This window comes from Sebastes umbrosus, chromosome 18 (genome assembly GCF_015220745.1).
Source record: "Sebastes umbrosus isolate fSebUmb1 chromosome 18, fSebUmb1.pri, whole genome shotgun sequence".
NCBI classification, from domain to species: domain Eukaryota; kingdom Metazoa; phylum Chordata; class Actinopteri; order Perciformes; family Sebastidae; genus Sebastes; species Sebastes umbrosus.
In genome coordinates, this window is record NC_051286.1 from 6,933,032 (window position 1) to 7,221,389 (window position 288,358).

Consider the following 288,358-nt stretch of genomic DNA (forward strand, 5'->3'; position numbering starts at 1 on the left):
AAAAATGGTTGTTAATTATCTGTGTTTCGTCACTACGAGTGACACCTTTTACATTACAAAGAGTCATTTGATCCATTGTTAATATAAAAACATTGTGTAGTGCAGCTTTAAGTATTGTATTGTCATTTTAGTTGTGAAACACTGGATGACATATTGGACTTACAGGCCATTTTTTAACCACCAATGAAGCTTCCTAGCCATCTGCCACCTATGAGGATCTTGTAATTTTTCAGCAATTTTCCAATTGTGGCTCAATTGTCAGCTTTTAAGTGAGTTAAACATCCAAATTTGTGTGCCTTCTCCTAAACGAAGCCCCTATAAACTGCCTCACGAATGTGCTCTGCTTTCACGTGTCACCTTTGGCCCTGCATGTGAGATAGAAATTAGAGAAAGTCTGTTGTTGGACTCATCTCCCATCAACAAAATCCCTCCAGGACGGGCAGAGAGATCTTCTCCAAAAAAAGAAAAAACCCTTCAGGACAACCGAAGTGTCCTCACATAGAAACACTTGTGAGTGTGAGAGAGAAAACAACTGGTGAGCGAAGGCTCAGCTTTGTCTGCATGTGATAGAGGTTATCCACCGTCCCTCCCACAGCAATAATTACCATCAATAAGAAACTGATGAATAGACTCCAGATGTTGGATTAAACATTCCCAGCCTTCCCTTTGTGTTGGACTCACATGCAGGATTTGCCGTTTTGCAACCTCTCGTTGTCATCCCCGTTCACCGTCTCCTCTCCGCAGGGACCCTGCTGCTGCTGCTTAGTCATAACAGCAGATCAGATGATGCTGCATGAGTTGGACCGATAACACATAGATACTGGAATTCACTGAAATGATCTGCCATGATGAAGTCAACACTATTCTCTCAGCTGCAGAAGACGAGGGTAGAAAATGTCGCACACACTGGTTAGCGCCTTTCTACTCGTCATGGTGTCATTGTCTGTGACAGTTGAGTCCGCTGAACAACAGGACGACCATGTTAAACAGCACCATGCTGTCAGCTGCAATGTCTGAAGCTGTCATGAGAACAAAGACACTGAGTTTGTGGACCGTCTCACAGTGACTGAATTAATAGTAGCTCAACTCTGAAACAGTCGCAGTGTTGTGATTAACAGCTGGATCTCATGAAGTTCAAATTAGTTAAATCAGTGGTTCCCAACCTGGGGGTCGGACTCTCTATCGGCTCCATGACTCTTCTATGATCCTTGTGTTTTTATTGTGAAATACAGAATCATTTTACTACTTCAGGCCTTCAAAAACCATTCAAATGAAACGATCTAAGAAGGAAACAACATTTTTTTTTGGTTGGTTTTGGTTGTGTTAATGCCTTTGCGCCTGGTGGTATGGTTGTCCATCCATCTCAGGAACGCATGAAGGGGATTTCTTAAAGTTTGGCACAAACGTCCACTTGGACTCAAGGATGAAGTGATTCGATTTTGGTGGTCAAAAGTTCAATGTCACTGTGACCCTGTGTTTGGCTATAACTCCAGAGTTCAAATGCTAATTATGACAATTTCACACACACGTCTAATAGGATAAAATGATGAAGTGATGACATTTTGGACAGACATGGATGTAAACTGCAACTCAACTGGTTGGCGGAGGCACACAACTACAAGGCGGTAATTTTATTTTTTTTAAAGCATGATCGCAATAGTTCAGAGCGATAGGCCTTTGGAAAAAATGGGCATTTGTTTTTGGGATAACGGGCTGTCAGACAACTGGGCTTTTGGTCGTATGGGACATTTTTCAGACTATTGGACTAATCGGACAATTAACTTTCATGAACTGAAAACACACTGTGGAAGGGATAAAGTTGCAAGACGAAAACACGGACAACTCCCAGACCGGACAACGACGTGGTAGCGACCTGTCAATCACAAGGTAGCCACGCCCTAAAGCATCTCCTGCTTTATGGTCTATTTGACTCTAAATGGGACCATAATTTGCTAAATGAACATCATGCTGTATTGAAGAAGACTTGAAACTAGCGATTGAGACCATAAACTCATGTTTCCAATGTTTACTGAGGAAATAAATCAAGTGAGATGTAGGCTCATTTTCTCATAGACTTCTATATAATCAGACTTCTTTTTGCAACCAGAGGAGTCGCCCCCTGCTGGCTATTAGAAAGAATGCAAGTTTAAGGCACTTCAGCATTGGCTTCACTTCTCAGACCCGGAGGTTGCCCACTTATCAAAAGCCAAAAGCTTTTCCAAAACCAGGTTGGGAACCACTGATTAAAATCACTGTCCTAAACTTACAGATTTATAGTAGGCCATGAATGAAATGTGGCGTTTTACAGTGAGCATTTGATGCATCTTCTTTGCTTACTCATTCATCTACAGCAGGCTTTACCAATCCAGACAGTATATGTACTTAAATTACTCCAAACCTGAGTGAAATTTCCGAAGTCTGAAATGTGGCTTGTTTGTGTTAAGCATCCTGTCGATAAGGACAGAACGATCGTTGTGAAATGTGAAAACCCGCTTTGCAATCTCGACTGGAAATAGATGTTTACTTAAAACAGTTGCCGAAGGTTAGCTAAATACTTTCCATGAGCTGCAAAGAGAGGCGCCTGTTGCATCTGACCGGGAACCAGACTCGGTCTGTGAGAGAGGATTTACCTGCCCGGCATCGGGCCTGAGGAGGACAGACCTAATAGTGTGTGAATGAGGTTACTGCTGAATAACATCTCACAGACATCTCCCTCTGCTCTTAGATCCCAGTGAATAATGAGGCATTCATAAACATACATTAATTACGGTAACTCCTGGCAATAAGTACAATTTGCTTTTTAATTTCAAATGAATTCAGTGAAATGAAACCCTCTATAAATGTCTAAATCAACCCGTTCACCTGTCCCTGAGGGGATACATTGTCCTGTTGTATATATGGAAGGGATAATCCACAAAGAGCCATGCACATATTGAAAGGTAATGCATGACATGAAGGCCAAGAGCAGGTTATCCTCTAGAGAACATTATTTTATACGACCGCAGAGGTCTGAATGGATTATCCTGAATATGCGAAGGCCACCTGCCAGCAATCAAACACACACAGTACATATTATGTATTTTGGGGCAATACATTCTTAATGCTGTCAACCTTAGAATAAACTTTGCTTTATTACTCAACATCCTTGTAACAGTAGAAATGAGTAGCCCTCCAGCGATGAGTATTAATTTACTTCAGTAATCTGAAAGTAATGAATATCCTCCAGCAAATCAGAATCAAGTACTGAACAAGGTGGGCATGATGGACACCAAAGTGCCCCACGGAAATGAGGACTCCATGCTAACACTGTACAATACAGTACATACATGGCTTTATGTTTTTATTACGTACTGTAAGTGTCAGCCTTTGTTTGGTTGATCATCTGCTAGCATTCAGCATACTGTACTATAAACCAGTATCAGTGAGCTCCCTGTGACACATGAATGATTTCTTTCCATGTCAAGAAGACCTTCCCAATTCCCTCAGGCAAAGTGTCCTCCCAGGGAGTCTGGGGAAAGGTAGAGAGTAGCTCACCACATGTGCAAATTGTGGTTTGTTCTTTCCCTCAATTACAGACCGATGTCACTTTTGGGTAAAGAGCAACAGAGAAACTGAATGAGAGCAGAGTAGAATGATACGGACCAGAAACAAACACAGAGAACAGAGGGAGAGTCAAGCAATCAGTGTATTTTTGATTTAAAGAGGACCTATTATGCTTATTTTCAGGTGCATACTTGTATTTTTGGTTTCTACTAGAACATGTTTACATGCTTTAATGTTCAAAAAATGTTTTACTTTTCTCATACCTGCTGTTCTGCAGCACCTCTTTTCACCCTCTGTCTGTAACGCTCTGTTTGAGCTCCTTTTTTGTTTTTTGCTTTAAGATCTTTGCACACGAAGTCCGTATTTTTCATATGTGTTTTTTTTTTAATCCATCATCTGATAAAAAGAAAAGCGTTACGCACAGAAACCTTACACACTGAGTCCAATGTGTTTTATTATTCTATTCGTTGTAAAAATTTGTAATACAAGACAAAACTGAATTAATGACGTGGGTGCGATGGATAGCGTAGTCCCAAACAGAGCTAATGAATGAGTGACATGATTAGCTATCGTTTAGCTGCGTAGAACACAATCACAAATGTTACTGTCTAATCGTTCAAACATCAGTAAACATAAAAAAAATCCATTCGTTTGTGACCATCCCCGATTACAAGCTGTTCTGCAAATCACCTGTCACAATCTATCTTTAAATTCTGCATCTCTGTATTCTTTTATCTCTTTATCGTAAATCCAGATGCCATTTTGGATGATGACGTTTGCACAGACGGTAGCTCTGAATGGTCAAACAATCCTTTTTTGCTCTTTGACGGATGCGAAAAAACGCAGAAATTCAACCTGTTCCGAAAACTTTAATGAGAGACGAAAGTTTCGGAGTCGGTGTGTAAACGTGATTGACACAACGTGAAGTCATATTGATTTTTAAACGTGCAACATTTTCCGACACGGGCTTGGTGTGCAAAGACCTTTAGTCCGTATCAAACTACAAAATACGTTTTTTTTTCCCCTCGTTCATTCGTTTTACTTTCATTCGCTTGTTTGCACACTCTCAGTGTATCTCGCTCTTGTAAGACTAGTCGTAACTTTGTTTTTAACGTCAGTACTTATCAACAATATCTGTTTCTCATCCATATATTGATGAAAGCAACAACCAATGCGTGCTTACTGTGTGAAGGAAGCTGTGCACAAGTTGTAGCAGCCTGTGAGTTTTGTGTTTGACCGATCGGCTACGTTTAGCACTGCAAACTTTTTCCTGACGGGGCCATCGGAGAGCACTACCCGCCTTTTTTTGCACCAGGAACTAAGGATCTACATTTAGTCCCTGTTTCGTCAGGTCGTAAAAGTTGCAGAGTTCCTGAAATGGTTCCTTGTCCCCTTGAAAAACTCCTGTGTTAAGTGTGTTCAGGGAGCCCAGTTTCATGCTGCTATACTGCCACTCTTTGGTAAGGAGGATAAAAATAAACCGTGAGTGTTAGGGGAGTGCTGGATGTCAGTGTGAGATGAAAATGAAACAGAGGAGCCAAAAAGAAAATGATAAAGACAGAAAAAGGGAAGAAGGAGTCAAGCCACATTATATTTCATGAGAGAGCTGTCAATTGGGCCTTTAGCTGCCTCAGCCAGCAGAGTGTTTGAGTTTACACAAAATGTCTCTCCAGCTGATAAATCCATCACGCTCTTTCACACTCTTGTCATGATCCATCACGGCTCCAGGTACAGTGAGTGTGCAGCTTTTCTGTTAACGCTAACCAAACCAAACACAAGCTCCCTGGTTTCTTTGGCTTCACAGCATCCACTCGGCGCCCACATCCAGCAGCGGTTCCTGTGTACGCTCTGCCAGAGACATGTATTCATACGTACTGTAGGTCCGGACCTCCGGCTCGGGGCCTGAAAACCCCTCTGTGTCACGTCTACCCGCGTCAGGTTTCCAACCTACCCCCCTTAGAACCGGATCAGAACCTCTCTGTGGAGCCCTAAAGGTAGATGGTACCTGTGGGAGGTCTTCCTGGGTGTTGGACCGGTGCTAGGAAAGCAACGGACAAATTGAATTTCCATATGGATATGTGAGGTTTGACTTGCTTCCTGCGAGCGGTCTCACAGAAGTTCTCATTCACCGGTTCTGAGCTCCACATGAGTCTCAAACAGAGACCTGTTACTCCTCCTGTTATCATCCCCTGATACTTAACACAAATTGGCTCACATCATCTGAAAGCTCTCACATTTTTATTGGCTGAGATCTGATTTACTGTCCTTTCTGTCTTCATTTCCTGTCTCCCACTAAGCTCTTCTTTTCATCCAGATCATTTTTTTGGCTACTGTTGTATATTAATGTCTTGCCACTGTGAAGGCAGCAGCCAGCTTCACAGATAAGTGATGTGGTCTGTATTTACAGCCGGGGGCATGCTGAAGCTATTCACTAGTTTTTCCAGTCAGGAAAATCAATAAAAGATGATAATGTTGTGACGCTGAGCGATGCGACCATTTCATCCAAGTCACATGTTGGGACACGTTCAATGTAATGTGTTTTAGTCTTTATGAGCAGTTCATATGCAGAATTAAAACAAAAACAGACCTGTATGAATGCATGTTTCATGCAAAAGCCTTTTCTCATTTACATAAATCATAGGCAACATTTTTGGTCCAAGCATTACTGTATAAGCCGCATCATTAGCACTCCAACCACAGCGGTTATGAATGAGTCATTGAAACATGCTACTATCTAAGGCCTCAGACATTATTGGACTATTTAAACCCCAATGCATCCTGGGGAATCTTGCAGTCTGAAGTGATGAAAAGGTTGAGGACAAAAGTAAAATCTAGTAGGGTCATGCAAACACACATATTGTTCACGATGCATGAGCGAACTAAGTAAGGGTGGGTCTTGCATCACCCTGAAGGGGTTTATTTCACAACAATGACCTGCTAGCTGTACATTATCCCACTAATTACTCAACTACTTACTTAAGAAATCAATATTTGACAGAGAAACGGTCCTCCAGAGTCCAACATCAGACCTGCGCCCATAGCAACGGTGTGTTACACATAGCAACGGTCTGCTATAAAGAAATAACAGATCGTAGAACGCCGTGATTGACCAGAATCGAGTAAAGAAAGCCGTGTAATAATAGTTTTTTACAAATGCTACTCAAACAGTAACAAATAGTACCTTGCACGGTAGCTGAATTCTGAATGCTGCAAGCTACTTTCATTGGAAAAAAGTTGGCAACACTGGGCTGGGTTTTTCAGTTGGATCGTTTTTAAAATCTAGTGTACTCTGGCTACTTTCTCAGTACTACCGCCTACCTTTAAATGTGCAGAGCTCGTTGTCTCCTTACCACAATGTGACTTTAGCGGCAAATTAATTATTTCAGTGTCAGACGACTAAATTGGCAAATGCCGCCTGGAGAAAAGGATGTACTCGACATTTCCTCCACATTTTAGCTGTGAATTTATCATTCTAATTTCTTTCCGGACCATTTAACCTGGAACTTCTCCATCTCTATCTCAATTTCTGAATCCTCTAGATTCAACATGTTAGACAGAACCTTCCCATTAACCTCCAGCGGGGAGGACTTTTTGTTCCAAAACAGAACAAAGTCTGGAAAATCTGTTTTTAAAAGCCATAAATCTCCTGACCTGGTAGAGTACTTGTTGAGTCGCTGATATTGATCAACAACCCCGTTAACCATCCACAGAAATATTACGGTTATTCTGAGTTATGGGACATTTATATTCCCTTCAGATAATCCACAAGTCAAATCTGTCTCATCACGTCTGTCGAAAATGATCTGTTTGCGCTAAATAGTTCTTAAAGGAGCAGTTTTGAGTGATAACATAATCCCTTTAATCTTTATGAAATGAATGTGAGTTTTAGACATTTTATTCTGACTTATTTTCTATTAATCCACAAAGTGAAGAGGATTTACGGCTAAGAGGACTCAGAGACAGTGACTTCATGCGAGTTGGGCTTCGCCAGAGCAAATAAATAATAATCACTTCATACTCGGTATCTGAAGCTGCTCTGATGAGACGTATTGATCTCCAGAGGATGATTCTGGGAGGAGAGGCAGATTAGTCTCCTCCAGTGATAAATGACTTTGACTCCGGCCAGCAGACTGTTATCCCTTTTTAAAAATCATATCACCATGTGCACAAACCCTGAGACACTTCTGCTTATCGGTTGATACAGAAAATAAAAATTTGTCGACAACTCTGAGAGACAAAAAACAAGTAGAGGTCTCTTTATGATAACATCTTGTATTGATGCTTTATAGGCAGAAGTGGTTTAGTTATTGACTGTTTGGTTAAGCCTCTAGTTAGTTACTGTCATGCTTTCTGTTCTCACAATTGTTACGGTGGAAGATTTACCACTTGAAATTTGTAGTGATTTTCAAAACAATGGGTCCTTGATTTCAGACAAAAGTAAACAAAAGCAGACATTTTGCCGGCTAACACGACAACTATTGCTCTCTGGCTGACTTTTTATTGTCAGCAATGCTTGTTTGGAAGTAGCACTACTGCTGTAAGTAGTAAGCTAGTTAGCCTCACATGCTAACCATAGACTGTATATAAGAAGTGGACGTAGTCACCGTGACCTATTGGTTTGTGGACTGCCGTTTTGAAGCCTCGACTACGGCATTTTGGCCTTCGCCATCTTGTTATTTGACATTTTTAGGTGACCAAAAAGTTTATAAATAACTTTCATGAACTGAAAACACACTGTGAAAGGGTTAAAGTTGTAAGACGAAAACATGGACAACTCCCAGACCAGACAACGCCGTGGTAGCGACCTGTCAATCACAAGGTAGCCCCGCCCTAAAGCATCCCCTGCTTTATGGTCTAATTGACTCTAAATGGGACCATAATTTACAAAATGAACATCATGCTGTATTGAAGAAGACTTGAAACTAGCGATTGAGACCATAAACTCATGTTTACATGTTTAGGTAATAAATCAAGTGAGAAGTAGGTTCATTTTCTCATAGACTTCTATACAATCAGACTTCTTTTTGCAACCAGAGGAGTCGCCCCCTGCTGGCTGTTAGAAAGAATGCAGGTTTAAGGCAGTTCTGCATTGGCTTCACTTTTCAGACCCGGAGGATGCCGCCTGATGCTAACATTTGAGGCTTACGTCAAAGCAGACAAAAACACTGTTTGATTTAGTCCTTACACTTTTTCATTTTAGATTTTTGACACCACCCTTTCAAAGTCTTACGATGCCAAGTCTTGATTTTACTACATCCCCATTCACACCACCTCAACATGTGGAGAAATCCAGAGCTCGACAGGCCCGCTGGGCATAAGTTACTGTACGGTGGCTGAGCTGTCGCTGTTCGGCGGAGGGTTTTCGCAGACGGTCACTTCACCTTATAAACTGAGCGAGTGTTGCCCATCACTGAGCAGCACCTGGGCCTGAACGTACAGTAGCCGGCCCTGTGTCCTGCAGCGAGAGGGAATACAGGTCCACTGTGGCGGGATGTTGACCCCAGTCTCCTCCACCTACTTCCCCTGATGGACAGTACGTCTCCACTGCAGGTGTGCATCAGCCTCATAAAGAGATGTCTGTGTGCGTCATGTTTGCCCTCTGCCCGTTTCATCATTAAGGTATCGGAATGAGAAAAAAAAAAAAAGCGCTGTGGGGGTGAAAAGCGACCGGCCTTCTAGGTTTACCAATTTATGAAGCAGCTTTCATGAGTGAGGGGGCCCCCGCTGCAGTTCCTGTCGAACACACGGCTGTCTGTTTGCGAAGGGAGCGCTCGCGGTCTACCCGTGCTGGCTTGTTGCCCTGCGTCCGTGCACTCCCCCCCTCCTCCCTCGCAACCCCCTTATACACACCACTAACTGCACATTCGCTCTTTTTTTGTCTCTCACGCCTCCCCACAGCCCTACAATCCCTTTAATTCTCCCTCGTTCCCAATCTTTCGTCCGCCTTCACCCTCGCCTGGAATGTTTTTACACACAGAGGGAAAATAAACCGCCATATATACCAACGCCCGGCACTCAAATCTCCTCCATTTAGCGTGTGATTCGGGGCATTAGGGATGAAGAGCAAAGGCGAGGAAGAGCGACGTGCAATTGTAAACTTAGCTGCCTTGGAAATGTTTACCTGGACATCCAGTGTCATACTTTCCTTGGGTGTTGCTGTTTCTCTCTCGGCGCCCGCAGAATGGCGCCTTTGTGAGGGAGAGTTCAGCACCTTCCTGGCCCCTCGGCTACTCTTTCGAGCTTCATCATATCCATGCACGAGAGGAGAGGAATGGCTCTTACCTGGGCCCCCAGAAGTCCATGTGACGATCACTACCCCTGTACTTAAACCCTTAGGAAATGTGTTTTTAAATCATGCTAATCTGCCTCTTTCCTGGCTGATTTGTTTTCGTGTGTTAAATTAGGAGGAAGTGCATTTCAGTTGCATTTACCTGCTCAGAGTAGATTTGCTTTGGCACCCACTGAGCCGGGTGTTTCTTTTACTTGTGTTACATAATGCAATGACCGATGAAGGAGTGAAAGCATAGTCAGAAACGGAAAAAGGATTCATCATTGCCAACATAATTTCCACACCATATCCATTGAGTCGAAGTCACAAGCGGTTCCAGAGGGGTTTCAGTATTTTCGTCACAAGCCTTTGGCTGCCCCGCTCTCTGTGGTTCACTTTGGCTCCGTTCTCATCTCTGTTCTGCTTCCAGTTCTTGGACTGGCATGTATAGATGTAAACCGTCAATAAAAATGTAGCCACGTTTTTGCTTTACATAATGTCACCATGTAATCAAAAGAGGAAAACGTGCAGTATTTCTGCTCTGAGTTTCAGAGGTCGGGAAGTAAAGATGTTCTGTTGGGGGTTTACTTTATGTCTGGGATATAGTACTAGTCTGCAAGTTGTAAAGCCATCAAAGGATAGGTCGTTGTTTTTTTTTAACCAAAATAACAACAGTAAGAAAAAGGGGTGTCTCAATTCTCCAAATCCACAATTCGATTTGACTTTCGATTTAAACATCCCATTGTTGGATTATGGAGCGGTGAGCGTGAACCGAAACATTAAAGCCAAAACAAGGAGCTGAAAGATGCTAAAACGCTCCTTATAGCTGAGGGGAACTGCAGAGTTGGTTGATGATCTGTGGGTTCATCACTACGAGAGCCTCCTTCCATATTACACGTAGTCATTTGATCCATTGTTAATATAAAACCACTAACTACAGCAGCTTTAAAGCTATTGAGTGTATTTTTTTTATGTGATTTTAGCATCTTTCATTTTATTCTGATGGTTTCTGAAGTTTTTGTTTGTAGTAAAATGAAACAATCCCGGTCTTTAATCGTCAATGAAAATATGAATTGCAGCTCACATGCAACCATGCAGGATTATGACACCTGTGATAGAAACTTACAGTTACATCACAAGAAGAGCTGACATACAGAAGCCCCAGATGGGATTTCTCTGTGTGAATCGTAAAAGTTGTCGAGACCCCGTGATGGCTATCAAACTCTGACCGGTGCTGGGACCCGGGGCCTCCGGGTCGCTGAGTCTTCAGGGGCCCTCAGGGGCACAAAATGTCCCTCAGGCCGGGGCCAACTGGGGTCAGTTTACCGTGCCCCAGTACTGCAGACCCATCAGCCCATCGGCCCATCAGATAAGATGTCCCAGGACATTCCTGAGTGGCGGCCCCCTCCTCCAGAGCCCGAGCAGAGATTCCTCCGGAGCGCTGGGGAAAACGGCTCCCGCTGGAATCTGCCGGGATTTGATTGATCCATCGGTGGATCAGACTAAACCTACAGAGGCTGATCTGGACTCTGATCCAGCTCGTCCTAGACTCCAGACAACCAGGAGAAACTTAAACTAATATTATGAGAGATTAATTGTTCTGTGTTGTCAGCACTGGAAATTTACCATACATGCTCTGATTCATATAAACTTTGATGATCTTACAACCATATATGAGAGGAAAGGTCTTGAACTGTTGGTCATCCATGGCGGCTATCACTGCTCGGGCTTACAAATCAGTCCTTCTGCTTGTTTCCTGCGTGTTTATTCCAAACAATCCACTGTTGCTGCAGCTGGAAATGTAAAATGCATCACAAGGGCTACTGTGGGACTCATCTTCAGCCCACAAGTGTAAAGCAGCAGCCCAGAGAAGTGTGTGTGTGATGGTAGTGTTTGTTGAATAAATTATACTGGTTGACGTGGTAACAGTAGCAGCATGAAAACATGGATTTACAGCACTTGTAATACCATCATGTGCAGCTCTTTTTTATGCTAAATGCAGTACCTGTGAGTGTTTCTGGACAATATTTGTCATTGTTTTGTGTTGTTAATTGATTTCCAATAATAAATATATTCATACATTTGCATAAAGCAGCATATTTGCCCACTCCCATGTTGATAAGACTATTATATCCTTGACAAGTCTCCTTCTAAGGCACATTTTGAACAGATAACAAATATGTGATTAATTTGCGATTCATCGGGATTAACTATGGACAATCATGCGATTAATCGCTACTAAATATTTTAATTGATTGACAGCTCTACTTATCTCACAATCGAACTTGAACAATTTTTATTTTTATTATGATAACATAATATTTAAACTTTGAAAAGTCAATGCACTGTTGCACAACTCCTACACGCCACAAGTATTGTTTTATTGCTTTGGATATTCTACCAGAAATAAATGAAATACATTGTCAAACTTTTACATTTTGTAACTTTGCAGAAATTATTACAAATATTGCCTCAAAAATTAAGTTGAAATAAAGTCTCTAAGACTTATTTGCTGTTGCAAATTAGTAGTATATAAATGGAAAGCATTGGTGTGCTGCTACCGGTCTGATACAAGACAGAGGGCCAGTGAAAACACTGCCACTGCTTAGTTCGAGCCAACTTAGACAATTTACAAAATTTATAAAATTTATAAGAATAATAAAACCGCTCCATCCTCACATGTTGACTCTGTTCTTTTAAGCAGCCACTGCTTATATGCACATCTCTCCTCTGCCAGAGGATTTAACCACCAGACACTGGAAGTTTAAAAATAACAAATGTAAAATATCTCATGTGCTGGTTATGATTAATGTTACGTAATGAGCAATAAAGAGTCATATTCCTATGAAAACCTCACAGATTATTTCTGTGAACGTTAAGTGTCAGCTGCCACAGACTCCAGTATGTCCGTTTCCCTTCGTTCTTATTTAAAAAGTACATTCGTAGTATTCAGATGCAACACATTTTGTGATGAAAGTACCACTTGAACTTGTTCACTGATGTTTGTACACTCTTGGATGTCTCTCTTTGTGATAGCAGGATGTGTTGAACAGACTGATACTGTGCTGTACGGGAGTTATCTCTACCACCAACTTATATGTCTCTTCCATTTCCTCTCTTCTTTGCTGTTTTTTTTGCTGCAGAGAGAGGACAGAGGGCCTTTAAAGCTCTCTGCAAACATGCCTATCAAACTCACCAACCACAGAATGTGTGTGCTGGTATTTTAGCTCAGCATTGATGTGTGCTTCGACAGTCTAAATCCCAAAGGGAGACCATGGGCACGCAAATTGGTGTTTTTTTTCCATCACATTTACTGGAAAATCTATAATTCCTGCAACAAAGTGGATGAATGTAAATATTAGTGCAACCCAAAGCAGTGACATCCACCTCCGTCCCTCCGCAAAACGGTCCCCTGCATGTCAGCGCACCCACAAACGCCCGGAGGCTCTTTCTCTTTCTTTGTCCAACACATGCCACGGTTAAAACAAAAGGGCACAAACGTCCAAATAAATCTTCGTCATTTACACCATCTTGTGGTTCAACCCCAAGCAACGGCTTTTTGGGGTTCCAGATTTTGAGTCTCTGGTTGTTCATTCATGAACTTCCCTCGTTGCCTGAATGATAGAAACATGAGAGTAATGGGTTATTTTCATTATAGATTAATCGTTAGTGTATAAATAGTAGGGAAAATTGTGGAAAAACACCCATCACAAGTTCAGAGAGTTCAAGGTAACATCAGCAAACTAGGGCTGCACAATCATGGCTAAAATGAGAATCACAATTATTTTGATTAATATTGAGATCACCATTTTTTTATCACAATTATTCAGAATATTTTTATTGCAATTTCACATTTAAATAAACAGAGCGCTGTTTTCACTTCTTTGTGGTACATTCCAACCATCAAATACTCTAAATATTATCCTTGTTATTGTCATCTATAGTGGTTATTTGCATAAAAACACACAATTCAGATGATTAGGAAATAAATGATTGGATTTTTATTTTTTATTTTTATATTTATTAAGTTTCTCATCATAAACTACATTTTACAAGATTACATTTGAACGCATCATGATAGCGTTATATATCCCATCGCCCAATACAAATTTTTAGAGTAGAGTTTGAACGCACCTTAATGTAACTCAGTGGAACCTGCACACGTGTGTGTGTGACAAAAAAACAAAACAAAACAGATAGTATATGAGACTGCTGAAAACCGGCCGGCTTGATCGGCTGCTGATTGACAGTTCATCTCTAGCTGTTAGTTTAGGGAGCGCTTGATTTATGCAGCAGAGTTGTCTATGAGCGGAACACGTATTCTAAACATTAACATCGTATTCGATCATGTAATTGAGGGAAGCCAAAATCGTGATCGCGATTAATATTCAATTAATTGTGCAGCCCTACATCAAACTGCTTGTTCTGTCTGACAAAATCCTCAAAATAGTCAATTTACAATCATTTAAAAGAGAAAATATCAGCAAATTCTTCCGTCTGAGAGGCTTGAACTAGCAAATATTTGGTATTTTTTCTCGATAAATGACTTAAAATTACTCAACGATTACTCGAAAGTAGAATTTTCTGTCGATCGACCAATTGATTCATTGTTTTGGCAGTAATTGTAATAATGGATATTTTCTGGTCAACTGGATGAGATCTGAAGAACAAAACAAAACAAACTAATAAACCAGGAGAGTCATGATTCTTGAAAGCAGTAAAGGTCATGAAGTTCAAGGTTCTTCAGCCCCTCAAAAACAGACGGCTGTCGAGGTTTTTAGAAGGCATATTTTAGGCTCCAGCTGGTAGAAATCCTTTAATACTAGACATAAGACTCGGTGAAAACCTGTCTGAGGTGGTTTGTTTTCTTTGCCCACCAATAAGCCCAAAACGCCTGTAGACATAAAGTCATTCTTTGTGTGTAGAGATTAGCGTACTTGCATAAGACAGCATTTTGTTCAAATGAGGAGGTTATTTTAAGTCAAAGGAAGTGGTATTGTTTCTTTTTTTAAAACCCAGATGCTTGTGATATTTCTAGAAAGCCTCAAACTAGCCTGGAACAGCCCGGTCCTGTTTGGTGAAACTATGTGGTGAGATGTGAAATTCAGATTGGCAGTGTCTCACCACAAATGAACCTTACCTTGGGTTTAATGCCAAGGCTGCAAGCATTATGTCTGTTTGTCTGAATACCCAAATCTACAGTAAAATGTTAACAAATGTTGCTCATTTTAAACAGTCTGGCCTCAAATGGGCAGCAACGTTCGTCTGTTTTACTTTAGGAATAAAGCAGAAAGATATTATGGAATCAAAAGAAACAAACTCAATGTCTCCTTGTTTTTCTTTGGTAGAACTAATGAAGAACTTAAGCCATTGTTGAAGCAACAAGGGTCGCACGATAAGGCGTATGAATGACGTGATAATGTGCAGGGTAAAAGCATGCAATAAGAACGCCGTTCCTGCTTTTGGCGTGTCATTTGTACACCATGTAGTCTGTACTGACTGCAATGTTAATGCATGGAAGTGGACATAGGGCAAGCTTTGGCATGTGTAACTTGACAGGCTGTGCCAAGTTATGGTTGCTAAGCTATGATTGGACAATTGTTGTTTGGGGAAGTTTTCGTTTTCATCGACAACACCTGACCCCGGCAAATCAGTGTTGTAGTTATAGTACCCCCTTACCTGCCTGACTTAGGCAGGCAAGACAACATGCATTTTACATTATAATTTTCATATTCGTTGTACTCTTGTACTATTTGTTCTCCAGTAGTGACACCCCTCCCTCCCTCTCGCTCACAGGGTACCAAATATTTCACCGGCGTTGTGGCTCTTTATGCAACGATCGCGTCATATCTGAATAAAGCCATAAGGAACATTTACATAATGAAGACCGTTAACCTACTTTGACAATATCACATGTTCCATTTCTGAAAAGGGCTTATATAAACGCAGTAGGTTTCCATCAGATACATCTCACTTTCTAAATGACTCTAGTTCCCATGGCTGACAAACCAACCCCCCGATGTTATAGATTGTGTAACATGGCGGCATCGACAGCAGTGTCTCATCGTAAGACATACATTAAATGATCTCTTCATACTTAAAACAAGGCAGAGGACGGAGGGAGCGTGATCTACTGCGTCTCCCAGTTCAGACACAGAGGAAGTGCCAAAAACACTGAAGTTGCCAAAATACTTGCTCCATGTCATCATAATCGCTAATATCCATTCATGTGTTGGATGCTAGAACATTACTTTTAACAGACGCTGATATAATTTAAGAGCAAATCCCTCTACTGTATCCAGCGGGGAAATGGAGAAACTAGTCATGCATTGCTAGCAATTGCTTTGAAGGAAGATTTTCCACATTGATGCAAAAGATACAAAATAGGACTGGATGGTGTAATATGAACACAGAAGACCTCTTTATATAAACCTGCAGGATGTCTCTGTGCATGGCTGCAAAAGGAGAATACATGTATTTTCTCCAGCACCTGGAATCTGTACAGTAAAAATTGAATGTAGAAATCAAACGGCGTCTAAGAGAAGACAGAGCTGTGCATTCTCCTCCGGCCAAACATCCGTCTCTGCCGGTGACGTCTGGCCCTCGTGCATCAACAGCAGCTTTGTGCAGTAAAACTGGCTCCTTTGAATTGGCTTATTTCATGTGCCTGTACTTTAGGTTGCAGGTAGGTGATCCAGAGTCCTCTGGATGTGACGTGCGGTGCTTTTAAGACCGCCTGTGTTGCTCTGTGAAAGGTCAAAGTGCCCGTGAACAAGCTGAGCAAGTGTCAAACAGCAGCAGCTGCTCGCAGCGCGACACGCCAGCATCGGCCGAGGCCAAGTCTCAGAGGGGGTCAGATAACTTAGAGGAGGAGGAGGAAGAGGAGGGTGGAGAGTCTTCTGTTGGATGTGTGTAAAAGCCAAGTGAGCCTTCACTTTATTGGGAAGTTAAGGTTTGACATGTCGCAGGCCACACAGCTGCTACGACCCAAACATTAGCCTTCAGTTCATGATGTTAACCTCTTTTCCGTGTTAAATCATCAGCTAAGTGCCGCCAGACGTTAATGAGTGTTGAATAATGCACGTTATGGCCTCTCTATTCATTATCGATTGATGGTTTAGTGTATAAATAATAGGAGAAATAAGTTCAGAGAGCTCAAGATATCATCATCAAACTGCTTGTTTGGTCCAACCAAGAGTCCAATTCTCCAAAATCAGTCATTTAAAAGAGAGAATATCACGAAATTATTCAATTTTTTCTCGATAAATGATGAACAATTAACCAACGATTTACTCAAACGTTGAATTTTCTGTCTGTTTTACCAGTAATTCTGATACTGGATATTGTCTGGTTAACTGGATGAGACCTGATGGCCTCTCACATGATGTAATCTCACACTATAATTAACAAATTAACACACTGTTGAGTGCACGGTCAGAGTATTTGTCGTTTTACTCTGGGTTAACAGGAACCACAACATTACCTACAATAGCTACATCACATTGAAGGCAGTTACAACATTAACTAACGCGTTTATATATACTCCTGTTTGTGAAAATGTCTCTGACGGTCCAATATAACACTGGGAGTGTTATCATAGCTATGGGTGAAATGCTTCTTATAGAAAGAGTGAGGCACGCAGTCGTGTGCACCGATCGGTCTGCTGGTATGAGGTTTCTCCTTGTGGGCCTCGAGGTGTTTATTGGCTGCTGGTGACCAGTGACGGCTGGTCAACTGTTGACATTTTTATATTTTAACCTGAGTTAACACATAAACGCAGAAGCAGCCGATGTCGAAGAGAGACCTTACTGTATGTATCATATGAGTGACTGTAAATTCTTTACATAACTGTGAATCGACTATTGCTGGTGTGAAATTACATTTCATAAGCCCCTTTCCCGCTGGACAAAAAAAACCACTAACACCCAGTAACATCTGGCTTCTGTCTTTGGTAGGAAAGGTTACAATCAGCGTTTATTCCCAGGGGCTACTGATTCTGATTCACCCCTTTCCAGTGCAATGCTATGTGACGCATGTTTAACTGAATATATAATAAATAAAATCATCAGGGTTTTGGACGATTATTATAATTTATTAACGTAACAAACATACAATTGATCTGCTCTCCTCAAAGCCACCAGACTCCAGTCAGACAACAGTCATTTTACCTCGTTGATCGTCGTAAAAACACACTTCATTTAAACGCGTCAGAAACAAAATAAAACTCATCAAACTGTCTTGGTTAGTTTATTCCACTGTTCCAACAATCAGCAATTCTGGTTTGAGAGTTTGAAAGAGACTGAATAAGTAACAGACGTAACCACCGTAACATTTTCACTGCTTACTAACCCTGTTCCGGTGACGGCGAGCACATCCGTGACGTTGAACGTAACACCAGAAAACAAAGAAACGGAAGGGCCAGAGCAACAGCACAGCATACCCGCAATGTTAAAGGAGTCATTGCCTATTTTTAGCAGGTATCCCGTGTTTAAAAAACCTGCACATATACGCGCTAATTTTGGTGGAAATCGGTATTAGTATAATATAAGCTAATGGTACCAATCTTCCGACCGACCACTTAAAATGAAGCAATGTCTGCTTGCAACCCCTCCTCGCCTGTTACCTGCCAGTTATGTCCAGTTAAACCAATTATTCATCTTTGTTTTAAGTGAATTTTTCCAGTAAAATTATCCAGTAATTTGCATTAAAAAAAAGCAAAGAGGAAAGTTTGTATAGCAGAAGTATTTTTCTTGGAACCAATGATCCAGGCTCCCGATACTAAGGCTGTGTCCAGAGAGACAATAGCAATGCGTGAAAAAACACTGCGCCTCTTTCAATTGAATGGGACCATTTAACATTTAATTAACAGGGTGCAGAAATCCAGCAAAAGCTGTATTTCTACTGTTTACCTGAGGATTGTTGTGACGAAGGATCAAATGATTGTTGCTGTTACTTTCTAGAGTGTTTCATGGTCATACCAACACCAGCATTCCTCCACCTCCATTTTTTTTATTGATTCACAACCACTTTCTGTGTGTGTTCTTCTAATCCTGACATTTATAGATTGTAGTCATCATTAGAAGATGTTACAACATGACAGTGTTTTTTCTAGTTTGGCCTCAGAGTGAAACAGTCTCCAAAATTTAGACCGTTGTTTGAAACTAATACTCTGAAATCAAAATTAGATTATTGAATTATTTTCTTTGGGGTCGCTGGTTTCTTGAGGCGGTCTGATACATTATCCTCACATAATTTTGTTGAACAATCAGATGAATAGAATGTGCAAAAATAGTATAATTTCATTTTACAGAATCTTTTTTATTATTATTCTGTGGTCAAAGAGTAATCTCCATCATCCTCGAGGTGGGCTGGTGGTGGTTGAATGGCCAGAACACACAAAGGCCATTAAAAATCAAAATCAGCTCAGTGTTTATTTTTGTTGTAATTAGTGGAATTCAATCAGTGTTTTACCTCTTCGGCCAAAATGAAGAGACTCATTTCATTTCATTTGAGTCGATCGCATCCTTGTGGTGTGGCGCCGACCCAGTCCTTCACATCCTCTTCCTGCGTTCGGCGTGAGCGGCATCTGAATTAGATTCAGTGCTTGAGAGGCTCTCTGTGTTTGGATCTGGGTCAGCAGTACCGGTACTGTGGCCGTCATATTTACTAACTGGGACTCTGCCAGGGCACATGTACATACAGCCCTTAAACACACTCATAGTCCCCTATGTGAAGTCTGGAAGTCTTGGTGGTACTAACACCACTGGGTCAAAGCTTACACCCAGTGGTATGCGTTATCTGCCAAAAATCAGCTGCAAATATTTGTGCGTCTTATTATCACAGCAGACGAAGAAGCGAGCGGTTGCAGCCTCTCTGCTCCGCACAGACACACTCAGTGAGTCGTTGATTCTCCCGCTCACACCCTGCGACTGTTTGTGCAAACGTCTCTCTGCCCGCTGACAACCACAGGCCTGTCTCACAGATCTCCCCGGCAGCCCTCCTCCTCCTCCTCCCTCCACGTTTGTTGACTTTACCCACTTCGTTTGGGAAGGAGGAAAAGAGAGCAGTGGGCCAGGGGGCCTCCAGAGAGACTGGACCCAGCCAAAGGCCTCAGTGAGGCAGCCTGAAGGCCGGCCTCTGTTCACCCTGAACCCTCGCCCTGACAGGAGACGTACTGACGGACGCTGGATAAAAGAGAAGAGATGGAATTTAATGGAAAAATGTTCATTTAACTTTCCAATAACGGACACAAACACTGTAACAGAGTAGCTTTTTCACCTCGATATGATGGACGTGTTGCAAACGGTTGCATAACTAAAATCTTTGTAGCCGTGTTTGTGTCCAGGTGATGAATTTAAGTCCAGTATTCACTCTCCTTTTAGCTCTGTTTTGGTCTCCACCAGCTGCTGAAGGAAGTATCTGGCTCTTTAGCTGCTCTTCAGCAGCTCCATGTACTTTTTGAGTGACTATTCTCACCTTCTAATTTAAGAAGAGCACTTTAGCCATACTGATTCTGATAACGGATGAAGCAGAGTCTCTTATTGTCTATATCAGAACACATCAGAGTGTATTATCGCTTTTATACCATGGCCATTTTTGTTTTTTGTTAAAGTAGTGTGCTTGCTATGGAAACTACCTTTATTGTTGTCATTTTTATAGTGCCTACATTTCACACTCAGAAATCAAACGCTATAATGGCAGAGGCCAAATAAAGCGCACTAAGTAGCAAATAGGAGGCGATTTTGGATACAGTCATGGTCACCACTCTGAGGAGCATTGCTTGGTCAAGTCACAGTATATGTTTCATTATCTTCCTCTTCAGCTCCTTTACACAAATTGTGATCAACATAAGAAATCTTACTTCTCAGTCACATGAAACCTCTTCTTTGTACTCTTTCTACCGCTGCCCAGTAACTTGTGTTGTGGATATGGCGACCCAGCGAATGTACACTTCAACACAACAGCAGCCTGGTTTCCATTCACATATTTATTTTTATGCACATTTTGAAGTAGGCTATCACGTTAGAAAAACTGTATGGAAATAAGGAAATACAATAAAACTTCCTCAACTGCGGGAAAAAAAAAGTTTTTACGCTCATTTTAAGTGATTTTTGCCTTTGTTGAAAAAGAGTTGATGCACTAAATGTGTTATGGAATCGCCTTTGCCGAATAAATTGACGTAGCAAACATTTAACTGACTGATCCGCTGTATCGTCGGCGTATTCTCGGATATTCCCATAACTTGCAAATGCTTGTCTTTGTCTCCAGACAGCATGAAATATGACCAATATTAGCTGACATAAAAGAAAAATGTTAACTTTCCCAATTAAAACAAACAGATATATATGATATTATCAAAGATGACACTGTGGTAGACAGCAAGGAAGGCAGCTACACACGGATGACTGCACCAATTTTCAACTGTTCGGTTTCTCTTTCTATTAAAGTCAAATGTAACTGCATCAGAGTTGAAAGATGCAATAAGCACATTTAAATTCTACACATTTTTCTTCTTCCCCAGCACTGATCCTTCATTGTATCCAGTCCAGTGTTTGGTCCCGTCACGTTTGTTTTTCTACTCTCTCTCCACGCTGACCACCTCCAAAGTCTGTTTTCAGAGCTGCAGGGGTTGAGTGCACATGTGACATATACACACTAACACACACTGGAGGGGTCTGTTTTCTGGAGGTGTAAATTAGGAGAGTGCAGATGAGTGAAGCGACCGGTCTTTGGTGTGTATGTATGTTGTTAGTCGGCATTATTCAGCAGCTTATTGCACCCTGGTGTAAAGTCGTCTCCTCTGGCTTTTATCATGAACACAAACAGTAAGTGTGCACGTAAAATACACACTTCTTTAACAGAGTTCATACACACATCACAGTGCTGGGCGTGATACTATGTTATCCAAAGCTGTTTACAATAAACCTGCACAGTTGTACGTTACATTTTACATGGTAGTGACGGCTGTGGCGTCTTCACGCAGTGAGGTATGCAGTCGCAGCACTGGAGACGCTGTCTGTCTGGATAATGATTTCTGTAAAGTGAAACAAAACCTCTCTCCTGCTTTGTATCTGAATCCATCTAAAGCAGGAAACACTAAAGAATTTCCACCTGTAGCCAAACATAAAAACATTTTTGTGATTTTTTCTCACATTTTCTTTTCTGGATATCTCATGTGCAAATGTGAAAAACAACTGGATGAAACCTCAGATGCCATCATTATGCTCCCCTCTGATCGTGCTTCATGTAAACACACAAAGCCCTCAAACATTTACAGCCGTGGTCCTTTAATAGCCATGTTATGGTGTCCTTTGACTGTCTCACTGCGTTGGAGCAAGAGGAAGCTCTTCCCCACTGAGTTTGGAAGGCCGTCAGCCACCCCAGGGAGATCTGGACCAGCCAGACTCTCTGTTATCAGTCAGTCTCCGCTCCATAGACGAAACCGTCCTCCACCAAACAGGAAATCTGTCAACACTCAGAGAGGAGGAGAGAGCAAACACAGTAATAAAAACAGTAATAAAACAGAAATAGAAGCAAGGAGGAGAATGCTTCGTCTGCTTTAGCAGCGACCGGGAGCAACAGTTACCAAACCGGGTATAAGTCAGACTTTTACTCTTCACAAACCATATGGATGACATCACGGAGACTACATCCATATTTTTGACAGTCTATGGTGTCGTCTCAGGTCACTAGCTGCTAGCTGTCTGCTCTGCTGCATCACCCGGGCCCGCCTCAGCTCCACCGATGATCCACCTCTTTGACCATTTTTGGATTAGTCTGGAGTTAAGCTGTGTCGTCAATGCCAAGATAGCAACCTCTGGAGTCACACACTGAGCTTCACAACAGCTCTTCAGAAACCTATGAGTGACGTCAGGGAAACTGCGTCCATATTTCATACAGTCTATGGTATTTAGGCGTATATGAAAATAGCGTCCGGTTGCAGTACTATGTGTGTGTGTCTTTGTTTGTTTGTTGTCGCTACAGAGAGTCACAGAGGCAGGTATGACAGGCCAGTTCTCCTCCTCCATCCTCAGCACAGCTCTGCTCTGTCAGGAGGCCAAACTCTAAAACCGCAGCCTCATTAAAACGTTGCATAAGAGCTCAACAGATGCTCAGTGTGACAGTCCTTCTACCCAGCTCTGCTGCTCCTCTAATAGACACTGATGGATTCCCTGGAACGGCCCGATCCCCTCATGATCGAGCACGTGTGGGGAATTCACCTAAAACCTGCTGCGTCAACTACGTCTCCACGTTTTCCACTCAGCTGAATACATGTGAACAAATCTGCACTTTAAGTACCTGGGGATTACAATATCTTTAGTATATGCCCGACATCATTATCAGATGGAGTGCCAGAAGATACCTGATACTGAGCAGCTGAGGTGTGTCCAGCTCTGTCTGCCACATTTAAGCATCGAGCAGCAGCTGGAGATAACATCCCAGTCTGCAGCAAGAGAAGGTGGTACAGGTACAGAGGAATGGTGGGAGCTCACTTGGTTTGCTCACCTGCAGATGGAACCAAATAACTTGGATGTGGCCTACACCTTCATTTAAACCCTGTGTAAATAACGAGCCAAAGTAAAGTTGGAGGTTGTTTGAAGACACCACCCGCATTATTTTGTTAAATGAAGCTCAGAATAGATTTCTTATATCAAAACAGTTTCTACAGCTGTTTTAATAACGTTGCAAACCACCAAAGCTGAGATGTGAAGCTGCTCTTTGTCTAATGGCCACTTGATGCTGGTTCCAAGAAAATCAGACTGTACTGAAGTCAAGAGAAAATGTGCACCTTGGGAAAAATAAGCTCTTTCTGTTAATTTCACTTTAACTAGAAGAGGCGTCGTCACATGAATATAAGATGGTTTTTGGACCATGTGACCGAGGCTGGTGCAGATCCTAGCAGAGCGCTCTGCAGGACGGCGTCTGAGCCTTCCTGGTGACGAGTCTTGGGCCGTCTGGTGGAAGGTAGAGTTGGAGTGGCGGTGGGAAAAAGGGCGAGTTTTTTTCTTCCAAAAAATTTGCACGGAAATTTAGAAAAACTGATGTTGTGGGTTCTTATGAATGCTTGCACACCCCTGCAGAACATTTGTGCGGGGAAAACATTTTTGGACGGACCTCGACTTTTCCGCCTGTGGAATTTTATGTTTGACTGTAATTCTGCATAATAATTAGTCATGTGCTTCTGTTTGTTGCACAGAGAGCGTGTTTTTTTGGAGTAATGGGCCTTGGAACATTGGCGTTTGTTTTGGAGGTAACGGACTGTCGGACAAATGGGCTTTTTTCAGGTCCAATGGGACATTTTTGGACTATTGGTGTTTCAGGATGACAATGGGCCGTCCCCTTCTCAACATAATGTACAACAAACGCTACTACCTCAAACAACCAAATAAAAGACAACATATGGCTTGAGATTGCCCAGCAGCTGGGATACGATGAACATAGTAATGTTGCTGATATGCACTTGCTAACTTTATATAGTGGTTATTGACCGGGGCTAGCCACAACAGTTAATGTTTGTGTTAGCATCACATTTGGGGGTCTGATTAGTTTATGTATTGTGTAGTTAACGTTAGACATTCTCTGTCTGGATTGGTTTTTGTTGTGTGAAGTGGACACGGCACTATTTAGGAGGAAACTCATTGGGCCTCATTGACGAAAATGGAACACGGCAACGTGGATAATTCGCACCGGTGTGCATAGTTCTCATTCGGGAAATTTGCATGTGGATTTTCCACATTCCCTCACCGCATTTTTGCATAACACTGGTGAGAAATGGCTTTAAGTCAAACGAAGCATCTAAAGTCACAAAAACACAACTTACACTGATTGCGTAGGAGGCACTCAAGCCAAATGTGAGAAAATGTATTTGATACGTATCATAAAAACAGCAACGGAAGGCCTCTCCTGTAATCACTCTCCCACTATGCATTGCAGTGTGAATGCCCGTATGACCAGAGCTTGTGACACATGTGTCCAAGTGAGCATCCATGTGCGCTGCATGTGCCTCTCTGCATCGAGCACAGGTGGATAATGTTCTTTCTTGGAAGGATATAGCTGTGATTGCCAGAGCAGGAAAGGTAGATTTGACCACAAGGTCACCAGACAGCCCTTTTCTCTGAGGAGACCAAGTCCAGCTTGAAAAAAAGAAGTATGCGGACCCCCTCCACTCCCCCTGTTCCTGCAGCCCTGGAGCATATCTGGTGGTAAAGGGGGTGGTGACGGGGTATGTGAGGGAGTATCGGACCATAGCTGGCTGAGCGGTTCAGACAGAGAGGGGCATTGTATGAGTGGACTCGCACACACCACCCGACACCCTCCTGCTCCCCCTCGTACTGTACCTCGACGTCTGGCTTCTCTTCATTACACAAGATAACATTAATTCAATATTAAATAAACGTGGAAACGAGGCCTCGTTTGAAGCCGCTTTCCTTCATATTGAACCCCGTCTCTTCAACACACCTCCCTGCATCCTGTCTTTAACTTTACGCTTGTATCCGTCTCACTGTGAGTCCGTCTGTATCGCCTTAACTCACTCTCCTCTTCCTCCGTTTAGATAAACAGCTGCTTCCCCAGACCGCTGACCTGACTGGGGGACACTCTGCTTTAACTGTAACCGATCACTTTAATTGGTTCTGGAAAGATTTCCTTTCCTGTTTTGGAACACCTGAGCGGCGAGAGAGCGAGCCACGGTTCAGACGGACTCCCGAGCACTTTATTTGTTCGTTTCCATCAGGGAGCCATCACCGAATTTTGGACAGTTAAACTCTGATCCTTGTAAATTCAATATTTAGAAGTTACGCAGCCTTTTACAACTCTTGGGATTAGACGCAGAGAGTCTCGCCTGCAGATTTTATATCCAGAAGCTGAGCTGCCAGATGATGCAAGATGGCGACAAACTCGTCTGCCTTGATCCCGACAGGATTACATCACCTTGCCTGGCGAATGTGCGGACCAGCTCGTGATGCTGCTCGGGGAATCAAAAAAGCCGCTTTCTTTAAAAAACGCATTGCAAAGCTCTGAGCCAGGCGTTTGGCTTTCCTGGTAATAGTCATTTTAATTCAACCAATATTGAAATTATCACAGCTTGGGCTGTTTTCCACAACAGCTGTTAGTTGAAAAAGCCACCGTCACTTGCATCTGGAGGTCTGGGTATAAAAACAAAAATTCAATATAAAAAAAAAAAATAGCTTCAACAGAAACCAAACACACGTGTGCAGAGTTGCATGATATTTCTTTCCTTTATGCAAATGACAAATATTTTCCAACCTGTCAAATGTGCTGAGCTTCTGGCAGATATGATTGAAAAACAAGATGTTTATTGTGCAATTGCATAAATAGGTCAAGAACTATGAATGACCTTTATCTTCTAATCAGTTTGCATTCTCTCTCTCTCTCTCTCTCTCTCTCTCTCTCTCTCTCTTTCGCACATCACTCTTATTTTTCTCCGTTTTATTATCTTTTTTTTTTTTGCCAAAAAGAGCTTTTTATTCAAGAAAGAAAACAAAAATGATCAAAACCACATTTGATCTTGGAGACAGAAGAGCTCTCAGTTGGACGTCTGACTTTAGTTTTGTAAGAAAAATAAAAAGTAATTACTGCAGTGAGGTTGCAGAAAGTGAGAAATTCACTCAATAATCCAAGAATAATTTTAGCCCAACATCTTAAATCACTCTGTAGAAAAAGATTTATAGATTTAATAACCAACAAATTACATAAATCTAATAAAGCTTATATAATGACTGTGAATGCACCGACTATACATAGAACTACTGATCTATATTCATCCTTTTTGGGGTGTTTCTGTCAACATTGTGGCCTGACCACCATGACTCAGCCCCGGACAGTCGCTGCTCACATTTCCTGGTGAAAAACGGACTGTGAACATCTTCTGTAAACTCTCTCTGGAGTCGATGGGGTGAAAAGACGTCAGATGTTCCACAATATTCTCTTTCTACGTTTTTTTTTTTTTCTCCAGTGTGCCCTCTCTCCGACTGAAACAAGCTGCAGGATTCAGTGAGGAGGAATGCTGATTCCTTCCCAACAGCCTCTCTGATGCCGCTCCCATTTGCATAAGACAATATTTGAATCACAAATATCAAATGAGGCATATGAATGCTATTTGCTAATTCAGCATAAATCGCCTCCGGTATTAATTTATAACCCAACTTGGCTTTAGGAAGTCGCTTGAATTAATTCAGTTTAGTAGAAGAGTTGTGTGTTATGTGTGGTCAAAAGAGGTGAAAAAAAAACGACTGCAGGTGTGCGGACATTTTTGATTAATATGTGTGAAACAAAATTTTACTGCTATAAAGTAAGTAAAAATATGGATACTGAAGGCTGCTTCTATTCCAAATAGTACAAAAATAACATATTCACCTTAATGGAACAAGTTAAATAACTCTCGAAATAAAGTGTAAATTATATTTTGCACTCACGGTTTACAGCTCTGGATGAATCGCTTCTGAATAGGGTCCTGCAAGCCGAGGCGGATGATACAAAACGCTTTCAAATATTTTTATTAGGAAGCATGTCCTCATCATCCTCATCAGTAACACAGACTTCTGTGACGTTGATATCATGCCTCAGTTCAAATATTTAACAACAAAAGTCAAACTAGCAACACAAAAAAAGAGACAAGGAAACACACAAAAAAATATATGATAAAAATAAAAAAAAAAACTACATACAACGCCCAAAGGCATACAAATAATATTAATAATAATAATAATAATAATAATAATAATAATAATAATAATAATAAATAAATAAATAAATAAATAAATAAATAATAATTAAAAAAATATGTATATATATATATATATATATATATATATCTGTAGCTTTACCTTTGAGTATTGCAAAACTTGTGTAAAATATTAAACTGTAATACTGATAGCATGTTTGTCTCTTTGTTCCTAAACCAGCGTTGTGAACAATGACAAAATAAATTCTGTAGATGCTTTTTCATCTTTATGAATGGCTGCAGTCACTGGAGAGTTGTGTAAACCACTAAACAAGAATGTTTACACAAGAAAAACCCTTAAAAAGCATCATGTCTGTGTGTCATCCAGGAGGTTCAAGTGTCTCTTTGATGAGTCGGTTGTGCAACTTTCGCAGTCGCAGGTTTAATCTCCGATGGAAGGTAAACAGTGAAAGCTGGCAAATAAGGCGAAGCTTTGAGTTGATTGAGGCCCAGACAGAGAAGATTAGACCTGCAGACAGAGAGAGAGACGAGGGGAGATGTCCTCTCTAGAGGCCTCTTCAGTATCACAGGGGCCCCGGGATCCTTCATGTGCTCCATATGAGGATCAGTCAATGTTTGGCTGAGAGGGTAACATGCTACTTTTAAACACAGCCAGCTAAATGAGTTTTAGTATAGAGTGTAATAGTGTACGAAGGGGAAACTCTACTAAAAACAACCTTAGTTAAACAGGATCCTGACCGACTTTACTGTCTTTCAGAGGCTGTAGCGGGCTCAGTGTTAAAGCTGGAGTGAAGGTACCGGTGTCATATGAAACTAGAAAACCTGAGGAATCCATCAGTACCATGTTATGTTAGCTTGTTGGGAAGGAGGCTAAATTTTGGTGAAGGAAAACTGGCATGGGCATTTTCAAAGACCTCTGACCTCAAGATATATGAATGAAAATGGGTTCTATGGGTACCCACGAGTCTCCCCTTTACAGACATGCCCACTTTATGATAATCACATGCAGTTTGGGGCGAACATTATGCAGATTTTTGCATGCGGTATAAATGTGTTATTTTCTAAAATGGTGTATTTGAATATTTCTCCATACTGGAGTCCCTAAACAGTCTTAGAATTACCTAAATTGGGTATCACTGAAACTTACCCTCACTGTATAAAATGACCTGTGGTGACCTCTAGAATAATCACAGCCTCATGAAACTCTACAACCACAAACTAGAGACCTAGAGCATTCAGAGGATGTTTGGCTTTCCTAGCTAGATTGACAATAAGGGGGTTTCTGAGCAGTTTACACAACACAAGTGCTCGCCACCAAACACCAATAAATGCATCTCTTGCAGCATCTCTCTATGGTGTTCCTCAAGGTTCCATCTTGTTGATTTGTGGCAACAACACAAGTGTTTATTTAACGTGTTTCCATGACTTCATCCATCCATCCTTTGTGTAAAAACGAACTATCGTCCACCGTGTCTGTTTACACTAAAGTCATGTTTGATCGCGAGATATTTTGCGACTCTTGTTGTTCATGAATGGAATCTGTTAGTGTGTGGTGTGCTCTTTTGGCCAAATCGTTGCTCTCCACACACTATAAGGAACAAACTCTGTAACATAACACGTCATTACAGGTGGGGTCTCTCGCATTTTCTGTTAAGAATTGAAAAATCTGTTAGTGTGGGCCAGCCTTAAGTCGACTTGCAACAACTCTGAGGTGTGGGCGGTGATGGAGAACCAGTATAGCTCCCAGTTTGTGTTGGGAAACACACTTCACTACGCGCTGCAGACCTTGAGTTCCTCAGCTGCCAGGTGGCTTCACATTTCCAGCATCACATGGCCTCCGTGCCATCCCCGTCGTCAGTTACATCACGTTTAATCATCAAAAAGGTCGACCTTTCATCGGCTCCTGGTCGTGAGTTGATAACATGTACAGTGTATGCCACATTCCTCTGGGCCTTACCTGGGTAATGTGATCCGTGGACTCCAAAGATCTCCATGAATGTCACTGATTAAGTCATGTGTGTTTTCAACCCACGGGGGCGACAGTAACATGAGATCTGCGACTCACTCTCAGCCCGTTCCCCAGTATGTTAGAAGCTTATTATCAGCAGAACGCCGTCGTCTTTATGAGCGGGGAACGTAACTGTTGGGCTGTAGCGCAGATGTTAGTATGCAGTTTGTCTGATTTTAGTACCCATGAGTGACAATTTTGGTCTTGTATGTGCATGTGTTTCTCTTTGCACGTGTGCAAGTCTGTAGCATCTGGTGGAGGCAACAATAAGGAACTGTCAGCGTGCACAATCATACTGTCAGTCAATCTTAGGCCGGTTAATTATAATTACTGTAATTAAGGGATGGACTAAGGGTGGATGATTGCGCACGGAGGAATTTGGAGGCTGTAAACAAGCTGTAAACGTGTTTACTGGTGACTAAATATCACGTTACAGGTGTAACATTGCTGGAACGGATCCATCCAAGTTTAGCATTTAAATAATTAAACTGAAGCTGAGTCGTTGATTGACAGTAAGTAGAATCCCTCTCCGATGAGTCTCTTTTCACGGCACATTTTCACGCTACAAGTTCCAGGAAAACTCTCTCACTGAAACCACAATCAACTAAATATAGATTTCATAGCAAAATTAATTACCAGATTGTTGAAACAAACCACAAAATGTTCCAGCAGGCTGCAAAAAACGTTGTTACTAATCACATTCAGTATTATTTGATGACAGCCTGTAAACCACATCAGAGCAGGAGCTGCAGCCTCTCAACAAGCCCACGGCTGGACGTCCATTCTTCTCATAACTTGGTAATTCACGGCATTAACGTACGGATCCTAACAGGGGGGACGGGGTGGTGGTGTGGGGGTCCAGAGGGCAGGAATTTGCTGGTGTTTAAGTCTCATGACCTGAGATACTCTTGCAATAATAACAGAGCGAACGGCTTAGCGGCTAATCAGAGCCAGCAGGAATGTAGGACAGCTAAAGTGTGGGCAGGCCCGTAATTATATTTTACTTCAAGATGGAGGCAGCGGTGATGTAGACGATGATGGCTCATTTATCTATTCTTCTTCATCATCGAGATCAAAGCTGTGTGTTTAAACAGTGTAATCACTTTCTGTTATTACAACCATATTTTCTACTAGTTAAAGGGACTGTTTTTAACTTCTTACACGTATAAATCAACCGGGTCGGTGTCCCATGCGCGCTCGCATGTGGCTATGCTGTTCAGACAAGACTCACAAACTAAACGGAAGCACCAAAACCGCAAAGTTATATCTAGTGAAGCCCGTCTGTTAAACAGTGTTGGCCGCGGTCGGAGGACGCGGGGGAGACCGTAGCTTTGGTCTCCAGGACCGCAGTCTCTGCTGTACTCTGCTCATCTGCTCCTCTGCCTGCTTGCTTTCACTCAGCTCGCTCCACCTCACGTGCATGCGCGCTCACTCCACACTGCAGAAGAGTTAGTTTAGCTCTGAGAATATCTAGTGAATGTACAGTGGACGTTTGTGCAGAAACAAATGCTGCAGCTCCTCCAGACCAACAGAGGTTTCCCGTGTCTTGTGAAGCGACGGGGCTCCGCAACGAGTCTCCGACCGGATGCCGATGTCTCCCCTGTTCCCTCCGACCGCGGTCAGGAGACTGAAGCAGGAAAATCCAACACTAGGATCAGCATTGATTCATGGAGAGACCTTCGTCTGGTCAGCTAACATTACTGCCAAGCAGCTGAAATATAGAGTGATATTGTGGTTTTAGCTGACGTGTGTCGCCTCACTGTGTTGAGCGATGCTCGTTCATGTCTATTTAGAGCGAGCACAAGCGCGAGCCCGACGCTGAGTTTCGTTGACTTAACGGCCACAGGTGTCGCTGTTAACAAGCATTTCTGATTCTTACAAACAGTCCCTTTAATGATGAATTTTGAGTGATTTTGAAGATGATGAACACATAAAAGAGAAAGCATTAAATCTCTAGATTACAGCACGGTTTCCCTGCAGGCATCTTGCCCATGATTGTTCTTCTTTGTGACAACGTGTGATTTGTTGCATGGAGCGCTACTTTAACAGGGACCTCATACCAGAGGTGTGGACTGGAGTCAGACTGGAGTCACAAATTTGACGACTTTAGACTCAACTTGACAAAATAAAAATAAAAAAAGACTTGCAACTCAACATGGACTTTAACACCAGTGACTTTTGACTTGAAAGTACTTATACCTTTCCCCAAACCCATAGATTACATATACACTAGTCACTAGTCTCGCTCAGCTGGAGCTATCTCCACAGCGCTGTATCCGAAAAGTCTGGCTCCACACATTATCATTCTGGTATAGAGGCTATATCTGGCTTGTTTATATTTCCTTAAACCAATCAGGATGGTGTTGGGTGGTGCTGAGCACAGGATGCAGCGATGGTGCCTTTGCAAAACAGATAGAAGGGGAGGAGAATGCCATGTGATATACGAGGCCAATGACAGACTTATACCCATAGTCTTCATCTGGTGAGTCAGACTTCATATTGACCAACCATTGAGGATGACCCTCTACAACAAACACTCATACTGAGAAACCCACACAGGTGGTTCGTGTCCCTCCTCTGGTTTCTGGTGCAACAGTTCAAAGTGTCACATGTTTGTTATTCTATACTGGTCACCAACAGTGTGAAAACATTTCCCAGTAACTGACACATCTTTTTGTCTTTAGCCATCAGGACTGGAGGTCTTTCCATTGGACAATTAACCTTGGGAAACAATAGAAATCTAGCTTTTTGGGTAAAATTATGTTTAGCTTTCTCAGCACCCACAACCTTAAAATCCAGTAGAAATAGTCCCTGTCAGGTCAAAATGGTGCGTTTATCATGTTGTCTGTATATTTTGCCATTGTGCGTTGATGCTGGAAGCCCACAGAGGCATTTTTTCTCCTTATAAATCCCTGTGCAGTCGTACTATGGTGCCTTCTGTGACATCTGTCTGGCAGGATCACGTGATTGTGTTGTCTGTTTCCTCATCAAGAGGACGATCCAGTAGAAACTGGGCATTCTGCGTATAAAGAATGAGCGTTTAAAGGAGCAGCCAGGTGCTTTCACTACCTCGGCCTGGCTTTCTCTGAGCGACCTTTCCACCCCGTGGGACAGCAGCTCGGCATGCTGCAGAGAACGTGATCGGCGAGTGTGTTTTTTTTCTCCTTCACATGGCCATGTGTTGATGTGCAGAGTGTTATTCCAGCAGCACAGAGAGAGCCACAGGCGGGTTTCTCACATCTGCTCAGCATGTTGTTGTGTGTTGAGTTCAGGCTGTCCTCAGACCAGTAGCTGTTGGTGCACAGGAGCAGACCAGTGTGACCTGGTCAGCTCAGAGAGGACACACATGTCTCGACACACACGTGTTTACATCTTCTATTTTTCATCCGCTCTGGCTCGACACGCAATGATCCGACAGCAGTGAAGCTGCAGTCTGTTCCTGATGTTTCCGTGTGGCTCATCGACAGAGCTGTTTAGTTCTGCATGGGAAGTTGTATTCCCCTCTCCCTTCAGCTGTTTACTCCCTTTATCTCGGCCTTTTGCTTCAAATTGTAGTCAGATATTTTTTGGTTAAGTGGTTCGTGATTCATGCGCTCTCCAGGTTTGTCCAATTACTCCTCATTGAGAATTGAAGGGTGAGTGAGAGAGCAGTGGAAATATTGTTATAGTCCAGCTGTGGTACGGCGGTAAGAGAGCACAGCGGCGAGGAGGAGGAGGAGGAGGAGGAGGAGGAGGAGGAGGAAGCAGGATGCTAGAATGTTTGTGCGTCCTCATCCATCAAACCAATTTGGAGCCTCTAATGACACACAGATCAGATGCAGAAGGTTGAGTTTAGTGCAGTGGATGTTATTGACAGGTGCTCATTTTAATGGGACACATGTTTCTAACCTGGAATGCTTTCTTTTTCTTTTAGGTTGCTTTGGTTAGATCTACGGCCGAAACAATTAATCGATTTTAATCGGTTTAACCAGGAGAAAATAATCAATTAATCATAAGTAGTTTAGCGTGGAGGAAAAATTCTCATGCTTTTTTACTCATTTTAGACTTAGCAATTCATCCATTATCTGTAACCGCTTATCCTATTCAGGTGGGGGGGGGGGGCTGGAGCCGATCCCAGCTCACATTGGGTGAAGGCGTGGTACACCCTGGACAGGTCGCCAGACTATCACAGGGCTGACACACGCTCACTCTCACATCTACGGGCAATTTAGAGTCAACTATTAACCTAACCTGCATGTCTTTGGACTGTGGGAGGAAACCTGAGAACCCGGAGAAAACCCACGCTTACACGGGGAGAACATGCAAACTCCACACAGAAGTGCCCCAAGCTGGATTTGAACCTTCGACCCTCTTGCTGTGAGGCGGCAGTGCTAGACTTAACAATGAATTGATTAATTGCGAAAAATGTGCCTCAAAATTAGCAGTGACAAAAAGGCTGTAAAAATGAAAAAAATATCTATAAAAAATGAGGTATGTGTTGTTATGAGCTCCTTAAAAAGGAGTTAAGGCTAACGTGTTTTACAGTATGTTACCCACTTGCTAGCTTGCTAAATTGCCTCTGTGGCTTCTAGACGCAGACAGTAACATAAATATTGCCGTTGCTTAGCAGCGATGTTCTCACGACTTGACACCACTTGAACGCCAAGCATACTGTGTACACGACTTCCCATGTTGTAAACATGAGCTTGCAAGTTTCATTTGAAGGCACCATTAGAACGTGTTGCTTTTCAGTTTCACTTTCACTTTTACAACGTAGTAGGCTCCTAATGACCCACATCTATGGTGTTTATAGTGACTGGTAACGCCTATTTAATGGTCTGATAACAGTTGAATCGGGTGCTACAGCATCTGACGAGGAGTTCAATTCCCATCTAAACCCATTCTCTCATGACTCTGTGTCAGCTTCCTGTTTTGCGGCCCCATACAGGAGGTTAGTTGTCCCCATTCCCAGCACTCAGAGATGAAGTCAATATTCCACAGCTATAAACAGCTGACTGTATGTACGCATGAATAAACATTACTAGAGTGATCCGCACCGCTGACTACACTAAACAGTCTTTAATTCTCAAATGGCAGCACACAATGTACCCAAATCTGGGTACATGCAGAACACAGTTCAAGGCTTTACATGATGTACAAGAGAGGAAGGTGGAGTATCACGTTCCAGCAGAAAGCCTGTTTTTGAAACCGTTTTGCAGGCAGATTTCAAAACATCCACATTATCCTCTATCAACAGTTCATCCATAGTCTGATCTCAAGATGCCAGGATTGTCTTTTTTTTTCTTTGCAGCTTTACATGTCACTGCTTATTATTCTCACAGGGTGTTATCTAGCTCTGTGCTTCAATATGCAACAACAAAACTATATTAATATAGTGCATTTTTAACTATTTTTAACAGAAAATGATTCAGCAACAATTTCGATGATCTATTAATCATTTAGGTAAAAAAATAAAAAATAAAAAAAGCCTAAAATTCAGCAGTTGCAACTTCTCAAATATGAATATTTCCTGGTTTCTATGTCTTTTTGTGATAATAAATTGAATACATTTGGGTTGTACAGCTGATTGTTTGGTTGGGCAAATCATTTTTGACATTTGAAGAATCTAATCTAATCTTTTATACTATCTTTTAGATTAAATAATGAATCAATTAATCAAGAAATAACAATATTTGTTATTATTTATTTATTTATTTTTGACATTATTTATGTCAATGAAAATAATCGTTGTTGCAGCCCTTAAGGAGACGCAGTTACATCTGCTCAGTCACGACGAACACACACAGAAACGACTCAATTACTTAAATGCAATTGTTATTTTTTAGAAGCAGTGTAAATGCATATAATTTATGCATTTCTATATATGTTTGTAAACTCAACAACATGCTGTATGACTTGAACATGATGTTCATGACAGTCATACACAGCTGGATAATTTGCTGTGAGTGGAGGTATGTAAAAGCAATAAAGAAGATTCATGTTTAGGTTAAGACGTTTTAAGCGGAGCCTGCTACCATCAGGGGTCTCACCTCCATGAAACACTACACCCCTCCCCATGTGAGTGTGTGTTTCCCTCACAAAACATCGCAAGCAAATTGAAAAAAGTTTCCATTTGGCTACTTTAAGGAGACCCCCTCACTGGTGGTACGTGCCGTGCCTGACAGCTCCAGCGGGTCTCTGGAGGGAGCTACCATCTGCACGATCAGGTGCTAATCTCTTTGGCTGCGTTTAGTCTCAAACTGAACGGGTGTTTTAAAACACTGAAGTCCCAAACTAGAGCCAGGGACGGCTGATATACTGCCCCGCAAGTCAGCAACCAGTCAGTCAACTCCTCAACCTGATGGAAAATCACTTCTCAACACAAGAAAAACACACACATGTGTCATATTAGTATCATATTATATCCTAATCACTTTATGTTACTGCTCTGGGGATTATTCCCAAAAATGTTTTATACGTTCAAGATGGGATGTTACATAGTTTTCTTGTGTAACGTCTCTATTTAAGCTGTTTGGAAGCTACATGCATCCAAATATACAAGAAATATCTTCTGTTAACATCATACCGTAGCTTTATTTCTCATTTACCCAAGGCAGAAGAGATGGACAAGTCATACACCTCACTCCTAACACCCGATAGTTTCATATTTACTAGGGTGACCAGATCTCAACAAACCAAATGTGGGACAAAGAGTATGTTTGTGTGGGACAATGTGGGACACGTTACCAAGGCTGAGAGGTATAGTCTACAATTTTGATATAATGTCTAACTTAAAAAATAAACATTTCTATTCTGCCCCTTATCTTGTAACATCTCTATGCTTTGCCCGAATGCATCCATAGATCGGCACGTTTCTTTTTGAGCCAATCATCTCTTGTGAGACTCACATGAACTGTGTCGCTTCGTTTCGTATTCCCCCCGTGTGAAATTGAAAAATAACTGGCAAGTTTCACAAAAAAAACTCTAAGAATCTCGCTCCACTGGTTTCACCCACTTATAAGTAGCCTTTGCTGTAGTCACATCTCTTTTTCTTTGTGGTAGTTTCCATCATATTCCACCTAAATCTGCATAGTTTGTGACTTTACGGTGACTTGCAATTTTCCCCCGTTGGACACAGTGTAGCAAAGACAGTGAAATGTTACCTGCACTTGACCCACGTGTGCCCAGTTTGATTGACAACAAACATTTTGGAAAAAATATGTATGGTAGTCAAGGGCAAGAGACATAGTTTTGTTGGTGACGTATTTTGGGCGAGACGAGAGATGTAGTTCACTGAACGGTTTCACACAAAACTAAATGATACTACGACGAACTGAGACTTTCTTGATTTGTAAAACAACATATTTTGTTATTTAATTTGAAGGACTTAACCAATAGATCGGTTCTATCAGTTATGAAAACATTGTGATCACAAAAGTAGCTGAAAGTTGTGGAAAGCTGATCATTTCTTTCAACAAAGTGCATCTATGTCTTGCTAAAAATACCATAGCCTCTCACCCAGCTCAACCCTCGTATTCAAAACAAGTGTCGAAGCCGGAGGGTCAACCTGCAGTCCAAATAGACCTGCCCTTTCCAGACATTCCCGTCTGAGAGGAACAACATCACATAGATGCATCTATTTCCTGTCAATATCATGCTCTCTGCTACGAACGACCAAAGTACAGAACCTTTCCAAACAGCTCAAGCCAAAAGACACATCCCACAAATTCAATCTATAAATCTCTGGCTGAAAGATGTAAATATCAGGAGAAGCTCAGTGCAGCCACATGTTCCGTACATGCTAAGAAACTTGGTGTGCAGCCTTCACTGCCAGAGCACTTTATCATCATTTGGTCTGTGCACATGCCGTGAAGTTATACAAGTGTGTTTTTACTGGCCGGGCCCGAGTTTCACATCCTGAACTCAAATGGTTGTTGTGACTAATGCAGGCGTTTGATAATGTTCTGCTCCCCAGTAGCTCTCAGGCAAGTGCTCAAAGAGAGATGTGTTATCGTAGAATAATAAGCAGTAGCTCCTAAAAAATATGGAACATGTGAAAGTCAAAGAGGCTTGCACGACAGCTCAAGATCAAAGGTCAAATGTGACGAGGGCAGCTCAGATTCAGGGTTGCTATGTTAGAGTCATGATGGCTTTGATGGTCTGATGGAGGTTAGTCTCTGAGTTATCACAGGTCAGGAGCTGCTCTGATTTTGATAGTTGTGCCGTGGTGTAATTGAATTACTGAACCTTTGCCTGCTTGTAAATGATAATGGAAGACATCCACACCCTAAAGCACATTTTACACACGCCTGATTAATGACTGGAAGTGCAAATATAGCCATCAGTGAAATTACTACTTTTGTTATGCTTGATGCTCTGTGGCTGCGCACAAGTTGTTTTTATAGTTGTTCTGAACGACCATACTCGAAGGCGAGCGAAAACTCGTTTAAATATAACAGTCTCTCCTGCAAGGCTTCCATCATAATGTTGCACTCGGTTGTTCACATGAAAAGTGACAGAAATGGTTGTGTTAAAAATGAAAAAAGAGGGATTGAAAGAGACTCTGGCTCCTTTTTCACTTCTGCACAGCTGGTCAATCACGGCACAAAGTGGGTGTGAATGTTGCATTGTCAGGTTTGGAAATTTGCAGAAAGGTGCGGGAGGTTGCCGAAGCTATTCGACCATCTGACAAGCACTTCTGATGAAGCACATTGGCAGCTTCAGTTAGTTTTGTTGCACCTGTTGAGACCTTTTATATAGCTGTAAAACACTTAATACAAATAGAAAAGGTGCTGTTCTGTCTTTGGTAATACTTGCAATTCGTCAAAAGAATATATTTAAACCTGCATTAGTTGATTTTTTTGATCACATGGGGGCATCAAGCTGTAAACACAACATTAATATATGATCATCTTTTAAGTTGATATGGTGAACAAACAGTTGCCTATTCACACATCCAGCCGTTGCAGCGTAACTTTATCATTCATTTGGAGTCATGTGTCTGGCCACCTGATGAATGTAGGTCCAATATCCCAGGGCGTCAAATACAGACGCTTCGCACAAGGCACCCTTTACCACCTATATGAGACGCACGAGGCTTCCATTAACAACAATGTAAACCCATCCGCGGCAATACTAAACACAGTGTACAAACAAAGTGCTGTGGTGACATAGTTTAAAGAGCGAAAAGAGTGAAGGTGGATGGGTCCGACAACACAACGCTTTCTTCCACGACACTGCTGTTCGCGTCCTGTGCGTTAAGTTTCACTCTCACGTTACAATCAGCTGTTCGTTCGTGTCCCATGTTCACAACATCAAGTCACATTTGCACTGTAAAAACGTAGTAATTTTAAGCCCAACTAGCTAATCTTTAGCTGTTAAATGCTCCCCTACGTTCAACGGCTAGTCTGTCAGTTTGGCAGCAAGAGATGTATAAGCTGCATATGAATTATCAGACATTAGTTACACATGTTTATTACGTCCTTCTGCCTAATTTTCCTGTTCACCTTATTAGAAACGTATCCTCAACAAGAAGAATCACCACAGCTGAAGCCACACTACCCGCTGTTGTTTGAGATTCAGCTTCATACCTGCCACCACATGTGCCACCTGCACTTCTGTTTCCCTGTCTTTATCCTTTCTGATTAGCACACAGTGTTTGGTAGCATCTTTAAATTCCTTTCATAGATCCCCCAGATGTCAACCTGAACCTTGTAAATTAGTCAACTTTACAGTGTACATAGTAATCACACTGTAATGTACAATCGATCGTGTCTGGTGCTAACAGGCAGTCAAATGGAAAGAACATGTTACTGTGTCCATGTTTTTCCCACCTGGGTAGTTAAAAAGTATGATGACATGATACACTTCCCACTTTTGACAATTTCACCATCAAAGAACATAGTACAAGGCATGTCTATTTAACCCATAAAGAATCTTTAAGACCTGTGAGAGAACAAACCACACCATCTTTCCCCTGCCATGTCTTCTCTCACTCTGTGTGATTTTCTTTTGCGTAATCTTTGTGGCTGAGACTTTGGCAGCTCTGCATCTGTGTAAAAACCTTTGTGAGACCATCCGAGGTGGACTGATCTGCTGGATCCTGCAGCTGCTGGCAGCCAACAGTCCTGTCTAGACACCCAGCCAGATGTCCGGCAGCTACAGACACACACTGCCATCTAGTGTTACAATGAGCTCTGAGAGGATGACGGAGTTCAGATCTTCAGCATCTGTTTGCAGTAAAGGGCCACCTACATGGAGATCTGTATGTCCTGACTGCAACAAAAGGGATCTGCCACTCATCCAAACGTGCCTCCCCAGCGGACGAGAGGCTCAAATAAATCAGCACTTCGGCCTGAAATTGCAAACAAACTTGGCAGAAAACGGATCCAGACAGGCTGGATGCTGAGTCACTCATGAAATAAACATACAACCTGTGCTTTGTGGCCTTATTATGGAGGTCTTGAAGCTGCATGTGTCTGGTTTCTCTATGAGTGACTGTGGTCGGTAGAAACCTTCAGTACACTACTGACTGTGGTGGTGAAAAGAACATAATAAATCTCTCAGATAACCAAAGAAATCAGCTTCGAATATGCAGATTAGAGTGTGCCAACTTCTTTTTCTTTCCCAAAACAATATCTCTTCTTTGCTGTGAGGAAACAAAACTGTGCACGGAGAACGGATTAATGTTGACGTTGAGCGCTGCTGCTTGAAATTTGTGAGATAAAATCTGAATCTAAACAACTCCCCGAAGTCCTTGATTATCTGACAAAGTATGGAAACATTCCTACAGTCGGCCATCCAGCTGATGCGTGTTAGACATCATTACTTCGGTGAAATTACATCAGCATGTCTCCTGCTGTGGAAGGCCCTCGTGCTGCCCCGTGAGAGGACGTATAACAAACATTAAAGGATCTTTAGAGGACGACGTAATAATAATAATAATGAATTCAATTTATATAGCACAATTTAAAATACAGCCCTACTATATTTAGTAGGACTGTCAATTGATGATCGTGATTAAATGCACGATTGTCCATGACTAACCGTGATTAATCGCACATTTTTTGTGTTCAAAATGTACATTAATGAGAGATTTGTCAAGTATTTAATACTCTTATCAACATGGGAGTGGGCAAATATGCTGCTTTATGCAAATGTATGTATATATTTATCATTGGAAATCAATTAACAACACAAAACAATGACAAATATTGTCCATAAACCCTCACAGGTACTGCATTTAGCATAAGAAATATGCTTAAATCTTAACATGGCAAACTGCAGCCCAACAGGCAACAACTGCTGTCAGTGTGTCAGTGTGCTGACTTGACTATGACTTGCTCAAAACTGCTTGTGATTATCATAAAGTGGGCATGTCTGTAAAGGGGAGACTCGTGGGTACCCATAGAACCAATTTTCATTCACATATCTTGAGGTCAGAGGTCAAGGGACCCCTTTTAATATGGCCAATTTCTGTTAACGAGTTAACTTTTACAGCCCTAAAATATAGACTTCTATAGAGGCTCAGCTGAGATGCATTTTTTCGGTTTATTGGAGGGTTATTAGACAATTCCCCGGGGAACTTCCCCCCCGGAATTATGAGTCAAAACACACAGAAATCCTGGGCGTCTGTCCCTGGATCATATGACAGGAATGCTCAGATCGCTGCCACCTCTCCCTTCCTGCCATCTCTGCCATCGCTTTGATTTTATTTGCTTTGCGGTCTGTGGACCCCGAATCGCTCGTCGTGGCAGAGAGCCGCTCTGGGAACAGAGATGCTGTGTGTGTGAAGCACCTCTCAAAACAGTCTTACATAATGTCAACACAATTACCCACATTAAGCTCTAGCGGCTACAAGTAAATTCAAGGGCGACAGGCCAGAGCTGTTTCACTCCCTGATCTGAGGGCTTTTATGAAGCGGTAGGGGCATGGGGGACAGGAAGAGACAGATTAGGGAGCAAAGTTGATTGGTCTTCAGTACCGTGTCCTCTCCCTCTCTTGATAAAAAGAAAGTAGCAGATTATTTTTCTTATTTGTTGGCGGCCGCATGGGAAGGAGCTCTGTGCTTCAGCTTGTTAATGACTTCCACACTGTTCCACACTTTGTAAAGCACTTTATGTTGACTTTAGATCACAGATCTGGTCGTATATAGGCAGGACTTTACTCTGCAGGAAACTCAAAGCGGAGAGTTAACAGCCTTAATGACTGATGAGTTATTACTTATCAATAAAGCACACAACAGCATGAATTTGATTAATGAATGTCATTTTGAGAGGTTCCTTGAATAAATGAACAAGACTGAGAGTCTACAGCCATGCTAGCAGCTGACACGTAGCAGGTTTTACTGACCATGTTTATCATCTTGTTTTAATTTGTTAGCATATAAACGTTTGGTAATAAGCACCAAACACAAAGTACAACTGAGGCTGATGGGAATGTCATTTGTTTTGCAGGTATTTGGTCATAAACATTGACCCTATATTAAGATGGACGGCACAACAGCTTCCCAAAAGTGAAGCCAAAACATCTGGATCGCCCCCTGCTGGCTGGTTGCAGTATAGGTCATAAATCCCGCCTCCTCCGTGTTAGTGGATGGGACAAACTAAAAAGTAAGTACACGTCAAATACATTTTCCCAAAGATGGTTTCTGTCACATTGATGTATGTTCAAGTGCTATTTTTTCTGATAGGTTTGGTTTTAATTAGTTATTTGATCATGATTGACAGATGTGATTGACAGATGCTCTGAGTGAAGTAGTCGCAGCCGGTGGCTCGGGAATTGTACGAGAGAGGAGATGTAACTTTAACTCTCCATAACCCTCAGAAGTCTGTGTAATAGAACATGTGTCAATTTGATCATAAATGTAGTTATAGGGATATTATGGTTAGTTGTTGTGTCTTTCTAGCCAAACGTAGCAGCTAAGTGGCTCAAGCTAACAAGCATGCGGCCGTACTCGGCTCATCATTGGCTCGGGTGGGTGTGTGGGCGGGACCTCGATACCGCGGCTCCAGCCCCCCAGATCACTGCTGCGCAGACTCTGGCTCCAAATGACATCAAAATCTCAAGATGGCAGTTCCCGTATCTGGGATATTTTGGCTTCACTTTTGCACAGTGGGAGGAAACGGAGACACGTCTTCCATCTGTATATACAGTCTATGGTCATAATCCAAAGAAATGGAAAGATTAGAAGATGGCGGTGCTAAATGAAAAGAGATCGCCAGAGTTATTACAATGTATCCTGAGGGGGACATGAATGTGTGACCAAATCTAATGACAATCTATTCTATAGCTGCTGAGACATTTTCACAAACGTCAACCTCATGGTGGCACAAGAGGAAACGTCAGAGGATTCATAAAAGTCATGAGGATACATCGTCTGGGAACCATGAACGTCTTTACCAAGTTTTGTACCAATCTAACTCGTAGACATTGAGAGATATTTCACTGGATATGTGAAGACTTTGACCTGCTTGATGCGTTAGGATTCATCCTCTGGGGACCATAGATATCTGCACAGAATTTCATGGCAATTGATCCAATAGTTGTTCAGATCTGGACCAAAGTAGTCGATCAACTGTAAAACAGACCAACATCCCTATCTCTTCCATTTTTCCACTTCACTTGTGATGATTCTATGCGGTTATTAAGCATGTCGAATTCTATAGAGTTAGCAAGAGCTCTTGATATCCGTGCCAGACCCCCTGGAAGTTGGACTGGCTCATAGACTGGATTAGATTTATTTTGTCCATTAGCTTGTAGAAAAAAACTTAACTGGCTGAATAACACAGTTTCTTTCATTCTGCAAATAAAAGCTTTTTTTCTACCATCATAAGTCGTGCTGCTTCTTAGCAATAAACACATCCTGCTTCGAGAGATTTAACCTTCTATGAATATGAAGAGAATTTTTCTTTTTGCCTCAGAGTAATTCCAGCTTAAATTTTTAACACCCACAACAAGCTCTCTGTTTTCATCTGCAGGAAACCTTGTCATATTAATCCTTCCTCGCTAATGTAAATCTCCTAATACTCCTACTGACTTTGTGGGAGGTTGCTTTTGTCTGAGAAAATCTGATTTAGCGATTCGTGTTTATCTCTTAACTCGCTTTTTAGAAAAGAATATGTTTAGAAAAAGGCCCATCTAACACACTGCACGGTGCAAAATATGTATTTAAATGAACAGATTAAGTAGTTATGAGCAAGTTATCTGACTGTACAGAGGGATTCTGGCTGCAGTACATATTTTAGTATTGCATTATTTTTTACAACCTGGACAGAAGCATATAATCCATCTCAAATATACCATAAAGTATGACTAATGTTTTGAATGTGCATATTATAATTGACCTCTAGTTTATGGATTTTAAATCTTTTATTGTCTTGTGCTTGTACATAATATTTTTTCTTTTCTCAAATACAGAAGGCATGCCCTTCTACGCTGCTGAGGGTTAAACTGAAATTGCATTACTGAGTTATACGATAATTAAATCTGCCTCGATTTTAAGCTAAAACATCTGCATGCTAATTTGTTTCACTCTGCAATGACTAACATGTGCTTAGCAGACTGCTATATGTCACAGAACCACCACTGTGAAGTACACAAGGGGGTGGACGCGATATCACGAACACCTGCACATCTAATGTGGGATGATGGGTGGTAGAGATGGGAAAGATTCTCGTGTTTATGACTTGCGAGTGTTTACGTCATCGGAAAATTCAAGAGAGTCGTAGGATTGTAGCGTTGGTGGTCAAAAACTCTGCAATAATTGACAATAAAGCAGCATAAAATGTGGGTTTAGATACCTTGAACGACAGACTTTGTAGGACGTGGGATGTTTACTTTTTCAGGCACTGACGTATTATTAAGCACCAAGTCGGAAATATTTAGTTGTAGTTTCCCAGTGACAAGTTGTATCTAATTTTCAGTGAATTTTAACAGCAAGCCTGTGTTTCAAACTGGAAATATGAAGTTTATGGAGTTTGGGGGTGGCAGTAGCTCCGTCCGTAGGGAGTTGGCTTTGGAACCGGAGGGTTGCAGGTTCCTGAAAGGTTAGGAAAGGTCATCAGGCAGCGAGTCTCCTGAGAGTTTTTTGCAAGTTTTTGCAAGTTTTCGCAATTTGCGGGTTACCTTCTAGACACGTTACCTTGTGTTTATTGCTATTTAGCAAATGTTACCCTGGTACCGTGTTCAACTAAGATGGTAAACATGGTCAGCATTACAGAAGACCTGCTTAGCATCAGCATGTTATTGTCTGACTGTAGCATTTAGCTCAAAGCGTGGTTGTAGACTGAGGCTTGCTGATCTGTATTTGACCATTTACTGCTGCACAGTCATTTATGTGACCACGTCAGATGTTAACATCTCATTCCAGACTGATTTTGATGTCTGGATGTTTTGTAACATGTCTGTAAAGGCTGTGTTGTTTTAAACAGCATTTGATGGTGCCTTAAATGCTAGACTACCACTGCACAGCACAATTTACCAAAGATTTTCCAAGATCTAATTATATTCCCATCAGACGACTGGAACATTTAGTTTGGATGTTGTTCACATACACCAACGGCACAAGGATTTGAATTTCTCTTATTTTGGTTTATTTTCTTTTAAGAATCGGTATGTTTGAGTTGGTAGGTGCAGCTGCTCTCTGATTCTTGGATATGATAAATAAAAACAGCCAGCAGGCATTTTCATTTTTGTGGCTGTCTGAGGAAACAGACATGATTTGGAACAAAGGTAATTGCAGGTAACTGCCAAAATAAAGGAAACACCACCATCAAGTCTTTTAATAACAGGTTGGACCACTCTCAGCTCCTTCTCTGCTCTTTGGCGTAAATTCTACAAGTTTCACAATTGCATTAACACCAATATACTTTCTAGGAAATCCTATTTTTCTGTGTTTTGTTTGTAGTTGTGGAGCATGCTGCTTCCATTTCCGCACCAAGACGCTGCTGAATGGAGTTGAGAAGTGGTGACAGCGCCAGCCGCAGTGAGTGATTCACATTGTTTTCATTTTCATCCTCTCTCTCTCAGTGACCATTCACGGCCTGAAGAGACAATATCATCCTGAGAACATTCCACTTCCATCAGGACAGAAACGCTTCACCATAAGGTATTGATGATGGCAATCACTCAGAATTGCTTTGTGTTTTTTGGCATTTATGTCGCCCGCTGAGTGTTCCAATCTACCGAAAACGTGCCAGGAAATGTTCCTCTTCAGAACAGCCAGAAACCTTACTCAGCCTGGTGAAATCAAAGATATTGTGAAAGAGATCTTCAAACAAAAAGTGCAGGATCATCTGTGGTCATAAATAACATTCACTCCTTAAAGAAGTTGAGATCAGATAAAATAGGTTTTATCTGAAGCAAATGACTGTAGTTGAGCCTCTGTAAAGCTCCGTAAAGGTACAGTGTGTAGGATTTGGGAGCATCTAGTGGTGTGGTTGCAGATTGCAACCAACTGAATAAACCTCCACTCACTCCTTTTCCAAGGTGTTCGCCTCACTCAGAGGCCATCCTTACCATAATAACACTACTTCAGTAGCAACGGAAGTCAGACGGTGGCTGACGTCACCACGGTTTTGCACTCTGCAGCTCACGTTACCGCAGTTTCACCAGCGTGTCGGAGAACTACGGTGGCCTTCAGGTAACCTAAAAAGGTGAAAGTCTCTCTCTAGAGCCGGTGTTTGGTTTGTCCGATCTGGGCTACTGTAGAAACATGGCAGAGCAACATGGCGTACTCTGTGAAGAGGACCCACTCCCTATGTAGATATGAAGGGCTCATTCTAAGCTAACAAAATCATAACGATTCTTAGTTTCAGGTGATTATATACTAATGAAAAGTGTGTGTGCGCGTGCTTTTGCGTACAAATTGTTTGCAGATTTGTAAAAATCTTTCAGTCATCTATATTGAGAGAGAGCAGGTGTGTGTAGTCAGGAGTCAGAAAGCTGCAAATAGACCTGTCGACATATTTCCAAAACAAAACACTGCCTACAGCAGACTGAACGGACTTTTGAGAAATAGTGTTCAGATAAAATTTAAGCTCTAAACTGCCAATATCTGTCCATGATTTAAACTCTGCTCAAGGCCCCGCTGCGAAGAAGAAAACAAGTTTTAAACCAGACCACATCGAAGGTGAGAGGCTGAAAACATCTCTGGATTTCATCTGTTGTTTTGCTTTTTAAGGAATATAGCTTTGGGTGCTGTATCGTGGCCAAAGGATCAGATGATTCAATTGCGAGACTCTACAAATATGAATGATCTGTACGGAAAAACCTTGTCAACAGCAGAAATTCGATTCTTTGTTGTATCACAATAAACAGGCGAATGCAGGTGTTCAACAGGAGGTCACGAATATTGTCTAGACGATACGTGCGGAGGAGTTTTTAAACTGCTCTGCTGTCCTTCAAGGTGCCTGTCAGTTATTCAGGAGTGTAAAATAAACCGCATTTTTTCAGTATTTTAACAGCAGACATCTTTTCTGAAGAATTTTTAAAGGAGAAAAGGAAGAAAAAAGACAAGAAGGTGTCCGGTTATATAATCTTGGTTAAGTCTGGAGCCTTTTGTGCAGCATGTGTGTAACCTGCTCTGCCTTCTGTGACTGCTGCACATGTTCATACTGTATATATCTAGTGTATTCATATCCACCCCTTACTGTATATATATATATAAAAAAGTATTTTTTATGAAACGGTCACTATATCCTGGGAGTAGTGCATGAAACAGGTAATCTGAAAAACTCATGTGCCATCTGTGTCCTCTGGTGTTCTCCTGCACGGTCTGGAAAACAACCAATCAGAGCCGAGCTGAGCAGCTGTCAATCACTCACGAACTCTGATCAAACGGTCAAACTAGGCAGGTCTGATCAAATACGAATCAATATTATGTTACTGTAATGCCTATTTCTCACCTGAAATGTTTTCAGAAACATCTTGTAGTGTAATGTTTAGCTGTAAAATGAGGAAGTTTGTGACCCGGCAGCCATGTTGAGATCAGTTGAGGAAATACCAAGCACCGCCCACCGGCCGAAGCTCAGCCAATAGGAACGCTCTCTCAAAAAAATGACCTGTGATTGGCTAGATTCTTTCTAAAGCCTGAAAAACAGAGCCATGAGGAGGTGCAGAAGTCTAGTTTTACACTTGAATTACAATATGATGAAAGGTTATTATGACATTTTTGCCCGATGATGCCAAAAACATTCTGCCGACTGCAGCTTTAAGTACATTTTGCTGATACATACTTTTAAATAAGTAAGGTTTTGAATGCAGGACTTTCACAGTGTGGTATTACTCCAGTAAAGGATCTGAATACTTGTCTTACTGCAGTTCAGCCTTCATGACCCTGGATGGCGCCACGTGGCTCACCAGGATCTAAACATGTTTCATAACATCCAGCAGTCGTCGCTAAATCTCCATCTCTTCTTCTTCCTCCACAGTCTTCCTCACACACTCTGACACAGAGCTGGTGTGTATCATTTGAATGGTACAAACAGTGAGGCGCTTCAAGCTTCAGCACCTGAAGCAGAGAGAAGAGAAGAGAAGTCGCTTCTGGAGTTTAACCTGGTCTTCACGTCTTGGATTTGACCCCCCGCAGGAGACCTGATGCTTCTTCACAACATGACCCGGTTGGTACTAAACTTTACTGCGTGAATGGTGGAAAGAAACAGCATTTATGAAGCCATATGCTGCCTGAAGGAGGGAAGGCTAACCAGCTAATGTTAGCTCTAGCTAGCGGCCCAGCTAGTTACTACACACATCTCCGTTTACCCTCAATGAGCTGTGAACTAACATCAGATAACTGTACCTGTAGCTAACTAACGAGCTACTAGCATGAGCTAACAGTTAAAGCTAACTGTACCTGTAGCTAACGAGCTACTAGCATGAGCTAACTGTCAAAGCTAACTGTACCTGTAGCTAACTAACTAGCTAGCATGAGCTAACAGTTAAAGCTAACTGTACCTGTAGCTAACTAGCTAATAGCATGAGCTAACTGTAACTGTGGCTAATTAGCTAGTAGCATGAGCTAACAGTTAAAGCTAACTGTACCTGTAGCTAACTAACTAGCTACTAGCATGAGCTAACTGTACCTGTAGCTACTAGCATGAGCTAACAGTTAAAGCTAACTGTACCTGTAGCTAACGAGCTACTAGCATGAGCTAACAGTTAAAGCTAACTGTACCTGTAGCTAACTAACTAGCTACTAGCATGAGCTAACTGTACCTGTAGCTACTAGCATGAGCTAACAGTTAAAGCTAACTGTACCTGTAGCTAACTAGCTAGCTAGTAGCATGAGCTAACTGTACCTGTAGCTAACTAACTAGCTAATAGCATGAGCTAACTGTAGCTAACTAGCTACTAGCATGAGCTAACAGTCAAAGCTAACTGTACCTGTAGCTAACTAGCTAATAGCATGAGCTAACTGTAGCTAACTAGCTAGTAGCATGAGCTAACAGTCAAAGCTAACTGTAGCTAACTAGCTACTAGCATGAGCTAACAGTACCTGTAGCTAACTAGCTAATAGCATGAGCTAACAGTTAAAGCTAACTGTACCTGTAGCTAACTAACTAGCTAGTAGCATGAGCTAACTGTAGCTAACTAGCTACTAGCATGAGCTAACAGTCAAAGCTAACTGTACCTGTAGCTAACTAGCTAGCTAGTAGCATGAGCTAACTGTACCTGTAGCTAACTAGCTAATAGCATGAGCTAACTGTACCTGTAGCTAACTAACTAGCTAATAGCATGAGCTAACTCTTAGCTAAAGGGACATAATGAGCTTCTCTCCTCTAAACGTCTGCAGACATGAAACCTGCTACTTTAACAGTAATGAACATGTCCTGTGTGTTGCAGCTCACCTAGCCAACCTTAACTTGTATCACAAGCAGCCAACGCCTTTGTAACACAACTACAGCGTTTTTGTTTTGTTTCTCATTTAAATGTTTGCTTTTAGTTCTTTTTGAATGAGCTGCATGTTAATCACATGTTGAACAGAGGGAAGACAACCTGGACGTTTTTTTTATATTTATTTAACCTTTATTTAACCAGGTTAGTCCCATTGAGATTAAGAAGCTCTTTGCCAAGACAGTCAGCAGCAAGAACACAAAGCTGCAGACAGACACAAATAGAGATAAAATACAATTCACAAACACTAAAAGCACTAACATTTGCATTGAAAGAGAGCTATCTAAAGACAAATGGGGGGACAAAAAGGAACTTTTCTGGGAGTCAGCTGTACAACAAGGGGGCTAAAAACAGAGAGTCTGCTTCTAAAGCCTTCATTTTAGATTTAACAATATTTAATTGTAAATAACAGAGCACAAAGAGTCCACAATGTTTTTGCGTAATAATGTGACTTTGACTTTAACAAACTCCTGAATTTGTCCTCCTGTTTTTCCCACAATTGTTTGTCCCAACAGTGTCTCTTATTGTGGATAAGCATGTCTGGTAAGGAGAAGTCTTAAAGATCAACCAGAATAAATCCCATATGGCTTTCTGCGATCCTACCAGCATCTTTCTGCTGAAAAGAACATGAAGCAGGTAAGGAGATGTGAAAACAAATACCACGTCTTATTGTGTAAATAATTGTGTTTCTTAAATCCTGGTGACTGTGAAGTACAGTTGAGTTGTAGAAGTAGAGATTGTAGTAGTGGCTTCATCCCCTATCCTTTTGTTTTAGGTGGATATTATAAATAAGGAAGAATTAGATAAAGAAAGGTGAGTCTCTGATCCACATCTGTTTGGGTTCATCTAATTATGATCACTCACTCATTCTGTGTCCCACAGATCTTCCCTCTCAGTCACTGGACCATTAAGGCACCTTTTTCCATTAACCATTATCACCATGTCTGTGGCTTTGAATTTTATGGTTTTTACAAACTATGTGTGACAGCTTTGCATCTGGTTCACTTTCCTCTCAGCAGATTTCAAGTCCATTACGGAGTACCCAGCCCAGGCAAAGCGAAGCGATTGTCATCTTGCAAGAGGAAGGGTTGTCCGTCGGTGGAGGTGGGCTCAAAGCTGCACCGCAGAACATCCGATGTAGGCCGTGTCTGTGAACGCGGCATGGCCAACAAAGAAAATGAGCTGACGTGCTCCGATGATGTGCGGGGCATGCACTACAAAGACAAGTGCGGGCTCCCTGTGAACTCTGCAGAGGCCTCCAAGATGGCAGGGGCCAGCTCCAAGTACAGCGAATTTACAGAGGTGAGAGTCACAACTAGGCCGACAGACGCTCACCGACAGCCCCAAACTGTCCGGACAACTGTCGGCTTGGTGTGTCAAGGCCTTGAGTCTTTCTTGGTGTTGATACATTTGCAACACAGCAGACTGAATTCCCTTTGTGCATTGTCTTTACGTACAGCTATCAAAGGACCATGAAGCTATGACTCACATCCTTTTTGGAAGGAACCTACGACTAAAAGTAGCCCAAACACTAGGGCGAAAAAACGCCAGTGAATTAGTGGCCTACCTAATAAGGTAAAACAGTGACAGCCTTTTGGTAGTTTGCATTCATTCCTCTCAGTCACATAACATGCTTCATCTTTATTTATGTGTTGGTTTTACAGAATTGAAGACACAGGGGTGCTGCTTGACTGCTTACCCGTCTTAACAAACAAGTGAGTCTCAGCTGGGTGTTTTTCATATACTTATTTTTTAATGATTAACCTGTAATGACTGTACTGCACATTACTGGAAACCTGTTTCAAACAAGATCATGTAGCATCATTAGAGCTGCACCTACAGATTTTTAGTATTGATTAATCCACATGTTTTTTTCTCAATGAATCTGAAAGTCTGTAGATTTGCAGAAAGAAGTGAAAAATGTGCAGCATGGTTTGTCATAGCCCAAGGTCGCGTCTCAAATTTCTTGTTTTGGCTGACCAACTGTTGACAACTTAAAGATACTCAAGTTACAAGAATATTAAACAGAAGAAAACAGCTATTCCTTTCCTTTGAGAAACTGGAATCACTGAATATTTGGCATTTTTGCCTGATAATCAAGTAATTGTTTAAGTAAATTATCAAACTTTTCTGTTGACTTATTGTTTTGGCTCTAAGCATTATTATCTAAATTATGATTTGTGGCATTATCTTTATATATAAATATAAATATATATAAATATATATAAATATATATAAATATATATAAATAAATATATATATATATATATATATATATATATATATATATATATATATATATATATATATATATATATATATATATATATATATATATGCATTGATCATATGAAATACACCTGACCAGCACAACGGCACAAATTGAGCATAAAGTTGCAAAACTTGTTAGAGCTGCAATGAGTAATCTATTAGTTGTCAACTATTAAATTAATCGGCAACTATTTATTAATCAGTTTGAGTAATTTGTCAAGAAAAAAAGTCAAAATTCTCTGATTCCAGCTTCTTAAATGTGAATATTTTCTGGTTTCTTTACCCCTCTATGACCGTAAACCGAATATCTTTGAGTTGTTAGTCAAAACAAGACATTTGAGGACGTCATATTGGACTTTGGGAAACACTGATCAACATTTTTCACCATTTTCTGACATTTTATAGACCAAACAACTAATCTAGAAAATAATCAACAGGTTAATTGACAATGAAAATAATTGTTAGTTGCAGCCCTAAAACGTCTAGTTCACAGAGAGGAAAATCCCCAAGTCCTTCTTTCTTCTCTTTTTGTGTCCACTTTGAAGCAATTTGCTGATAGATAATTTGACTGAAGTCAACATTTAAGACAGTTGGAGCTATTTGTTTTTTTTCTGTGCCTGCCCACATTACTGACAATCAGCTCACTTTCTTTCTTTCCTCTTGTGTTTTCTTGTTTCTCATCAGCCTTAAAACCGAAGCACCATGTTTGTCACTTGGCTGCTGCGTTGACCTCATGCCCCTAGTCAAAGTGATTCTTGCCAGTAGATACGAAGAGTAAGTGTCCCTGAGAAAAAAAGCATACATGTTTAATGATCTCGCATTATATCTAGAAGTCCTGGGTTAAAAGCGATTGGATTTACTGTTTTAGTCTTGAAGGCAATTCTAAACTCATTCAAGAAGCTTCATCCGGTTTGATGAATAACTAATAAACTGAGTGTTAATTTATTAATTAAATAAAATGTGTAAGATAAGAGCAGCAAAAACAGTTATTACATTTCTACAAGCCTCTTGGATGAGTAATGAAATGTCTTTAACTCGTATCTTATGACCTGGAGAAACTTCATAAATATCTTTGATAATATTATTTGACAAACTTGTCTGATTTAACTGTCTTTTTTTTTTTCTTTTTTTTTTACAGAAACATAGTGGTTGGTTTACACTGGGTTCAATCCGTCATCAGGAAATGGTGGCCAGAACTTTCTAAGAATGAGAAAAGACTGCGGGACAGTTGTTCAGAAGACAGGTGGGTAGTGCATGCTTAAATACAACCTAATGCTTCCTAATCTTACCTCATTTTCCAAGGTAACCGTACAACCATTGTACAATATTTCACTGGAAATGCTGCTAATCAGCACCGTGGAAACTGAGCAGGAGAAACTTTCTATATAGCGCTCCAGGCTTGGGCTCACCTCCGGCGCTGGGACACATCTCTATCACCAGGACCCATGGTGGAAAATCACATGTTTATCGTGCTTCCTTATCAATGAATAATGTTTACATGCCACTTTATTATATTGTGCAGTGTATTGTTTTATCGTATTCATCGTTAAAGTAGCCTACTGAGCGTATATTTAATACATTGTATCGCATCCATGCTACACGACCTCCAATAACACCAAAGTAAACAATACAATCACTTGTGAAACATGTCATACACGTATCTAACTGCAGTAGCAGAGAGAGAGTGTGTGTGTTGGGTTTACGGCTACTTACTGTTGGGCACTGTGTGCTCTCAGCACATATTAACATGGTAATGTTTGTGTGTTTATTGCAGGAATATTGAAGTCATGAAGCAGCGGCTGAAGGACTTGTGGAAGGAAGGAGCCCGATTATGTATGGTTCCAGGATCCACGGGAGAACTGGCAAAGGTGAGAAGGATGCCAGCATTATTATTATAGTACTTATCAGGGATTATTTTATAAAGCAGTAGCTGTAAAAGATTTGTCAGGACTGGGAAAGAAAACTATTGTCAAATTACATTTAACCGTACTTCAAAATATGGTCTAAATGTTCAGTGTCGAGCTTTGTCTGGGTTACCTGTTTGAAGGTTTCATGAAAATTGCTTTTTCTATTTTATCTTTTAACTAAAACACACCATTATTCTTCCTGTTACGGGCAAAACTAAATGAAAACAAGTGCAACAGAGTTGAATCAAAACCTCCCTGTAAATGTTTTTAGATGAACATTGTGTCATAAAGATACTGTACATACAAGTGCTCCCTCTGTTTTTTCCGCCCTCTGTTGATTTTGGGTGGACACGGCGAACCACTCCCAACCTAAAAAAAACCTTCCAGGTTCACCATGAGCTGACAAGCATGAGCATTTGTATGAGTTGAGTTTGTATTGTGGTTGTGGTTCATTTGTTTCCATCTTCACATCCTGTTTCCTGCTGTCATTTCATGAGATGCTTTAAAAGGAATTACTGATTCTAAGTTTCAAGTATTAGTTGCAGAAAAGCAAATACACACCTTCTTTTTATAGTATTTTTTAAAGTAATCCAGTATATTGTGGTGTTTGTAATGAGAATATCATGAATTGTTAACTATTCATTTGTTGTGTTGATAAAATCTAAAACAAAGATTATATTAATGTGTGAAGACCAGGGCCTCGAAGCTTCAGTGAGAAATATTCGAAGGTATTCAAAGCTTTTTGGCGCCACAGCGCAGCAGGCTGACATGAATAATGTTGTGGGATTATTCCTTATTTCATTGGCCACTTTGGGGTTTATACATTATGATTACATATTTATAAATTAAAAAAACAAAGCATTCAAATACTGATTTGGAGGTTGATTACCATGGCAACAGTTGAAGCTTAAAGTATTCAGGTCAGCCCTAGTGCAGACTATTTCACTGGCTGTGGCGACAACTAATGTGTTATCTCCTCTTCTTGTTGCAGGCCATCGAGTCTTATCTATCACAGCTGCCCTGACGGTTATCAGTGTAGCGCTCTGAGGATGTGACCACTACTGCCGGATCATGGCTCTGTTTTGAACTGATAACGACGCCAGAGAAAAGGACTGGTTCGTTCTGCCACTTAACACTCAAACTGGGACTGAACTTGACAATTCAGACGACTCCTCTCAGTTAGAGCTGGAGACTCTTGAGGAGGGCCGAGAGAACCTTTCTACAAAAAAAACAAACACTGCTTCACATTGAAGTGGACCTTGTGAAGGGGCATATTTAGTGGACCTCCATGAGACTGGGTGTAACGTCGCTCTATGAAGTGCCAAGCTCTTTGTCTCTCGTCACTACACCGCTCTTTGCCATGGAATGCAAATGCACTTGTGGATGTAATGAATGCTCCGCTGTTTTAATGTGTGTTGCGCCCGGGATTCTCCGGAATCAGGAACTTGAATCAGTCTTAAGTTATTAGAGCTCCTCTTGTTTTCATTTTGCCTCTTCATATGACATTTGACTGTATAATGTAAATTGTAAAAACAAGTGATTCTTTTAATCTTCTTTTAAATAAATTTGACAAAAATCAATTGTTTTTGTTGTGTGTGTGTGTGTGTGTGTGTACATATACAGTAAAGTTACAGTGAGAAATACAAATGTGTCAAGCCCTGCAAACCTACATAGTTGCTCTTATTTCCTTTGTGATTTCCTTAATTGTTTCATAAGTCATCCAAAGTGGCCAAACTAGTTTTTCAGTTGTTCCTGTTTGTAGTTGTTGCCAGAGGCACATAAAGAGACACTGATTCCTGGTTGGTGCACTTCTTTTTTTGTTAAAGCTTTATTAATATAAAAAGTTTTCAATTTCTGCTTATCATAACAAAAGAGTGAAACGATATAAACAATAGAAGGCACAATCATTAAAGAAAATAGGACGAGTCGTAAAGGACAAATAAAGGCAGATTAAACGCAACTAATTTCTTTAACGCATTAACATTTTTTAGGTTGTAGGAGGCTAAAAACTTAAGCTACATTTTGGCGAGGAAGAACTGTCATGGACATTTTCAAAGGGGTCCCTTGACCTCTGACCTCAAGATGTGTGAATTAAAATGGGTTCTATGGGTACCCACGAGTCTCCCCTTTACAGACATGCCCACTTTATGATAATCACATGCAGTTTGGGGCAAGTCATAGTCAAGTCAGCACACTGACACTCTGACAGCTGTTGTTGCCTGTTGGGCTGCAGTTTGCCACGTTATGATTTGAGCATATTTTTAATGCTAAATGCAGTACCTGTGAGGGTTTCTGGACAATATTTGTCATTGTTTTGTGTTAATTGATTTCCAATAATAAATATATACATACATTTGCATAAAGCAGCATATTTGTCCACTCCCATGTTGATAAAAGTGTTAAATACTTGACAAATCTCCCTTTAAGGTACACTTTGAACAGATAAAAAATGTGATTAATTGCATTAAAGGGACTGTTTGTAACTTCTTACACATATAAATCACCCGGGTCGGTGTCCCATGTGCGCTCGCGTATGTGAATGTACAGTGGACATTTGTGCAGAAATAACTGCTGCTGCTCCTCCAGACCAACAGAGGTTTCCCGTGTCTTGTGAAGTGACGGGGCTCCACAGCGAGAAACGTTATCATCTCCGACCGGATGCCAGTGTCTCCCCTGTTCCCTCTGACCGCGGTCGGGAGGCTGAGGCAGGAAAAGCCAACACTAGGTTCAGCAGTGATTCATGGAGAGACCTTCGTCTGGTCAGCTAACATTACTGCCAAGCAGGTGAAATATAAAGTGATGTTGTGGTTTTAGCTGACGTGTGTCGCCTCACTGTTTTGAGCGATGCTCGTTCATGTCTATGTAGAGCGAGCACAAGCGCGGGCAACAGGACGCTGACTTTCGTTGACTTAGCGGCCACAGGTGTCGCTGTTAACAAGCATTTCTGATTCTTACAAACAGTCCCTTTAACTATGCAATTAATTTTAATATTTTAATCGATTGACAGCCTAATTGTAATATTTAATTATAAAAATACTATCATATGTAACTTTAAGAGTTAAAATGGGTACTCCTAGAAAAAACTGCTTTGTGAATAAATAAATCCCATTAAAATATTTGCCATAAAATACTTTTGGTAGTCTTTACATTCAAAATATAGGATGACATCTCTAACTGACAGCTTTAATATTATAATATTTGTAATATTCTGACTAAACTTTGACATATACCGGTCTGTGATAATCCATCAACATTATTCCTCCATTTTTGAGTATAGTCCAAATAATTCATAATTTCTGCATTTTTTCCTTAAAAAAAATGAGGTTTAATTTCATATAAATTAGGTTTATTGACCATGAATTCCCAAAAAAAGTGTAAAACTTGTGGTTATGAGTTGGAATGAAGTTGGCCAAAAAGGTGTAATACAGAATTGGGTGATAATTTATAATGTATGCTTTAAAAACAGTCAAACCAGACCGGGTCAATTTTGACAACAAAAGTTGCATGGTCGACGGGAAGACAACAGGAGGGTTAAAGCTGTCAGTTAGAGATGTCATCCTATATTTTGAATGTAAAGACTACCAAAAGTATTTTATGGCAAATATTTTAATGGGATTTATTTATTCACAAAGCAGTTTTTTCTAGGAATACCCATTTTAACTCTTAAAGTTACATATGATAGTATTTTTATAATTAAATATTACAATTAGGCTGTCAATCGATTAAAATATTAAAATGAATCGCATAGTTAAATGTTGATTCCTACAAAACAAGTACTGAACATCAGACATCAACTGAGTGTCATTGTCTGTCGGTTTGTACAATAAAGTTTTATTGAAGTGACGTCATCTTCCGCAGCGACAGACAGCAGCTGATGAGCCTTCTCCTCTTCCGCTTCTCCTCCTCCTCCAAACTGCTCTCTAATAACACATATTAGACAGTTAGCCCTCATTTTAACTCTGATAAAGACAGACGACATGTTGTTCAAGGAGAGAGTACCGTTGTGGGTGTTTGTGCAGGCTGCTGTGGTTACAGTAGCGTTGTGTTTCACCGACATGGAGACTGGGCCTGCTGGTGGAGCAGCAGCAGGTGTAACGTTTCTCTCCACTCAGAACAACAACAACGGGGATCGCTTCAAGATAGAAGGCAGAGCGATAGTCCCCGGGGTGAAAACACAAGACTGGGTGTCTGCAGCCAGGATCCTGGTGGAAGGGGAAGAGTACGTCGGCTTTGTGAGGTAAGAAACAGACTCTGCTAGGCTAGTTAGCAGCTAGGCTAGGTAGCATTAGCATAGCTAGTCTAAATGGTGTCCTGCAGCTGCTGTCACCAGATGGCAGGTTTTAACTGTCATATCTTCATTTACAGCTTAATAAATGTGGATGTAATTTGTCCAACACTGATATTTCATTATTACTTAACTGTCATTGAGCTTTAATGTGATTATGAGCTCAGCCAGGCATCCTAACTAGCTAACTGGGATCATAACAAACATGTTGCCTCAAGGGGTTTGTCTGGGGACTTGCTGAATGTCTACAGTATATAGCACTGATGCAACGTTATTCAGTTCAGTTCAGACAACTTTATTTATCCCCAAGGGGGCAATTCATTTGTGGCTTTCCTAGTCCATTCATTCATACATACAACAGACAACCAATAATTAGTTAAATCATGTTTTTTTCATTATAAAGCAGGCTTAAGTCTTTTATAAATACTGTGAAAGTATCAAAACACTCAATCCACAGGGAAATACAAACAGCCCCTATTCAGAAACTCTGCATTTGAAACAAGCTGTCAGGATTTCTGCCCATTCGTGATGTCACGAATATACAATATTTAGACCCTTTACACAGATTTAAACGTAAGCATTCGAAAAGTGTCCCAGTTTACTCCTGATGCAGTGTTTGTGAATGTCATCAGCTGACAGGAAGTAAACATGGACCCAAGCTCTTGCTTAGCAACGCAATTCTGTTGCAATTCCGTCAAAATGCGCTAAAACGGAGCGTTTCAGACAGACGGTGAATACAGGCATATTCAGGCAGACAGTATGAGGAAAATAAAGTTGTTTTTTTAACATTACAGCATGTAAACATGTTCTAGTAGAAACACAAAATAGAAGTATGAACATGAAAATGAGCATAATATGGGACCTTTAAGTCAAAGGAAATGGGGGCAGTTGGAGGGACAAGTTACAATAAGAACCGTATAAATACATAGGATTATGACAATAAAAGCCCCAAAAATAAGAAACAATATATAAGAACAACATATCTTAAAGTTCCTCTAAATAACAGTCATCTAAAATGGGTATGGTTTGTGTTCAGCAGGATGTGATCTGGTTGGCTGATAATTTGTTTTGCTTTCTCAGCCACCTGTTTCTCCCAAACTGTGCCCATGTCCTTCTGCTGAACTCCACTAATCTTGGAGCACACTTTGACTATACTATTTAGACTGTTCTTGTCCTTCACAGACAGCCCGTTAAACCAGCAGGTAAAAGAAAAGGTTAAAATAAAGCAGCTGCTGTCACCAGATGGCAGGTCTTAACCGTCCTATCTTAATTTACAGCTTAATAAATGTGGATGTAACTTGTGCCACAACACGGATATTTCATTATTACTTAACTGTCATTGAGCTTTAATGTGATTATGAGCTCAGCCAGGCCTCCCTCTGTGTCTCACAGTAACTAGCTAACTGTGATCATAACAAACATGTTGCCTCAAGGGGACCTGTCTGTTGTTGTTGCAGTCTACAAGCACTGTTATAGGTTAGTACTGTAGTGTATTTACTGTGAAATATTTGTGTATATCTGCCATGATGGAGCCCATGTTTTATATTGTAACTTAATAAACAGCAGCAAAGCTGTTGCAAATAAATACCTAAATATAATGGGATAGTCAGAGACTCAAAAGTTAACCTAGATAAACACACTCAGTTGCTAGTTTATTATGTACACCTATCTTAACTTATAATTTATATAAATGGGCTGGACAAAAGTTTCAAAATTTCACAATATAATGCATTTTAACTCCATAAACTTACAGCTTCAAAAATGTCCCTAATCAACTGTATACATTTGTGGTCTTGACAAAATCAAATTCTTGTTACAGAACTGATGGAAGTTTTGCCGTGAATGACGTCCCGTCAGGATCCTACGTTGTGGAAGTAGTCACCCCTACCTTTAGATTTGAACCAGTACGTGTTGATATCACATCCAAGGGCAAAATGAGGTAAGACTATAGTGCGGAAACTAAAAGGCACACGCAAATGTTTCATATTGGTTGAGTCAGTCTTGCATATTATTCAGCGTAAGGTAACCACGTGTCATTTCACAGGGCGCGTCTTGTGAACTTTATCAAGACGTCAGAAGTAATTCGCCAGCCGTATCCTCTTCAAATCAGGGCTAACGGCCCTCACACCTACTTCATGAAGAGAGAAACCTGGGGATGGACAGACTTCCTCATGAACCCAATGGTAAAAAAAAAAGATTATGTTGCACTGAACTGGCTGAATATATACTGTATGATGTATTGTATACCCTCAGGGGGGTAGAGAGATTTCAAACAGGTCAGTTTGTCAACTTGTCATTGTTTACTGTGCTGTGCATATCATTACCTTGTCTTAAAGGGATAGTTCAGGTGTTTTGAAGTGGGGTTGTATGAGGTACTTATTCATAGTCAGTGTATTACTTACAGTAGATGACGGTCGGCACACCCTCAGCTTGGAGAAACAGACAGCAGTACCAACAACATAAAAAATTCATATCAGTTTAAGTGTATGCTATGATTTGAATGTTTTCACCACTTAACCTTGTCGTCAGACAGCCGTTTCTAACGGGGAACTGAAGCCGTTTTATCCATCTATGCTCTCGCCAAAGCCAGCAGACTCCATTGAGAAAACCTCTAATTTCACTTCATGAAATACAGAAGGTTGCTGCTCTACCGCTGCCTCGATCGGTTAGTTTGTTTGTGCTGTTGGGTGAATAACACAAACTAACTGATCGAGGCAGCGGTAGAGCAGCAACCTTCTGTGAGGTAAAATAACTTCCTCTTTTTTCAATGGAGTCTGGTTACTTGGGCTGAGAGCATAGATAACGGCTTCAGTTCCCCATCGGAAGCATAGACTGTATAGCTGTCTCACGGCAAGGTAAACCAGCAAAAATATTATAAATATAACATAAACTTAAACTGATATTGAATTTTAAAGGTGAGCCTTTCTTTTATGTGTCTAAAATATGTTTTGCCCTGTTTACAGCAGTCAATTGCTTTGGTTCTGTGCAGTAATTCCTATCTGCCTCTCCAAACTGGGGGTAGTAGTCAAATGAAACAGTGCCCATCCTGTGCAGTTGCTATTGTCCAGACTTGATTCTCCTTATTAGACATGCTCACCCTTGATTTATTGAATGTAGGTTGCCCGTATAGTACAAGTACCAGTTGTCAGCATACTTTTTGTCAGTTCAGACCATCCCATACTATACATACTGTATGCAAGTTTATTAGATGATTCTGGTGCTTCTGGCTCTCATGTTTAAATATATTGTCTTTGTTGCTCCTGCAGGTTATGATGATGGTTCTGCCCCTGCTGATCATTGTTCTGCTGCCCAAGGTGGTCAACACCAACGACCCAGAGATGAGAAAGGTAAAGAATCCTAGTAAACTTTGCATGTACATTGAGTTCATCATCATGCAGTGTCTCTGAATTTTATTGGATGCATTCTGATCAGTTTAATAAGGATTTATTAATTGGCACTTGAGTTCCCAAAACAATAGCATTTGTAGTTTAAGTAGTCAAAGGAACACGTGTCCTTGTCTAATCTTGAAGTGTGAGCGTATCTTTACAGTGAGAAATGTCAGTGAAATCGTTTTTTTAAATCAGCAAGGAATTCCAGAGTCTGTCCCCAGCCTCCAGCTCTCCCATCTACAGTTGTTTTCATTTCCCTACTGTCTTTACAGGAAATGGAGCAGTCCATGAACATGCTGAACCCCAACCCCGAGCTTCCAGACGTCTCCGAGCTCATGACCAAGCTCTTCTCCGGCTCCAAGGGCTCCAGCAAGGCAAGCAGCAGCAGCAAGGGCACCAGGCCGGCTGTCAAGAGGAGGTAGTAGGACACATCACATCCCCTCAGTCTGCCTAAAAAAGCTCAACTTATGCCATGGAAGCAAGATTTTTAAGTGTCATTTCCCCCCCCCCCCTCTGGGTCTATTGTACAGTTCTCTTTATTATTAGATGTTTTAAGCACATCTTGATTTCTAATATGCTATTGGAAACTGAGAAAAAAATAAGATTTTTTTTTCATACTGCACTGATAGAAATTTCTTAAACCATGCGAAAGCTGTAATCCTTCATTTTGCTGTATACTTCCTACATGTGGCTCTACTACTCATCATCTTTTCTGTGCTAACCCCCTGGTGTGCATTTTTTTCCACTGCTGCTAATTCCACTACCTGAAAGAGATCATATATACAGAGATTTTCTTTTTTGTTTGCGATTTCGGTTATATGACTGTGAATGAAGATTAATTGAATTTTAAGACTGATAAATTCTTATTTAAAAGCCTAGATTAATAAATTTGCAATGGTATATAACAACTGTGTTTTTATTTCAGACCATCTTATTTGTTTGAGAGTGAACACATGGCCTTCTCTTTTATTGAATTATATATTGTGTGGTGTGCTGCCAGGATTCGCATACTGTACATTACGTGTCTAACGTCTATAAATTAAAAAGGGAACGGCTGGCAGTTCAAATGATGAAAGGGCTGTGTGGTTGCTTTCAAGATCTCTAGAGTGTAACTTAACTTTAAATAAAGCGGACATTCATGTCCATATTAAAGTCATAATAAAATGTGTTTGTGATAAATGTCCTCACTTCATTATAAATCACTCTTAGTTGCTGAGATGTGAGCTCAGAAGCCGTTAGGATTATTGCGTGAAAGTTAAGTTTTAACAGAAAATCCTAAAAGTGCTATGGATGAAACTGTTACCGAGCTCACACGTCAGCAGATTAATCTCCATGACAACTGAGCAAACTCCATTTTGCTGATGTAGACCCGGTAATATGGTTGAAATCTCAGGAAAAAGATAGTAAGTGGACGTTATATTAGGATTTTTTTTGTTAAACTACTTATGAATAAGAATGAGCAGTTCCAAACACGAGGGTTGAGACCCCTCATAGGGTCCTTAGGTAAATCAAAAATAGTTTTACAAGATGATTAAAGGGATAAGAAAGACCGAAACTTTCACTTCTTCAGGCCTCTAAAAATCATTTAAAGGGGACATGTCATGTCCATTTTCAGGTTCATACTTGTATTTTGGGTTTCTACTAGAACATGTTTACATGCTTTAATGTTCAAAAACACATTATTTTTCTCATACGGTGTGTCTGAATATTCACCGTCTGTCTGAAACACTCCGTTTTAGCGCCTGCCTCTTTAAGACCCCCCTCCTGAAAAAGCACAGTGAGCTCTGATTGGCTTGTGAGAAAAATATGGTGCACCTTCGCAAAGGTAGTCCTCAGCTCAGTTCTGCACTTAGCATCAGTCATATTTGTACATGTTATCCATGGCACGTTAGTTTTATTACTCAACTGTTGGAGCGGGTAATTATTAGCATCATTTCTCAAAAAAAAAAGAAGTAATTTACAAATACAAACCGAATCACATCAGATTCCACACGTTTGATGTTGAAGACGTTCATGCTGACGAAGCCTTTGAGTTTGTATTTCTCTGTTCATATCAGTACACACAGACTCAACTTCACAAAACTGCACAGACGGACAACAGAGCACAGATTCATTCACAGAGCTCTTTTGCCTCTGAGCAGAACAAAAGGCACAGAGTTCAGGGAGAGAACAGTTGACATTACAGCATTAAAAGACACAGAAGTGCAATAATTTACAACAGCATCACTCATCCATTAGAGAGACGTGGTGGCAGTCAGGCTTCATCATGTTTAAATACCATGTGGGATTTTTTTTTTTCTTCTTTTTTTACAGTAATATGAACATTGACAGGAATAAAAGTGTGATCCATAAACAATCTCATATGTCATGTTACCACTGTGAAACTAATGCAGCTGTAAATGCACAGACAGATTAGCCCTTGAACACAAGATCAAATAGCGATTGCAAGAGCCAAAAAACATTCACTAAACACTGATATACAACTAAGCAATTTACATTTACCATTTGAGAGGTGTAAAATCAGTGAAATATATTCTTTATACTATAAATTACTTTGAAATGTGAAAGCCTACAATATGTCTTTTATTTACAGTGCAAGTGAGCAATAGAATAATGGAGGATTATATGAGGTTTAAAGGACCCAAATGCTCATACAGCATGTACGTTAAAAGTATGTTAATAGTCCCTGTAATCATTCTTCCTTTCCACGTTTGCCCTCAGGCTCACCTCGTGAAGACATTCTTGAAGGATATAATTGATTACCTGTCATCAGTGTTAAATATACAGATTCCCGACTGTCAAACTCGAAAAACAACTTGAGGATGTAAAGCAAAAGCAAACACTGCTGACAATGGACAGTCTGGAAATACAGAAAAGGGACTGTTTTAACAGTATAACTGGCTCAAAGAATACAGTGCTTATAAAAAGTATTCACCGTTCTTGGGATTTTATTTTACATCTGTAATTAATTTCAATAACTTTGTAGAGATCTGGTCTCACTTTGACATTAAAGGGTATAAATTCTACTGATGTTGAGTGTCAAAACACAAAAAACGACTTTGATACAGTGTTGTAAAACAATAAAACAGTGGATGGATACTGTTTAGATAATTAAAACAGATAGTAAAAATAGAAAATATTTATGTTATTCTCTATACAGCTGAAATCATCATATTAGCGTTGGCTGATATGTAAATCAGAATCAAATCAATTATGAAGATCCCTTCATAACCAAAATGGCATTAAATAATGATGTGTTTCTGATATGATTTATCCACAAGAATGTTCAATTACCTGGTTAAAACAAAACACCTTGGAGTCATGTTAGAGTAGAAAGAGATCACTTTACCTCCAGTATGGAGAGGAGGAATGATTACAGCGACAAATAACTCTTTCAGTGTACATATCGGCATGTGAGTGTTGTTTTAAAGGAGCACTCCACCGATTTAGCATCGCACTCCTATTACATTATGATGGACAGTTTCAAAATGGATGCAGCAGAATGAGATATCATTTTTATTTTTATTCCGCTTCTTCTTTGTCAAAACCTGGCGCCTACATTACCCACAATGCAACTCGACTGCGACAGTTTGGTCGGAGATTTGGGTGTGTTATGCAAGTAGTCGCTAATGTAGCTGGCTTAACTGCTATCCTCAAGCAGAGATGAGGAGCTACAGAGGTCTAGTAAGCTCACTTCTTACAGATTTTTTTTCATTTTCAAACGTGTAACAAAGAAGTGAAACTCAATTGATCGTTCCTTTGCAACATCAGCTCCCAGCAGCGAAGCTACTCTTCCACCATTTTGGACTGAAAGCGACTACTGGACGCTAGTAAAACGTCCGCCTACAAAGTGCCGTACAAAAGTAAAACCGAAATGGCCTGTGTTGAACAATAGAAACATTATAAATATAATATGCGTTTTCAGTCCAAAATTGCGTCAGCGGCTGTTGTCAAAAAAACACCGGAGTTTCATCTCTTTGCTTGTAGTCTTCAGTCTCAACTGACAATGCCTCAAGTGACATCACTTGAGGCAATTTATCAGACTGTTCAGCTCCCTCTGGAGCCACAAAAAGCTTGATACAACTTTTTTTACTTGTAGTAGTACTCCCAAACACCTGTAAACAAACGTTGATGTATACAATCGGTGGAGTTCCCCTTTAAGATACACTTCTATAATAATCTGAACCCATTTTTTAACCTTTCTAAGAATGTGTCACCGCCTTCACAAGGTTTCTTTTCTGTAATAATGTGGAGCAACAATTTAAGTGCTGCATCAGGCTCATTTTCCACCAAAAACACAAGAATCACATGCAGCACTTCATGCTGAAGATGACCACTGACTACAGTATATATCAAGAAAATCCACATGTGGGCAAGAAGTCTGCTCTAATATTGCAGTTTTGCCACATCAAGTCATTTTGTTGTTGACGTTTGGGTTTTGTCCACACCAGTACAGCTTGTCCTCGCCTCTCCTCCTCTTCCTCCACTGGCAGAGCAGCAGCATGCGGAAGGTCTTCTGGAAGGTCTTGTTGCAGAGGGCGTAGCACATGGGGTTGATGGTGCTGTTGACGTAGCACAGCCAGTAGCCCAGGTGCCACAGCGACGTGGGGATGCAGTCGGCGCAGAAGGTGGAGATGAGCACCATGATGTTGTACGGCGTCCACGTGAGGATGAAGGCCAGGAGGATGGCACTGAGAGTCTGGGCAGCCTTCTTCTCCTTCACCAGCACCATCCTCTTCCTCTTGGTGATCTGGTTCTTCAGGACGGGGTCGATGGGTTTGGAGGTGGTGGAGGAGGACGGGGAGGCGTTTTTGGTGGGTGGTTCTTCTTTAGGCAGGGGGGGCGTGGCGATTACAGGTTTGCCGTTTTTACCCTTCGAGCTAGAGCCGGGTCTGAATTTATAAGAGAGGCGTTTTTTACTGCTCTTCTTCTGAGGAGTGGAGAAATACAGATCTTCTGTATAATCACCCACCTGTCCGTTCTTATTACTTTGTCCACTACCTTGCTCTTTGAAAGATCCCTGCGGGGTTTCTATTGAAACATGCTGCTCCTCCTCTTCAGATGAAGAGTAGCTGTTAAAGGAGGTGATCTGATCTGCTTTGGCCCACGCGTCGTCTGATCTAGTGGTCATTTTGGTGGCGTTACTTTGGTTAGATGAGGACCAGGAGGCCTGACTCCGGTCCCTCCTCTCTCTGGTGAAATGAAAGCAAGAGCGAATGAGAGTTTTCTGCGGTTTAGTCCCCTCCAGAACACTTTCAGTCTTGAGCCCTTGCAGCTCTGCCAGATCTTTGGTCCGCCTCTGCGTCTCCTTGTAGATCCGACAGTAAAGGATGGTCATAACAGAGACGGGGATGTAGAACGCCGCAATGGCCGTCCCAAATGTGATCACAGGCTCTTGTAAAAACTGGATCTGGCACTGGTCAGGTTGCACGTTTCTCTTTCCTACGAAGTACTGCCAGCACAGAATGGGAGGCGCCCAGAGGACAAAAGACACAAGCCACGCGAGGCCGATCATGATGGCTGCTCTCTTCGGAGTCCTTTTAGCCCTGTAAGTCAGCGGCCTTGTGATGGAGAAGTACCTGTCGAAGCTGATGACGAGCAAGTTCATAACCGAAGCATTGCTGGCTACATAATCCACTGCTAGCCAGAGATCACATGCGAGGTTTCCCAAGGACCAGTAGCCCATCAGGATATATGTGGTGTACAAGTTCATGGACAACACTCCTATGATGAGGTCAGCGAACGCCAGACTCAGTAGGTAGTAGTTGTTTACAGTCTTGAGCTGGCTGTTGACCTTGAAGGACAGCAACACCAGCACGTTACCAACAATAGTTATCAAGCTGACGATGGCCGACACCGTAGCGATGGTTATAACCTCCCAGACGTTGAAGGGAGCCACGCGTGATGTGTTGGTGCTGTTTGGGGAAGGTGCATCCATGTTGTTATCTGTCTGTGTTACTGCTGACAGGTCAGAGAGAGATGACCGTCTGTGGCTCCATTAAGAGTTTCCCTGAAATACAAAGAAAAACATTCATGATTTACAACAATGTATACATGTAATGTTTTCAAGATGTTACAAAACACACATTTATATTAATATTAGTTCTGTAATAGTAGTAGTAGTATTCAGCTTATTAAATATTTTACTCAACTAACTCTCATACAATTTTGTCGACTAAATGATTTAATTGACAGATCAGTAAATCTGAGTTTCTCCACCAAGAATCACACAAAGCACCACTTTAAATCTTGTGTTTATCAGAGATGTGCTCGTAAGTTTCTTAGAAATAAGTCATTCAGCATGAAAAAACATAAAAATTACTAATCAACTAAAATAAAGACCAAAACGACCGATTGGTCTACTAGTAACTAAAATATATATATATATATATACTGTATATTTATATATATATATAAGCTTGTGATGTAGTGTAGTACAGTATGTTACTATAGAAATCTACTGAATTATTGGTGATTGTTAATTTTTTTTTATTTAATAGAACAAACAAAATTCCTTAAAGTTGTATTTAAATTTTATTAATTTTAATAAACCTTGAGATTTAATATAATATAATGCATGATAGCCACTGAAAATAATAACAAAGCTTTTTGAACATTTTGATTTTTGTACATAAACCCAGCAGCTGTTTTTTCACATTTTATTTTAAAATGTATTTATTTATTTTAATTTTATTTATTTGTTTTAATTTTATTTATTTATGTATTTGTATTGCTAATCGAATAGATCCTTGATGTATTGTGTTATACTGTATATGTCCTTATAGTTATATTGTTTGAACTGTTGTTTGCTTTCCAATAAATTATTTTAAAAATGTTGAAATTAAATTCGGACATGTAAAATGTATTAGTCTTTTTTTCCATCCACAGATGATTTTTGTACATAAACCTTGCAGCTGTTTTTTTTACATTTCATTTTAAAATGTATTTATTTTAATTATATTTATTTATTTATTTTAAATTTATTTATGTATTTGTATTCCTGGAATAGACCCTTGATGTTATATTGAAGTTATATTGCTCAAACTGTTGTTTGTTTTCCAGTAAATTATCTTTAAATTGCTGACATTCAATTCTGAAATATAAAATGTTAATTATTGTCTAAACCTTGCAGCTGTTTATTTTTTTTTTTACATTTAATTTTAAAATGTATTTATTTTAATTATATTTATTTATTTTATTTTTTTAAATGCTGACATTCAATTATGAAATGTAAAATGTATTATTGTCTATTCTTCCCTCCACATATTAATTATTTTGATCCAAATGAGACTCGGAACCATCAGACGGACACAATTCAATGTAACACTCGTTCAAAACTTTGAGGGTGTCACATGCAAAACAGTCCGACCACAGCTGACAGCAATCAGGCAATTTTGCAGCAATGGAGGTTCGAGCGAGCAGAGTCAGAGGAGGCAGCTGGAGACGAGGAGGAGGCGGACGAGGTGGAAACGACAGCGACGGTCATGGTGGTGAGCACCGGGGCAGAGGAGCGAGAGGAGGCCAGCACCGCGGCCGGGGGAAGAGAGACCACTACCGGGGCCGAGGACGCGGAGGAGGCGCCCCGTCATCGGAGCTCCATCACCGGGTGAGAGAGAGAGAGCATGGAAGTTTGACCCGCGCTGCCAAACCACGTTGACAAAAACAGTGATTTTGTAATTGCGTCACCAAGAAAACACACATTGTTCTTGAACTATAATGTAAAACTCAATAGGACTTCCTCTTCAATTCGGCATAAAGTGGCATTAATTTCACTATTATCCCTCTCAGTTACACCGAAATACTTATGAAAACTTTTAAACATTGTGATGACGTCCTGCAGGACATAGATAATAATGCACACAGTGCACTTTCACAGACTAAGCTACTGGAGTTACCCTGCACTATATTCACTTTTAACAGTCTCCTCTGCACTATATTCACTTTTTAACAGTCTCTTCTGCACCATATTCACTTTTAACAGTCTTTTCTGCACTATATTCACTTTTAAGTCTTTTCTGCACTATATTCACTTTTTAACAGTCTCTTCTGCACTATATTCACTTTTTAACAGTCTCTTCTGCACTATATTCACTTTTAACAGTCTTTTCTGCACTATATTCACTTTTTAACAGTCTCTTCTGCACTATATTCACTTTTAACAGTCTTTTCTGCACTATATTCACTTTTAACAGTCTCTTCTGCACTATATTCACTTTTTAACAGTCTCTTCTGCACTATATTCACTTTTAACAGTCTTTTCTGCACTATATTCACTTTTAACAGTCTCTTCTGCACTATATTCACTTTTTAACAGTCTCTTCTGCACTATATTCACTTTTTAACAGTCTCTTCTGCACTATATTCACTTTTAAGTCTTTTCTGCACTATATTCACTTTTTAACAGTCTCTTCTGCACTATATTCACTTTTAACAGTCTCTTCTGCACTATATTCACTTTTTAACAGTCTCTTCTGCACTATATTCACTTTTAACAGTCTCTTCTGCACTATATTCACTTTTTAACAGTCTCTTCTGCACTATATTCACTTTTTAACAGTCTCTTCTGCACTATATTCACTTTTTAACAGTCTCTTCTGCACTATATTCACTTTTTAACAGTCTCTTCTGCACTATATTCACTTTTAACAGTCTTTTCTGCACTATATTCACTTTTAACAGTCTTTTCTGCACTATATTCACTTTTTAACAGTCTCTTCTGCACTATATTCACTTTTTAACAGTCTCTTCTGCACTATATTCACTTTTTAACAGTCTTCTGCACTATATTCACTTTTTAACAGTCTCTTCTGCACTATATTCACTTTTTAACAGTCTTCTGCACTATATTCACTTTTTAACAGTCTTCTGCACTATATTCACTTTTAACAGTCTCTTCTGCACTATATTCACTTTTTAACAGTCTTCTGCACTATATTCATTTCTAACAGTCTCTTCTGCACTATATTCACTTTTCAACAGTCTTCTGCACTATATTCACTTTTTTAATAGTCCTGTATCACAGCTGTTACCCTGCACTATATTCACTTTTAACAGTTTTCTTCATCTCCTTGTATTTTTATATCTGTTATATTTTTTTTGTCCTTTGCACTACTAACTTTATTACTGCCTTTTTACTAACATGTTTTGCACTATGGAACTGTGATGCTGTAAACTTGAATCTCCCTCGGGATCAATAAAGTTACTATCTATCTATCTAAATATTGTGAATGCCAAGTTGGACAAAGTGATATGACGTCAGCACGTTTGCCAAAATTTTTTGCATACAATCAAAGCACATCCTTTGTAGCAGCTGTAGAGTTGTGAGTCATACTCAGTCATACTTCATATAAATAGATAGATAGATGGAGATGAAGAAAACTGTTAAAACTGAATATAGTGCAGGGTAACAGCTGTGATACACGACTATTAAAAAAGTGAATATAGTGCAGAAGAGACTGTTAAAAATGAGTACAGTGCAGGGTAACTCCAGTAGCTTAGTCTATGAAAGTGCACTGTGTAGCCACAGTACATATGCACTGGTTAATTGCTGTGCTTTAAAGAGGTAGGTTTGTGTAAGCATGACCACATTCACACCTCTCTACTACACATACATAATGCTCATAATGAGATCCTGTCAGCATGTATAGAGTTAGATTGAGAGACATGTTTTGGTGTATCATCATAGTGACCAAGAAAATGCACACTGTTCTCGGACGATGATGTAAAACTCAATAGGAGCTCCTCTTCAATTCGGCATAAAGTAGCATTAATTTCACTGCTTATTTACACAAAAATATTTGTGAATGCCAAGTTGGACAAAGTGATATGACGTCAGCACTTTTGCAAATATGTGACTTTTTTTTTTCCATACAATCAAAGCACATCCTTTGTAGCAGCTGTAGAGTTGTGAGTCATACTCCATATAAATAGCCACAGTACATATGCACTGGTTAATGACTTGGCATTAATGAAGTAGGTTTGTGTAAGCATGACCACATGCACACCTCTCTACTGCACATACATAATGCACATAATGAGATCCAGCATTCAGCATGTATAGAGTTAGATTGAGAGCCATGTTTTGGTGTATCATCATCATAGTGATCAAGCTCTTTCACTACACTTCAACATTATCATTGAGCCTTTGGATATGACACCAGAGAGAGTTCAGCTTCATTTCCACTGGGATGCTCTCTCCGTTGATGCTCCTGTCATGGTAACTACAGAATTAGGAGGGGAAACAATAGGGGCTCTGTGATTGCAATCATACAAATCTCCTTAGGTACAGGGGCTCCTTGATTGCAATCATGAAACATTTCCTTCGATGGATCCATAGCTACCGTGGTGGTGGGGTCTTTGATGATACTGTTGGGAGAAAATGTTTTTTTGTGTGTTTTGAGTTTTGACATAAAAACTGAACACGCTTTGTCCCTTTGACACATTTCCATGACAACCTCCGTAAAGGTTTGTGCAGCCAAATGACAAAACGGCAAAAAAATCTATGACGCAGACGAATTTAATTGGTTCTGTTTTGTATGTCTATTCTTTGTCATACAGTGGGATTTGTCATTTACCTTGACCCGTTTTGTTAGGCTTAACTACCAATCATGAATAAGAGTTATGCGTTAAGGACCACTTCACTAAACGCTCTTTGATCCGCACTTAATGGAGCACCGTCATTGGAAGCGTTATTTTTTTCATGGAAAAATCTTTAGTCATCTTTAATCTTTAGTCAGTTCGTACATTTTACACTTCTTTGTAAGTTTGTACTCTCATTCATCTCTTGAATGACACATTCCTCACTGTGTTTACCACCATGTTCTTCTTCTTTCAGGATCAAGATGAAGGGGACGGCTTTGAGGAAGAAGGCGACAGGATGGAGGTTTTCTCCAGGAGGAAACTGGAGTCAAACTGGGACCGTTATGAGGCGTCAGAGAGGCCGGAACCTGGTAATGATGACATGCCGACTCAGAGAGGAACAGACTACCACGTCCTGCTGGAGTCAGCAGGTAAGATTTGACGACGAAAAAAACTTTTTGTTTTGCCAACGACACCTGTAGTGCTTAGTCAGCCATTAACAGGAGAGAAAGTCAGACATCTGACTAGAAAGGCACTATATAATGCAAATGCATTTGTATATTCTGATAATGCTTATTTTTTGGGGCCTAGGTTTGTGTACATTGCAACAAAGAAATAAAGCCAATTTGCCCCAAAAGCAAAGACAAATTCTCAGTCCATTCCTCATGTTTGTATTTGTTGCTCCACCATCTTGCTTCAGTTTGCACAAATAAATGTTGGCAAATTTTTTACCAATAATGATCAAACCGTCAGTGGATTAAAGGAGCGGTACAAAGGTAGTATGCTTTACGGGGCATTCACACCAAACGCGAAGCGAACTTTGAGTTGAAATATTTCAAGTCAAGCAAGACATTTGCGTGATGCTGTGTTGCGAAAGCCTCTCAGTGTTGAGATTCTTCTCCTGGCGTCACTGATGTTGTTGAATCGGAAATGGAGGAAAAAAATATTGTAGTCGCCTGTGGGCACCCAGATCTACGATAATACTTCATATTTGTACAGAGACCGGACGAAACTCTAAATGTTTGTGTATAAACGACAACGTTGCTGCCGTATTTATGCCTAGATGGCGTTATGTTGAGTGTCGATGGTACAGCTACGATACCAGCATATCCTGGCATTGATCAATCCAAACTTCATTCAGAAAACAAGCAATTTAAAAGTTGTCTGCGTGTCGTCTTGCGGACAGACCTGACAAATCACGAAAATTCAGACTTTTTACAAATCAGCATCATAATGTAATTATTTTGGCATCCTTTTGATCCGTTTACAACAACGGTGCTGCCGTATTTTATGCCTATATGATGTTATGTTGATGGAGCAGCTTGAATGTTAGCATAGCCTGGCACTGATCCATCCAAACTCCATTCAGAAAACAAGCAATTTAAAAGTTGTTTTCTTGTCGTCTTGTGGACAGACTTGACAAAGCATGAATTCAGACTTTTTAAAAAATCTGCATCATTATGTAGTTTTGTCAGCATCCTTTTGATCCATTTATTGCAATTAAATCAGAGCACAATCTGTGTATTCTGGGATTGGCGAGTAAAGCGAGGCTATGCGTTTGGTGTGAAGGCAGCATAAGTTTTGACTTTTAATTTAGCCTTTCTGGGATAACGACATGTAAAGTTCACCCTGTGTCAAATACTCCACTGAGTCTAATTGCACTTTTCTGAAGTTGTCTCTGTATCCTAATTAGTTAAACGGAAATGTCCGTGTTGGACTCTGCTGTCAGACGGCAACATAGAAAATCCTTGTTTGTCTTTGTTGGCTGATTTCAGCCTCAGTGGTCCGTGTTTCAGCCCCCTGGGCTCTCAGCAGTCTCTCATCTCTGTTTCTGTTGATATTTCTTCCCCCAGAGGAGCACTAGTAGAAAACTCAGTGCCGTCTTATTAGAGCAGAGCTCAAGATTTCTTCATATTAACGACCAATTCTCACATAACAGACTACAATATGTCACATTTAGCAAAATGGATGTTGGCTTTCTGGCATAATACTTCACTTTATTATTAACAGTGGTTTAATAGTCTATATGTTTGGTTTCATATCATCTAGTGCTGCTGGGTGATTTGAATTTCATTAATCAACAGGATGGGATACGGGTATTAAGATGCCATTATTCTAATTAGGGTTACACTGACTCATTGGCCTTGTATTAATTAACAAACATCCACCAGTTTTTTTGTGTTCTACTGAAATAATATGGTTTACTTTTTTACAAAGATGGCATACAAATGAACTTGAAAGTATGTAAATGAGGTTTTACTTTTCCGTTTATGTTTTTGGCCTGTTGTGGGTTTTATAATGGGTTTAAAGCTGCACTAATCAATATGTTAATATGAACAAAAGGTCAAATGACTGTGTATTTTGAAAGTGGTTGCTAATAGTGACAAACACACAGATGATTATCAGCCGACTCTGCCGTTTCCTTCAGATCTATGGAGCATTTTAGTGTTTTTCAGCTCTTTGTTTTGGTTTTATGGCCCACAGTTTCACGGTTTTGATTCAGTTTTACAGCTCTCATCACTGTTATTTTCAGCAGCTGTTTGCAGTGATAAAGCTCCAACAACTCACTGTGTGCTACACCAAACAACCGCCAATGTTAGCGACTATTTGGGGAACACAGTGGAGCCTTTTGCACCTAAAGAGCCAGATACAACCCCAATAATGAATGCAGCTTTAAGTGTAGTTTCAGAGGCTTGGAGTTATGGAAAACTATCAAAATTCTGGGAGGAACAATATAATTATTACAATTTCTGGCATTAAAATGTATACATCTACAAGATATGTCTTAAAATATTGGTTTTATTACCAGCCTTTAATGAAAACTCACATTTGTCAAGCTATTCCTGAAGCATTACTGATGGATGTGAAAAGTTAAATAAGCCATATTTGGGCCAAAACTCTAATTTGATGAATTCAACATGCTCTTAAATACTCCTTGAGTGAGTACTGTACATTATTCAGCATAAAGTCTGATCAGATTTCTTTGATCAGCTAAGATTGATGGTGTTTTAGTTAAACATCCAAGAGCTGACTCTGATAAAATGTGCAGGACTTGCTTGTGTTTTTGCAGGAGGTTATTTTAACTCGGGATGAGTGTTTAAGCAACGAACAGTTTTCATAGGATTGTTGTTTTTTTTTTTTTTCTCACGCCATTAGAGAGTTGCAGAGTGTTGCAGCGCCGTGTCTCTCTCCCTTTCTCTTGTAGCGTAAATGCCAAAGGTGCTCCTGTGAGTTGTTTGACTCGCTATCTCTCGTCTCTGTGTTTTGCCCACATTGTCAGATTAGTCATGCCGTACAGCAAGAGGCTGCCGCTCTCTAGAGGATACTTAATTGTACGTGGGAGGCGATGCTTTCAAGAGTCGTTTTCCTGGCCAATTAAGGTAGCCGTGAAATCAGGAATCTGCCACAGAAACCTCCCTCGTCTGCTTAAGTTATTATAGAATACTTTTTATTGTGGAGCTTATTTCACCATCACTTTTTGTATCCACGGTGTTGGAAGAGTATTCTGGTTGTTGTATTGGCAAGACTGGGCAGGATGTACAGGTCAGAAGTATGTGCAGATTTTATGTATTTTAGGATAGAACTGGCTTACAGCAGTGCTTCTCAACCTTTTGTAATGCATCTCGAAGTTCTTACAAGATCCAGAGTCCCAGAGCTGAGAGGTCGAGAGCAGAGCTTTATCCACAGTGTGCTGGAGGCGTTAGATGTGAGTGAGATTACGGGCTGATTTTACAACGTTTTAATCCAATAGATATGTTTTTCCTGTGCCAAAAAGCAATGTGTCTGCCTAAGAAGACACTTTATCTGATAACGTTGCTGTCCACTGTGAACAAGCTAAAACTGAACTGTATAAATATATATATGCGTGGGTGGGGATTGTTTTATTCTACCTGGCCTTAAAAGGCAGAGAAGTTTTGTCAAACCAGACCATGCAACTTTTGACAGATCTTTGGAGATGAAAAAGTTAGTTGATTAATTGATTGACAGAATATTCAAACCAAAATTACAAAAAAACACTCGTGCCAGGCAGCTTCTCAAATGTATGAATTTGCCACTCTTTTTTGATAGTAAACTGAATATCTCTGGGTTTTCGATTCAGATAAAACCATAGACTGTATATAAGAAGTGGACGTAGTCACCGTGACGTCACCCATTGGTTTGTGGACTGCCGTTTTGAAGCCTCGAGTTCGGCATTTTGGCCGTCACCATCTTGTTTTTTTGCAACCAGAAGTGACACGAGAGGGTGGAGTTCATTACAACCAAATGCTGAATAAGACCTTTTTATTCAAATTAACTTTCATGAACTGAAACACACTGTGAAAGGGTTAAAGTTGTAAAACGTGGACAACTCCCAGACCGGACAACGCCATGGTAGCGACCTGACAATCACAAGGTAGCCACGCCCTAAAGCATCCCCTGCTTTATGATCTATTTGACTCTAAATTTGACTTGAAACTAGTGATTGAGACCATAAACTCATGTTTACCATGTTTACTGAGGTAATAAATCAAGTGAGAAGTAGGCTCATTTTCTCATAGACTTCTATACAACCAGACTTCTTTTTGCAACCGGAAGAGTCGCCCCCTGCTGGCTGTTAGAGAGAATGCAAGTTTAATGCACTTTGGCTTCACTTTTCAGACCTGGACGTTGCCCATTAGATAAAACATGAAGAAGTCTTTAAGGTGCCCAGTTTCATGTTCTGATGAAGATCATGTGATATGATTGAAAGCCCCAGAACAGCGACTTAATGGAAGTTGGAGTGAGATTGTTTTGTCAGCATTTGAAATGGTAATAATCTTAAATTGGGAAATGTAGATCAATGGTTCAAGAGCAGCAGTTCAACAGTTGAACTCTTTTGTTCAACTTCATCCAAAGTGGGTTTTTGGTGTATTTTAGGGCTGCAACTAACAATTATTTTCATTATTGATTAATGTGTTGATTAATTCCTTGATTAATCGATTAGTTGTTTGGTCTATAAAATGTGAGAAAATGGTAAGAAATATAAAGAAAATATTCACATTTAAGAAGATGGAATCAGAGAATTTAGATTGCTCAAATAGATTAATTGATTATCAAAATAGTTGCCGATTAATTTAATAGTTTAACAACTAATTGATTAATTGTTATGGCTCTACTGTATTTTCTTTTCACATGATATATTGTTCCGTTGTATGTTCTGCTGCTGTTGATTAATGATAAATATACAAAATATAATAAACAAATCAATTCAGATAGGTTAAATCAAGAAAAGAGTTAATTGATCCCTGGGGGGAAATTCACAAACTACCCAGCGGTGTATAAAGTAATTAAAATTAGCCCCACGTTTACCAGTTGCAACATTAAAGTGATGAACACATTAATGCATCAATAATCCAATAATATAATGTATATTATGGTGAAACAGGACATCCTGCATGATGAGTACATTTACGTTTGGTACTTTAAGTATATTGTGATGCTGATTCTTTGAATGCATGACCTTTACTTGAGTATTTCTACACTGTACTATTACTAGTTTTATATCAGTAAAAGATCACAGTACTCCATCCATCACTATAATAATGCTGCAGTCCATCCATACATCCCACTCCTTTCATTCTTACCTTCTACCTAAGATGTTCTAGTGCAGAACTGGTGTTTATATAATCTCCATTTATATAACCTCACTTTGCTTATATTTCAATTTCACCTTTTCTTCTGTTCTAAGTATCCAAATGCATTAGCTGCTGCATTGACTCCCACAAAGAGCATCAACGTTTCTTTATCTCATCTATTCACGTATTAATTGATTCGTACAATACAAATTGAATGCACGGATTGGAAAATGTGAGAACAATGTCTATAAAGACTTGTACCTTTTCACTGAATCTTGCATTGACGTTCTATTTAAAATGTATAATAAAGCCATCAGGACGTACAGTGGCTGGCTTTCTGTTTGCAAAGGCTCTATTGAAAGCTCTACTGTACTCCGTGTGATGAGGATAAACGGAGCCTGATGGGGAAATTATGTAAACAGACTGTTTGATTTGAATTGAAGGTCATGTTGATTTCCGTTGTCTTGTGGCCTCGTAGATGGCTATTATGTGGCCCCACTGCTTGTCCAAACACCCCAAGTGCTTTTAGCATTCATGTGTTTTTGATTGAATCTGATTACACCTCCCTATTATCACGTTTGAATGCTGAGATTTCGTCGTGTCAGGAGGCTGTTACATGACGTCCAGACTGAGATTACTTTTTCAAGGATGAAACCTTGGCGCTTTTGATACTTGAAACATTTCAGGACCGGTGCTTTTAGACGCTGCTTTTGTTGCAGAAAGCTTTTCAGCTGGGAATTTCAGTAAAAGGCTGGCGTATTGATTAAATTAAAACACAAGTTGTTATCAAGCCTTAAGGAATGAATCGACTGCTTTGTAACCCCCGAAGGTGATTTTATTTTGTCAGGTCTCGTCTCGGTCTTCGCATTGTTGGGGGTTGATTGTGCTGTTGCTAGGGGTAATGCACACACATGGGGTCGTTGCCTTGTTCTGTCTGTGTGTGTGTGTGTGTGTGTCCATGTGCCTGTATGACTTGGGGGAATTGCAGGGCAGTTATTTACATCCTAACACGGTCATCTATCTGTACACATTAACACAAGAATCAATCCTCCTCCCCCGCAGCCGTAGTTTACCAAGGGCCACTAATGGGCACCTATCAAGGCTCAATCATAATGAGACAAAAGGAAATCGCATTAGAGCCTCAGTGATTCCGCTAACCAGATTGACAAACACAAGGACGTTTTCCTAACCGAGATGAATAGTCCCAATCATGCCATTAATTTATATGTTCCGGTGTCGTTATGGATACTTGATTAGCCATCGAGACTGGAGGAGACTGGCGTCAAAGCGGAGGAATGAGGCTGTTCCGTCTGCTTGGCAAAGAAATAGGAAACAAAGCATCACAGGTGGGTCGTTTCCCTGCGATAGCTGATTATGATGAAGCCAGCGGAGGATGGTGTGAGGTCAAATAAAGCAGCAGCAGGTGGATCATAGACACTTCACTGAGAATGGTCCGCCCACTTTCATCCTTAAATACCTGTTCCACTGTTGGAGTGTCAGTACGTTAACGTATGAGGGTTCATTTCAGGGCTGCAATTATTTTCATTATCCAATAAACTGCAGATTAACTTATTTGTCTAAATTAATGTCAGGAAATAGTAAAAAAACACCCATCACAGTTTCCCAGAGCCGCAGGTCATGTCTTCCGATTGCTTGTTTTGACTGACCAACAATCCAAATTAGGGCTACAACTAACAATTATTTTCATTATAGGATAATCTGTCAATTATTTTCATTATAGGTTAATCTGTTGATTATTTTCTCGATTAATCAATTACTTGTTTGGTCTATAAAATGTAAAAAAATGGTGTATAATGTCGATCAGTGTTTCTCAAAGCCCAAGATGACGTCCTCAAATGTCTCGTTTTGTCCACAACTCAAAAGATATTCAGTTTACTGTCATAGAGGAGTAAAGAAACCAGAAAATATTCACATTTAAGAAACTGGAATCAGAGAATTTTGACTTTTTCTTCTTAAAAAGTACTCAAACCAATTAATCAATTATCAAAATAATTGCCGATTAATTTGATAGTTGACAACTAATCGATGCAGCTCTACCCAAAGTATTCAATTTACAATCATAAAATAGAAAAAAGCAGAAAATTCTCACGTTTGTGAATGAAAAATGACTTTAAACAGTTTGAGAATAAAATTAGTGCTGCAACTATAACTAATTTCCATTATTGATGTTCTGCCTTTTATTTTCTTAATTAAACTTTTTTTGGTTCTGTGTAATTTCAGAAAATGGTCAAAGATTCCTTTCATAGTTTCTCAGAGCTAGAAATTGCTTGATTTGTCCAATTTCCTGCCCAAATCCAATGATATCTAGTTTAATGTAGAACTGCCACAATTATTCATTCAAAAGAAAATGAATCGGCAACTATTTGATAATCAATTAATCATTTTAGTCATTTTTAATGCAAAAATGCCAAACATTTGCTTTGACGGTTCTCGAATGTGAGAATTTGCTGTTTTTCCTGGTCTTACATTTTAGTAAAACATAAAATTTATATCTATATATATTTGTTTTTTTTTGGCAGTTGTCAAACCAGACAAGACATTTTCGGACGTCACCACCATCTAGCATAGTGATGGATATTTTTCACTGTTTATGTTATATTGTTGTATATAGCAATCGGTTAATTGAGAAAATAATCAGCAAATTAATCACCAACTATTTTGATAATCGATTAACCGGTTTGAGTCATTTTTTAAGGAGAAAAAAGTCAAAATTCTTTGATTCCAGCTTCTTAAATGTGAATATTTTCTGGTTTCTTTACTCCTCTCTGACAAAGAACTAATCGAGTAATCAAGACTATAATCAACAGATTAATCGACAATGAAAATAAACATTAGTTGCAGCCCTAAATCTTAATATTTCACAAGCTCAAACAAGGGAATTTTTGTTATTTTTCCTTTAAGAAAAATGACTGAAATAGCCTAATTAACTATTGAAATAGTTGCCTGTACATTTTCTGGCGATCAACTAATCGCTTGTTGTTCCAGTTCAGTTAAAACTTGTTTGGATGAAGCTCACAGTGTTTATACCTCCAAGTATACAGTGGTACAAGTGTTGCCTGTCATGTGACTCGTCATCCCCATGGTTTTTAATGATACCTTAAATCAAATCATCTCACTCCTCGTACCTCCCACTTTTTCCTGAGTAAAAGATAAACACCCCTTCACGCCCAAACTTATTAAAGCACATATAAGATTCAGAATCATATTAATAACCCTTTTGTGGGTGTCAAAAGCAACTGTTTTAAATCCACGTTGTACAAAATGTACTGTAGAGCTCCGAGTGTGAACTATAAAAGCCCTGGTGACAACTGATGAACCCCAGCACTTGTTCCATGATTCATTAATATACTAACTCGGGCTACATTTATTATTCAGTCATAAAAATTTTACAATGTTAGAATTTATAATATGATTTTACTGAACAGTAAGTTGACAGTTGCTCCTGTGCACTGTTTCATTTCCTGCCACATCAAACAGAATATATACTCACCCTGTATGTCTCTGACAAAACACGATCCTCCAGCGTTTAATGGGCGTTTGGCCAGCTCTTTGAACCGCCGTTTTTTTTTTTCTTTTACTCCTTCTTCAGTCTGACAGAGTTGTCTCAGTTTCTTCTCTCTGTGTTCGTCTTCTCTCGCTCTCTGTTTCACAGCGTTGGCTTCACACCTTCCCTCGCTGGCTCGCTCTTCCCCTCCCCTGTTCCCTCTCGCTGACTTTTTTCCCTCTGTGCTCCGCTCTCCAACGAGGTGAAAAACACACTTGTCAAATACAGGTAGGTCATCACACCATCTCTCATCCTCATCAGTTGCTAAGTACGAGGTGCTTTTGATGCAAACAAGTTTCTCAGCATCGTCGTGTAGCTCCTGAACGGTCCGGTTTCTTTTCTGAGACGAGGTGGTGAACGCAACAGCTGTTCAGTGTCAATGTCCATGTGACAGAGCAGCTTAGATGCCTCGTTGGTGTTCAGATGTTTTTCACAGAAGGGTGAATTACTGGAAAACGGCTCCTGGTCCTCAGCAGTGATGATCAAGTCTCATCTTTTTCTTTTTCATCAAAACTCAACATCTCTGAAATCAACGAAAGCAGCAAAAGTCGCACTTTCTCACTCTTGTGCAAATTTTGAGCAACTCCACCGTCAAGGAAAGCAAAGTAAAGCGTCTTGGATCCTCAAGGCTGCACAGATTGAATGACTTTCTCGTCTCCTGCCAGGCTTCTGCTCGCCACGTCTGATAAAGCTGCTCGGATGCACGCTGCACTAACGTCCTCACCCAACACGCGGATTCAACCGTGAGCCACTATTAGGAGAAATTCCCACATGGCCGGAAGCCTCATCCTGTATCCGAGCACTGAGCAACATGTAAGAGGAGGGAGGAAGAGGTGAGGAGGTGGAGGAGTAGGATGAAGCAGAGGAGGGGAGGAGCCGGAGGAGGAGTCGTTGTGGGTGTCAGAAAGGGCCGACTGTTTGTCTTTGCGTCTGCAGCTCTTGCAGCTGTATGTCTTCATCAGAGAGAGAATGCAGTCACACAACTGCTGGCTACGTCACACTTCACGGTGACTTTGTTAATCCCCAAAGTGTGAGTGACTGTGGAAGCAGTCCGTGGTGATTGGCTGAGTTTTTACACAGTTTTCAATTTGCCAGGTAATCTCAACTGCGTCTATTTGCCTCATAGGGAGTGTTTTTCTGTTTCTGTTGGTGTGACCTTCCCTGTTCAGATAAGCTTCTTGCTTTAAATGCAACAATAGAGGGAGCAAACAAAATAATTTTTTTTCTTCATAAGAAGCTGCATTGAAGTGAGAAATATCTACTATTGACAAAAGGCTAGTCGAGGATATTTAGGCCCTTTAACATCCCCAGCTAACGCTCAACATGCTTTGAAGCAATGCTTTGGGCTATTTGTTGTGTTTGGTGATTTCCTTAAGAGCACCTTTTAGCCTGTCATCTGTGTCCTACTTGTTGCTGGATCCATGAGCAGCTGTTCATATCAGTAAGCAGCGTCCACTCCTGTGACTGTTGTTGACGCAATGAGACTAACACGTCGTCACGTGTTGTGGAACATGCCATCAGCACCCAACGTCCCACTGACATGAAGCCTCATACAGGTGAGCAGCAGTGATGAAGATGTTGGTGTTATTCTTAGACTGTCTCTGTATAGAAGAAGTGGACGTAGTCACAGTGACGTCACACATTGGTTTGTGGACTACGGTTTTGAAGCCTTGAGTTCGGCATTTTGTTTTTTGGCCGTCGCTATGTTGTTTTTTTGCTACCAGAAGTGACACGAGGGTGGAGCAACGCTGAATAAGTCATTTTTAGGCGACCAAAAAAGTAATAACTAACTTTCATGAACTGAAAACACTCTGTGAAAGGGTTAAAGTTCGGGCGACCTGTCTGTCACAAGGTAGCCACGCCCCTAAAGCAACCCCTGCTTTACGCTCTATTAGACTTTAAATGGGACCATAATTTACTAAATGAACATCATGCTGTATTGAAGAAGACTTGAAACTAGCGATTGAGACCATAAACTCATATTTACAATGTTTACTGAGGTAGTAAATCAAGTGAGAAGTAGGCTCATTTTCTCATAGACTTCTATACAATCAGACTTCTTTTTGCAACCAGAGGAGTCGCCCCCTGCTGGCTATTAGAGAGAATGCAAGTTTAAGGCACTTCTGAATTGGCTTCACTTTTCAGACCCGGAGGTTGTTGCCTTTTGTTATTGGATGACATTTTTTGCTTTATAAGGTTATTTATGAACCTTACTACAAGTTGTTCTAAGAATATTCAGACCACACCAACATTTTATGGCCCATCTAAGTCCCAAAATTCTCTTCACCCCGGTTGTAAAAACATTGCTACGTTGTCATGTGAATTTGAGTGTGCAATATCTTTGTACACTCATGTCAGCAGCTATATCTGCCAAATCGTAGATATAGAAATTATATCTTTCAAACTTAATTAAACCTTAACCAATAGATTTTATCATGTTGTTGCACTAAACAGTGGCAAGACGTCTGCAGCAAAGATTTGTCTAGAGAGTTGTTGCGAAAACATGCGTGAAAGCCTGCTGTTTGGATTTAAATCAGTACAACAAACAAGTTTATTAAACAAATATTAATATTTTAATCTCCTGGAACATTGCTGTAAAAATAAGAGCTTCCTTTACTCTCTAAATGATATAATTTTGTACCTTGTGAAACGCCATTCATGCATAGAATCAGGTACAAAGGTATTAGCTTTGAAGATTGTTGCTCCATTATGCAATTATTATAATGGAGGGTTTGGTGACCATTGCTCATCATCTTCCCGCCGCATCAGCGCTGCAGGAGGACTCATTGAAGAGCCACCATTTTTCTGGCTCCTTCAGAAAATCACATCTTGCTCGAGCGTCCTGAAAGGACCACAGCTGTTTCATCCTCACTCTGTGTGATTGAACAGGTTGAGTAGACCGGATGCTGTGCATGTCTTTGACACAGTTTTGCTTTCATGTGAATATATCATGCGTGGTTCTGGGGCCGCTAAGCTGCAGGCTTGCTATTGATTATCGGGAGAATGCGATACAAAGGATATGAGGCATGTCTAATGTATTCTGCGGGGAGTTCATAATGAGGCACACAGACATACGGCGATTTGCTCGATTTCTGTAGATTGGGAGACATCACAGGCCTCCACCCACACAGTTCACCCCTGTGACACCAGCACTGTGTCAAGGTGCTGTTAACCACCACTGTTATTGTGAGTGGAGGTTATTGTAGGCTTAACACTTAGCTTGGAGAACAATACAGTAGTCATCAATTATGAGCTCTATTTATTAATCCAAATACTCAAGACTGGGGATTTATTTTGTAATTGAAATGTCATTTGCATTTTATGAATTGTTTTAGTTTAACTCTGTTTTTCAAACAAGAGAAAGAAAGGAAGAAAGAGAAAGAAAGTAGCTTTCATTCTTTTTCCTTGGCCTGTTGTCAGCCTCTATTTCTATTCTTGTGTGGGTCTTTGGGCTCTGGTTCAGGATTTAAGTTCACTTAACATCGCTTGTAGTTTGAGAACCCTTCAGGCTTTCTGTGTTCTCCAGCCGAGTGTCTCTTTGTTGGAGTTTTCCACGAAAAAAATGAGAGGGTTCCTTCTATGACTAGGAGTTGCAGAGAGTATTTGGCCTTCTTGGAGTTTCTGCGTGAGGTGATTGTGAAGAACCTGATCTGAACCCAAGTGGTGTTGTGTTATTGTATTTTTGTGCTAATGCTCAGAGCAGTGGCTAGAAAGTAGAGCTGAGACACCGGCAGTGAAGACGACCATGAAGCTGACGAACGAGGCCTTTCAGACTTGGTTTGTCCAGGGGACTCCTAAATCAGCATACAGGTATTAGGAGCCCAGACGGACTGCGGTGAAGCAAAAACTGCATTGTGGGTTTGGGGAGTCCATGGTGCGGGATGTTCAATTGGCCTAAAAGAAGTTCTTTCAAACCCTCCGACATCTTAGGAATGGGGAGGCAGGCCCATGACCAGGTTATCTAGACGAGAACGGCTGATCTTGATTGAGACTATGGTCATTCAGGTGAAGGAACACTTTGAACTAACAGTGACCCGTGACTGGTATACTGGCAGAGGTCACTGCGGTTGTCAAAATTGTCCACAGTGGCAAAGTGCAGCAGGTGGTCACGATTCAGCTTGATATACTAAAGATTTTTGATATTTTTGGGCTGTCTAGTTGACATCAGTATAATGTCGAAGAAGTAAGAGATTTGTAGACTCGAGACAGAAGAGTGGTGGTTCCCATTTTTGGCTGGACCGCAAAGGGCCAGCCTACAAACGCAAAAGTCTGTCACTGAGTGATGAACTTACACGATTGGTCGGCCGAGTGTTGGAGTTTTCTTATTGGCCGTTGCTCTTTCAAAATGAAAAGGCGGGGAACAGTCTTTTGTTTGCGTTTTCACGGGGGAGTGTCAGCGGTTCCACTCACCGGCACAATCTCAACTTTATGCAAATGAGCCCGTCCAGCGCGACGCGTCCGCCATACGAAACTTGGATCGAGCTGTCAAGCTAGGCAATCTAGTTCTCAAATGAAACGAGATTCAGCAGTAGCATTGCCTATTTCAATAGTCAGTGATCATTGCCATGATCACTGACTATTTGTGTAACAATTTAGCCACAAATTTACAGACTGACGATACACGGTCCAGTCATACTTGGTTTTGAACGATTCTTGTTTAAAAATGGGACCAAGGTGTGCTCAAGTTATTGGCATATCATGCTGTTTAGCATCCCAAGGAAAGCTTATGCTATGGAGCTGGAAAGAAGGTATTGACTGATTGTTGAACCTCATATTGGAAAGGAGCGTTGTGGCTTCCACCTGTGAACAGTCAGTGACGAGCACTAGTATATACTGTATATACAGTATATGCCCTTAAACCCTGTAACCAGTAATGAAGGTTACTGTTGCTGTGCACTGCCGAGCCTTTTAGTCTGTCAAAATATCGATATTGAAGATGACTATTGATTTTTGTCCACAGATGATATATAATTGTGTCGGAGCTGCTTTGTCAAATAACCATTAATTCCCCAATGCTGAGCCAATTATTTAAAAAAGACTGCGGTTTAGAAAGAACAACCAAATTAGCCATTTAATGGTGTGATTCTCTGCCTCAATTAAAGATAATTGCTTTGCGTGCTTCCCACCTCCCACACTGCGTTGCTAGTCTTGTGGTAAATAACAATAGAGGTGCTGATAATAATGGCACATAAAGCTTTCCAACAGATGCATCCTCGTCCTGCCTGCACATGTTTTGCATTTAATGTCAACTCAAGCTGCTCATTAGCTGTGACCAACCAAACGTAACATTTGTCATCGGTGAAACGGTCTTTTTTCAAACACTAAACTGTGTGCACCCAAATCTGTCAACAGGCGTTGCTGTCACTAGCAAACCAAGATGACCTTCGCTTCAAGTAGCATTTGAATGAGTTATAGCTACTAGTACACAGAAGTAGTTTTCCCTCCAATGTAGATAATATGGGATTAATGGCATGTGATAGACAGATTGGCTTCTTTAATGTGGCCATCTTGAACTTGCCCCATTACGCACATTTGAGAGCATCTCTCGCTCCTCCAGAGTCCCCTAAGAGCCTGCCTTTGAATATGAATGTGACCTCAGTTTGCAATTGGGGAAACCAAGATGAACGAGAGTCATTAAAAGCTCCAACTGAAGCACAAGCGGAGTTGACTCCGGGGCATTTGTGCCTCACAGCATCTCACAAAGACAGTCTTGAGGAAAAGGTCCTCTCATGTAAAGTGGTAGCCGCTTGAATTTATTAATCTCCTCTGTTTTTTTAGTCCAGTTTGTCATTTAGCCAGGAATGGTTAAAGTACTAGAATATTATACTCAAGTAGAAGTACTGTTACTTTAAAGAATTTTAAACCATGTAAAAGAGCACCACTTTAAATCTTGTTTTTACCAGAGATGTGCTCATAAATGTTTTAGAAATAAGTCATTCAGCATAAAAAACGACACATGTACTAAAGAAATCTTAGTCGACTGAGACCAAAACGACCGATTAGTCGACAAATGGAGTAAGAGGGGGGCAGCTCTACTACAATCCAAAGAAAAAATAAGAGAGAAAGTGATGGAAACGTTGAATAACTGCCATTTACTTATCCCTTTATTCATTGAGTGAGACCTTTTGACCCCTCTATGGCTGCCCAGTGTCTGCCTGTACTATGTGGGTGTGTAAACTTGTCAATAGTCCATGAATACACTAATGCATCCAATGCTCCGATGAATCAAAATGAAATGGTTGTTCACATCAGTGTTGAATAGATTTTAAACTATCAATTGATGTCTTGCTGTTACGGTCTTCAGATGGCAGTTAGTGAGAGATGTCGATATCGTACGGGCGCAGCATATGTGTCTGTGGTTCTTCATAATGTGATGCATCTCTGTCTGCGCCTCCCTGTGGACCTATTGACTCAAGTTCTTGATTTCCACGATGCAACCTCTCTGCATGTGTAATTTGAGTTTTTTTTATTTTGAACCAATCATCATTTTCTTTGATTGCACAATTTCAGTCAAACAGTTTGGGTGACAAGGATCAGGAGGGCGGTGTTGTACATCTGTGTAAGGTGTTTTAATACATCTTTGTTAAGAGTCATGTCTCTCGTGACTGAAATGTTCTATCCACTGCTGTCCAGTGGCTGATTTTAGATCAGATTAAACCTTATTGTTATTGCACAAAGTACAGGTACTGAGATGAAGAAATGCAGTTTAGCATCCAACCAGAAGTACAAAAAGGAGTGAAGTGCAAAGTAGCGTAGAGAGTAATATACTGTATATAATAGATGTAAAATGAAGAATAGGCAGTAAGGGCTAGATATGAATATGCTAAGATATATCAGTTATAAGTACAATAATGGCAATAGTGAGATAATGTATACACTTTAGGTAAAATATATATAGTGTAAACCATAATATAAATATCAGGGCTGTCAAAGTTAACGCGATAATATGACGTAAACACCAATTATTTTAAACGCCACTAATTTCTTAAACGCAACTTGCGATTTTTAGGTTGTAGCGGGCTCAGTTTTAAAGCTAGAGTGAAGATACTGGTATCATATGAAACTAGAAAACCTAAGGAATCCATTGGTGTCATACTAGCTTGTTGCAAAGGAGGTTAAAAAACGCTCCAAACGTACTTATTTTGGCGAGGAAAAACTACATTTTATGTGAATGTAAATGGGTTCTATGGGTATCCACGAGTCTCCCCTTTACACACATGCCCACTTTATGATAATCACATGCAGTTTGGGGCAAGTCATAGTCAAGTCAACACACTGACTCACTGACAGCTGTGGTTGCCTGTTGGGCTGCAGTTTGCCATGTAATGATTTGAACTTATTTTTTATGCAAAATGCAGTACCTGTGAGGGTTTCTGTACAATATTTGTCATTGTTTTGTGTTGTTAATTGATTTCCATAAAATAAATATATACATACATTTACATAAAACAGCATATTTGTCCACTCCCATGTTGATAAGAGTATTAAATACTTGACAAATCTCCCTATAAGGTACATTTTAAACAGATAAAAATGTGATTTATCGCGATTAAATATTTGAACAAATGCATATCCCTATTAGAAATCTAATGTATATTTTGTCTGCTTTACGTTGTAGACTGTTGTTCACTGTAAAAACTAAACCAGCAATTTGAAAACGTCACAATGAGCTCTGGGAAACTGTACACCAGAAGACTGAGGGCTTGGGTTACAATATTTTGTTCATTCACTACAGTGAAGCCGTTGAAAAGAGCTCTTCCACATCGTCTTTGTGTAGCCACGAGCACAATGAATGTTCCTGCAGACTGTATTTGTCTTGTAAGTGTGTCTTTACAGAGTGCAGGGGGCGGTGTGTGTTTTGTGTCTTTGAGACTGCAGCATCATGACTCAGTCAGACTCAGACAGTTATGAGTGTCTCCTGATGAATTTACTACAAGAACAGAGGAACTTGGGATTTCTGGAGCGAATAGATCAAACCGAGGTGGCTGCTCTGGATGTCTTGTTTGGATTTTAGCACTGCGGCGTCTGTCACATTTCATCCGCTCAAGTCTTCAAAGGATTGAAACATTCATGCTTTCTGGCAGTTTGGTGCTTATTTAAGGCGATCCTCAGCTCTTTATTTAGCTGCCTGTGGGTGCATTGTTCTTATCTTCCTGTGGCCTTTGAGGCCTTTTTGTAAAGAGAGAAAAAACAGGATTCGCCTGTGAAAAGATTTAACTATTAAAATGCATCAGTTTGTCAGTTTATGGTGCGTATGGATAGCACTTTCTCAGCTTTCTTCTTCTCTTCTTTCACGGTGAATAATGACAATTAGCTAAAGCAGCTAAACAACTTAAAATGTTCCCGATGGATCCGTGTTCCGACAATTCACTTTATCCTGCTTGTTTCTTGCTATCCATCCATTTTTAGCACGGTGTTGATCAGTATTAGCTGTTTACTCGTCTACTCAGCTAACCTAATAGCGGAGGCTCCTTGCATCTTTATAATGAGGGACCCAGATGTCCCGGCACTCTCAAGGCCGCTGGTTATTTCGCCGGGAGGCGGCATGTCGGCCTAAATCAGACACTCATTCTCACCTGATTCGCCTTCTCTGTAGCGTCTCTTTGTTAGTCTGGAGCTACACAATGTCAGACAGCTTGTAGAGGACAGCTTTAGAAACTGTTTCCTATAAAGGAGTGATAATAGGCTGCCTCGCTCTGAAATTGATGTTTGTATTGATTGTGTTTAAAGATTAAATTTGTTGCATGGTTTGCCTCGGTCATTGTCAGTGATACACACCGGGGAGTCTTTGGTCAATCCACTCAGTGCTGTTTGTTATGACGTGTCATAAATACAAATTCTAGCGCCCGACACTGTATTTATGTGTAACAAGCATCTTGCCTGTGTAGACGCATCTTACTATCTTACTATCTGAATAATGCGCCCTTTAAATAGCAGGAAAATACTGCGCCAGACTTTAGACCAGGTATTTGTTGGTCAATGGTGCAATTGCTTTCTGCTTCCTCAAGATGCGCAAACAAAAGCACCTGACCACGCATCATTTTAAGATCAACACGCCCGTGGGCGCAAGTACATTTGCTTCTTACACATCGTGGGCGCTGGGCGTGAAAATGACAACTGCGTCGGTGTGAAACTAGCAATGAGCCGCTGCTTTGCGCTGCTTTGCGCTGCTTTGCGCTGCTTTGCGATGCTTTGCGATGCTCTGCGCTGCTCTGCGCTGCGTGTAAGATAGGGTGCTTAGTGTTGTCTTGTAAAAAGTGAAACAAATCTCTAAAACACAAAATAATCGCATAGCACAATCAAATTGCACAAGTATTCACCCTCTTTACTTTCTACAACACATCCACAGTAAGTCATCACTGGTGCAGGCATTTAGGTTTTTATTTAGAAGTTGCATAATGAGAGGAGTGTAATCAGGACGTGACAAGTGACTTTTAAGCTGAAGTAAGAGTGGCCACATTTACTCATCACTGCTTTTTTAGAACAGAGAGACACTTTCACCAGAGCAAATTTGAGCTTTAGTTGATTCAGAGATGCAGTTATGCAGGCAAAATACACATCTATAAACAAAAAACACATTACAACCCCTTAGCTTCACATGGTAATGTAAGTTAACGACCAGCCGCTGGGGGAAAACCAAAAATATGATTATAAATTTATATTTATGTGGATTTCTACTTGTGTTACTTAAAGAAACAGTGTGGTGGAACATTTTGTCCGATCTATTAGTAGAAATGGAATTTAATTTTCATTAGTGTATAATCACCTGAAACTAAGAATCGTTGTGTTTTCGTTAGCTTAGAATGAGTCCTTCATGTCTACACAGGGAGCGGTTCCTCTTCACGGAGTACGCCATGTTGCTTCGCCATGTTTCTACAGTAGCCCAGAACGGACAAACCAAACACTGTCTCCAGCGAGGGCCTTATGGCCTTTTAGGTTACCTGAAGGCCACTGTAGTTCTCCGACGCGCTTGTAAAACTGCGGTAACGTGAGGCGCAGAGTGCAAAACCGTGGTACCGCCAGCCGCCGCCTGACCTCCGTTGCTCCTAAAGTAGTGTTATTATGGTAAGGATGGCCTCTGAGCAAGGCAAACGGTGTTGCCACGGTTTTGCATTCAGTGGCTCACGTTACCATAGTCTTGGAAAGGGAGGAGTAGGCGGAGGGGTACTCAGTTGGTTGCAATCTGCAACCACACCATTAGATGCCGCCAAATCCTACACTCTGTACCTTTTAAGTCTGTAACATTTTTATCATTTTGAGTTTTTCCTTTTGTCAATATTACTTTATATATCCATCAGATGCAGGCGTACAATGCTTTTGGATTACTCTTCGAATACTTCTCTGTGCATTGTCCTTTAATATTATTCTATCAGCATATGAAAATATGAATGCATTGAAGTGGCTATTACACTGACCTGGATCACAGTAGGATATATGTGTGTATGCTCCACTAGCAGCATGACTAAGCACACCACATATTTATTTTTGACACTATTGATCTCAGCATCCTTTAAATTCATATAAAACATGAAAAACAACACGGATAGTAGCCTAATAGCATCAAGCGACGCAATTAACGGACGTCAATCTCAGCTGTATGAATATGATTGATTAGATCCCAGGTAGGTAGAGCCCGAGCTGCAGCCTCGACGCTCCAAACGAGCCGCACGCCCATAAAGCACACGTCTAATGAGAGCGAGGCCTCGAGTGGATTGGAGCTCTTCTGATACGACTTTGTCATAAACACAGCCTCACGCAATCACCATTAAAAGTTAAGAGTAAATAGCTTCAACCCTCTTTATTGTCTCGCCTGGTTTGCTCAGGATTTTAATTGCAATTAGCGCAGACAGTGATTTATCGACGCGTAGTGGGTTTTCAGCGCCGTGCCGTGTTGGGCTAATTGGTTTGGTTAAAAAGGCGTGACAGGGAGCACGCTGGCGGTACTGTAGAAAGAGGATCGGCTCCATACATCGCAACAACAAGTTCTTCTGAGCGGTCTTTTCTGCATGTTTTCTGAAGTCTGCGTTTCCCTTTCTTGCTTTATATCTTTTCCTCTTATCTTTCCCTTCATCTTTTTCCATCCCGTCCCCCCTCTTAGTGCTACCTATCAGACGGGATTTGTCACAGTGGTAATAACACTCGATCAGTTTTCTATGAGTCGCCTTGCTCCGTCTCCTCTCGTATCACGCAAAGATCTGCCGGTTTAAAAGAGAAGTAATCATTCATTGATCACACGCCATTACTCTCCTGCTAAATGGAGGAGGAAAGGGGGAGCGGGGAATGTGTGTATTCCTCTTCCAGTCAGATAAAATGTCAACATTTCACTGCAGGTGTTAGTGGAGACTGAGCAGCGGCACCGTTGCTCCTTACATGTCCCTCCTGTTTCTATTAAACCAGTCACTGCTCCAAGAAAGAAGGCTAATCAAGGCTGAGTTCCAGGCTGCAGCGAGCGGACCGAGTCTGTGCAGCGAGCTGTATACTAAAGGTGTGGCTCGCTCAATAAGGGGTGTGCATTGGTGATGTTTGTGGTTTGTGTGTGGCTGTCTGCACTGCAACCAACAGGGCAACAGCGGCATGCTCTGGCAAACAGGACACACAAGATACGTTTAGGATCATTATGTAGAGCTGCAGCCCCATATTGAGTAGCACAGTCCACATGTACGTTATCTTAAAGCTTTCATACTTCATCTCCAACTGAGGCTACAAAGCAGGGTTATTATAGTAAACTAAAATAAAAATAAGCAGTAAAAAGTATTAGTAAATTGAGACTAAATAAAAAACTATATCCTTTATGAAAAATGTTTATATCACTACCAAAAGAAGGAGACGGCATGAATTTCCGTCAACTCGTGACATTGAACCGCGGATATTGAACCGACTTGACCTTCCAGGAGATGATTGCTTCACATCGGACGCTAAAGTAGCGCAAAGATATACACGGATCCAGTACCAGAAGTAAACAAGTGGCCACTACTGCGGTGGCGTCTCCCTACAATACATGCACGTTTGAATGCAATCTGTCTTAAAAGGAGTGCACAATTTTCTACTAATCTTTACTTTCTATGTAACGTTACTTTTGACAGCGATGTCTAGGATTTTGGGAAGAACCTGAGCAGTTATCAGCTGCCTAACTTTAGCCTGACATGGTGAAACAAGTAACGTCAGCTAAGTTAACGTCAGTGAGCGGTGGTCCCACAGAATAAATGAACTCAATCGACTAACTGTGGCGTTATTGTGAAATATTTAGTTATAGTTTATCCGCTCTGTGCACCACGCGTTTTTACAGGAGCGCTCTGAATGCCTTAAGTTGATAAAAATTCAACTCAGAGCAGAAAAGCACCCAACGTCACTTTACCAACCATGATCTAAACAGAAAACAGCAGGAGACAAATTAATGAGGTACTTGAGATTTTGGAAGTTATTTTCATTAATTTAAACTGCACTCTTAACTATCTAGGCAGCGTGCAGTTCATGGTTTGTAATAAGGTAACGTTAGCACTCATTTGGTGGTTGCCTTGCAACATATAAAATAAAAAGTTGCAGCAAACTGCAAACAATGCTCCGTCTGATCGGGCCTCAGGCTCCTGTTAGGTGCATTTTAACATTAAGAAAAAGACAAGTAATAATAGTTGTTGTCTTGACCTGTTGCGGTTTATATGCACATCCTTGATCTCTCACTCTGTTCATAGCAGAGCGATACACATCCAGCACGTCTTATCTCCGTCCTGACTCGGTGGCCAGTGCTCGACAGTCTCACAGAGCAGAACGAGGGGAGAGGGGGGTGAGGATGAACAGCGGCGGGGTGAGAGCGAGAGTGGAGTTGAGTGTAGCGGGAAAAGAGCAGAGCGAAACAGAAAGGCAGCGGCGAGGCCACAACACATCCCAAATATAAAAGATGAGAGCGGGACGAGCCATAGATAGCTCCGTGAAGCCGGGGGTCGCAAGCAGAAAGCCACATTTGTTAATGTGGGGTTCAGCCAGAGAGATGTCAAGAGACAGGATACCACATCATACAGAAGTTACACAATGCCAGCCGAGCCACTTAGCACACAGCATGAGTAATGCAGTGTTTATTCACCGAGGAATAACTCACCGAGGCTCACCGGCCCAACTGACGCACTCAGACAGTCATTTGAGCTATGAATTGATATTTAATCAGTTGTGTACAGTAAGGAGTCAGGAGCTTTACTGGCATTAGAGTTATCACAATAATATTTAACTAAATTCCTGCACAGGACGGAAAATGTTTTTCAAGTTAATTTGCTTTGTTTCCAGGTAAGGTTGAATAATTTGGGAATGACAAAGCTGCTGTTTATTCTCCATAAACACATAACTACACAATGTTTGTAGCTGCTGATCTTTCAGTCCTCATGTCTCGCTGATAGTAGTGCTGAAACAATCCGTCGACAAAGCAACTGCAATAATCAACAGAACATATATCAACAATTTTGGAAGTCAATTAATCATTTAAGTCATTTATCCAAGATAAACACAAAATATTGTGACAGTCCTGACAGTTTTATATAATTGTTGGACTGTTATTTGAATAAAACAGGCAATTATAAGATTTTAAGAATCTTGGATTGTGATTTTTTTCTCAATTTTATTACATTTTATAGACCAAAATATTAATGAAATGATCTATGTCAGGGCTCAACACTAACTTTTAAAAGTGTTTGCCAGGCAGACTAATCATTTCTTGTGTTTTGATAATTGTCCTCAATAAATCCTTCATAAATCCTTATTTTTGCTCTTGTCATGTGCTCCTCCCTTGCAGATTAATAGATAATGAACATAAATTGCAGCTTTAGCTGACATGAAGACCAATCTTGAGTTATAGAGGAACATGTCCTGGTTGACGGTCCAGTTACCCGATCAGCACGTGTGATATTGAGTACCAGCTGGACCCGCAGCTAACGTTATTAATCTGCCGGTTATTTTCTCGATTAATAGTTTTGTTTATGGGATGTTTGAAATAAGAAATGCCAAAGGTGACATCTTCAAAATGTCTTGTTTTATCCAACAAACAGTCCAAAACCCAAATATATTCAGTTTACGATGATAGAAGCTGTTGATGTTTTGCTACTGATCGATTAATCAACTCATCATTGTAGTGTACTCTATATATTAGTATGTCTGTGTTGACCTCACAAATGCAGTATTGATTTACGAGAAAAGAGAAAATAACACGTAAAATTACTACTTTATAATATTATGACTTTATTCTCGAAATCTCAGATTTATTTTTTTCCCTCAATGTGGCCTTAATACTCCGTTGTACCATAGACCTACAACAATGATAAATAAAAATGAAAATTTAAACAAAAAACAGTTATTCATTTCCATTTTTAAAAGTCCACATGGAGCCACTGGAGAGGAGCTGAAGAGCTGTATGTGGCTCCAGAGCGTCAGGTTGCTGACCCCTGGTCTATGATCAAATGATCCGATAAGATGACAGTTAATTGAACCCAAGGGGGTAATTTATGAACTACGTACGGCAGCACAAGAAACAGATCGGACAAAGATGCAAAAACGATAAAGCAAAGGAAAAAAATAAGTGGACCTGCACCATAAATCAATATAGAAAGCTAAATACAGACGTGAATAAGCAAAGCAAAATAAACAACTGAAAGTAGAAATAAATTGCAATCTAGTATCTCATTGAGGTGTCCACCAATCAATGAGGTATTGTGATCTCAAGATTATGTCTATTACGCACAAAGAAAAACAATTTATCAATCCACAACATCAGAAATATATCACTCCAAGAATGCAAACTGGGACCTGATCAATATATATAATAATACATCATATTGGCTGATATTATCACAAACATATTGGTATCTGCATAAACTGTATGTAGTGTGTTACGATCTTCAAATCCCACCAAGATATGGAGGGTCTCCTGTGTGAACTCAGACCAAGTACCAGTGTTTATTTATCAATGGAGTGAAGTTTGATTCAAATTCACACAGCTCGGGGACATGTGAGACTACAGGTGTCACTACGCACTTAAAGCAGTGTCAGCCGAGAGCAGAAAGGGGGATTTAAGTCTCGCAGATGTGTTTGGACGAGCAGGAATGAAGAGCTTTACTCTTCTTCTTCACACACCCCTCCTCCTACTCCTCCTCCTGTCTTCTGGAGCTTTGACAGAAGTTTCTCTCATCCTCACCGGCAGCTGTTGCCATGGTTGTGTCAGCGCTCTCTGAGCTACCTGGGATGGTATTTCCATGGACACAGATCGGGATGACACCGGGCTGTGAGGTGTAGGAGGGAGGCAGTACACCGGTGTCAGCAGTTCTGTGTGTTGGAGACAGACTGAAGGAGACAGAGGAGGAGGAGGAAGAGGAGGATTAGGGTCGGGGAAGATATTAAACAGAGAGGAGCAGGAGTTGGAAAAAGAGTGAACAGAAGAGTGAGAGGCCGCCGTTGAAGGGTAATTTCTACTCGATGCAGATTTCACATTTTAACACAGAGTTCAGTTTAAATCCGTTAAGAACAACAACAAAACAAGAGGGATGAACCTCCGGAGACGTCTCACACTGAGTCCTGGAGCTCTTCCATTAACACTGGAGTGGACATAATAACATTTAAATGACATGATTATGCAGGCTTTCATGCACTTGATGATAAATCACAAATTATGGCCGAAATGAGAAAGTGACTCTTTAATGCATCACTCTGGAAATGGAAGAACTGGATTTAATAATACTGACATGATATTTGAGAATAATAAGAATCGGACAACAATATATCGACTTTAAATTCCATTTTACTTCAACGGGATTCAGCATGTACCTGATTGTATCTTTCTTGACGTCGTCACTGAGTTAATGGTTTCTTATTTGAAGGTGAGGTTTCAAATAGCAACTGATCTGCTTAAGATAACCGCAATCATGTGAATTAAGATTAAGATTTCGATTTCACGTCCACCAAATCCAGGTTTCTATGCTCAGATCTTTTCCCCGCAAGGGTGAAAATCAGTCAATCTCTCCCGATAACGGATCACCCGTGTGGCCCAACATAAAGGCATCCGCCCCCTCAGCCGTCACATAAAGCTGACATTCCCATTCCCTCTTCTTATCCGCCAGCCTCGCCGTCATTGTAACCCACGATAATGCCTCTATTCATAAATCATCTTTTCTCGGCCCGCCTGACAGCAGGGACTCGGCCCTCCCGCAGCCTCTCCGTCTTGACCCCTTCACTCCCCGTTCAGCCAAGCAATCAAGGACAGCCGCAGATGGTGCCGAGCGTCACGGCGTGAAAGCTTGAGTGTCTTTTAATAAAACAAAAACAAGAGGCTGTGAGTGACTGCAGCTCCTCCGTCAGGTCTCCCACTGACCGTCCATCTGTGTGTGGCAGACAGACCAGTGTCTGCTGTGACTGTGACACTGTGACACCTTCACACTGTTCAGCATCAGTGTAAATAACACACCCTCATCTTTACATTCTGTATTAATCATATACCTTGATGGTTATTTAATAAACCTTTCATTTAACGGGATTTTCCTCTGTGGTGACGACCATTTCTGAAGCTTCAGGCAGCAAAAACTCTTGTTTTCTGACTGAAAATTGCTTCTATTTTTTAATCCAGTGCACAGTGAGAGGCAGCAGACAGTAGACTATTCATACTGTGTGCTTTTTTTATGTACAGGCGTTTTTTTTGCCTGTATCTGACAGGTGACTGTAGACCTGGATGTTGTGATTCCTTGTCCTCTTTTGTGTGAGTTTCAAGCCCTAATTTTTAAATCCACGTTTAACATTTTCAAGGCTATTTTTGCCCTCGGGCGTCTGTTAATAATTCACTACAGTGTTACCATAATTCAGTTTATTTATTCAATAGAGTGCTGCGGGGATGACGTATTTTTGTAGGCCAAGTAGGAAGTTATCATCGCTCTGGTTCACTCGACAAAATGCCTATGTGATTTTTCCACTGGGTTTTGGATTACTGCAGAAAATAAGCTCACGTTTATGATACTATTACACATTTTGTTCAGCAAGATAATCCTTTATGACGAGTCAGCGTGATGACGTTTAGTAGTCTTATTTAGCCACTTGTTAACAAACGCCTTTTTTAAGACACATAAAAGCTTCAAAACGTTAAAATCTCTTCAGCTTGTGTTAACCACAGACCTTATTTCAGGCATCTAACTAAAAACCCATTGACTTCCAGACGAGGGAACAGGAAGTGCTACCTCATTTCCGTGTTTTAGGACTCCTGCACTATATTCCCGATTAATCAAACAAGATGCAACGTGTTAATTAGTGAGCTGCTTCAAATCTTTAATGCAAAGCTAAGCTAATCCGACGGTCTAACATCATGTAGCATGCAAGTATTTCTTCCTTCTATGTTTGAACAACGACAACCTGTCTCTACTTCATCTACAGTATTCACATTCAGCCTGTTATTCCACCCAGAATTACAACACTCCTGCCAGGTTGTGGTGAAAGCCACATCCACAACATGAGGAGTTTTAATAGTGGTGCTTCACATCTGACACTGTGCATCCTTGTTGAGCGGTGTGTGTTGGATGTGTCGTGTTTTGACTCGGCACTCCTCGTACGTGTTCTCTCTCTCTGTACCAACACAAATTTCATCTGGACAGTGCTCTCGTTTGTTGATCTATATCATAAAAACTCAGCCGCTGACAGCTCTGAATGTGCGGCGGCTCTGCTGCTGCTGCTGTTTGTGCTAATTAATAATACAACCTCGGTGATCTTGTCGTTACGAGAGCTCTCAGCCAGTCAATGTTTTGGAAGCAAAGTGGCGTTGCATGCTTTCCCTGCTTTCGCTCTGATACTGATCAACAGTTTACGCAAAGCTATTAACTGCCTTCCAGAGAAACACTGCTGTAGCGCTGCAGACATTTTAGGTGTGAAGGCCACTCGCTCAGCTTACACGAGCCTGGAGTTGTCTATGTATTTAAGATAAATGAATAAACTAGAAGAAGACAAGTGCTGTTTTGACTTGAACTCAAACACACAGCGGTCCCGTAGGATGTTTGCCTGCAGCAAGTTATATGTCAAACTGTTTCTGTGTGTCTCTCTTCAGGGGATTCCTTCACTCAATTCCGCTTTTCAGAAGAAAAGGACTGGGAGATGGACTCGTCTGCAGCCAGTCAGGTAAATCTATACTCTACACAATCTGCATTGTGTCTTTGTCTTTCATGGATTTAACCCACTTTGTGAGGTATGGATCCCTCAAACAGACATTACGCACCACCATGAGGTGGTTTGAGTGAAATGTCTCAACAATCACTGTTGAGTTATAAGAGCTAATAGATGATCTTGACTTTTTTTTTCAAGTCTGACTCTTTATACTCCTTTTGCTGAAAAGCTAAAACTCTAATAATTAGGTAGCATAGTCACATGCAGGATCAGTGGGCATCCTCCGGGTCTGAGAAGTGAAGCCAATGCGGAAGTGCCTTAAACTTGCATTCTTTCTAACAGCCAGCAGGGGGCGACTCCTCTGGTTGCAAAAAGAAGTCTGATTGTATAGAAGTCTATGAGAAAATGAGCCTACTTCTCACTTGATTTATTTCCTCAGTAAACATGACTTTATGGTCTCAATCGCTAGTTTCAAGTCTTCTTCAATACAGCATGATGTTCATTTAGTAAATTATGGTCCCATTTAGAGTCAAATGGAGCGTAAGGCAGGGGATGCTTTAGGACGTGGCTACCTTGTGATTGACAGGTCGCTACCACGGCGTTGTCCGTGTTTTCGTCTTACGACTTTAACTTTTTCACAGTGTGTTTTCAGTTCATGAAAGTTAATTGTAACATTTTTGGTCGCCTAAAAAAATGTCTTATTCAGCGTTCGGTTGTACTTAGCTCCACTTGCTCGTTTCACTTCTGGTTGCAAAAAAACAAAACGAAAACGACAGCCAAAATGCAGAACTTTAGGCTTCAAAACTGTACTCCACAAACCAATGGGAGACATCACTGTGACTACGTCCACTTCTTATATACAGTCTATGTTCAGGATCTGGACTGATGCAGATTTTAAGGTGACCAAAACCAGGAGCAGTTTTGTGTAGAAACACGACATTGGGGCTTTGAAGTAGAATTGCTTTTACTAGCATGACCCACACAAAAACACAGTGATTGATGATTTCAACACATATTTCTCTGTAATCTTAAAACTGATAGCTTTTGAATCATCATTTATCCTGACTGTATCAGCATTTGTCTCTGTGGATACAGAGCCGTGCATCAAACACAGTCAGATTATATAACGGTTCATGAACTACTCTACTTCTTGTGTACAGTCAGAGCGACAATGTTTTTGTACAAAGGAGTACTGACCTGCACTAGTAGGCTACTTACAGTATAACGATTACAAAAGATTCAACGTGTCTCACTGAAGTGTTGACAAACAGTTTTCACATCCCCAGACACAGAATAGATCTCCCAAAACATAAATTACATCTAGACTTCATGCCAGTCTTTTGATTCCATATCCCGATGAAGAAATAGGTAGATTTTCAATTCTCAATCACGGTTTTCTCTTAATTGTGTGTATTACTTCATCAGTTTTGACACATTAAATGTGAAAACACAAACATCTAGATTGTGGCTGCTCTTACAGTTAGTTTTCTTGTTTCCTCTCTAGGTGTCGGCAGTGTTTGTGGACCTCCCAGCGCTCGCCCAGAGCCTTCAACAAGTGCCTCTCCATCAGAGACTCAACCTGGAGGCTGAGCTGCTTCAGGTAGGCCTTTTGACTTTATCTCCTGCACTGTTTTAATGTCTATAATGTCACTTAGGGGTGAGTGATATGACCAAACTCTTCTATCACGGTGGCGGTATATATCATGATACAGTAGTTGTTCTGTAAATTCACATTTCTACTGTCGCACGGTATTTACCGTCATATCGCCCAACCCTAATCTCACTGCCTTCCCTGTTGCGGTCAGCATTTTTACGCCAATACTGTTTCAGGTCTCGACACCAGTAGAGCTGCCCGCTATGACCCTCGTACCTAAACAGGAGAAGCCCAAAACGGCCACATTCACTCCTCCGTCTGCAGCTTTAAAAAACCTCAGCAGCGACCAGAGAGTCCCCGTGGCTACAAACCCGGCATCGGGCTCAGACTCGCAGGTCTCCTTGAGTACTGCAGAGCCGCCGGTGGGTGATGATGGTGATGAGGAGCTGGACCAGCTGCTCAATTTACAGACACCGGTCACGGATGTTTCCGGAAACCAGTCCATCAGTGTTGCAGGAGACGAGGAGATTGTCGTTCCAGAGAAAGGTGAGTAAATTCAGCATGTTTTATTTGAACGCCCTACTGTATTTGAGTTTGAAATTTAGTAAAATAAGCTTATTCGCTTTCTGTGGGAAAGTTAGATGAGGATTGAGTCTGAACAGTAAGTATGAAGCTACAGCTAACAGCAGCTTTCCCTTACCATAAAGACTGGACACAAGGGGAAACGGCTAGCTTGGCTCTGTCAAAAGGTGACAATTTGCCTACCAGCACCTCTAAATTCACTAATTAACATGTTATATCTTATGTTACTATGACATATGGCAATTTTTTTCGACATACTATAATTTGACTTTTTTTTGTAACTTTTTATGACATACTATACCAATTTTTCGACATACTATCTTGTAGCTGTTTTTTAATGAATTTTTGATATACTGTACTTTGACTTTTACCATGACATTTTTCAACATACTATATATACTATGAGCTTTTTTTTTTACATACTATACTGTGACTTTTTTTCCCGCATTTTTTTTACATACTATACTAATTTTTTTATCGCATTTTTCGACATACTATACTATGACTTTTTTTATGACTTATTTTTTTTCCGAAAAAAAAGTCACTATACTATTACTTTTTTTCTGCATTTTTCGACATACTATACTCTGACCTTTTTTTTTTACATACTATACTATAACTTTTTTTTTTTTTTTTTTAAATCACTGTACTATAACCTTTTTTTCGACATACTATACATGACTTTTTTTGATATACTAACCTATGACTTTTTTTGCATTTTTCAACATATTGTACTATGACTTTATTTTTGACATACTATGCTATGACTTTTTTTGACATAATATACTATGACCATTTCTTTTGCATACTATACTATGACTTTTTTTTCTGCATTTTCCGACATACTACACTATGACTTCTTTTCAACATACTATACTATGACTTTTTATGACTTATCACTTACTATACTATGACATTTTATTAAAAAAAAGTAATGGTAAACTTTACAGATACATGTGATGAATTAGTGGTATGGATGCTATAATTAGCTATAGCTGAGCGTAACGACAGCTGTTCTGGTGCCGTTGGACAACCTCACCGATGCGACACAGCCGGTGAAATTGCAATTCTTTGCCGTTTCTTATTGACATCAGAATGATTCATTGTCCATCTCCAGAAATTAAAATTTAGCATTGAAGGTCTTAAGCACAAAATATAAACACAGAGTACATTTAAAACTTACGATGGTAAGCGTCATATGTTTTCCAACCATGTGTTCTTTTAATCTGCAGTGTGTGAGGAAGTGAAGGAGGTGGTACCAGAGGTGGTAGAAGAGAAGATGGAGGAGGAGGTGAAAGACAAAGACGTCACACCTCCCAAGTCTGCTTCGGTCAAGCAGGAAATGACAGAGGAAGACCTGGAGGACTGGCTAGACAGCATGATCTCGTGACCATCAACCAGTAAGGAGAGGACTTGATTAAAGACAGAAGATGTACATAAAAGGAAATTGGACTTTGGTTTTGAATTCAACCTTCAGCCTGAAAGCCAATTTTGAAGTTTACATGCTGTACAGACGTTAATAAAAGGATTTAAAAGTTGGATTATTCTTTCACTTTGGCCTCCGCTTGTTTGCTTATTAAGAAGTAGTGGTCAAGGTTTTGTTATTAGTGGCTGAATGAGACATATTTAGAGGTCAGACAGGATGTGTTTGTGATAATGTGTCAAAATGTTCCTGCTGCACTTCATGTTTCAGAGAAAGAATTCTCTGTTCCTTGTGAAAGTTGCATACCGTCAGAGGGATCGCAGCTGCAAAAGGGATGGACTGATAGGGGAATGTTGTTATTGCAATTACTTTATTCATTTCCTCCCCCTCATCAAAAGAAATGCAGTTTACCAAAGCTACTACATACATACAAATGGCCATACAATAGCAGTGAACCATTTTGTCGTCAAATCTTTGAACCAAGTTTTGTATTTTTTCCATTTCCCTCTCTTTGGAGGCTCTTCTACTGTGGAAAGAAGTGCAGGCGGGCAGGACACAGCTTAGAAACAACCAAACAAAGCGACATTTACACAAGGATCATCTAGATTTTATACAACAAATGTTTTCTCTTTTTTATAATTCAAAAGCCACAAAACTATCTTGAGCTAAATCTGCTTGTAACTAATCCAGAGCTGGAGCACTGCTTGTGTCAGGAGGGACAAAAATGATATATGTTTTTGCATAGTTTCTCATAAGGCACGTCGGCACTTGATAAACACCTAAAGCGAGTAGTCTCTGGTCCTGGAAGAACCATCTTCTGTAACTCCTCATTTCATCTGACAGATTTCAAAAGGCAGATCAGGTCTCACTCATGTCAAATGATGTTAACTGGATCAATAGTGATCAATACTAGCAGCACACATCCATTCAGTTGGTTTGGTAATAAGTGACACTAACATCCTGGCGTTAATCTAGAAATTGTGCATATTCAGACATTCAGTTGTCATGCTGTAACCCTTCACATGTATCAAATGTCTACACACAACAAATTGTGCAACAGGTTGGGGTTAAGCAAGTGAAAAGGCAATGTGAATCAGAATCAAAAGAAGACTTTGCATAAAAGAGGCGTCGTGGCTAGTAACTATTTTTCGGTAACAAGGAAGAGGACTTGGATGCACAAACCCGAAATGTCCAATCGTCAGTCGTTCGTCTTAAAATCATTTTCTTGAAATATTTTTTTGTGTATCGGAATTCAAAATGAATGATTTTTTTTTCTCGACACCATGGCAGCAGAGAAAGTCCAGTGTTCAGGTTCTGTTAACAGGGTGAAGTCAAGTTCAGTGTCTCTTTCAGATAGAAGGAAAGTAGAGAGGCGTGTTTTGGGCCACGACACAAGGCTGGCCCTCTCTAACCCAACTGGTCCTCGTATTGCTTACGGAAGCAGTCTCCAGTAGGGAAGAAGTCCCAGCATCTCTCCTGGTACATCTTCCACACAAAAGACTCCTAAAGGAGAAAGATACAGATTTAAAGGGGCACGCCATCAATTTTACATGTAAATAGTATGCTAAATATGTCACAAAAAAGTCTAAGTAAAAACTGTAGTTTATTTTGTTTTGTCATTTCAAATGAAAGCTTCTGCAGGAAGAGTCGAGTCATTTTTCTTTTGGTATACCCTTTAATACTAATTTGTGTGATTTTTATATTGAACTGACAAGCTGGTATTTATTAGCACCTGTTAACCTTAAAACCTATAGCTGTAAGTATAGCCGAAATAGATAGTCGAAAACAGTTGTAAAAAAGTCAAAGTATAGCATGGTGAAAAAAAAAGTTAAAAAAGCCATAGTATAGTATGTCAAAAAAGTCATAAAAAAAGTCATAGCATAATATGTCAAAAAAGTCATAGTATAGCATGTCGAAAGAAGTCGTGAAAAAGGTCATAGTATAGCATGGCAAAAAAGTCGTTAAAAAAAGTCATATAGTATGTCGGAAAAAGTCGTTAAAAAAGTCATAATATAGTATGTCGAACGAAGTCGTGAAAAAAGTCATAGTATAGCATGTCAAAAAAGTCGTTAAAAAAAGTCATAGTATGTCGGAAAAAGTCGTTAAAAAAGTCATATAGTATGTCGAAAAAAGTCGTGAAAAAAGTCATAGTATAGCATGGCAAAAAAGTCGTTAAAAAAAGTCATATAGTATGTCGGAAAAAGTCGTCAAAAAAAGTCGTACAAAAAGTCAGTATAACATGACGAAAAAAGTCATAAAATCGCATGTTGAAAAAAGTCAGAGTAAAGCATGTCGAAAAAAGTCGGAAAAAAAAAATCCTAGTATAATATGACGAAAAAAGTCATAGTATAGCATGGCAAAAAAGTCGTTAAAAAAGTCATATAGTATGTCGAAAAAAGTCATAGTATAATGACGAAAGGTCATAGAATAGTATGTCAAAAGAAGTCGTAAAAAGAAGTCTTAAAATCGCATGTCGAAAAAAGTTGTCAAAAAATCCAATAATATAGTATGTCGTAAAAAGTTGTAAAAAAAACAAAAAAAAAACAGTATAATGACAAAAGTCATAGTATAGTATGTCAAAAACAAATTATAGAATAGCATGTCGAAAAAAACTGTATAAAAGTCATCGTATAATGTGACGAAAAAAGTCATAGTATAGTATGTCGAAAAAAGTCGTTAAAAAAAATGATAAAATTGCATGTTGGAAAAGCCGTAAAAAAAGTCATAGTTTAATGTGACAAATAAAGTCATATAGTCTGTCGAAATAAGTCGTAGAATAGCATGTCGGAAAAAAGTCAGTATAGTATGTCGAAAAAGGTCATAAAATCGCATGTCGAAAAAAGGTCGTTAAAAAAAGTCATAGTATAATATGGCGAAGAAAGTGATAGTATAGCATGTCGAAAAAAGTCGTGAAGAAAGTCATAGTATTACAACTCATTCATTACTATTTCAAATTGCAACTATAATTTTGAGTCCTACAGGGCTCTCGTATTCTCTTGTATTCTCTACAAGCAGCTGAATTTGGTTCTTTCTGCAGCCTGGAAGAGCTGCAACAGAGAGTTCCATTTTCCTTCTGCTAAATTTGTGACATAAGAACGGAGCATGCACATCAAATAAAACCAACTTGAATCTCAGGTGCACGACAATAACAACTTAATATCTAAAAAGTCAAAGTGAACCCACGCATTGCTTCTTCCTCCTGCTGCTAAGCTGTACTTGTGCAACATTTCAACCCACTTGTTATGTTGCATAAGTAAAACCTACTGAAGTTTCTGTAACCTTCCTTTGCTGTCTTAAGATTGATCAGACATGATATCTCACAGATGAAAAGGGCTGCCGAGAAGCAAAGCTAAAACACAGGTTTGGAAACGTCGTCACGTACCTGACCCGTGTGTTCAGTCTCGTCCTTGTTAATCAGGTACATCAGGAAGAACCTGCACACAGGAGGAACATAAGTGGTGTGAAAAAATGTCCACGTTGTAAATCAGAAAAATGTTAATGACTTTGATTTGTTGCTGCACTCACAGGTAGTTAGCTAGGTTGTGCTCTTGTAAGGTGTGGGTTTCGAACCCGTGAGGCGTCCGGTCAAAGTAGTCGTTCCCAATGCCACAGATGAAGCATTTGGTCTGAAAGAGGGAGTAAGAGGGGATGTTTACATTTTCATACACACCCGCAGTAGGTCAGTTTATACAGAATACCCATATTCTCTGCTGAAATTAGGTCGATTTCACACCTTGTACTTCGGTTCATTTGGCCGTTATTGCCTTTTAGTTCTGGCTAAAGTCCACACTCACGTTTTGCAAAAGTCTTAAACTGACAAGGAACTCATTAATTGGACAGTTTTGGCAGGAAAATCAAATTACAGTGACTGACAACACATCATGCTGCACTTTACTGAAACGGATGTTTATCTTCTCTGGTGTCACAAATCAGTCATTAGTCGGGATTATAACTCTAACATGAATGATGAACAGGTAGAAACCGTATAAAGAGGTGCCTTTCACTGTTGTATTACAGGAGTAGTCACTGTTTCACTTACTTTTCAATGAGGACAACAAACAACACACCGCTCATCCTTTTCACTTTTTGATGTAACAGTTGAAACCCCCACACTTACATACTGTAGGATGCACGTACGCGATAGCATGTTTGCCAAATTATTAAACTGTACATTGCTTAAATAAGATCACTTCCTTGACAATTTAAAGATTAGCGGATGGATTTAATTGTAGTTTAGATTCTTGGTTTATGTTAAGAAAAAACAACACATCTATTGTAGTCAAATCCTGTTTGGTCTGCTTTGATTTTACACCTCTAACTTCAACAAAACTCCTCATTTATCAGGTGATCTTGGACCGATTGTTTAGTCTGCATCAGTTCGACTGACAGCCCAAACGAACCAGGGAGACGCACCAGAATTGGATTGTTTGAACCAAACCAAACAGGTTAAGTATGAAAGCACCTATCATCTATGCGTCTGACTAAATGAAATTCACTTTTTGTGGCTGAATCGTTTCCCTCTAATACACACAGTTTCTGTCCGAGTCTCACCTCCATGTCCTCCTTCACCTGCTCCTGCTGGTCTCTCAGCTCACCAAAGGCATCAATGATCAAACCTGAAGGAGCGTGCAACAGTTGGTTATAGTACTGAGCATGACTAATCCTAGAACTAGGGCTGTCAAACCATTAAAGAGATTAATCGCGTGATTGTCCGTAGTTAAAGTTGACTATGACTTGCCCCGAACTGCATGTGATTATAGTAAAGCGGGCATGTCTGTAAAGGGGAGACTCGTGGGTACCCAAAGAACCCATTTTAATTGACATATCTTGAGGTCAGAGGTCAAGGGACCCCTTTGAAAATGGCCAAGCAAGTTTTTCCTCGCCAAAATTTAGCCTAAGTTTGGAGCGTTATTTAGCATCCTTCACGATAAGCTAGTCTGACATGTTTCATATGATGCCAGTAGCTTCACTCTAGCTTTAAAACTGAGAAATTAGTGGCATCAAAACTAATTTGCGTTATTATCACGTTAAATTTGACAGCCCTACTTATAACACGTTTGCAGTTGCATTTATGTTTCAGGACGCAGAACACGGATAAATGACATGATAAAGTAAAGTTGTTGTACCCTGAATGATGGCCAGCAGGATGACAATGACGAAGAAGAAGAAGGTGATGTCAAACAGGATGCGGTAGAGCTCGTACGGGTCTCCAGCTGGGTCCTCCAACTCGTCTCCGATACCACCTCCAGCTCTCACGCCCACGTACATGTGGAACAAATAGCACTGCCAAGAGAAGAACAGGAAAGTATCTTAGAGCTTCACTTTTTAAAGATGAAATCATGTGTAGCTGCTGCCTATTCTGTTGTCGCTTTCATTTTCGTCCTTCATTTCAGACTAAAAAACTAAATTCAGTGCACGGCATGAGGATTCAGAGAGACATCCACTACTAGAAGAAGACAAAAATGTGTCTCTAAAAAGGTTAAGAAAGAGTGAGGTTAAGAGTGACTTGAGATCATCTGTAAGCTGTTCTTTCAGAGGGAGAAAAAACATTTAATAAACCAGTTATGCAGTAAATAATTTGTGATGTTTTTCATTTTACATAAAGGTGTGCATAATTATGGTTTTGAGAAGTCATCCTGTACAAAGTTCACTAATTGAAAAATATTTTCTATTCAGTCGAGTAGACACGTCCTGCTTTCAAACCAAGGTGAAGGCCAGCAGGCAAAAATGTTCGCGTCAAACACTTAAAATAAAAGCCACAGGAATCTTTTTCAACTCCAAACGTTTGCCCTTGCTGAAGCCTGCAGCTGTGGAAAGACATTTTCTATTTTCACTAATTTATCCTAAATTGATATATATATATATATTTATATATATCAGAGGTGGGTAAGCGTACCGTCATCATATCATCACACTTCATGTCAGGCTCATCTTCATCCTCGCTCTTATTGTAGAACTTCCTGAAGAAGTTGAAGGCCACCACGGTGTAGAGATAGACGACCACGGCCAGCAGACCCACAGTCAGCATGAGCTGGACGGACAGACAAGAGACAAGCATTGAAACATTTCATCTGAACTGTAGTGATAATCTGAGCGGAGAGTTGACGAGGCATCGGAGCCTTTTCCTTGTTTAAAGGTACAGTGTGTGGGATTTGGCGACATCTAGCGGTGAGTTTGCATCTTGCAACCAACTGAAACTTCTCCCGTGTGGCAAGCATGTAGGGAGAACTACGGTGGCCAATGTGAAAATGTGAAAACACGAATGGACCTCTCTAGAGCCAGTGTTCCCTCTCAGGGTTTGTACATTCGGGGCTACTGGAGCAACACGGTGGACACCGTGAAGAGGACCCGCTCCGTATGTAGATATAAACGGCTCATTCTAAGGTAACGAAAACACAACAATTCATATTTTCAGGTGAATTAAACTAATGAAAACATACTTATATTATCTCCCACTAAATGTTTCACTGTTTTTTAAATCTAGATTTTGAGAGTACGGCTGAATTGAGGATTTCAGTGGGGCTTTCATCAGTATTCAAAGACTTTGGAAACCTTCAGCAATTCAGTGAATCAAATTCACACCATTACAGAACGTCTTTCTGAACAGAACTGCGTTTATATACGCATACTGCCTGTTTAATTTACTGCGAGAAAGAAACTAAAGATAATAGGGAGATAAAAAAACCTGGCAGAAGCTAAACATTTAAACCCAATTACCACTTCCAATCCATTACTTTAAGCTATTTCAACCATTTATTCACTACTCTTAGCCTTTTAGCCAATAGGTTTACCCAACTATTTCAACTGTTTATCTGTTTCTTTTAACTATCTATTTAAACTGTTGATTTATTAGTTTCAGCTAAGTGTTTCAAAAGCTTATCCATTACGATTTACCTAATGATTTGAGACGTTAAAGCATTCATTTGAACCCTAACCCTATTTCAGCAATGCAAAGCTTTAAGCTTTTAACTGTTCAGAGTTCCCAGCCTGTTTGCAAAATTTAGTTTTTACACACACTTTCAATCGCATTGAGAAGTAAATCAAACTCTATCTCATCTTTAATTTGTCTGATGAACTAGGAAACAAATGCACATTATTTATTCTGCGCTTCACTTTTAAACTTCTTTGTTCACATAAATGAAGTTCCTTTCACAGTTTCTCACAACAACCCTGCATGATAAAGTGTGAATGATCCACAACTCCCTATTAGTCAGAAGAGGAAGTTATGCCACTAATCCAAGAGGCAAACGGCAAGTTCTGTCGTCTTTTACCTAATAATGAATCTCTTTAATTCCATTAATTTATGGTCTAGATATCCTGTGAGCTGGTGGACTGACAATCTTTATAGATGTACGGTTTCTATTTCAAAGCTCCATCCTTTTTCCCAGAAGATAACTTCTAGATTTCATTATCTTGGTGTTAAATATGAATCATGATGCTAATTGTTTTGTCCCTTTTATCTATCACAGGCCACATGTATGTGTGCAGATTATTTGCAGAAACGGTATCTCAATACGAGATGATGCGGTCCTAAAATAACAGTATTTCTCCACATTCCTCTACGCTTGTAACAATTCAATACCCCATAAACCTTCCTTCATTTTAAGGGTTTCTAGTTCTAAGTAGAAGCTCAGAAAGAGGAAGTTATACTGTAAGAAGAATCTGCTCTGCCAGGAATGATTGTTGTTGTTCTTATCTGTACTCTGGCTCCCTCTGCTGGTTGAACTACATACCTGCTTGCCGTTGTGAGTGACAGAAGACAGGATGGTGCGAAGGGTCTTGACGCTCATGGCGATGTCCAGCAGATGGGCAGCAAAGAAGAAGTTGTTGAAGTGCCCGAAAATGGACATGACGGAGTACCAGATCAGATACAGGAAGTACTGCAGGAAAAGGAAAAAGGCTATTCAATAATTACAAATGATGGTTCTAATGACCATTTCTAATTGTATATTTGTCCTTGAGCATGTACACCAGATCCTGATCCAAAGCCCCACAGTGCTGGGAATACAAATTGCTTTTAGTAACACGTTAGACAGACTTACATTGTCAGTCAGAACGACTCCCGTTTTCCAGACGTCGTAGTTTGTATCAATGGAGCTCAGCCTGCCAACGAGAAAACACAATGTTGAATCACATTAGTGACGTTGATGAATAGCTGACATGCAAACATCAGAAAAATATCAACCATATCTATGTATGAGGATTATAAAGTGTAGTTTTGTCAGGTTTTCGATAAATCTGTTCTGAGTAAGAGACATTTCAATCAGTCTATCACTGTCATGGTAATTATCATTAAAATGTGGAGATACTGGCTCTGGTTTTTACGTGCCAACATCAGGTAATGCTCAAACTTTCAGGCCCTGATTTAAAAGCCTGTTGAGTACAATTTTTAACAACCCCTTAAGAGGAAGAAACTGCTGTGTATTTTATTTTCATTGGTTATAAATAGAGAAAACTAGGGTTGAGTTCTCACCATGAGAGCAGGGAAGCTTCCTTCTCTACAGTCTCCACTGTGGGATCAAAGTCCAGAGCGCTCTTATCCAGGCCTAAGAGCTCAGCGATGCGTTCAGCTCCATAAAGGTCACCGTATTTGTTGATGACCTACACATTCAGAGGGAGGACAGCAGAGATCAGCTCGGCCACATAACGTCAAACTGTGAGAAAGACGTTTTAGAGACGATGCAGCGACGCAGGATGCTCCAGGGTCTGCTCAGCAAAACGAGGCAGATATTAATTTTACTATAATTTCATTACTTATTATCTCAGAGATGTATTAAAGGTCCCATATTATAAAAAAGTGAGATTTTCATGTTTGTTTATTATAAAGCAGGCTTAAGTCCTATATAAATACTGTGAAAGTATCAAAACACTCAATCCACAGGGAAATACACACAGTCCGTATTCAGAAACTCTGCGTTTGAAACAAGCTGTCAGGATTTCTGCCCATTCGTGGTGTCACAAATATACAATATTTAGACCCTTTACACAGATTTAAACGTAAACATTCCAAATGTGTCCCAGTTTATTTCCTGGTTGCAGTGGATGTGAATGTCATCAGCTGACAGGAAGTACACATGGACCCAAGCTGTTGCCTAGCAACGCAATTCTGTTGCAATTCCGTCAAAATGCGCTAAAACGGAGCGTTTAACCCAGAGGATAAATACAGACATATTCAGACAGACAGTATGAGGAAAATAAAGGCTTTTTTTAACATTAAAGCATGTAAACATGTTCTAGTAGAAACACAAAATACAAGTATGAACCTGAAAATGAGCACGATATGGGACCTTTAAACATACCAATATTACCCTCACATAACATGTAAACAACTACCGAAAACTGCATTACATCAACAATCCTCTAATAGGGATTCCTGGAAGAAATATTATCAAATTAGGTGATCTGGACATGAAAAATGATCAAGAACCCCTGATATGACTCACTAGGAACCCAGATTGACAGATACAGTATTACTACATATTCATTCATTTAACCTTTATTTAAATCTCAAGGAGTTATTATATTATATGGTTTCATTGATGTCGAGAGTACAATTAAAACAGAATAAATACACGAGAAAACAAACAACCAGACACGGTTAAATAGTTACATTCAAGAGTGGAGTAGTTTGTAATCATGGTTTGTGTATTTTGTGTTTGCATGCATGACTTCATGCATTAGCCAATCACTTAAAACGAGTCGAATAATGACTAGGACCAATTTAATAATGATGTGATATATGATGGCAAGTTGCCATTAAGGGATTTATAAATAGAAACCAATAGCTGTCACGTCTTACTGTCAGAGATGCCCACCATATCTAGTTATATCTATTATTGAAATCAGGTTTATCAGTTGTCGCTACTTTGTCCGCTTTGAGGGATCCTAATTACACTTACAGTCAGTATCTGTACAGTGTTTTAACTTTGACCTGAAGTTCTTCTTACACACTCACCTTGCGCTTGATAAACTTGTCCCAGTAGTTGCTGGGGAAAGACCTGCAATAGAAAGTAGAAGCGAGACTCAGCTGTGATAATACAAGTAGTTTGATTAAATGTATGTATTAGAGAAGCTTTAATAGAAAGTCCGATATATATACTGTACTGGACGCAAATGTGTCAGCTGTTCATTATTTTCATTAATGATTTATTATCTTTCTTTTTTTAATAAATCCACTATGTAAAGAATTGTTATATGATTCAAATTATTCTGATCTTTGTTTGTTTAAAAATAGAAAATATCCCCCCCCCTTTTAAATTTAATTTGATTATTTTATTATATTTATTTATGTCTTATTGTGTGTGTTCTTAGTTTTTAATCCTTTGCCAATTATTTAATAATTATTTTGTCCTTTTGTGCTCTTTTGTTTGTAAAACACAAAACGATGTTTGCATTAAACATATCTGTAAAAGTGAAAACCAATAAACACATTTAAAGAAAAAAAGCAGACAAAGATGAAAGAAAATGCACAAAAAAAAAGAAAAAAGTGGAGAATATCCAGGTGAGAACTGGTGCGGTTCTTTAAGATCCTCATGCTTTAATACAATAATTGTTTATTCTATAAAATGTCGGAAAAATAAGGACAAACGCCCACCACAATTTCCGACAGCACACGCTTTGTCCAATGTAGTGTGTGGTAGCTGTGGATATTTTTGATGTCCAAACAACAGTTAAAAAAACAAAAACGAAAAGTATTCAGCTACAAATGTTTGGCATTTCTATTTGATAAATTACTTAAAATGACAAATCAATTATTCATTCCCACTAGTTGCTACTCTGCACTTTCTCATGCTGATCGACAAGGTGTGAGACAGATAGTAAAACACATATAAATACATATTTTCATAATACTAATAGATATTGGAACAAGCAGAATGAGGTGATTATTGTCACTTCATTAGAGAAAGTCTTTTGTGTGATGAAAGATTATTTCCTTCATGAAGACAGGTTAAATGATCCACATAAATCATTAAGAGGATCCAGTTTTGAGACTACTGTTAATGCCAGGTGTGAACGAGGCCAGTGACTCACGGCGTGTTGATGACGAGTCGATCCCACTGGCCCTTGATGTCTTCGTCAGACGGTTGTTCGGTGATGTAGAGACCGTCGAATTCAAGCTTCCTGGCGATCTCCTTCTCCCTCTTGAACACCACCAAAGGAACCTGGAGGTAAAATATAAAAGATGGGTGACTAAAACTGTAACTTACACAACAGGATCATCTGCAAAGAAGTTACTCTTAGCTCAGTGAAGACCGTAATAGTATCATGAATGCACTTACCTTCAGACAGTAGTACCCGAACAGACAGACGAGTGAGATGACCGTGTGGAATACAGCCAGGAAGCGCAGTGTTGGCAACATGTAGCCGGTGCTCTCCTGCAGGACAAACTCATCCATGTCGAAGAACGTGTTCTCATCGTCATCCTCCTCGCCATCCCAGGTCTTTTCCTCATCTATTTCGGCTTCAAGAGTGACCTGTGTATACACCACATGGATCATCTTTTTCCCACTACACATTTCTTACATTTGTTTCTAGTTTTGGTTTTAATCTTTGTCCTTCAGTTTCCCTAAAATGCTTGCTGGGATTGTTAGTGATCATCACAGTGAAATCAAGGTGTCCAGGTGATGATTTCAATGATACAGATGGATAAGTCGAGGGATATATTTGTATGGATATGTATAGAGCTGCATCGATTAATCGATTAATTGTCAAATATTAAATGAATCGCCAACTATTTTATACTTTGCATTTTCATTTCTGGAAATTTTGTTTGTGCTACATTTGGATGGAAACTTGATTTGAGTTACCTTGTAGAAGAGAAGAATGAAGTTGATGGCGAAACACACAAACAGAGCCAGGTAGCGCAGGTTGTAGAAGTTACGAGCCAGGTAGTTCTGTAGGGGAAAAGTTTGATTAACGGCGAGACCAACTGCTTTGTAATCGTACTATCCACATTTTGGAAACAATTTAAAAGAAAAGCAGAAGTAATGTGAGGGCTCACCAGCAGCTTGGTCACAAAGACATCCAGGAAGGCAAAGATGCTCAACATGAAGGTGGGCGCCGCCCCTTTAGGCTGACTCGCTTTGGTTTTGGGCTTCTCCTCCGCCACCGGCTCCTTGGCCGCCGCCTCCTCCTCCTTCTTTGGCTTATCCTCCTTCTCCTGGTTCTCTGTGCTGTATTCAAAACAGTTGGTTTTATTTTGTATGATGATAATTAATTGTCCTCTCACTTCATTTTACTCACTCTGCTTTCTCCGGTTCGCTCTCGGGGGTTTCGACAGGCTTGGCAGCGGCTTTCTGCAAAAGAGGAGAAATACATTTTCACGAGACCAAATAGCAGATATCTACAGAGTTTAAAATCATTAATTATACAGATGAAGTTATTGAATTGTGATTACAAACCTTCTTGTGATCAGTAGCGGAGGTCTCCGCGCTCATCTCAGAAATATCACCCAGACCCGGCTCTACATGTTTCCCTCCTTCCCTCTTGGGATTTGAGAGCATCTCCAACATCGCGTCGACCTCTCCTATGTCGCCTGCTGGTGCCATAGCTGTCTCTAAGCTTGCAAATGCCTCTATGGCCTCCACTTTCTCTCCTTCAATCACATCTCCGTGGATACCGAACTGGGTCGGGTCAGGCATGTTTCCGAGGATGTCTGTCACCTTGATGTTCTTGGCTCCCTCAACCAGGCCGCCGCCAAACATGGAGGACCAGATGACGTGGAAGAACCCGAAGATGAGGCCGTAGATTCCCTTGAAGAAGCCGGTGAAAAGCATCCAGAAGAAGGAGAAGAAGCCGGTGATGATCTCCCTGATGCTCAGCTTCTTGATTTTCTTGAACTGCTTGCGCACGCTTTTAACGGAAAAGATTTGGCGGACATTGGCGATTTTCTTCTTGACTGAGCGGCAGGCGGTGGTGAAGGCCGAGGCAGACTCCAGGGCGGCCTCTTCCTCTTCAGTAAGCTCGTCCAGGATGCTGTGTGCCTCTTCCTCCTCCTCCTCCTCAGGTTGTTCAATCACATCTGGCTCGGAGATCTGCGAGGCCAGCTGCATCTCAAAAATGGTGTCCTCGCAGAAGTTCACAAACATCTCCATCTTCCCGCTCTCCGTGCCCTCGTTGACCACGTCAAAGATGAACTGACGCTTGGACTCTTTGACCTGCGGCTTCTCCCACTGTTCGCGGCTCGACTCGCTGATCTCGAAGTACACCCTCTCGATACGCTTCGCGCTGCCCATGATTTCAATGCGACCCAGGTAAGGCTCGAAGTAGCTGAGCACACTCTCTGCCAGGTCTAAGAAGGTGGCGAGTCTGGAGTCGTGTGGCATGTGTTCAGACAGGTTGGTCAGCAGCACTGCCACGTTGAAGCCGATATCTTTGGCCGGCTCGTGGAACCGCTCCACAAAGTCCTTGTAATTGAACATGTCATTCTCGTCGGCCTCTGCACACGAGAGCAGGAATTCAATCTCAGACTGGCTGTACTGCATCTGGCTCTCCATTGACTTCTGGAACTCCTTCTTTGAAACAATCCCTTTAAACTCGGGGTCGTTCTCTTTGAAGCTGTCCGAGGACGTCAGGTCCTTCAGCTTGAGGAACATATCGAAGAACTTGAGGATCATCTCCACATTACTAGAAGACTCCACCAGCGTGTCAACCATCTGCTTTCCAATCGTTCCATTCACCACATTACCTGAATAAACACACAATGTATTATGTACTACATGACTTCTACTAAACAACGATGCAGTCGTGGGCTAGAACCGTGTCAACATGTTTGTGTTACAGATATTTTGAGTCAACGGATTTTTAGTCTTTTGTCATTTCTTTGGCAGCAAAATAGCAGCTTCAGGCTCTTACCCTCGAGCAGAGACAGCAACATGATAACCATGTCCTTCTGTAAATCCATCAGCTCCTTCAGCAGCTCAATCTGACTGGCGTCCTACAAAGAGATGAGAGTCTTTTTGGTAAAGCTTTGCTCTAGAGGAGTTTTCCCAAAGCAAGAACAAAACAAAGTTGCTAAGACTCCAAATGTTCCTACCTATCAGCATTGTATTATTAATAGGGCTGTCAAAGTTAACGCGTTAATGACGTGTAACGCAAATTCGCGAAGGAGGCTAAATAACGCTCCAAACTGAGGCTAAATTTTGGCAAGGATAAACTGGCATGGCCATTTTCAAAGGGGTCCCTTGACCTCTGACCTCAAGATATGTGAATGTAAATGGGTTCTATGGGTACCCACGAGTCTCCCCTTTACAGATATGCACTTTATGAAAATCACATGCAGTTTGGGGCAAGTTATAATCAAGTCAGCACACTAACAGCTGTTGTTGCCTGATGGGCTTGAAATATAAATGAGGGATAAAGATGTCCTATTTGAACACACGCTGTGTTGCAGTCTTTGTGGGTTACTTCAGGACATGAGATTTGCTTGTTCCCGTTGTATCCTCTCAAGCTGAACTTTAATTTTTTAAAAAGGAGATGCTTTACAAGAAGAAGAACTAGAAGGTTTATTGTACCTGAGACAGCTTCATTTGCATGTTGGCAAATACATGCAAGAAGCCCACAACTGCATCCCACAGTCTGCTGTGAGCTAAACTCTGCTGATTCCCGATACACGGGCCCTGTAGGAAAGAGAGGAAGAAAAAAAACACTCGTGAAATATTTGATGGAAGTAATTTCAGTCTGTACATTGTGGATTTAACAGTGTTGACCGAGGGATCGGCTTCTTACCTGAATATACTCAGTCAGTGAGTTGAATATCTGCTTGGCAACGGATAAAGCTTTGGAGAAGTTGACTTTTCCAGTCTCATCAATGACATCTTTGCCAGAGTAGTACCAGTAGAAGTCACTGATGGATTCCTAGAGAGCAGGACCACATTGGTGGACAATGAGAATAGTGGAGCCAGTAACAGTGCGTGTACATGTTGTGGCTTTATATTTGTGTTTTTTTACACACCTGAAGACGGAGCAGATAATCCACAGTGCTGATAATGATGTTGACTGTGGTTGTGTTTCCAGTTTGGGTTCTCAGGAAGTTCTGGAAATCTGACAGAAAGAAACATTTTCTCATCTCTGTCTATTGCACCTATTGTGGATCACTTTGCCCTTGTGGTGCAACTTAAACACCTTAAATAAACAAAACAATGCTCCAATATATGATGAAGATGCATGACCTCACCTCCATTGTGCCCCTCGCACAGAAGTTGCAAAAACCGGAACAGATCTTTAGTAAACTCATCATTTTGTAACACCTTGGAACCTTCGAAGAAAAGACATTTTAGTGACAACTATGACTCTACACAAAGTTATTTATATACTGGAAAAACAAAGTTCGGAAACTTGTGTTTGATGGATTATTTCTCTGTTGTTACAATGCTAATGGTCATTGTATTTTACATCGTTGGAAAGCCTGTTTATTTACCTTCACAGTGATGTCCAACTTGTAAGGATCATGCATTTGTGGGATGAGCAGCACAGCTGATTATGTGGGTAGCGCCCAAGAAAACTTTGCCAAAATGCTCTGCCAATGGTAAACAGTGTATTGTCATAAGGTTACCAGGAAGCCTGCGATGACTGCCCTTCACCGTCAGGCCCGTTTGCGCTGGTGTCGACAACACAGACAATGGAACCTGAACATGTGGGGGAATGTCATGTTCAGTGATGAGTCCAGGTTCTGTCTGCGAAAGTTGGACGGCAGGGTCAAAGTATGGAGACGACGCAGAGAACGCTATGCTGATTGTTGCACCGATGGAGTAACAGCTTTTGGTGGGGGCAGTGTCATGGTGTGGGGCGGCATCTCCCTCACTGGCAAAACAAGGCTTGTCATCATTGAAGACCATCTCAATGCAGTGAGATATCGGGATGAGATTCTGCAGCCAGTGGCAATCCCATATCTCCACAATCTGGCACCTAACTTCATCCTCCAAGATGACAACGCTCACCCCCACAGAGCCAGGGTTATCACAGACTACCTCCACAATGTGGGAGTAGAGAGAATGGAACGGCCTGCCAAGAGTCCACACCTCAACCCAGTTCAACACTTGTGGGATCAGCTTGGGCGTGCTGTACGTGTTAGAGTGACCAACACAACCTCGTTGGCTGACCTGCAACAAATCCTGGTTGAGGAATGGAACGCCATCCCACAGCAACGTGTGACCAGGTTGGTGACCATCATGAGGAGGAGGTGCCAGGCTGTTGTGGCTGCGTATGGATCTTCCACCGCTACTGAGGCTCCTGACGGTGTAGTAAATGAATAAAGTGTAAAATTGCCAATATGTCTTGTTTGTTCCTTGTTACTGATAGAGAGTTCAATCATCCAATCCACCAAACAACTCAAAACAAGAGTCAATACCAACAGGAGAATACACTGTTTACCATTGACGGAGCATTTTGGCAAATTTTTCTTGGGCACTCCCCACATAATCAGCTGTGCTGCTCATCCCACAAATGCATGATCCTTACAAGTTGGACATCATTGCGAAGGTAAATAAACAGGCTTTCCAACGATGTAAAATACAATGCCAATTAGCATTGTAACAACAGAGAAATAATCCACCAAACCTTTGTTTTTCCAGTTTATTTACTCAACATGAGAAGGTGTAATAATATGTGAAGCCCCCCTCATTAGCGATTAATGTGAGGCAAGCAGGACACGTTTCATGTTCAAAACGTGTCTGAAGTCCAGGGCTTTTTAGATTGCAGGTTCAAAACTGAATCCAAAGCGCTTTTTTGTAAAAAATGCTCTTACGTTAAACAACAATGAAACACTAGGACATTTCCATAAGCTGGAGGAAGCCTGGTAACTTTCACATGTAGGCGAGGGTAGAGCCTGAAAAGCAGCGGACGGACGTGGTTACATTATTCACTTTATAAACTCGACCAGATAATCCGGTCGACAGAGCTAAACAAAACGAGCACAAATACATTTCTCTGAGCTGAGCAGCTAAAACCATGTGAAAGTTAGACACCTGTATGGAAACCAGCTTTGTGAAATAGGCCCCAAAGCCAAAGCAAGACAAAGCTTTGCTTAGGCTGCGGAAGAGCCCACAAACCTTCAGTCAAACCCTGGAGAGGTGGCACTGATAGCCTTAGAACAACAGATTTGAGCATCAGTAATAGGATTGGCATTAGTAAATGTTAACATGAAGGGAATGGGAACAAATAACACACAACAGGACAGGCAATGGGTTCTTGAAGATCCACTGTGTACACTCTGCATGCACAGTTTGTCCCTGCAGACATCTGGGGGAGGGAGAGGCCGGGTACCAAATAAAGCAGGGAGTATGAACCACAGATATGGAGGAGACATTCAGGGTGGAAGCATAGCCATATCAGGATGATCTGAGTTTGCTATTTACCCCGCTGAGAGTTGGCTGCCATCGATGGTTTTTTTTAAAATGAGAGGAAGGAGACAAACGATACACGAAGACATAAGCAAAAAGAGAGGACATTGAATTACAATATAAAGAACTATGAATACATCAGCTACGAGTGGAAAAACAAAGTCATGCAGTTAAAAAGAATAGTTTTAGACGAGGGGGAAATCATAGGCCTGAGTACCAAATAGGAAAATTCGTACCAGACACACGAGTAGTAACAGTGACTTGTTAAACACAGAACTCGGTGGAAATGTTTAGAGGAGGACTGAATGATGAAAAGACGGACATAGTTTGATGTGGAAAGCGTCAAGTGAAGAGAGTTTGTGCAGAAAGTTGGAGAGGGATTTGTTTTAATGCTGGACCATGTCCTCTAAGACAAGACTTGTACTGTTAATACCCTCTCACAGACCAGGATACATAGATACCTCAATACCATCAAAAAAGGTTAAAAGAAAGTGGGTTTATACTTATACAAAATCCCATGTTACATATAACAGTCTTATAAAATATTTAAATCTCACGCCTACTTGTTGTACTGACAAAAGAAGACGTGAAAGACAACACTGACGACTTAAGTGGCTTCAAGACTGTAGCGCAAGCAACAAACTATTTGTGTTAAAGCTGCAGTCGGTAACTTTGAGCATCCATCCATCCATCATCTGTAACCGCTTATCCTATTCAGGGTCGCGGGCGGGCTGGAGCTGATCCCGGCTGACATTAGGTGAAGGCGGGGTACACCCTGGACAGGTCGCCAGACTATGTGACTTTGAGCAAATATGACAAAAAGTTATTTTTAGAAAACGGTCATCATATCCTGACAGGTGCGACAGATAATCTGTGATAAAATATCATGTTCCTCTGTGTCGTCCTAGTGGTCCTAATAGCATTTGAAAGTCTCTACCGCATCCAAAAACAACCAATCACAGCCGAGCAGTCTCTGGGCAGCTGTCAGTCACTGCTTGTAAAACTTGTGAAGTCCGATCAAACTGTAAAAATGAATCAATATTCTGTTACTGTAATGCCTTTTTCTCTCCTCAAATGTTTTCAGAAACATCTTGTAGTGTACTGTTTAGCTGTAAAATGAGAACGTTTGTGACCCGGATGGCATGTTGTCCATCCATCCATTCATCTTCAACCGGCGCTTAGGGGGCATCCTTACTAGATACCCGAACCACCTCAGCTGGCTTCTTTCGACGCAAAGGAGCAGCGGCTCTACTCCGAGTACCTCACGGATGACTAAGCTTCTCACCCTATCTCTAAGGGAGACGCCAGCCACCCTCCTGAGGAAACTCATTTCGGCCACTTGTACCCGCGATCTAGTTCTTTCGGTCATGACCCAGCCCTCATGACCATAAGTGAGAGTAAGAACAAATCCATCGGTTTCCTACTGAGAATGAGGCATGTTGAAAACAGCCAAAGCCAAGCGCCGCCCAGCGGCTGCAGCACACTTTCTGACTTTACAACTAAACAGTACACTACAAGTTGTTTCTGAAAACATTTGAGGCAAGGGGAATGCTCGGCTCTGATTGGTTGTTTTTTCCTTCGGCGCTGTGAAATCTTGAAGATGCCATCAGGAGCACAGGAGGAGGCAAAACATGATTTTTTTCCAGATTATCTGTCTCATGCACTACTGTCAGGATACGGTCACCGTTTTAATAAAACAACTTTTTTTGATCATATTTGCTCAAAGTTACCAACTGCAGCTTTAATCAAAATCCACATTGATAGCAATGTAATTTTGATTGTTTCATCTACGAGAGCCATAGAGAAACTAGTAATTAGAAACTAGCATATATTAACGGACACCGAGGTTATGCAGTCGTCATGGTACAGCATTAGTTTAGTGAAGGGAGAAGAATAGGGTCCTTTGTTGTTTTGTAATCAAGAGTAAAAACAGGAGCTTCAACAGTAAGGATCTAATGAACTTCAAGAGAAAACTGCATCAAAAAATGTGATGCTCAGAAGATTAAGGAAAGGAAATCAGGTCGAATCCATCAGCCCATCTAATATAAGACGTCTCTGAACTTACTTGAACCTTCTTCTGTCACCATGCCAAGTCCTTCTGCTTTGTTCTGCCTCTCAAATGCATTCAAGTCCAAGACACTAAGGAGAGAAAACTCAAAAGTAAAATAGAAGCACTTGATGTCTGCACAGACGTTTCCTTTTTGCCGTGTAGATAATAATATAACGGTACATTACCTGCAAGACATCATCAGTCCTGAGAGACTCTTGAAAAAGCCTGCATCTCTTTTCTCTTTCAGGTAATCAAGCATTTTCTGGGATAAGAGATGAAATGCATTTAACACCCCACTGTCAAAAAACAAGTGCTACTCCGGTGTAGTCTCTGAATGTGTTGTGTGTGTATATATGTGACGTTCACGGATGGATGGAAGAATACGAATATTTTTTATATTTGAGCTGTGTCATCTGACCTGCTGCACTTGCACATTGCCTCCATTTAAGATGGAGATTCCCAGTTTGAGGGTGCAGGTCACCATGGGGCCCAGACGACCTGATGAAAAAGGAAAAATGTAAGAAAAGCTGCAAGTCAACATCATGGAGGACAGAAGCAGGTTTGACTGATAATAAAGGATAAATCCCTGAAGCACATCAGAAGGTCATACATTATGTTTTTAGATTGAAGTTTATCTTTTTTATGTCATGATCCATCACATTTTATCAGCAGGAGGGAACTCTGAAACATTAAGGCCTTCAAATTAAATATCACTTATAAAAATATATATATATATATATATATGAACTAATTGTTAAAATAGAAAAATAATAAAATGTCTATTGACCCAAGAAGAACCCTCCGTGTCTGTGGATTACAGAAGTGCTCGAACTGTCACATAAAAGGCTACGGTTGGCTTTCAACTGAAAAGGTCACGGAATCATTTCCTTTAAACTGCCTGCGAAATGTTGAGCCGCAGAAAACGATCAGCTTTCATCGTTACCTTTACTGGCGCTGATCATCTGCAGCACCATCTCCGCGGCCCCGCGGGCGTGCAACCTCGCCTGCTGATACAGGATCTTCTGCTTTTCCATCTCTTTTTCCTGAGGAGCAACACACACACACACACACACACACACACACACACACACACACACACACACACACACACACACACACACACACACACACACACACACACACACACACACACACACACACACACACACACACACACACACACACAGCAGTCATCATCAGCACAAACTTTTATTGTACCTGTTCTGAATTCTTTGCAGGTAACAGATATAAAGGTTTTGGTAAACTGAGATTAAAGGGACGTTATTTTGAGAGTCTGACAGAGCCATTGTTAAGAGGATCTGTGCATGAATGAGAGCATACCTCGAACGTCTTTTCTTTCCCTTCTTCCTCTTCTTCCTCCTCATCCTCTGCACAGCTCTGAGGACACAAAGGTCATCATTTATATTGTTAACTCAGGTTTTACCAGAATTATATATTCATAAAAATAACTTAAAAGGCCACTACCTTTGCCATCATGTCTGCATACGCAATATACAAAGGATCTTCTTCCAAGTAACTGAAAAGAAGTGAAGTCACAATGCATCAACAACAAATATCAAAAATATTCTTTGCTATATTTTATACTAACATGCAACAAGAGCACATGCAACTCTTTGTGAAACACCTTCTCACCTTCTCTCTGTCAGCGCGTTGTGGCTGAAGTGGAGGATGAGTTGGTGGAGAGGGTCCGGCTGGATCTCAGCCACCTCCTCTTCCTCCTCCTCCACAATTTTCATGGGGGTTTTCTGCAGGAGTCCACAGGTGTGAAAAGTTAGCTCTGTCCAAATCTCATCTGATCACTAAATCATCCCTCTCATGAAATATCTTCTTTTTTTTTTTTTTTATCTTTACAAACTCACTGACAAGTGTGCCCATTCACACATTTGTCAAAAAACACTGAAATGAGTCAGTAACATTCAACTAGCACTGGCATGCAGATGAGTTTTTGTCATGTCCTGGTGATCCATGGAGAGGAAACAGGGCAAGGAAGTTAAGAGTGGATGATGAACAGCGTTGGAACCAGTTTTCAAATACATGCATGTTACAGCAAACAGATGCAAGCAGTAAGCCATTTGGTGATATGACTTTGAACATGAGGAATGACCCTGACAGTATGGGAGCCTGGCAATGAGGGACTACTCAAATCTCCACGAGTTCAAACTAATCTGACAGATTTATAGAATAAAACTGACGCTAAAAAATATTTCTCCAACACGAAACAACTGTATCTAAGGCTGTACTTTAGTCTTATTCAATGGCACAGTTTTAGTGTCTTGATGAATTAACTGCGTACAAAGATCTAATATGAAATGTGATCTTCACATGACTACGCGAGCATGCCACTGACGTCACGGCCACAGAACGTACTGTAACGTCACCTTCACAGTCACACTACAGACTTACAGCGTACAGCGAAAAGACAACTGATGGGTTGGATCCAGATCTGACAGCAACACAGCTAGTGACTCCTAGTGAAAGGCCCTCCTTACCACTGCTGTCAGAAAGGCATAGCCTGCTTTCCTAGAGCTGTGAGCGCCGGAGATGGCCCTGTGTCTCCTGAGTTGGTCATGCAGCCTCTGACCCCTGACGGATCTCTGTTTGAAGGGTTTCGCGCGCCTAGAGCGAGGGCCGCCCCTGGGTGCTTTGGGCGGGGTCCCCACCCGGGCGCGCTCCCACGGCTCGACGGGCGCGGAGCTAAAGAAGCATTCGGCAGACAGGACTGGCAGAGGGGTGCCAACGCAGGGCACGCGGGGCAAGGGCAAGGCGAGCCCAGTACTTACTGCCAGATCCTGAACTAGCTTCTCCTCAAAGGAGTACTCCTCTGCCTCTATCCAAAGTCTCTGATAGGCCGGGATGAAGAAGTTGATAGCGCGATGCCTGGGGAGGGGGGAGGTGAGGGGAGGTGGGGAGGAATGGAGGGGAGTGGGGAGGGAGGTACAGTGGCATTAGGGCGGGTTCTGGTGAGTTTTTGGAGGAGACAGGAAGGAGAGATGTAGGGGGGAGGAAGGGGTTACAGGAAGTGCATTTCAGGCAGGGTGGTGAGTGGTCAATGTGGGACCCACTGGCTCTTCTGACTGGTCACGTTTGGTCTCTAAAATGACTGCAGTTCCTTCCATCAGGTTGTAATATTCATTAGAGGAGCATGCACACTTTAGGGGAGATATGCAGTTTTCCAACATATCGGTGCATCAACAACTTATTGTCTTGCAATTATTACATTTACATCACATATTTTCTACGGCTGTCAAAGTTAGCGCGATAACGCAAATTTGTTTTAACGCATTAATGCAACTTGCGATTTTTAGGTTCTAGTGGGCTCAGTTTTAAAGGTATAGTGGAGATACTGGTATCATATGAAACAAAAAAACTAAGCAATCCATTGGTACCAGCCATGTCATACTAGCTTGTTGTGAAGGAGGTTAAATAACGCTCCAAACTTGTGCTAAATTTTCGCAAGGAAAAGCTGTCATAACCATTTTCAAATGGGTCCCTTGACCTCTGACCTCAATATATGTGAATGAAAATGGGTTCTATAGGTACCCACGAGTCTCCCCTTTACAGACATGCCCACTTTATGATAATCACATGCAGTTTGGGGCAAATCATAGTCATGTCAGCACACTGACAGCCTATTTTTAATGCTAAATGCAGTACCTGTGAGGGTTTCTGGACAATATCTGTCATTGTTTTGTGTTGTTAATTGATTTCCAATAATAGATATATACATACATTTGCATAAAGCAAGCATATTTGTCCACTCCCATGTTGATAAGAGTATTAAATACTTGACAAATCTCCCTTTAAGGTACACTTTGATCCGATTAAAAATGTGCAATTAATTTGCGATGAACTATAGACAATCATGCAATTGTGATTAAATATTTTAACCGATTGACAGCCCTAATATTTTCCTAACAAAGATGCACAGATGTGTTGTAAAACTGCACAACCTTTGGCAAAATGTCTGATGAAAAACAAATCTTTAAATCATCATAAGAGCAGGAAGCAAAATAACATGAAACAACTTTTATACTACTGTAATCAAGCATACTTTTGTAAAACCAGGTAGCCAACTAATGAGAGTCAAAATTGTATTCAATAGATTTCTGTCTTTCTTCTTTTCTCCTTTCTTTCTTCATTCCTTCCTTCAGGGTTCACCTGAAATGAGACAAAGGCCTGCAGCTCGCAGTGGGTTTCCACTTTCCAAATAAGTTGGTTTCAGTCAATTCTTGGGCTCATTCTAGCTGACCAATCAGAATCAACAGTGCAGAAACAATTGGTTGCTAGGCAGAGATCGGTCCACAGCCTGGTGGATGAAGGGGGGGTTGAACAGATGAAGCATTCGCCCTGTGGTTTCACTTTACCGTCAGCAGGGAGAACAGGCGGTCAAAGCTGGAGGCTTTGAACGCCCTTTCCAGCCAAACCTCCCGATAGCCATTCAGGAAGTAATTATTATTTTTGTATCTGAGGATGAGGTAGTGTTATGCAAGAAAACAACACAGAGGAGAGAATGTCATTAGGGAGGTGATGAGGGGTTTACATGGGCACACAATCAATCAATCCCCCCCACCCCCCACGACTACTTGGTGACTGCCTGTTATGTACGGTTAGATTGAGACAAAGCAATGTCTTAATCGGGTTCTCATGTCAATATTGACTTGTTGACATTGTAAATCAGTTCCACAAGTGTGACAGGTGTTAAAAAGACTCACCTGGGTAAATTGTAGAGTGGAGCCATGCGGAAACACGCCACCACAGCACGCTTACGCTGTTTGGAAAGCAGTTTATGCCTGACCAACTTCTTATTTCTCAGAGGCCCCTCCACCTGAGCGACGGAGAAATGACGACGGTGAAACACAAAGTGGGGAACAGTCGTGTTGTGACAAAGATGCTATGCGCTTGGTGCTGGAGTTAAAGGAGTTGAAGTACATAGGATGTATTGTTTTACTTGTGATTTTTACCATGGTATTGAATTGGTCCGTGCGCTTTAAATGTATTATTGCGGGGCCAAAAGGCACTTTGAACATTTTTGGGTGCAACTAAATGATGTGCTGGTGCACCTAAATGAAAACGCTAGGCGCTCCAGTGCAACCAATGTAAAAAGTTAAAGTGCACGTGTCATCTGGGTAGATTTATCTGTGATGTACTTTTATGTCTGAAGAGAAATAACGCATATTCTTATGTGTTATGTCCTGTGATGTGTTGTTGTAAGAAACCGTGTCTCTACCTGCTCCAGGTGGAAAACTGCAGCTGAGATGCTCTGCACTCGGTCCACTGTTTGTTCTGAGTTTACGGGTTCCTCGCTCTTCACCACCACGTCGTGGTACAGGTTCAGCTGCCACTGGACCGCCGGGTCTTCAGACTACGACACAATAACAATCAAAATCAATAAATAAACAAGCAGCATTATCCATATATTACTCAAACTGCTCTTACAGTAGAATTACAGCTATACAGAACATCACCTCACCTTGTCCTGGAGATGGAAATTCTGACGCAAGTGCTCCTTCACCTCATCATCTGTGTCTTTCTATGAAGGGAGAGGGTATTTATAACAGAGAAAACAATTGCAGTGTTAATACACTATTGCTAGAAGACTTTAAAAGCAAATAGTCAGGGTGCTTATGTGCATATAAAGCTATCCCATTGGTCTATTGGTCTATTCTATGTTGGTAAAAGGCTTTAATTTCAATCACAACAGTACTCTATTATCATTTATTTAGTTCTTTTCAACACCTCCCTAATACAATGAGAAAGACCACACTGACTGATATGAGTTGAAGTACAGCCACAGTTACACTCTGGATTAATATATAGTACATGTATCTTTAATAGAAGATTTAGAAAGTTGGACTTCTAATGATTACATTTCTTAACTTCCAACTTCATTAATTTCATCCATCAGTGAATCAAATTATAAGACCTAAAATAACTTAAGATAAGGCTGAATATAAGGACAGCGTAATAAGAGATAGAGTACATGTTGGACCTCCTGCATAGACAAAGTGACCCTTAGTTAGTTAGGATTTAGGTGGTCTAAAACATCTTTTGCACCAGGTCCTGTTTTAGTCAGCTTACCAGACTGTAGCGGATCTTGGCGAGGGAGATGAGCTCCTGGTCTCCGGGGGTGCACATGTTGAGGCCGATGGGCAGCAGCTTCTTCAGGGCCGCTACGATCAGGGAGGTCTGGACGGAGTAGTACTCCCCACGACGCCGCTTGTGTTTCCTCTCCTGGTCCCCCCCTGACTACAGAGACACCAGAGACACATCTTTTTCTTACATTGCTTTCTTCCTCACAATTACTGTATCTCTCTATATCTTGTATTTCTAATTTAACTTTATCCTATTTTGTTGTCCTTGTGTAATTGTTTTATTGTAAATAAAAGCTGAGGAGCTTTTCTCCACTGTGTGCAAACACCCCAAGAGTGCAAATAAATAAACTGTCCGGCTCTGCCAGAACAAATAAACAACCAACTCTCACAGGGTCGGCTTGTTGAGCGACTGCTGGACCAAACATTGTCAACATCCAGATATATGACCCGGCTTTACTACCACAAATATCCCCATGATATGTCTTGATGTCGTAAACCCCTCGCTGTAGAGGAGAATTTAAGAGGTTTGAACTCATACAGTTGATTTGTACAACATCTCATATCTACATATTCAGCGTGTTCAGCACATGTCAGGGGATCTAATACAAACACAGGGAAAGTGCTTAGAAGGGCTTTTGCATTCATTAGCAAAGTTTGCGAAATACAGCGGAGCACACGGGGACCCCGTCAGGAAAAGTATTCAGGTTGTGTTCAGCTTTTCCAAAGTGCTGACACAGTGGAGACGACAGGAGGAGAAGAGCGAGACAAGTCCAAATTAAACCCAGAGAGAAGTGAGATGTGCTCTGCTCTGTATCCTGGGTTCATTACAGGACAGATATCTCGCAGAATGAAAGGTCCATTTCCACAGAAAACAAGGTAATCTTGGGAGGCCTGTGAGTCGCCTCGCCTTTACTGAGTAAATGATATCTACTATATTTCAGATCTTAAGGGGCTCTAATTCAGATTTTTACAATCCCACAACTCCACCACACCATCAGAACACTAATACTTGAGTATTATAGGATAGTAACTTGAGTATTTCTCAGCCTGGCAATGACTATTTCATCAAGCTTATCGTGTCATCAGCAATATCTATAATTGTGCTGTTTTGTACTCACCCATATTACATGTACTAGTCATTATATTTACCTTGGACATCTTGGACTTGCCCTCTCCAGTCAGGAAGCCCAAATTGTTGATTTCATTCTGAACCACAAAGTTTTGCTCCTCACGCTTAAAGTTCTGGGGACAAAGAGAAGAAGTTGATCAGCAAATACATCTTCAGCACCAGCATCCTGGCGTCAAACATTATATTGTGATATGACTACTTGATTGAATAGTGAGGCTTACATGGGACTTGCACCAGAGGATGAAGATCTCCGCCACCATCCTGAAGAGCTCAGTGGAGTTTGCGTCCGGCTCCTTCAGCCACCGGCATCTGGAATGGACGACAGCATGAACCAGGGACATTTTCTATTGAGTTACATTACGTTGTGTTAGAACTGTACAGGACATGACACTATTATGAATTAATAAATCAGAAATATAGGTGGCTAAAGCTCAGGGACTACAGGAAACATATTTGTGATGTTTGAAACTGAACAAACGAATGTTTACAAATCAAAATCTTGAAATAAAAACTCATCTTTCTTTGCTAATACTGTACCTGTTGTTGTCCACATAACGGATGAGCATGGGGTAGAAGGCGTAGAGGTCTCTGCAGAGCACAGCAAACTCATCCAGGATGACCAGCTCGGCCTCCTGGTTGTCACCTTTACTGTCGGCCTTCAGCAGCTCCTCTTCAGACACAACCTTCATTTGCAACACATCAACAACTCATCAATTCATTAGTATAAATGTCCTCACACACAAGCCCTTCCAACTCAGTGGTAATAATCTCCTCCCTGTATGCTCTCTCAGTGGGCGACAGAGGTATTTTTACTCTCGGTAGGTGATGTGGTTGAGCATAATATTCTTGGACTAGCTCCTCTATCTACTGTCTGCTCCATATATACACTATAAATTCGGCAGCTTGTGATGGAGTGTGCAAAAATCTACTTTAACCACAGGTGTCATACATTATATTTTAAGCTCTCACCTTCACTGTCTTCTTCCTCAGTTTGTCCAGAGTGGGCAGGAAGTGGGTTCTCAGCAGATCTGCTCCAGCCTTGCAGATGATTGGCTGAGAGTAGACTGGAGACAGAGACAATGGAAAATATAAGGGCTGTCAATCAATTAAAATATTTAATCACAATTAATCGCATGATTGTCCATAGTTAATCGTGATTAATTGCAAATGAATCTCAAATTTTGTATCTGTTCAAAATGTACCTTAAAGGGAAAGTATTTAATACTCTTATCAACATGAGAGTGGGTGAATATGCTTCCTTTATGCACATTTTTGTATATATTTATTAATGGAAATCAATTAACAACACAAAACAATGACAGATATTGTCCAGAAACCCTCACAGGTACTGCATTTAGCATAAACAAATATGCTCAAATCATAACATGTCAAACTGAAGCCCAACAGACAACAACAGCTGTCAGAGTGTCAGTGTGCTGACTTGACTATGACTTGCCCCAAACTGCATGTGATTATCATAAAGTGGGCATGTCTGTAAAGGGGAGACTCGTGGGTACCCATAGAACCCATTTTCATTCACATATCTTGAGGTCAGAGGTCAAGGGACCCCTTTGAAAATGGCCATGACAGTTTTTCTTCCCCAAAATTTAGCATAAGTTTAGAGCGTTAATTATCCTCCTTTGCATGGGTGGCACCAATGAATTCTTTAGGTTTCCTAGTTTAATATGATGCCAGTATCTTCACTCTAGCTTTATAACTGAGCCTGCTACAACCTCCAAAAGATTGATTGCATTAATGCCTTAAAGAAACTAGTGGCGTTAAAACAAATTTGCGTTAATGCATTATAATCGCATTATTAACTTTGACAGCCCTAGAAAATATATATTCTAGACATGAACGACTGAGACATACAGACACCAAAATCATCCCTCTGTCCCTGGAGATTATTGGCTCTGATGTCCAGTGTGACAACTGTCAAACTATATTCAGATCTTAGTTTTAGAACAACCACAAGTTTTTATATTAGATCAGCAATTGTGGATTTTGCCCTCGTCTCTGAAAATACAACAGTGCCAACACAGTTAGTCAACAAATAGTTAAATATAGGACACAGAGTGAATTAATTTCCTCGTTTGTTGGAAGTAAAATATTCAAATGTGGTTTTAAAAAGTGATAACGAGCCACGAGGCTACGAGCCCCCACAGCAGCCAATTATGTTTATCTGGCCTTTCCTGAACTCCCACGGAGGAATGTGCACTGGAAATGCAAATGTTCTGCAAAAAGTAAATGTTATTGTATTAACATTAAGTTCCCACATGGGCTTCATCGTTTAGAATAACTTTCCAGAGCGTTTACTATTATGCTGAAGTCTGACCTTAAATCTGACTCTTTACTTGTTAATGTTTTTCAAAAGAGAAAATTAATGAGCAGGGTAGTTTCTACCTCTGTTGAGAACTAAACTCACCACCTAATGAAATGTAAATGCATATTCCCGTGAACCAATTCATTTGTAAAATGCTCTCACACTTCCTGACACCCCAAATAACCAGCAGCGGGAAACCCTTTCAAATCATATTTATTCTTTCTCTAACAGCCTTGAGTCTGACGCTTACCTGCAATCCTCTTCATCCAGGGGGCGTCGTCGATGCCCAGGTTGTTGTTGAGGATCTTGAGGATGTTCCCCAGGATGATGCTGAGGTGTTCAGAGGTCACCATAGTGCTGCACTTGGCATCTGGAGGCGAGTTCTCTGAACCTTTCTCCCACCAGTAGGACAGATAGTTACACAGCATGGGAAGCGTCACCTCAATGACCTGCGGGAGAGACAGGCTGAAGGTGACATGTCTGCATGACTGATTTTGAGGCAAGACAATATTTGTACTTTCAATGCAAATATGTAATATGTAAAATGTTCTACATCATTTAAATTAGATTTAAATATAATATTCAGCGCTCACTGCAAAATTAAAATGATATCCTCTTAAATCATTTAGCATTATTTTAAAGATAAAAATAGTGACAGGGCTCCCACTCCTTGTTAAGGAGTTAAGGACCGCCACATTGCATTGTGGGATATTTATGACGGCGTAGTGTTTAGCGTTAGCATACTGAAATATTTCACCGGAAATAGTATGCGACTTGCGTACTATTGGTTTCATACTAAGGTTTTGGAGCGTAATAAATAGCATGTAAGTATGAAATTTCGGACGCAAACCCTATTGTTGTGGGACCAAACGCCTACAAAATGCAACGGTTTGTATACGTTCAAATATCCCATCAGCCCCTTCAGACCTGTGGCATGTCACTGTAGCGAGCACCGGACTCTGAGACATCGCTGACATCTTTCAGCAGTCTGTCGAGACGAGGCATCTCTGGACACATCTCCTCCACCGTGTCCGGCATACTCAGGACTAGAAAAGGAAAACACCAAGACAACATTTAACGACAACATTTAACGCTCAAAAAGCATGTACGCTGCAATATCAGGACATTGTAAATGAAAGGGATAATGATCAAAATTAAAATTAGAATCAGGTGGACACTCACTGGCTCTCTCTCGGGGGGTCTTGGTGTTGAAGACAGACAGCGGGTTGTGGGCGTTTAGGTGGGGCTCCAGGAACGCCACCGGCATGGCTCCCACCAGGGTCGCCAGGCTCTCCCCAAAAGCTGGAAGATGCCTGCAGATCAACATGTAAATTCATAAAGTGTACCACTGGGCTCTCAGTACACAGAGCCTTCACACAGCACCACATGTGATCAGGATTCATTTAGACCAGACAGCTAAGGTTACATTTTGGTCATACTTTTTCACTGGTTAGTTTACAACTTGAGTCGGCTCAAGGTGGGAAACTTTCGTTTTATTGCCAGTCAGGGAGTAATGCCACAGAATCGTGATTTTAATGAAAAGATATTTCACAGCATGAAGTGTTTCTGGTGTGTCCTCTCCACTGGGCCATAAAATCTTTTATTATTTTCATTGATTTTCATTAAATATGATCGTTATCTAAACCTGTGCCTTCATTTTGTAACACATACTGTGTCACAACAACCGTGGCATACGTATCAGCAGATTTTCTATTATGGGAGTCAATGAGGTACCGTAAATCCTGCTTCACGTCCACAAATGAGCGTTAATCAAAAAGCTTGACAGCCATATCCTAATTAACAGAGACAAGCATAATGTGGCTTATGAAATTCTATTTCACAGTTCCTTGATAGAAGATGATAGAAATTATAGTAAGCATTAATCATTACCAAGGAGTCTTAAACTTAATGATCAAATATACAGTAATGTTCATGTGTAGAACCAAAAGCCATTTTACATCCTGCTGCACGGTTTTAGAAAAGTTCAGCGTCCTAGTGTACTGTACCTCTCCACAAAGATGTTCTTTCCTGTTCCCAGAGAGAAGAAACAGGTCAGGATCCGGTAGCAGGACAGCTGCACATCATCCACTGAAACAAACAAAAACATTCAGCAAGCACACATTCATCTTTTAATCAACACCAAGCTCGTACTTATATACTATACGTACTACTAGAATGACCGCCTCACTGTCGTATGCCTCCGCCAACCAGTGAAGTTGCAGTTTATCATTTTATCCTATTAGTCATTTCTGTGAAATTGTCATAATTAGCATATGAATTCTTGAGTCTTGAGCCATTCTTGTTTGTACAAGGAGACAGACGCCTTATTAATAAAATGACCAAGTCTGTTCAGTTACTATCTATTTATTATTATTATTTTTTTAATGTTATATTCATGATTTTTTTTTATTCAAAAAGCAATACAAATCAAAATATGTACTCTGTATCTACCCTGTGCAGGTGGCAGGACCACAGGAATATACAGTAAGTAGGTGCTGGGGATCTGGCGTGTGAATTTATTTTATTTGTTTATTATTTGTATGTATTTATATTTATTTATTATTATTATTATTATTTATTTTCATTCATGAATTAACACGTTTGATTTATATATATATTTTATATTTTTATTTTAATAATGTATTTATTTATCTATTATTATTATTATTATTATTATTATTATTATCATCAATTTACAGTTAGTATCTGCTACAGTATATGTACATATTATTTTATTTGCTGTGGTTTAGGTTGTTGTAGTCATTATTCTTAAGGAAACAATAAAAAGCATTATTAAAAAAAAAAGCAAAACAAATAAAGTAAAAAAAAAAATGTAAATGGTGAGTGTGGAAACAGAAACTCACAGAGCAGGTCCACATCAAACTCGTATGTTGTGATGTGGTTAAACAGCGCAGTGAGGATGGGCAGCAGCGCCACAGTCACATAGTTGATGCTCTGGGTGACGCTCTTCATCTGGGCACGGGACTGCATGAACTTCCCCAGTTTTAGCATCTCCAGTAGCTTCTCCAGGTCCTCCGACGCGTTCTCAAAGAACGTCCGAAACCCGGCTTTGACCAGCTCTGAGCCGGACTTCATCACCGTTCTGAGAGGAGGGGAGGGGAGGGAACGCAAGGGCTAATGTGCATCCACAAGTTTAAATTGTCTACTTGATGGATCATCGTGCGTCTACAGACAACAATGTGTGCTTACCTGGTGTCGAGCGAGTGCGTGAGGATGTGCAGACAGCTCACCATCATTGCAGAGTCACTTCCTGTGAGAGAAACATATACTGTAGACGTGGAAAGAGATTCAAAGCAAAAGGGGCACACGAGGATACAGACAGAAGCAACCTTACCAAAGAGAGAAATCCTGTGTCTGACAAGAGCTGCCAGCTTACAGAACAGGCTGGAAAAGACAGACGGTGAGAACAGAATTGAACAAAAAGCTTCAGAGAGAACAAAGAAGAGCTGAAAAAAAAGTAAAGTAAGCAAGGACATAAGAAAAGGTCTGAGGAAAGAGAACTTCTTCACGGCAAAAACATCTCTGAACATCAAAATCCTGACAATGGAAAATACTGATTACACAGATTATGTATCGTTTCTCCTCCACAGTACCTGGTGACCATCTCCTTCTCTTTGTTGGAGGCACATCCACAGCTGCTCAGGTTCTTGCTGGGCGTGGACAGGAAGTACAGACAGTGGTTTTTGAAAGTTTGATCTGCCAGAGGAAGCAACACCTGGAGAGAAGAAATACAGATATGAGACAAAAACCTCAATAATAACCTTATTTAAAGTAAATTCAACAACATATCAGTGTGTTCCACACCTTGGCAAAGAACTTGATTTCCTGGTCATGAGGTGATTTGTCCGTCTTCCCACTGGTGGCCATGGCCTCTGGATTCACAACAATGTTGAGTGGCCAAGTCAGCGTCAAGGAAGAATCAATGTTAAGCTCCTCTTAAGTGTTTTAAACGCCACATACTCACCGAGATGAGCGATGAACTCCTGGGCAGAGTCGACGTACTTCAGCATCCTTTTGAGGAACTTGTTTGCGAAACGTTTCTCCATGGATGATGAGTCCTGTTCTATGTCCTTCTGACCTCTGCCAGATGAAAACAAAAGTATTAACAAACCACACAAAAGGTATTGTACAACAGTATGAGTGAGAGGAGGTTAACCTGATGATGGTGTAGCCGCTGATCTGTAGGAACTTGAAGAGATCCTGGGCTTTCTCTCTATCTCTGTACTTCTCTTTAGCTGTCAGGGTGTCATAGGGAACCAGCAGCGGGTGGGTCCCTCCTCCTGACGAGTCAAATCGAATCCGAAAATCATTTCAAAACACATTTTACACAACTCACTAGTCAGAATTACTGCAGCTTGAGTGTATTTTTATATACTGTACATTTACACACCTTTGCTAATGAGTTCAGCTTTCTTCTTCTTGGACCAGATGTTGTGGTAGTTTTCTGCCACCACCTCCACCATGCCCTGCACATACAACAACAAAAAATCAGATCTGAACACATTGGTTTTCTCACACTGAGATTAAAGCACATGTGCCAACTTATTAGAACAATGATCATATTATTATTATTATCATTATAAAAACAATTATAAAAAGTTGAACAAACACCAACCTGTAACTCTCTTGACAAAGTGACATTGTGCAAATCCATCGGAGCAGGACTGAATCCATTAATCTATAAAATCAGAAAGAGACAATACAAGTACAAAAAAATATTTGAATATTAAAACCATTAAACGCATCATTCCACAAAATGTTCTTAAATCAATGTACAATACAGCTTTGACTCGATTACTATCTGACTCAAAGCTTTTACATTTGTTGTTCTTAACATTTTGGTTTGTGGGGTGTGATGAGATTGATCCAACCGTGCAAAGTGAAACGATGTGGTTCCTTGACAAAAAAAACCCCACTGTTTTTCTGACTTTTTCCCCCGTAAATTCGTGACATTATAAACTATATTATATATGCTATACTATATATAGTAATCAAGTTTTTTTACTCATCAATTTTGAAGTTTTTTCCTAATAAATTTACCACTTCAATCTTAGAATATAAAAGTTTTTTTCTAGTAAATTTTAATTTTTTTTCTCGAAATATTACCCTCCTCCCCCAAATCCGTAAACTATCTTTTTTTTACTACAATGGCCCTAAAACGCTGCCATACCTTAATATTCCCAACTGTACCTACAGAGTTATATCACACTAATCTAATCCACAAACATCTGCATGTTCATGGTATACAGATTATATAAAGGTATACATATTCTCACAGCTGACTTTATAGTTAATATAAACTCTCTGTAAAAAGTGACATATGCATTTTTTGTGTGTACGCAACATTTCTACATCTAGATACAGGGCTTACTTCATGATATATTTATTTCTTAAATGTCTGACAGATACTGATATTGTTGTGCAAATATGAACAGATTGTAGCTTTTGCAACGAACAAACTTGAAAGGGAACTTTATCTAGGGCAAAAGGGTGTAACATAAGTAAATTCAGCAGTAACCATATTTCCTGCCAGAAAGTTAACATTATTATTTCAGAAATGAACAATTACTTTAACAGTAAGTCACAATGTGAAGTTAAAGTTCTGTGGCGCTGAAACAAAACAACAAAACAGTCTATGATGACTTAAAACTGGAGCAACTATTTCTCAGTCCCAGACAACATTCATGCTTTTCAGTATTTATTCTGCCCTATAACTTATTCATCATTTCTATGATAAATGAAGCAAGTCGTTAAAGTGATACAAGCCATTAGCTTTGCTGCTTTGTGTGTATTATTCTTGCAGGGCAAAGGAGTGGTCCTGTCATTTAATTTTTCAAAAGGGGCATTATTATAAATTATCTCTGCAAAAACACCACGGCAAAAGCTGAGGCTATTTAACACAGAGGACAAAGACAGAAAGGAGAATCTTGTGAATTGATGTCAGTTAGAGAGATAGTAAACAAATATCACAAAGGAAACATTTGTGACAACACTGAGTGCAATAAGTAGGTGGATCAAACATCCGGATGTTACCTGAGACTCAGAGATCTTTCGCTGTTTTTCACTCTCCTTTTGTTGGAACATGGCGTCTCCTTCCTTGGTACTCTCAATGTTCCAGCCCATAGTCAGCATGCTCTTCAATGACTCCTTCACTGGCCAGCGATAAGTCTCTCTCTCCTAAATATTGGCACACACACAAAAGTAAAAAAAAAAAAAAGTAATTTATGTTTGAAACACAATCATGGGTTGAAGCCAGAGTTGGTTATCTTCTTCACATCATTTTGACAGCAATCAATAAATCAAATGCTCTGACAAAATAAAATAGAAAATCCAGTATTTGTGGCTGTCGCAGGACGGTAAGAGGCCTACCTGCCTCTGCCAGTGCACTCATTGTGCGTCACCAGAGTCTTTCACAAGCTGCTGGCTTGACAGCTGTGAGTATTGTGACTAACAATAGCCATGTTCGTCGTTCACGTTCATTATGATATGTTAACGTTCTTATGATAATTTTGGGGGAGTGGCTTTGGAGGGAGGCCTGAAGCGACGGACTGTTATGGTACGTGTCCACAGGCTCCGTGCTTTCCACGCTCCCCATTCATTGTCTATGTAAGCAGCCGCGCAATGCATTCTGGTAGCATGGCGTCTCGATTCGAGAAAAGGAGCGTCACGACGCTCGCTCCTCATTTGCATAAAGTTGAGGGCTAGTCTACTTTATGCAAATTACGGGGCATCTGACGCGACTCGCCGCCTCTCGAAACTCCCGAGAACTCTATTAAAATAAACATTGTCGATCCAAAATAAAGACAGATTCAGCAGCTGCTCGGCTTATTTCTCGCCGAAGAAACACATTTCGGTGAACTATTTTTGTGAAATAAGAGAAGAAAGTTTCCAAACGAGCCTCCATACTGGTTCCGGTTTTAAAGCTGGGAGCAACAGCCAACGGAGGGAAAGACTTTGTCCAATCAGGTGGGGACAGCCTTGTGTCTAGTGACAGCCCACCAAGCGCCCAATGTTGGGAAGCGTCGCGTCCCCTCGCGATAAAAAACGCCCCTGTGGACACGTACCATCAGTGTTGCCAACTTGGTGACTTTCTCTCTAGATGTAGGGACTTTTGGAGCTAAAGTGCTGCTATGTATGAACCAGTGTGTTTGTACCTTCTCACTCAGTGCTTTGTAAGGCTTCAGCAGTGGATGTGTTTTGGCCTGCTCATCCAGGCTGTCTCCAAGTTTCCAGCCTGCCGACACCTGCAACAACAGTTTATTGTAGGCCGTGTAGTATGCTGCATTTCAGGTACATAAACTCAGCAGTATAAATACTAATATACTGAGAGTGCTTGCTGACCATGCATGCTACTGTACCAGACAGTGTAAAATACAATTAAAACAAAATCAAGTCATCTACTGTATATGAAAGATTGCATGAATTAAATGGACATGGACATGGACTAACCTTCTCTGAGGACCACTTGTCATGGGAATGCTCTGCATATTTGTTGGCAATGTACTCAAGTTTTTCAGGAAGGGAGATACTAGAAAGTGGAGACAAAGTTTAAATATGTATTGTTATTTCAAAGTCAATTTTACTTAGCTTTGTTTTGATTTGTAGACACAGACAATTGCCATTTTTAAGAAAAAGCTAATATTGTAAAAACATTACATCAGTTTTAGATATTAGATTAATTTCTACATTGTGTCTTTTAATCTCCTTGATAAAAGTAAGTAAATGTATTTTCAGACCACTCACTTGGCAGTGTTGATTGGTTTGGGATCAAAGTCGCCCTGTGCATCCACTGATGCCTGTTTCTCCAGCGTTGCTCCAGGAGAGGCATCCACAAAGTCTGGAGGTATGGCTCCAGCGATGGCACACAGGCAGGACATGGTAACTTTGAAAAGGTCAGCATCATACTTCTGCAGAAGAGACACACACAGCAGAATGAGGAAATGTCTGCTTAGCTTTTAGATGGACAGACTGAGTGGAGCAAAGCCAGGGAAAGAAAAAGAGGAGGCGGCAAAATGAAAGCTGGATAAAGTGTGCACCGAGCAATGGCTTGTCACAGACTGATAAATGATTCATCTGTTTTGGCTTCGCCTCAGCTGCACTGCTCACAAGCACTTCATTGAGCTTTCATTTCACTACCTCTGACTACCAAGAACTTTTCTCTCATGAGAGCCACACTCCGGTGTTAAAAACTCAAGTTTTCTGAAAACAGAATATAACAAAAACAACAGCAAGCAGAGGAAATCATTATTATAGAGCAAACACCACTAGACTACTAAACATTTTGTTATGCAACAGGGAGGGATTTAAGGAAAATATTGCCTCCTGATGCTTCTGATTTATTATCAGAGATAGAAAATGAGCAAGAGGAGGAGTAGATAAAAGAAAATACAGAGTAATATAGCTTTCCAAAATCATAAATACTTTCTTGGTGTGTGCACACACTGTCAGCTTATCTTAATGAATATTATATACAACAGGGTTTGTGGTTGTACCTTCTGAGAAAGGGAGTCAAAGATTCCCCAGAAGAGTTTCTTGGTGAGGAGGAGCTCCTCCTCGGAGGCGATGCCAAAGCTGCCCATACCAGACGGCAGGCAGTAGTACTTCCAGTTCTGCTCATAATGGTTGGTCAGAAGCTAGAAATAAGAGATACAAGAAAACATAATGATTTTAGTTCAAGTTTATTAAAGTGTGTTTTTTTTTTTTAGGTATATATATCATTCTGTAGATTTCCAGTGGTGTTTCTTATGTATTCAAACCGGAACATTCACATTTTAGTACCTGCACGGAAGCTAAGCAATGCATTGCTGTGTGGACGCCACAATAGTTCGGATCCGAAAGTCACACAATAACACAAACAAACTAACCGATGCAGCGGTAGACCAGCAACTCCGGTGTTCGTTTAGTTCGTTAGTTTGTGAATGGAGTCTGGTGGCATTGAAGACAGTGATATAACGGCTTCAGTTCCCTGTCGGAAAGGGCTGTCTGGCGGAGAGATAAAGCGGTGAAAATATTCTAAATATAGCGTATACTTAAACTAATATTGATTTTTTTTTAAGGTGGACCTTTTTTAGAGGGCTAAAATATGTTTTTCTCCCGTCCACAGCCGCTTTACCTCGCCGCCAGACAGCCCTTTCGTACGGGGAACTGAAGCCGTTATATCGCTCTCTTCAAAGCCACCAGACTCCATTTCCAAAAACAGTAATTTTACCTCCCAGAACGCAGGATTATACATTCAATGCATACATTATTCATAACCTTACTGATTAGCTTCCTTTGGTAACCTATATCATTGCTTTCTGCTGACGGCTGAGTGGGTGTTTCCATTTGAAAAAAACAGAAATGGACCCACCCTTTAAATATTCTTGCACATCAATGGCCAGAGAGTACGTTTTTTACTGTTAATACTGTATTATATGTATATAGAGTAAAATAAATGATGTCTAATGTCACCTGACTTCATTCAGACTTTAAGAAATGCTTGGAGGAGGAAACAATATGTCTGGGTGTTCAACACACAGCAAAGTGAGGAAGATAAATAGGTTGTGAAATATGAGATGCCTCTGATTGCTTGCTATAATTATCCCATAACTCTTGTTTCAACTAATAAATCAAACACAATAGTGACTGTCCAGTGTCTCACCGTGAGAGGTATCTTGCAGTATTCAGTGAGCATGGGAACGTCGAACACCAGCCGTCTGAGCAGCTGCTGCATCATGGAGGGGCGTAGGTGCCTGTGAATTATAACAATTACATTATTTAATCATAAGTTTGATACAGTAGCTACAATAACTGCAGATTCAGTATAATATATATACACATATCGCACTTATCTGATATAATTCTCTCATGTGCAATTAAACCAGGCTGAGAACCTGAACCACAATATACATATACTCAACTGTATGAAGGATAACATTGACCTTAAGTGTGTAGCAGAAACATTCTGTATTCAAGCTGTGTGATTCAGGGTCAATTGAGGTTAATCTCGGTCAAAAACATCCGAAATGGCTGCAAACATTATGTGGTTAAAATCCTTAACTATCAGTGTGATCATTCTGCGACACCAAATAGACTGTTTATAAAGTTACGCTGCTTTTCCTCGTGCGTAAATGCGCACGGTGTCTCTCACTTGCGTGACGCAGTGCTTGCGGATAAAACTGAAATCCGCGCATTTCTACCCTCAAGTAATATTGACCTTAATCTAGTACACTTAAATGTCATTATTTCCTGCAGTTTGTCCTACAAGCTGTTCAATATGTGTTGCACTAAACCCAGTGAAAAAGCCCTTTAACAGTAGCCTTGTTTGAAAGATAACATTGTGCAGCCTAAATCTCCAGCTCCCCTTTACTACTACCCCTCAGATGAGTCTGAACAAAGCTCGGCGGGACTTACTTGCAGATAGCCAGCAGACACTCCTCGATGGCGTCCCGTTGGGCTTTGGTGAGCGAGCGTCCTTTGGACAGCCGGTAGATAGTCTGCAGAGTGGAGTCAATCAGCTGCGCGTAGTGCTCCGTGCTGCTGAAGAGAGCGGCGCAGCGGGTGAGCAGAGGCAGCAGGGCCGAGCCGATGTACCGGTTCATGGCCAACGCCGTCTCAGTGGTGCTCAGCACCTCCTGTTGAGCAGAGAACAACACATTTAGGCTGAAGAATGGAGAGGCACAGTAAACATCTCCCCATGTGTCAAGATTTCTATAAAGTTGAAGTGAATTTAGGTTTCTGGCAATGGCAAGAAGAAACGTTATGTGCTAAGGAAAAGTGAAGTTGAGAAGACTTTCACTGAATGTCACAGTTAGGAATCCAGGTTTGAAAAGGGCATTGACTCTAGAAAGGTGAAAGGTTCACAGTGTTTCAATGACGATTCACACATTGCCACAGTAGGGAGTATTATAGCACAAGACAAGTAAGACCGTTTGAATACAGATCATATGCAGAGGAGCAGATGTTTAATGTTTCTAACCTCATGATTTCACCAATAATTATGTTAATGTTTCTGTCAGCTCTGAGGCAGCCATGACTTGGCTTTGTTCTGGCTGTAGTACTGAGCAAACTGTCCTCATGTTTGCTGAGATTATCTGCCTCTGTCACACATCTAATGAGCAAACCGGAAACTGTGTGCACTGGAATGATACTAGAGGACAAAAACACCATTCCACTTAGAAACGTAATAGGAGCAGAGATAGAGAAGACAAAGATTTAATATTACACCTGCTAGCAGCGAGCGCTTTTACTTTGTTCACCTACAGTTTAATAAGACTTAATGTTCTCTTTGAGGAAACACAAATGTTTTGGTAGGTAGCGAGTAACAGAATGGGTGTTCTAAGGTGAAGGCTTGCCTGGGATTTGTAGTGAAAGTTATTTCCTCTCACTCACCGTGTCCAGAGACGCTGAGGCTCGCAGGTCAGGCAGGAAGCCGACCTCCAACATCTGGAGCAGGAAGCTCTGGTCCTCGATGCCGTACACTCGTTCCAGGAAGAGCACCATGGGGGCCTTGTGGTCCGGACAGAAACAGGCTGACATGTCGGGTTCTGTCACTGTGCCATCTGAAGGTTAAACACATTATAGGGGGACAGAAGTTTCAGGATAATGTGCCATCTGCAAACATAGTAGTTATCATTTCCATTTAATCTGATACTTTCTCTAGTAGTCCTGACTATTGAAGTGTATTTAACTAACAAAAGCTAATCTTTAAATACAATATCGAATTAGGGATGCACAATATGGATTTTTTTTCAGCCGATACCTGCTCCTCATGGCTGATACTGATAAGATAATTTCACATTTTTGTGTTCATAAGTTCATAACCTGTAGTTTATGCACACCTGAGGGTAAGGAAGGCTAACATGTAGAGAGCAAAGATAGATTAGTCATCCATAGCTCTGACCAAATCCATCCGATAGCACGATTGTTAACAAAACAAAAACAAAGAACAGTTCTGACTCTTCAAATGTTCATTTACTTTTTTTAGTAAAGTACATAAAAAAAACTTGTATTGTAAAAATTGCAGTCGTGTTGTCTTCCTCTGAAACTGTGAAAAACATCCACACTGGCAACGAAATGTTTGGCTCTCTAGTTAGTGTGCTGAGCTTGTTCTTCTTCTTCTTATATTCTTCTTCTTATATTCTTCTTCTTCTTCTTCTTCTTCTTCTTCTCTTGTGTTTAGTGGTGGATCTTAAGCTAATTGCACATACCACCACCTACTGTATCGGATGTGCAGATGCTGTGCTTGATAGGTCAATAAAAGCAATTTGGCTTTGTATTATCAGCCGATAATTTATCATCGTCACCGATGTACTTAAGGTAAAAGTAAGGTAAGGTAAAATTCCAGGCATGATAAGCTGTGGAAAGTTATTACAAAAGCTAAATGAGTTCAGTCATTTAAGACGCAGCTTGCTTTTCTTATTAGAAAATGTCACAAACAAAATATGAAGTTAATTTTCTGGTGTGATTGCTGCTGAAAAATACTTTTTAGCACAAAAAAAAAAGCACAAACTGCAATGGAGCTAGAAACAATTTTCCTCCTCAGTAGAAACACAAAGGGAGAAGTGAACAGATATTCACTCCTGGATGAAGCCTGGCTGGTATGACACAGTCATTTTCATGATATACCTCCAGAGCGGAGCTGAGATGATTTTCAAGGTGCAGAGATGTGAATTTATTTGAGTTGCCTTGATCTGGCAGTGTGACTCACCGTACACACCAGACAAATTAACTGTTTTATTCTCTTCATTTTTCCAGGCAGTAAAGTAATGTGACATGTTGGTTCAGTAGGCAGCAGAGAAAATTAGATTGTGATATATTGTAGATTGTGTTTGTACATGCGGTTTAAATCAAGATGTTTTATCACAGTGCTGTGTGTGAGACCAGTTTCAGACATTTTTCTGCATCAGTTGGATTATTTTCTGTCACGTTCGGTTTTCTCTTTATCTGTTTCTATTCAATCTGCCTCAACATCTGCATGACTTCATGTAGCTAGAGAAATAAAACAAGACCAACATACCTTTATTAAGCACGGGCATTTTGAGGGGGATGCTGATGACTCCCACCAGGTCTGTCGTGGGAACCAGAGAGCGCAAGATGGCTCGGATACGCAGCGCCTCACCTTTACCCGCATTGATGAGCTGTACGAGACACCAATAGAGGAAATATTCAACTCCCTATTTCATTCAGGTGATTGTAGTGGTATCTCATACTGCATATATGATACATGAAAGTAGGTCTATTCATGATGAAAAAGCTCCTCACATGCATCTCTGGAGCGCAGCGTCCCAGCAGATCAATAAGAGCTGAGTAGAAGGACATGATGGCGTTGCCCATGTGAATAACTTCTCCTTCTTCCTCACCAGACCTGAAACACACAAACAACAATTTGTCACTGACAACATATTTTTGGATTTCGGCAAACATTTCTAGTACTAAGAAACCATAAATTCAACTAACTAAATTCTACAAGGTAGCTTAAGAAGAAAATGGGCACCAGAAGAGCAATAGATTGGCGATTGCATGAGCATTTATAACAGAGTTTTGGCACAATACATAATCTCCTTACAGACCACTGTGTTATACATATTGATTTTGACCAGCCTCCCAATCCCTCTCCTCACTTCATGCAATAATAACCTTCCCCATTAAAATGCAGCAAGTGTAGAACAGCCTCCGCATACTGATGTGAGCAGACGAGACCCCCAACACCTTCTAGAAAGCTTCCATCAATGTCAAGTCTGCTATATCCTTTTCTCTTTAACCTCTAACCGGACAAGTTTCTCTGTAGGATGTCTTTATGTTAAAGTTATGTTTTAAATAGGGCTGTCAAAGTTAACGCAAATTAGTATTAACGCCACTAATTTCTTTAACATATTGACGCAACTTGTGATTTTTAGGTTGTATCGGGCTCAGTTTTAAAGATAGAGTGAAGATACTGGTATCATATGAAACTAGAAAACCTAAAGAATCCAGTGATACCAACCATGTCAGCGAAGGAGGGTAAATAACGCTCCAAACTTGTGCTAAATTCTGGGGAGGAAAAACTGGTACTTTACTGTCTGATGATGATGATCTAAATGCTGATTCACAGGCTTTTCAACCCAGACTGGACCAAAAGGATGTAAGAAACTGGTGTGGATTCGTACCCAGAAGTGATTGCAGCGGGGGTCTTAGGCAGGTCTAGGGCAGGATCATCAGAGATCTTGATGGCCTCCCTCATGACGGCCAGCAGACCATGACCTCCCTCTCCTCTCAGGGCGGGGCCGAAACACTCCGGACGTCTGATCAGCAGCTTCACCACCACGTTGGCATTTTCCTCCACACTCTCACCTGGTATACAAACAGGGCAAAGGACGGGCATTTATAGGCAGTGATTTAATTTTCAGGACTGCTGTATTTACGTCATGCACTCCGTATGAAAGTGGACATACCATTGCAGAAGACGACGAACCTCAGGAAGGACAGGTAGCGCTCTCCCTCTATAGGGTTCCAGCCCAGGTCTGGGTAACCCTTAGCAACCAGCATGGCACAACTCTGAAGACCACAACCTGCCAGGTACATCACCACCTACACGCATACACACATTTCTGTTTCACTCCGGGGTATTATAATGGCACACTCTGTCTTTTTGACTGTCAGTGTCAGTAACAGTGACGGCTTGAAGGCATTTGCTGAGCCAGCTTATTCAAGTGGCACAAAATCATACTTCATTTTTCACTGAGAAAACTTGGGTGGCATGATGTTTTCTATTTCTGTCTGACTCACTTTCACCATACAAGAAGTCAGCAGTAAGGAGTTGTAATAAGAAATCACCTCAGTGGTTAATAATGCATACTGTAGAGGAATCTGCTGATCGTTTTGCACTTCAAAATGTGTCAGTATTTCAGTCTGATATCATAGAAAATACTGATCATCATCATGCATGAAGACTTTAATTAAATAATAACAATAATTAATTAATTGATTCATGCAATTTGATTCAAATTCACAATTTTACAGTGCCTGAAATAGTATTAAACACTAAAGTAAGTCTACAGTATGACAGATTTGTCGGCTACAACAACAGTTATCTTGAGGTCATACTGCACAATAAACTAAACGCTGGTAATCTAATCAGCCTGAAACCACTTTATAAGTGCACTTTATAATAAATGTTCAAGGGTCAATAACGGCATAATTACAGTAAATTTCAGCCTCAATCACTTAGCTGCAGTCAAACGTGTTTGTTTGTGTGCTGAAGTAACAGACCTTTTCCAGATCAGGCTCCTCCAGGGCCAGAGCCAAGCCGTTGTTGTCCATCACTGAAGATGCTGCAACATCCAGCGGAGTGGAGCCACGCATTGCTTCAGAGGCTACAAACACACACACACACACACACACACACACACACACACACACACACACACACAAGGACAAAGACAAAGTGTTAACAGCAATGACAACTGTACATTTGTTCTGTACTAAACAACAGGGGGCAGTCTATCTACATATGCTACTGTGACATTCTCTATTCTCTCTCTTGCTGTTCAGAGTAGCAGGTAGTCGGATGGGATCGTTAGGAGTGACATACTAATATTAATAGATTATTCAAACACTTATTATTTATATATATTATTATAATATTATTTACAACTCTTACAAATGCAGGAGATTAACACACACACCACATTGTTTCTAAAAGCTCTTAGAAAATCGCTCGGAACTGAAAATGCTACATTACATCAGTAATATTTGACACTCAATTAAAACGTTTGTAAAAATATACCTATTATAAATTACTGCTTTATAGATTAACTGCATTACTTTGAACAGACATATGTGTCTCCTGTCTATGTACAAAGACAATTAACATTGTAATTAGGGCAGGGTGATATGGATTATAAATAATACCTTCATATTTTTAGGCTATATCGCGATAAACGATATATATCAGACCTACTATATAAATGATAAATTATTGATAATTATTAAATTTTGATTTACATTTACTACATCCCACACAAAACAAGATAAAACACATGACGTATATTCTATATATCACCAATCAATCAGAATATCAATACATATGATGAGCGTATCAATGCATTTTTCAATATGCAACTTATCAAAATGTTGATGAAAGTCACAGAAATAGTCTGATATTGTCCTGATAATTAGAAGTTAATGAATCCTCTGCGACCCAATGTGCAAAAACACTCCCTGCCAACATTAATTGTGACATTCCCATTGGGCACATAATCTGAACATAATTGTGCACACTGCTGCACGGCAATTTAGATAAAAAAAAAACATCAGTGATTGGTTTATAATTATAAGTACAGTATGTCCTTCATGCAGGCAAAGTTTAACAGAAGCAGAAAACACAAGGCACGTCTCCCAACACCTCCACACTGACATATGTGATTTATGAGTAAGCAAATATCAAATGTTTCATGTTAGGCATAACAAACTAGTGTGTTTGCATTCATCTGTCCTCTCCACACACCATGGGAACCTCTCCTCTTTCACAGACAGCAGCCGGAGCGCGGTGACTCATCAGTCCTGCCCTGCATGACTAAATAACCCCCATCTCTCATTCTCCTGCCTCCCTCGCTGCCATTCTTCTCTCTCTCTTTATCAGCTGCCTTCCCTCTCCGCCCCTTTCACTCTTCTAACTGATACCTCGGTGTAATGTGGGCGATAAGTTTGTGTCTGCACTTCAATAAACTGAAAAACCCCTCCAGCAAGAGGCACCTATTGGTTTCAGTGAACATACGGCTTCATTTTGGGAGCAGCAAAAGGGCAGCTTTTCAGCTCCTACAGGGTGGTAAATACTTGGAGAAATTCAAAATGTCAAGCAATCCATTTAATTTCTTCTCTCAATATTTCTCTCTTCCGCTACACCCTTTAGCTTTCTCACACCACCACATCTTCCCCTTTGGAAAATGTTACATTTTAAACATCTGTCTTCCTCTCTCAGATTGATGTACACTGACTGTAATAGAAGAAAAAGCTGCAAGGCAACTGTCAGAAGAATAAGCATAACAGCAGAGTAGACATTTCATTCAGTGCTTACCCAGCCCGACACTGCTGTTCTCCAGCAGGTAGCTCAGATGGTCAAACATGGCTTTCTGGTTCTGGCGGCTGATACGACAGAAGTAGCACAAGAAACGACAACAGCTGGCCACCATCTTGGGGAAGGCGATCTCCTGTGGAAACACAACACAAACACAAATGTTAAGATGAGCTAAAGTCAAAGCAGACCCCCTTATTGGCAATTTTATTTCTACTGCAGAAAAAGGTAACGCTTGCAGATTACTCCATGCCATAAAAGTGTTATAGTGAGATCCAAGAAGGATCGAAACGTTGTCATTAAACCTTTGTGGCATGGAGTACAAGTACAACGTTACCTCTTTCTTCACTGTTGCAGTTTTCTGATAGCCTTGCACATACAGTAAGTGATTTGTGTATAATTACCCTCCTTCAACTTTATTTCTATTGACATTTTTCAAGCAAAAAGAAGCAATTGACAAGGGCAACATTACACATACATACTATACATTTTCCTGTACATCTTATTGGCACATATGTAGTCCATTTTTTCCAGTATTTTACATATTGATCATATCATAGTCTTAAGGTAAAGGTCAGTGTCTCAATACAGTTTATTTCGTTGTAGTCCAATCGTCCTTTGATGGAAGGTTTGGCTGCAGCCCCTTTCCATGTGATGGCGGTCTTCCTCTCCGCCAAGAGTATTTTAAACAGATATTCATCGCTGGCCATGAGTTTGTCTGCTCTTTTGTCACATTACATTTGGGAAAAATGCCAATCAACTTCTATTTAAGCAATCTCCAATACGACAAAAATAAGGGCAAGTCATCGACTGTATATAAGAAGTGGATTTAGTCACTGTGACGTCACCAAATGGTTTGTAGACTGCCGTTTTGAAGCCTCGAGTTCGGCATTTTGGCCGTCATCATCTTGGTTATTTGTAACCAAAGCTGACACAAGAGGGTGGAGCTAAGTACAACCAAACATTGAATAAGACATTTTTCGGCGACGATTAACTTTCGTGAAAGTGAAAACACACTGTGAAAGGGTTACAGTTGTAAGACGAAAACACGGACAACTCCCAGACCGGACAACGCCGTGGTAGCGACCTGTAAACCATACCCTGCTTTATGGTCTATTTAACTCTAAATGGGACCATAATTTACTAAATGAACATCATGCTGTATTGAAGAAGACTTGAAACTAGTGATAGAGACCGTAAACTCATGTTTACAATGTTTACTGAGGTAATAAATGACGTGAGAAGTAGGCTCATTTTCTCATAGACTTCTATACAATCAGACTTCTTTTTGCAACCAGAGGAGTCGCCCCCTGCTGGCTATTTGAAATAATGCAAGTTTAAGGCACTTCTGCATTGGCTTCACTTTTTTTTGTAGATACAAAATATTGTATTATTTTCTCTCCAGGACCTTCAGTTGGTAGTCTGGTTCTCCCATATATCATTCAAATCATCTTCAGACATCTCCAGGCCTGACTCTTAGCGTCGTTTTTGGAGTTTCAGACCCTCAGGTTTTAATGTGAATCTGAAACTCTTAAATATTCTCCAAAATATACTATATGAGCCAACTTCACACTGTTAGGAGAGACAAGAAAACATTTCTGAAGATGATATCAAACCTTTACCCCAAATAAACTGTTGCAGGAGCTCAAGCAGATTTTAATCTATTTGATAGGTCTGGAGGATGCAGAGTCTTATATGCTTGATAAAAGCTAGTCAATAAATCAAATAAGTTTTCTGTTCTGAACACTACAGGTGGAAAATCATTTCACCTCTAAGCCCCTTTGCATATAATGCCGTTGCCTCTGTATCATCCTCATTCTAGTGTGGGTTCAGTCGTTCGGTGTGAGCTTACAGTAAATCTAAAAGTGAAGGGATTTTTGTCCACCCCCGAGATTACGCATTAACGCTGTGCACAACTGGGAATCAACACTTTATTCAAGTCTGGGTTGAATATTGAACATCCTTAAACTTTTTTTTACTAATTTTATACCTTGATTATGTTACAGAATAGTAACATATACTCGATATGTAATTGTAAGAGTAAATATTGCCAACCCTTTACGCTTACAAGCTGTGGTAATGCCACTTTATATGGCCACAGTAAGTGGAGTGCACATATCAAGTGGCAGTAAACTGGTCTGGAATTTATGTCCGAGACGGCGTGATGAGACTGCCAGAGTCTGACGTGAAGGCCCGAATGTCTCCCTGAGGTCTTCCTGTCTGAGCTTTAATTCACGCTTGGCACTGGACGTGGCATTAAATCACAACCATCTCTTTCAGCTTCTGTCAGCACTGCCCAAAAAGGACAGGCCTGAGAGGCCTCCCTCTCACCCCTCTCTCGCCCTCCTCTGCCCTCTCCATTACTCTTGTGGGTTTTCTGAGTATTAGGTTGTTGATCTTGGCTTACTTCCTCTTCTTAGGATACAGTTTGTTTTACTGAGATCAGTATACAACCAATTAAGCATGAAAGGTTAGCCTCTGTCAGGCTTTTCAATCAAACAGTTTCAGGTACAAAACTCTGGATCCAAATCAGGAACTAACATTTCTGCGTGCATTTTCCCCTCACATCTAAAGAAAGGTTTAGATTAAGCAAATCAGACTTATAATGAAAACATAAATTGGAACAAGGGTTCTTCTGTTCAAAATGCAGGTTTATGGAGGTCTGGGAAGTTTTCTTATTTACCAAAACACACCGAATGTATCCATGAAGTCTAACAAAAGTGTTGAACGTATTTCCTTCCTCATAAAACATTTGCAAATCCTGCAAAGTTTACATCCATGTTTACTTGATAGCAGCCTTCTTCTTTCCTGCTTTTGTTGTAACATTGCTGCTTTTCTTGGAGCATTACTGGCAGCTGTAGACCATCAGCAGCAGGAATGTGTATCATGTCACCTACGTACAGACGCGAGTGAATGAAGGCACGCATAAATAAAACGGGGAACCGACTCAAAACTTCCCAGAGCACTTTTAAGTTCTTAGAAAGGTTCCCCTGGCTCCTCGGTAAGTTATGAAAGATGTAAATACATTTTTATAACTCTTAAAATTCCAGCAGGTTTGGAGGGGATCAAAAAGAAGGTCAACAACCCGACACTTGCAAGGGTTAAATTCAGTTAAAACAACTATTTAGTTAAGCATGGAATTTTAAGTCAGCATGGATGGGAGGTCGTAGAGGTGCTCAGCTACATGGCAACTGAGCAAAGCCAGTCTCCTGATGAGGATTGGCAAAAGCTCCAGAAAAACCGTGTAAGTGGACCTTGAGTTGGGATTTGTCAACTATTTACTTGACAGTAACAACTTGACAGCACTGGGTTGCAGCTAATACAGGAAGTCACGCCTTCATACCTGTGACTTGTCTCCTCCCAGCACGTTGACCATGACCTCCATGACGGTCTCGTGCATGCCCAGCACTCTCATCAGGTTGGGATGTTGGTAGAAAACCTTGTTGTTCATGATGTCGCTGAGAACACAAGAAAGTGATTTGTGAAGGTCGTGATGTATTTTACAGCCTAACTTTTTTGGTCTGTTTAGAAAATAAGGTGGAAACGTATGTATATGTGTAATGACAACAATTTACACTGCATTTTGAAAAAACTTGTATTGCAACACATCGTCCTACCCGAGTCCGTCAATCATGAGTTTCTCCTCCTCTTTGCCCATGCGTACGGACAGCAGAGACCTGATTTGACCCAGAGACACCAACAGGTTGATAGCATCCTGCACGGAGGCGGCACTGATGGTGTAGGATTTCTTCATGGCCCGGAGCAGCTCCCCGATGCCGTCATACTGCCTCCTCAGCAGGCTGAACATCACTCTGACCAGCTCCGGGTCCTGGATGTGAGATTCCTGAGCCCAGCTGGTTATGGTCTGGGAGATCAGCTCCTTTAGGTTGGCTGGAGAGGTGACAATTCAACATTCACACAGTAAATAACGGTATAAAGGAAGTAAAGTTAGAGCAGCTTTAATTATCAGAGGCTAATGGTTTAGACTTGACCACGACTAATCTAAAGTGTTTTAACTCTTACCATTCGATGTAATTTGGAAAAACTGACATGGAAAGATGTTTAAAGGGCCTGTGTCCAGCGTTTTTTCTAAGTGCCAGCATCTTTTTTCTATTATTCATAGAGCAGAAAGCGTATGTTGTTGCATGCGGCCACCTGGAGAAAAATAGCTTTCTCAGTGATCCACCTTCTGGTTGAAAATCTCAGAGCTTTACAGGAAAGCGCTGGTGCCGTCACCATCGCCATCGCTCCCTTTCAGGTAACCAATCATCTGGCGGGACCCATCACCACGGTTACCAAGAAAATAGAAGAAGCTTGTTTTGACCACATCAGTCTATCCAGAGCTCTATGAAATGTCAGACAGATATTATCATAACAAAAATCCCATTTGTGGGAGCAGATCGGTCTGACACTGAATTTTGCTGGTGAGCATTGTGCTTTTTATCACCATATGCATTGTAAGCTTGTTAGCTATACAGTCAACCATCTGTTAACGTGGCTTTAAGTTAATTACTTCTTCCTCTGGGCGGTGATCATGGTGAAAAAAACAATGTCAAACAAATAGATAATGGCACAAATAGATAATAAAGAGCAACAGTACAACGGTACATAGATTGGTATGTTGTCAAGATATTGTTGAAACATAAAATGAAACACTGGGATGAAGCGTTCCCCAGCACCCTGTGGGCACTTTTCTGACAGAAAAATATGGACAAAGGCTCTAACGCCACTTTAAACCCACTACACGCAAATAAAGCAGCATCAATAAACAACATCATCCTGCCATTTCTAACAAACAGGAGCTCCATTGGAGATTGTAGGGGGTAAAATAAAGTGCTGAGAGCAGAACAGCAGACAGCAGCTCCAGTCAAATGTTCTCTGTGTCTCATACAATGCCTTATAATAATGTGCTGTGCCAGATTTACAACCGGTGTCCAGCGGTACTAGCACAATGAAGTAATGCTTTTGGACTTGCAGTCCCATTGTGTTTATGCTTAGTGTACTGTGATAAGTCAAGGTACACAGATGCACACACACATATATATATATATAGAAAAACACCATTTTCAGAGAACTATAATATGAAATATGGGATTACTGTGTTGAACAACAGCCTCTCTCTTCAACACCACACTGGCCAGTTTATACTTATTAAAATGCAAAGTCCAGCAAACAGAAAATAAATTATATCTCTGTATGAAAACAAAATGCTGAGGTCAGCTCGTACTGTAATATCGGCTCCATGTTCTGCATCAGGAATGTCATTTTACACCTTCAAATAATGGTTCAGGGACAATGTCAGCACAAGTCTATTTGTGTTTTCCATTTTAGCATTCAGTATTATTTAACAGATTTGTGGTACGACTGCTGTATTTTCTTTTTGGCTATTTCAGAGGAAGTTTCTGATGAAGCCAAAAGACAACACAAAAACTTCATTAGCAATGCACAAATCATTTGAAGTCCAAAATAATTTTGCAGTTCTTTGATTTGGTGTATTTCGGTTAGCTCTTCAGAGAGGAGCTGTTTATAGGAATAAGTCATAATGCATCTGGCGTCCTCTCATCTTTTTGCTTCTCATAATCAAACTTATATGATTTGATCAGAAGCCTCAGGGCAGCTCGATGGCTGTCAGCAACGCCGTGATTATTACATTTACATTTTAACATTTCAGGCATTTAGCAAACAAGTACAATCTGGAATGACGTGTGTAATGTGTGTGAAAGGTGGAGGAGGATATGTAGACATGTAGAGCATCTAATAAGGAGCTCAAGAAGAACTCAACAACAGTACAAAGGAGCCAGTAAAAGTGTGATCCGGGAACATTTTGTATAATCAGCAAGAAAAATCTAGAACCAAGCAAAAAGTGCTTAGTTCAGAAATAAAGTCAAGCAGAAGAAGTACAGTGTATGTAGTTCTTTAAAATCATGTCAGAAGAAAAGAAAAGATCAGCTATATGTCTATAGGGTTGGTTATGCTGCTACCATAAACCTGGCCTTTATGTACACTGATAACGCTGTCATTTAGTACTTTGAAGTAATATCTGACGGACTTGACACCTTCTGGAAATGTAGTTTGTCATTGGGTATGTGTGATCTGGCTCCGTAAAGAGCATGACAGTCCAGTAAACAGCACACTAATTAACAGACAAATTGAATTTATCATTTGACATGGTGTCTCAGCTGAGCACCAGGAGAAAGATAATTGAAGCATTATAACTCTGGTCTGTGGTACACCTGGTGTCCACATATCAATCTGGGATTTTTTGGATGTTGCATATACAATATGAGGCAGTAAATCTCTACCTACGTTCCCTCTCTGAATGTATGAATTATTTGTATTGCTCTCTTGTCCTCCCTTTTTCCAACAATGAAAACCTTCACTCATCGTTGAGCAAACGTTGACTCTTAAACGTTGGGATTAGAAGGTGATTGATTTTTTTTCGAGCAAAAGGCAGCTCCTAAAATAGCTACTGTTACTCTCAACCTTTTTCTTCCTGCAGTACGTTCACTTATAAAAAGGTTAGGGTATAATTGACTTTTGCTTATCCTTCAAACTTTTGACTCCTTGGAAGAAAATGTCTGAAATTGTTTCTAAGGGCTGTTGAGAAACACCGATGGGCTCTGTTCCCCAGGCTCCTCAGAGAGGTTTTTCATTTAAAAAAAAAAGGAATAATATGTCTCTACCTCATGCATTTATAGTAGAGCACAAAATACAAGATAAGAATGAGGGAGAAAAAAAAGGTGTCAAGTCTGTGTGATCCTTTGAAACTTTGTTTTAAGGTCTCATCAAACTTTAATCTCACAGACAAGCAACAATAAAACTGGGCACGACTACAGAGGAACTCAGTGAACTGTAGTGATAAATGACGAGGCTGTTGCTAAAAAGCCGCACCTCTCCAGATGATAGCGTTGTTATTCCAAAGCTATCGCTGAACTTTGAGTGTTTAAGTCAAACAGCCCAACATCTGTGGCAAACAAAGGGTCAGATTGGAGCAGAATCCTAATGAGGGGCGAGACAGATACAAAGAGAGGGAGGGAGAGAGAGAGAGAGAGGAGGAGGGAGGGAGCCAGCTGCCCTGAAGGTGAATGTCTCGCAGATTCACATCTGCTCTGCATCGTCTCAAACAGTGGCTCACATGGGAGTCATCACTAACACAATAAACTACCCTGTCTGCAAGCTAATCTGCAAATGACCACACACAGCCAATATGGTGCTATTTATAAAAATGTTTCATAGCTGCTCCAGGATGTGTTTACAGCACAAACAAATCACTGAGTTGGCCGTACTGTGAACTGTAGCTTTTACAAAATATCAAAGCTGTTATTTGCTTCTATTAAATTTTTCTAAATACATTTAAAGGGACTGTTTGTAACTTTGTAAGCGTATAAATGTACCGGGTCGGGACACATGCGCGCTCGCATATGCGCGTTCGCGTGTAGCCGCTGCCTCTCCTCCTCTGCCTGCTCGCCTTCACTCAGACAGCGCGCGCGTTCTCGCTCAGCTCGCTCCACACTGCAGAAGAGTTAGTTTAGCTCTGAGAATATCTAGTGAATGTACAGTGGACGTTTGTGCAGAAATAACTGCTGCAGCTCCTCCAGACCAACAGAGGTTTCCCGTGTCTTGTGAAGTGACGGGGCTCTTCAACGAGTAACGTTATCGTCTCGTTACTGACCGTGTGCCGGTGTGCTGGTGTGTTCCTGCTCTCCCCGGATGCGGGCGGAGACGAGACGTTACTCGCTGCTGAGCTCCGCTGTCTCAGCCTGTGCTGAGACAGGAAAAGCCAACACTAGTATCTCCTTCATGGAGAGACCTTCGTCTGGTCAGCTAACATTACTCTCAAGCAGGTGAAATATAGAGTGATATTGTGGTTTTAGCTGACGTGTGTCGCCTCACTGTTTTGAGTGATGCTCGTTCAGGTATATTTAGAGCGAGCAAGCGCGAGCCTGACGCTGACTTTCGTTGATTTCACGGCCACAGGTGTCGCTGCTAACAAGCATTTCTGAAAGTTACAAATAGTCCCTTTAATGTAGCATGATTACATCGGTGCAGTGTCTACCTTGTCCAGCAAGGCCGAAAAGTTCATCACTGACAAAATAATACTGTTGTATCATCTTTATAAATTCTATCAAGATGTAGTCAGTGTACTTAGAGTAGACGTGGAGAGATGTAGGGGTGAATAAATGAAAGATTAATATACAAGCACTACCTGGTGACCACCATAAGGAAAACACTAAAAAAAATGACACAAAAAGATTCAATAAAGTGTGTCAAAATCAATTTAAATTTGTCGTTATAACATCTGGAATCTCAATAGCTCACCTAAGCAAGTTAATCGTGATTAATGACAACAACAGCTGTCAGTGTGTCAGTGTGCTGACTTGACTATGACTTGCCCCAAACTGCATGTGATTATCATAAAGTGGGCATGTCTGTAAAGGGGAGACTCGTGGGTACCCATAGAACACATTTTCATTCACATATCTGGAGGTCAGAGGTCAAGGGACTCCTTTGAAAATGTCCATGAGGAAGTATAATACTATATTCACAGATTAGACATTAATATAACATTTAAATGTTTAATCTAATCCGTCTACTTCAATAGGATCTTAATCTAATGTAGAAAAGGTGATGCAGGTCTTGGAGAATCATCTTGAATCACATCATCTGTCCACTTATGAAGCTTTTCAATAATGCAGGCTAGGTGTGGGAGGCTGGAGTATCGCATTAAAATTTATAGCAGAGAGTCTTGCAGTGGCTGTCCATTAGTCTTCTATTATTTGAAACAGGTCACAGCCATGCTTTCAGCAAAGGGCAGCAGGAGAGAATATTGAAACCACTGATCTCAGGTTGAAGCAAAGAACTTTGCAGCCGGGCAGTGTCTTATGTTTTGTATCATTTATGATGGATAAATCTGTACCTATATCAATTTCTACCTATTTGATGTTTAATTGCAAATGTGTTGCATCAAAGAAAAGACTTCAGAACGTGTTATGGCTCATTGCCTTTCCTGCAAACCTTTAGATATTGAATAGATACGATGGCATGCAACAACACTGCAATCATGTGTAAGTTGTGTAGCACCAAGATGAAAGCATCATCATATCATATCATATCATATCATATCATATCATATCATATCAGGATACAAATCCTCCAATGTCATTTGAAAAGAGTTTACAAATATGGGTGTGTAGTGATTTCTACCTTTTCTTTATAACATGTTAAACCTGTTGTGAGATGTTGAATGTGCCCCATGTGGTTTGACAGTGCACTTGATACTTCAGATGTGAAACTGTCTCTTCATCTGATCCTTAAATCTCTTATATTACCAGCGCATCTGAATAATTTACGATTTTCACAAAAACACTGTGCTGTGAGGCGTTCAGGGTTACTTACTGGGAGCAGCCTGTTCCTTCTCTGTGGGTTCCTCCTCCGTCTTATGAGGTGGACCTTTGATTTTGTAGAGTAAAGCGAGGAGACGGCCTTTTATCGACGTGTCCTGCTCTTCCTCTTCCTCCGCCACGGGAATTCCTGCGAGGGGAAACATATTTCTGTCAGACACACAGAACTTCAACATTTTGTATCAAGTGCTTAAATGTGCACAAAGTCAGTGGTACTGGCTTCAAGTGCAACTACGTTAAAAAAGGGCTAAAGCCATGGGCAAACTACCAACGTCAGGAGCGCGTGGCGTCTGCGTCGCTTGGTGGCTGCGTGATGCAGGAGTCTGGTGTTCACACTAGACGCGTGTTGGCTGCGTGTCGGCTGCGTGTCAGCTGTGTTTCTGATGCTGCTGTCAGCCCTTTCTTTCTGCATAGAGTTTGCCTTTTAAAGGCCATTTAACTTCATGATAAATATAACTTATATTTATTTTAGACAGAGAAAGGTTCAGAAACGTGTGGTAATTAGTAAATAATAGTTATAATCCACAATTAAAACTCCGTACTGTATTCATTTATGATGCTTTCCAAGTCACTGCTTGTTCCACATCACTGTCCGGCACATATTTCAGAATAAAAGCCTTGTGTTAACAAATGAAGGAATTCTGCGCAAAGAAAACCCGCTTTAGGGCTTTTATTTCTAAATGAAAGCAGGAAGTGTTGATTTAAACCCCAAACTTTATCAATTCTTGGAGCTCTCAAAGTGACTGCGTGTTCCACAGCACTGACTGCTCATATTTCAGAATAAAAGCCTCGTGTTAACAAATGAAGGGATTCTGTCTATAGAAAAAACGCCTGAGGGCTTTTATTTTGAAATGAAAGCAAGAAGTGTTGATTTAAAAATAAGTCTTTACTTTTTTTCATCTCCGTAACATATTCTACAGATAGACCTCGAAACTGTAGTAAAGTCTTGCTGGTATGAAGTTAATATACAGTCAATAGATCACTTTCACTGTCTGTGACATATTCTACAGATGTCTAGACATGGAAACTGTAGTAATCTTGCTGGTATGATGTTAATTTGCTGTCACTAGATCACATTCCCTGTCTGTTGCAGTATGTGGGTGTTTTGTTATTTCTGATACCAGATCAGGCCACGGTCAATGTGACTGGTAGCCTCCATTTCACACCAGGCATATAACACCCAAGATACCACTACTTTGCTTTTTTTTAGTCAAAGATCAAGAAGAATCCTTTTGTGCAAGAAGATATCTTCACTGAGCCGCATACAAAGTATTCAAGGTATACTGTGCAGGAACTGTCGCTTACAGTAAACCCGTCTCTAGTCTGTGTAATAAGACATGTATCAATTTGATCATAAATGTATTTATAGTGATATTATGGTTAGTTGTTGTGTCTTTCTAGCCGAACTGCTACCGTGGAGCTCCAGCCCCCCCCCCCCCGATCACTACTGCACAAACTCCGGCTCCAAATGATGTCAAAATCTCAAGATGGCAGCTCACTATCCGAGATATTTTGGCTTCACTTTTGTATAGTGTGTGGAAGTGGAGACTTGTCGTCCATCTATATATACATGTTTATGGTTTTACATGTAACATCTATGAACCAAAACAATATTAGTAAAAGAATTGAGGGAGCAGTTGGACTCTACCACAGTGCAGTCGCAATTCTTCATGGAAGGAGTTGAGTTCCTCCTGGATGTCCTCGGGACAGGGGCAGTCCTCCCCTGCACTGAAATTCAACAGGATGTTGATCTGCAGGAAACAGACGAACATGACAATAAGTTTAGAAGCAGAGTATAACAGAGAGAATAAAAAATGTGTTTTAGAGCACAGGAGGGACAAGTAGAAGGGAAAGAATGCATAAAAGGAGGATGGCATACAGAGGAGATAGCACTATCATTATTCTGAGTCATAACCCAAGGGCAGAAACTCGTGTAGTCTCCTGCAGAGAGAGCTCACATGGGCTGTTCAGATAGCATCTGTCTGATCAATGCAGAGAGGAACAGTATGAAGCATTTCACATCAAGTCTAATGACAAGTAAGAATTAAAACCTTACTTAAAAATGACATGATTTAGAAACGTCTTTCTACATAACTATAAATCTGCTCTGTTTGCTGCATGTCACAAGCTAACAGACTAAATATACATGAGCAGCTTCCTTGAGCTAAGCAAATGTCCAGCTTAGGCTATTCTGATGTCTATTTCTGGCGGGGCTTTTTAATAAACCATGGGAGGAACATGCAGCGATCTTAGAGAATATTGCCTACAGTATAAACTCACCGCTGACCACTACACTACTTATTTTTCAGGCATCAGAGTGTAGCTGTAGGCCTGCGCTTATCTGCAAGGTTTTGTAGCTCAGAAGAAGTGCAATGAAACATTTCGAACATGAAAGCTTCGGAAACTTTTGGCTCGCTCTTAAAAGGCACCGCTGTGTTTTATGCGAGAACTCTACTCGGCACAAAAGCAAACGATCTGAAGACAAACAGAAAAGCAACGACTAGGACTTTGTGGCTAATGGGCAGGAAGAATAATGTTGTACCCCCTCTCTCTTCCTCCCTACTCTGGCTCTGAGACACACTGAAAGAGATATGGATGTTAAATGGGGCCCACTCATTAGCTGCAAAGATCTGAGCCCCTGGCACTTCACTGTGCTGACGCAGTTATCACACACTGGGCTGAAAAACACTGAAAGCATGTGGCGCGAGGGAGAACTGGGATCCATGAATATACTTTAGTTTTCTGTTATAGCAGCAAGATCAAGTACTTCACGGGGTCTCCACAGATATCTCAACTGCTTCTATCAATGCTTTTTTATACGATTCAATCCCAATTATGGTCTTTATGAAGAGGAGCTGTAACCGGAGTAACAGCTAATGTGGATCCAAATAAACAATAATGGTGACGCAGACCAGTCTGCCCCCGGACTGACCGTTGCCCTGATGGCATGGCACAACGAAACCTGACCTGACCTGACATCTCAAAAGTGAAAAAAGCCGATTGCTTCAACATGTGTTGTGAAAGTGAATAAACTGTCAGGAGGATTATTTTGGTCTGAAAGGTTCAGATGGCACGGACTGCTCTGCCTGCTCCGAGCATCCATCCATGCCCTCGTCAAACAAGTGTTTTTTGTAAATATTCTTGGGCTCTTTGCACTGAACCAAGCTTTCTACAGTTTTCACACAAAACACGCTGACTGGTAAACTTGAACACAGTACAATTATATCTCCCCCTTTAGGACTAATAACAATTTTCTACTCTTAAATGTCAGCCATTTAACTCACTCAAAGTTCACTTTAGCCTCACATGTGGCCCAATTTACCCTTTGGGAATACCAGCTGAAAATTAAAATTAAGGAACAACCGAAAACTAAAAAGGCGCCTAGAGAACTATAAAACCCTGTGCTGCAGTCTCTGCTTCTGACTCTGTTCCAGTCCAGCTCCGCTATTATTCTGAATAATAGTGGAATATTAGTGTGCATGTAAACATAGTCAATGACCTTGACTCGACCTAAGGCTGGGCGATATGGAGAAAATCAAATATCACAATACTTTTGACCAAATACCTTGATATCGATATTACAACAATACTGTAGGGTTAACCACTGATGCTTTCACAAAATATTTGCACAATGATATTTTTGATAAATAATCTTCAGTAATGTGGATATAATGACTAAGCGGGTAAAGGCAAATAATATAAGTTCAGAAAATGACTTGCAGCCTTTAAAATCAGGAAAAAGACAATATTTATGCCATATTATGATGTCCAAAATCTAAGACGATATCTAGTCTCATATCACGGTATTGATATAATATCGATTTGTTGTCCAGCCCTAACTGGACCAGAGTCAGACGCAGCGACTGGAGCACTGGTATTTGATACGGGACATGTAAACAGCATATTCCCTTTGTTTATTCAGAATTAGGCCTTATTCCTAATGGAGCATTTTCCGGTTAAGATATGTTGGACATGCTGATATTATTCAGGGTTTAAGAGCATTCTTTGGACATGCATACAGTGCATTTAGAAGATAGATACGTCTCAATTGGGGTTTTTACCGCAGTTTGCTACACAGCCTCTTGTCTAAATAGAACAGCTTAAAGAACACAGTTTTGCAAATGATGACGAGGGTACACCATGGGAACAACATGACTACAGTTGGAAAAGAGAGGGTCATTTAAGGTATTTGAAGGGCGTAACCATAGGACGTACGTCATGGCTGCATGTAAACGGAGGGGAATATTAATTTTCATTGACCATGTAAACAGCTTAGTAGAAATATTGTCTTTTACGGAATAAGGGCAAAAAAACTGAATGTTTGGTGCATGTTAACGTCGTCTTTGATTTTTTTTCACCCCAAAGCGTTGAGAGATCATTCTGGGGTTTGTTTTGATATAACACCTCGAACATAAATGACATCTGAAACAGGATGTAAACAGTTTCTCATACGCCGTTCGGTCCACTGCACCTGCTCATGCGGGGGTGACCGAAACTCTTTAGTCTTCTTGGCGGTGACGGCGGCGGACATGTTGAACGCCAGCATCAGCTCATTGTAGCGGAACTTCTGGTTGTACTGCAGCTTGGACACGAAGCTGTCGGAGAAGGAGACGATGGCCTCGATGCGGTGCTTCAGCTCGCAGTCGCAGAAGTAGTGCAGCAGCTCACACATCTGAAGAGAAGACATTAATTCAGCAAGATTCTAATCTAGAGTAAAAATTTCTCTTTTCTCTGTGTCTGTATTGTTTGATGTGGTTTTGAATAATATCATTTTCATATAAATTGACTGAACGTTTTCTGTGTGTTAAACAGAGAAACCTCCAAGAGATTATCTGCCTCCATCTTCATAATGCAAAAATCAAAGCTGTTTACAGCATTGTGGACTTTTTGTCACTGATGGGAAAATTAGTATTCATCCACCGCCTTCCTTTGCACTCATGCAGTCACTTCTCAGTGCGACATAAATCATAAAAGCTCCGAATTGCTGACAAATGAGAAACTAGTGTACCAAATCGGATGAAGGCAAATAAGATGGGGGGAAAACTTAAATTGATTTAAATCCTTGGAATATTAATTGATGGACTTAGTTTCATGTGACTATTTCCAATCTCACATTTAATCTCTGAAATGTGTGTGCATGTTTTTATGATTATTTTCATCACCTGGCGTTTGACGGACTCGGGCAGCGACTTCTCCAGCAGACCTTTAACCAGCGGTTTACTGTCCTTTGTCTCCTCCTCTCCCGCCTCCACAGCCTTCTCCTCGTTCTTGCTCACTTCCTCCTTCTCCCCCGCCACCTCATCGCCCTTGGCTTCCTCGCCCTCCTTGGCCTCTCCGAACACGTTGGGGTCAATCAGGAGGAGGATCAACCTCACTTCCTCGCTCGTTAGGACTCCCATGATTAACAGCGTTCCAATCAGCTTCAGGATGGGGACGAACTGGTACTCCACGCTGCCGCCTACCGGGTCTCGGATGTGCAAGCCGCCGCCCTGCACGGCCTCGGTGAGCATGCTGATGGCTTTCTCCTTCAGGCTGCCCAGAGGGATCTGGGGGCTGTAGAGAAACTGGTGGCGCTTTGTGTTGATGATGCCGACGGAGGAGAAGTTGACCCGAGGTTTGAGGGAGGTGCTCAGGAGCACGCCGGGCAGCGAGTGGCGCTTGGACTCATCGGAGAAAAGCTTGATAGAGCGAGTCTCGTCCGTCACGGGGATGATGAACTCGTTGTTCATCATTAGGCGAGCCTCCTTTGCCGTCTCGAGATGGATGCTGGTAATGAGAAGAAGAATCAGTTCTATCATCGCACACCTGGAGGCATTGGCTATTATACTTATCAGGAAATAACCGTTTGGTATTCTATGTCTATAAATATCTTTCCCTAAGTGACGTAAATGTGCACTTGGTAAGATTTCTATAGCCCCGCAGCATTAAATTGCCACAATATATCTGTGGGAGGTGACAGGGTTGTTGATCGATACCAGTGAGTCAGCAATTACCTGACTTGCTGCTGAGATGCTGAGTTCTCAAACACATACTCACAGTTTTGAAAACAACACTCCCACCCACAGGGATGTTAATACCCTCCACTTGAACTTGCATGTTCAGTGATAATGGAGGTGAGCACAATGACTTGAAGAAGTAGCAGGGGAAATTCACAATGTAGGATTTAACCCAATTAGGTCTGTCTGTCGTTTATTGACATTATGTGAAGAAAAGGGAGACTCAATTATAGTGGATCACACGGGGGGCATTATTAAGATTTATGATGACAAATTTACTTTGTGGTCGCGTGTGCGGCTCCATCACGTTAACAGTTAAAGGTGATGTTGTAGTAAGTTACAATTCTTTCATTGTTCATCATTAGATTCTCTGATGAGTACAAATTAGGGCTGTCAATCAATTAAAATAGTTAATCGTAATTAATCACACGTTTTTTTATCTGTTCAAAATGTAGCTTAAAAGGAAGATTTGTCAAGTATTTAATATTCTTATCAACATGGGAGTTGGCAAATATGCTTGTTTTATGCAAATATATGTATTCTTTTATTATTGGAAATCAATTAACAACACAAAATAATGACAGATATTGTGCAGAAACCCTCACAGGTACTGCATTTAGCATAAAAAATATGCTCAAATCATAACATGGCAAACTCAAGCCTAACAAGCAACAACAGCTGCAAATGCCACACCTGATAAGGACGTTGTAGAAGCCCTCTCTCAGCATGCCAGAGAGGTACTGGTTGTCGATGGTGTTGAGGAGCTGCGATTGGTCCAAGTGGCTGCAGAGGGCGTGGGCAACGCGGGTGTTTCCCAGGGCACAGAGGGCACAGTACAGCTTCAGGGTGTGGTAGTGGAACTTTCTCAGGTCTTCATGCTCAGATAACTCCAGGATGTCCAAACACCTGGAAGAAAAATATTAACAACACAACACCATTTGTGTGAGGCAAAGACTATTAACCATCTACTATGGTGTTAAACACTGGGATTATCGAGGTATCCAAAGAATTGCTTTTCATTAGTAATGCGCAGGGGATGTCCTAACCACTTGTTGATCAAAATGAACACAACCTTGTAGGACTGAACCAGTCATAAACAGCAGGTGAAGCTGATAACAGTATCTGTTCTGAGCCTACATCCCATCTTTGTTGCACACCTGTTCTCCTCAGGTATATGTACAGCCAACATCTCCAGCGGCTCCAGACACTGGACCACCCAGCCGTGCCTCTCGCTGACCCGAGCGGTCTCCACGCTGAGGAAGGTGTTCGGCATGCGGCTCCACAGCACGGCGACGATGGACTGCACATCCAGACGCGGCGGGCACTGAGGCACCGGGTTCCTGTGCTCGCTCTTAAATATGGCAGATGAGAGCGGCATCGCATCCTGGGGAGCAGAGGGAGAAGACGGAGAGGGATATGAAAGAGGAAAGGCAATATTCAATGAAGGAAAACAATTTTTAACTAATGGATGGACTGCGTGCTGTTGGTTTTAATATTACACTTTCTTGAATAAATATGTTGATTCTAAAAACACTAAATCTGTGGAGCCTTCAGTGGAGACCCTGAGGGACCCTTGAGCAAAGTAAAACTGAGTTTTTAACTTAATATTTCATTCACAATTATTATCCTTACACCATCCAAAATAGTGTGTATATATACTGCATATAAATATGTATTGTTATCATAGTTTAATTCTAACTGCTACTATTTAAGTGCAGACAGAGAATAAATAAATAATAACTAAATAAATAATTCATGTCAGCAAAAACCTCCAATATGGGTCACAGAGTTAAAATCTGGGTCTGTTGACCAGTGTGTGACTATTTGAGGATGAGGGACATTAAAGGGACTATTTGTAACTTTCAGAAATGCTTGTTAACAGCGACACCTGTGGCCGTGAAATCAACGAAAGTCAGCGTCGGACTCGCGCTTGCTCGCTCTAAATATACCTGAACGAGCATCGCTCCAAACAGTGAGGCGACACACGTCAGCTAAAACCACAATATCACTCTATATTTCAGCTGCTTGGCAGTAATGTTAGTTGACCAGACGAAGGTCTCTCCATGAACATGATTTACTAGATATTCTCAGAGCTACTAACTCTTCTGCAGTGTGGAGTGAGCGCGCGTTCACGTCTAGAGGTGGAGTGAGCTGAGCGAGAACGCGCGCGCTGTCTGAGTGAAGGCAGGTAGGCAGAGGAGGAGAGGCAGCGGCCACACACGAACGCGCATATGCGAGCGCGCATGTGTGGCGACCCGCTACATTTATACACTTAAAAAGTTACAAACAGTCCCTTTAAAAATGAAATAGTTCTACATATCTTGGCGATCTATTAATTACTGTAAATGAGGTTAGGTGAACTACGGTACTAGTAAATGAGGAAGATTAATATTGTTTCTATTTGTTCTGGCAATACCAACATTCACTACTACACACCATATCATGTCCGAGCATTGCATATTGTTAGATTTCAAGAGACAAACCTTGATCTTGACAAATTCTAACTGGAAGAGGTTTGCACTGGTTGGGCGTACGAACACAGCCGGGAACAGCTTGGTATTTGGTTCCACCTGAAAATAACCAAACAAACCAAAGCTCAGTCATCAACATCATAATTCATAGGATTCAATAATGCACCAAATGAAACAGATCTGTCCTGAACTAACCCCTTAGTTGAATCTAAGTTCTTATTCAATTACTTCAGCTCGTTGCAGATCTGGTGCTCTTTCTAGTGTCAGAAGGCTTTTAACCTCTAAGCTCGTGGATTAGCTATATTGAGTATCAGTTGGTGTGCTGATGACAGCCATCAGAGACAAATGATAAATACGAAGCGAGAGGAAAAACAACTGAAGCCATAACAGGACAAGAAGCTTTTCATCAAGTTAAAAGCCTCTCGATTCCCTCAGAAGCCTTTTTATAAATGCCAATTCACGACTAAATCAAAGACTGGAAAGAAGAGAGAGAAAAACGGGAGAAAATAACGCTTGTGGTCTAGTCAGGTATTCAATATGATTCGTTAAAAGCCTGAGATCAGAGAGGCGAGACGAGGATTAGCGAGCAGATGTCTGTCTTTGTTAAGACTCTGGTGTTGAAAACAGATGAGAAATTCAACGGTGTAATTTCCTAACTGCCTTTCTGCAGGTTTAATTTACTGCAGCGCAAATTTGTTTACGTTACCTAAAGGGAAGATAGAAGAGTGCGTGCGGTAAATATAAATATGTCTGAGTTCCATCATCCCAAAGATTTATTAAGACAAAAACACACAATAGTTCTCACTCTCTGAAAGTAATGGTTACGGAGCAGACTGTTGCAGAGTAATAATCCAAATTTCAATATAGCAACCCTTTTCTCCAGATGGATTGGACAATAAGAGCTGTGTGCCAACTCAGAGGATGATACTGTATATTTACCACAGGGGAGGGAAATAATGATGTGCACATACTGAAGTTTATGGGGCAGACTGTCCTTGTGCGTTAGCCCTCTGCACCCCACTACTTGGCTATTATCCTTATTTACCTGATATGTTGTGGACAGCTCCTTGCCGTTGGCAGTGAAAGACAAGAGGCCAGTGGCGAGGTCGATCATGCAGCCGATCTCCAGGTCAGAGCTGTTGCGGCTGGAGGACGAAGGGCCGGCGGCGTCCGCGCCACACACCATGTAGCAGTTGCTCCTCTGGACACTGCAGCAGCAACAACAACAACAGCAGAGAATGAGCCTGGCATACATAAATCCATGTGAACATAAACAACCACAGGACAGCAAAGAAGATTGAAAAAGAACTAACTTGTGCACAATATGTTTTCATTATGTGCCACATTCATCGATCTGTGTTGACTTGTGACTGTTGCCTCATTCATATTCATTCTGTAACACACAGAAGCTCTCTCCCATTTACTCCCCTGCATACTGAAGGGGGCTGGAAAAAGGTGATAAAAGATAAGTCAATATGTCTTTGGTTGTTCAGATGAAGATGCAACGCCATTCCAAGGTCAAAATTACGGCTTATCGATAATTTAGAAGTATAAGTTTACCATACTGGTTAAAATTTGTAAGTGATTTATATATATATATGGTAGATTGATGATGATCATGTTATAGGTATGGTGTTGTTTTTGTTTGTAGTATAATGCTGCCAGGTCACCTGGACTCCTGGATCTTTGCTATCTTTACATCAAGCATCATAATGGAAACAAATCTTGGACTATATTGTGTTATCTTTGACACTTTGACACCAATTGTGGTATGTCAGAGCGGTGTGTTCGCTTAAACAATATTGCAAGACCTTCCCTAAATTACTGTAAAATGGCACATTTTTGATATTCCCAGATACTCCCCGATACCTTCAGATAACCCAGCACATCTGCTGACTCTCTCCGTCTACATTACACCTCTCCATGTTTCACCTATACATTTCACCATCCTATGGACTCCAGATATAAAAAAGCAGGGAGCTTGCCTCTCATGGACCCGGCCCCTCTCGTCTCCCAGGGTGACGGTGACTGTCCGCGTCTTGCTGAGGCTGAAGTTCTTGCTGTAGTAATGATAGTCCGGTGTGACCCAGCCCACCCACACTGACGCAGGGTCCTGTCCAGCAAACACTCTCACTGAGTGGTAGTACTGCCATACAAAAACACACAGCACAGCAGGTTACGCAGAGTGAACAGAAAGTCATCCATAACAAAAAGCTTTCAGATTTGTATCGTTGAGTTGATTTACAGTTGTGATGCTTCCGTAGTCAACAGTTCCATCTTCTTTTGGAGGATGGCTGCACAGACAAAAACACAGCAGCAGGTTTTAAGAACAACAAAGTGATCTTTCAGTCAAACAATTCCACTGCCATTTCTTCATAACTATATCTTTTATTTGAATCACAACAATGCGCTCCACAGCTGTTCCAGTGTGAAGCTGATGTCTGACCTGAGTTTCATTGATTCGTCCAGTATCTTGTCTGCAGAGTAACACTCCACAGGCATGCTGAGCCTACAGTAGGTCATGTCACTGTTGCTGTTCTGCGTGCCAAACGTCTTGTGGGTGACCTTGAGGCAGGGAGGGCTGTCTACCGTTCCGTCGATCCTCGTCACCTGAGGGGTTAAGAGTCAGGAGGAGGAAATGAACATCCCAACGAGGAGATCAATACACAACATCAAGATGTCAACTCCAGCAGCACTGTTCATTATAGCTTATAGCTATGTTTGCTACGTTCACACTACGAGCGACAAAAGCAACAAAACGGCCAGCGGTTTCCACTGTGATGAAAGTGCTTCTTCACCTCGATATGCATGTGGTCTTGAGGTATGTTGACAAAGGTGGGAAGGCGCTTGCTGAACCACATGGTGATCTCTCTGTTCATGTTGACACCGAAGGGCTCAAAGCCTTCCTGGAGACCACACATGGTGTAGTACTTGAAGGTGCTGGCGTCCTTGCCCAGGTTCATATGTCCGATCTGAGACATGCCCATACTGCACACCGGGATGAAACCTGGAGGAGAGTTGAGGGACATCAATATCATCCAGTCATGCCATCCCTGAGAGAATGCGAGAGGATCCTCCACTGAAGTTGGAAAAACTTTTCTTTGCGCATTTAATTAAAAACTAACTCAGATGTATCGCTACCACTAACGATGTGATCTGTCTCTAGGCCCTCAAGAGCTACATTTAATTAGTCTGCTGACTTTATAACCCTGACAAAAACAAAATCTCAGGACATACAAAAAAGGAAAAAGTGTCATTTATTACTAAAAAATAATTTAAACTTAATTTTAGCACACGCTATTTTACCAAAATGTGCACATTAATTAGCTTTGAGAAACTCACATCAGTGTACTGTCATGTATGTAAATGTTCTATGCAGCCGAATCCATCACACCGACTATGACAATTAATTCACTTAACTTTATTCCAATGTGACTCTCTCTGTCTTGTCCTGAAGGATGGTTCATTTACGGAGTAATGGGCCAAAGTCTCAATGGACTTCATTAAATTGCAACATCATTAGCATTTTGTAGCAGTTTCTTTGTTGTTGTTGTTTTGCCTCATGCCAGACAATCCCAGTCCTACCTCTAGAGATACAGTGGATGAAGTAAACACTGAATAACTGAATGAATTAGCACTAAAGTTCACTGGATTATGGAGCCCTCACCGTCCTCCGTCTCAAAGTCAGTGAAGCAAAGCTCGGAGCCCTTGCTGGTGATCAGGAGCTCTCCGTTCAGGGTGAAAATCATGGATTTGTCCTCCATGTTGATCATGCAACCGACCACGTCGCCCTTTTTCCAGGGTTCTCCAAAGTAGCGGCTGCCTGCGTGCATACGTCGGCCCTTAAAAAAAAAAGACAAAGCTTGAAGTTTTTTCCAGCATATATTATATGATCATGCTAGTAAAATTTATAAAAGTGATCCTACTGTACAAGCTGCCAAAACAGCATAGAATCAATCAATGGTAATATCTTGACAGCTCTATCGACTCTCAACTCTAACGGTTCAATACATCCTACTAGAGCAGGTTTACCGTACCATGTATCCATCGAAGACGAAGGCCTGGTCATCCGTTCCCAGCTCCACGTCGGGCCTGCAGCCTATTCGGGCCCAGCCAACCCTCATATCGCCACCGCTCAGGGCCTCAAACTCAAAGTACCACTTCCCCGTCTTCACCGCGTACGTTTGCTCCACACGGAAGAAGCGGATGGTCTCGACGCTCTGATCTTCCAACAAGTGGAGGGCTAGGGACGGGGAGACACATGGATGTTTAACTTCGTAGGTACATTAAATACCAACTGACACCATTAGGATATGAAGCTAATTTTAGGCAGCATTGTCTGTAACAAATTATACAATTACAGTCCAGCTAAATACTTAATATGAACATGTTCAGTGCACTTAGTATAATACTATAATAATTAGTGCACACAATATCCCAACAAAGATCTTGATGTAGAATACATTTCAACATACCGGCATGTAACAATTTTGAGAACTGTAGTGTTAAAATGTAAAAAGAAACTGACCAACATACATACACTACTGCAGCTGTCCATAGCTGCTGACTGCACATGTGAATTCAGGTCAAAATATCTTTGTAACACTGTCTCAAGACGGTTTCCCTATCAGCCAAAATACCTTCCTATTTAAGTTGACACTGGAGCTGCAGGTCATGTAGGATTTGGACTTAATTCTGCATATCATCACTCGTAAGATGTTAACTGGAATACAGCCGTACAGGTTTAATTGGCCCAACACATTCAATCATTCTAAATAGTACCTGGCCCTCTAAATGTTTAAATTAAACCAGGATTTATAGGGGGTTTGTGTTTCAGTAACATGCTCTCACACTCCTGGTCTGGGGGGTCGATGTCATATCCATATCCAACCATGGTCCTGATGGCCTCTCTCAGACTGTCTCTGTTAGATTTCTTAGTGCGCTCGTCCAGTAAAGCGTATGGCACCAGGCGAGGATTACGCCTGCTCTTCAGATCCTGACACAAACGTGAAAAACATGCAAGTAGGATAAAGACAAGCATATAATACAAATAACAGTGTTTCAGCAAAAATAACATGCTTAATTCATTATTAAGTATACTCTAATTCAAAGACTGTGCTGCCGGTTCCTTTCTAAATGTAAAGAATGATGACTGTTACCTGCTGGATGCCATAGGTCCATCCTTGTTTGATTCTGTCTTTGGCCCACACGTTGTGTGCATTCTCGGCCAGTTTATCAACTAGAACCTCCTGACCTCCAGTCAGTTTCACGTCAGAGAGGTCCAGTGGCGCAGGCTTATAACCATTAGACATCACGTAGCTGCAGAAGAAACAACATTACAAAAAGGTCAAAGCACTGTACCATTTTATGAAAATCTCGTTCCCATTTCCCTAGACAATGCAAAACACTCAAATCGGGTTAAATTACTATTATTAGTAACAAGACCAAAGTACAACAATCAGACATTACAGATTGAACAAAAAGCAAGGAAAGAATATACCAGAATAATTGTTCTAAATATATACGTACAATAAATACAACCAACACAAAGCGAATAACAAAAATGCTTCAGTGACTTTATGTGATATTTTCACAGAGTCCCTCAGAGAAATAACATTACATATTATTTAGATAGGATTCAATAAAGAAACGTCATAAAGGCAAGTTATTTTATCATTGAAAATGTCATAAGTAAATTAACACTGTTTGATAATACAACAGTATGGCAAGTTAATTTATTATGTTCAAAGGTGTATTTACCTAAATGTTGAGACACCTCATATGTAACCCAGACTGACATTTCCCCTGCTGATTACTGTGCACAAATGCACTGTAGCTATGTAGCCTACTTAGGCCTCAAGAGCCCTTCTGATGCCGGCAGACACAGAAACCTCCCATCAGGGCGCACTTTGTGAGTGCACATAAAAATTCAGCACGCGCTTCGCACACATGCAAGATTATCACCACCGCTGCTACAGCTCCCTCCACCCTCACCCAAGAAGAAACACTGGTCCATGAGATAATGCAAACAAAAAACACTGAAAGTGTGAAATTTTACTAACAATATAATTAACAGTGTCTTGTATAATGGGAAGACTACAATCAAAGTAATCAACAATGTCTCTGTTACCTAAATCAACTCAAATCCAAAATCATAAAATGACTCTTCTCCTTTCTTACAAAATGTAAAATCAATGTTAGTAAATCTGACAATCACATTGTTACAGAGCTAAATGCTAACATGCTCACATGCTGATGTTTAGCAGGTGTAATGTTTTACCATGTTTATCATGTTTAACATAGTGTAAAATGCATCATATTTGTTTCTTGATATTCAAGAGACTGTCCTAAGAAAAAAAAAACTGCAAACTTACTCTTTGGGAAGTTTGATTTTCTTCAGATCGTCCGCAGCGTTAACAAAGACCTGGACAACGTGACATCCAAGAGCCAACAGGGTCCTGAGGATAAGAGAGACCATAACTGATATCAATACTGCAGCCCCATTACTCTTTGTTAAATGTTTCAACCTTACAACAGCAGAATCCATTGAGAGACTGCCACATTTTAACACAGCTCATTAGGCGTTGATAAATCTTAGTCGATCAATAGTTACACAGTGAATAGTAGCCGGATATATCTGTGCGGATACAGTACATGGCACTTATTGAGCATTTGGCCCGGCTTTATTAAGCCGAGCCAAATGTTTTTACAGTGAGGTGCCTCGGTCAGGACTTGGCTCAAACAAGCTTTGGACCCAAGATTTCTTCAAAATCAATACTGGAATTCACTCAGGAGATGCGAGTCATTAGAAGCACTGCTTTAATCTGAGCCTTAATCTGCTCTCGTGCTGCATTCAGCAAGGAGCAGAGGCAATTCCATGAATAGGTAATTGGATTATTTAGTGAAGAACTGCCCGGCCTTACTTAAGTGTTTCACTAGACATCTGCACGTTGTAGTTCCTTTCAGTTTCAGGCAGCTTTCCGAAATCCACGAGGCATGGGTGCTGCCTCTTGTTGTCATCCCGAACCTGAGGAGAAAGCAGTTGGGGGTCATTACTAAATGTTTCATGTCACAGCGACAAATGTGGATTATCTTTCTCTTTCTTTTGCTCTATGAGCCCGTCTATCCATAACTGCAAAGACATGAATAAGCGTGGCTCTGCGTTCAGAAAAAAAAAAAAAAAATGGACTGCAGACAAATTTATCTGCAGTCGATGTCGGCAGATGCATTTTTGTTTGTTTTCCACTTGGACTAATTAAAGCCTCGGGTGTTATTTTTTTAATGAAGCAGATATAAGCCTTAGTCAGCTCAGAGAAGAGCGTCACAGTGGCAGGAGGCTCAGCTGTCTGTGATCCAGTCCACTAAGACTCTCAATAAGGCTACGTTTACATTACAGGGCTCAATGTTTGATTCAGATTTTTTTGCCCAGATCCGATCTTTCTGCCTCAACTGCTCACATTCATGTTTGAAGTGACCCATATCTGACATAAGTGTCAACAGATCTCTGACCTGAAACGCCTCACTTGCGACCAATAATGTCACACACATTGAGGGACTGCCGTCTGACAACCCATTGATCCGAAAATACACATTGTAGTTGTTGGAGTCCAGTGACTGCCAGACTCCATTAACATATTGTTTAATTAACAGATCTGGATTCTCCCTTACACTGATGATACTCCTGAATCATAACGTATGATTTTTTTAAACTTTATTCCGGCTGATATTTAACTTTAATTGCTCTCTCATGATTTCTCACGACTCATAAATAGATGCTAACTCATTCGGCAAAAATGATTTAACATAATTCAGTACTGTATTAATTTTAGCTCTATGAAAATTGAATAAACGTGATGTTTCCCAGATAAAACTTAACGACGCAGTTTACCATTTTTGTAACTGCTATTAAATCTTAGTTCTACTGAGAGAAACATGACGCCAGATTTAGCAGAAGAACTCGGTAATATAGAAAAAAATCTTTTATGTTAGGTAACAAACGTTATCAGTGTCTGATTGACGAACTGCCACATAATTCTGCGGAGAGAGAGGTTCTTCTTCTGTAGTTTCAACGGACCGCTCCGACACTATGTGGTGAGTGAGCTGCACCTCTGATAATCTTGTGTTATTCAAAGGTTTAAAGAGAACTGAGGTGAACATTAAGGTACAAGCAAAACACAGTAAGGCCAAGCACTCTGATACAAAGCAATAAAGCTACAGTATATCCAACTTTATGATCATCCTGCTTGCCAAGTATCTGCTGCTTGTCCAAAGAGGCTTCTGTCAGGAGTCAGTCAATGTCACTTTGAGTTCACTGAGGCTCGTTACAGCAAAATTAAATACCAAGCAGCTGTTTGGACGTAAATGTTGTCCTTAATAAACTGTAAGACCTGAGTTGCCCCCCCTGAGAAAGCTTTCTCCCAGTCTTAATTAATGTGGATGTCATACGCTTGGAAGGTGAGACACTCATTAAATTTGTTAAACGGCCGGTGTGGCGACGGCCTCAGTGGGAAATGATTCTGTGATAACCATTACAGTACAAAAGAGGCAGCGTGTGCCATCAGACTTCTAACAGGCTGTTCTGCAGTCAGCAGGAAAAGTGACGGACAGTAAAATGATGGGAGAGAGACAAACTGTGGACGCAAGAAGGATTAAAATGTCAATGTTATAAAGGCTAACTGCACTTCATCATAAACTACAGGGTTTAATGGTAATGTTTTTTTTCCACTTACCCGGGTGGCCAAGTGGGTCAGAAAACGATGTGCCGAAAGTCAATTTTTATATTAAAACAAATTGTTTTATATATCAGAAGTTATCAAATAACAACAAATACTTAAGTTAAATCTAATCTGATCTAATTCTTCTTTGTAATTTCACTTTGAATACATACTGTTCATTGTTCGTTGCTCTGTTATTCTGTAGCTTTTTACAGGCCAATATCAGTAAACTAAAGCAGCAGCCAGACACAAACTGCTGTCATGTACTTCGAGAGGACACAGATATGAGAGTTAATGAGCCATTAACATGCATTTTACTGGAGAGGGCTCAAGTGGACCTTTGTCACCGACCCTTTCCAAATTTACCCAGCGTGTTTTTGTGTGTTGAATGTGATGATGGATAGCAGCTTTACCTTGCCATAGGTCCAACCCAGTTCGATCTTGTTCATCCCCCACAGTTCGTGGATGTTTTCTGCCAGCTTGTCCCGGACGTTGTCCAGGTGAGGGGGAAGAACAATCTGCAGAGCGAGAGAGAGAAGGGGAACAGATGGTACAGTCGGATGATAAAACGATGCCAATAGACAAACAAATGGAAACTGTTGTCATTTTTTTTTCTCCTGACTATGAACATTGTTAGATTCCTGTGGATTGTAGGACCTTTCACATTATTTTAGCTTTGTTACACTGAGGTATCAAGTCTGAATTTGTGCTTCAGAGCCACTGCAGAACTGAATATTATATAACAGGCAAGTAACACAGACTGATTTAATCTCATAAGAGAGATTCCTGAAACCTCCAGAAGGCTTCAAAAACATATTAGATTTATTTTCTTTCCAAACAATGCTTTAAAAAAGGAGCAGCAGACTAGCAGTAGTGTAGAAATATCAGCAATGTTGGCTGCAGTTGGTAAATATTTCAACTGTTTTTAAGTTCAAGCTCAATTCAGTCAATTCAGGAAGTGGATTTTCTTCAAAACTCAAACACTTAAAGTATTTTTTCTACAAGAATGTTATCTCTATGATTTAAATAATAACCACAAATGAATGCTCTGTCATAATCACAAAGATGTAATTAAATTAAATTTGTTAGACAGTATTTTGTATGAATATATGACAGTATTTAATGTAAAAGTGAATGGAGCAAGCCTTCACACCTAAAATAATTTCACTTGTTTATTTTATTACATCTCATATTTATAATATACATACAGAATATTAACACTATATCTTGAATTTACTGATGCAAAAGTAATATTAATTATATGTATAATAATTAATATAATTATATATATACATATAATAATTAATATTATTATATATATATATATAATTATATAATAATTAATATTATTATATTTATTATTATCATATTATTATATATATATATATATATATATATAATAATTTCGTGATAGTACTATCCTCACCTGGCTGGTGTCAACAGGAGTGGGGATGAAGGAGGCCTGAGAGAGGAACTTGGTGGTTCCCAGCAGGTCACGGACCCCCTCATGATCCCTCTTGTACTCCTTCACAGGCTCCACATGCATCTTCTCTTTGGGCAACAGCGCTTCATAGCACGGAGAGTAACCAGCGGGTGGCAGGAACTTGAAATCTCCGTGACGTCCACCCAACAGGAAGCGGACCCTGAGATGAGAAGTTACATAAGAGTTTCTTTTTACTTATCTTTTCAATTATTTTTTAAACCTACTGGAATACAATTCAGCAAACAGGAATCCACACCTCTGCCATTACATAATACCAGGCTGCGGTCTATCTACCTTCTCATAAATCTTTCTGCCACAGAGTACTTTTGTACTTAGCATCACCTACTATCAATATAATTAAAGTTTTAAGAGGATTGTGGCTTTTAAGGAAAGACAGTTTTCTTTCGGTAGTTGTTTTGTTGATCCCCGACAGGAGGCCAACTCCGTAAGCTTTAAATTTAAAACTACATCATTGCTTTATATATAAAGCAATCATAGGCTGACAAGCTGTAATTGAATCTCAAGTTTAAAAAAAACAAGCCATTCTATTGGGATTGCTTCGTCATCTCGTTTCCCAATTATAAATGCGGAGCCTTACTTGACACCTGCAGAGAAGCTGACGACGGGGAAGAAGAATCCTTCGGTGTTGAAGTCCTCGAACATGCCCTGGACAGGCTGCCCGTTGATCCTGAAGGACATGCTGGGAGCGCCCAAATCCAGACAGCAGCTGACCACATCGTCGGAGTTCAGCAGGTGCTGGTTAATGGAGGCCACGGCCCTCGGGATTCGGCCTAGACAACAACGGGCGGAGACAGAGAGGGAGGATGGATGGCTGTTACAAAAGCAAAGTCATTGTGAATGTAGGGCAGGGTGATGGGCGAGGTGGGGAGAGGGGGGGCAGAGAGGTGGGGGATGAGTAGTTTAAAAAGGGATGACAGGAAATGGATGAGGGGAGGTGATGGGTCTTTTAGTAGATTTGGAAAGGAAGAGAGGTGAAATAGGTGTTATGCTTTGAGGGTGAGAGCAGAGAAGAGGGGGCATTCAAGGACTTAAAGCCCTAAAGCATCAAACAGACAGTTGGCTCGAATACAAACCACTGACGAGTTGTTTCCCGGTATGTAGGTGGAGAATATACCTGCATATCTGCAGTTAGCTGGTCTTCACATTTGTTTAACTTGAAGATGTTAGGCATTTGTATTTAAGTCCTTAGGGAAGGTCTAAAGTGGAGGTTTTATGGGTGGATTTAATATCTCTGTCAGTGCTGTGACTTTGTCCTTCCCTATGTAGGAAATGAAAACAGCAACCTGGAGACAGGCTGGACAGCAGGCTCCTGCATTATTCACAGACAACACTTTCTTTCTGTATTGCACACCATAACTGCCTTCAAAACACTTCACTGCAGTGGTACAAATTACCATAGAAAGATTTTTACTATACTGGAAAAACAAAGTTCGGAAACTTGTGTTTGGTGGACTATTTCTCTGTTGTTACAATGCTAATGGTCATTGTATTTTATATCGTTGGAAAGCCTGTTTCTTTACCTTCGCAATGATGTCCAACTTGTAAGGATCATGCATTTGTGGGATGAGCAGCACAGCTGATTATGTGGGGAGCGCCCAAGAAAAATTTGCCAAAATGCTCTGCCAATGGTAAACAGTGTATTCTCATAAGGCTACCAGGAAGCCTGCAATGACTGCCCTTCACCGTCAGGCCCGTTTGCGCAACACAAGTTTCCGAACTTTGTTTTTCAAGTTTAGTTATAGTTAATATTATACAAAATAGATCTACTTTAAAAGTAACAGAACACAGTTTCACTTGTATTTGCTGGTTTGCCACATAGAAAACTTCAAAAAGAGACAGTTTAGAATTTAAAACAAAGCTGCTATACAAGTTTATGGTCTAGGTACCTTAAAGAGGAACTACGCCCATTTTCGGACGTACGGAGGAACAGACGGACGGATGGACAACTCGAAAACATAATGCCTCCGGCCACGGTTGTCGCCGGCACAGAGACATAAACATACTGTATATTTGTAGGGCCTTTTGAGGCTAAGTTAATGCAGTATGACCCACTCACACCTTGCATACGTCATGGAGGTAAAACAAACCCTGTTTTAACTCTGCTCCAGGTGAACAGTGGGATTTCTATGTATCCAAATGGTTTCCAATCTCAACCACCCTCATATAAGACTAGCCAGCAGTGCTGGTCTTATATAAGATGCCTACCTGACCACAGATGAAGTCCATCAAAGCTGTAAGAGTACAGGTCATCCCCGACACCGTTGCCGCCCCATCCCTCTCCTCCACCGGGGTACGGAGCGTAGCCTTTAGTGTTGGCCCAGCCTACCCTCAGGTGGGTCGGCTCGCCGGTTACAAAGTGGTCCACCTGGTCGATCACAAGCTCAAAATACCACTTCTTATACTGAGCTGAACCTTCAGCCACGCCCAGGAAGATGTTCGGCCTCATACTGGAGGAGACAAGAGAGGAAGAAGTTTCAATTATGCAAAGGGCGTTTAATAGTCAAATAGCATTTAATCTGGGAATATAAATCATTGAGGTACATTCTGTTGAAGCCCAAAAGCTACACTTTCAGATTTAATAAATTTTAATTAGCTATCATAATGAATTAAACTGAAAGTCTGAACCCATAAACACTTATTCACGTTTATTCACAAGTTGATGAATAACGCCATTAAGAGGCTTTTCTCTCTCTTTACCTCTGAACATCATTGACCAGTCGAGTCTGAAGCAGCAGGTCCCTCTTGGGAAGCAGGTTGTCACAGATCAGATTCTGATTGGCTCTCACTGCCACGCCGTTACAAACACAGAGGGAACACAGGACGTCCAGAATCTAAGAGAGAGAGAGGACAGAAGGAGACGACACTTACGCCAGCCATTTTTAATTGCTCTGTTTTGTTTTATAAATGTAAATGAAAGGGCATTCACACACCCTCAGATGAAATTACACACTTTATTTCTCAGTTAAATGATCAGCTGTTTAGTCAGATTCTCTGCAAGCTGCAACGCGACACGGTCGACCATAGACTTCCACCTGCCACTCATTAAATGACAGCTGTTGTTTACGAGGATGGCCTTTCGTGCCCGGTACAATTTACAGGGTAAATATTAAGAGACTGTGTCATTTTAACATTGCATGTTAAACACATGGTGGGAATGTAATGAAACACAAGAATGACATTAGATATCAGTCCCTTTAAAATATTTAAATTATAGCTCTAACTTGTTAGCTTGACTTTTGCTCAACAGAGATTTTTTGTAAATCCTTTCACAGGCTCAAATGTTTAGTTTGGTTGTGTCACCAATTAAAGAGGGAGAAGAAAGGATTAGGAGGCTGAGATAAGGATTATACTACTAGATTCACAGTCAAATTCAGTTTTTGATCATCTCAAAAACAATTATAATAAAAAGTAAAAAATAGATTTGAATTAAGTAGACATCATGAGTAACCTCATGTATTTCCCTGCATTTATGAAACACATTTATATGTAATAATATTTCTGAAATCACCAGTGCCACAGGTAGCTTTTTACAAGATGTTTGTATTTTACAGCTTGTTACTGCATCTCTTGATTTACCAAGGAAAAACATGACGTTAGCTGACCTTGTCCTTCACCAAAATACGTCCGGTAGTTAGCATTGAAATTTTTAGCCACGCTCGCGGTGGTACTTAGTATTGGACCAGAGTGAAATATTTTAATGATGCTGTGAGCATGAAATTTTGGTACAAACATAATTCCTAATGACTGTTGATACCCTAAAGTTTCATTTAACCTTCCTGTTGTCTTCAGGTCAAATTTCACCCATTTTCAAACTTCATTATATCATAAATATGGATGTTTTTCATCTAATTGCTCCAAAATAACATGGATTGTTCCCTACTATGGTCTTTGCAAAAAAAAAAAGAATGACTTACGGGTGTTTTATTCAAATTTATTGCATCAATTTTGACCCGGGAAGACCGCAAGTGTCATTATTTGCTGCCATTAAAAAAATGTAAATGGTTTCAAAACAATATTCCAACTAAACTTTGACATATACCAGCCTGTGATAATCCATCAACATTATGTTCCTCTGATAATAACTATAGTCAAAATAATTCATAATTTCTGGGGTTTAACTCAAAACTTAGGTATAATTTCACAGAAATTAGGTTTATTAACCTTAATAAAAAAACTTGTGGTAATAATTTGGAAAGAAGTTGGCCAAAAAGGTGTAACACAGAATTGGGTGATAATTTATACTGTATGTTTTATAAACAGTCAAACAAGACAGAAGTTGCACGGCCGACGGGAAGACAATAGGAGGGTTGATGCTACCAGCAAGTCAAAACTTCAACAATTAATGTTAACATCCTAAATGTCAGTATGTTACAGTACCATATCAAATGTAGGATATACACGGTAACAAACTAACTTATTATTATTATTATTTATGTTACAGTAACATGCTAGCATCAGCATATAAACATCCTGTTCTTGTTAACATGGTAAGCATCCAGCTCAAAGCACAGCTGAGACTAACGAAACTTCTCAGGCCAAAATTAACATTTATAATTTTACCACTAGAGTTAGCAAAGTTGTGTCACCATTTTTCATCCATTCAACAGTTTGTTTTTCCGGGGTGTTATGAGCTTGACAGCCTCATTGTCAGGCTGCAAGCATGGCTATATTTTCAGTTTTGTTGAGGGTATCACACTGGGTCAAATATAACAGTCCTACTTGAGCAGTTACATACACATGGAGTGATACCAGGTCAAACCAGGGGTCATTCCCATTTCAGTCTAAAACACCCTTAGCTGATATTAATGCTACTGCGCTCATATTTCTGCCCACCTTGTGGTTGCGTCCGTGCTTGTAGAGCAGAGAGATGATGGATTTAATGTGACCTCTCTGAATGATGTGCAGAGCCTCCGGACTTTCTACCAAGATACAGTGGAGGACTTCCAAGATTCCTGGGAGGTCAAATAAAATATGTCTCATTATCAGAACTAATGTAAATTAAATAGACCACATCTTAGCATACATCAGTGGAGACATTTTTCTGACACAAGGGTTTTAGTGTTTCCCATAATACCTGATGAAGATTCCAGTCTCTCCAGTTTGCTGACCAACCAGTCCAAGTTCCGGGAAAACTGGGTGCAGTTGTTCCTGTTCCCGCGAATCAGTGAAGCTGAACAAAAGACAATGATTCCACAATTGAATGAATACATACGAGGGTTAGTAAAGACATGAATCCAATAGATCCAAGCAGCTGACTTGTACATGAGTGGATGTTCCAGACAGTATGACTTTTAATGAAAAATAGTCCATCATTTTCCTGTGACAGCAACTCGTTGTCTGACATCCTCTGACCAGAGGTGGATATTAAAATGAATTACATCCGACACACCTCACATCTACTACTATGCAGTCTTTCTAATAGAAAATGCATGGGACGGTTTCTGAAGCCACTGTGAAGTCAGGCGCTCTATGTTCTGTAAAAAGTAGAGGTGCATCGCCCTGTGCCCTTTCTCTGCCACCGCGGTGACATTAAGAAGTCTCCTTATTACTTTACGTTCTCATTTCTCACCATTAGGATTCAGGGGACACAAGACTGATAATGCCCGTGAAACAATTTAACTGCACTTAGCGCCGAAGGAATACTGATGGGTGTCTAATCTCTTTTAATTCTGTCTTTTCAGGAAAGCCTCCGTTCAATATGAACACACGGGTAGAGCTGCGAGGCAAGGGCAAGGATGTTCACTGTGAATGATGGGAGTGTGAAATTAAAAGACAGAGAGGGGAACCTGAGGCTACACAGACTGCAGACTTCAAATAATGGTTACATTAGCATACATACACTATATTAAGTGATATGGAAAGCCGCCACTAATTACCGCCAATTAAATAGACTGAGCCTTTAGTAATAATAATACTGGCAACATTTCAATGAAGAGAAATAATTGTGAAAGGGTTTGTGCTTTAAATCCAGCATAAACTATCCCATTTTCATCACATCTTTTGTCACATTTTGTCACGTTTTGCACAGAATAATTTGATTCTTTTAGCATCTGAAGAGCCTCCTCTACTTTATTTGAGACGTCAGTGTGTGGGAATCTTTGTAACATTTTAAAGAAGTCCATACCTGTAATTAATTATACATACCTACATAATGTATTATTATGCATACTAGTAACTTAAAACATGAAAATCGTGTTTTATCTGACATCCAGTGAATAAACCTCTCACCTTGCTGCAGTGATGTACAGTTCCTATAAACCTTCATAATGCACAATGAGATGTCATAAAGAGGAAAGTACTAGGGCTGTCGCAGTGAAGGAATCACCTGTGGTGATAATGGTTGGCTCAACAACACATATATATTTTCACATATTACTTAATTTATCCTGATTTTAGTGCTATATAAGCTTTATTGTTAGGCTATTATTAGGTATATTTTGCTTTTTAAATGACAAAGGTGACAGTTTTAAAACAAATATAGACTTGTTTATTGTTAAATGAAGAGGGCAACGAGGCGGAGCGTTCTTTTAGCTGAGATGCTTTGGTTGCGTCTGGTTGCTATGATAAGGAATATCAAAAAGTCGGCACAAGGTAGAGTACTTGCTCTGTATGAAGGAAAGGCTGAAGCACGTAGTAAGCCCTAGTAAGTACTTGACAAATATAGTAACTGTTCAAACTGCTGACTGATAGTTTTGCATGAAAGGTGGTTAAGGTTTTATGAAGATCATGATTTGTATTTTTATTGATTTACCTGAAGCAGACAGCCCAATTTAGTTTATAAGACTTGGCAAAAAATGGATGCTTATAACAATTATAAGCAGATAAGATACTTGTAAAACATGATCACACTAAATAAAATATAAAATCTATAAACCCATGACAGCTGGGCAGACTCCATAATTTCTAAACTATTTCAAAGCACTCGTTTACACAATTATAGTGGTTTGGAAAGATGTAAATCTGGCCTTGGAGCAACAAAACTAATGATTCAGCATGATGGATGAATTTGATATCCATGTCCTCATCATTAAAACAGGTAAGTTGACCACCTGTACAGTTAACTTACACTAATAACTAGGTGTATTCCTTTAAAATAGACAGGCAGAGGTACTGTGAAAAGGAGTGAAGCTCAGGACAAACATAATTCATCATGCAAAAACCCGCTTCACCAGACTGCCTTCGCATCCTTGGGGGTGACCCCTCTGTGGGGAAGGCTGGAGTGTACTCAGTGGAGTGTATCTGTGGGTTTTGAGCGTGTGTGTTTAATGTGTGTGCATGTGGGAGTACATGCTGGGGAGGTGATGAATATAAGGGCAGTCAAGGTGAGCCGAGGGGAAGCGGTTGATGGGAAAGCTCCAATGACAGCAAAACTAACAACCCTAGAAAAAGTTGTCCAAAATGAAACTTTTCAGGGTCACAAGTTTAGCATTCATGACTCAATACAGGTCCCCGAGAGGAGGGGATAAAGTCAGCACCTGTGATGGCTGACATTTTGTTAATGACGCTATCATTTCCTTCAAATATGCAGCTCAACGCTTCGCAATGTGACACACTGATCTCAGAGACCTGAATGGAAGGAAGGGCGGATTATGAAAGACGTGTACAAGAGGCTTTCTGTCTCTCCGCTCACTTGTCACAAATAGTTACAAATGAATGTCACGTAAAGCCTGTCACCAGCTGTGAACTCCAGATGTGGCATACAGGAAAACAAGAAGAGGGTGGAGGGAGTTTATGGAGGAGAAAAAGAAAGGAAGGAGGAGAAGAAGACAGACGAGACAGGAAGCGAAGAGTGTGAAGTGCGAAGGAGAGGAGGAGGATTGGGTGAAGACACCGTGGGAAGATTAATACTGCATTTCTGCACAGGGTCAACAGCTGACAGAGGATGTGGATATTTCATGTGATTCATCGCTCGGGCCCGCTTACCCAAGAGTTCATAGAGGAGGTTGAGAATGGCCTTCCACGCTGCGCCTGCCTCCTCCCCAGCTACCTCTCCAAAGTGGGCAGCGCTGTTGTACAGGTTCATCCGGTCAATGCATTTAGACAGGAGGGCCAGCATGCCCTACAGAAGAGACAGGATTATTGCCATGAATAATCTGTGATTACACACACAGTATATTCACTTTTGTAACAAGATGTAAAATACTTTTCTTACACTTCACTCACTGAACGGAAAATCATTTTTGAAGGCACATGACTTTTAAAAAAATTTAATTTCTATTGCCTCTCAACATGGCGACGGCGAGCCAGCGGCTTGCAGATAATGGTGCCAACAGCGCTAACGGTGAAAGTGTTGACAGAGATAACAGTTTTAACCTGGGGGGGCATCGAAGGGAGGCTGCTACGATTCGGTCGGGGACGGCGTTATCTGCTGTAACTACTGTATGGCCCTCGCCATGACCTTTACAGCACCCCTCCCCCAGACCTCGCCCGGGGCCATGGACTAAGTGCTCACTGTGCCTTGTCTCCCTGCGGGGAGGGACTGGGCCCCCTGTTCCCGGCGCGACTGTCAACCAGGGCGGACTGTCCTCAGTGCGCGGTCTCTAAAGTTAGAGTTAGAGTTACATTCCACCACTGCTAGAGCACAAAACTGTTTACAAGAGCGTAAAGCTCTTCATAGATCTACTCTCTTAATTTGCTCACAAAGTGCATCAGATTGATGCATTTAACTTTAAATTGTACAACATTTTATTCTGGGGGAGAACGCCCCACTACAGTCTCACAAAATCCTGTAGGAAACACTGTCTATCTGTAACTGAAGCTGTAACAATCAGCATTTTGTTAGAGCTCCTTAATCCGAAGTAGAGGGCTCCACATCGTCCCCTCTCACCTCATCTTTGAAGAGGTCTTGACGTTTGATGAGTGAACGGAGAAGACACTGCTTCTCCTCGTGCTCCAGCTCTGAATCGGGCTGTTTGAAGTACTCGATCAGGTCGTTCAACGTCTGCAGCACTTCTTCAACATACCCGGCAACCGCCGTGGACTCGCCCTCCGCAATGCTGTCCAAAGCCCTGGGGGGAAGGACAGGGACGACCAAGAAGGGTTCAAATAAACCCAGCAAGAATTAACACTGTGTCATGTTGTGTGACAGAGAAGACAGATGAAGGTGTTTGTGAATAACCCCCTATGTCGTTACCTGATAAAGTTGGTAAAGAGGAAGGTGGTGTTGCGGATGATGCGAGCAGCCCGGGACTCCTCATGCTGACAGCGCTGCAGGATAAGCCCATCGTCCATGTGGCCCTCAGAGTGCAGGCAGGCCTACACAAGGACAAACACACACATAAATATGCATCTCATCATTACAACAGGACCAACGCCATCAAATTCATAAGGCGATGAAACACCCAGGCATCAGTAAATGTCTTTTCATCCAATAAGACTAATATTTAGTTACATTTAGAAGCATGTTTTAACAGCTATTAGAGTTAATGAAAGATGCCTAAATACACAATCACAGCCTTATCTCTATTGCTCTCTGATTATTCTCAGATAAGCCATTGAACCAGAGCTTTAATAAAAGTCATTTAAGTACGTAATGTATGAAAGGAGACTCTTCTGCACCTAGTGGGTTTATTTACTACAGCTCAGTGAAACCTGACTCACTGTAATCAAACAGCATAATCAAGAAGAGGGACGAGTCGGGGGCGTCTAAGTGTAGACTGACCATCACCTCCGACATATCAGGTGCCATTGCCAAGGCTGCAGGGACTGCCTGGCGCCAGCAAGAAGGAGGCGTTTGATGTCCCTGGAGGCTTGCCCAGCGATGAACTGCGTTCATGTGCCGCCCTAATCCCCCCTGTCTCACCCAAAACTAACTGTCACCCTCCACGCGGCCCATTATCACGTTTAAATGGGTTGCTACATGCGAGTGAGTGCCAGGGGAGCGAGGTTGTGTCAAGAGTATCCAGGGTAGACAATGATTTTAAGCCTGTATGATATTAAATATTAATATTAGCCTGTGTGGAGTAGGTGTCTAAATAGCCATACAAGCCACCGGTTTGGTCGGGTGTGATTTGCTACTGTGCACACGGGCTTAGAGGTGTTGTAGACGAGCTATGGCAGACATTCAGGATCTTACCGTAAACACATAGGTAGACAGATGCCAGATACCATATACAGAGTTATTTGTATCACTATGCAACAGTGGTTCATAATTATACAACGCCTGTTGTATATTAATATACTGCAATGTATATCACAATATGGCATATGTATGCAAAATCACAGCAAAATAATGGACAATGTTTGATGGCAGTTGGATTGTTCTGTCAGATTATTTTGTCTAATGTAAACTCTAACATCTTTAACTTATTTTGTCTTTTTTTTTTTTTTTATTACAAAAACTGACAAAATAAAATGATATGATCATTTCGTCACAATACAGTCAGACTGAAAGTCAAGTCACCTTAACAATAATCTGGAATTATAGCCAGCCCTTGTTTCTAATGTTGCTTATTCATACACTATGTACAGTGTGTGTACATAACTGCACAACAGAGGAAGATAGTAAACATTGAGTAACTGCTCTTGAAAGGAAACGATATGTATTAGCCTGTATTTCTTAGGTGAGCAACAAACTACAAAACAAGGAACTATCTGAGCCCAAAAACCACAAGAACTATTTCTACAGGAACCACAGCTTTCATCTTAATGTCTACACAGACATATACAGTAATGGTTGAATGGAAGGTCTTTTTGATGTGAATGGGAATAAGTCAGTAAAATGTAAGCTCCGAAACAATTCACTGTAATGTGACCTCTGGACTGATTCAGTAAGGTGTGGAAGAAAAGCATTTTATCCTACTTACCCTTCTTTTCAGGGGTCCTAGGCGAGACGATTTGGCATCAGGCGCCAGGTAAGACAGCCACAGCCCCGTCGCCACATGCATGACGAAGCAGACAGAGTCTCCGTACTTGACCTCCGGTACTCCCATGCCGTCGATGTCCCTCTTTGGGCCTGAGTCGCTCTTTTCCTGTTCACATTAAGAGGCACAAACCCACATTATCACATATACACACAGAGAAAAGTAGCACACGAACACACACGGGTATTGAAATATGACAAATGAGGATATATTGTGATTAGATGGTAATCAGAGAGGCAGGTTGAGGAGAGTGCATTCATTGGCCTGCCAGGAGGTTGCTGCCGGCCTCATTAGCTCTGCTACATTTCTGGCTCAGCAGAGATGGAGCGATGCAGCTGATTGCAGTCGACAGCGAGTAGTGGGGAACATATTAATGCCAGTGTTCAACATTGCAAAGCATTGACCTTTTTAGATACAGGAAGCAACTGGTACTGGGTCGGGTGTACAACGGGTGGAGGGAGAAGAGGTTACGAAATACATAGAAAACTAGAAAGGTGCACTCAATAGAGTGCAGATCTCCACCAGCTGTGTCTGCAACAACCACTGTAATGTTTGACTGAATGAATACAACCCACAACCGGCTAACCCCCCGTCTAGACTGCAAGTGTATCAGGCATGTGTTGCACGTCTCACGCAACAAATAGGCTCTCATTGTAATCTATGCAGATGTCTGCACCGGCTCTGTGCAGGTGTGCGCCTCAGCCCCGTCTCACAGGCGTAACTGCGACTTGATCTGCGATCCAGTATCGGTACATCCCTACTTTTATTTAGGCTTCAAGTCTAAACGTGAGGTTGATGCCCAACAAAAAGGCACGGAATAATTGTGTCTCTGGCCGCGGAGCAGCGGCTGTGCGCCGGCGATGCACTCAGTTGTGTGTACTGTTCCTTTCACTGTTAGCTGATAGCAAAACACATCATCCAAAACAATTAAACTGAGCAGACTGTTTTCCCCCCACTGTGTCTCACTTGCAGCCCCTTAAGAGTAGTGAGTGAGTGGTCAGCAGTCAATCAAAGGCAGTATCAAACTGGCAATAAAAGGTGTTTTGATAAAGCGTGAGTCACTGCAACCACGAGAGGTCCACCCAAAATATTATGCAGTTTGGTGCGCTAGCTCGCTCCCTCCTTCCCCTCACATGACCTATCTCCTTATCTCCTTGTGGAGATAATAATAATAATAAGAGAGTTTCTATCTATATTTATTTTTCCAAAGAAGCATGAATCCCCAATAATCCCAAAAAGCCTGCAGGAATAGTGATTACTGGGGGCAATTACACTGTGCTGTCAGGAAAATTAAAGCCTCCGAAGTGGACAGCACTCAGGAGGATTTCAGAGGATATCTACAGGGACACACCGGTACTCTGTGAAGGTGACTCCTGGCATTGAGCCGTTTATTTCACCACAGGATAATGATGTAGCATTTAACACAAAAACGTACACATAAAAGCATGAATCTATTACATTGGGATCTACAGTATTCAGATTTTGAAAGAAGTTACAGTTGAAAAGGAAATAATTGCATTATTTAGCTTTAAAGAAGATTAGGAATCAAAGTCACTGGACCCCAACGGGACAGCAAGAAATACAACTGAGAAGTGAGACAATCTTACTCCTGTGTCAACTTCTACATCTAAACTGCAAATACTAATTTTCAATTTGAATTTCAAGTAAGCCACATGCTCCTTTCTCACGGTTATTTTTAGCAGTGAATCTTTATTTTTGGAATACACGCGATTAAAACAAAAGAACTAAAGAGCCCTCGGATTGAGAGAGTTCAAAACAGAGAGCGAGATAAAAAGGGTGGGTAATTGAGGGAAAGAAATAAGCAAAGGCAAATGAAAGAATACTAAGTAGGTATTCTGAAACCCCTCGATGCACCACAGTGAATACTGAAGTGGTGGCGATGATAGATTTCTCTCGACTCCCTAATTGAAACTGGCTACATCCCAGCCAGTTGCTATTGGGTCAGTGAACAACATGAATGTCTGCTGCAACATGTACAGTGCTGTCTACTCAGCAGCTGGGAAAAGGTCAATTTATTGTGGCAAGCCAGGAGCTTATTAAGAGCTTACAGTCTTTGATGAAGCAGTCAGAGGAAGATATTTTGAGTCCTCTGTTAATGAGGTAAGTTGACTAAGAACATTTATTTACATTAACACCCTGGGCAGCTTTCAGGTGGTGTAAAATGCCTTGCTCAAAGGGCACATCAGAGCTAGTTGTTAGATATGTTTATACAGGGATAGTGAGCACTGACCTTGGTGGGCCTGAAGCAGAAGGCCGTGGCCTTGGTGTCGGACTTCTCCCTGTACTGCAGGACCAGTCCGCGGTCCTCGGTCAGCGCCAGGTAATGGCCAGTAGAGAGGTGGCGTAGTCGGAAGGCCTGACCCCAGCGAATGTGGCTACCGCTCCAGCTAAACACAGAGTACTGATGTCATAAACGTTGGATACAACACTGGAAACCTCACACTGCTGTTACCTTTATTTTGCAATTGACAGGTAACAATTTCACTGACAATAATATCTGAGTTTAAAGGAACTTTCTGGCAGTTTTTTTTTTTTTTTTTAATGCAAAGCAGTCTGTAGTTTTATTTTGACAAACTCTGACTTGGAATGGCATTGAGAGTTGCTCCGGAGTAGGACTGGATGTCAAATCCCAAATACTTTGTTGGTACCAATTGAAATGTGTCTTTAGCAGTATCAAAGAGTATCAAAAACTACCGAAAAATGGCATCAAATGTCTGATCAGATATGAAGTCTTGTTTAATTATTCTTTGATCAGACAGTTCCTGATGTGAATCACAATTTTGATTTTAGTTTTAGACTTATTTGGGCAAATTCTTCTTCGTTTGCTTATATTTAACAACATTCAATATTTAATTAAATAATGAATAATAATAAAATTTATTTTTGTTAAATAAAAATCAGCTTGTAAAAAAAAAAAAATAATAAAAAAAATATATATATATTCTGGAGGCTGATTAGTTAATTATAAATAACAGTTTTTCTAGCAATATAATTTATCCATGTTAGCTGAATTTCCAAAATCATAAATCCTGACATTATGAATTAATGGAAAAAAAGATGCCACTGATATATATTTATTTACATGTTGACAGGAATTCCTTCTTTTCTATAACAGACTTTACTATTTCACCCTTCATCGCAGATTAAATCACCTAATTAGAATATTTTTTAAATGTTTGTAAAAACCTATCTGCAGCTGGAATGAGGATGTCAACTGAGAAACAGATAAAGTTGAACTTTCTTTGCTGTCAGTGGAGCTTAACGTTCGTTCGCTATATTGTCGATGCAGAGAGGAAAGTACTGTTCAAAATTCCTCCCTCAGCTGAAAAGGAGAACATGTGCCTTAATAGATGCACCTGTGCCATTTCAAAGCGTACAGACTCTGACAGGTAGTCCCAGTGAGAGTCGGCAGACAGTGTGACTGGAGGGAAATTGCGTGGGTGGCCAGTTAAAGAAAGGAAAGAGAGGAAGAAGAAGAGGCGGGTGAAGAGAAGTAGATTGAAAGGGATGGTAAACAGAACCTCACCTTCTGAAGGACTTTGCCAACTAATTTGTAGTGACAGTTCAAAGTAGAAGGGAATGAAGTATATTTATAACCTACAGTACAGTGGCTGTGATATTTGTACATATAGCACCAATTCTATTTAATCTTCATAAAGAGATCCCACTGAATAAGACAACACCTTTATGAATTTCTGAGAGAAATCTATTCCAGGATTTAATGTTATTTACTGAGTTTATTTGGGTCTGATCTCACCTGATCCTGAGAGGCTCCAGTCTCCAAAGCGAGCGAGCCTTTGACGCTCCCTTACCCGCTTCATAGTTGACTATCCTGAGAGCACAAAGACACAAGTGGGGGCTTCTATTATTTATGAGTCTTTCAAGTCACAGTGGGAAAAAAATAATGTGTAGAGTTTCTGCTACTGCTACAGTTCAGGCACAGGGGACACCAGTGATGTTGATTAAGTCTCAGTGCTCAAACATTTGGACAAGAAATTCTTCGATGTGACATCTTACAAAACCACAATTTGTGCAATGGATATATGAATATTTTTCAAATTTTGCATTTGTTATGCTGAAGCTATTTACATGCACTGCCCATGGAATTTAGATTAATAATTATTCTCTTGTAACATACCAGACCCATACTGGAATTTCACTGGTATCGACTCTGGTATCGTGACATCCCTACTTACTCTACTCAATTCTTGTCCAAAATGAACACATAAAATAACACCTAAAATATAGTGGACACTGAAAAGGTTCTGAACTCAATTCTTAAAACACACAAAACACAAAAATGTGGACAGAAAAAAACTTGACTGAATACCCCTTTAAAGGGACTGTTTGTAACTTTGTAAGCGTATAAATGTACCGGGTCGGGACACATGCGCGCTCTCATATGCGCGCTCGCGTGTGTCCGCAGCCTCGTCTCCTCTGCCTGCTCGCCTTCACTCAGACACACCGCGCGTTCTCGCGTACTCGCTCCACCTCTAGACGTGAACGCGCGCTCACTCCACACTGCAGAAGAGTTAGTTTAGCTCTGAGAATATCTAGTGAATGTACAGTGGACGTTTGTGCAGAAATAAATGCTGCAGCTCCTCCAGACCAACAGAGGTTTCCCGTGTCTTGTGAAGTGACGGGGCTCTGCAGAGAGTTACGTTGTCTTCTCATTACCGACCGGGTGCCGGTGTCTCCTCTGCTCTCTCGGCTGCGGGCGGAGAGAGCAGGGAGACATGCTGCAGAGCCCCGCTGCCTCAGCCTGCACTTAGGCAGGAAAAGCCAACACTAGGATCAGATCTAAATCATGTTCATGGAGAGACCTTCGTCTGGTCAGATAACATTACTGCCAAGCAGCTGAAATATAGAGTGATATTGTGCTTTTAGCTGACGTGTGTTGCCTCACTGTTTTGAGCGATGCTCGTTCAGGTATATTTAGAGCGAGCGAGCACGAGCCCGACGCTGACTTTCGCTGACTTCACGGCCACAGGTGTCGCTGTTAAGCAGCAATTCTGAAAGTTACAAACAGTCCCTTTAACTAGCGTGACGGACATTCTTCTTTTCATACCGTTATATACACTGTACTTACATCCACGCACACCATCTACAAGTCTTATTCTGCTGGCAAACAAGCCAGTACGTATTGCATATTACTGAGCTAATAATCTACTAACCTCTGCTCCTCCTCACTCTTGTCTGCTCCAGGGATGGTCAAGCTCTCATCATGCCCGTGACAAAGACGCATCACATGTCCTCCAGTCAGATACCCTGATAATAACAAAAAAACAACATTGTGATACAACAGTTTCCTCTTTGATCATGCAGAAATGATCCCTCTTTATTATGGTTGCTCTCTTTTCCAGACACCAACTATACAGTGAAAACGAAGACATGGAAATTTAAAGACAGCCCTAGATGCTGCCATCGTTGCCGGGGTCATGAACTTGCCTACAGCCACGTTGCTTGAAGAGCAGGTGGGCTGGACGTTCCACAGGGTCTGCATGAAGGAGGCATCCACCTGGATGTTGCCATTGGAGATAGAGAGGTGCTGCAAGAGAGAATCATGATATGCAGGGCTTTAGACAGAAGGGTGGAGACTGCCACTACAGAGGTGGAAACGTAGACAAACACTGAGTTTCAGCAATACTGCACAAAAGGAGGGATATGTCCCAGTGATGGGATTTGAAAAAAAGGTTAAAACAACTTTGTGTCCTTCCTCTGGAGGTGCCAAACAGAGTTATAACGCTCTGGGCTACAAAGCACTGCTGCATCAGGGTTTCATCTATGCAGCAATGTCCAGATAATTCTCTACAATAAGCAGAAAACACTTGGAGCGGCTCCCATTTCCCTACGGGCAGGATTCAGAGGTGAGTGAAAGCTCGAAATGATGCTAGCCTTCAGCTACAGCCTTGCAAGAGCTGATGTGTTGATTGAAAAAAACATATAAATGTGGTACATCTTGTTCCACCTCAATGAATTCCCCTGAAAACGATGCACTTTTACATCATTGTTGGGTCGAATATAACCATCCAATTAGTGGTTTGATTAATCTGTCTTGGCGTTTCAAAAATGTACAGTATATCATGTATTTCCTTTCCTATTTGTTTACAGATGTGTGGATTATAATTGTATGAAGTCAAACTTTTTTGTGCACCAGCTCTCCCTGGCACCGGGCTTGAACACAACATGCAGAGCAAAGCAAAACTGCTGTCCCAATTCAGCCTAACTGGACACAAAGACGTGAAGCAACATTACGCCGATCTCCTAAAAAGACTGTGTCACAACCCCTATGATGGAGCGCTTGATTGCATTTCCCTGAATTTCTGATGTGTCCCATTCTTCAAAAAGCTGAGCTTGTGTCGGGCCCAATCAGGTGAAGATTTCCCATCGGAGGAGATGAAAGTCTGGCTCTTTGCCAGTTTTGCTTTAATTGCACATTTCCCTCCCTGAAGGGGCCAGAGCAGCCACTAGAAGCCGACGCTGCTCACTCTCCTATGCGCGGCACGTTGCTGTCCCTCCTTCTTTCCATTTCTCTCGAAGTCTCGGCCTCATCCTCTTGAAATCCCCCTCTCCTCTCTCTTTACCAAGTAAGTTAATTGAGGTCGGGTGTATAGCTCTGCATAAGGGAGACAGCATTAACTCTAAGCTCATCAGTCAGATGGGTGCCTTCCCTAAAAAAAAATATTTAAAAAAAGATCCTGCACAGGAAGGCTTTACACGTAATCAGATTTCCATTACAGATAGTAGCATAAAGTTTTAAAGTTTCCACCTTGAATTGCCTCGTCACTTTGAGGCTGGCTGGAGTGAGACGGCTATCAACGCTATCCGACGGCTATGAAACTTTCCAAAGTGCTTTTTTTTGAGACAGACAGTGAACCAAAGCAGATAACTCCAGCTATGTGGGGCGCATAATCTCCAAAAAAACACCATCCCTCAATGCACTTGGCATATTGTCGGCCTGTAAACGCTTTCAAGTGTAGAGCAGACAACTCTGTCTGACATGAAAACAGTTGGTAGCAAAATAAGGAAGCCCCAAAAACAACAGCAGAGAAAATCTGAATTATGAGAGATCTAACAAGCAAAAACCAGACACAGGGAAAATGAGAGATGATACAGTGTGCATCAAAAACAAGATGCTGTATCTGATGTATCCAGACTGTCTGAAAAACTGTAAATATTCATGAGACAAAAACCTCTTATCTGGAAATGAGAGACTCAGTGGACGCCTGCCGATTTAATGAGAAATGCTCGAGTTGTAATTAACCCATCGTCTTTTTAAACATTCTTTCAAGTGTGTGATGGTGAGTTTGAAACAGATGATTCTCTGTTGATGAAACCAAACAATAACACTGTCTACTACTTTTTGAAGAGGAGTTACTGTGGGAGTGCTTTGGTTCATGGCATCCAAATCAAAATGCTAACTGACCATAATGTCTAAATCATCTGAATTGTTTTCAGCAAGCTGGTAAGTCACACTTTGGAATAGCAGGCTACAGATGAAACATAGCAGCAGTGTTGAAAATTAACTTTTTTGTCCACCTGCCACTCCATAGATTACCGTTGCTTTTTTTTGGCTGGTGAGTGAAGCAAATCTAGCAGCTACTTGCATATTTTACCAGCATTTGGCTGGTGGCTGGTGCTAATTTCCAACCTTGCAAACATTATGTGCAGTGTCGTTTGTGCCTGTATTTGTATGTATTGTATTTATGACTTAAAGGGACTGTTAGTAACTTTGTAAGCGTATAAATGTAGCTGGTCGGCACACATGCGCGCTCGCATATGCGCGTTCGCGTGTAGCCGCTGTACCCTGCTCCTCTGCCTGCTCGCCTTCGCTCAGACAGCGCGCGCGTTCTCGATCAGCTCGCTCCACCTCTAGACGTGAACGCGCGCTCACTACACACTGCAGAAGAGTTAATTTAGCTCTGAGGATATCTAGTGAATGCACAGTGGACGTTTGTGCAGAAATAGCTGCTGCAGCTCCTCCAGACCAACAGAGGTTTTCCGTGTCTTGTGAAGTGACGGAGCTGTGCAGAGAGTTACGTTGTCTTCTCGTTACCGACTGGGTGCCGGTGTCTCCTCTGCTCTCTCCGGCTGCGGACGGAGAGAGCAGGGAGACACGCTGCATAGCCCCGCTGCTTCAGCCTGCACTTAGGCAGGAAAAGCCAACACTAGGATCAGATCTAAATCATGTTCATGGAGAGACCTTCGTCTGGTCAGCTAACATTACTGCCAAGCAGCTGAAATATAGAGTGATATTGTGGTTTTAGCTGACGTGTGTCGCCTCACTGTTTTGAGCGATGCTCATTCAGGTATATTTAGAGCGAGCAAGCGCGAGCCCGACGCTGACTTTCGTTGATTTCACGGCCACAGGTGTCGCTGTTAAGAAGCATTTCTGAAAGTTACAAATAGTCCCTTTAACATAAAGAAAAACACATATAATTTTTAGAGTAATTAGTAGGGCTGTTGCAAGAGCCGCAATATTGACAAGCCAACCGCACGGGATGGCAAGCAGCCACCCCAACCGGGATGGAAGCTTCATTACTTTGTGTGACATGGCTCTTCATCATAAAATCTTTGATTGCTTTAGCTTCATGATGAGCAGTGGGGTTTTTCTCCACTTTCACTTATTGTTGGTGTATTTGTTGACCAAGGTAGCATCCCCTTCTGCAATTGCAGGGGGAGTAAATAAAGTTTTATTTAACTGAACTGATTAGATTCTAGCTAAATTAATTGCACATTTTCTATCCAAAAAAATATGCATCGGAGTCTTTGTACTAAACTTGTTTTCCAGTGACCCAGTGAAATTTCTTCAACCTTCTCATTTTATTCTCACTTACAGGTAAGTTTCATTGTTGAGATATTGGACTTGACCTACCAGGTATCTCTCTGTCGACACGCTGACTAAGATCAGGTCGTCTCCGATACGAACTTTCTCTCCCTCGGATCTCTGCTTGGATGCAGGGTGGATGGTCCACCAGCAGGCCTCTCCTATTGACACAAATACACAAAAACATTATTCATTTAATGATGATCAAGTAGAATACATACATACATTTGAGCAGGTCTATTGTCCCACACAGTCATATACGTGCTATTTTAGATAATCCTGACTCCTCTTTGTTGTTAAAACGTCTGTCTATCTGTTCCGAGTGGCAAAAAGCAGAAAAACAGCCATCATCTGAGGAAGACTGAAGGAGCAGTTCAAGTGTTTTTTCTCCTTGATGAATGGCTTTAAGAATTTCAAATGTCAACTATAGCTCTGTAACTGTGTTTTACAGTATTTCTCCCACGGGTATTGATTCCATCTCAAGGTTAGGTTGACCTGAAATGGCTACTCAGGAGGACTGGATTCAATTAAAAGCAGTAAAAAAGCCAAGTGAACTCTGTAAAGTGCCCGTTAGTCATACTGTACCTATTGAATCTTCTTGTAGTCCAACATCAAATGACAGCTTGTCTGTCAGAGACCTTGATGTCTTCAAACAGGTCAAGTACTGGGGAGTGACAAATTAATTGATGTTAGGTCAAAGGAAAAATTAAGACAAGCTGAGAGTGGAAGTCAGCTCTTGTTCAAATATCTAATAAAAATATGACTTAAATTATTTATTCATGCATAAAAAAAAGAGTTTAGGACTTAGAAATATATACTTTTAATGATAAAATAATTAGTTAATTATTTGATTAGATCATTGTGAAAATTAACAACAATTTGATTCAACCAATTTATCTTGTCAAGAAAAAATACCAAACAGTTGGTTTCAGTTCCTCAAAGGTGAAGATTTGCAGATTTCCTTTGTAAATAAGTGTCATAAATATATAAGTGTTGTATTTATGTGTATTTCGTATGACAGCAAGTGCCACTAAGCACTACATTACTGGACAATTATCAAATCGTATTGTTGATACTCACCATATCACTGAAGGAGTGGCGAAGGAGGATGGCGTGACCGTAGAGCAGGGTCCTGTGTCCACCCCCCTGACCCGCCTGTCAGGAAATACACAGGTAACAGATTACCATCATGTCCTAGTATCCTTGACCTCTGGACCTTGTCAGGTTTGACTTATCGCATGATCTATATTATTAACCTCCCCTTCACTTCTATGTCAGATATTAAGTTTGCTTTTGACCCTGTGTGGGGAAAACTGCACACGGCTGAACAAGCAAAGTATCTTCAACTTCAGACCTCCATTCCAATTTCAAGCAAGAAGCAGACAAAGAAAGAGAGATGGGAACACACAAACTACACACTAAAATCAAACAAACATGTACATTCATTAGACAGCTTGCCCATTCTTGCAACAAACAAGAATAATTGTGATACACTGTAACACAATGGTAGAGGAAATGTGAGGAAACAGTTGAGCAAAAAAAGAATAAAGATGATTTCTTCTCCACCACGGAGGTGAATAAAGAAGGTTATACTTACCCTTTTAATCAACCTCTAGCAGCAGAAGAAAAAAAGAAGGTACCATAAGAAATAACATCTAAATCAACTCTGTCTTGGGATTGCGAGCTGGATAAACTCAAATATGGACCAGGTGCCTGACCTACAGCAGTAATGGTGACGGTTTATTTTCAAATCGATTGAGTGTGAGTCAAAACTCGAACACATAAGAACACATGATTTTCCGTTAGAGGGTTTCAATACATGTCTGAACGTTTTTTTTAATTATTAGCATAAAATTAAAGGACAATTTAGCCACATTTAGACACATACCTGATACCTGATTTGTGAATTTCTATTATTAGGGCTATAAACAGACAGTCTATTCTCACCTTCAATAAAATTTGAGTGTCCAGTCTACCAGATTTGTCTTTTGAGATGACTAACAATATTTAAACTCCTCGTAGAAACAGCTAGAAACAAGCTCAGAATTGGCACTGTGCTAACCAATGTGACGCACAATTCAGTGTTTATCCAATAAGCAATACATGGAGGCTATCCTCTTTCTTGTCTAGTTGTCAGCGTCAATTTGTGTATTTGCTCGCGGGGTCACATTTAAACTGACCTAAAGGGAACTCACAACTGTCCCCTAAATTTGACCCTGAGCTAAATCTCTTTTGGCTACCAAGTCTCTCCCAGATGGCTTGTGAGACAGACGAAAAAGGAAACAGAGTTTGATCAAAAGAAAAATGGGAAGAGTATCCAGCAACAGCTGGGAGTGAGGGAGGGGGTACAGAGAGAGAGAGAGAGAGAGCCAGCCTGTATTTCAGGCCTGCTGTCATGCTGACACATCAATGCCAGGAACTGTGACCTTTGGTTTGCCCCTCCAGTTGGAAGTACTGTATCCTAAACAGCTTTCTACTGGGAGTGGATCTGTGTTTGAAACGCAGAGAGAAGTTTGTATGGTTGTTTTTGTATGAATGCAGTGCCTGAAATGGGCCAGTACTCACCAGTACCGAGAACCGGCACTTCTGATATTTGTCCACGAGTACTCTTACTTCTTATTGAGTACCGCCACCTCCCGGTGAGTTGATGTGTGCACCCATAAACACCCACGTAACTGTGTCTATGTGTAAACACATAGTTAGCTTAATACTGAGGTAACAGCGCTGAAAATGATTCCTTCTCATTATCCAACTTCAGATTACAGATATTATATTTTAAGTTGGTTTTATTGAAGCATATACGCAATATTATATTTTTGTACAATTTGATTTGTATCAATAGGTACATAAAAAGCTTTTATTAACCAAATATACATTTATGTACAAACTGTGGAAATGTATGTCGTATGTAGGCATAATGTATGCAATGAAATGCATACAGAAAGTGGGATATATTACCAAGATATACGTATAAATATAAATATATCCAAGACACACGTGATGATCATGTCATGCAACTGCTGAAATACAGTGCTGGCACCTTTTTTGGCCCAATTCAGGCACTGTACACATGTACAGTTTATGTGTTAGGGGAGGAGGTGGGGTATATTAAGTTGTGTCTTAATACTGAGAGTTTTGGGAAATTGAATTGTCTCACAGGTCTACATTTTGTGTCATCTCATGAGGACATAGCTAGACACCAAAATCATCCTTTATGTCATGGTAGATTGCTGGCTCTGACACTGATGCATACATTAATCACACACTGCACTGACTAGTATTTGCATACTGTTAAATTAAGATGTACCATTTAACTTGAGATTAGTCCTGAGGAGCATATATTAGCTACATTTGTGAATCACTTTGCTTTTTAGCAGTTAAGTTAATGACCTATTACATTTTCGATAAGATTTAGAGGAACCAAATTATGGAGTAGCTTTTCACATCTATCAATAAACTGTTCATCTGTCAAATGTTTCAAAAGTCGCTTAAAGGGTCATTTAATTGCTGTTTTGTAATTTCTTTTTCCCATGTATCTGTTTTTATGTTTTTTATTTTTCCCACTCACAATGTTGTTTGGTTACGATTACCCAGAAGTCTTTACAGATATTTAAATCAATATTCTCCTTAGAAACACTAACCATACACTTCCACGCAACACACACACACAAACTTGTCTTTTTTGATATATTTACTGTATTGTTATTGTTATTATATATATCTTGTCCTAATTGTTTGTTATCACTATTATGTAGTCATATTATTTCTTTATATTAATCTTGTCTCTATAGGTGGAGGTTTCAGATAAGCCCAGTGGGTTTTTTTGCCTCTTCCTGCACTGTATATTATTCATTTATTTTTTTGTTATGTTGTATAGTCTTAAATTGTGCAAAACAAACAATAAACAATAAACAATAAACAATAGGCATTTAGTGCAAATACTGAGAAAATAAAGCCACCAGAGGACAGGTAAGTTACTGTAAACGTCTTCACAACAATTAATGAGAATTTAATGATGGCTGGACCCCACACAGTTGCCAGTTTAGGTAAGCTACACCTAGCTAAAAATAGGTGTAACACTACCTGATAATCTTTCTGTTCACTTTCCCCATTTACATGAAGGTAACGTTAGCTAGAATAGCATCACTAAACAGCCTCAAAGACATTAATTATGCACCATCTTTGTTTTGTTTGTGAGTTGAAATTTACCTTTTAATGCGAACAAGTCGTGTTAAGTTAAGCCTCTCTTCAGTAAGTTAGTAACGTTGTTTAATGTCTTTAACGGTTGCTTCACTCATAAAATTAACGTTAGCCTTCAGGTGTAGCTTTGGGACAATTAACTTAGCCGTAGTTACGTTCACGTAGCGTATCTGTGACCTCATCACGCCGTACGTCATTCCGTCATCTGTGTCACCTGTTCTAGGGGTGTTATGTACTTTTATTTTCCGATCAGATATATGAATATATATATATATATATATATATAATATTAATAAATACCAAAAAATATAATATAATATAATATAATATTATTATAATATAATATATATAATAAAATATAATATATATATGTGCATATTTATATATATATGTGCATATATATATATATATATATATATATATATATATATATATATATATATATATATATATATTCATATATATATATATATATATATATATTCATATATATAATATATATATATATTCATGAATCATATATATATATATATATATATTCATATATATATTCATATATATATATATTCATATATTCATATATATATGAATATATATATATATATATATATAAATATGCATATATATATATTATATTTTATTATATATATTATATTATAATAATATTATATTATATTTTTTGGTATTTATTAATATTATATATTATATATATTATTTTATTATTATATATATTATATTACATATATTATATTATTATATATATAATATATATATATATATATTTATATTTATATACTCGCGACCTCCAATCGTTAGTCTTGCGAGAGTTCTGCACGTTTTTGCAGATCTCAGATCAGATTTCGCGGTTTGCGGGTTCCCTTCTAGCCACGACCCAGCAGTGGCAGGAGAAGTACTCTGATAGAAATACCACAGTGTAGAAATATTCTGTTACAAGTAAAAGTAATGCATTCAAAACTTTACACAAGTACAAAAGTATTTCCATCAAAAAATGCTTCAGTACCAAAGTAAAAGTACTCATAAGAGCAAATGGCCCATTTCAGAATAATGCATGTTATTGTATCATAATTAACAATGCAGCCATGTGTTCATCACTTTAATGTTGCAGCTGGTAAAGGTGGGACTTATTCTAATTACTTTATATACTGCCAGGTAGCTTTTAAATAATTAATTTGTTGATTATATTTAATATTATTAATCTCAATCCACAAAGTACCACTACCTCTAAAATTATCAAATAAATGTAGTGGACTAAAAAGCACAGCATTTGCCTCTGAATTGTAGTGGATTAGTATAAAGTAGCAGAAAAAATAAATAGTAGTATAGTACCCAAAAATTGTGCAGTTTTTTTTCTACATTGGGGTCTGGTCGTTGTGCCAAAAGTGACAAAGCTATCCAACATGCAATAATAAAGGCTGTAAACAGAACATGTTTGGCGTTTATACTTGATAACCAGTTCTAAACCATTGTCAATGTAATTGATTTACTACTTTAGAAGCAGTGTAATGGGCCAGTGTAAAATACAAACTACTTAAAACACATGGATGATTTTGGTGGCTTTGTTATGATCACTGATACTGAGCCAACGTCCTGAACGCTCAGTGAGTTTTTTTATTTCCTGCCTGCTTAGCTTTATGAGAATGAAACAGTGTAGGCTTTCTCTTTGCTTAAGCCTGACGGAGCCATTACACCAAACCATGACTAAAGTAAAGTACCTAAATATTCACTTCATATATCAATAGCTTATTTTATATGGAAAAGCCTGAGCAGGGGAAATAGCACACTAATCACTTTTTCAAGGCCGTGAGGAAGGGAGTCATGCCAGACTCATTTGCTGAGTACGATCTGATATATTGATTCTCATGCAAATCCAATGCCCTGCCCTTCAAGTTATTTGGATAATGAGACAGTGATTGTGCTCTTTTACTTCATAACAGTCCATCAAAATATGATGTACACCATGATCGGTGAAAGAGAAAAAAAAACACTATACATCCAGCCATGTTATCCTAAAAAATGAAAACCACAAGTTAGGGATGTTAAAAGAAAATGAAACTGGAGTGTAGCATGTTGGCAGTCCAGTGTGTTTTGTGAGTTATATGAAGAACAGATATCCTTGAATCATCTACAACAGCTTTGCTCAACAGTAGTGCATGTGGACACCCTGAAATCAAAACTGATTTCAGGACATTTCCTCGTGTCAATACCCTTAAACTTAAATCGATGTTAGAGACCAAACCCAGAGAAAACAGAGCAGCACACCCAAAACCACAAAGTGAGTTTTCTGCCAACGTGTGGGTTTTCAGATTCGTTCATTTAGATTCAGTAAGTTAGATAAATAAGGGAGCTCATTACTACCTTTGGTAAGCAAAATCTAATAATATATGTATCTTTTAAACATTGTAAGCTGTATACAGAGGCTTGAATCTAATTGCATTGAAAGCAAAAACAAAAAAAGGTGGATAATGAATAGCTTAAGCAAATGAGAAGCAGACACTATCACTTGAAAGTGCTTGCACACTTGCACACAAAGTAGTCTTCACGTACACGAGGCAAAACATTTGACTCCTGTGCACAAGTTGACAGCACCAACGGATGTCTATTTCAAGATTGCCATAATTTAAAGTTCAAGAGACAACTGTGACAAGCTAATTGATTGTCTCCATGCAGACTGGCTTAGGGAGAGAGTAGATCTATACGGTGAGGTGAAAGCTTAATTTACTATCCAGAGGGAGTCTGAACGTATTTTAATATCCATTTAGACAATATGTGCTGAGGTGGAAAAATTGAAATGCATTACCATTAGCTTAATTTCTCCCCACATTGCAGTACCTGCAGTGGATGTTTAAACTAAATGCTGCACGTGCTATAAATGAAGCTTTTATGGCGATCGAGAAATGGGCGTCACTTCAAGTGAAAGTGCCGGAAATTGAACCCTTTTCGTTTGGCAGTCTGTCATGCACACTGACAACATGATGGATGAACGGACTGATGGACCTACCCATTTTTCATGGTCAGCACTCTAGTAACACACAAATACAAATGAAAAGAGATGTGTTATTGGGTTGTACGGCAGTCAATTACACAAATCTGAGAGCAACAATGGAGAGAAATGGGCCCTTGCAGTAGAAAGGAAAGAGGAGGATGATTTATTAGCCTTGCTAGCAGAGAGTTTGTATTCTAGCCAACATCATATTGTCTTGCCAAACAAGGCCAGCCAACAATGTTGCACTGTTGAGCACAAAACAAATCTGCTACCCAGGCTAATAACAATGCAGGCCTGATTCACCAGTGGAGAGGACCCAAGCGGCGAACAAAACAAGACACTTAAAGAGCTATCTTTGCCAAAAGGCTATGTTGTGCATGAAAGTACAGTGGTAGCCAGAGACATCCAGCACGACGCAAAATTCTGACTATCTTGCAATAGCATTTTTTACTCAATTCATCTTGCAAAAAGCACCGTGATGCTGGTTTCTCTAGTTGCTGACGCTGTACTGCACAGTGATTCATGCAACCATAGCTTTGTCATCTCTGTTCCTACATACCAGTGGTCTGTCCAAAGTGTTTGCGTATATTAATAACAATTGGGTCCATCGATTGAGGAACTTTCAAAATCAGCACAGACCATGTGTATCCATAGACTGTATAGTAGATGGACGACGCGACAGCTCCCCAAAAGTGAAGCCAAAACATCTCAATCGCCCCCTGGTGGCTGGCTGCAGTGTAGGTCATAAAGCCGTCCGTTCGGCTCGTGATTGGCTTGGGCAGGTTTATGGGCGGGACCTCGATACTGTGGCTCCACCCCCTCTAGAGGAAGTGGAGACGCGTCATCCATCTTTATATACAGTCAATGTTTGTATCCAATAGGAACAGTGATGAAAAATAACACCACCACTAACAAGCAGTTTCTTGTATGTCGTGGTTCGTTTTTTTCCAAATTTAAAGCTGCGGTCGGTAACTTTGAGCAAATATGATAAAAAGTTATTTTTATAAAACGGTCACTATATCCTGACAGTAGTGCATGTTCATGTACATGTTCCTCTGCCTCCTCTTAGTGTTCCTAATGGCATTTGCAAGATTTCACCACGCCTGTAAGAAATCTGAGCAGCTGTCCACCACTGTTCGTGAAGCTTAAACTCTGATCAAAGTGTCAAACTAGGCAGCGCTGATCAAATATGGTGATATGATTTCTCGCCTCAAATGTTTTCAGAAACATATTTTAGTGTACTGTTTCGTTGTAAAATGAGAAAGTTTGTGGTGGGTGGTGCTTGGTGTTTCCTCAACTGATCACAAACTATCTAATTTTACAGCTAAACAGTACACTACAAGATGTTTCTGAAAACATTTGAGGTGAAAAACAGGTATTACAGTAACAGAATCTTGATTCATATTTGATCAGCGTTGCCTAGTTTGACCAATTGATCGGAGTTTGTGAGTTTTGCGAGCAGTGATTGACAGCTGCGTTAGAGACTGATTGGTTGTATTCCTTCGGTGCTGTGAAATCTTGCAAATACGATTAGGTGCACCAGAGGAACATGATTTTTGTCACAGATTATCTGTCTCATGGACTACTGTCAGTATATAGTGACTGTTTTATAAAAATAACTTTTCATCACATTTTCTCAAAGTTACCAACTGCAGCTTTAAAGCTGAGATCTATCTGAGAATTAAGCGCTGTTTTCTCTTTGTTTTTCCCCAAAACATATTAGCATTTCATCCTAACATGTGATGCCATCCCTTCCCATCTCTGGACTTCCCCCTTCTGAGTCTAGAAGGGCTGGGTGATGAGATTAAATGACACATGAAATGACTGTTGGAGCGCAGCAGCATGAGTGAGTATGAGCATCTGACAGGGGCTTACAGACCACTCATAGTAGCCCACCGGAGTGCTTCGTTGCCTGTTGATGACCCCCCCGTGGCACCGCAGAGCTTCCGCCCAATCAAACATGACTTACCTGCCCTAATAAACATGCCAAGTGAGCGGAGGTTGAGGAAAAAGAGGGCTGTGGAAGCAGCGCTGCACTCACAGATAATCTCCCTCCTTTCTTTGACCCCTGACGGCCTTTCATTATCATTCTTCTGATCTCTTTTTTGCAAAACAGGTGTTACAGAGAATGAAATCAGACAGCTTCTATTAGCAGTTCTTGGTGTTAAAGTAGTTCAGAGTATTGCTAGATGTGGTCTGTCTGCTCTGCCTTTGGGATCTAATCCAACCTTCTGATTCATTTTTAACATATTCACTTTTCAAAGTCAAAATTTTGTTCAGAAATATGTGCAAAATAATCAGACTCTCAGACTTGTATTAAAATATTTGACTTTCCATATTTAACACTTGAAGGCTACCATCTGGAGATCTTGTTACTGCCATCTCAGGAAAACAATGAATTAATAAAAAGCCTCTCCTGGCTGCCTCGAGCAAGTCCATCATACATACTGCAGCAGACTATACCTGCAAATGTAGTGGGGATTCTGCTTATGTTGCAAAGTGTTCAATGATATTTTCTTCTTAAAACACTGTACACTTGTTATAACTTCAAAGTATATTACATATATTATATAACAGTTACTTTTAATAAATGTTATCTGACTATTTAAAGCAGGAAATTAAGTGAAGTTACTAATAAAGATCCAACGCTGTTCATGCTTGTTTCATGAAAACACTACTAAAAGCTGATTTATATATTTTAGGGCTGTCAAAGTTAACGTGATAATAACGCTTTAATGAAATCCGCCTCTAATTTCTTCAACGCATTAACGATTTGTATTTCCAGTCGTGTGACTGCTCTGCCAGCGAAGGATTTCTTTTCAAGCTCACTCAATAAATATCACGTTAGCTAAATTATGTTAGACGGAAAACAGTTGTGAAGATCGTTATTCTGTTATAAAAAGCAATATCGCAGAAATATAGTATGAGACTTATAACTGAAGCAACCTAAGGGCGTTTTGCAACAGAATGCTGGTCGACTACAGATTGATTTGTGTACGTGTGTGTGTGTGTGTGTGTGCGTGTGTGTGTGTGTGTATAAGTGTTGAGTGTGTTTGTGTGTGTGAGATACTGTAGAGAGCAGTGGGATATTATCAGTGGGGAGGAGGTACTGTACTCACCCCTTCGCTGTTCTGCCCAGTCTTAGCCAGCATCTCCTGCAGGGCCCGCACCGACAGGGACTGCTCCAACACAAAGTTACAAACACACAAGTCTGGAGGAACATACTGTAAGGCAGAAGGGAGAGAGGGGAGGAAGGAAGGAGGACGGAGGAAAAGAAACATTAGTTGAAGAGGCATTGACAAGGTGTTTTGAGCAAAAACAGGCTTCTCTCCTGGGTACAAAAACAATGTGCCAGGAGTTTATTCTCCTTGACTCTGTTTTTGCCCTTTTATGTTCCCTGTATAGCCTCGAACATCTGCTGCTGATGCACCCAGCTCCCCTGATCTACAGAACTCAGATCTTTGACATGACAACAAAAAACTTGAGGCAAACTTGATAAGAAATACATCAATTTATCAACATTTATGATGCTCTTTGACATTGTAAAAGTTGACATGCATAGTGTCCAAGCAGTTTGATGGACTGTGACCTAAATCTAAATTGCAGTGTCAGTATAAAGTAGCTCCAAACAGACGTCTGTTATCACACAGTAAATAAATATATATTTAAACATTTTCGGAAACCACTTTTTGAACTGACATCAGAAAGATATTTAAATTCTAATTTACCAAAACCAGCTGAGTGTGGACAACTAGACATGCCTCAAATCGTCATTTATTCAACGTCATTTGGTGCCTATATTAGGGCTGTCCACGACCAAATAAATTAGTCGACTAACACTCATACGATTTTGTCAATTAAACAATTAGTTGAGTTTCTCCACAAAGAATCACACAAAAGCACCACTTTAAATCATGTGTTTATCATAAATTTGCTCATAAGTTTCTTGGAAATAAGACATTCAACATGAAAAGCCTAAAAAAAAAGATTAAAAATGACTAAAGAAATCTTGTTGTTTTGGTCAACTAAAAGGGTGCTGCCTATCCTGTACATACACAAACACATTTTTCCACTCTCTAGCTCATATTTGTTGCGCTCCATCATGTCACTTTCACATTCTGGTGACAGTGATGCTGCATTTACATTATTTATTATGTTCTATTTATCTTTATGCATCTTAAAGAAATGAAATTGATGTAATAACAGGGAGATGCAGTACTGTAAATTGTGTTGATTAATTAGACACACGTGCTTGCATGTAAAATTGTATCTACATTCTCATAATATTTCCAGAGCAGTAATTGGTTACTAAATGAATTGGAGGCACTGATCGGATTAAACTGCTCAGTGAGGAATGGGAGCTCATAAATAATTCCGATGACTTGCAACTTCTTTGCCGTCCCGGTGAGTTGCTAACGAGTGGCTGGGGATTATGAGGAGGGCTGTCAAAAAGGCTGCAAGGACCAATAATTAGTTTGGCTGGGCCTCATTCCTCAGCACACGGCCTTGTTTGGTTCCTGCTACAGTACACAAGGCTGCAGATTTGTCTTCCACTTTCAGCAAACTAAGTTTGTCTGTAAACTTTCAGTGCATTGTGCAAAGAGTAAATCAATTCAGGTAAGTTCATTCAAAGAACAAATGCAAAGAGAGGATACTGAAGAATAAAAATGGGGCATTTGAGATGATGTGTTAGATGGCATTACATCAACAACACGTCAACAAACAATAGCCTAATAACTCCCTCACCCTCATATCAGATCATCACCCTGCCCTCATTTCTTTGAAAGATCCAGTTATTATTTAGTACATACTTATTGTTAACCTCCATTCCATAACAATAGCTGGCCTCACATAACGTGCTATCCATCTCTCCCTGACAGAGTAATGATTTAAAGGTGTTGGATGCATGCCCTGACTCAGTAACACAAGTGACTGACCTTTGACCTCTGCAGTGAAGTGAGAAATGTGAGCAGAGTGGAGGGCTGCTGGGTGATAATGAGGATGGCGCTGCTCTGAAACTCAACACAAACATGCATGGGAACCTCCAACACCACTTTGTGTGCACATGTACAGTCCAGTTCTGTCAGCTTGCACACAAATAATGCAGATATTCATCATTTAATTGCATTTATAACCAGATAAGATGTTTCCAGTGACAAACAATCCAGGAAATATCATTGAAAAGGTTGTTTGTTAAAGGCTAGCAGCCTCAAAATCTAGTTATCTCACCACAAAACTTGAGACAGGGTCAGTTGAATATTTACTTTTTCCTGTAAGAGGATGCAACATGACATGACACAGCCTCACCTGTGGTGTCATACGACCTTCCACAGTGATGAAGACCTTACACCTCTAATGAATTATTCACCGCCGATATTCCAATTATCATGCTCCTTCCAGGGTTGGGCAGACATGCTGAACATTTTCGCTTGTCTTGGAATAGAAGTCTCAACGGTCACAGTAACCTTTAGAAAGTCTGCAGGGAGCTTAACACAATACGATAATATAAGCCGTGAAAATGAGTAAAGGGATCCTACAAAAGATCAAACAGTCTAGAGGCTTGCATCAAACGCAAGGCTATTCAAAATAGATCATATAAAGTTAAATTAAATTATTTTTTTCCCCATCTTCTCAAGGTCGTCTACTGTCGTAAATCCCATTAACTTCCTCTTAAAGTCATGTGAGCTGTGCTTTTTAAATGTTAAATAAAACGATGTCACATTAAAGGATAAGTCTGGTAATATTAAAAATGTTTGTTATTGTCAACAAATCCCATGAAAAGACCAAAACCAACAATAAACTGATCCTACTAACTTCTGTGTAGCCTTCATTGTTGTCCAAAGATGAGATACACTGAGACCTTCCTTTTGATGAACATGAGCACATGTGGTTTATTTTGAGTTAGTCCCACATACACTGTCCTAAAAATACTCACTAGTGCACCAAGTGGGTATTGATCCATGACTGAAAATAGTCCCCAACAAATCACAATTGTTGCTCATCACCATTTACTCCTGTTTGATTAACAGCGCTCAGCAGTTTTAGAGTATTATGTTCAGCCTTTTTTGAAAAATGTAAAAATCTAAGTATATATTCATGATCTGTTTTTAAAGATATATGTCTTCAGGAAGAACATATATGCATCTGAAGCCACAGACGAAGTATTGAGAGATGAACCATTTTTGAACCAAATTTGTTGACAGTAAAAAGAATATAATGCCAGTCTTATCCTTTAATACAATCAAAACTTCAACAGAAACAATCAAAGCAAGGTATTAGATATAAACAGTAACAAGAAACTAAATTAATCAAGGTAGAAATAAGCAAATACATACTGTATGTACTGTACATGTATATCAAGCTATTTGTTTTTATATACACTTGAACGGCATTAATATGAACTTCATATTTTAGGAGTTAACTTGATTCTAAGATGGTGATTGTGTCTGAAATTACATACCAACATGCTATTTAGTACGCTAAAACAGTATGTGAGATTTTTTAGTATGTCCAAAACCTTAGTATGAAGCCCATAGTACGTGAATCGCATACCATTTCCGGTGAAATATTACAGTATGCAAACACTGAACACTACAGCGGCGGCATAAATATCCCACCATGCAAGGCGGTTGTGATGACAATGATCATAACATAATTTATTTCATTTCATTAACGTCAATAACGCGGTTGGCACAGGTTACCATGGTTACGTGTCTCCAATCGGCAATGTCTGAATATGCCTGTATTCACCTCCTGTCTCTTTAAGCCCCCCTCCTGAAAAAGCCCAGTCTGCTCTGATTAACTTGCGAGAAAAATATGGTGCTATTTTGCAAAAGTAGTTCTCAACCTGCGGGTGGAGATACTCAGATGGGGGACGATATATTCTAATGAGTCTGCATGTGACATAGGAAGGGGAGCCAAATCTGAATGACTTGTTGAATCACATGTTTTCTGATCTACGTACGCAGCTCACAAAAAAACTGACTGGGTTGTCTTATTTCACAGTTTGTGGGTTGGTAAACACTCCAGATACCCAGATGTACGTGCACAAGCACTGAAAAAGCAAGTTTTTCATGATATGTAACCCTTTAAATCGGATCTAATTCACCCGGGCTTCATTTCTCCCCACCAGCAGCAGCCGGCAGACAGGCTTCGTTAGAGTCTGGGAAATGAGGTGTCAACACCTGAGATCCGCCAGCAGATGACAGCCCCTCCCCTAGTGCCAAACCACAGCCGTCACCCGCCACACTCAGCTACATTTCACACCCAAGGCGGCCCGAAGCATTGTCACCGGTACCCAAGGTGAGCGGGGAAAGGTGTCTGTGATGGGCTGCTCGGAGCTCCGCAGGTGTTGCCCTCCGACTCGACAACAGTTCCAGGTGGGTGAACAGAAACAAGTCTTACTGTAATTAAATCAGGCTTTACTTGATATGCACAGCTCATAAACATCCTGGCATTGGAGAGTTCTTCGATCATGTGATTATCACTCTGACACAAATTAAGTGTGAAGCCCAAAATAAAACAGCAAGAACATCACGAGTATAAATATATAGGCAACGCTGTCTTTCCCACGTAGATCTGCATTACTGACTGACAACGAACTTGCTCTCCACATTGAAACATCGCTGAAAGTGTTGTGACTAATGATGCACATAATGATAAACAACAATTATGTTCCTATTAAGAGGCATATTCTCCAGAGCCAACACGATGTGCTTCATTTCCAACATGTCTTTTTTTTTTTTGAAGACCATACAGTAGGTCTTGTCAAAAAGGAGATTAATGAGACGTGTAACAGAGTACTGACAGCTCTGTTGTGTTGCTACAACACCACAGGCAGCAAAATGCAAATTCTCATCACACAGTCACAAAGAGAAACTTCACTTTTCTAACAACAAAAGTGGTCAAAAAGAACCTCTATATATCATATTTGATGTTGTTTTGTCTGCGTGGGCCCAACCACTGAGATGTACCAGTGCAGAAACAAGTACATGATCCATAACTGAACACTGTCAGTTGTGTTTTCGGGGTTCTGGCCAAGTTGGATGCATCACAGCCGGGAACTGATCCTGGATCACTGCAGAGGAGGGGGGGATGTCTTTCCTCCGCACCACCAAGGCACCCATTTTGAGATTGTTTTTTATCTAAGTAGTACTTGTTGCACCAAAGGGGCCTTCTACTCCATCCCCGTTATTTGACAGGAGAGCTCGTCTCAATAAGAGGCTAAACAGATGGGTTTCAGTGAAATGTCTCTCTGATTTACGCTCCATAAGGAAGAGAGGCTGCCAGGGAACAAAACTGGACTGCAGACTTCCTTTTAGATGCTATTTTGTGCATCTATTAATATATAAAAATATCAATCTAATCAAAAGGACAATGGGTAATTGTTCAAGGATTAAATTACTGGAAGATGTAATTTTAGAGTGGACACATACAAGAAAAGGAATCAGAGATACTAATATAGCTCCAACATTTTTCCATCACACAAATTAACATCGTCCTCCAGATTAGGGAAAATCCATCTAATTTGGATTAAACAATGAATGAGACAGCATTTTTCAGAAAATTAAATAATGTGTGAATATTTATATCTGGGCCAATTTCAGAAAGTTGAGTAAGCTGCACTCTCTGTTAATTACATTTCAGGAGTGGAGCCTCTGCTGGATATTAGATTTAGTAAATCCTCATTCTGTCATTTCATCAAGAAAGCAGCTTTCATAGATCAACCTGCTGGGTGTCCATTAACACGCTGATTCACTTTAGCCCCATGGGGTAGCTCTGCAGTTGCCGGGGGATACGTGGAAATATTGTGGAATAGCTCAACTAATTTGAAAAAAAAAGAAAAGAAAAAAGAAAAAATATATAATATATATATATATATATTTATATTATATATTTTGTATTATATATATATATATATAATAAAAAAAATATATATATTTTTTTATTTTTATTTATATATATATATATATATATTTTTTTAAATTTTATTATATATATATAAAAAAATATATATATATATATATATTTTTAAATTTTATTATATATATATAAAAAAAAATATATATATATATATATATGTATATATATATATTTATTTTTATATATATATATATATATATATATATATATATATATATATAATAAAAAGTGACAATTTGATTTTCATGTTCATGTGAACATTTTAGAACATGATGGGTGGCGTTGAAGAAGGCCTACTGGAGATCCTCTAATAAACTGTGAGGTTACAAAAGATAAATAGGGTTGGGAACCACTTCACTAACACAGAAAATTAAAAGAAAAGAAATATTTGTATTTTCAGCTTGAAAGATGGCAGATAGAAGTAGATTTAAGCCAATGCATTTTCAGCACCAAACGTCTCCAGAGTGCTGCCTCAGCTTAAAGGTCATTAATGAACTTTGTAGCTGCTATTGTTGCCCGCTTCATGCCAAACTCTGCTACTGACCTCCCAAATCTTCATGATATCTACGGCATAAAACAAAGCTGTGAGCCGTCCTCACCTTAGCTTCAGATGTGGGTTCCAGGTAACACACACGGTTTCCAAGTCCCTCGACGGCCAGGCAAAACTTGCGATGGTCCTTCTCGATGGTGGCCACACACTGGAGCACCACCTCGTCTTCCTGCCAGAGGAGAGAGAGAGAGGAGCGTTAAAGCCAAACATGTTTTGACAGTGACCTATCCGAAAAAAATAAACAAGATGGGACAAGAAGAAAATAGTCTATATTGGCTCAGTTTTCTTGCTTCTCATGCCACCTTCACTTGGAATCAGGTTTTTAAACTGACACCCAGAAATGCACCTTTGACTCGTGGAGGTCACTGCAGCTCATGAAGCTTTCAGATAAAAAGTGGCATAAAAGAAACTGTGTTACGGGGCGGAGGCTGATCCAGCACAACTAAAAACTGACTGCGGAGAGGAGAAGAGGGGCAGAGTTTTTATATAACAATAGTCGTAGTAGTAGCAGTAGCAACAGTAGTATTATTAGCAGCAACAGTAGTAGTAGCAGCAGCAACAGTAGTAGTAATAGCAGTAGCAGTAGTAGTGGTAGCAGCAAAAGTAGTAGTAGCAGCAGCAGTAGTAGTAGCAATAGTAGTAGTAGTAGTAGCAGCAACAGTAGTAGTAGCAGCAGTAGTAGTAGTAGCAACAGTAGTAATAGCAGTAGTAGCAGCAACAGTAGTAGTAGCAGGTGTAGTAGTACTAGCAGTAGTAATAGTATTAGTAACAGCAACAGTAGTAGTATTAGCAGCAACAGTAGTAGTAGCAGTACTAGTAGCAGCAGCAACAGTAGTAGTAGTACTAGCAGTAGTAATAGTATTAGTAACAGCAACAGTAGTAGTATTAGCAGCAACAGTAGTAGTAGCAGTACTAGTAGCAGCAGCAACAGTAGTAGTAGTAGTAGTAGTAGTAATAGTAATAGAATTAGTAGCAACAGTAGTAGTAGTAGCAACAGTAGTAGCAGCAGTAACAGTAGTAGTAGCAGCAGTTGTGTGGTGGATCGGCCCCATTGTCACCGATATCCGATCCAGCTATTTGAGTCAGATTCGGCCCGATATCTGATCCAGTATCGGTGCATCCCTAAATACAACAAAATAAATTTTTCCATAAAAATAAGACACCCAGAGTAACAACTGCATGCAGATGCCATTTTTAAATATAATGAAACTGTTGGGGAAATCTGAAAAAAAATATATTGTTGTCAAATTCGACCAGACAACCGTTTCAGCTGCAGAGAAGATAACAACAAAAACTATATTAATCAATAGCACTGACAGCAAAGCAGCGTTAAGTAATATCATCTCTAAACCTGTTACGCAGTCTTTGGTATCTCTGTGGGAGAGAGGAAACCCTCGATTCAATCAGCGCAACCGATAAATGAACATCTGTATCTGTCAGGGTCGAGATGGTCTGGCTCTATTTGGCAACACACACGGATATTGATTTGTTTGCGTACTGTGTGTGTGTGTGTGTGTGTGTATGTGCGTGTGTGTGCATCATGTCTCCTGCCAGCTCACGTCCCACACTAATCTGAGCTGATGGTTGCCATGGTTCTGGCTCCCACCTCCTTCACAGCAGTATTAATTCAATAGATCTAGATACAGGCTGTACAGCTCCCACAGACTCAGGAGGCGAGATAGCCGACAATATTTCAAAACAATGACCCAAAACTAGAAGATTTAGTGTGATCGGGGAGTAAAAGTCCCCCTGCATGGTCAGACTATTGTGTGAGGAAAATAATTCAGCTTTCAGCTTTTTGAATGCACTTCATTATACCGTCAGGCGGTTTTCCTGCATTAGAAAGCATTCACTATATCGTCTCCCATCTAATTTGTAATTTCACACTGCTGTACAGATGGAAATTAAGTGGAAACAAAGAGAAAAATGTGTCTTTAGTAAAATCCAGACCATTTTTTGGTGAATTGAGACAGATTTTTTTGTCTCTTTCAGCAGATGTAAAAGCTCAAACTGACATTGTAGGAGGCCTAAAGTCCCTCTCTGTGTTTCATATTTAGTGTGAGCTGGTGTTGCATCACAAATTAGATCTTCTGTCTTTCTGGTTTATGTATGTGGGAGGTGTTCGCAATGAACAAGGTACTGACTGGACTGTCTTCTCCTTGAACAATACACACACTTTGAATTCATTAACCAAGCAGTACATGAAGCTCGTCTTGTGAAGTCTTGCGCTACAAAAGTATGAGTTAAAGGGGAGAGTAAATCTTTTTTTATTAGGGCTGTCAAAGTTAATGCGATAATAACGTGTTAACACAAATTAGTTTTAACGCCACTTGTTACTTTAACGCATTAATACAACTTGCAATATTTAGGTTGTAGCAGACTCAGTTTTGAAGCTAGAGTGAAGATACTGGTATCATATGAAACTAGAAAACCTGAGGAATCCATTGGTTGGCTTGTCGTGAAGGAGGCTAAATAACGCTCCAAAATTACACTAAATTTTAATATATCATTTTAAAAGGGGTCCCTTGACCTCTGACCTCCAGATATGTGAATGAAAATGGGTTCTATGGGTACCCACGAGTCTCCCCTTTACAGACATGCCCACTTTATGATAATCACATGCAGTTTGGGGTAAGTCATAGTCAAGTCAGCACACTGACACACTGACAGCTGTTGTTGCCTGTTGGGCTGCAGTTTTCCATGTTATGATTTGAGCATATTTTTTATGCTAAATGCAGTACCTGTGAGGGTTTCTGGACAATATTTGTCATAGTTTTGTGTTGTTAATTGACTTTCAATAATACATATTTACATAAATTTGCATAAAGCAAGCATATTTGTCCACTCCCATGTTGATAAATACTACATAATACTAATATATAATACAAATCTCCCTTTACGGTACATTTTGAACAGATAAGAAATGTGTGATTAATGTGTGATTAATTGCAATTAACTATGAACAATTATGTGATTAATCACAAATAAATAGTCTAATCGATTGACAGCCCTAATATTTATACTTTGATTTACTAAAGGTAAAATTTGATCATCAAAAACAGAACAGATGAAGTCATTTATGCTTCAGAGATGTGATCAATAACTCCACAGAAACGCTGCTTAAAGAGAAAAATGGGACTGAAATTGACGAATAAATGAATTATGGTTAAAGGGGCATTTCATGATTTATTCAGCAGCTAATTAGTGCAGAAGCTAATTAGAGTAGATCCAAGAGAAAGGCAAAATATCCAAGTCTTAAACAACCTTATTAAGAGATATACTTTGGTCAGTTTTTGTTGTGGGGGAAATAAAAATCCATGTTCAAGCACTTTTAATGGATAAAGTGAAGCACATGGAGTTAAATGTCACATTGAAGTGAATGAGGGGGCCGAGCTGGCACAGCAGTCCATACCGGCAGCGTTTTAAATACCCCAAGACCCAACTTTGGGCTTCAGGGAGGTGATTACTGATGGCAGAAAGCATCAATGTTGGCTCCGAGTCACTGCTGCAGCCTTCCCAGTGGTGGTGTGATGGAGCAAACACAGCTTGTTGTTTCAGGCTACAGATAGGGAAACTCAATATGGCCACGGGTTGACCGAAGACTTGTCACCTCTTTAAAAACGAGTAAATACACCACTTTCTTTTCAGCTGTTTGTGGTGGTGGTGGTATGGTGGCCTTTTGAAACCAGCAGGACCTGGCACCGTTAGTGGCATATTATATCTACGTGTGTATGCAACATGCCTTTTTTTAAGGGGACATATCAGTGCATGTTCACATACATTTGGGTATCTGGAGTGCCTACTAACCATAGATGGTATATATAAAGGGGACGTAGTCACAGTAACGTCACCTATTAGTTTGTGGACTGCCATTTTGAAGCCTCAAGTTTGGCATTTTGGCTGTCGTCATCTTGGTTATTTGCAACCAGAAGTGACATGAGAGGGTGGAGCTAAATACAAACGCTGAATAAGACATTTTTAGGTGACCAAAAAAGGTTCTAATTGAGAAATAGTGTCATTTTCTCATAGACTTCTATACAATCAGACTTCTTTTTTGCAACCAGAGGAGTCGCCCCCTGCTGGCTGTTAGAAAGAATGCAGGTTTAAGGTACTTCAGCATTGGCTTCACTATTCAGACCTTTTCTCACTTGATTTATTACCTCAGTAAACATTGTAAACATGAGTTTATGGTCTCAATTGCTAGCTTCAAGTCTTCTTCAATACAGCATGATGTTCATTTAGTAAATTATGGTCCCATTTAGAGTCAGATAGACCATAAAGCAGGGGATGCTTTAGGGTGTGGCTACCTTGTGATTGACAGGTTGCTACCATGGCGTTGCTGGTTTGGAAATTGTTGTTTTAGAACTTTAACCCTTTCACAGTGGGTTTTCAGTTCATGAGAAGTAATTGTAACATTTTGGTCGCCTAAAAATATCTTATTCAGCGTTCAGTTGTACTTAGCTCCGCCCTCTCGTGTCACTTTTGGTTGCAAAAAGCCAAGAAGGCGACGGCCAAAATGTGAAATTTGAGGCTTCAAAACGGCAGTCCACAACCAATGGGTGACGTCCCGGTGACTACGTCCACTTCTTATATACAGTCTATGATTCAGACAGACAGTATGAGAAAAATAATGTTGTTTTTTTAACATTAAAGCATGTAAACCCAAAATACAAGTATGAATCTGAAAATGAGCATGACATGTCCCCTTTCAGGCTTATGAAACTGATAACAGGTGATTTTTTAGTGTGAAATTATTCCATAAACGTGACCAATTTCATGAAATGTTTTATTTGTCAGTATGAAAAATCCTCTAAAGAAGCGATTTGATAACTAAGACGGTACTCTGAAAGCCAGGCAGCGACACATTCTCATGCATACTTGAATTTGATAAAAATTGACAACCCTACTTAAAGGCTCTGATGCACAAATATAGATTTTTTTGCCCTCTTTGATAGTGCAGCTTCAGAACCAGAAGTGGTCAGAGTTGCACTGGGATCAAACGGCTACATAGACTGGATGCCATTCAGTCATCTGAGCAGTGAAGCAATGGAGGAGGAAGAGCAGAATGGATGATAATGCCAACATCGCTCTAAATAAACACAACCACCGGAGACACTGCGTACGGGAGGGTTTAATGCCAAGAATGGATGCATAGTGGCGTTCTCTCATAAAAATCCAATAGCTATGATCAGATCTCAACAACTAATGAAATAGCTGCGTGTGCCCGCAGCCAAGACACTCTCTTAAGACACTTTCTGTCTCTCTCTGCAACCCTGACTTGATTCCCAGCCAGAGAATCTGGTGAATCTGAGGCAAAGTGATCCTCGCAACAGCAGTGTGACCATCTGCTAGACAGCTAAAGAGCAGCATCAGTACTATGTATAGGGCCCTGGCCTGCAGCGGGAGGAGGTTGGGTGGCTGCTTCACCCAGCTTCCAAGTGTAGAGCGGGAACTTGACCCTGCCCTCTCCCAACACGACCCCACCCGTCCTCGCTACCTCTCGAAATCCCTCTGGATCCTGCAGGTCCGACCACTATCGAACAAAAGAGTGTCACTTTGTTTTGAGCATTCGTTGAATGACCACACTTTGGATGTTTCTTCAACAGACCCTTTTCCACTCTTCTCTTGCTTTTGTTTTTTCTTCTTCTACTTCGTTCACTAAGCAGCCAGTGTCCCTTAACAGACAGCAACAGGTGTGTGTGTGTGTGTGTGTGTGTGTGTGTGTGAGAGTGTGTGTGTTGCGGCCCGATGCATCCACCGACCGAAACCCGAGAGCTACAGATGCTCCGGCGTGCCAAATAAACTCCCACAACTCACCCCGCTGCTGCCACCAATGTGAACTTGAGAAAAGGTGAATCTGTTCAATCCCTCAGCGCTGCTATTTTGACACACATGCTTTGCACATGCTCAGTGGAGATCAACAGGCAGACTTTGAGAAGGGGGGAAAAAACGGTAGACGGTGGGGGGTTAAAAAGTGACGGGAAATAAGAAAATTCCTGCACGTTTTGTCTCCTTGTTCACACTGTCTCGGTGTGTAGTCCGTCTGAATTGCTGTGACTTCTCAGGAGTCGTGTTTCTCGTAAATGTCAGGCAGGGTGCTAACTGCAGGTTGAGCTATGTGCTTTTTAGTGAAGCTTAGCTCACAACATGGAGAGCAAAACAGATACAGTGTAGATGTGTGAGGACTACAACCTGATAAGCCGGATAAAGGCTGATGTTGGTTCCTATCGGAGCTATAGGGCCGTTTATTGATAAGAAACTGGGGATACGATAAATGATACAGGGGTTACGATTTAATATATTGCGATACTGTAAGCAAGGTGATATATTGTGATTTTTTTTTTACCACCAAATGCATAAAATCAGATTTTAAAAAAAGGTAACTTTTTATGCAACCAGAACAGTGAGATCTGCATTTGCATTTATCATAATTCCTGTCACATCATAGTACTAGCTTGAGAGGGCAAGTATTACGATATTTTAGATATTTTCTTACACCCCTAATCAGAGCACTTTGTAATATTAAGTATAAGTATAAGTATGTTTTCTCTTGTGTATAATCAGCTGAAAACAATCAGCATCATCAGCTGTTTTCGTTACCTTAGAATGCAACACATTCTCACTCCCAACTCCTCAAATACCGCCGCTTGGTCAGTGCCTCTCGGCATCGGAGACTGACGCACGGAGTACCCCTCTTGTGTTACTTTTGGACGGACCGGGGACGGCGTGTCAATTTTCGCTCGTTACATGCATAGTGTCCTTTCAAAATAAACATCCGTTTTCACAGGAAGTTAGGTTTAGGCAACACTACCACTTAGTTAGGGTTAGGAAACGGTCGTGGTTGACGTTAACATCACTGACTACTGACTCACGTGTTTAGCAACTCTTTTATAATAACGACTCACGGGACTGACAATACCAATGAGTCACGTGACTAAAGACTGACGTGACAAAATAAGTCAACATTACTTTTAGTTTCACTCGGGACACGAACAACGGTCTCCTGGTTGAAAGTCGTGTTTGTTTGACCATCCACGTCCCCTTCAACCCGCCCTTAGCAGACTCTGACGCTAATAATACTACGTCACTTGCTCCGACCGTCAAATAACGTTGCAGTGGGTTTATATTGGAGTTAGACAGTTCGTTCTTCTACACGCTTGGCACATTAAAGAAGTTTCAGTTGGTTGCAATCTGCAACCTCACCATTAGATGCCACCAAATCCTACAAACTGCACCTTTAAAGTGAGATTCAAATGTTTCTGATATACAATACAAAAATGTTCACAGAGCCCGTATCCCAAAATAAAATACTTAAATAGATCCCAGGCTGTGAAAGTGTCACAGCTAACACAGATCTAAAGAATCCCTGTCAAACACAAGCACCTCAATGAAGTTCTTATTCACAATGCTCCAACCTTAAAGTATGTTAAATTTTTAAAACCTTGTAGAGCCGTAGGAAATGTGAGAAATAGTGACAGTGTGAAAAAATGATTAAAGGCAGCGGAGGACCTGACAAAGTGCAGCGACGGTGAAAAATAGGACTTGAAGCCAAAACAGAGAAACACAGAGAGACACAGAGGAGGACTGAGAAATTGGGCTTTTGAGCAATATGACACTTCAGTCATATTTTTCTACAGACGAAGATCCACAGCAGTATTTCTGGTTAGTGGGAAAAGCGATACTGTCGCAGGTTTGGCCCCAGTCTGTTGCTGCTCCGTCTATTAATCAGATCTGATACAAGTTAGTCGATACAGTCGGCTACACTGGTTGCACCTGCAGCTACTTCATACATCTGGAACGGAAACAGGGAGGCAACAGATCTCTATTTATAGGCTGGTGATGATGTCTGACTGGTTCCATAATTAAGATTAGATTTTTGATAATCTCTGAGCTTAAATAAATGGTCCAATTATGTAAAAATATATACTAAGCTGCTTGACTGCAAGAGTCGTTTGGTGGTTTTATAGCTCCCAAATCTATATCAACTTTGATGATAATGCTCTTTATCTTCGAGTGACAGACAAAGTTTGGAGCAAATTAGGGTTGCAACTAACGATTATTTTCATTGTTGATTAATCGATTAGTTGTTTGGTCTATAAAATGTCAGAAAAAGATCAAAAATGTAGATCAGTGTTTTCTAAAGCCCAAGATGACATCCTCAAATGTGGAATCAGAGAATTTCTTTTTTTTTTAAATTACTCAAACCGATTAATCGATAATTTAACAGTTGACAACTAATCAATTAATCGTTGCAGCTCTCGAACAAATGCAAGTCTTTGTAAATGTCATAAATAGTATTTGTTCCAGTTGGTCTGTCAAGAAATAGCAGGGTTCAGTAAATGTAGTAAATGAATAAATGCCATGGAGCCAGGTGACCTTATGGGTTTTAAAACAAAACTTTTTCAGGGCACAAAAAGTAATGACTAATTATGTGAAGTGTAATAAAAGGCAGTCAAAAATAAAAGCCTACATTACATTATTCAGTGCTCAGGATTTTGTAGATGTAGAAAGCTGGAAAATCTTCCACCACTGTTATTGTCTTGATCATTAAATAAATGTAGGAACTTCATTGTCATGCAAAAATTTAAAATGTTCTTTTGTTACCAGAAGTTGTGTTTCACAATTAAACTTTGCTAATTAGCCATTAATTTGGACTCAAATCTGTGCGTCTTTTGGAGAAAGAGAGAGAAAAGAAGATGGAGCAAGAGTGGGAGACACACAGACCACCCGATTTGACTGTTGTCAGCTCATTAAATGCGTGTTATCAGTCGTTTTAAGCCTCATAGATATGGGTCAGTAGGGGCCTACTACACCTACTACATTACTACGGTTGCTAGATGTCGCTGTTGTGTTCTTTTATTCCTTCTTTCTGTGATCGCCCATGTGAATCGATGATAAAACCTACTGGTGGGTGTAGCAGGCCCCTTCTGACCCACATCTATGAGGCTGATAACCATTGATAACACCCATTTAATAACCTGATAACAGACAGAGAGATTACGTATTTTCACCTCAAAGTTTAAACTTCCACAGAAGCCCACGGCGCTCTGATGCTTAATAACCGTTCATCTACTGAGCTCTGTGTGTTTAAGCAGCAGTAGCAGCGCCAGTCATTTTCTACAAAATCCAGACGGCTTTCCGTCATAACTGATTCATGAGACGTTTAAATGAATGAGATTTCATCTCTTAAACTAACAGCCATTCAGCTCCAGCGTACAAACAGAATGAAGTTAATGTTGAGCTACAGTGTGTAACTGAATGCCTCAGCAGGAAATGCCTGGATTCAAACCGTTCTGTGTGAATTATTCATTTCATATTAGCAAACAGCTTTACAGAAAACTCATATACTTTAGTAGAGATAGTGACATTAATGTGTAACAGTAGGACAGAGGATGTAAGCGGTCTCGTTCAGAGATGATAAAGCCACAATCAGTATAGGTTCTTAAGCAGGATATTGTTCTCAGCATGTCTGTTCAGCTTACAGCTGTTTCTGTGTAGTCACTTGCTGCTTCCACAAGGTGTGGCGCTGCCTGACTTTAGCCACGTTTCATTTAGATTTAGCTTTCATTTTCATGAAAAACAGATTTTTTTACAAGATAGATTTAGTAAAAGTTTGCAGACACTGTCACTCATCATTCGTTGCATTCACATCATGTGTGTGCCAATATATCCAGTTATTTGTGTCCTGTTTCAACCCGATCTCACGGGAAGGCGTATAAATAGTTAAAATAGAAAGTAGCGGCGAGCACGGCTCCAAATCTTTAACAGGATCTGGTGCCCAGTAGTGGTAAGAACGGGAAGAAACAAAAACGGGCAAAAAGACGAACAAGTTTCAACTATAAGCCATCATCAGCATAATCACTCAAACAGTAATGCCAGTTTTAAACATACTGGGGAAAGAGATTACATGATTCCATAATAAGATTCATCTGTGAATGAAACAGCCTCTCAACAACAACACAAAAGACATATAAAAAGCACAACATTACAGTGACATTCTGCGTGTCATGAGGACGCAATTTAGCCTTTTCGCATGTCATTTGTACGCCACGCAACAAAACTATGGTAACATCCGCAGTTAGGTTTAGGCAACAAAACCACTTAGTTACAGTATGTTTAGGAAAAACATCATGGTTGGGCTTAAAATAAGTACGTAAATTAAAACAAAAACAAACAAACAACGTAATATAAGTAGGGAAAACATGTCACAAATGTCACTAACGTGACTTACAAAAAAAAAACACCAGTCTCCTGGTTGAAAGTCCTGTGTTTGTTGGACCCATCCACCTCCCCTCCCGCCAGCCATAAACAGTCTTTCTCACTTTTTATTCTACGTCACTACCTCTGTATTTACGCGGATGCGTTTACATTGCAGTCAGCACAGACTACATGGCATACAAATGACACGCAAAAAGCAAAAAGCAAAAAGCAAAAAGCAAAAAGCAAAAAGCGTTCTTATTACACGCTAAAAGACACCATATGTGTCATTCATACGCCTTTTTGTGCGACTGGGCAGCCTGTTTTCATCTATAATTACCTTGACATCCAACAAATGCATCACAAAAGCGGATGATCATAGCCTCAGAGAATCCTCAAAAAATATTTTGACAAAGATCTTCGAAGACTAGAAATCGTTCTGACCTCAGGATTTACACACAGATTTGTCGTTGAAGATGCATTTAGCATTATGCCACCACTGTCACACGTCATGTGCAGACATATGCACATGCAGAATGTGTGGAGGTGTGCATATGCATAGTGTGTGTGACGACATCATGGGTCTAAATGAATTATGCACTGCACATTTGAGCCCTGTATTTACAAAAAAAAAGAAATAAAATTCCGCAGTCAAGCAGGTTTTTGCCTCGCAGTACACTGCCATGGATCAAAGACTCCAAGATTTATATGGTGTTCCTATAACAAATTGGATTCTCTTGGCAATAGTTTGTATGCATATTGCTTCAGAGCAAATAATAGAGGCCCCGCCATGCGTGCAAGGCTGAGGCGTCCACCTCAGCAGAAGTGCTGAGAAATGGTCGGGCCTCCGGTCAGGGACGAAGCTGGAGCCTCTAAAGTCCATCATCCTATCTGATGAGACAGAGCAGACACAGGCAAGATGTAGTGGGGTGTGAAGAGAGGAATGTGTATGTGTGGCTGGAAGACAGAAAAGAGATGTGAAACATTAACTTAAGCCTTCTTTTCTCCCTCTAAGCTCTCCGCTCATGACTGTTGTTTTTACCCTCCATCTGTAATTTCTGCTAGTGTCAAATCTGAGCAAACTTTAGAGGATTTGAGCTCTCACACAAAAGCCTCAGAAGACAGCGACGTGGAAAAGCACTTTTTCTTCGGAATAGATTTCACAGAGGTCAGATTTTCATTCCTCAGACAGACCAGAGTAGCTATGGGTCAATAAGAGGACGTGACACAAGTTAAATTCAATGAGCATTTAAGAGTTTCACAATACATCAGCGGCAGTCGGTGACAAGGTAAACCTCCCTCCCTACAAGGGCTGGAAATGGTTTCCAGATCCATCAAGCTACAAGATGTCATCTCTGGACTGTTGCAGCTGTCACGGTCGGATGCACACGGCAAATAGAAAATGGGGTTTCTAAGATGTTGGTGGGCTCACTGAAAGATGAGTGAATTATTAGCAAAATGTCAGAACAGAATCATGTTTTCCCAAAGTGAAACAACTTTAAATCCTGTCACGTCAGAAAATAATTTAAATGGGATCAGTAATTCAAACATTTCTTAGCGACAAGAAAATTGGGTTTTGAAGTGATTGATCCTCCCGTTATCATTATCAAGGCGCTCCTGTAAAAGAGCTTTCATGCTCAGCAAACTTAAAGCCCCTGAAAAAACTTCTTAAAGTGCCTATAATAGATATTGTTATAATAACAATATCTCAAATGACAATGTAAAAACAGTGTGACAGTTTCAGCTCATTGTTTAGCCACAGCTTCCCTGTTTTGGATCACTCTCACTGCTCTCATAGCATCATTTTTGGCCATAGCAGGCGGCTGTTTTCAGCTCTATAAACCCACTATACAGCATCAGCTCAGCACCAAACAGCAGACAGACACAGTTAGAGACTAGCTGGTGAACATAGTGGAGCATTTAGCAGTTAATGAGACAGATATTTCACTCAGGAGTTGGTAGAGACCAAAAAAAAATAGCTAAATAAGTGTGACTATAATAATTATTACATCAACAGGTGGACACAAACACAGCTCCAATGGAAAGTAAATGTTGCTCCATATCTGCTGGATGTGCAAACAAGCAACTGTTTGTTCACCAAATCAATTTAAAAAGGTAATGATGTTGACTTTTGTTCACAACCAGCGGGAAACCCCCGGGTCTGAAAAGTGAAGCCAATGCAGAAGTGTCTTAAACTTGCATTCTTTCTAACAGCCAGCAGGGGGCGACGACTCTGGTTGCAAAAAGAAGTCTGATTGTATAGAAGTCAATGAGAAAATGAGTCTACTTCTCACTTGATTTATTACCTCAGTAAACATTGTCAACATGAGTTTATGGTCTCAATCACTAGTTTCAAGTCTTCTTCAATACAGCATGATGTTCATTTAGTAAATTATGGTCCCATTTAGAGTCAAATAGACCATAAAGCAGGGGATGCTTTAGGGCGTGGCTACCTTGTGATTGACAGGTCGCTACTAGACACAACACAGATCATGAAAGTTAAGTGTAACATGTTGTCTTTAATGTTTTATTCAGCGTTCGGTTGTGCTTAACTCCACCTTCTCGTGTCAAAAAACTACATGGCGACGACCAAATTGCCAAACTAGAGGCTTCAAAACGGCAGTCCACAAACCAATGGGTGATGTCACGATGACTACGTTCACTTCTTATATACAATCTATGTTCACTACCTGCTGCCCCCAAGTGGCCAAAGAAAATCAGATATTGCAGGTTCAAGTATTTCTCGATAACATTATATATACATTAAATCTCAACGCATCTGCTTCATCAGGCCTGTTTGGGTGTGGTTTGATCAAATTTGATCAAAAGCTACCAAATAATCCACCAACTGTCATCCGATTCCGATTCAAATGTTGTTGAACTCTGATTGGTGCACGGAAGTTAAGTGTCATCAGCATTTTCCATCTGAGCCCCACCCACTTCAAACTAGCAGAAAGATCACAAAGAAAAAAATGAGATTTCTTGGGAAACAACCAAGACCGTTCAAACCTTGGCAGAAAATAATGTGTTCATCTAGGATCCCATTACACACAGTAAGAGTCTGATTGAGAAAATACACTTTCAGGGGCCTCTAAAGGTGGATTAATAAAGGCTACAAACAACGCTAACGGGTCTTTAGAAGAAAACTAATATAGCCACAGGGCTGACAACAAACTTTACCATGTCGGTGTTAAATGAAAATGAACCGAGCGACCCCTAAGGGACACTCAAGGCGGTAAGAAGCTCACCGTCTGCACCTTTTTCAGTCCTCTGTTGATTAATGAAGGTAATTATTTGGGTTGAGAGTCACTCACGCTGATGCTGCTGCTGATGCTGCTCCTCTTTCATTCTACTGCTAATGCTGCCTGGACCACCACAACAACACACCGCACTAAAATCATCATAATAATCACAATCATTCCTGCTGAAACGCACACATGAATGCACAATTAAGTTAAATGAATTTGTGTTTTCGGTTACGGTATGAAACTTGATGCACGCAGCATGAAATGATGTAGTCGGGAAAGTGCATTTAGAGCCAATAATTCAAACGGGGAATTGATTTTGATTGTATAATGTTTGCTTAATTAAATTTGTAAAATTTTCATGAGACAGCAAAAGCAGGCAACAGCCACGGTCAAGGTAGAATGATTCATAGGCCAAGTAGAAAAATATAAAATACTAGATGACTTATATCCTTAACGTTGCAGGCCAATAGAATGTTTTACAGTTAATTTGTTTTGATAGAGTATTTAAGGAATGAACACTTGCATAAAGTCAAACCTGAGCAACACACTGGCTGAATTAACAAAGCTTTGTCTTCCCACTTTCATAAGTATGAATTAAACAACACCAGTTCAAGGTTGAAGACACAGAATAATGCAAAGATAAGACTTCTTTCTGGAAAACAAGTTCTCACAAATCTTCAAACCAACTCATACATTTTTAATGCAACTCCAAAAAGGAGCTCATCCCACATTAAATATTCAAAACAAATAATGTCACCTTAAATGATCAGTCTGTAATTTAACTGACCTGTCAAACCCCTCACATCTCACTTACGTCATCTAAATGACGGGGGACGGCAGCAGGCTCGCTGTCCTTCAGCGCTGACGACTGGAGAGAGCCAGAGCTGCCAAAGAACACACTGTTGCTTCGCCATCACGGCCCTCTTAATCAATACAGAGGAAATCCTTCCCATTCAATTTAAATCAATCTGAGGGAGGATTCACTGCAGGACAGCGCTGTCTCTCTCGCTCTCTCTCTCTGTCCCTCTCTGTCCAACTCTCACTGAAGAGGCAAACTTTGCAAGGGCGTCAACTAGTGCAATATAGTGAATCCTGCATACTGGAATGATGACTCTGAGACGGTATAGATTTTCTTTGCACAAAGATATTACGACTCAAGTCCACAGTGCTTCTTAGTCTCCATTATTCCAGGTTCTGTCAGTATAGTTGAGCTATCTGGGCTCAATTTCCAACAATCAGAAGAAGCCTACGGTATAACTTCTCCTCAGACTTCTTGATATGAAACTATTTGTCTTTTGGGAGCAATGCCTCTAAGGTGATATTTTTGTAATCAATCAAACTGAACATTATCACCAAAAACGTCACTGTTATTGAATCTCATGTGATATAATCAAAAGCACCAGAGCAGCTACTAAATGGACCTTTTGAGGTGAGACTGTGGTGTCAGCTGCTGTTTCCAATGTAAGGAATGAACTTTAACATGGAAGTTTTAAGCCAACATGGACAAGAAATCCTCAAGAACTCAGGAAAAAAAATGAAATTAAGCATCTATAATTCCATGACAACTCTGTCCAGCTGATAAAAGTCATGTGATATTATCAAAAGCCCAAAAAAAAAATTGAAGATTGTTAAAACTTAAAAATACTATGAGAAAGGATATAAAACCTGACTGTATTTTGTGTTAAAACATACGCTATACGAATATTATCAGCCGATTGAATTCACTTTCATGACACGGTAGGTGCAGTTTGGCCCATCTGAAGCATTAGAATGGCAGTGATAACCACTGATAACGTCCATTCAATCAGCTAATAACATTCGAAATCGGTGATCAAAATCAAACGCTCTGTTCAAAATTTGCAGGGAATGGTATTGCAGATTTGTAGCATAGTCTATTAACATAATTAGCAGAAGACAGAATTGTCCACACAGAGAAATTATCATTATCAAATCATTATATTCCTTCTGGTTTTCTGTTTTTTCATTATTTTAGTGTTTCTAATTAACCAGTTTTCATGCACGCTGCTTCCAGACAATCACCTCACGTCTGCAGAAAGAAGACACTGTAGAGTTTGTGTTTCCCCCTCTTGATTTTCACTGTCACTCGACTCCACTCTTGTCTACTTTGACAACTCTTCAATGGATTACATCAGAGAAGCTCAACCAATCCCGCCATCATCACAGCAACATAAGCGTACACTACTCATTCCTTTGGTTTAAGATCCAAAACCTAAACTGCAATCTTCTCTGGCCGTCTACATGCATTACAAAATGAATGGACTTCAGTAATAAACCCTGAGCAAAAACGTTCAACTAACACGATGGTGGCGAGCACTAATAGTCTACCAAGCTGCACCACATTCATTACTTTAATACATTTGTAGATTTAGTGCAACACTTTGCTGTTTTCCACTTGACAGCTCAGCTCGCTGTCCATCACTTTGACATACTAAGCTTGAGAAAATGCTGTATATTACCGTGTGGAATCAAGTATTTGGTTTCTAAATGCTACTTTATCCTCATAAACATGGTGTTTAAGAGTCACTGGTCTTGTGCTGCCCTGACTCAAGCTCTTCCCCTGGTGTTGTTTAGTGCCAGGGGAGCAGAGCTGTATGTGCTGTGGAAGCATCATCTTTAAAAAGGCTAAATTTAAACCCCCAGAGTCCTCGCCTTGGTATGCAGCAGGCTTCCAGAACAACATAAACTCCAAATAAGCCCCGAGGGGCTACTGGTGGACTGCAAGCCTCGATCACCTGGTTTTAAAAAAGGTGGGACAGTAGCTCACCTGGACAAGTAAGTTTAAATTAAACCTCATTTCTCTAAAACGTTCAGGAAAAACCCTTGATTGACCTTTAGTTTGACCCCACTTAGTAACTGCAGCTACACCTGCCAAGCTTTCCTTTCTCACACATATACAGTTTATGATAATAGTGAGAAATTTACCACACAAAATTCAGAGTAATTTTAGAAACAATGGTCTCTAATGTCAGTTTTGGATGTCAGAATGTAATTTCTAGCTAACTAAACTTTTAAAATTGAAATCTAAATGAAGGTTTTTCACCAAATCAGCAATAAAAATGCAACTCATAATTTTCACAACAGCTGTCTAATACCATTTCCAATATAACAAGCCTGCAAAAATCCTGATTGATCTTTTCAGCACACTCTTCAGTCTACGAACTATATATTTAGCAAGTATCTTTGTGCCATTGAAGTGTTATTGGTCTCCAATTTGGGGTCCTTAAATTGGCCTCTATGCTTAAGGTACAGTGTGTAAGATTGCAACCAACTGAGTACCCCTCCGCTCACTCCTCCCTTTCCAAGACTGCGGTAACGTGAGCCGCAGAGTGCAAAACCGAGGTAACACCGTTGGCCTCGCTCAGAGGCCATCTTTACCATAATAACACTACTTCAGGAGCAACGGAAGTCAGACGGTGGCTGGCGGTACCACAGTTTTGCACTCTGTGGCTAACGTTACCTCAGTTTCACAAGCTACTTTGGCCTTCAGGTAATATATAAAAATACGAAAGGCTCTCTCTAGCGCCAGTGTTTGGTTTGTCCATTCTGGGCTACTGTAGAAACATGGCAGAGCAACATTGCGGACTCCGTGAAGAGGATCTGCTCCCTACGTAAATATGAAGGACTCATCTAACAAATACACTAAAGAAAACACAGTAATGAATATTCTATTCTATTTCTGCTAATAGATCCCCCGAAAAGTTACACACTGTTCCTTTAAGTATCAGGGAGATAAAACCTTTTTTTTTTATCCGACAAATACACAACACTGCAGGGGGAAATTAAAACAAGAAGGCGATGTTTTTCTAATTAAAACTATAGAATTTTCTCAATGGGTATCCTATCTATTCCAGGTGTAGCGTTATTATGGTAAGGATGACCTCTGAGCGAGGCGAACGCCGTTACCACGGTTTTGCACTTGGCGGCTCACATTACCGCAGTCTTGGAAAGGTAGGAGTGAGCGAAGGGGTTCTCAGTTGGTTGCAATCTGCAAACACACCATTAGATGCCACCAAATCCTACACACTGGACATGTCATTTTTAACTTTCCTTTTGACTCTTTATTTCCCGAATATCGCTCTTACTAATACCTCATACACACCAGTTCCGCATGTGGAGAAATCTAAAATTTGGCATGCCTAGATACGGTTGCTAAGCTATGATTGGACAATCACTTATCGGGCGGAGAGCGGTCAGTTTTAGCTCGACCACATTTTACAATTTCCAATAAAATATGCCAATCACCTGTTTACAAAGTATTCACCTGACAATATAAGGTACTCTGCTGTCATTTCAGTGAAGATTCTTCTTCTTTGTTTAGTATAATGTCATTGTTTCACACAGCAACACAACCAGTAAGTCACAATACAACACATCATTGTCTGATGCCACTGCAATTATCACATAAAGTGTTTCTATAACTCTGCAGTTAGCAGACTGAGGAAATGACTTGCATATTTTCTGATTCCTGCATAAATTAAAAGCCAAAACAAGCCAAAGATCAACACAGATCATTTTCTGAAGATAACCATCGAACCACCAAAGTAAATACTATTCTGTGATCCTTTGCATGTGTGTACTGAAGTGTGACATAAATCTCTGCGGAGTTAATGAGCTGTCCAAGAGAAGCCATTCCTAATCAGTGAGCAGAAAACTTCAATGCACCAATTCAATGTGAGTTGTTTTTGCCACTAATTTAAACTTTTGTATCTCCATTATCAGCTTCAGTGTGGGTCTATAAAGTTACAGAAGGGGCCTGCTGTCTTCATCTTACAGCAGAGGTGTAACACTTTCCTCAGTTTCACTTTGACAGAGAAGCTCTCATCGCTGCCAGCTTTCCCAACGTTGCACATCAACAGCAAGGTGAGACTGTGACCGTGTCTGGACTTCTGTCAACACCTGACAGTCATATTATCCAATAACAGGAGACTTTGATGTTTTATTTCTTATAAATATCTGACTTGGAAAAAAGTAGAAAACACACAACAGCTACAAATCCTACCACATTATGTCCTGCAACAGTTTTCCTTCCAAAACTGACACAAAAACAATCAATTAAACAAAAGACATGACAGAAGTCTTATAGTATAACGTTCAACAGATTCTACTGTTTTGTATTTCAATTATCGCTCTTATGTTAAGGCTTGGTGTTTCTCTCAGCGCTGAGGTTTGATAACAAGGCTCTGTGGAGCTCAGGGGAACCCCCCACCCCTCCTCTCAAATCGCTGTTGTCATCAAATACCCAGGATGCCATTGTGACAGTAGAATCTGAGAGGCGAGGGTCAGCATATCACTGGCATCACAAATAGTAGGAGCTGTTAAGAGTCCCGCCTGCCACTAACAACCAGCCAAGACTTCACAGGGATTACATATAGATTAATAATAATGTTGTGTACATCAACATCTCAAAGCCTTGAGACTGCCGTCAGGCGTTCAGCCAAATGGACATCAATGGGAAACCAAAACAAAGACCAAACCAGTGTTTTACTCGTCATGAAGTATTACAGTCTGAAAACCACAGTATAGGGCTGCAACTAACGATTATTTTAATTATCGAATAATCTGCAGACTATTTTCTAGATTAATAGGTTAATCGTTTGGTCTATAACATGCCAGAAAATAGTAAAAAATGTCCATTCCAGTTTCTCAAAGTCCAAGGTGATGTCTTTAAATGTCTTGCTTTGACCAAAGATATTCAGTTTAATATGATATAAAAACAGAGAAAAGCAGGAAATATCCATATTTGAGATGCTGAAAACAGCTTTTTCTGACATTTTTTATATGAAAAATTGCTTTAGTGATTAATTAATTATCAAAATAGTTGACTAATTAGTCCACTAATAGTTGCAGCTCTACTGTACTATAATTATTTTTATGTTCACCAGGCAAGGCGGTCTAATGAGAGAAGATATCAAGTTGCATTATGGGAAATGTAGGATCAAGGAACTAATTACTAGGAACTACTAAAAGTCAGGCTATCTTGGCCTCTGCTGCTACTGCTCAAAAGGCCCCTAACTTTATGGAAGTGTATCATATCATCGCAGTATATCACTGGACTACCCCTAATGTTGGGTTTTCAGTGTATTTCCCCTACAGTTCAAGGCAGCCATTGGTTTCCATTTATTTCTGTATGGCATGTAAATCTATTAGAGCACTCTCAACTTGCCCATCACAGTTAACAGATGTTTTTTGACATTCTTTGTCCTTGTTACCTTATCGCGGTAATGCAGTTTAAGTAGAGAATAAGTCCTGAATGCTTGACCCACTGCAACGATGCAACTTTATGTTAACTGTGATGGATTAGCTGCAACCATTAATCTATTAGCAATTAATTGCTAACTATTTTGATAATGGATTAATTGCTTTGTGTCCTTTTTTAAGGAAAAAAAAAAGTCTAAATTCTCTGATTCCAGTTTCTTAAATGTGAATATTTTCTGGTTTCTTTACTCCTCTATGACAGTAAACGGAATATCTTTGAGTAGGGGACACAATTCGACATTTGAGGACGTCATCTTGAGCTTTGGGAAACACTCATATTTCACCATTTTCTCACATTTTATAGGCTGAACAACTAATCGACTAATAGAGAAAATAATCAACAGGTTAATCGACAATGATAATAATCGTTAATTGCAGCCAGGATTACACAACTCAAGCAAGTTTCAGGAGTGGACTAGTACACTACAGTAGAGGTTTTTCATATTGTGCAGAAATGAATGGAAGCCAATGGTTGCCTGAGCAAAACACTGCAAATCCACATTTCTAATTCACAGCAGCATTGTTTGCTTAATGCTTTACTTGACATGTAAAGTTCAAATGATTTGTAGAAAATGGGCTAAAACATGCAAAACCACCAATATAGTCCTTTATTATAGAAAATCTCAATAAAACAACAGATTTCAACCAACTTAATAACTTAAAAACAAACTGCTATGACATTATACAAAAGTTGTCTTTTATGAATCCATGGTGACTGAAAGTGGGGACCCAGAGACATATGGGGGTCCTGGACAAGGTTCAAGGTTTTCAATTAACACCAGAAATTACTCCAATTACTAGATATTAGACGAATCAAATCAAAGGGTATACACTTCTGCAAAATGTGCAGAGTTAAAATCAACAAAAGAATGAGGATAATACAGTAATATGAAATCAAGTAGACACCCCTGCTGTGTTGAGCATGTTGCATGTGTCATCATAAGTCTTATTGCTCTTCATGCAACACCTGCATGGATCACAAAGCTTCATCATGAGACTCTTACATTCCCACCACACCAACATGCAGGCTGTCATATCATTTACTGTTATGCATGAACCGCATAGAGCAATCTGAGGCTGTCTGGAGGAGCACAACTTATTGAAACTCTCTTCTCCTCTGAGGAGCAGAATATACATCCATGAACATGCACAAGTCAGATATCAGAAAGCGACGAAGGAGTGGAAAAGAAGAAGAGGTGTATAGTGTTATGATGAAATGGCAAAAGAGAGTGTGAAGTCATTTTTTTTGCCCTTGCAGCAGCAGCAGTAGCAGACTGGAAGTCTCATTGAGATTCTCCACCAGCAGGAGTCCTGTCGACAGGTGCGCTGCAACCTGCAACCTGCAACCTGCAGACACTTTGTGCATTTTACGCACAAAGCTTAAAGAACCACTCACGACGCGTTTTCTCTCCAAAAAAAACTTCCACAATAATCCAATTTGGAGGATCGATGATTTGACTTAATTGGCGTTAATTGGCGAGACGCTGTGAAATGAAATGTTTACTTACAGTTCTCAGGAACTGGATCTCGTCCTCCCCTTCTCCGCCCTCAGCCATGGCTGTGAAGGAGCCTGCTCAGACTCTGGAAGCCACTGACTGCCGGCAGAAACGCGATGCTCTGCCTCTCAAGCCGATATTAGCATACAGCTTCATCCACAGCCATATAGGGCTGCCCGGCAGAGCCCTCCTCCTCCTCCTCCTCCTCTCCTCTCCCACCTACCCCTTCTTCCTCCTCTCCTCCTCCTCCTCCTCCTCCTCCTCCAGCAGCAGCAGTGCGGACGGATCCGGGGCATCAGAGGACGAACCCCCAGATGGCTGGTTTTGGTGGTGATGATGCTGCTGATGCTCTGGAGCTAAAATACTTCAAAATGATTGGTGGTGAAATCCTTTTTGCAATATTGAATCATGCAATATTGATGCATCCATGGTGGTCAGATCAGTCAGAAATACTTGAAATTTGGACGTTACAGGTGCTCTTATATATATATATGTGAGTTGCTGTAATGTGGGACATCTAGTGGGTCTTCCTCAAACAAATAAAAAGTAAATAAAATTAGTGGTTAAACCTGCATTAGGCAGAATGATTTTTGGCATCAAAAAAAACAAAAAAACAATCTGTCTGGAGCCGCAAAACATTTGAGCATTGTGATGAAGTTAACACAGTTTATAGTCTAAGTATATATAAGTCTAATTAAACTTCTAAACTTAAACTTCTGACTTTATTCTCATAATATTACGACTTTCTTTCTCGTAAATCTATGACTTTATTCTCTTAAATGTATTACTTTATTCTCATAATATTACGACTTTATTCTCATAATATTACGACTTTATTCTCATAATACGACTTTATACTCATAATATTACGACTTTATTCTCATAATATTACAACTTTCTTTTTCGTAAACCTATGACTTTATTCTTGTAAATGTATTACTTTATTCTCATAATATTATGACTTTATTCTCATAATATTACGACTTTATTCTCATAATATTACGACTTTATACTCATAATATTACGACTTTATTCTCATAATATTATGACTTTATTCTCATAATATTACGACTTTATTCTCATAATATTACGACTTTCTTTCTCGTAAACCTATGACTTTATTCTTCTAAATGTATTACTTTATTCTCATAATATTATGACTTTATTCTCATAATATTACGACTTTATTCTCATAATATTACGACTTTATACTCATAATATTATGACTTTATTCTCATAATATTATGACTTTATTCTCATAATATTACGACTTTCTTTCTCGTAAACCTATGACTTTATTCTCGTAAATGTATTACTTTATTCTCATAATATTATGACTTTATTCTCATAATATTACGACTTTCTTTCTCGTAAACTTATGACTTTATTCTCATAATATTATGACTTTATTCTCGAAATCTCAGATTTATTTTTTTCCCTCAATGTGGCCCTAATACTCCGTCGTACTGTCGTACCGTCGTACCATAGACCTACAACAATGATAAATAAAAATGAAAATCTCAACAAAAAACAGTTATCCATTTCCATTTTTAAAAATCCACGGGGAGCCACTGGAGAGGAGCTGAAGAGCCGCATGTGGCTCCAGAGCCGCAGGTTGCTGACCCCTGATCTAGCCCACTGATCTCAACATGGCTGCCGGGTCACAAACTTTCTCATTTTACAATTTAAACAGTACACTACAAGATGTTTCTGAACACATTTGAGGAGAGAAATAGGCATTACAGTAACAGAATATTGATTCATATTCAATCAGCGCTGCCTAGTTTGACCGTTTGATCGGAGTTTGCGAGTGATTGACAGCTGCTCAGAGACGGCAAGGCTCCAGCTCGGCTCTGAGTGGTTGTTGTGAAATCTTGCAGATGCCATTAGGAGCACCGGAGGACACCGGAGGACACAGAGGCACATGATTCTTTTCAGATTAATATAAATTAATAATAAAATAAGAACAAGATATTAGAAAATAAAAGAAATATGTGCATCTAACACTTGCAACATATAACCACAGTGTAAATAAGCGAATGAGTGGCAGCAGTGAGGCTGAATGTAAAGTTATGAATGTCTCTGTCTGTTTGTGCGCACCCACCTCACCCTTCGTCACCCTCACCTCACCCTCCCTCACCTTCCCTCACCTTCCCTCACCCTGACACGTAAACACTTGTGTCAAAAGTCTGCAGACATGTACTTTTAGTTTGCAGGAATAGATTTCCATCTGTTTGTTTTTAATCTTGGGAGGGAAAACAACTCTCACATAACTTGCTTGTTTGTTGCTTATTAAGCAAACTTGCTTAATTGCATATTTCCCTGCTTGTATTTATGCACATGCTACTTTATCCTCACTGGTTTGCCAGCTTGCTTGTTTACTTGCTTGCTTGCTTGCTCTGCTTATTCATGTGAGAGAGTGATAAACAGACTCTGCAAACTCAGACTCAGGTGTTTTTTTAAGATCATTTTTTATGTTTAAGTCTAATATGGTCATCAGTTAGGCTGCAGCTGTATATGTCATTTTTGAAATTAGCAGCAAAAACTACCAGTGGCTCTAGTGTTAAACATAAAGCATACTAATAACTTGATGTCAGTAAGATATAAAATATATTGTTTACAATAAATTATAGGTAGATTTACAAGGAGAGTTTATAGTCTCCACTTTATATCTCACAATATTAGGATCATATAAAGGTCATCTACACTTTAATATTCCACTCACACCAGAACTCTAATAAAAGTCACACGTAGCTGCAGACAGTTCAGATTATGTACAGAGAATCCATCCAAATTATCCAGTTTAATTTTTATATACTTCTCTATACAGAGCAAATCCCAATTACCATGAGTCAGGTGTCATTATGTGCACTTCATATAACCTCATTTACTGATTCCAGATCAGGTTTCCTGCTAAGACATTGCTGACATCTAGTGGTCATATAGGGAACTTCCAGTATAACTGTGTGTACTTTACCTACAAAGCTAAAATGCTGTAACTAAAACCAGAGTCTGACTTTTTAAAACATGTTTTACTGCATAAGAAATATAATGTCATAGAAATGTGTCAGTAAAAACAACATGTACAATTTGCTATTTTGCTGCTGATAAACAGGTAAAAAGCAAACCACAGTGATACTGTAGGGCTGCAACTATAACAATTACTTTCATTATCGATGAATCTGCAGATTATTTTCTACCTTAATCGATTAATCGTTTGGTATAAAATGTCAGAAAATAGTGAAAAATGTCCATCCCAGTTTCTCAAAGTCCAAGGTGATGTCTTTAACTGTCTTGTTTTGTCAGATATTCAGTTTAATATGATATAAACACAGAAAAAGCAAGACATCTCCACATTTGAGAGGCTGAAAACAGCATTTTCTGCCACACTTTGGTAAGTGGCTAAGTCTTCCAGCCCATTTTTCTGAACTTCACTGTTCCTAGTTAGGCTCCTGCTGTCTGCCGTTGTAGGTCAGTATAGTGTGTTTTATAATGTCTGACCTGAAGGTCTGTCTAATTTTTATGTGAAGGCCTCAACAGTTTTGTGCACCATAGACCTACTTTTTTTAAAACAACCAAAAGACCTTCGACAGTACCAGCCAGTGAGACCTTAAGGCATGGTGTCACATTGATTTTTGCAGTTTTTATGATATTAACTGTACAATAAATCAGCTTTGTATTTCAGGTTAGTGTAGCTCTGTTTATCTCTATGTATTTTGGGTGGAAAGGACAGATGTGAGTGCTTATTATCCATTATAATGTTCCTTTTTTAACTGGTGATTCCAGTTGCTTTACTTCCTATAGACCTAAATTATATGCAATCAGATGAATGAGAGATTTAAATCATTTCACAGGCTGTGTTTGTGATGCATTTACATAGTGTTGCAGTCTTTTTTGTGTGTAACCCAACACATAATCATCCTATCTTCTCTTTCAAAACTACCTTTGTAAAGATGTTGTCTTTTATGGTTTCAGGGAAGTTAACAGCTGTTTGCTTTCTTTAAACTTCTGTAATCCGTCACAGACAGCTGGCCAGTAGGTGAGATTATCCCGGTGCACGCGTTGACCGACCGGTGTGCAGCTCAGCATGAAGCACTGCTGACCTACATACATACAGTCCACCACGGTCAGGAGACGGCAGGAGGGCAGATGTGACTTTCATGTTTCAGGTTAATATAGAGATTATACACATGCAGCAGTCTTTGGCCTTTTATCACAAGGAGCTACATTATTTCTCCCAGTTTATCTCAGACAGTGCTGGAATAAGTACATTTACTCAGCACTGAAATGAGTATTTCCATTTTCATGCTACTTTATTCTTTGATTTAACAACATTTCAGTGGGATATATTGTACTTTTTACTCCACTATTTGACAGGTATAAGTATCAGTTACTTTGCCCATTAAGATTTTACATAGGCTACAAAACAGGTGATCAATTTATAGAATATAATGTTATGGTTTAAATTACCCAACAACATAAACAGTAGTTGAAAGTACCACCAGCTACAACATGAAAATGCTGCTTAATCGATCAGTATTAATAAGACAATATTATAATATATAGAGAGCTGCTGTATCTGCTTTATTACGAGTACTTTTACTTTTGATACTTTTTAAAGTTTAGGGGTTTTTAAGTTTAAGTTTATTTGCACGATTTAAAAATACAAAAGAGATAACAAATAATATACATTGCTGGAAGGTTATTTGAAACTTCCATCTATATAATGTTAAAATGTCACAATGTTATAGAGAACACAACATTAGATATACACAAAAATAATATGATAATAGTGATGGCAAGCTATTAGAACAAGATATAGGCCTATATAATAACAAGAGCAACAATAATAACAATATAGGCTACATATAAAAAAGACAGAAAATGTGATTATATGATACAGTAGTGTATATGCATGTTTTTTTTTAACTTTTGATACTTTAAATGCATTTTGCTGTTGATATTGTAGGCTATATATTTCTACTTAAGGAAAATTTTGAAAGCAAGAACTTTACTTGTAATTGTTTGCATTTTAGTATTGTTACTTTTACTTAATTAAAAGATCTGAATAGCCTACTTTACTTTATACCTTCTACTACTTAGCTCTACCACAAATACCAGGAACAAACACAGGCAATACTGTGTCACTGTGTTCATTCAGTAGATCAATCTCAAGTGGATTAGATTGTTAAAGGTGAAATCCTCACTGATCCTACCGTCTGTTTGTTTATATGCTCCCCATCAGTACCTGACAGCCCTGAGAGGATTACCTGGTAGCCAATAGGAGCCATTCGAGTTCTCACGGACAGCGCTGATTGGATGGCACCTGATCAGTGGGCGGGGCGTTGTCTTCTTTCACCTGAGGGTCTCTGCAACAGAGAGAGGAAGAACCTGTTGCTGATGCTGCTGCAAGGATGCCACACATACCAGTAAGTAAATGCATTAATACATTAACTACTACTTTCTTAACTGAAGGTAGACGCATGCATACACTGTCATTTAAAACAAGTGTGAAATAAACTTTCTATCTTTCTTTGTGAGGATTCATGTTGTTGTCCAGAGGTCTAACGGCTCCAGAGAATCCATTCATGCTGTAAAGGAATCGTCTCGTGCTTTATAACATGATGGAAAACACTCGCGCCACCTTAAACCTCCACATCCCGATCAGCGAGAGGAGCAGTGTGAGTCCATCCTTCTCCCACTGCAGCAGGGACCCAGCTTCCCCCTTTAAAGCCCCCCTGAAGCTCCCAGGAGGAGGACTAACCTCCAGCTGCAGGGAGGAGGGTCCAGGTGGAGCGCTGAAGCAAGGTCAAGCAGACAAATTTGGCCTCTCGGACTTGAAAGAAACCCTCAAAGTGTTTGATGACTCCTCTGAGTTCTGGCTGACTGAGTTGTTCCCGTTGTGTTTTGAGTGCCAGACTTGCATGAGCATGGGCAACCAGCAGGGCACGAAGATTAAACCAAACTTTTACGCAGAGAGTCGGGATGCTTCACCGAAATCCCCCAGACTGCAGACCCCTCCGAAGAGAAGGAGAAGAGTTGAGGGGCTCGGCGGCTTTCAGCACGACCTCAAGATGACATCCGGGACTCCAAGGGCGCCTCCGAAGGCGATGAGGCAGACGAAGCTCCCGATGACGAGCTCTCCTACTTTTGGGGAGGAAGACCGGTCGCTCATGTGCACTCCTGCAGCTCAGAGAAAGAGAGATCTGGGAAAAGAAAGAGTTTCATCATTGGAGGAGAAGAACAGGAGTCCACAGGAGCTGAAGCCGACTTGGAGAGTGAGGCTGCCCGATGCTTCGTCTGCAAATGTTCCCAGATCTTCCATCAAAAACAGAAAGGATTTATCTGTGAAGGAAGACTCGGACACAGACCTCTCTGAATATGACAATGATACAGATATCGCCCTCACTAGGAAGACAGAAGACAACACCAGGAATACTCGAAAAGCCCAGATCATGAAGGCAGCAAGAGAGGAGGAAAAGAAGGCAGGGAGTGTTGAGGAGAAGTCCTCTCAGTGGAAGTATGAGGAGATGGAGAAGGAGGCTGCAGCACGGCGAGTAATGGGCAAGATTGAGGAGGTGGAAGGGATCATACGTCGGGTGAGTGTCACCAGCTCAGACTGGATCAAAGATGAAGAGAGAGATGAAGCCATCTCAGATGGATTTGGGGAAACCCAGAGGAAGGGGTGCAATAAAGATGAGCCTCTGCTGGTTGAGGAGCTCCAGGCTCTGGGTGAAGCTCTGAGTCAGAGTCTGCGTCAGGTCCTGAGGATGGAGGCAGCAAAAGGAGAACCCTTCCCAGAGGCCAAGAAGACTTCTTACGAGCCAAACCTCGTGGGATCAACAAAAAAGCCTCTGTCATATTCTCACCACTTCACCTCTGCTGTACCAAATAATTCATCGCCCTCTCTTTCGCCCTCACCGTCTCTGTCTGCACTCCTGGATGTTTCTCCGAGGACATCCATCAGCTTCGAGAGCATGTCTCCCATCCTGTCGCCTCTGTTCACGTCCAGTCAATCCAGCCAGCGATCTCTGCTTCTGAGCTGCACCGACCAATATGAAAAAGACGTCTGTGAGCCCCACATGAGGTGGGGAAACTCGGCTGAAGACAGTTTGTTCCCTCAGGGGGCTGGAGGCTGTGGTGGGACAGGACTTGATGAGAAGAAGAGCAGGAAGTGCGAACAGAATGAGACGTACAGATGCACCGGTGAAACCGAGACCAGTCAAGATTCTCTGCTCTCTTCAGGTAATAATGCTAATCACGCTGCTACGTACAGAACAACAACAGGGGCTGGGCAATAACTCCATATTATTTATTTGTTTTGCGTTGATATGATCGTACAATGTTACCGTGTTGTCCAAATAAATGATCCCACACAAAATCAGTAATTGAAACTGAGGTTCAAAGTTTTGACCTTGGAAACAACTGTCTCAGCACAAGGTCCATTTAGTAGCTGCTCTAGAGCTTTGTGAATTGAATATGTTATTTCTCTGTTGTTAAAATGGCATTACATTTGAAGAGCGCATTATGACTTGTTTAAAATTTGAAACTCAAAGTTTAAGACTCGGGACTTGAGTGCAAAGACTTGAGACTCACTCGTGACTTGCTAAACAATGACTTGGTCCCACCTCTATATCAAAAAGACATTGAGGTTCGACACCCAGTCCTACTTGAACAATAATTGTGATAATTTTCTTAAAGATTTGTAGCGTAAAAGTATGTAGAAATGTTACACATTTCATTGAGCCTGACAGGATGTGACTCTATGGGTTGGTTTCAGATTCAGTTTACTGCTATGGAGGATACTATGAAGTCATTTTGAAGGATTTCATAGCTGTATCTTATACTGTAGCTCCATCTTGTATCATTAAGTGTTTCATGATGTGCTTCATGGTCGGCCAGTGTACGGGGGATTAAAGGAGGATGAAATACCTTTAGAGAGGTTTCAGCTAAAAGCGGGTGCGTGTGCACAACAGCATGACGTTGACTGTGAGTGGGCGGTTAATGAAGTGAACAGAAGAGGAAGAAGAGCAGATGTCTTTAAAGGTGCTTCATGCTGAGTCCTGACTGTCAGATTTAAACATTGACTAAGACGCTCTGATTATAATGCTCTGAACTCAGTCTGGTGGTTTAGTCTCTCTCTCTCTCACACACACACACACCGTCTCTCTTTCTCACCACAGCTGCTGAAGCAGACTGGAAGGATGTGTGGTAGTCTGTAAATAATGACCCCTTGCTGGTTTGACATACCACCACGTCTCTGTGTGTGTGAGTGTGTTTGCTCAGGCATAAAGTACTAGGGAGCACCTGATGTAGCCTTGTAGTCCTGCATCAGCACTGACCTGAGAGTTTCCATTTGAAGAGCAGCAAGAGAAATTGTGTGTGTGTGTGTGTGTGTGTGTCTGTATGGGACAGAGGTTTGTAATAAGAATGAACTATGTTGGATTTCTTTGTAGATGGATGCAAACATTAAAAGGTACAGTGTGTAGGATTTGGCGGCATCTAGTGGTGTGGTTGCAGATTGCAACCAACTGAGTACCTCTCCTCTGAAGGGCTCATTCTAAGCTAACAAAAACACAACAATTCTTAGTTTCAGGTGATTATACACTAATGAAAACATAGTTATAAATATTATATTCCATTTCTGCTAATATATCCCCCTTAATGTTACACACTGTTCCTTTAAACACCTCACTGGATCAATTAAAAAAAAGTTGTTGCACATACCTCGCTATGCCACATATTTTATGCCACTTATGGTACATTATAAGGACATTTTGTTGCCTTGGTGGCGCCTTTGTGTCCATCTCTGTGTATAAACACGCCATAAACACAATAATCTAAGAGGAATGCATGCTTGAGCATCTTTCTTCTTGGATTTACAATTGAAAAAGCAACAACCTGTTAGTGGGTTAATCAGTACATACTCATGCTGTGCAGCTAAACTTTGATTAAAAAAACAAAAAACTTTATTTTAAATTTCTAGGAGATCCCCAAATTTACAAAGGTGCCAAACATGTCAGGCTGGATTTTTTTTGGAAAGTTATATAGGCCTTCAATATACGGTACAGTATATGTACAGACAGTGAGGAATAGGGTTATTTGAGCAATCTAAAAGCTTCTGTAACTAATGTGTGTATAGACATGATTGCTTGAGTCTGTTACTCAGTTAGTGGGACGTCTCTGAGAGCTGGACCAGGCTGCAGCAGGACGCCCCGGCTGTCCAAATAGGATTAATGCTGCGAGCTCTGTGAAAGAGAAACACATCTTTAGAGGATGATGATTAGAGCGAGAGGAAGAAAAGACGAGCGGAGCCTTCTGAGGGTTTTATTCTCTAAACCCAGTGTTCTCTTCAGTGTGGTCAAATGGAGGACAGATAACACATTTCCATAAGCTGTTTAATCTGGATCTGAATGATACTGATGGATTTACTGTAGAAGAGCTTCCTCTCTGTACACAAAAGATAGAGCGAGGAGGACTATGAGAGCAACTCGGCAATAAATGAGGAAAATCTGAATGCAGAAAGTGAAAGAAAACAGTCCTCTCCTCAAGGTTGAGCTGCCTTAGCTACATGGTTTATCTAAATTGCCCTACAGGACCATCATACATTTTTAGCCTGACCGCAGTGGGAATTGAAACCCGGACTCCTCCTAAAATCTACTGTGGCAACTCAGAAATAGAAACAGATAAACAGATAGTTTGCTTACTTAAATATGTATCCATCTGCAGTCTGTAATAGTTTTTCAATTAGCTGTCAACCTTGGCAACTCCACGCATCAATCATCCATCTAATATAGGTACACGGCATTCGCATGGTAATGTTGAATAAACCACTATAAACATTTAAATCTTCTCCCACATATTTGTGTTTTTACTCTGCTTCCCGAAAAATGTTGCATATTAAAAAATCGAATTATTGCAGGAGCAAAGACTGTATCTCATTCTGAAGCATTTGCACGTGTTTGACCAAAGCGTCTGTGTGTGACACGTTGGGATGAGAATGTGTTGAATCATCAGCCACAGGTGACAACAATGGTAAAGCGAAGCAATGCAACTTTTGCTATTATTTTTTAGCTGAAGTTCTGTCTTATAACCTCATGGTGACACTGTAGCGTAACACACAAGATGTACTGCAGGGCTGGAGAGTCTTTTAAACATCTCTGTGTTATTTAAAGGCAAGTTTACAGTCTTAGCTGTGATGTGCCAGATGTGACGCCACAATTTTGACCATTTTGCCCAAATCAGAGCATAAAGAAATCCGATTCAGTGTGTTTCTTTCCTGTTGATTCTGTCATTAAAGAATCAGATCTGTGTGACAAGTGAAACACTTATTTGTGCCACTTTCACTAGCATTTTGAGATGATGATAATTATGATGTGACTCCTTTTTCCTCCAGATGAGGCTCTGCAGAGACAGGAGAAGATCTGGCAGCAGGAGGTGGAGGAGTCTCTCTCCTTCTGCAGGTCTCTCTCTCATCCATCCAGACCCAAACACATCGACTTCCTGCGCATCACTGCTCCTGAAGATGACATCATCGATTGGCCGACATCCACGCCTCTCCCAACCGAGTTTCAGGTGAGTAGTTTTAAAGACTTGATCTGTGTTATACTGTCTAGACTGGGAGTTTTTACTACCATATTAACTACCATACTGTACATGCTGTTAACAATATCTATCCATTGGTTCAGAGTGGGAGGCTCTTTAAAGGTCCCATATTATAAAAAAGTGATATTTTCATGTTTATTTATTATCAAGCAGGTTTAAATCCTATATAAATACTGTGAAAGTATCGAAACGCTCAATCCACAGGGAAATACACACAGCCCGTATTCAGAAACTCTGCATTTGAAACAAGCTGTCAGGATTTCTGTCCATTTCTGATGTCACAAATATACAATATTTAGACTCTTTACACAGTTTTAAACGTAAACATTCTGAATGTGTCCCAGTTTATTCCTGGTTGCAGTGTATGTGAATGTCATCAGCTGACAGGAAGTACACATGTACCCAAGCTGTTGCCTAGCAACGCAATCCTGTTGCAATTCTGTTGCAATTCCGTCAAAATGCGCTAAAATGGAGCGTTAAGTACAGAGGGTAAATACAGGCATATAAAGGCCGACAGTATGAGGAAAATAAAAGTTTTTTTTAACATTACAGCATGTAAACATGTTCTAGTAGAAACACAAATTACAAGTATGAACCTGAAAATGAGCATAATATGGGACCTTTATGAAGCCAGCATCTTGTCAAATTAAAATATTCTTCTAATAGATTTGTAACACTGGAAAACATATTCCTGCATCATCATGACAGTAACCTACAGATTCACGCTACAGTGGAGTCTGGTCTCTTCACTTCACAGTCCTGTAGATCCAGGTTCAACAAACCGCCTCATACAGTGTGTGAATGTGTGTGTATAAGTGACAAAGAGTTCCTTGTGGTTACATAACAGAGGGGATTTAATGTGACTATGTATGTGCATTGTGTAAGCATAAGCATCTGTATCAGCATGAAATGGTCGTTTACTGGGTTTTAAAGCTCTTAAGCTCGGCCTCTTTCCCACACGGGAGTGTGGAGCTGATTCTGTTTCGTGAGGGGTTTGTTTTCACACTAAGGTAACACATTGCATGATAAATATAGACAATAATAATAATAATAAATAGATACATTAATTAATTAATTAAATAATAACACATTGCACCTTTCATGCAAAGATGCAATCCAAAATTATTCTTAAAACAGGGTTTTATTTTAAAGAAAATGTGTAAAGCAGAGTACTAGAACAAAGATAAACAAAAACAAATAAAATATATAAATAATAAACATAAATAAGTGTCTTCGTCATTTTATCTGAAATTGTAAACTTGCTCAACAGAAATATGGCTTGAGATTCAGTTAAAATAGAGAAAATAAAGTAGAGAATCTGGACTTTATTCTTTAAATATCATATCCAGACTGAAACTACTCTGAACTCAAACAGGATTTAAATTATTGATAATCCCACAATACATCAACAGAAATTATTTGGTAAATTTATGTCTGTTAAAGATCATTTATACTACAGTATGTTGATCTACTGTATAAAGCACATTATAGGCACACTGTATTTCTGCAGCCTCATGCTGGATCCAGTCCAGTGTGTTTGTTCACCAGCGTTATGTGTGTGTGCTCTGATTCTAATGCTATTTCATGGGATTATCTGGATTCATGCGTTACATAAATACAGCTCACATAATAAAGGCCACAATGTCCCACCAGGGGAATGCAAAAACAGTTTGTGCAGCCAGTCACCGCTGCAGGTTACAGGCTCGTCTCTGAGTCCAGTAATAGAGAAAGTTAATGACACCTACAGTAAACATGTCACTTAGCTGCTGCTGCTGGCTGTGATAAAGGAACATAAAAGCAAACAAAGGTGGAACCCGAGAACTAAGAATAACCCAAACATGAACCAGCGAAGGAGGAAGTTTACAGTCTCAGTTTGATTTTTTTTTAAATTCAGGAATCCATAAAAAACAGTAGAAAAAGCTCCTCATGTAGCTTTAAATGTGTGTCAGTCTAAGACTTTCTCTGTTTTCTTCAGCCATTAGTTCCTTTATTTGTGGACATATTAATGTACACATATTTAGCATATTACGTGTTCTTACTTTTCTTTATTAAATTGCTCCCCTCCTGTTTTTCTTTGTGATATTATGTCATCTGAGGAGAAGTGTTTTCACACCAATCTCACCTTTAAGATATTTTATTGCATTATTAAATATTTTTTCATGGCACACTGCTTTATTCTGTGTTTTATCATTTTTGTTGGCCTTATTTCCTATTTATTTATTTTATTATTTTGTCTATTTTTTAATTATTTATCGTCATCTATTTTTCCTCTTTTTCCACTTTTATCAGTTTTTAGATCTTTTTTATATTTACTATTTATTATTTATTTATTTTATTTATTTATTTATTTATTTATGTTTTCTCTCCTTTTTATTCAAACATTCTTCTTCTTTTGTATTGATCTCTTCAACATCCGGTTCTTGATTGTGACACCTGTTTAGAGAACGTATAAACACATTTATTTATATATGTTTGTTAGATTTGTTCATTCTTACTTTTTTGACACTTTACAATCAAATTATTCCTTATTTCGTATGGATTGATATCACCAGCTTGACTGTGAAACTATTTGTATCTTTGTTTTGAGAATATTTAGGCATTTATTTATATATTTCAGTGTCAACGTTTCATTCTTGATTGTGACACTATTTGTACCCTTATTTTGAGAATTTATTTACTTATTGAGGTTTATTTATTTTTAAATATTTCTTTGTCACTTTTTATTACCTAATATTTCCTTTTCCATTTGAATGTGTTACTTTATTTTGAAAAGCTATTTATTTGTTTATTTGTTTATTTATGCACAAAAGTGAGGAAATAAGGAAAGTTTATTTGTGGAGTTTCATATAAAAAAGCAATTCAAAGCACTTTACATAATGCATTAAAAACATTAAATATAAAAGCCAATAACTAAACTAAGTGCTTTTATTTTCACAACCATTCATTTGACAGAACCTCTGTGTGCCTCCACAGTGTAGTAAGTGAGCTCAGTGGTGTGTAGGTGGGGTTAGACCCACTAAGAGGCCCGGATTAGCCGTCTGTTGCTCAGTACCTGCAGGGGAGCTGAGAGACCTCCCTGTTGCTGTGGATTTACAGACCATAATGATCTCCGGCAGTCCTGTTTACCCTCCTGCAGCTCTGGGTGTGGTGTCCCTCCATCTGTTCTGGGTGGCTTTTCTTTTGCCTCACGGCTCACGGATCTGTCAGAAACAGTGGCTGAAGTCACCATCTGCTTCCAATTACAGCATGACAGCCTGCAGGATGCTGCTCTGCGAACTACTGCAGAAGTTATAGAGGAGCCAGAGGCAGGACTTGGAAGCTAAAACCAGGACTTGACTTTTAATTGTGGTTGAGCTGAGTCACTGTAGCCGGCAGAGCCACGGAGGCTTGGAAACCTTCCCTTTTCCATTACTGTGTGGATTTCTCTCCTGTTATTGGCTGCTCTGAGTGACTAACTTCTAGTTTTAGGTTTGGAAACTCAGTTCTCTGGTAAGACATGAAGGAGCTGTTGTAGCGGAGAAAGGATAAATCTATTTCTTTTCAACAAACTGGAGCGGAAACATGTTGGATTTTCAGAAGTGGTGATATGACTTTATTGACTTAAACATTCCTTTCGCATTATTATTAATAGTTAGAGGATGTTGCATGAGCCTGGCAGCAGTTTTTACAAAGTAGTGCATGCCATACAGATGCCTGAACACCAATTTCACTGATATAAGATAGAGCACTTAAGTCTCAGATATGAGTTTAAATGGTATAACCACAATGTTGACATTGTGGCAAAAGCTTTTCAAAGAACTTCCTGCTCCCTCTTCTCTGGATAAAACTTTCTTCATGAGCAACCTATGAGCGATGGAGGAGCAGAAAGCCTTTCTAAAGTTTTACAGGACCCTCTCAGAGGAGGAGAATGAGGACACAATGCAAGGAGACACTGAGCTGAGTTTGAATCCAAAGAAAAATGTCTCCTTATCGCATGTCATATTTCCTCGTGACGAGGAGAGGATGACCTCCAACTCAGTGGGACATATAAGTAGGAGAGGAGCAGGGAATGACTCAGACATGACAGAGCAGGAGAGGAATAATGTCAACCTAACGGTGCAGCAAAGCGTGGCTGCAAACGCTGGAAACGGCTCAGAGGAACAGACCTTTGCAACAAATCAAGAGCAGAATAAGACGCCAGACGAACACTGTGACAGAGTTAACGGCTGCAGCGAAGAGGGCTGCCACATATCGGAGGATGAACGCGCCTGGAAGGAAGCTCTGCAACCAAAATGTCAAAGTGACAAATGTTCAAATGACTGCACACATACAGGTTGTGAATGTCTTGCACCAGTCAGTGTCAAGCAGGATGGCACCGAAGTGGCTAATCAGAGAGGAAGCAAACACTACGAACACGTTCACTCCAGTTTGGATGTGAGTTTTGACCCCGTGGAATCTGCGAAAGGTCAATCTAAACACAAACATGTAGTGATAACGGTGACTCGGACAGCAGCTGAGGAACAGGTTGAACCGATAGTAACACCAACATTGGAGCAAACTGGTGATGATGAAGAGGAGAGGATGGGTGCAGAGGAGGACAATGAAGAAGAAGAAGAAGAAGAAGAAGAAGAAGAGAAAAGAGATGAATTTCCAGACTTTTCTGCCCACTATCCTCGCATACCCAAAGACACCTCACCATATATGTCCATAACATTTGCATCTGATAGCCCTCCACCTGGATCCGCCTGCACCAGAGCCACATTCACCCCGGGCTCCCCCACGGACAAGCAGATCCAGCTCCCGGCCCTCTTCAGGGGCCTGAGGGTCCTGAGGAAGGGGGTGGTCGGGCCCGAGCACGACACCGTGGCCCAGATCAGACCTTCATCTCAAGGAGCGAGGAAGGACGTTTCCCCTGAGAAGCAAGGGGATGCTGAAGTCCAGGGGAACTTCCTGGACCAGATCTCCCACTTCCTGAAGAGAGGAGATGAGAAAGAGGAGAGGACGGAGATGGACGCAGAGGGAGATCAGGATGAGATTGAAGAAGAGACGAAAGAACTTGAAACAGAGGAGGATGCCTTCGAGTCCACGAAAACTTCCGTGTCCAGCGCCGAGGCCGCGTTCGATGCCTTCAAAGCTTTCTTCACCCCGAAGCCGTTGAAGAGGGACCCGGCAGAGAAGGTGGACCTGGAGGCGGTGAGGAGGAAGAACAGAGCAGATAAAGATGTGCTGAGAGGACTTTTTGAGAGAAATTCCAATAAGACGCCAGAGAAGAAAGACTCACCTGACGGCAAAGTACGAACTGTGTATAAAATCAACATCGAGCATCAACTGGTTTTTACCAGAGCCGTGATTGGAAAACTGTCCTGTGTGTAAAAGAAGCTCTGTTTATAATTTATTATGTTATAAATGTGTTGTTTTTTTCTTTTCCTAGTCAGAAGCATCCACCCCAGGAGAGGGAGAGGAAAGAACTCCTGGTCGCCTACAAGCCATCTGGCCGCCACTTAAAGAGGAAAAAGTTGGGCTCAAGTACACAGAAGCAGGTATTAATACACATTCATATGTTTATCATAAAAACGTTGGCTTTTCCCACCTCCTCTGTGTAAAAATATGTGTTCAAATATGTTTTTTTTTTCTTCTAACCTGATTATAATCCATTATGTAGAAAAGTATTTACTTTCCCCTTTGCTACAAACTGAGCTTGCACATTTGATTAAGATGACTAAACACAGAAATGAGCATAAAGGATTTTTTTATTACACAAAGCAAAGAAATATGTCATGTTTTATATGTTATTATAGATTTGGGAGGAGAAGTATTTCATAAAAAGTTTAAATAAGCAAAAAGTTTTGCACAAATCTCACAAAAATTAGGAACAGTCATGAAGTATCAAGCAGATAAAAGTGTGTAAAGTATGTGTATTTATCTGTTAAACAGGGCCTAAGATCATTAGGGTTAAAAAAAATACGGGCAATTAGAGAAAATTCTACTAATATAAATCTAAATAAATAGATCAAATTAAGATGAAAGTAAGATTCATTATATTATGTTGTGAATATTCCTGACAGTCTAGTTCATTTGAGACGGAGCAGTCGAGGGAGTCACAGTGTTTACTATGTGATATCATGTGATGGATGTAATATCAAGCTCTACTGCTTTAGTAAATACAACTCCACCCTGCAGAAAGCCACTCCGTAAGACTCCAGCACCTTCAGTATGTGGAGGGATTTACTGGACTAAACACTCACTGGGGTCACATGTCACACAGACTGTGGAGCCTTCATGCAAAATATTAGTATTTTGCATGCAGTACAACAGCATCACTAACTAAGACCTCAGTGCTAAAACATACTGTACAACTGAGTTAACTCATCTATGACAGTGTCAACAGAAACTGAACATTATTATTATAACACAGAAGTAACTTTATGGCTGAGCTGTTGAACTGGATTGCAATAGATTGTACAGGTGTACCTAATAAAGTGGCCACTCAGTGTATTCCACCAGAATAACTTGAAAATGCAATAATCACATACAAATTCTACACATAGGCCTATTGACTTAAAATAAAGTTTAAATAAAAACGTATTTCTTGTATTATTAATCGTTATATTGTTTCTAGTAAGTATTTGCTGAATTTGCAAGAAGATCAAATGGTACCAAAAAGGTTTTCAGGGACCAGTTTCATAAAGATATGACTGAGACTTTTCATTACTCCCTCCACAACTTTGTTAGAAAACCACAGATTATGAACCATGTTTTCCTCTTTTTTTTGTCATTTGGTGCCACTGGTCAGCAGGTGTCACTGATTGTTACCATGGAAACATGGCTCTTAGTTTTATTTTTTGTAGATTTGTTTTATTGAAAAACAGATGGTGCTTAATTTACTGTGCCACTGCAACATGTTAGATGTATAAAGTTTTCCATCTGTGCATGAAAAGATTAATTTAAAAGGAGGAAAAAAAATACAAATATATACAGATACATGTAAAAGTACTTCAACGGTCAAGTAAAATAGTAGTAATGATATATTAAACAAACAAAAAAAGAGCAAAAACAGACAGAAAACAAACACAACACTTGCATATTAATATGCACATACAGAGTGAACGCACCAGACAGAAACAGCAGTAAAGATTTTTAGTTTTTAGACTTAAAATAAGTCATTTGAATTTGTGAAGCTGCCTACGTTGCATTAAACTAATCTGAGGGGAAACAAATGATCTTTAATGATCTTTAAACAGTGATCTGTGCTTTTATTTTGACTTGAATGAAACCACATGGTGCTGGCAAATAACTTGTTAGTGACAAAATGATTACTTTGTAAAGGACAAAAAAGGTCAAACACTATTTTGAGTCACAGCTAATAGACATCAAACGTCACTCACAGCTTTTTAAAGGAGTAAAAGTGCTTCCTTTGGATGAGTTCTCAAAGTTAAAATGATCATGGTCACACGGACCAATAGTCAACCGATCCATTTATCAGTAGGATTATCAGAGGTTGTTTGAACAGGGATCAAACTGTGTGCTCTACATGTACACACCCACCATCCTGAAAACACACGTCCTGACACTAAATCCACTTTCTCACTGATCATTCAGGAAGTTCAGGCATCCATTAGCAGATAAATGTTTGATTAAATAGTTAGTCCAAGATGCCAGAGAGCTGTGTGCCAGAGTCTGGATGTTGTTCTTACATTTGAGGCTCTACTGCCATCATCTGGTTAAATTCTGTATCGTTGGTAAAATATCCTCAAACACCCCTCAGCATCCTGCAACGTGAATCTGATTTGTCACAGTTGTTGTAATTTGTTTGTTTTCAGCTTGTACTCGGCCACATCACTAATGCACCCATTGTGATAAAAAAAAAAAAAAAAAGCGCTCTCAGGCACCACAGCTGTAATAATGAACATCTGTTTGTGGTATGATGTTTCTGTTTCCTCTCAGAGCACCAGGCTGCTCTCCTGCAGCTGAAGAGAGAATGCAAAGAGGAGCTGGAGACGTTACAGGTCAGTATGACTGATGCACTGAGCAGATTTATACACTTAAAGGTGCTCTATATGATACCCAGAGCATTAATATAGCAACAAACAACGATTTGCTCTGTTAAGATATAGAGGAGTAATGTCTACCTGAGCAGAGAATGAAGTCACTCTACGGTATATCTCTCTTATACTGCAGTTACAGCTGATATCGCAAGATAAATTTTGCTTTTCAACACTTTTCAAGCACACATTTTATCATCTGGTACATTTATTTGTATTAATGTCACCTATTATATTTCCATACAAAGTAACATGTTTATATTTTTCTTGCATCATGTAATGCGAGCACAGTGATATGTCACTTACAAAGTTAATGTGTGCCGTAGAATAAAGCTTTACTGAAAGTTTTTTATCCTGATGGTAAGAAGATTCTGGAAATACCTTTACTTTTTTATTATTTAATTACTGGAGATGTACAGTTTGTTAATGAATAATCAATGCTTAGTTCCTTTGGCTCGACTGTAATGGTGACACACGAGAGGGTCAGAGAGAGTCTAACTAATATTATTTACAGGAGGACTTTGGTCAGGAGCTCTCCAGACTGAGGGTGGAGAACGAGGACAACGTCGCCCGTCTGGAGTTCTCTCTGGCCGAACTGCAGGCCCAACTCTCCCAGGTCGGAACCCGCCGTCGTGGGGAACTCAAAGACGTCGCCGTATCAACGGGAGACGACTTTTTACACAAGTCTTTCCGCACAGTGTGCGTCCAGACCGACCGGGAGACGTTTGTTAAGACTCCTGAGGATGGAGAAGGTGCGGGGAGAGCCTGTACGAGCCCTCAGCAACAGAAGATGACCCCCAAAAAGCTGGACCTGGCTTCTATCAGCCTCAGCCTGGCAGGTCAGAGGGACGATGCTTACTCCTCATCACATGACCCTCCATCTCAAACTCTTCCTCCACCTGGAGCCACACTGCCTCCATCAGGAAAACCTCCTGCTCCTTCTCAGACAACCAAAACAGACAATCTGCCTCCTCCCCCTCCTCCACCTCCGCCACCTCCAAACCACATGCAGCCATCAAATGGCCCTCCACCACCACCTCCGCCTCCTCCTCCTCCACCTCCTCCACCTCCGCCACCCCTAAACCACATGCAGCCATCAAATGGCCCTCCTCCTCCTCCTCCTCCTCCTCCTCCTCCTCCATCCATGCCAGGCTTTGCTCCCCCACCACCTCCTGCTCCAGTTGGGGGTTTCATTGTCGAAACACCTCCCAGGAAACCGACGGTGGAGCCTTCCCGACCCATGAAGCCTCTTTACTGGACCAGAATCCAGGTCCAGGACAAGTAGGTTGACTTTAAAGCTTCCATATTGTCAAAAGTGAGATTATCATGTCTTTTTTTAATTATAAAGCAGGTTTTAAGTGCTATATAAATATTGCGAAAGTATCGAAACGCTCAATCCATGGAGAAATACACACAGCCCGTATTCAGAAACTGTGCCTTTAAACGAGCCATCAGGATTTCTGTACATTTGTGATGTCACAAATCCACACTATACTGTATATAGACCATTTCACTGTAAACACTTTTATGTGTCCCAGTTTATTTCCCGTTGCAGTTTGTGTGAATGACATCAGCTAACAGGAAGTAAACACGGACCCAAGCTGTTGCCTAATGAGTCCTATAACCGTGGATCTCCAAAATCGTTATTAGATAAATAAATAAAACATTTTAAATTAATTATTATTATTATTATTATTATTATTATTATTATTTAAAATTAAATAAATTAAAATGTGAATTGTTTGAATCTAAAAGTAAAGGCACTGAAAGGGTTTGAAGTGTCTTTTGAAGTGCTGAAAGCAGTGAAGTTTTTAATTAAATAATAAAAGAAAACCTTCTTTATACTTTTAATTTAAATACACAAGACATTACAAAATCAATTATTGTATGAATCAATACAGTAAAATATATAAATCAAACAATTAATTGTGAAAGAAATTAAATATCTTATTAAAATTTAACTGGAATTAAAGGTCCATTATGATCTAAAAATATGTATTATCTAAAAATAATACATAATAAATAAACTTTACATTTCTCTCTCCCTCAGGAGCAAAACACTGTGGAACATTTTAGAGGAACCATCTATAATTAACGCCAGCGAGTTTGAGGATCTCTTCTCCAAAACCACCACGCAGACCAAGAGGAAGCCGCTGTCAGAGGCGTACGTGAAGAAAGCCAAAACCAGGAAGGTAAAACATGCAAAATTAACTGGAACATCATGCAAAAACACACTTTAAGGTTTGGGATTATTTGCAATATGTAGTTTGTCCACTAGAGGGGGTTGATGCCATTGAGTCTACAGATGCCAGATCATTAAAAAAGAGCATTTTAAATCCAGATTGAGAAACAATTATGAGATTTTTGGAGGGATAAAACACTAATGATGTTTGACTTTATGTCTTCCACAAATCAAGCATTTTATATTCAACGTACAGTTGTGATATATTTACTCTCTTTACACTAAAGGTATATTAGTTCTCTGTTTCTGTGTCTATGCAATCACTTCCTCCAAAATCCTGATATTATAATTGCCTACAATTCCTCATTTAATGTGTGTTTACAGCATCTGCAAGCAATAAGGGCACTAATATTATAGGTTTATTGGTATAGCACGTCTTAAACAATCCAAAGTACAAAACATATGACATACGAATGCGTTAAAACATTTAAGAGAGAATGAGAAGGAAACATAGATTTACACAATTAAATAAAAAAAAGGCAAAGGAAGATCCCATTAGTTCAAACATGAAGTTATAAATTAGGCTGAAGCATAACATGACCTTTGCTCCCTCCTTTCACAATGAACTCTCCACTAATGACTCACTAATGGTTTCTAGTGGTACGGTCGTCATGGTAACTGTATGTGTGTGTGTGTGTGTGTTAGATCATTAAGCTGCTGGATGGGAAGCGCTCTCAGGCCGTGGGCATCCTCATATCCAGCCTCCACCTGGAGATGAAAGACATACAGCAAGGTGAGTCGTGGAGGCATTTCATTGGTTCAGTTGTGTTGCTAGGAAACAAAAAGGTCAAAGCTTTTTTCTTGTCAGATGCTGATTTTAAAGAACGACTGCAACAGGAAATAAACTTGGACTCATTCAAAAGGTTACAATAACGTAATATAATGCAGAACCTCAGATTTCATACACAGGCTCATTGTGTTTGTTGTGAGCAGCTCAAATACAAGTATAATTGTTAACTATAAAAAATACAGCTGAATAAAATAGTTTGAAAAAGGTTCTTTTATCACAATTCGTCAAAAATAAAAGTTTAGGTGATACCTTATTTAATGGCCTTTAAAAAACAAAAACGACCAGTATCAGTGGTGGAAAGTAAATTTACTCAAGTACTGTTTTTAACAACAATTCTGCAGTACCTGTACTTAACTTGAGTATTTTAATTTTACGCTACTTCATACTTTTACGCCACTTAATTTCAGTGGAAAATATTGTACTTTTACTCCTTTCTACTCCGTTACATTTATCTGACAGCTGAAGTTGAAGATTTCAAAACATATAGTGCATATATAAAATACAAGGCCTTGTTATACAGTAAATTAAACCACTCAACAGTGTATAAAGTGAAAAAAAAAGATATTTTATTATTTTATTAAAGGTCCCATATTGTAAAAAGTGAGATTTTCATGTCTTTTGTATTATAAAGCAGGTTTAAGTGCTATATAAATACTGTGAAAGTATCAAAACACTCAATCCATGGAGAAATACACACAGCCCGTATTCAGAAACTGTGCGTTTGAAACAAGCCGTTAGGAATTCTGTCCATTTGTGATGTCACAAATCTACAATATTTAGACCATTTCACAGTTTTAAACGTAAACATTCTAAATGTGTCCCAATTTATTTCCTGTTGCAGTGTATGTGAATGACACAGCTGACAGGATGTAAACATGGAACCAAGCTGTTTCCTAGCAACGCAATTCCGTTGCCATTCCGTTTAAATGCGCTAAAACGTAGCGTTTCAGACAGAGGGTGAATACAGGCATAATCAAACAGACAGTATGAGAAAAATTATGTGTTTTTTTAACATTAAAGTATGTAAACATGTTCTAGTAGAAACCCGAAATACAAATATAAACCTGAAAATGAGCATAATATGTCCCCTTTAAATAGTATAATAACATGTAATGTAATATTGACAGAGCCCTTTTTGACTGCATAGAATACTTTGATACTTAAAGTACATGTTGATAAAAAAAAAGACTTTTGAATGCAGGAACAGAGTATTTTTTTTTTTTTCTAGTATTGCTACTTTTACTTACATTAAGTAAAGGATTTGAAAACTTCGTCCACCACTGGCCAGTATTGACATGATTTTTTTTGGACGGAAGCTTCTGCTGCTATAATACTTTTTTTTTTTTTTTAAATCATTTTTGTGCGCCAGTTTTTTTCCCACGTTTATTCAGTGCTTCCCTCCAGATATTTATTCTTGTCGTGGTGGAAAATGCCTCTGAAACAGCATTTAGACTATCATGAGAATCACCATTAAAACCTCAAAGTGTGTGTAATCAAACAAACATCATCATGTCTCCGACTTTAAAATTACAGTAAAAACCACTAAACTATCTGTATTTCTGAGCCGGTCTTGGGAACTTGAACCTGCAGCCTTCATCTGTAAACATTCAGGTAACCGCAGCTCCCTGAACATCCCCCCTTGTTTAACTTTAACCCCGACATCACCCCGAAGTTACCCTGTACTTCACTCTGAATACGAGCTGTTGGTGAATTTAAAGTAGGATTAAAGGCTGAAACTCTCACCACAATGTCAGCAAGACAGTTACAGAGAGACAATCTGCATCGATAATCCCAAACTGATGTGTTCATGTTCCTCTGGAGATCTGTAGCTCTCCGTTTGGCCTCTTGACTTCTCTTTTTTGTTATTTTCTGTATATTTTCTAGTGTCCAATTAACTGTTTATCTCCAATTAAAATGTGCTTTTTTTTACATTCACCCTTCTAGCTGTACTGGCAGTGGATCACTCTGTGGTGGATCTGGAAACCATTGAAGCACTGTATGAAAATGTAGGTATTACAGCACACTACTACTACAACATACTGTGATTTAACTGATTATGAACCCCTTAATTCAGTGGTTACCAACCTTTTTCCTTAAGGAACCACTTTTCTTTCATTGAGTAACGACCCCTGACTCAATGTCATTTTTTTAATATTTCATATTCTATTCAATGCATAACAATAACAGCACAGCACAACTGATAAACTGTACAATTAAACCCAAATAGTGAACGCAAGAACTGCAGGAAATTTGTGTAAAACGAGCGATTTGGATGAATTTTGAGCAGATTATTTCCTGTGAATATTGCAGAATCAGAGTTTTCCTGATACTTTTAGGAACTTTTAATGCAACTCTCTGTATTGTGTATATTTTTTTTTATTTTTAGCAATCAGTCATACTTAATAGGCTTCTTTTTGGACAAATGCAGTGTTTTTTCCTCCCTGATGCGAGGCTGTTTAGCGTTTAGAGGGAAGGCTCTTGGTATATATCTTGTGTTCAGGTCTTCACCGTGTCTTTATCCTGTGAGATTAGTTTAACTTTATATTTTGAACAATAATCCAAACTTTAAAAACAACAATTTCATTTAGTTTTCTTCACAGAAATGAATGAAATGCTGAGATGTAGACCAACTGTATATTTTTCTTATTCCCCTTAAAATCAAGAAGGCTTCGCGACCCCCCGGTGAAGCTTTGGCGACTCCCAGTGGGGGTTGGGACCCCCAGGTTGGGAACCAGTGACTAACTTTATATTTTATTGTCATTGTGTCAGAGAGCGCAGCCGGATGAACTGGAGAGAATCAAGAAACACTACGAGACGTCAGAGGAAGAGGAAGTTAAACTGCTGGACAAACCCGAACAGTCAGTATCTCTGTTGATTTGTGTCTATGTTGAGGAGACAAACTTCAGGCCTATAGATATATATACATGTGTTTAAACTCTGTCAGCAGTTCTAAGAGGGATGGATAATATCATCACATGTTGTCCTCTTGCTGTTGATGTGGTTGTGCTCCAGGTTCCTGTATGAGCTCTCTCAGATCCCAGACTTTGCAGGCAGAGCTCACTGCATCATCTTCCAGTCGGCCTTCATCGACGGGATCGAGTCCATCCAACGCAAACTCAACACAGTCTCATCTGTCTGTAAGGTAGGGAACCACAACCTGCTACACATGACCTTTCTTCTCATGATAGCCTATATTCATTTACTGTACTATATGTATTTTACAATTTTGCCCCCAATAGTCAATATTCCATTGATCATTTATCTTTGAGTGGCACCTAAAGTATGTGACCAAATGCCTGTCTTACTTCAATGACAGGATGTTCAGTACATTTTTGGGTGTAAATACATCTACATTTATGTGTTTTTGCTCTGTCTGATCACAACTGGATCATCCTCAGCATGTTAATTAAAAAGGCTTGTATGTGATTAAATATGTTGATTTTAAAAATTAAAAATTCACAATCAGTATTTACCTTTTATTTACAGCGATTTTACAGTAGAGTAAAGTACACATTCTATATATTTCTCTTATGATACTGTATGTATCTGTGCTTGGAGATGTGAATATTAACCATAAAATGTAGTTGATCCTGTGTTTGTGTTTTTCTGTTTTAAGGCTCTGCTGGAGAGCGACGGTGTGACGGATGTGATGGGACTGGTGTTGGCTCTGGGGAACCACATGAACGGAGGCAACAGGACCAGAGGTCAAGCCGACGGCTTCGGCCTGGAGATTCTGCCTAAACTGAAGGACGTCAAGAGCAGAGTAAGGCCTGAGAACTGTCTCTTTTGCTGTAGTACTGTGTCATTTACTAGTAAATATAGTTTTCTTTGGGAGGAAGTATAAGTGCAAGATTGTAAGAGGTGGAGCGTATTGCTGATTGGCTAAAAGCAGAGAACTGTTTCTAATGTTGCAGGGAAATGCAAAGGAAATGTAAATCGTTGTATTTATAGATGCACCAACACTACTTTGAATCATATGTAGTTTAATTTCCAGAAACCTGATCAAAAGGAGAAACTTTACTGTCATATCTTTGATTGATGTTCAATTCCAACATCTTTTTTAGGAGAATATTAACTGTAAATCAAAGGATTTTATTGCATAAAACATCTGCAGAGGATGTGGCACAATGTTTTTCTGCCCAACCTCAACAATCTCCACCAATCGCAGGGTTACAGCACAGGCCAATAAAGTCCATAAAGCAATTATAAAGCTTATTGCTATGATCTGAAGAGAACATTTTTACCAACTCATAGAAACTGGATTTATTAAACACATATCAAATCTATGAGTGATTTACACCTTGCATGCAGTCTGAATATTATGCAATGAATTATCTTTATAGAGAAAATACATCTTATTAAACTGTTTTAATAAAGGCACTGTGATATGATAGTGAGCTACCAGCCTGCACAATAAGGTTTTACTTTTTTACTGATGCAGTTTTGACGCGTCTCCTGCTTTTCTTCTCAGGACAATCGTATCAGTCTGGTGGACTTTGTGGTGTCGTACTACCTGCACAATGTTGACACGGTATTAGTTCAAATACAAATAATCCACACACTCAAAACTAACATTTCTAGTGTGTTTCCTGTGTCATAAGATACATTAAACTTCTCAGTTACTGATTTTTATTGCTGTATTTTGATCGTATCACACCAGAACGCTGGCACGGAGAAGAGTGTGTTCCCGCTTCCTGAACCTCAGGACGTCTTCCTGGCTGCACAGGTCAAGTTCGATGACCTCAACAGAGACCTGAGACAGCTCGGACGAGACGTGACAAGTATGTGACATCACTAATGCAACCTTTATCTAACTCCTACTCTCTACAAAACCCTGTCTGGAGTAATGAATGCCAAATACTCTTCTTCATTAGATGGTAATCCCCAAAACATTAGCTCCACTTTGAGCTTCAGCGACTATGTGACTGGGTGACCGGAATAGTCTCGCCTTGTGGTCATTTTGTTGTGTGCTTTTGTTTGAAAACCTCAGCCGGGCTGTGTAACTCTATCACTCTGATTCTGAGAGGTTCCCACAGACCGAACCTCGGCCTAGTCTGGCATCGTTTTTCCTCAGACAACAACTCACCACCCTGGTTTCCCATCACCGGCCCCAGCCATTGAGTAACTGTTTATACTTAGGGCTGAAGGCCTGCTTCTTTTACCAAACTTTAAGCCCCAGAACAAAAGATTTCCTCTCGTCTTTCTTATCCTTCTCCTCTCCCTCTAAGTGTGCCCATATGACGCCATTCAGCAATGCCAGCCAGTTAAAGTCACGTTGAGGACAATGCTTACTCTTACATGTGTTTGATTGTGAGTGAGTTGCATTGTTGTATGTGTATTTTTGCCTGCACTTCGTTGTGCGTGTATTCAGAGACTAACAGGAGTCTCGCTGCTGATACAGGCCTGGCGCCTTTCAGATCCAGCTTCTAATCCATCCTGCCCATCAGATCTCCCATCGCCGTGCCTTTGTGCCCCTGTCGCCAGCGCTGGGAGACCGTAGCTCCCCCACTTATGTAATCTCCAGACCTCCAGTATCTGTGGTATCTCTGCAGGGATGCACGGACCCTTAACCTGCTCGGCTGTATCACCTGGGCTCCAGTGTGGCCCCCAGATGTGTGCCACAGATAGCTTTCTTTACCTCTCAACACAGCTTTGCGTTATCGGCCCGTCTACCCAAACCACCGTTGCAATCTGGATCGCCCGTCGCAGGTTCCTTTTGTTCCGTTTGAAGCGCCCTCATGCCTGGTTCCTGTCGTTCTTCACTCTCCCTGTGTTTTCTGTTTGGTTGGTATGAAATGTTTCCCAACAAAGTTATGGGAAGATTAGTTTCTCTTCAGTCATCCGTGTTGACTGTTGAAGGAAATCCAAAGACTATATTGCATTTAAAACGAGCGCATTCACTGTAAAGGTTTGAAATTCTTCCAAATTACTACATAAAACATGTTTTCTCAAATCACTCTGACTGGCAGAAAATTACCAGTTCATTTTTCCGTTAAGTTTACGGACATGTCCTTCAACCCTAAAACGGAAAATTGTGTAGATTTACAGTATATCCTCTGTACATGTAACTGTAACATTAGAGCTGCCCCCTCTTAGACGATTAATCGACTTAGATTAGTCGACTAATCTGTCGTTTTGGAGAAGATTTCTTAAGTTGATTTAGTCGTTTTTTATGCTTTTTTCATGCTGAATGTCTTATTTCCTAGACACTTATGAGCACATCTCTGGTAAACACAAGATTTAAAGTGATGCTTTTGTGTGATTCTTCGTGGAGAAACTCAGTTGATTAAATAAACTAATCGATTAGTCGACTATATTTAGATATTTCTTTGTTTTCACACTTGTGGAGCAAGTTTCTTGGCACATTTACGCTATTTATAAAATATAAATGGGTTGTGAAGACATTTTCCTTCCTGAAGACTTTCTGCTCAGCCTGCGTTTGATTTCCTTCGTATGTTATTGCTATCATTTATGTCTAAACATGTCATCACCAAAACCTTAAAATCTTCTCACTATGAAACCAAATCGCTGCTTCAGTCTCACATCTGAAGGCTCCGTGCTCCTCATCAGCCGGCTCTGTTTATGTGAACGTCTATAACCCTCTTCGGTCTGAAATAAGCAAACTTCTGTCGAACACAAAAGGCAGACAAAAGAAAGAAAGAGGGAGAGAGAGAGATACCCGTCTCCACAGTTTACACAAATCCCGAAAGAAAACAGTATTCTTTTGTAATCTTATCTGGGAGATGTTGATCGAGCGTCAGGGTTGGGTGGGGGGGGGAGGGTGCAGCCTCTATTATGACTGGCTCTGCAGACTGGCTCCTCTGATCCACTGATTGGATGCAGAGCAACATGGAGCCACAGACTGGCAGAGGAAGAGAGAGAGAGAGAGAGAGAGTTTGAAGTCGCCATCTCAGGGTGAATCACAACAAGTGATATCAAGAGGAAGCTGTGTTCATAACCTCCTGCTGGGGCACAGGTGGAGCTAGTTTAACCCAGAAACTCTCTCCTCTTATATGGAAGCCCATTTCCGCCAGTAAAAAATAAAAAAAAGATGAAAACTTTGCATTGTGATGAAAAAAAAAGGGATCTATCTTTATATTCTGCATCTTTGTATTCATTTATTTTTCTATTGTAAAGTGCTTTTTTGTGCTGGGAGACAAAGTGAATGTTTATCGAATGCCATTTTGGATGATGATGTCTGCATGGACGGTGGCTCTGAGTAGTCAAACAACCCTCATTTGGCTTTTACGGATGTGAAAAAAATGCAGAAAATTTAACCTGCTCCGAAAACTGTAATGACGGACGAAAGTTTTGGAGTCGGTGTGTTAACGTGATTGACACAACGTGACGTATTTATTTTTAAACGTGCAACAATTTCGGACAAATAATACGGACTTGGTGCGCAAAGGCTTTTAGTATCTCAAAATAAGGAGTAGCTTTCTCAAAATAATAACTTATGAAGGTCTCTCATTATTTTGAGACACTAAATCATTCATTTCAAATACTAACTCATTATTTTGAGAAGGTTTCTCATTACTTTGAGATACTAAATCATTATTTTGAAAATGTTTGTAATTTTTTTGAGAAAGTTTCTCATTATTCTGAGATACTAACTCATTACTTTTGAGATACTGAGACATTATTTTGAGTAAGTTTCTCGTTATAATGACATAGGGGATCTTTTTTTTCATTGTATTGGCAGAAATGGGCTTCCATACCTCTCTTTCCACACATTACAGTGTAGTTATGGGTTAAAGCTCCAACAAGCCTCCAGAAAGCTAATGATTTATCAATTTAAAAACTCAAATATTGGCAGAAAAGGAGTACATTATCCCAAACAGACACATTCATGGTCACTGGTGGGAAAAAGTGTTGATGCATTGTGTCCAAAGAAAGCTGGACTCAACAACGCTGATTTCTCTTTCCTCCGCAGCTACACTTTGTCTTTCATTAAACAACATTTATGGAGCATAAAAAGAAAGGATGAGTGTATTTTTACCCCCTTTTTCTGAAACGTTCTCTTGTTTCTTTTTTATCATCAGGATGTGAGAAAGATGTGCAGAACGTTTGCTCTGATTCTCCTGAAGAAAACCTGCAGCCGTTTAAGGACAAGATGGAGGCTTTTGTTCTCAGCGGTGAGTAGTTACAGTCGTATGTTGTTCAGCTGCAAAACCTCAGTGTTACTTTTAAAATTTAACGACACACAACTATAGGTTAGAATTAAGATTTAACAATTTGTGGTGAAGACACCAATTTTAAGACCTTTTTATGGCTCAGATGTAATATTTACTGAAGATATTTCACTCTCTGAGTTCAGATGATCTCATTTAAATGGAATGTAAAACTTTCCCAATTTATTTCTCCGTATGCTTCATCTAAACTCTTCTATTGTCTCTAACAGTCAGATAAATCTTGTTACTGTCTGTGTATGTTTGTAAAGGGTAGATAGGATGGATTGAGAGTAAAGGCTAGACACTCAGATAGGGATCAGACAGATTTGGCAACGACTGAGAGACTCCTGCCTGAGACACACCGGCACTGGATGACAAATACTCATCCGACTAAACCGATGTCCTGCGTTAAAGAGCTTCCCGTTCCCAGTGTTTGAAATGGCACAGATGTAATGTAATTGTCTTGTTTTCGAGTGTCACCACTTTTCCTGCCTATGATGGAAAGTGACACATCAAAGCTTTAAAGTAAAGTGAGTAAAGAGAGTGAGCTCCAAACAGAAAACACTGGACTTATGTTGGATCTTTTGTCCCCTCCTGTCATGTGGGTTTCATTTGTGCATTCAGGAAGTATTCAGCCCATTTCCCTCTCATAAATCTACACACAATACCCCATAATGACACAGCAAAAACAGCTCCTTCCACCTAAAGACTTGGTTTCTGCTCTGATGTGCTCTGTCAGGTGTGAGACCTTTATATAGACAGGTGTTTGCCTCTTCCTCATCATGTCCAATCAGTTGAATTTATCACAGGTGGACTCCAATCAAAGGTGTAGCAACATCTCAAAGACAATCAAGAGAAATGGGAGACACCTGAAATAAAATTCAAGTGTCAAAGTGTCTGAGTACTTATATGAATGTGATGTTTCAGTTTTTTTCCTTTTAATAAGTTTGCAAACCTTTCCAAAAATCCTGTTTTCACTTTGTGCATATGAGGTATTGTGTAGATTGATGAGGGGAAATTAGTTTTAGCATCATGTTGCAACATAACAGAATGGGGAAAAGGGTCTGAATACTTTCGGAAATCACTGCAAAACCACTAAAAGACCAATTGGACTGAGTTCATCTTTCTGACATGATTACTTTGTCATTTGAAACACATGAAGAACATATTTTTCCTCTTAAAATGCAATAGGTGTAATATAAAACATGTTTCAAGAAGTTTTTAAAGATGAGCATCACAATTGTAGCAAATAAAGAAACTAAGTTTCATAAGAGAACGTGCCTTTATTAAAAAATATTTCATAAATTGGTCTAAAATTGCAGCAGATTAAAGTCCAATTTTGCTTTCAAATCAAAGAGACCGAACGTTTTTTCTGGCTCCATTTGTCCAAGGTCATCATCATCATCCAAGATATTTTTTATTATGTTTCTACTTCTTCTAAGTATTTATATCAACAGAGTTTCTATGGGGATTATAACTGTTTAAAATCTGTATTTTTGGGTGGAGGAGTCAGGCTACAACTAAACCGTTTCCTCGTCTGTTTCTTTGCAGCACGGAAAGAACAAGCAGAAGCTTCCTATCAGCTGATGACTGTTCAAAAAAGGTTGGAGAATTAAATCATGCTGTTATTTGACAATGACAATGACAAATAAACACTCCAATCTTGGTTTACTGTGTTTTTAATCCTCTCTCTCTCTCTCTGTCTTTTATATACTTGCTGTTCAGTTTTCAGGACTTGGTTCAGTACTTTGGACTGAAGCCCAAGTCGGGAGAGAACGAGGTGACCACCGGTCATCTCTTCATGCTCTGGTTTGAGTTTTGTGCCGACTTCAAGGCCAGGTGGAAGAGGGAGAACAAAACCATCTCTAACGAGAGGTATCAGAATTTGTTTTAATTGAATTCAGAACAAGTGGGTTCAGTTCAGACTTACATTAATAATAATCTCTGGAAAAACCCTTTGGAAAATGACAGAAAGCTTCTCTCAATGAATGCAATTGTAAAAATCCAAAGTCACCTACTGTTTTGTAAAAAAGTCCAGTCAGAAATGTCTGTATGTATTGCATGTGACAGGTTTGCACACAGTGGAGCAGCCCTGCCTCATGTCATTAAGGAAATGTCTCTTTTGGTTTGACTGAACTGAACTTCTACTGACTGACTGACATTATTTTATTTATTTATTTTCTGTAAATGGTGACAGAAAACCAATTTTCTGGCTCATACATTGAATTTATACTGTAAATAACTTCATTTTTCATACACGTGCCAAAGTTTTAAACCAATGAATTTGTTGTTTTTGTAGATTAAAAGAGGCTCAGCTGTCAGTGAAGAGGATCACATCAGAGAAGAAGGTGGAGACCAGAAAGATCAACCCAAACAGTCTGGTAAGATGTGGATTCAGTTCAGTAGAGTCGATTTGATGAAGAGGAAAAAAGAGATTTTCCTCTAAAAACGCACATTTTCTAAACCAGCTCTTGAACATGTAAGACACATAAATATTCACAAATGCTCTCATTCTATGTCTCCAATAGAAAATATTACCTAAAACAGACAGCACATATTACAAAATTATAAAATGCTCTTCTGTCTTTGTGTCCCCTGAATGTGCATTAATCCATAACACTGATCATATTTTGCTCCCAACAGAAAGAGAGGCTGCGTCAGAAAGAAGTCAACATGTCTTCAACATAAGAGGTATATGAAGCTGATAGATCGGGATCATTACAGCCACACGACCAACTCGGATCAGACTGGATGTGGACTACCATACCAACACCAACCCATGTTTTGTTAACACAAGATAAACTTTATATATTCAAATGTAGAAATCTCATTCATAATTCACTGACTGTTTAATTTGCTACCTAAAAATGTACTTTGAATTTAAATATCTAAATGTGTATGTGCACTATTTAGAATTTAATATTATAAACTGAAGTATAAGCTGTATTTATATTATTGTTTTGAACTTTCTACGCAAATTATTTGCATTGATTTTGACATGTTTAATCCTAGAATGTTTTTTTTCTACAAATAAAAATCACTGATCAGAAAATTGTGATTTCATAAAGCTTGTTTTATTTACAAGCAACTTTACAATACATGATACACATTATTATTATACACAGTCATAAAATGAAGTGGCATTTAGCAGTGCAGGTTGTAAAAGAAAACAATAATCTCAACATCACGATGAGCTTTACATCCCACACAGTGGAAACAATACAACCATCCGAGTCCTTTGAAGATGAGTCCGTTATGCTCTATATTCTGATCCGTTAGCCTGCAGGTATGCAACACATATGCTATTATAAATTATTACAAACCAGCCTGATTTAAGCCTAAACACTCAAACTAATGTTTTAGATCATCAGTTAACTAAACCCTAAACTTTGGCAAAGTCCCTGCATCTAAAACAATTTGACAACAAATCCTCCAAATCTGTTAACTAGAGCTGCAACGATAAATCAATTAGTTGTCAACTATTAAATTAATCTCCAACTATTTTTTTAGGAAAAAAAGTCTAAATTCTCTGATTTCAGCTTCTTAAATGTGAATATTTTCTGGTTTCTTTACTCCTCTATGACAGTAAACTGAATATCTTTGAGTTGTGGACAAAACAAGACATTTGAGGACGTCATCTTGGGCTTTGGGACATTATAGACCAAACAACTAATCGTTTAATCGAGAAAGTAATCGACAATGAAATGATTGTTAGTTGCAGCCTTACTGTTAACACACACAAAAATTACTTTGTGGAAGCAATGACTGATAATTGACAAGATATTTGGACAGTGTGATGAATTATTAAAGGGATCGTTTGTAACTTTTTACATGTATAAATCTACTGGGTCGGGATCCCATGCGCGCGCTCGCATATGCGCGCTCGCATGTGATCGGAGTCTCTGCTCCTCTGCCTGCCTTCACTCACACACTGCGCACATTCTCGCTGTCTCACTCCACCTCTACACGTGAACGCGCACTCACTACACACTGCAGGAGAGGTAGTTTAGCTCTGAGAATATCTAGTGAATGTACAGTCGACGTTTGTGCAGAAATAAATACTGCAGCCCCTCCAGACCAACAGAGGTTTCCAGTGTCTTGTGAAGTGACGGGGCTCCGCAGCGAGAAATGTTATCGTCTCGGACCGGGTGCAGGTGTCTCCCTCCGGCCGCGGTCGGGAGACGATAACGTTTCTCTTCCTGCTTCAGCCCCGGCACCGACCCGCTCCTAGTGTTGGCTTTTCCTGTTTCAGCCTCTGGGGCTGAAGCAGGAAAAATGGCCGTTAAGTCAATGACTTAACGGCTCAGGTGTCGCTGTTAACAAGCATTTCTGAAAGTTACAAACAGTCCCTTTAATTGTAGCTTAAAGTATTGTCTTAGAGTGAAAATAGCACCTGATTCAACCACTTGTGTATCAGCATCTTCTCTCCATTATAATGACAATAAGGCTCATTAGTTCCTCACCTTCCCACTTTATTCTCACGTGTCCTTTAAGCAAAATATACTTTTTTAATCTTTGCAAAGCTGCACTTTTCCTCCGATGGAAGCAGATATTATCAACTTGGATGCATCAGTTAATGCATCTTTAATCCATGTCTATAGTTGTGCAGCGGCACTGCTTTACGCGCTGGATCCGTTTCCTCCTGGTGTTTGGTATCTGACCCGGGCAGAACAGGGTGTAGGTGACGGTGCTGAAGGTTTTGGGTTTGCATGCAGAGCAGGACTGAAAGGCGTCTCCGTCCTGGTAGTTGTGTCTCGGGATGTAGAAGGAGTTGCACTGTCCGTAGCAGAAGCGGTTGATGATGGTGCGTGTAATGCAGCCCTCCTCCTGGATGGTTTGTTTGAGCGGCTGCGTCTTGCACCAGTCCAGCCTCAGGTAGCGACCCTCCGTGACGTGCAGCGCCTCCTGGCTGGACTCCAGCACCTCGTCGGTGGAGGTCACAGGTCCAATCCCGCGGGAAATTAGTCCACTGATGGCGGGCTGGTGGTGGCATCTCTCCGAGTCGTTTGGGTTGTACTTGTTTGGGCCTTGAAAGGTGACAGCATCTGCACACCTCAGCTGGATGAGCAGCAGCAGCAGAACTGCTGCAGAGATCAACACTGATGGTGTCTTCATCACTGAAGCTGAAGGGGGAAAAACACAAAAGTCAGGCATGGATGGAGCTCCACATTCTGTCAATATGCAAAGATGGCTTCTTGACTTCATAGATACACTGTAAACAATTGCTGTTAATTTACAGCAGGATTTCAACAGTATTAACCTGTTATTGCTAAAACAGTGCTTTACTGTTAATACAAAAGAAAACCTGTTGTTTGTTTTTTAACTGAACTATAATGCATTCTTAAAAAACAGCCCTTTACTGCTGATCAACTGTCTAAAGTATCATCAGTAACAGTTTCATGCAGTATTTTTTTTAATTCTGGGACCTGATCTGCACATGTGAGGCTTGTACATTGTACATGATTGTAAAATCAGTGAATTAGCTTTATTGTTCTTCACTCACATGTTGTTATGGTTTGCATTCTGTGCTTGTAGCCAGCTAGAGACAGACATTTTTGAGAAAAGTGTCAACAAGTCTATTATAGCCTTTTCCCTAACAAGTGCCTTTAATTGTATTTAGTGTGACTATTCCTATGTCTGTAACCTGCTGTCTATTCATCTAGGAGAAAAATAATGTTTATTAAAATGTATGTAAAAAATAAGTAGTGCATTAAAACAAATCAGTAAGATAATGTAAAAGGTGGAAAAACAGCTATATAATGTATCTTTAAACAGTAAATTAACTGTAAAATACTGTGAAATTAATAAAAAAAACTGTATTTTTCATTAACAGTACAAAGCTGTAAATTTCAGCGACAGTATAATAATGTTAATTTTACAGTAACATAAAGGCAACCCAGTTCTTTACTGTTATTTTACTGGGAAATTCTTAACAGTGCAGTCACACAAAGTCTGCAGAAGAGTGCACCGCAGGAGATTATTACAATGTGATTATATAGAAATCTACAACAGGGACTGAGAGAAAAGGAGTTGTTTTACGCAGACAGTGTCCCAGTAAAAGTCATCACTCAGTACATTCCCACTACATGAGACGAAGAGCACACAGACAGTAACTTTCCACTGTTGCACAAAGAGACATCATTACATACAATGTCATTTTCCATTACACAAACAAAACCAGCAGTAACTAAATTTAGTTACCTGTTGTCTATTTGAGCTCCTCACGAGAAAACGTTATCCAGTCAGACAGTTTACAGCATGTGTTTCTTCTTCAGGTCCTTCCTCCTCTCTAGTGGCTTTATGAATGACATGCTGAGGAGGTTTCTAAACCTTCTTGAGCTCCAGAGCTTCAGCAGAACACGCCCCCTAAAAACCCTCATCCTAACTGTCTACTATCTATCTGAAGAGGGGAAAAAAAACAACTCCAAACTTTTGTCAATGCAGATAAATCATTTATTTAACTTTACAGAACAAAAACAAGATGAGGTGACACATGACAGATTCAGTGCTGCCTGTAGAGACTCATATTACTGCAGTGTGGTGACGAGAACAGATACTAATCAATCAGAATAGGGAGCTACAATATTTGCCATGCTGCAGTGACGTATAGTTCATCTCTTACTGTACATGACAAAGCAAAGCTGCTACAGTTTATAATTAAGAATAAGATCTGTATTGAGTCTTTGCTTCTGAAGACACAGAGGTGATTAACTGGTTATATCAAGACATACAAAAACGCCAGAAGCTTCAGAGTGAGTAAACTGATTTCTGTACAGTCATGAATAATAATAATAATAACTTTCTCATTCAACTTTCCTCCAAATTAATATATCTTTATACAGCTTCTTATTATAATACAGTTGTAGATAAACTGTACACTGCCAGGCAAGATTTTTAACACATTGTATTTTAGCATTTTGGGTAAAATCTCAGGCAATGTGACGATTCTAACTTAAAACTGGTTGGTTTAATTGAAGTGAAAATCACTATGAATGGCCAAGATGTTGAATATTCGAATCAGATACTGACACTATAATGGATATTTGGCTCACAATCAAACTGCAGATTAATAACAGTTTGCTTTTTGAGCTTTATGGTTCATTCTTGACCCGTCAAGCGAAATCTCGCTTCAGAAACAACACATACTTCGATTTTATGATACGAGAGAAAGCCCTAAAATGTTGTTTCCGTGGACCAAGCTCTCAGATCGTAATGCTTTAATAAAGGCAGATGCACTTTAAAGTAGAGCAGCAACGACTAATCAGCAACTATTAAATTAATCGTCAACTATTTTGATAATCGATAAATCTGTTTGAGTATTTTTTTTAAGAAAAGAAAAGTCAAAATTCTCTGATTTGAGCTTCTTAAATGTGAATATTTTCTGGTTTCTTTACTCCTCTATGACAATAAACTGAATATCTTTGAGTTGTGGACAAAACAAGACATTTGAGGAAGTCATCTTGGGCTTTGGGAAACACAATAATCAACATTTTTTACCATTTTATAGACCAAACAATTAATGAAATCGTTAGTTGCAGCCCTACTGTAAAGATTTAGTAATTCATTTTTAATGTAGCTTCTATTGGTGTATTGTATTTTTATGTGAATGTGTCCTGTCTGGATGTGATATGTGTGCTTTGTATCCTTTTAATAGCAGTTTCTGCACACGCAAACCAAAGACAAATCACGGCCTTTTGTACATGAAAAGCAGACAAAGTATTTTCTATTTCTATTCTACTTAAGCCTGTATGTTAAAAATAAGAGCACCAGTTGTAAGACAGATATACAGCATGTTGTGCCTAATTAGTGAATATCAAGACAAGATCTTGGCTAATTAATGAGATTGCAATACAATAAAAAAAAGCATGAACAATTTTCAAGCTGCTTCTCTTTTCTCTGCTTTCTTATTTCATTGTCAGTGAAGTCACAAATCTATTGCTTGTGTACCAAAATGCTTAAATATGTAGTGTTAAAAACTTGTATCTGAGAGTACTACATAAATATAACGGTGATTGTTGCAGGAGTTTAGGTGGTGGTTTTGCCGGCAGCAGAGACGGTCGGTGCCTCTTCCTCCTCTTCCTCAGAGAAGTGAGGAACAGATTTTTTGGCGACCACATTTTCCAGCCTCTGGCCCATTAGATACGGGTTGACACTCTGCAGGGAGGCAGACAAACATATCGAATATATCACTATACACACGCACTTTGTAGCAGAAAACATCACTTGACATCTAAAGCGGTGAGTTTAAGAGCACATCGCTCCCTTCAGGGCTGCTGATGTGGTTTTTCAGACACAATACTACAAAGGAAGAAGACAACAAACACGATACCCTTTTTCTTCTTTTCGGTCCTCCCTTCAGTTTTTGGTACAAAAGCTCCTTATTCTGTAAGGAAACACACACATTAAATCATGTATCTGTTGTTTCACAGACTTTTGTTCCTAAATTACGGTCAACAAATTGCCTGAATGCCTTTTCAGGGAATAAAAACACTCAGATGGGTGATTTCTTCAGACCAGACAAACCCAGTTACAAGAATGAATCCATGCAAATGACAAACAAGTTTAGTTTTGATATTTGAAATGAGAAAAGTCTATTGTCTTGTTGTTGTTTTTAACTCTTTAAAAAACGGATCTCCCAAGGGGCGGCCGCAGGAGATTGTTGTTTGCACAATCCTGTCTAAATCGATGTAAAATAAAAACCATATTAGCGAGAGCATTCATTCTTTTTCAGCAGAAAACGACGGCTTCTGTCTCTCAGCTCTGAACTCACCCACTTGGCCAGCGCCGGGTAGTCGTGCTCCGGGTCAAACAGGTGCTGGTGTTTTTGAAACTCTCGGCTGAACTCGGCCGTGTCCGGAGCGTTTTCCAAACAGCCGTCTGCTGCTGTGGACGAGATGAGACGCAGAAATTCAGCAGCAAATAAATACAATGTGGTTCCCAACCTTTTTCCTTAAGAGACCCCTTTTCTATCATTGACTAAACGGACGACCCCTGACTAAGTGACATATTATGGATATTTCATATTATATTCATTGCTTCACAATAACAGTACAGAACAACTATTAAATTGTACAATTGACCCAAATAGTGAACGCAATAACTGCAGGAAGTTTATGTAAAACGAGCAATTTGGATGCATTTTGAGAAGATTATTTCCTGTGGATATTGTTGAGTTTTCCTGTTATTTTTAGGAACTTTTAATACAATTCTGTCTGTATTATGTATTTTCTTAATCATACATTAATAAGCTTTGTTTTTGATAAATTGATAGCTCTTTGATTGTTTCAACAGCGTACTTTTCTTCAGGTCTTCACTGTGCCTCTTATCCTTTTTATATCTTAAATAATAATCCAAACTTAAGATTTCATTTATTTTTATTTTTATTTCTTTCTTTCTTCTTTTTGTTTTTTCTTCACAGAAATTATGAAATGCTGAGAGATAGGCCAACTGTAAATTAAAAAAAAATAAAAATAAAGTTGTCATACACCCCTTAAAATCAAGAAGGCCTTGCGACCCCCCCGTGAAGCTTTGGCGACCCCTAGTTGGGGTCGGGCCCCCTAGGTTGGGAGCCAGTTCAATAATTAACGGAAAGAATGGGCCCTTTGGCATCATTAACAGAAACATTAACAGCCCTGATGTTCATAATGATACATTAGTATGTCAATAATAAATAATGTGTGTACCTGTCTTTCCCAGTGGACAGGGGTTGGGAGGGTCCGGGTATCCGTGGTCCTCACTGAAGTCTTTGGGGACATTGTCGCCAGTCAGCTCAGCCACAATGTTGGGGATGTTGCCAAAGGGGCCGAGGTGCTGCAGCCCCTCGTGAGCACCACCTGGTGGAGGAAAATAAGTATTACAACCACCACAAAAACATCAGCAAACACATAATACAAGTACAGGCTTGATGTTGTTTGATTCTCCATATAACATCCACACCTATAAGCCTAGGTTTTGTAACAGCAATAACATTGTAAGTGGTAATATTACTGAACATGGGATTGCACCTTTAGCATTTGTCTGAGACAACTTGGCACTAAGAGTACTAATATGTCTACCATTTCTTTTATGAGTGTGATATCTGCATTTTCTTATTTTGTTTTGGTTTGATTAGGACACATCCTGGGGATTTGGGAGTGGTAGTGGGTTTGGATTTAATGTATTAAAGGTCCCATATTGTAAAAAGTGAGATTTTCATATCTTTTATATCATAAAGCAGGTTTAAGTGCTTTATAAATACTGTGAAAGTATCGAAGCGCTCAATACACGAAGAAATACACACAGCCCGTATTCAGAAATTGTGCTTTTGAAACAAGCCGTCAGGATTTCTGTCCATTTGTGATGTCACAAATATACAATATTTAGACCATTACACAGTTTTAAACGTAAACATTCTAAATGTGTCCCAGTTTATTTCCTGTTGCAGTGTATGTGAATAACATCAGCTGACAGGAAGTAAACATGGACCCAAACTGTTGCCTAGCAACGCAATTCCGTTGCAATTCCGTTGAAATGAGCTAAAACGGAGCGTTTCAGACAGAGGGTAAATACAGGGATATTCAAACAGACAGTATGAGGAAAATAAAGTTTTTTTTTAACATTACAGCATGTAAACATGTTCTAGTAGGAACACAAAATACATGTATGAACCTCAAAATGAGCCCGATATGGGGCCTTTAACTTCATATTGCAATATTTTCCAGAAGTCTGAAATGCAAAAAATGTCCCACAGTAGGCTAATTCACCCTATAGTAGTAGTAGTGGTAGTAGTAGTAGTAGTAGTAGTAGTGGTAGTGGTAGTAGTAGTGGTAGTGGTAGTAGTAGTAGTAGTAGTAGTAATAGTAGTAGTATCATCATTTACAATTACCCTTAAGTAACATTATGAAATCAGGACTTTTACTTGTAACAGAGTATTTCTTTTTTCACTGTGGTGTTTGTACTTTTAGTAGTAAAAGATGTGAGTATTACTCCCTCCCTACTGTCCACATCTCCCTTATAATTTAATCTAAAACGTCTTTTTCTAAACACTTTATTATGATATTATTATGATGAGATGCAACCAGCCAGCCTACCTTGTATGCTCTGAGGCCCGACTATGTTGGTGGCCTGGTGTGCAGGATATTCCACTCTGGGCCGAGCGATGCCCAGCTGCTCCATGACGCCGTGCAGCAGCCGCTGGATGTCGGCCTCGGACACCTGGTCGGCCGTGCGGGGGCTGCGGGCTGGAGCTCTGGAGACCTGCAGGACCAGGATGAGGCCGAGCAGCGAGAACCGCACCAAAGAGACCATCTCTGTCATCTGCCACAGGGGGAAAAACACGTCAGGCCAGAGCACAAAAGATGGACAGTAATCATGAGCAAACACAGCTGCAACTGCAAACTAATTAGATAAAAAAGGACCATAATATGCAAAGATAGAGATCAATAAAAGGCTGTAAATTGTGTATGAATGGAATAAAGACTTGGTGCGCCATCACTGTGTAAACAGAGCCCATTGTAAATAGTCTATAGTCTTTAAATAGCCTACATGTACATAATATGTCTATTAAACAGGAAAAAAAACATATATCATAATAAAAGCTGTATTTAATTACATTTATGTGAAGATATGTTTGATTTTATTGATAGAAAACATTACAAATGACCTAAAAAAGGGAATTTCAGTGTATTTTCTTACCGTGTGTACTGATGGTGGCACCTGCGTACTGCTCGAGACCTCTGTCACGCTTGCCAGAAGAAAAAAAAATTACATATTTCTGGTTTTCAGAATAAAAGCTTGCATCACAAACATGATTAAAAAAAAAAGGATTTCAAAATATGTTTCTCGCCAAGATTCATTCTGATTAAAGTTTATTTAGCATAAATGTAGATTTTAATGATTTCTTATTGTTCTAAAATAGGTGGTCTAAACGTTTTGCTTTCCATGGTTAATTTTCTCCTACTTTATTTTGAAGGAAAACCCCCTTTATTTCCGCTGTCATCATTATGCAACCTCGCAGGAGGATGCAATCCGCCTCACTTCACGGTTCAGATGCAGTTGCTAAGATACCAAAAAATCCTCTCCTCTCTGTTAGTGTGGCAGTCATCTGCACAGAAGCACTGAGAGGAACCACAAGTCTCTGCAGCTGAGATCATCAAAACAAGTCATTTTTTAATACATTTCTGAGTGCATTTTCTCTTTAATCATCTTCAAATTATTCATCAGCATGCATATTAATGACATATCCAGTGATACATTAAGACAAATCAGACTACAAACTAGTCTTTTTTTCCTTTTTTTTTTCTATCCAATTTGTGTTAACATGTTCCTGTTTATTTTACTTCTATACGATATTGTTTCATACTGCCATTATTTAATTTAAATGATTATAATTCTGTGTTATTAGTATTGTGCTTACTTTTATTTTTGCTGACTTGTGTAACTCCTTATATGGATTGCTTTCAGGGCATCTCTGATACTGATTACTTGATATGTTTAATTTAATAAAAAATGTAACTGTTTAATTTTTCTTGTCCTTAATCTTCCACCGATATGCACTTTAAAAATATATATAATAATATGTAGATTCTTGGCACTTTGAGTTTGGATCACCTACCAACACCTATAATATGAAATATATAACATGGGCAGGTAAAAAGTGAAAAAAAATATGAAAAAAACATTTATTCACTTACAGTATATATAAAAGTAGGGTGAAGGTTAATCCATACAACAGTGAAATAAATATTCTAATACATAAATGTATTAAAATCATATTTAAGAAACTAAACAATCTTATAAATATAAACTAACCTATCAGACATCATAACCTAAAGTGCTGCAGTAACGTGGGGCGACCCACGTGACAACTTCTTAATATTTAAAAGTATTATAGTGAATTGCGTTTTCTCCACGACGTGAGCTGCAGCTTCCCGACGCCAGTGAGCACCGGAGAGCCGTCTGCATCGTGGCCTCTGGTGAACCTCGGGAAATGCAGATCTCTGAAAACAAAAAGAAACATCAGATTTGTTTATTAGATTTGGGATGTTGTAGTTTTTGACATGACCCCGCTGAAAAAACTATCAATAATACACATTTTCACTTGTGCAGTTCAATGTTTGTTGATTTCTTGCAACAACGGTGGGTTAATATCCACAGATCAGCTTTGATTTGATACTTAAAAAATGCACAAAAAGTATAATATATAACTACTACATCCCCCTGCAATTTCTCCAACTAGTTCTCACAGGAAACAACCCCTGATTTCACATTTAGCATAGAAATCTCATTATCAACAGTCTTAAAGGTGCAATTAATAACAGTTAACATCTGTTTCTTCCACACTAACTGGCAACTTGATCGCTGACTACACAGAGACACCACGTGATACCAACATTGTTTTACTATTGGCTCACAAGCCTTGTTAGAAGTGGGAACCAAACGTCTGATATCTTCCACAGAGATAAACAAAACATTAATTGTGGACCCATCAACATTTTTTTAAATGATTAAAAAAGTTTTGAAGAAAAAGCCATATTTTTATTCGGCACCTTTCTAAAAGCTGCGTGGATGTATTATTATTTTTTTTATTATTCATCTACATAAAAATGTTATCATTATAACATTTAAATCTCCTATTTCCCTTCTATCTAATTACTTAAAGTGATCCTGTTAAATTAATTAGCATACTTGTATAATTTACCTTGCTGGTCTTTCTTGTGGGGCCTCTTTGCCGTCGGGGCTGTAACCGTCCAACAACTCCGTTGCAGGTTGGAAACCTTGTTCTACATTGTAAACAGTTTGATTAGTACAAAAGTTCACATCCATCACAGCAATATATTTCTTTCTTCATATTGCATTTACCTGCACAAGGCATGCAGGTCCTGAACAGCAGGACGTTGGGGAAAGTCTCCAGGCCGAGGCTTCTCCTGAGACCTGGTTTGTCTCCTGAGGTGGACTCTTGGCTCAGCTCAGAGACCGTAGGCTTGACCTTTGACCTCCCTTGAATCCAGGGCACCGTCTTCGAAGACCACATCTCTGTAAGTGTTTGAGAAAATTAAGTTGAGAAAAAGCTAATAACACAGCTCCGTAGATGTTTTACCTCTCAAACTGTGTCTTTTTCTGTGTCCTCTCTTTATGTCTTTCAGAAGATTGAAATGCAGCATAAACTCCATGCTGTCCATGACAGCTTTAGGAATCACACCTATATGGAGAGAAGATTTGAAAGCTGCAGATAATCCAAATACCCTTAATTAATTAATTAATTAAATGATGGCGTCAGGACAGAATGACTGGTTTGTTACTGAATAAGTGAGGGCTTTCAAAGAAGGTGCGCAGGACGAGCACTCGGAGTTTCAGTCGCCCTTCAGACATCTCCGTCTTGTTGGGAGGCGGCAAAAGACACGGAGCGAAGACTGTGGCGAGGTTGGAGCTGGTCATCAAGTTTTCGGAGCATCTGACACATATAAGTACAGAGAAGATGAAGAGAAAAACACATGAAATCAAATCATTTGTACATCACTTCACATTTGTGAATCCTGTAGATATAAACGGCTCATTCTAAGGTAACAAAAACACAACGATTCACATCTTCAGGTGATTATACACTAGAGAAAACACTTATTAATATTATATTTCATTTCTGCCAATATCTGCTACACGCTGTTCCTTTAAGTAGTTCAAATTTTGACTTAACTCCATGTAATCACACTGGTGCTCATCTATCATACCAGCGCACTGATATAAGCACTCTGAATACTCTTTATCTACAAGGGTTTCATTTCCCCACAGTATCAGTATTCTCTCAAACCTCTGGGAGATTTTGTAGAGGAAGTCGAACAGGTAATGCAGACAGGAGGAGTTCCTGGCGGGCAGCAAACAGGACAGCAGCTGGAGGGCTGACGTCCTGTCCTGTGGTTCGGACAGTGACTGGGCTTTGAGCAGAGCTGCGTGGAGCTCAGAGGGCAATAAAGGCTCCGGCAGCTCTCTGCAGAACTGTTTGATGAGCGTTGCGACGTCGTAGGGGAGGGCCGCGGACAGACACCCCTCTCCTCTGTTCAGCTTGGCCTGAAACAGACACAAGAAGGGCAACATTATTAAAGCCACATCAGATCAGATACAGAGCCAGTAGAAGTTATATTAGTTAAAGGTCAAAAAGGTTAAACTCTCACCCTGATGGTCTTAATGCGAGGAAGAGAGCCTGGTTTTCTGAACAGGCCTACAGTCCCAGCACGCTCCAGAAGAAATGAACAAGCATCCACCAGAAAGCTGAGACATGTTAAAAACAAGGGATTAATCTCTGACCTGTCGTCCCAGTTAAACATCATAAATCCTCCTCTTACTCACCAGGGCACCAGTCCAAACTCAGGGATGTACTGCCTGGGTAAATTCTCCAGAGGAACACCAAAGATCTTTGCACCAGCGATGAACAGCCTCTCCTTTCTCTTCTCAAAGCTCCTCACAGTGATCCCATAAATGACTTGAAGGTGAAACCGAATCATATAACTGTCTGTAACCTCCATGGTGGAGATGTCACTGAGAGACGTCAAAAATAAAACACTACAATCTCCTTCACTCACTGGGTAAAAATCACTGGTGACTGAAGGAGGCCGGCTTTATCATGCTCATCCATATCACCTGTGGCCCAGGTGAACAGGAAGTGATGGAAAAGTGTTGCATTCAGGGCACATGGGGAAGGTGGTAGATATGAGTTTTTAACTTGAAAATAACTTTCACTTCACCTTTTAGGAGGGGACGGATCTGATTTCTCACATATAAATATTGAAATTAAGAAATGCTTTGAGGTTTGGACACGATATATAATAAATATAGGTCTGCAACAAAAAACTATTTTCATTGTCGATTAATCGGTCAATTATTTTCTCTATTAATGGATTAGTTGTTTGGTCTATAAAATGTCAGAAAATGGTGAAAAATGTCGATCAGTGTTTCCCAAAGCCCAAGATGACGTCCCCAAATGTCTTGTTTTGTCCCCAACTCAAAGATATTCAGTTTACTGTCATAGAGGAGTAAAGAAATCAGAAAATATTCACATTTAAGAAGCTGGAGTCAGAGAATTTTTTCGTTTTTTTTCTTAAAAAATTACTCAAACCAATTAAATGATCACTAAAATAGTTGGAGATTAATTTAATAGTTGACAACTAATCAATTAATCGTTGCAGGTATAAATAAAAGACAAAATAAGCGATCTCAATCTCATCATAAAAGTAAATTATTCAACTGTGAAACACTTTTGAGTAAACTTTTGTGGGGGAAAAAAACTGAGATTATGTCGACACTAAGAAAAGGAAAAGAAGTCTTAAAGGGTCAAAACTTTAGCCACACTTTAAGTATTAACACAACGTTATGCGTTGACTTTATGGGAGTTGTTTTTTTAGTATTTAAACTATGATTTAATTCCAGCACCTGTTGATATTTTCATTTAGGCAGCCTTTTAGGTAAAGTTATTTATCTATTTTTATCAACAAACAATTTTTCATTATTAGTTGGGAAATTAAAAGGTGTTTTTTAATCACACATGGTGGAAAAAGTATCAAAATCAACACAAATTACTGTATGCTTTACTTAAAATGAGGGTTTCCTGTGTATTTTTCTTCTAAGGGTCAAAACTCCAGCAACACTTTTATGATATTAACAGCTTAATGTGTGAGAGGTGTCACAAACAAGTTGGTGTTAATACTACAAATGTTGCAGGAGTCTTTAACCCTTTATTTATGATTCAATTTTAGCACCTGACCTCATGATATTTTAATCTGGATGACCTATTAAATAAAGGAAATCATGTTTTACAAGGGGTGTTACAAGACGTTTTTAAACTTGCCTATTAAAAGGTTAAATCACACCTTATAAGGCATTTAAAGGAGACATATCATGCTCATTTCCTTTTGGGTTTCTACTACAACATGTTTACATGCTTTAATGTTCAAAAACACTTTATGTTTATGATCCAGGCAGCCCACACACAACTGACTGGGTTGTCTTATTTCACAGTTAGTGGGTTGGTAGGCACTCCAGGTACCCAAATGTACGTGCACAAGCACTGACAAAGAGAGGTTTTCAAGATATGTCCCCTTTAAGAGTAAGTTATGTTCTGCAGACAAATCCATTTCTGGGTCAGGTAGAATAAAAATGATAAAATAAAATGCTGATATGTTCATGGACATGCTCACTGCCTTTATATTGATACTCCAACACTGTTATTGTTAAAAGCAACTATTTTATTACAACAGAACATGTATATACAGCAAAAGGCACAGTAGAAATACAGATATGGATGGAAAGCTGCAGTCGGTGTGGGGGTTTTTCTTTTGGTGCTGGTCGGAGATTTAGAAGCACTTCCTGTGGACGATGGAGGGACCAGCCTCATCGTACTCCTGCTTGCTGATCCACATCTGCTGGAAGGTGGACAGGGAGGCCAGGATGGAGCCGCCGATCCAGACGGAGTATTTCCTCTCAGGGGGAGCGATGATCTGAAGGGAGGAGCAGAGGTATAGGTTGGTATACGAGGAACATTTTACAGGCATTTCCTGTCAACTGGATTGAACCAGCTGCGGTCGATGAGTGTTCACCTTGATCTTCATGGTGCTGGGGGCCAGGGCGGTGATCTCCTTCTGCATGCGGTCAGCGATACCGGGGTACATGGTGGTTCCACCGGACAGCACGTTGTTGGCGTACAGGTCCTTACGGATGTCAATGTCGCACTTCATGATGCTGTTGTATGCAGTCTCATGGATACCAGCAGACTCCATGCCTGGAGAGAGGGGAGGAAGATGTTCATACCAAGGTTATAGTTTTGAATTTTCAATTAGTTTTAATTTTAGTTTTGGCTTTTCAATTTAATTTGAGTTAAGTTTTAGATATTTTCCAGAGTGTGTTGATTTATTTTTTTCAGAAATGTTTACTATTGGTTTTTATTATTTAGTTTTACATTAGTTTGTTTGGAGAACTGTATAGGAATGGTCATAATGTTTTCCTTTTGGCCACAGGGTGGATTTAGCTCACACTCACTGTGCACATGAAACATGATCAGATATAAATATGACTAGTTTCAGAATGTGTGTTGGTGGTCAGCTGTGACTCACCGATGAAGGACGGCTGGAAGAGGGTCTCGGGGCAGCGGAAACGCTCGTTGCCAATGGTGATGACCTGACCGTCGGGCAGCTCGTAGCTCTTCTCCAGAGAGGAGGAGGAGGCGGCGGTGGCCATCTCGTTCTCAAAGTCCAGAGCAACGTAGCACAGCTTCTCCTTGATGTCACGCACGATCTCACGCTCAGCTAAAGGGAGGAAATTAATCACCGTTGTTAGACGATTAATCTCACATGACAACATTATTAACTAACACATTCACTACATAATCTACATCCAGAAAACCTCTATTAATATCATAAATCATCCAGGTTTTGTTTCCAGTTAGTTGTTGGTGTCTTCTTACCAGTGGTGACGAAGGAGTAGCCACGCTCAGTCAGGATCTTCATCAGGTAGTCAGTCAGGTCGCGACCGGCCAGATCCAGACGCATGATGGCGTGGGGCAGAGCGTAACCCTCATAGATAGGCACGTTGTGGGTCACACCATCACCAGAGTCCAGCACGATACCTGTCCACAAGAAGCAGCAGATTGTCAGGACAACACATAAAGTGTGTGCTTTTTAATCAGACTTAGAGTCTTTGGTGGAGACTCACCGGTGGTACGACCAGAGGCGTACAGGGACAGCACGGCCTGGATGGCCACATACATGGCCGGGACGTTGAAGGTCTCAAACATGATCTGGGTCATCTTCTCCCTGTTGGCTTTGGGGTTGAGGGGGGCCTCAGTCAGCAGGGTGGGGTGCTCCTCTGGGGCCACACGGAGCTCATTGTAGAAGGTGTGATGCCAGATCTGTGAAACAGGAACAGGCAGGAACATGTCAGAAATGACCCAGAAGCTTCAATCATGAATAGAAATTAAGACATTGCTGCTTTTCTTCACCTTCTCCATGTCGTCCCAGTTGGTGATGATGCCGTGCTCGATGGGGTACTTCAGGGTCAGGATACCCCTCTTGCTCTGGGCCTCGTCTCCCACGTAGCTGTCCTTCTGACCCATACCCACCATCACACCCTGAAGGACGCAAAGCAAACACGTCTCAGACACACACAGACACACAGAGCGATAATCCTCTCAGAAACTCGTGGCTCTTTCAGGATTCCCACCTGGTGACGAGGGCGTCCAACGATGGACGGGAAGACAGCGCGGGGAGCGTCATCACCGGCGAACCCAGCCTTGACCAGGCCGGAGCCGTTGTCGCACACGAGGGCGGTGGTTTCGTCGTCGTCACACATGTTTGGTCTTTTCTGGCCTGGCCTTCTGTACGAGACAATGGAAACATTAGTTTGTGATATTCACAGGAATGTTTGATTGCGTCTGGATCAGAAGATGTTTAGGAAATAATACCCATATCATGTTTAAATGTGTAATATTTAAACATGATAGTCTCATTTCACATGAAAAAATGCAATCCTGAGAAGTAATGCAGCACTATGTTCAGTATGAAGACACCTCTGAGTGCTCTAATCTCCTCTCTGAGTCTCACAGCTGCCAGAAAAGCCAAAACAGGACATGGACCCGGCCCCCACGCACATACACTCTCAGGTCTATTTTCAGCCTCGGGACCCTTGTCACCCCCTACAACCCGTCCTCTGTGTCTCGTCGTTAAGCCGGGGCCAGTTAACAGCTGAGGCGGTGTGTCTTTTGACAAGTGGCAGGAGGAGGAGGAGGAGGATGCGGTCTCTCCTCAGCTGTCGCCACATAGTGGACTCCTCTGTTTAGGGCCAGACCATGTGCTCTGATCCTTCCAGGATCTCTGGACACAGCCTGCATCCCAAGAGCATCCTGCATCCCCCTCCTCTTCATACAAGCATCTGTACGTTCAATTTAAATGGCTAGTGTTGCATTCTGGGTCATGTTTTCATGGGAATCAGCCTCAGTACTGCGAACGATACTCATGAAGCAGTAGAATAGTTTGACAAAACTCTAAATGAGCCAACTATGAAGTTATGACTGAAAATACCTGGAAAATCAAACATGTAGTGTTTCTGTCCGCTCTTAAATTCCTCCTCCAAGGTTGTTCCGACTAGACTGACTCTGATACATCAGGCCAACATTGTTTAATGCTTTATAAACTTTTCCAAATCAATGCCATTGATTCCGAGTATGAGTTGTTCTTCTTTGACCAGAGCTGAAGTACAAGTATCTCTTAATTAAACTCAACTTTAATTCAACATTATTGACATTATATTTTGTCCTGTCATTTCTAGGTAGTACAAGTTCAATTTTATTTTAGTTATGTGGAAATTATTCATGAGGCTATTTGTATTCTGGGGTTTCCATTGTGTACCACTCGGCATTTAAATAGCCACTACTTTTTTAATCATGCTTTTTATTGTTTCCTTAAGAAAAATAACTACAACAACCTAAACCATAACAAATAAAAATAGTATGTACATATAATAACAGATAGTGACCTTAAATTGACAAAGTAGTCAAAAATGAGGGAGGAGAAAAAATAGTAATAATAATAGTAAAATTAAAAATTAAAATATGTGAACAAAATTATAAAATAAAAAAATAATAAAAATGAATAATAAATTAAAATTTTAAATAAAAATAAATCATATTTATAAAGAAATAAAATAAAATAAATACATGAATAAATTCATCTCTGCTGCCATGGAAATATTCTGTGTAACACACTGAGTTGTTTGGTTCTTTTTAGTATTTAAACAGTCAAACTTAATATTATCAATTTAATCTGAAAGTAAATCAGCATTGATGGAACCTAATACGTTTTCTCAGGTTGTATCAGTGAGAGCTTCATGCCTGCCTCTCTACAGCGAGCATCCCGTCCTTGCATCCTAAACCTCAGAGTGCAGGTCACTGTTAATGAATCAGGATGACCTTTCCACAATTTGCATCAGTCTCTGAACTGCTCACCACCAATTTTCCTTTTTTTCTGTCTTACTTTCAACTTCTTCCCTTGTAATGCTCAGCCCTCATCCTTCCCCCAACAACACATTATCACCTCTGATCACAGAAACGACTTCAAACTGTAAAAAATAAATCCATGTTGTGGCAGAAAAATGTCCTACAGCAGCAGCAGCAGCAGCGTCTGCTCATCCTCCCTGATCCCTACGGTCCAAGAAAAACAAAAACCCAACAGCTAAAATGCAAGAAGACTGTAAAGGGACTCACCAAGTTGTAACCACAAGACTGGAGTTTCCACTGGGACAAAGGGCCGAGGGTGCGAGGTGGTCCTTAAATATGTCTGGGGGGTGTCTGGGAGGTCTGGGGGGGGCGGGCTCAGGAGTTCACACAAGCCCAAATTAAGTGCTGCTTAGCAAAATGGTTCAGTAAAGTAGCTCCTGTGTCAGGGAGGTGTTGCCTTGGAGACAAAAGGGACAGAAGTGAGGAAGTTTCATGAAGACTGGATGGATGATTACGCGATAAAAGCTGGGATTTTTCCAGTTTGATGTGAATTTCAGTGTGATTAAGGAGCTCTCAGATATCCTCAAATCCAAATATGCACATTTGAGACAAAAATATCTGGTTTGTACATTAGCATGCTGTGTTTTAGGTGTTACATTTTTCAATTTATGCCCTTTAAATCAGCTCATGCCCTTGGGACACACTCAAACACCTCAATACGTAATATCATCAACTAGATAAGTTCAGATTCTTGCCTCCTACATGGCAGCATCTTTCTCCTACTCTGTGGAGCTGCCCTTCAGGTCTCTGAGGATGTGTTAATATGACTAAGCTCCAGCATGGCACTGTGATGGTAATCTGAGATCTTGTCTGAGCGACCTGGTTAAGGAGCCGTCTATGGGGAACCTGCCTGTGACAGTTTGCCAGTGGTGGCATGTGTGAGGAAAGAGGGGGTGGGCAAAAACATGCCAGACAGCTGAGAGGCAGTATTGTAAAGAGGGTGGTGGTGGTGGTGGGGGGAGGGAGTTAAGACCAGGTCCCAGACCTCCAGCAGACGACAGATCTCTGGGACGGCCTGTGCAGGGAGCGACGAGCGGCGAATCCTGAGCTCTGATTGGCTCCAGTGTCTCCTTTTAGGGAAATGGAGTGTAACAGGTGCCAGCGGCTGCAGACTGCGGTCAGAGCTGCAAGCTCCTTATTCGTCACCTCACACTGCCCCCTAAGCGCCTCCGTCCTCGTGCCGGAGCCCTATCAGGCCACTGTGAGTGCAATAAGAATGTAAATACCCCCCCCCCCAACGCCAACGCCATCAACACTTTGAAATAGTCCATTTGTAGTCGTGTGCTGTATTGCACCTCAGAGGGAGACGCTACTAACCTACTTGTCTATTTCTATTCCAAGCTTTTACATAATATAGAACTACTTTCACATTGTGCATAACTTCATAAAGTTTGGGGTGGATTTCCTGATGAATCAAAGGCTGAAAAGGGTTGTTAATGTCAAAATCTACCGCAAAGACTGGCCACATACGTACGCCCTGGTGTCATGATGCATTAGGTAGCCCTACGCATCCAACTATGACGCTCCATTACGGTCACAGTAAACAGGTAGTTAACGTTGTGAATTCAAACAAAAACACTTGGTTATGTTTAGGCAACAAAACTACTTGGTTAGGTTTAGGAAAAGATCGTCGTTAAGGTTAAAATAAGTTACATAACGTAACGTAAAATAAAAGTTTTGCTTTCACATAGAACATGAACAGCAGTCTCCTGGGTGAGAGTCCTGTGTTTGTTTGACCCATCCATCCACCTCAACTCCCACCCGCTGTAAGCAGACTTTATCGCTGTTTATACTACATCATTAGATTTCTGGAGCACTTGCTCATATATTTAATGTCTTTACCAAAAAGACCTGTGTTGAACGCCGACGGCCGTGACAAAACGTTGATATTTGACGTCCTGGGTATGGGAATGGAAGATCGAAACCTTTGTTGATTCAAGGGACAAGTTGCCAACTTTGAATGTTATGTTTGCCAACCGCAACTGATAAACCCTACTCATTGTGCCTTTAAATTATCAAAAGAAAAAGTACTTGGCCGCTGTCTGTTATATTATAATATTAGTGGATCATTATTCATTATTAATGCATGTCACGCTTAAGTGGTACTTTAATGTTGTTGTGTGGCACGCGGTTGTCGTAGAACTAATTGGAACTGCTTCATATACTGTTTTCAATCTATTACAATGCATCATATTTTTTAAAATGATCATATATTTTGCTTGTAAAATCTTAATCTTAATGAAAAGTAACCAGTAACTTTAGCTGTTGAATAAGTGTAGTGTAATGTACAATATATCCCTTTAAAATAGTGTGGAAGGGAAGTATATGAATTGAAAATGCTCAAGAAAAGAACCTCAAAATTGTACTTGAGTAGGTTTACTTAGTTACCTCCCACCACTGACAACAATCGAGTTTTTACAGGCCACAAAACCCAAATCATAAGTAATCAATCACATTCACAATATCGTTGTTTTCATTACCTGTTGAATAAAACAAAAATGACAACAAACATTTACAGTGTAAATTACACCAACCAAACAATACGTGTTTCAATAAGTGTTTAGTTGCTTGGCAGACGCTCTTGTTCAGTAAAAGGAACAACTGCTGCACATTGTTGAGTAAAAAGTGGGAGTCAGAGAGATCCCGTTGGATGAAACCGGCGCTGTGTTTTGTCAACAGCTCCCTTCAAGTCAAGGAAGCACTTTTTGGCAGAGCTCTCTCTTTATCACCAGGTCTTTATCAGGATACAGCAGATCGCTCTTAAATGGGTCACGGTTTTGAGGGACATTCGTCCTTATAAGGACATTTACTGTAGGAAGCACACGGATTGTCTGTCTTGACAGCTGCCCCCCCTCTGGACTTCACCCCCCTCGGCCTCCTCCTCCTCCAACACACACACACATGCACACACACTTCAGCAGCTGTTAGCAACAATTGCTTTTTAACAGTCTGCTCCGACAGTGGTTTGTTTACCGTTGAGAATACAGTGTTATAAAATGTTTTTGCAGAAATGGCAAAAGAAAAAGAGCACAAGAGAATTAAGCTGGTGCATTTTGTGCCACATTTTCTGCACATAGAGTAGAGTAATATAGTTATATACCGGTAATAAAGTTACTGAAGGACCCTCAA

The 288,358-nt window shown here is 40.2% G+C and overlaps 10 protein-coding genes across 15 annotated transcripts; 4 read left to right on the plus strand and 6 right to left on the minus strand.

Moving 5' to 3' along the window:
* The first annotated feature begins 47,905 nt into the window (after positions 1-47,905).
* On the plus strand, positions 47,906-55,153 carry katnbl1 (katanin p80 subunit B-like 1). Of its 2 annotated transcripts, none has more exons than XM_037750867.1 (10): positions 47,906-48,122; positions 49,911-50,031; positions 50,171-50,208; positions 50,412-50,697; positions 50,855-50,970; positions 51,060-51,110; positions 52,351-52,440; positions 52,805-52,909; positions 53,441-53,534; positions 54,565-55,153. In XM_037750867.1, the coding sequence occupies exons 2-10, from the start codon at positions 50,023-50,025 to the stop codon at positions 54,595-54,597; spliced, it is 822 nt and encodes a 273-aa protein (XP_037606795.1). In that variant the 5' UTR covers positions 47,906-48,122; positions 49,911-50,022; the 3' UTR covers positions 54,598-55,153. The 2 variants fall into 2 exon arrangements, with proteins under 2 accessions (XP_037606795.1, XP_037606797.1); XM_037750869.1 differs by having other exon boundaries at positions 50,415-50,697.
* A 2,397-nt stretch (positions 55,154-57,550) lies between these two features.
* Positions 57,551-62,406, plus strand: emc7 (ER membrane protein complex subunit 7). The gene is made up of 5 exons (XM_037750870.1): positions 57,551-57,810; positions 59,678-59,797; positions 59,903-60,041; positions 61,125-61,205; positions 61,520-62,406. Exons 1-5 carry the CDS (start codon positions 57,551-57,553, stop codon positions 61,667-61,669), a joined length of 750 nt encoding a protein of 249 aa, XP_037606798.1. The 3' UTR covers positions 61,670-62,406.
* A 709-nt stretch (positions 62,407-63,115) lies between these two features.
* Positions 63,116-81,497, minus strand: LOC119476851 (muscarinic acetylcholine receptor M5-like). The gene is made up of 2 exons (XM_037750440.1): positions 80,931-81,497; positions 63,116-67,257 (listed from the first exon to the last, which is right to left on the minus strand). The coding sequence occupies exon 2, from the start codon at positions 67,183-67,185 to the stop codon at positions 65,656-65,658; it is 1,530 nt and encodes a 509-aa protein (XP_037606368.1). The 5' UTR covers positions 67,186-67,257; positions 80,931-81,497; the 3' UTR covers positions 63,116-65,655.
* On the plus strand, positions 68,561-102,820 carry aven (apoptosis, caspase activation inhibitor). The gene is made up of 6 exons (XM_037750443.1): positions 68,561-68,853; positions 72,082-72,256; positions 99,037-99,107; positions 100,597-100,692; positions 100,923-101,232; positions 102,501-102,820. The coding sequence occupies exons 1-6, from the start codon at positions 68,650-68,652 to the stop codon at positions 102,656-102,658; spliced, it is 1,014 nt and encodes a 337-aa protein (XP_037606371.1). The 5' UTR covers positions 68,561-68,649; the 3' UTR covers positions 102,659-102,820.
* Positions 102,821-103,042: 222 nt separating this feature from the next.
* Positions 103,043-234,531, minus strand: ryr3 (ryanodine receptor 3). Of its 5 annotated transcripts, none has more exons than XM_037750432.1 (107): positions 234,400-234,531; positions 213,220-213,339; positions 206,818-206,922; positions 203,714-203,734; positions 197,575-197,649; positions 197,080-197,158; positions 196,543-196,655; positions 193,116-193,215; positions 192,842-192,935; positions 191,425-191,499; positions 189,898-190,054; positions 187,590-187,754; positions 185,918-186,039; positions 185,612-185,792; positions 184,708-184,843; positions 181,859-181,954; positions 181,618-181,736; positions 179,482-179,615; positions 178,990-179,231; positions 177,362-177,554; positions 176,707-176,923; positions 175,694-175,798; positions 173,490-173,593; positions 172,941-173,024; positions 171,726-171,885; positions 171,418-171,562; positions 170,604-170,809; positions 170,234-170,408; positions 169,365-169,573; positions 169,013-169,176; positions 168,812-168,860; positions 168,552-168,712; positions 167,612-167,774; positions 166,579-166,665; positions 165,253-165,479; positions 164,789-165,001; positions 163,262-163,865; positions 162,571-162,771; positions 159,748-159,850; positions 158,095-158,229; positions 152,316-152,589; positions 152,042-152,156; positions 148,702-148,834; positions 146,895-146,998; positions 146,078-146,213; positions 145,793-145,976; positions 144,909-145,011; positions 144,664-144,784; positions 143,037-143,206; positions 142,059-142,279; positions 141,307-141,397; positions 140,159-140,299; positions 139,410-139,573; positions 139,116-139,194; positions 138,821-138,910; positions 137,715-137,843; positions 136,282-136,344; positions 136,057-136,132; positions 135,823-135,946; positions 135,631-135,746; positions 135,471-135,538; positions 135,260-135,381; positions 135,001-135,050; positions 134,856-134,916; positions 134,510-134,748; positions 133,652-133,733; positions 132,828-132,958; positions 132,573-132,691; positions 131,896-132,094; positions 130,292-130,386; positions 129,860-130,005; positions 129,544-129,631; positions 129,343-129,435; positions 128,180-128,347; positions 127,572-127,631; positions 127,329-127,463; positions 126,814-126,926; positions 124,882-124,978; positions 123,734-123,846; positions 123,566-123,617; positions 123,422-123,478; positions 123,024-123,123; positions 122,499-122,578; positions 122,266-122,342; positions 122,096-122,169; positions 120,046-120,060; positions 117,867-117,947; positions 117,645-117,733; positions 117,419-117,547; positions 117,205-117,309; positions 116,546-116,627; positions 115,093-116,378; positions 114,935-114,987; positions 114,693-114,864; positions 114,499-114,585; positions 113,971-114,165; positions 113,723-113,853; positions 112,647-112,689; positions 111,165-111,292; positions 110,734-110,794; positions 110,425-110,571; positions 108,588-108,722; positions 107,818-107,974; positions 107,243-107,307; positions 106,217-106,317; positions 106,074-106,125; positions 103,043-104,194 (listed from the first exon to the last, which is right to left on the minus strand). In XM_037750432.1, the coding sequence occupies exons 1-107, from the start codon at positions 234,445-234,447 to the stop codon at positions 104,099-104,101; spliced, it is 14,550 nt and encodes a 4,849-aa protein (XP_037606360.1). In that variant the 5' UTR covers positions 234,448-234,531; the 3' UTR covers positions 103,043-104,098. The 5 variants fall into 5 exon arrangements, with proteins under 5 accessions (XP_037606360.1, XP_037606359.1, XP_037606362.1 ...); XM_037750431.1 differs by having other exon boundaries at positions 137,700-137,843; XM_037750434.1 differs by lacking the exon at positions 203,714-203,734 and having other exon boundaries at positions 137,700-137,843.
* Positions 234,532-248,047: 13,516 nt separating this feature from the next.
* On the plus strand, positions 248,048-267,268 carry fmn1 (formin 1). Its single transcript, XM_037750437.1, has 18 exons — positions 248,048-250,263; positions 250,403-250,511; positions 252,916-252,977; positions 253,528-254,294; positions 255,064-255,205; positions 255,901-255,988; positions 257,990-258,051; positions 258,815-258,903; positions 259,058-259,187; positions 259,662-259,808; positions 260,517-260,576; positions 260,706-260,826; positions 264,088-264,180; positions 265,768-265,819; positions 265,942-266,091; positions 266,516-266,597; positions 266,860-266,910; positions 266,942-267,268. The coding sequence occupies exons 1-17, from the start codon at positions 248,845-248,847 to the stop codon at positions 266,902-266,904; spliced, it is 3,618 nt and encodes a 1,205-aa protein (XP_037606365.1). The 5' UTR covers positions 248,048-248,844; the 3' UTR covers positions 266,905-266,910; positions 266,942-267,268.
* A 1,197-nt stretch (positions 267,269-268,465) lies between these two features.
* Positions 268,466-270,549, minus strand: grem1a (gremlin 1a, DAN family BMP antagonist). The gene is made up of 2 exons (XM_037750446.1): positions 270,418-270,549; positions 268,466-269,339 (listed from the first exon to the last, which is right to left on the minus strand). The coding sequence occupies exon 2, from the start codon at positions 269,329-269,331 to the stop codon at positions 268,801-268,803; it is 531 nt and encodes a 176-aa protein (XP_037606374.1). The 5' UTR covers positions 269,332-269,339; positions 270,418-270,549; the 3' UTR covers positions 268,466-268,800.
* A 1,272-nt stretch (positions 270,550-271,821) lies between these two features.
* On the minus strand, positions 271,822-276,049 carry LOC119476855 (neuroendocrine protein 7B2). The gene is made up of 6 exons (XM_037750445.1): positions 275,890-276,049; positions 275,286-275,511; positions 273,900-274,049; positions 272,987-273,099; positions 272,546-272,599; positions 271,822-272,370 (listed from the first exon to the last, which is right to left on the minus strand). Exons 2-6 carry the CDS (start codon positions 275,509-275,511, stop codon positions 272,242-272,244), a joined length of 672 nt encoding a protein of 223 aa, XP_037606373.1. The 5' UTR covers positions 275,890-276,049; the 3' UTR covers positions 271,822-272,241.
* Positions 276,050-276,730: 681 nt separating this feature from the next.
* LOC119476852 (rho GTPase-activating protein 11B-like) lies at positions 276,731-279,848 on the minus strand. The gene is made up of 8 exons (XM_037750441.1): positions 279,538-279,848; positions 279,363-279,459; positions 279,002-279,258; positions 278,496-278,647; positions 278,294-278,395; positions 278,056-278,229; positions 277,895-277,976; positions 276,731-277,193 (listed from the first exon to the last, which is right to left on the minus strand). Exons 1-8 carry the CDS (start codon positions 279,711-279,713, stop codon positions 277,082-277,084), a joined length of 1,152 nt encoding a protein of 383 aa, XP_037606369.1. The 5' UTR covers positions 279,714-279,848; the 3' UTR covers positions 276,731-277,081.
* A 1,560-nt stretch (positions 279,849-281,408) lies between these two features.
* Positions 281,409-285,583, minus strand: actc1a (actin alpha cardiac muscle 1a). The gene is made up of 8 exons (XM_037750442.1): positions 285,437-285,583; positions 283,399-283,552; positions 283,178-283,306; positions 282,892-283,087; positions 282,644-282,805; positions 282,294-282,485; positions 281,781-281,962; positions 281,409-281,681 (listed from the first exon to the last, which is right to left on the minus strand). Exons 2-8 carry the CDS (start codon positions 283,525-283,527, stop codon positions 281,538-281,540), a joined length of 1,134 nt encoding a protein of 377 aa, XP_037606370.1. The 5' UTR covers positions 283,528-283,552; positions 285,437-285,583; the 3' UTR covers positions 281,409-281,537.
* Positions 285,584-288,358: the final 2,775 nt, after the last annotated feature.

What these genes read in the sequence shown, in the direction of transcription:
- katnbl1 (XM_037750867.1), top strand. An exon ending in TTAGTGGCCTACCTAATAAG is followed by an intron (nt 50,971 to 51,059) that starts GTAAAACAGTGA and finishes TTGGTTTTACAG; the next exon opens with AATTGAAGACACAGGGGTGC. An exon ending in CTTGCCAGTAGATACGAAGA is followed by an intron (nt 52,441 to 52,804) that starts GTAAGTGTCCCT and finishes TTTTTTTTACAG; the next exon opens with AAACATAGTGGTTGGTTTAC.
- emc7 (XM_037750870.1), top strand. Translation starts at nt 57,551, where the DNA reads ATGTTGTTCAAGGAGAGAGTACCGTTGTGGGTGTTTGTGCAGGCTGCT. An exon ending in GAGTACGTCGGCTTTGTGAG is followed by an intron (nt 57,811 to 59,677) that starts GTAAGAAACAGA and finishes TTCTTGTTACAG; the next exon opens with AACTGATGGAAGTTTTGCCG. An exon ending in ACTTCCTCATGAACCCAATG is followed by an intron (nt 60,042 to 61,124) that starts GTAAAAAAAAAA and finishes TTGCTCCTGCAG; the next exon opens with GTTATGATGATGGTTCTGCC.
- LOC119476851 (XM_037750440.1), bottom strand. Translation starts at nt 67,185, where the DNA reads ATGGATGCACCTTCCCCAAACAGCACCAACACATCACGCGTGGCTCCC.
- aven (XM_037750443.1), top strand. Translation starts at nt 68,650, where the DNA reads ATGGAGGTTCGAGCGAGCAGAGTCAGAGGAGGCAGCTGGAGACGAGGA. An exon ending in CGTCCTGCTGGAGTCAGCAG is followed by an intron (nt 72,257 to 99,036) that starts GTAAGATTTGAC and finishes GTCTCTCTTCAG; the next exon opens with GGGATTCCTTCACTCAATTC. An exon ending in GATTGTCGTTCCAGAGAAAG is followed by an intron (nt 101,233 to 102,500) that starts GTGAGTAAATTC and finishes TTTAATCTGCAG; the next exon opens with TGTGTGAGGAAGTGAAGGAG.
- ryr3 (XM_037750431.1), bottom strand. Translation starts at nt 234,447, where the DNA reads ATGGCTGAGGGCGGAGAAGGGGAGGACGAGATCCAGTTCCTGAGAACT. An exon ending in TGGACTTCATCTGTGGTCAG is followed by an intron (nt 177,555 to 178,989) that starts GTAGGCATCTTA and finishes GTTGTTGTCTAG; the next exon opens with GCCGAATCCCGAGGGCCGTG. An exon ending in TCCTCTGGTGCAAGTCCCAT is followed by an intron (nt 129,436 to 129,543) that starts GTAAGCCTCACT and finishes CTTTGTCCCCAG; the next exon opens with AACTTTAAGCGTGAGGAGCA.
- fmn1 (XM_037750437.1), top strand. Translation starts at nt 248,845, where the DNA reads ATGGAGGAGCAGAAAGCCTTTCTAAAGTTTTACAGGACCCTCTCAGAG. An exon ending in CTGCTGGACAAACCCGAACA is followed by an intron (nt 258,904 to 259,057) that starts GTCAGTATCTCT and finishes GTTGTGCTCCAG; the next exon opens with GTTCCTGTATGAGCTCTCTC. An exon ending in CTGATGACTGTTCAAAAAAG is followed by an intron (nt 265,820 to 265,941) that starts GTTGGAGAATTA and finishes CTTGCTGTTCAG; the next exon opens with TTTTCAGGACTTGGTTCAGT.
- grem1a (XM_037750446.1), bottom strand. Translation starts at nt 269,331, where the DNA reads ATGAAGACACCATCAGTGTTGATCTCTGCAGCAGTTCTGCTGCTGCTG.
- LOC119476855 (XM_037750445.1), bottom strand. Translation starts at nt 275,511, where the DNA reads ATGACAGAGATGGTCTCTTTGGTGCGGTTCTCGCTGCTCGGCCTCATC. An exon ending in CGGGCCTCAGAGCATACAAG is followed by an intron (nt 274,050 to 275,285) that starts GTAGGCTGGCTG and finishes TTCCTCCACCAG; the next exon opens with GTGGTGCTCACGAGGGGCTG. An exon ending in ACCCGGCGCTGGCCAAGTGG is followed by an intron (nt 272,600 to 272,986) that starts GTGAGTTCAGAG and finishes GTTTCCTTACAG; the next exon opens with AATAAGGAGCTTTTGTACCA.
- LOC119476852 (XM_037750441.1), bottom strand. Translation starts at nt 279,713, where the DNA reads ATGGAGGTTACAGACAGTTATATGATTCGGTTTCACCTTCAAGTCATT. An exon ending in CTCGCATTAAGACCATCAGG is followed by an intron (nt 279,259 to 279,362) that starts GTGAGAGTTTAA and finishes TGTCTGTTTCAG; the next exon opens with GCCAAGCTGAACAGAGGAGA. An exon ending in CCACAAGAAAGACCAGCAAG is followed by an intron (nt 277,194 to 277,894) that starts GTAAATTATACA and finishes TTTTGTTTTCAG; the next exon opens with AGATCTGCATTTCCCGAGGT.
- actc1a (XM_037750442.1), bottom strand. Translation starts at nt 283,527, where the DNA reads ATGTGTGACGACGACGAAACCACCGCCCTCGTGTGCGACAACGGCTCC. An exon ending in ACTGGGACGACATGGAGAAG is followed by an intron (nt 283,088 to 283,177) that starts GTGAAGAAAAGC and finishes CCTGTTTCACAG; the next exon opens with ATCTGGCATCACACCTTCTA. An exon ending in CTTCCAGCCGTCCTTCATCG is followed by an intron (nt 281,963 to 282,293) that starts GTGAGTCACAGC and finishes CCCTCTCTCCAG; the next exon opens with GCATGGAGTCTGCTGGTATC.